The 236,362-nt window shown below is 33.4% G+C and overlaps 1 protein-coding gene across 3 annotated transcripts; it reads right to left on the bottom strand.

Annotated features, from left to right (window-relative positions):
• Positions 1–5,885: 5,885 nt before the first annotated feature.
• LOC114332661 (patronin) lies at positions 5,886–228,956 on the bottom strand (the record flags this gene model as incomplete). 3 transcript variants are annotated; one of them, XM_050649770.1, is given in 14 exon segments in its annotated part: positions 5,886–6,038; positions 7,436–7,560; positions 15,378–15,500; positions 22,014–22,273; positions 32,013–32,412; positions 48,840–49,055; positions 61,363–61,550; positions 85,128–85,253; positions 100,664–100,770; positions 107,286–107,536; positions 125,711–125,938; positions 148,835–149,044; positions 199,572–199,667; positions 228,569–228,956. In XM_050649770.1, coding segments are annotated over 14 exon segments (2,621 nt in total), but the record flags the coding sequence as incomplete, so codon positions are not given.
• Between the last annotated feature and the right edge of the window lie 7,406 nt (positions 228,957–236,362).

The raw sequence follows: 236,362 nt of genomic DNA, 5'->3' as shown, positions 1-236,362 counted from the left end.
TACGATGCAAATATCTTTCTCTCTCATATGCTTCTAAAATAGCCAGTAATAAAGAACACCCTACTTATACCAATACATTCACAGATCGATTTCAAGGCACTTTCTCTGCAACAAGATTAGATCCACCATTTTACGAAAGAATTAGGAGAAACCTTCATGACCTACATCTTCAATTTCCTGAAATTATCCCAACAAATTTCCCAACTTCTCCACCCTGGTTAATACCAATTCCCAAAATTAATACTAACCTTAGTATATACAAAAAAAGTGAGACCATAACAGACCTAATCAAACAATCATTCTTAAAAGAAATGGAAACCTTTAAAAATCACTACAAGATATACACTGACGCATCCAAATCATCAGACGGTGTTGGTGCAGCCATCCTCACACCCAATACATCATTAAAATTTAAATTCAAGCCTATTACGTCGTCATTCACTGCAGAGTTGTATGCAATATTACAAGCACTGATCCACATAAAAGAGTCGAAACAATCCCCGTCTCTCATAATAACCGATTCACTCAGCTCACTTAACATTATCAAACGTCTTTACACCAATAATCCAATTGCCTTACATATCCAATCAGAAATAGCGATCCTAAATAAAAATAAGATCACTGTCGACTTTATGTTTGTCCCATCACACTCAGGTATACAAGGAAATGAGGAAGTAGATCTACTAGCCCGTTCAGCATCCCTCAGCCAGGACTCCATCCTTATTAACGAGGTTTCTTCCGATGACCTGAAGTCAGAAATAAAATATAAAGTGTTTAGTGCGTGGCAAAATAAATGGAGTGCGTCGCAAAATAAACTCAAGGAAATCAAACACTCAGTGAAACCGTGGCCGCAAATAATAGCGAACAGACCCGACCAAGTGAAAATAACACGTTTACGGCTGGGACACAGCAACCTAACACACAAACATCTCTTTACGCGAACTGTGCCGCCTATGTGTGAAAACTGTGAAACAACACTCTCCGTGAAACATATATTAACTGAGTGCAAAACATATGAAACAATAAGAAAGAAGTATACCATCCCAATGAATATAAAGGAAGCCTTAGGAGTAAACATGAATGTTAAAAACACAATAAATTATCTTAAAGACTCTGGACTGTATCACCTATTGTAATTTTTATTAACTTTACTTTTGTTATATTTTTTAGATCGCTAATAACCCCTGTGGTTACAGCGTAAATAAATAAAAAAAAAAAAAAAAAAAAATGATTCTTGCAAAGAATATAGACGGTTTCTTGTTTTATTTCTTGGTATTGAAATTTCAGTTGGGGAGTTTTATTTTTTTATTCTGCAGTTTTCTTGCGGATATTCCACATTTAAGCTAGTTGTGTGCTAAAGTTATTACTTTAGCCAATGAGGGTTACGGATAAGAAGATATTGCTTATTTATCAATCGTCTTTGTCTCGTATCGTAAAGCGATACAACGAGACTGGAGAATACCAACGGCGACCTGGTCAAGGACGAAAAAGAAGTACAAGCCAAGAGATGACCAATGTTTTAGACTTCAATATTTGCGAAATCGCACATTTACAGCTCCCAATCTCAAAAATTAATTATTGATCCCAAGACAAGTTAATGTAAGTATCAAAACAGTGACCAGATGAATTAAAGAGGTCGGTCTAAATCCAAAACGACCTACTAGAGTTCCACGATTTTCCCATGACACAAAACCCAATGGTTGCAATTTGCAACCCATGTAAGCTCATGTTAACTGGAACGAACATCAATGGGGAAGGGGAAGTGTTCTTTTCACAGATGAAACAAGGATACAATTATGGAAACCAGATGGACGTGGTTGAGTGTACAGAAGATCTGAAGAGCGGTTCACTGAATGTAATATTGTAGTCAATGTTACCTTTGATGGACGTTCCATTATGCTATGGGTGACATTAGTTGGAGTTGGGAAGCTTATCTAGTTGAATATTCAAAATGAATGCTGCCTGGTACATACGCAACATCCTCGAAAAGCATGTTTTTCTTTATGCGGGCTTAATTAGGTATCCGCCGAAACAGCTGTAGTCACTTAGATATAATAAATTTTGTGGAAGTATAGAAAACAAACGTTTTCAGTTTTTTATTGTTAGATAAAATGAACTTCCATCAAGTAACGGTCGAATCCATCAATTATTTAATTAGGTATGTTAACTCATGTACTAACGCATGATAATGTCCGTGCACATGCCGCAGGAATATTCATACAATATTTTGATGATGTTGGGATTGAGGCTCTAGACTGGCCACCAATAAGTACTGATGAAAACCCATAGACCATATTATATGGGACATTCTAAAACGATGTATATGGGCAAGAAATCCAGCTCTAAACTCAACTGCAGTATTAACAATTGCTGAACAGGAGGAATGGAATCGACTTCCGCAGGAAACCATCCAAGAACTTCTGCGAAGCGTGCCTAGATGGATGCAGGCTATCGCTAGAGCTACAGGAGAAAATAGTAAGTACAAAATTGTTATAATATTGCCTTAAAAAAGTGTTTTATTGTCGCTATTATTTCTCTTTCTAATTAAATGTTCATTAATTCCTCTACAAAATTGTAGCTCTTCAATATGCAAGTTACTTAACACTGAATATCCATAGAACAGTCCAACATACCTTATGTAGTAATAAAAAGTACAAAACTTTTCAAAAGAAAAAAACATATTAGACCTGGATCCCGCATACCAAAAAAAAGTTGATTAATAGCAAGCTGAAAATTTGTTAATAGCTTAACGGTGTCTAGTCGGACAAACTTTGATGAATGAGAACACTGGAACAGGGGAAGTTTTAATTGTGGAAGAGGTTAAAAATTATGGAACGTCAGACTACGAAAACGTTTCATGTATTTTGTCGGACAGAACTTCCAATTGATTTGTTACCATTTCATTAAACTCTCATGCAAAAATCAGACTGATGTTTATCACCAACTGGGTATTTTAATAAGTGGAACACGAAGAACATGTCAAATGACAGGAATTATATTGGTGATATATAGCAGTCTGATTTTTGCATGAGAGTTTAATGAAACGGTAACAAATCAATTGGAAGTTCTGTCCGACAAAATACATGGGGCGTTTTCGTAATCTGACGTTCCAAATTTTTAAACTGTTCCACAATTAAAACTTCCCCTGTTCCAGTGTTCCTGTATATCAAAGTTTGTCCGACTAGACACCGTTAAGCTATTAACAAATTTTCAGCTTGCTATTAATCAATTTTGTTTTGATACGCGGGATCCAGGCCAATATACTTCAAAAACACACTCAAAATAAAATATGCAATATTTTTGTCTTTGTCTGTTTATAACAGGGAATGCTGACCTGTAATTTCCCTGTTATCTAATACAACAAAAATAGAGAATAAACAAGGACTACGCAATGAGCCCAGATACAATCCAAGTTTATCAGTATCTCCCACACCCGTCCCAATAATAGTTGGAATCTGTGGAGGATCCCCTTCTCATGGTTTCTCAAGATCAATTTAATACCATATGAGCATTTGTTTGTTTATTCCTGTTTTGTAACGATTGGCCTCTCTCGGCTCGCCGGCAGGAACCGTACGCGCATCGATACCTACGCAATTCTCACTAAGTTCCACCACTCCGATGGACGCCGCTGAGAGTGTATTTAAGAAGAAAGTCAAGGAACATAAAATCAGTTCGACACAGCGTACTGAGCTGAAGAGAACTCAAGGCCACCAGCTGGTGGCCACCCAGTTCCCAACGGATTGAGTAAGTAACAAACCGCAGTAATGCGATGGATTGAGTCGGAACCTGCCGGGGCGGAGCATCTCTGTATTGAAGAGGTGCTTCGCTTGTAACTGTGTAACCACGTAGTGAGCGGTTGCTGCCATCTTCGGTCCGGATTTGTTGATGTTTTGATTGAAAGAGTATGTGTAATTATACCGGATTGAGGTATAATGGGGCTGTGAGTGTCTGTAATTATTCATGTATTGATTGCGTATAGCTTGATTGCTTCCTGTATGATACTAATATTGTTATTGCAATTTTGATAATAGTAAATACAATTTTGTTTTCTACAGTTATTTGTTACAGACGTGTGCCAAGGTGACTTTCTTCGGGAGCGGAGCGAAGAACATATTGTTTTATTTTGATTATTGTATATAAATACCCAGAATATATTTATTTATTTTGAACCTGTGTTTGACAGAGTCTTTTGTCCGAAAATAACTACCCGTTACAGTTTGAATCAGTTGCCGTATACTGAAAGTTGCAATGTTATATCCGAAGTGATTTTCGAATTTTTCAGTGTCCATCACCCATCACCATCAATTTTTTAACCTTGCAGTCCTCCACGTATATCATCTTTTTTTGCCAAGAAAAAGACTAAAAATTATTTTTCTCCATTTTTGAACGTGAGAAGTTGACTTTCTATCTTTCGAAAGAATGTATTAACACTTGCCAAATTTAGTGGCATTGCAGATTCCAATATACCTCAAGTATCATTTCAAAGCCTAAGCCTACAGGTATCCCTTCATATCCTTTCTTGGATTGACCTAAAAGTATATTAAAATCCACTCCTATGACTCTCTTCCCTGATGGAATATCTCTAAATTAAAGAAGACGTTTCTCCAGAACTTTCAAACGCAGAATATAAAGATTCTTTCTTAAATTTCTGACAAAGTAAACAATACTTTTTATATATTATTATTATTTTAATCTACAAATAAGATTACGTAAGTCAAAATTTCTGACGTTAGAGCACTTCCAAATCATTAGATTGTGACTTTTCTTCATGGCCACGTTAATGTCATTACTTGTCAGATATTTTCTTTGTTTTTGTTTACTGTACAAATAATATCTCTTATTCTTTATTCTAGTTAGGTAATGATGTCAATCGGTTTTCATTTCTTGCCGATATATATTAATAATAGGCCGAAATATTTGTAATGTTGAACTTTAAAATTGACATTTCTCTAGCACAACTATACGACACCCACACGGAACTTCTCGATCTTGCAAAAGTGTCAACATGGTATTATAATAAGAAAAACGTAATCGCGATTACATTGAGAATTTTAGAATTATATTAATTAAATAACCAAAAACATTTTTTATTATTAATAATATAAATTTTATGAAACAAGCCTTTAAGTTAAATACTCCAGAAAATAATAATTTTGTTTAAATATATTATACAATCGTACGCTACTGATATGACAGTTCGGTGTTGCTACATTTTTACTTCATTTCGTACACAAATGGATTCAAAATATAGTTTTAAAACACTGTACTGTTTTTATAAATACCTACATATTAAATTATAGCTTAATTTTAAAAACTATTGTAATTATTGTTGTGCTCCTATACTATTGTGTTTGTATTAAGAAACATGCCAAATCAAAATGCTTCTTTAATAGATTATTTTGAACAAGAACGAAATAATGGGATTCCCTGCAGAGAAGTAAGTTAAAGAATCTAGATTTCTTAGATTACGTTTATTAGACATAGATTATTATTAGATTTAAAGATCAGAAAGTTTTCTTATGAATTTTAGCAGTACTTAGTTTTAAAAATATAAAATAATCTATTTTAATGATTATACCTACACTATGATAATATTGTTGTTAATTAATATATTTCGGGAAGTAATGAAAACCAATTGACAACATTAATTAGAATAAATATTTACAGATATTATTTTTATAGTACACAAAAACAAAGAAAAATATCTCTGACAAGTAATGACATGAACGTGGCCATGATGAAAAGTCACATTCTAATGTTTTGACAGTGCTCTTACGTCAGAAATTTTGACCTACGTAATCTTGCTTTTGTACTAAAAAGACTATAGTTGTATCTTACCTTGCGGAGCTTCGTACATTTGAGAATGGTAGGGTTGGTGCGAACTATGTTGAGATTGTACACTCTGGTACTGGTGTTGCTGTTGGAGAGCTTGAATCTGCTTCTGCTGTTGAGCAATTATGTTTTGTTGTTGCAACTGGTTTTGTTGTGAAGCTAATCTTTGCATATCTGACTGTATATCGTGTAGACTAGAATTCATTCTAAAAAAAAGTATAGAGAACATCATTAGTACTTATAATTAATTCATATACGTTAATTTTTTTCTAGAGGCATGAATAGGAGCAGCCGCAAAAAATGTATAAAAAACACTAAAATGAGACATAAATAAACAAACAATAAATATATTAGTTGGTGTAGAAACAAACGTAATAAAACTATTATATTTAAAATAATAACTGGTGAAAATGAATCACCGTCACAGTATAGGAGGATCAGTAAGCTCACTCCTCGAAAAATACATTGTTTTCTATGTTCCAATTTGGCGAATGTGCGCGAACTCGTCCAAAATTCTTTTCACCGGGCGCATCCGATGACAGACGATACGTTTGCTATGATTGGTCGGGATCGTCATCATTGGAAAGTATCCGATCCGCTGTTATCGGATGCGCACGGTGAAAAGAATTCTGGACGACTTCGCGCATCTTCGGAAAAATGGAACAGTTTTTTCGACCAGTGAGCTTACTGATTCCTCCTTTACTGTGTCACCGTATTGTAAAAATGGTCAGAATAAGAGTAAGTAAGTAATTGTCAGACAAGTTTACATCTAGTAGGCTTAACATCAAAAATATTTTAAATCTTTTGTAATTTTGGCATGTTTTTGCATGGACACGCTGCTACGTGTTCTCAGCCTTACTATATGGTGTGGAGTTCTGGTGTGAATAAAATCGATCTAAATTTAAGGATTTTAAAAGTATCTTGGGTGGAGAAGATTCGAAACTCCACAATACTAGAATATCTCAGCAAGACTAGAAGACTATTGAGATTATAAAAAGAATCAAGAAGAGAAAGATGAAGTATTTCGGACATGTATTGAGAGGTCCCAAACATAGGTTGCTGCAAAATATGAGGCAAACGAAGTCCAGGACGAAGAAGAATCTCATGGTTGAAGAACTTGCGAGATTGGTATGATGTTGATAGAAGCATGCTATTTAGGGTGGTAGTGAATAAAATTAAGATAGTCGTCGTTATCAAAATTCAAAATATTACAGTAATATTTTGTATTTTGATAACGACGTCCGAGTTAGAAGTCGAAACGTCAATACAATCATTTTTTAAGTAAAACTGTGGTTTATTTTCCATTTAGAATAATAAAGTACGTACTGAAGTCCGTTACGTCTAGAAAAACTAATAGCAACAATTAAATCCACATATATGACGTTAAAAGCGAAAATACAGATATTAGGAAAGAGATCAGACGAATTTATATGACGGTAAAAGCTAATGTACAGATATCAGGGAAGAGATCACAGGAATTTGAGATCAGGGAAGGGGTAAAATAGGGAAATAGTCTGGGTCCCCTCTTATTCATAATAATTATAATAAACAAATATTTTATATATAAGAATTTTATCAGCAATATAAATAAATGAATACTTACTGAGCAATGGACTGTTGATAATGGTCCAAGTCGACGTTCTCCAAATCGGGAGTTCTGGTTTCTGCTAAGGTTTGTACTTCTTCTGGCCACGGTCTCTCACTTTTGCTGGTATCCTCATTAATTTCCTTAAAGGGTAAAATACGTTTAAAAACAAAAAAGCTTTAAATTATATATGCATATATAGTTAGTATATCATTGTTTCCCAATCATCAGGAAGAACTTGTGAAACTCGAGCTGAAAAGAAATGAACGGCCTACATGGCCATTATTATAACACAATATACCAGTGTAAATGTTTTTTGGAAAGGTTTATTTCAGGAGAAATATATTAGCAGGAACACCTATGATTTATAGTTTCCAAATTATGATTTTTCAAAGTTCGCCACTCACAGCCATTTTGGGACATTTTTCTTGTTACTTCGCAAACATTGTTCTGTAACTTTTTTCTACGCAGCTTTAGGTTTATGCAATGTTACATTTAGTAGGAAGAAAAATCAATTATCTTTAAAATGGTCTATCGTAAAAGGCTGTGTGACTATTTTTAAGCAAGATATGGTTTTTCAAAGTTGTAGTCAAATTTCTCATTATAACTTTTTTTATTGTATATTTAGGTACATATATACATTGTGCAATAAAAAAGAAAACTTATTTTATTTACGTTAAAACTGTGTATTGTAAAAAGCTCTAGGACTATTTTTAAACAAGTTATGCTTTTTCAAAATGTCACATACACATGCAATATGTCCCACTATGCTGAAACCACATGGAAAACTTTTTGAAGTTATACTTCTTTACCGGCGATATGAGGGTGAATTTTTATATGTTAAAACCTATGATCCCGGCGCATGCGCATTATAACTTTGTTCTGATTGGATGTTCAAATGACATGTCAAAAATTATTCAATATGGCGGCTGTGGCACAACTGTAGTTAGATTATTTATGGTTGTTGCGTTTTAAAATTTGTGTGAAAAGAAACAACAAACAAAAGTTAGTTAATAGTTATACTGCCTTTTTAAATAGTTTTCATATACCTATATTTTTGGACTTTTGGACTATTTTGGACAAGGAAAACTCATTCTAATTTGGTAAGTAGTTTTTATTATAATCATATTGTAATTATACATTTGGATTAGGTTGAAATACAGTAGAGCGTCGATTATCCGAACTAATTGGGGGACATAGGTGTTCGGAAAACCGATTTGTTCGGATAATCGAACTACAATATATTGATACATATTTATAGTCATACATATTTATCCACAAGTGAATAAAAGCCATATTTATATACCTACATATTTATTTATATCTTGATAATGACAACTAGCAACTAAACAAAAAAGTGCAGCCTTTGCAACAACATAATTATTTTTGGATACAATATTGAAGAAAATTGAAGATATTTTAAGCGTCAATTACTAACGCTTGCTCGGTATTCGAGTGCGGGACGCGGGAGTCGATAGTTCGAATAAGCGGTCGTTCGGTTGATCGACGTTCGGATAATCGACGCTCTACTGTACATTTATTTTCTAAAGAATGGGGATTTTAGAGAGAAATCCCAAATTAGGTCCGATTTTTATTTTTAAATTATGATTTTTTGGCGTAGATTTATTTATCTAGTAGGTATGTAATGCTTTGATTTACATACTTAATTTGATTACCAACAAAAGTTCTACCAATCTTCATCTGATATATTGTTTTCTTACTGTTTTGTTATATTTTAATATTTTCTTCCACAAAATTTAAACTACATAATTTAATTATATTCAAAACAAGTTTCAAACAGTAAAACGTTCAGTTACCCTATTTTTCCACATGACAAATAATGTGGAATTGGACGAGTGAGTCTAGGCTTCGATTACGAATCAAAGCGTCCCGAAATTCACGGGTTCGATTCCCGATGCAAGTTTTTATTTTTTATGCATTTTATGATTGTAAGTATATTTGTTATATAATTTTTTTTTTCAGTAAATGAGTATTTAAAATTTTTGCCAACAATTATTATCGTTCAGAAATCATTTTTTCTTTGTGGCATTTTTCAATGTGTTTGTGTGCGTTTTATTCTTTTATTTTTTTAAATTTTTGGTATTGTCTTAAAAATCACATAATATGTAGTAGAAGTATAACTTCTTACGTGCGTACAAAGTACACACACATTCTTTTTTTATTATTAACTTTATGAAAAAAGTTATTCTTTATAAAATGCTCTGCATCGTCTAAAACCTAAGATGCAATCATCAAATATAAAATTTTGTCAATAGTGTACGAGGTATGTTAAAAAATATGAATTTCGCTCAAGAGTAAAGTAGCTTTAAATTTCAAAATATCGAAAAGTGTTATTAAGAAAAGTTATTTGGAATTAAAGATTATGTTATATGTCATTACATTCTTCTAATTAAAAAAAAGGAAAAATTTTTTTTTCTCAAATTACGGATATCCTTGGATATCCTACGGATATCTTGTTTAAAAATAGTCCTAGAATTTTTTGCAATACACCATTTTAAATAATGAGAAAATATGCTTTTTTATTTCACAATTCATATACCTGAATGTACAAGAAAAAAAGTCATAATGAAAAATTCTAAAAATAATCATAAAACATATCAAAAATCATAAAAGTATAAAATCTTGAAAAAGCATAACTTGCTTAAAAATAGTCTTACATTACAACCTTATACAATAGACCATTTTAAAGGTAATTGACTTCTCTTTCTACTAAGTGTACAATTGCATATACCTAGAAATGCGTAGAAAAAAGTTACAGAACAATGTTTGCGAAATAATGGGGAAAATGGCCCAAAAATGCTGTAAGCGGCGAACTTTGAAAAATCCTATTTCGGAAACTATAAATCCTAGAGACCTCTACCAAACGTCATTTTAACGAGGAAGGATGGTAGTTATTTTTCGCTGAGGCAACGCCTATACCTATATCCCCGTGGAAAAAAGTTAGGGCGCAAAAAACAAAATTGCTTTCTTTTGTGTTTTTGATAGTAAATTTAACCTGGAACAATTTTCCTGTAGACGTGTTTGTACTAAAAGCGCATAGAACTCACGCTAATTCTGCCGTGCTTAGAGAAAACGCCGTATCTGCAAATATCTGAAAAAATTAAATTTTTACTTCTTTCTAACCCAAATGTGCATATCTATCTTATTTGCTTACTAAAAATGACGTAAGTTAGCCAAAACACATTAAACCCACTTATCTTATGCTGTATCCTGTGTAAATGTATACGAATACTTTGAACAAAAATCGATTTTACCAAATGTGATATCTCTGTAGATACGGCGTTTTGGCTAAGCACGGCAGAATTCACCCTGTGCATAGGGACTAATTCACCCCTTACTCAAAAACGCACTCATTTAAATGGTAGCACTCCTAGGGTTTTTCAAATTTAGAGGTCCATTGACCATATGAGATAATAAAATCCCATTAACGTTGTAGTTCCTTTTAGCTCTCTTATTTTGACATAATCAATAGCCTATATTAACCAAATTAAAGAAAGAATGAACAAATTATAAAATAAGTATATTATTATCTCAAGTTACAGGGATATCAGGTTTTCGTGCTACTAACTAATTTATACTTTCCACAATATGGTTGCGTTAGATTGACAAATTTGGCCAAATGACAGAGTTGGCATTATTCCTAATGATATACAAGATACTTATTAATCAAAATAATTCCAAGGTTTCTTTGAAAATCAACTAAAGCTAACCAATAGAGACATGCAAAGTCACGAAATCACAATGAAAACTAATAGGAATAGCTATCAAAGAGTTAGTAACCAGCAGCTAAGAAAAAGATTTAAATCTGTAGTATAATGATTACAATGCAATAAGAGGTCAAAAGAAGTTACAGAACTGTTGGATGATTAAACACAATTAATACAATACAACGGTGTCGAAATATATGTATTAGTAGATGATTCAAGCAAGTTACCGCATTCGAAATGAAGTACATGTATAAATTTTCTGATAAAATTGTAGGAACACTAATGCTTTTTGATCAGATTGATCATGAGGTTGGTTTGTAAATACCACATTCTTTCCTACAATACGCATGGTTAAGGGGATAGGCGCAAACTTTCGGCTCTAATAAACTAATAACTATTTTTGAAAATTTTAAACGCGTGATGAAAGATTACATCACTATCGAGGGTAGAAAGTCCCTGAAAACTTCTATGTTTATTCTAATAAGTTACGGGGGTGAAAAATAAGAGAAAATTGACTGTGATTTTTATTTCAAACGTCTCATTCAAAAGAAACCTTTTGTCTATTCTAAGTGACTTTCTATCCTCGGTAATGATGTAATCTTTCATTCTGCGTTTAAATTTTTCAAAAATATTTATTAGTTTTTTCAGGATTCGAAAAAAATTAACACCATGTCCGTGGTGATATTTTCCAAATCGAACATTCGCTATCTTTGTCATACAACGCACTCAGTCGAACAGAATGTGGTGACAAGGCCGCTAAATATTTGACACTGACAGTAGTGTGTGTGTAGTAGATACTGACAGTGAGACAGTTTTAAAGCTTCAATACCGGTGAGAATTTTACTACACGTAATTTACCTAAAACCAGTACTGCTTTTAATGAAGAAGAGAGTTCTGACGTATTTACCAGGTGTCCACTTATATTTTCCCCCATTTTAACTGCCTATAACTTGTAAACGGCTCAAGATAGAAATATGCGGTTTTCGCTGAAATGTTTTATTTTAGTAAAAGTTTTGTTTGAATGGATTAAATTTTTTATGTCGCTTTTAAAAAAATAAATAACGGATTTTTGAAAAAACGTTTACTTTTTTAAATGAAACACCAAGTATATTTTTTTTGTAAATTGAAAGAACGGTCTTTGACCTATCCAGCGATATAAAGTTTTTTAAAATCGGTTTTCAAATGACTGAGTAATTAATTTTTAAAATGAGAGATGCAATGTGGAAATCACATAACAGAATATCAATTTGCTTAGTTATTTTAATCAATAATGTTATTTAGTTATGTGTTTTTCACGTTGCATCTCTTATTTTAAAAATTAATTACTCAGTTATTTGATAATCGATTTTAAAAAACTTTATATCGCTGGATAGGTGAATGGCCGTTCTTTCAATTTACACAAATAAATACTGGGTGTTCCATTTAAAAAAAGCCAACAACGTTTTTTTTCAAAAATCCGCCATTTTTTTTCGTAATTGAAAACGATATAAAAAATTCAATTCAATCAAACAAAACTTTTATTAAAGAAAATATTTCAGCGAAAACCGCATATTTGTATCTTGAGCCGCTTAGAAGTTATAGGCAGTTAAAATGAGGGAAAATATAAGTGGACACCCGGTAAATACAAAAAAAGTATTTAAACTTTGCCCATCAGCCCTGATACCAAGTTAAAAATATGAGGTCCATTTCTCCGATTTAAGTTTATATAGGCAACTCAAATTAACGGCCCAAATTTTCCCTGGCTCTTTTGAATGGGACGGGGCCATTCAATCAGTATTGACAGTTCATTGGTGGAAATGCATCGTTGCATTGTAAAGTGAATAAAATGCATCTAAAAGTGCATAAACATGTCAAAATAAGTGTATTAAGGGCTAGATTTTGTTATTCGTCGATTTTTGGGGTCGCTGAAGACAAATACGCCATCAGAACCGATCACCGGAGCACCTGGTGCCAGGTTCACTGCTAAGACACGCCCATCTAGAGTTTTGAGGATTCTTGACACAAAATAATGCAAACATATTACTTGGGGGCTTTTGGGGTTGCCGAACAAGAATATGCCATCAGAACCGACACTCGGTGCACCTGGTACACAAAAACCATCTAAACTCCAGGAGATAATATGCCTTTGCAGTGACCTAGGGTACCAATTGAACCGGGAATCGGTTCTTATGGCGTATCCGTATTTACCGACCCCAAAAACCGCCTACTGATCTATTCGTATGCATTCATTGCCGAAAACTATCGAAACTCCAGAAGATGACGTGCCGTAATAGTGATTGTGGGCACCAGATGCTCAGTGAGTCGGTTCTGATTGCGTATTCGTATTCAGCAACCCCAAAAACATCCCGTGTAATCTGCATCGATTTAGTACCGAAATTCCTCGAAACTCCAGAAGATGTCGTGACCCTAGAAAACAGGTGCTCCGGTGGTATGTTCTAATAGCGTATTCGTATTCGGCAATCCCAAAACATTCCGTGTAATTTGTTTGCGTCAATTTAATGCCGAAAACCGTTTATAGTACAGCTTTGAGAAAAAAATATTTATAACACAAGTTGCCTCGGGAAAAGCCTGGAAATTATTTTCATAATTGTAGGTCCACCGCTAGAGGGCGTAATTGAATATCAAAAATAAAAAAATCAAAATTTTACAAAATTTACCTAATGAAAGGGCACTGGAAATCCAATCATCGTATTCTTCATAAAATTTATTTCCATCTGGAAATCATTTCCATCATTTACATCTGAAAAATGTTTATTTGTTTTTTCCATAGCACACTACTTTTCCTTAACTTCGATTACCGGTGACATTAACAGTTGTTTAAAATTTACACGTTTCTTAAGATATCTCTAGATAGAAAAAAGGTATCGACATGCGGTTTTCGGTATTATGTTGCTAATTTGGTCTAATTTTGTAATACAGGATTAAAAATGCATACTTGTATTTAATATTCTCCAAAGAAAACTAGATTTCCGAAAATAATTAAATAACGCCTACTAGCTGGTATAATACTCATTAGGCTATTTCGAAAATAAGTCTCTTACATTGACGAGAAAGAGCTGTTTTCAACAAGACCAAATATGCGAAATTCGATTTAGCAGAAACGGACTTACAGCCGTTTTTTCATAAGAAGGTTCCCACTCACCTCAACCTCTTATTTGCAAAGGTAGACTTAAACTTGTGAAATCAAATATGCGCAGAATTTTATGAAAAATACGATGATTGGATATCCAGTGCCTTTCATTAGGTAAATTTTGTAAAATTTTGATTTTTTAATTTTTGATATTCAATTACGCCCTCTAGCGGTGGACCTACAATTATGAAAATAATTTCCAGGCTTTTCCCGAGGCAACTTTTGTTATAAATATTTTTTTCTCAAAGCTGTACTATAAACGGTTCCTGACATATGGGCCGAGAGCCATTCTTATTGGGACACCCGGTACAGATGACATGCCTTAGCAGTAAACCTGAGCACCAGGTGCTTCGGGGGTCGGTTCTAATAGCGTATTCGTGTTCAGCGACCCCAAAAACTCCCGACTTACAAAATCTGGTCCTAAATGTGCTTATTTTCATATCTTTATGCGCTTTTGAATGCATATGCAATTATGCTTTTCCACATATTTTCCTATAGTAGAGTTTTTTCCTGACATCATCCTGAACACAATGCAAAAAGTTGCAAGTCTCTAAGTGCTGTATGTAAAAATCGATTTATTCTGGTCTAAATTATTTAGAATTATCGGTAGTCTTGTTTACTTCCAGTACACTATCAAAGAGATTTGTTAACTTAACAATAAGCTTAACTTATTTTATGTTTCATCATTCTGGTTTGGATAAATGGTTTCATCTTTCTGAGTATGTTAGGTAATTCAATATCATGGTGAGGTGGTGATAAGAACTACCCCTTCTAGGGGAGAGTGGAGCCTTCATGAATTTAGTTATCTGATTTTATATTTGAATCATATGAAATTGATAAGTAATAATTTCGCAAAATACACCAAAAGCCTTTATATTTTAATATGTTTTTGAGTAATTTACATATTCATTTGCAATTTTACATAGCATTAAAAGAAGCAAGCATTACATACATTAATTACTAACATTTTTCTTAACTTACACATGTAATTTGTTTGCAAGCATAGATTTTCAATGAGGATCCGCAAAATTACGCCCAACCCCAACATGTAAAAAGCGTAACACAAAAATAAGCTAAAACAATCAAAACCAAAATAAAATACCTGTAGGGGCCTCGGAGGATTTGGTGTAGGAGAACTGGATTCAGATGAAGGGCTCTGTATTTCTGAGCTCTCAGCCGAGTTATTAGACTCGGTATCACATGATTTAAGTAAATTACCTCTTCCCTGAAAGTTAGTTACAATTGAGTTACCCTCACCAGAGAATATAGCACTTAGTGAATTATTTCAATTGTGCAGAAGATGTAACGTAAGTTGTGCAATTAATTTGAGCGTTTTTATTGTGCTGTGTGTGTATCATATATGCCAAATGCTAAATAATTGTTTAAACAGAAATATGCAGTACTATTGTCTTAGCTCTCAATAACGATGAATCATCCCAAAATAAAAAAAGAATAAATAAATGTAACCAAAATTTAAAACTAAAATCGATGTACACAATCTACAATCAAGTTATATACTTTGGGCAAATTAGGAAAAAACAAGGAAACATTATTTACCAGCTTATTGTTATTGCTGGAATCGAATCTTAAGCTTGAATTAATGTAGGTATGCAAAGTAGCAGAAAGTGTGCTAATTTGTTTATAAACAAATTAACGCTCCGAAATCTTCTTTTTTAAATTATTGCTCTGTAACTCCGAAGATTTTAACTTTAAACCAAAAACACCCAAATAAAAAAATTCCACCGTAATTTAATTCTGTAATTAGGATGTTCCCAAAAGATCTTTAATTTTCAACTAAAATTTTAGGGAATTCATCAATAATTAAATAGCTTAGTGACATAAAAGATTTTTTGTAGTAGATTACATTTCCGGAAGCCGGCAACAATCTAACAAATAGTTTAGTAACAATTAAATTATTATTAATTGTAAATTAACAATTTACGGTCGCAATTAATACAGTAAAACCTCGATATAACGGACTAATTGGGGGGACAGGGTGTCCGTTATGACAGTTACCGTTAAAAATCTGTACAAATCTTTTAAGGAGGGGGTATGGTTTGAAATCAACATATCAAGCATATTTTTGTGAATTTTTTTCGAAGCTATGGTAGAATTATTTTATTTTTAAATTAAATAAGCATATTAAGTACAATTCAAAGAATATGTTAGAAAAAAATTCAATCCAAAATATTGAAAAATAAGCGGATTTTGCGGTGGACATCAGAACTCGACACTCGATCATACGAAACAACAAATTCAAAAAGATTTAATTAGCTTATGAGTTTCACGAGGTCACAACGTCGAGTTTTTTTATTTTTAATGATTTTTGAATTTTTGGTATCAGTCAGAATTCAAAAAAATGAAATTTTTGGTAAAAATTTTGTGAAAATCAACAGATTTATTATTGTTGAACAAAAAATAAGCAAAAAAAGAAAAATATCTCGACGTTGTTACCTCATGAAATGTCTAAAGAAAATCTGTGCAAAATGTCAGGTAGATCGGCCTGGTAGTTTTTCAGTTACAATGTCCACCGCATTTGAAAAAGCAGTTTTGAGAAAAATGCGTTTAAAGTTTTAACAACTGCATCTTCATCTTCTTATTTATCTGCCAAATCGTAAAGTGATGCACATTGGAATATGTTTTTTGAATCGATGAATAATCTACACAAGAGAAGGCGAACAGTTGTTTAACGTTTCTCACTACGCTCAAGCGTGCTGGCGCGAAGTCGCGGCAAAGCGAGTCGAAGGTAGGGATATTCAACACCCTGTATCTCTGATAATTTTACTCCGATTATTTTGAAATTTTCAGAGTGTATTCTTGAAAGTATGCACTTTTATTTGAAATAATAAAAAAAATTAAATATTTCAAACCATACCCCCCCCCCCCTTAAATAAACTTGTTTTTGAAAATATGTACACGACATTTGTCGTGAAGTGATGTTGTGATATTGCTGTTTGATATGGACTCGTTTGTTTTCAGTAATTCTGCTTTGAAAAAGGAATCAAGTTTTGCTTGAACTTTTGAAGTTTTGTTATAATCAACTCTCTAAAATGTTTCTCTATTGTTTATAACTTGTCATAAATGCCGGTCAACTTTGACCGCTTGTATCTCAGGAACCATTCCTCTCAATTAAACTTATTTTCTTTTAAAAGAAGCGTCCTGTCTATTCTTTCCAATACCGTTTTTATAATTTAATTTAATCTAATAGTTGCCGAGATATTCTATTTGTTTATAAGTTAAAAAATTGTTTATATCTTTAAGACATTCCTGAGGCGGCTCGAATAGTCCAGTTTCACTTCTGTACATTAGACAGGTTTAGTGCCTCTTTATACGAAAATCAGTTATTTTGGTCTATCGATTGCTTAAGTGCAAAACGTCGTAACCCACAAAACTTTGAAAAATTCGATTTTAGCGCCATTCGAATCATCCGCCCTACTTGCACATTGTCACAAATCATCGTCAGCCACATCCGCTTAGAAAATGCATTTTTCGCGCCAAAACAAATTGTCGTATCAACGGAGTGCTTTGATTGATTTGTTAAACGTCGTAAGCCTCAGTTTGTCAATGCGTTTTCAAGTGCTTCTTGGTACAGTGCAGTGTTTTTTTAACATTATTGGGTAAGTAATTTGTATTAGTTATAGTATTTTACAGTGTAAAATAGTTTGTCATGTCCAGTTTTTGATAAAATATTTAATTTATTATATCACAAACCTTCTTCAACTACTTTGAGCCCTATATTAATAGATGAATCTATTGACCAGCACGTCATGTTGGATGAGATTCCAATAATATTTGAAGACATCAATCTTACAGCCAATAATTTAATAAATTACAGTGTGATATTAAATGAGATTACTCTAAATTCGGATGATCGAGAAACCAAGAAAGGAAAAAATGAAATTATGGAGAAATTTTCGATGGCACAGGTAAATGATATCACATTATGAAAGTGTTAAACTCGGTATCAAATAATTTTTTTTTCAGGAAGAATTGCAAGAAGAAAATATGAATGGGAATGGAAGTAATGCAACAGAAATGTTTGAATGTGATGATAAAGTGGAAATTGATAATGAAATCCCGAGCGATTACGTACCAGGTGAAACAGACAATGGCAATACAGATGCACATAATAGCGAGGATGAAAATTTTGTAACAAAGAGATGTATTTAAAGAGAAAGAAAAAGAAAACGAAACACATCGACATGGAAGAGAGAAATGAATAAGAAACTAAGAATGGAGGGGAAAGAATATAAATCTACTATGAAAGATGAGCAAGGAAATGAAGTGAAGAGGACTGCTAGGAAATTAGGAGTTGTATGTGAGTGCAAGTCGCTCGCGAGGTTTTGTAATAAAACATATGAAGAAGTAATGTTATGTAAGGTCGCTTGTCAATTATGAAGAGAAAAAAAAGATGCTATGTTGAGACTGACTCTAGAAGACAAATAACATTTTATTATCATCTTCAAGTGGGGAATGTAAAATTGAAAGTCTGCAAGAAAATATTTCTAAGTACTCTAGGAATAAAAGAAAGATCAGTTAGAGATTGGGTGATGAATGAAACTATCCATGAGATGCCAAAATGTAAAGAAATAAAAAAAGCAAACCAATGAACAGCAAAAGAACAACGAACGAAAAAACTTGATGATAGAATTTATAAACTTAATCCCAAAATTACCATCACATTACTGCAGAGCAAATACAAAAAAATTATGCTTGCAGGAATCTTTCAAAAATAAAACGGAGATCTACGATTTATACAAAAAACACTCTGAGAAACAACTAAGTTCAGCACTGTCTATCTGTGCCTTCATGGCAACATTGACTAAAATGAATATTTCTATTCATCAACCAAAAAAAGGATCAGTGCAATATTTGCTGTTCTTACAAAGTAGAGCAAATATCTGAAGAAGAGTACAGGCATCACATAAAAAGAAAAGAACTTGCCAGAAGTGAGAAGGGAAAGGATAAGGAAGCTGCATCACGAAAAGAATATGTGTTCACGATGGATGTGCAGGCAGTTAAGCTGTGTCCAATGTATGCCAGCAAACTTTATTTCAAAAGCAAATTGCATGTCCACAATTTTTCTATTTATAATTTAAACGATCATAATTGTGTAAATTACTGATGGAACGAAGCAGAAGGCGAACTTTTATCATCGACATTCACTACCTGCATAATAAAGCATTTAGAAGCATTTTGCCTTGTGGAGAAAAAACCGGTGATAATTTATTCCGACGGATGTGACTACCAAAACAGAAATGTTGTACTGGCAAACGCACTTCTTAATTTTGCAGTGGAACATGGTGTGACCATTTTCGAAATTTTTTTGGAAAAAGGTCACACCCAAATGGAAGTTGATTCCGCTCACGGTTTGATAGAAAGGAAGTTAAAAGGACGAGAAATTCATCTTCCAAGTCAATACCCCATTTTTATAAGAGAAGCTAGAAAAAATCCTTCCCTTTTTTTAGTTCACTATCTAACCCACGAGCTCTTTATCAACTTTTATATTAGAGATACTTTCAGATATTAATCTATTAGACCTGGACGAAAAACCGGCGATCCTACTGTTAATCATCTGAAATGTCTGCGGTATGGCCCAGAAGGCATTATCTATTATAAAACAGACTACGAACAAGAAAATTATACACCACTTCCGCAATGGCCAAATAATTGTTCAACTGCACCCTTCATCAAACAACAATTATATAAACGTAGGATTCCCATAACTAAGCAAAAATATGATCATCTTCAAGAACTGACAGAAGTTTTACCATTGGAGGTAAAAAAGTTTTACGACGACCTTCCTTTCTGCACCAAAAAGAAAGATAATTAATTTATATTTTTTTTAATATGAAAATAATGTTAATTAGTAATAGGTAGGATTATAATCTCTGTTTTCGTATATTTTATAATAAATGATAAGTTGATAAGTGCTTAGAAAGTATTATTTATAAGGTCGTATACCACAATCAATTTGAGTACCAAATGTCGTAACCCACTACGTTTAAAAAAAAAGTCAAAATTATACATGTTTGTGAAAAATGTTACAAAATTATTGAACTGAAACATAAAATTATCAAAATCAATTTAATATAAAGTTCTCATAAAACCAGAAAGTTTTTTGTTTGCCCTGAACAATTGTGGTTATTGGGGATACGTTTTGCAATTAAGCAATCGCTATAACAATAATCACTCTGGAGTTTATAGCGACCGTTAATTTTTAATTAACCATTTAATTGTTGCTAAACTATTTGTTAAATTGTCGCCGGCTTCGCCGGTTATCGCGCGACGACACAACATTTGCGACTAAATAATCGTGGATTGACTTGTATTTGAAACAATGTGTTCAATCTTCGCGGCAAAACAATCGCGCGACTACAACATCGCAAGTGGAGTCCGGCGCTAAAGCTTTGATGTCACCAATAGGTCTGGATCCCGCGTATGAAAAAAAAGTTGATTAATAGCAAGCTGAAAATTTGTTAATAGCTTAAGGGTGTCTAGTCCGATAAACTTTGATATATGGGAACACTGGAATAGGGGCAGTTTTAATTGTGGAACAGGTTAAAAATTTGAAACGGCCAGACCACGAAAACGGCACATTTATTTTGTCCGACAGAACAGACTTAAACTCTCCGAACAGAGATTAAACTCCCATGCAAAAATCAGACTGCTATTTATCACCTGTCATAATTCCTGTCATTTTACATATTCTACATGTTCCACTCACTAAAACGCCCATTTGGTGACAAATAGCAGTCTGATTTTTGCATGAGAGTTTAATCTCTGTTCGGAGAGTTTAAGTCTGTTCTGTCGGACAAAATACATGTGCCGTTTTCGTGGTCTCACCGTTCCAAATTTTTAACCTGTTCCACAATTAAAACTTCCCCTGTTCCAGTGTTCCCATATATCAAAGTTTGTCCAACTAGACACCCTTAAGCTATTAACAAATTTCCAGCTTGCTATTAATCAACTTTTTTTTCATACGCGGGATCCAGACCTACAAGCTATTTAATTAGATAATTAAAAACATCCCTAAAATTTCAGTTGAAAATAGAAGATTGATTGGGAAACGGAAAACCCTGATTTTCCGAGAAAAATTTTCGTCGAAGGAAATCGAGAAATAAAATATCTCTGTGCAGAATTAAATTACGGTGAATTTTTATTTGGGTGTTTTTGGTTTAAGTAAAAATCTTCTGAGTTACAGAAAAATAGTTAAAAAAAAAGATTTCGGAGCGCTAATTTGGTTATAAACAAAATAGCACACTTTCTGCGGACTTTGCATACCTATATTACTAATACAGTAGAACCCCGATTATCCGTGTGTGGATTATCCGGGCTGCGGATTATCCGTGCTATGATTTTCTATTACTCAAATTGAATTTTTGAGGTTTTATCAAAATCACTCGACGGAAACTCTATACGCACAGAGAGAGACTCATAATGAAAGATTTCTGTTATATTTTTATGGTAGGTATACCTACCATAAAAATACGTACATATGTATTCTATATAAGAAATAAATATTCGGATTATCCGTGCTTTTCAATTATCCGGGCCACGTCCGGTCCCAAGGAGCACGGATAATCGAGGTTTTACTGTATATACAATCTTAAGATCCGATTTCAGCAATAAAATAGCTGGTAAATAACTTTTCCCAAAAATTGCATTTTTTTTTTTCGATAATCTGCCCAGACTAATATTTATGTTTATAAATAATATATACAATGTAAAGCCATACCTTAGCAACAGCTTGAAGAAATGCGGCTTTTCCCACTTTCTGTCGTTGTTTGTTCATAGCTACTTCCATTCTCCTTTTCTCACTTTCGATATGTCTCCGTTTTTCTTCAAGCTTTAATCGGATATCATTAAGTTGAACAGCCATGACGTTCGATGATTGCTCCTCTCCATTGGAATCACTTATTTGTTGATTTTGTGTGCTTTGTTGTTGCCAAGTGGTGGTGTTTGGGAGAGTAGCAAATTTGGCCTTTTTCTCGCTAGCTGAAATTGAAATGTGAAATATGAAAAATGTGAAATATGCATATACTGCAGTCACTGAAGCTTTTCACCTCAGATTTAGTTGAACCTCCATCGATTTTCATAAAAATTAGCAAATAGTTAGAGGATACCTCAAGGAACAAAGGTGACATGATGCCAACTTGCGCTTTTACCCTGGAGGTGGATGCCACTCCTTCTCGGGGGTGAAAATTAGTTTATTAAAAATAATAGCATAAATCGACAGAGGGACAAATTCTAAGCAAAATTTGTTATATATAGTTATTATTATAAATCAATACTTTTTGAGTTATTAAAGATCAAAGATTTTATTTTTTCGTAAAAATGCATGTTTTAAAGCTGTTTTTCAAGTATAACTCAAAAACTATAAGCTTTTACAAAAAAGTTATTATTACTAAAATTGAAGATAATAAAAAATTAAATACACGTTTCGCTTAAAGAACTATACTAATGTTAATTCAAAGTGAGATATGGGAAATTGAATGTATATTTTTTCCGACGAGTAGTCAAATCTAAGTATTCAAGCTTAAATAACGGGAAACGATGTATTTTTAATATACCTGTTAAGCACTTGTCAAAGTACTTCAGAATACCTATCAAATGAGCCCCAGAAGAAGTTAATATCATCAAAATTAAGCAAGTTATTATGAAAATAAGAGAACCCAAAAAATAAAACATACGCCATTTCCACAAAAATGAAAATGTATAATAGTCCTCACAAGAATTTCTTTATATTAGCATAAGTAATCATTTCAACAATTTTGACCGGCTTAGAATGCATATTTTTGAAAAAGAGATATACTTTAATAAAATCAGAATTTTTAAAATTATCGCAATTTTCATTTTCTTTTGATAGTAACTCCAAAAATACTCAATATACGTAAAAAATGATATATAACCAAATTTTAGTTTTTTCTGTATCAAAATTTTACCTCATTTACTATTTCTTTAGGGTAAAAAATAACCGAGCTAGAAACGTTTAAAGCTTAAATTTTGCTGCGACAACCATGTAACCGGGGCCATTTAACCTTTTATTTGAAAAAAAAAGTAAACGGTTTAAAAGATTAAGTTCAACGTGGTTTAATAGCCCCTGGAATTAAATTTCAACTGGTTTTTAGGCGAACCTGATATCATAAAAATTAAAGGAGTTATTTAAAAAATATATCATTTTTTGGAAAAAATTTTTAAAAGATAAATTTTGAAAAATTTTTTGTAGTATAAATTTTATTGCTATCAACTTGTTCGAGGGCTCATTTGATAGATATTTCTAAGTGCTTTCATAAATATTTATTAAGTTTATATTATAAAATGCATCATTTTTCCGTTATTTAAGCTTGAATACTTAGATTTGAGGACTCACCGAAAAAAAAATATACATTCAATTACTTATAAATAACTCACTTGTATTTAACTTTAAAAGGTTTTTCTAGTAAGGAGTGTATGTCATTTTTTATCTGCTTCAACTTTGGTAATAATACTTTTTTTGTAAAAACTTATAGTTTTTGAGTTATTTATGAAAAATTAAAATCTTTGATCTCTAATAACTCAAAAAGTTTTGATTTATTTTAATAATTTTATACAACAAAGTTTGCTTATCGAATTATGGGGTTATTTTTAATAAAATAATTTTCACCCATGAGAATGGGTGGCATCCACCCCCAGGTAAAAGCGCAAGTTTGCACAATGTCACCTTTGTTCCTTGAGATATCCTCTAACCACTCACCAATTTTCATCAAATCGATGGAGGTTCAACGAAATCAGAGGTAATAGCTCATATCCACCTCCAGTATATATATATATCGGTTTTAAAACGTTCTCCTACGTCTTCCGATGCCTAGTCGCCATTCACTTCGGTCCATCCAAAGGTCTTCATCCAATTCTCTTTCTCTCATTTCTCGATTTATGCCTTCTCTCCAACTCAGGCGGGGTCTTCCTCTTTTTCGTCTACCATGAGGGGTCCACGTTAGGATTTGTTTCGGGAGTCGTTCTTCGGACATTCTTTGTACGTGTCCATACCATCTAAGCTGTTTGGTACTAATGTCATCTACTATTGTGTGTTTCAAATTCATTATTTCCCTAATTCTGTTGTTGGTTACCCTTTCTAATCTTGATTTTCCTGCTGAGCGCCTCCAGAAATCCATTTCTGTTGCTTCAAGTTTTCTCTTGTATCTTTCTTTTATTTGCCATACTTCACTGCTGTAAGTGATTATACTCTTAACAATTGTATTGTATATTCTATGTTTGTTGTTGTTTGATATTGACTGGTCCCAGAGGATGCTATTGAGAAGGGTAATTGCTTTTCTTCCCTGGTTGTTTCTTTCTTCTATCGTCCGGTCTACGCTTCCTTCTTGTGTGATGGTCATACCAAGGTATTTATATGCGTCGCAATGTTTAATAATTTCGCCATTCCCCAGTGTAAGGTCCTGCTGTGTCCCACCGATACACATATATTCGGTCTTCTTTATGTTTATTTCCAAACCACCTTTTTTGTACTCCTCTATTAATTTCCTTGTCATATATTCTATATCATCGTAGTCTTGCGCTAGTACAAGTTGGTCGTCTGCAAATGACAAAGTGTATATTGTATTGTTGCTGATCGGTAATCCCATGTTTTTGCATTTGCGTTTCCAAAGTTTTAGAGTTTGTTCGAGGTAGATCTTAAATAATGTCGGTGAAAGGCAGCACCCTTGTTTTAGGCCTTTGCTAATTTGGAATCCTCTCGATAGCCTGCTTCCAACTTTCACCCTTGATGCAGTTTTGGTATACAATTGTTTCGTCGCTGTTATTAAATTTGCGCTTATATTGGTTTTCTCTAATGCTTCCCATAATTTGTTTTGTGGGATGCTATCATACGCTTTTCTTAAGTCCACATATAACAGATGCACCTCCTGGTTGACGGCCAGTTTCTTCTCAATAATCTGTGTAATACAAAACAGATGGTCAACCGTTGATCCACCTCCAGTGACTGCGCTAATATAAATTGGAAATTTGAAAGATCACTTTATCATATTTTAAAATTATCTAATTAATTTTGAGTATATATTTTATTTCATTTCTAAGAAAATATTCAGCTTAGATCGAGGAATAAAACAAGGAGACAATATTTCACCAAAACTGTTTACGTCAGCTCTAGAGTCAACATCTCAGAACACTAAATGGCAAGATATGGGCATTAATATAAATGGAGAAGGATTAAATCATCTGAGGTTTGCAGATGACGTTTTATTAACCGCAGTCAATTTACAAGATGCAGTTCCTATGATACATTCCGTCAAGAGCATATCTAAGAAAGCAGGATAAAAATCCTAAACTCTCGTGTCCCACTGTCTCGTGGAACACGAGATGAAAATAAGTAGAGATAATTAAACACATGAAATACGGAGATGAATAGGCCTAACATGGGCAACATTTTGCAAACTAAGTCTTATTCTAAAAAGTGTCCAATGTGTCTCAAGTGAAAGGTTTGTACTTTAATATAATCATCTTCATAAGGGGTAATATTTGCGGTTTTTATTAATTTTTTTGGGGAGCTCATGATGGAGATAGTGCACCAAAATTTGGGAGTAAGTAGGTCATGACGTAACTAAGTAAAATCTCCAGGGGCGGAACGCTGCTTGGGATACAAAGGGGTGGTAGGCAGGGGTGAGTATAAAAATATATGGGGTTTTTTTTGCCGTTCGTGATCGAGATTGTGCACCAAAATTTGGGAATAAGTAGATCGTGACATTACTAAGTAAAATCTCCGGGGGCTGAACGCTGCGTGGGACACAAATGTTGTGTCAGGTCACAAAAAAAAATAATACACACTGCGACTTTGACCCCTTAAAACTACCCTCATCCCCAACTCTGGTTTCCGGCTCTGGGGATTTTACTTAGCTAAGTCATGGTCTACTTATTCCCAAATTTTGGTGCACTATCTCAATCTAGAACGTCGCAAAAAACCTCTTATATTTTTTATATTCACACCTACCCCCACCCCTTTATCGACCACGCAGCGTTCCACCTCTGGAGATTATACTTAGTTACCTCATAACCTACTTATTCCCAAATTTTGGTGCACTATCTCGATCATGAGCGTCACAAAAAAAATAATAAAAACGGCAACTTTGACCCCTTATGACTACCCTCGTACCCCACCTCGGGTTTCCGGCTCTTAGGATTTTACTTAGTTATGTTATGGTCTATATATTCCCAAATTTTGGTGCAATCTCTCAATCACGAACGTCGCAAAAAACCCCCTATATTTTTTATATTCACCCCCGCCCCATCCCTTTGTCGGCCACGCAGCGTGTCACCCCTGGAGATTTTACTTAGTTACGTCATGACCTACTTATTTCCAAATTTTGGTGCACTATCTCAATCATGAGCGTCACAAAAAAAAATAATAAAAACGGGGACTTTGACCCCTTATAACTACCCTCGTCCCCCACTCTGGTTTCCGGCTCTGGGGATTTTACTTAGTAATGTCATGGTCTACTTATTCCCAAATTTTGGTCCACTATCTCAATCACGAACGTCGCAAAAAACCCTTTATATTTTTTTTATATTCACCCCTACCCCCACCCCTTGTCGGCCACACAGCATTCCGCCCCTAGAGATTTTACTTAGTTACGTCATGACCTACTTATTCCCAAATTTTGGTGCACTATCTCGATCATGAGCGTCACAAAAAAAAATAATAAAAACCGCAACTCTGACCCCATATAACTACCCTCGGCCCCCACTCTGGTTTCCGGCTGTTGGTGAAAGTCATGTACACAACTAATTCAACATATCCCCGTATAGTTTTTCCATATTACTTCTCACGCACAAAATCCGCTTCTATCTAACTTTTCATAAGAGGCTACATTCCAAACAACTTTATTTTTGAATATTTTGTCGAGTTATTTGGCACACATACGTAATATAGTAAAGAATGGCGGTTCAGAGCCGAATTTGAGAAATATGTTTTAGTGCCCTCCTCTACGGAGTAGAAAGTTTTTCCTCCTCTACGGAGTAGAAAGTTTTTCCTCCTCTACGGAGTAGAAAGTTTTTCCTCCTCAAGAATAAAAATCTGGAATCTTACAGAAGATGCCATAAAAGGATTAGAGGCGTTTGAAATGTGGTGCTACCGACGTATGTTGAGGGTCTCATATATACACCACACAACTAACATAACTATTCTCCAAAGGCTAAGAAATGACAAAGAAATTATTAACACCGTAAAGAACAGAAGATGGGCTTACTTTGGCCACATTATGCGTAATAATAAATACCGACTTCTACAGTTGATTCTACAAGGCAAGCTTGAGGGCAAGAGAGACCATGGACGTAGACGTGTATCCTGAGTGGCCAATCTTAGGAAGTGGATTGGTCTAACGTCAACTGATCTATTTCGAGCTGCCGTAAATAGAATAAGATGGGTCAATGTGGTCGCCAACATCTCCAGAAGATAGGCACCTTTAGAAGTTAATATGTGGAAATTACTCTATAATTACATAAAATATTACAAATACTAGTCTGTACCGCCATTAAGAAATACAAAAATTACACTTTCTTCAAATAAACTTTTTTATCCAATGCCTAGATTTTGTGTCACATTGGAACTACTAAAATCGATTATCTATAACAAGAAATCGAACTTACAAACTGATTTGGCAACATTTAGCGCGCCTATGAGTATATTATTATCAAAATATTGTGCATTCGTCTTTGACAGTGTCACGTACTGTCGACACACTGTTGCCAAAGTTTCGAAAAACTTTCAAAAACCGTGCGGCTACTACTTCTCGAATTAATATTGATGGCGCGCTGATGTAGCCTTATAATGACAATTTTCTACTACTCTACTACTACTACTACTATCGGTTTACAGCGTTCTCCGACGCCTTCCGACTCCTAACCGCCATTCTTCTCTGTTTAACCATAGACCTGGAGGGATTTCTCTTTCCTCTAGTTCTTTTTCAATTCCCTCCCTCCAGCTTCTTCTCGGCCTTCCTCTTTTTCTTCTCCCTTGTGGTGTCCATGCCAAAATCTGTTTAGGGATCCTGTCATCTGGCATTCTCTGTACATGGCCGTACCATACCAATTGTTTTGTTTTTATGTCATCAAGTATTGTATGTGTTACTCCCATCATTTCTCGTATTCTCTCGTTCGGTATCCGATCTCTTCTTGATTTGCCTGCTGCTCTTCTCCAGAAGTCCATTTCTGTTACTAGTAACATTTTCTGCGCTCTTTGTTTCAGTGGCCAAACTTCACTGCCATATGTGATTATACTTTTAAGTATGCTATTGTATATGAGCTGTTTGTTCGCTTTAGATATTGTCTGGTCCCACAGAATGCCGTTCATCATGGATATGGCTTTTCTACCCTGCATGTTTCTGTCTTTTATAGCAGCATCGAGTGTTCCATCTTGAGTTATCTTCATGCCCAGGTACTTGTATTCATCGCAGTGTTTAATTTCTACCCCATCGTCTAATGTAATGGACTGTTTTGTTCCTCCAATACACATGGCTTCAGTTTTCTTAATGTTGACTTCGAGACCCCATTTGTTATATTCTTCTATTAGCTTCCGCGTCATGTAACTTAAGTCGTCATGATCTTGAGCAATCAGAATTTGGTCATCAGCGAAACATAGAGTGTATAGTGTTGTGTCGTCATTGAGAGGGATTCCCATGCCATTACATTTTCTTTTCCACAGCTTGAGTGCTTGTTCCAGATAAATTTTAAAAAGGGTAGGCGAAATACAACAACCCTGTTTCAATCCTTTCGTGATCTTAAATCCCTCAGACATCCTTGATCCAGTTTTAATTTTTGCAGTAGTTCCATTATACAGACTTTGGACTGCTTTGATAAGACCATGTTTAATGTTGGTTTGATAAAGGGTTGACCATAGTTTGCTGAGGGGCACACTGTCATATGCTTTTTGTAAGTCTACGTATACCAGGTGAACTTCTTTATTGACGGCTGTTTTTTTCTCAATAACTTGCGTAATAGAGTACAGGTGGTCTACTGTGGACCGCCCAGCTCTAAAGCCAGCTTGCTCCTCTGATTCGTAATCTCTATAGTCATTTTCTATTTTATTCTTAATAAGTTTCCCATACATCCTACTTATTGTGCTGTTTACCGCAATTCCTCTGTAATTTTCACATTGATCCTTGCTGCCCTTTTTGTGGATTGTTGACATGATAGATAATTTCCATTCTTTTGGTAATTCGGCACCATTTAAGCAATCTTGGAAAAGTTTTCTTAGCTGTTCTTGGAGTTTGTCTGTGCCGGCTTTTACTAATTCTGCAGGGATGTCACCAGGACCAGGGGATTTTCCATTTTTCAGGGATTTGGTTATTTCTTCCATCTCTGATTTACTTATTTGTAATGGTGATGAATTTATATGTATACCTATCATGTTGTCTTCTATGTTAACAAATTCTGGTCTTTGTTCTGTTAGTAATTTTTTGAAATATTCTTCCCATTTTTCCGTTGTTATTGGTGATATAACGTCTTTTTTCTTATTAGTTCTCATATTTTTAATTAATCTCCAACTCTCTGTGCTTCTTCTACCTCCTATGTAAGTATTGATTTTTTGGCAGTTCTTTTCCCACGATTCGTTCTTTTTTTGAGTTATCTTCTTTCTTACTTTGGCTTGGGCTTCTTTGTAAATTATTTTATCGTTGTCTGTTTTTGTTGATAGGAACGTTTGGTATTTCCGACGTTTATCTGTAATTTCCTTTTCTACTTCTTCATCCCACCAGTACGGTTTTATTCCTTTATGGTTTTCGTCACATTTCCCCAGTGCTTCTTCTGCTGCCAAATGAATGGACTTTTTGATGTGTTCGTAGTGTTCTTCGGTATTTTCAAAATTACCACTTTCTAATTTTTCATCTAAACGTTTTTTATACAATAGCTTTACACTCTCATGGTTTAGACTGCATAGATTGTACCGTACTTGTTTTATTAACTGATTTGATTCGATGTGCTCTTTTTCTTTTTCATATCTGTTTGGGAGTACTGCTTTAACTTTTAGCAGATGATGATCGGTGCCACATGATGGCCCTCTGGCTACTCGCACATCTTGTATTTTAATTGTAGTTCTCTGTCTTACAACGCTATAATCTATTATAGATTTCAGATTTCTGGTCTGTTGTATCCAGGTGTACTTATGTATATCACGGTGTGGATAAAATCCATTTAATATTTTTAAGTTATTTTGTGTGCATGTTGATATTAATCTGGTTCCATTATCGTTTCTGGTATTTTCACCGTGTGCTCCTACCACTTTGTTGTTAAATTCCCGTCCAACTCTGCTATTGAAGTCTCCTAGAAGTATGATCTCTCTAGATGTTCCTACTTTTATAATTTCATCGTTCAGTTGTTCGAAGAATTCATCTTTATTGTTGATCAATGCGTCCTCATTAATGCCATATACTCCTAGTATGGCTATTCTGCTTCCTTTTATCGTGATGTTCATTTTTATAAACCTCTGATTAATTGCTTCCCAAGAGGTAATATATCTTCTTAAAGTTTTGCGAATAACAATAGCAACTCCTTGTTGTGCTCTTTGGTCTTTAGTTACTCCACTATAGAACATGTCATAGTGACCCCACTTTTCGGAACCACTACCCTTCTTTTTAGTTTCCGTAAGCACCGCGATATCTATCTCTGCATTTTTGAGTTCTGACATGACTTCTGGTGTTTTTCGGGAGATACCTTGCACATTCCATGTACAAAAATTCATTAACCGTTTTCTTTGCAGTTTTCGTCTACTGTGTTTCCAATCTTGTGCTCCGAGGCTTTGGTTAGGCTTTTTAACATTGTACGTGTTTTATAAGTACCGAGGAGTTAGCTCGGTGCCTTAACCCCCAACCTGGAGGGCCAGGGATTTTACATCGGAGTATCCTTCTCCTATGCGAGTTGCTTCCACTACAGCTAGAGAGTCCCACCTACCCTGATCTTATACCATCCCTAAAATCAAGGGTTGCCAGCTCCGCCACCTTCGCCGTACCAAAAAGTAGTCTTCGTCGCCTTGGATGCCGTTCTGGACTTCATCCGTAACCCTGGACAAGGGACCCTTAGCAGGTGCTAGCTTCCCGGGTCAAGAAGCTCCTGGAATCTGCGGACGGCAGGGATTGATTCACTTTCCCTGATAGGACTATCCAATAGAATCCAAAGGACTCTAAAGGAGTTCCTACCCGCGACAATTTTCTATATTTTGTAATATACAAGTAAATTACCTAAGCTTGAGCGAAATTCATATTTTTTGACATACCTCGTATAAGATTGATAAAATTTTATATATGATCGTTGCATTCTATTATAATTAATAATAAAAAGTTATATTTGTAATAAATAAACCCAATGTTGTGTATGTGTAATTTGAGAATTCATTTGTATTTTGTTTTTCAATTAGAAGGATGTAATTGATAATAAAACATATTTTTTAGTTCCAAAAAACTTTCTATAAAAACAATTTTCGATATTGTGAAAATAAAGGTAAGTACTTTATTCTTGAGTGAAATTAATATTTTTTGACATACATCGTATAATATTCATGACATTTTGATAGCTGATGGTTGAATCATAGGTATTTGACCATTAAGAAGATTTTATGACGAATATATTTTTTGTAAAATTAATAATAAAAAAGTTTCCCAACTTAAGTATCTGGCACCAACATATCTGAAGGTTATGAGGAGTTTCGCGAAAAAAAAAACAGGATTTTAAGAAATATTACTGTTAAAATACTTACTATTATTATTACTCAATTTCGACAAAAAACTAGACTTGTGCGGGTATTCTTCTTTATCATTCATATATACTAATTGGATTCCCCTATTCTCTCCCACAATTTTTTGCTTGCCAAGTTCTGCGAAACTCATTCTTTTTGTTATTTCACCATCGACTAAATCCCTTATAATAGTTTCTTTATTGATATTTGAGCTGATATTTCTGAATGCTATGTCATCACTACTGAGTTGTCTTTTTAGCTTATACTTCTCTGAACCGTTGTCTTGTTTTTCGTCACAACCATTTTCGTAACCTAATTGTATTGAACCCTTTGTATCCTGATACAATGATCTCACTGGTGGGTTGTCTATAGGCGTTGGAAAAGCAGGGGCGGATATTTTTCTTCCTATATGAACTGCCACCTAAAACACAAAAAATAAATCAGCGTATCATATTAAGTTTGTTTTATACATTACATACAAGAGATCCCTTTGTGCCGTTCAAGTGTAACGTGTGTCGCCCATATAGTCCAGGGCGGATCTGTTTTGAGTTGGACGTTGAGAGGTGACTCATATTTTTTTGCAGAAATTGCTTGGAATTAACTCATATAATAATAATTGAGTTATCCTCCCACTCCAAAAAGGCCCGGAACAATGTTTAAATAATCAAAATATCAAAAAATGAAGGAAAAATTCGATTTTTTTCTTCGTTTTTTAATTATAACTTTAAAAGTATTCATTTCAGAGGAAAGTTGCACTGACATAAAAGTTGCGTAATTAAATTTCCTACAATATAGGATTGGTTAAAAATTTTTAAAGGTGTCACCCTTATTGCAAAATAGCAATAATTGCGAAAAACCATAAAAAAACAAGTATTCGCATTTTACGGTTTTCAACCATTTATGCTACACTTTGGACCTTCATATTTTACCCAAAAAACTTTATGACAGAATAAAACAATACTGTATGTAAATTTGATTAAGATTGGATTGGTAAGTGTTGTTTTATTATATCATAAGGTTTTTCTGGGTAAAATATGAAGGTCCTAAGTGTAGCATAAATGGTTGAAAAACGTAAAATGCGAATACAGTAGAACCCTGATTATCCGTGCTTCTCGGGACCGGAGGTGGCACGGATAATTGAAAAGCATGGATAATCCGAACATGTATTTCTTATGTAGAATACATATGTACGTGTACGTATACACATACATAACGGTCATCCGGAAGAACAGTGTCACAAGTCAAAAAACATCATTTTCAGGAGAGACAAAAATAGATTTTTTAGATCTTAATTTAGCTGTCAGTTTTAAACGGTAATTGCTAAAATTTTCAAATTAAAAACGAAGAATATGGATAAGTGAATGTTTCTAATTGTGTAAGAAGCAAAACAAAAAAAAAATAATATGATATTTGATTTCACAAAGAAAAAAAGATGCAAATTTTGACTTATGTCACTTTTCTTTTAAAATGTTGGCCACTTTTTTAAAAATTAATGAAAGTATTAACTTGAGAAATGAATTTTTATTGATAATAATATGGAAATTATCTTACTAGTATAAAAAATATTATTAAACATATAAAAGAAAATAAACATTTTATGTCTAACACTTGAATAAAACGAAAATACTTGAATAGCAACACAATATCAAAATGTTCTTGCTGGTAAGAGGTTTTATAAAACAATATTCCAGGGAATTCTTTTGTGATTTTCAAAACTTTTATATCAGAAATTTTTACGGGTTCGCCATTAGTATTCTTGGAAAAAGAGTTTAGACTCATATCAGCTGCTAATTGCTTCAGATCATAAATGTCTTGATGACAAATTTCATCAACTTTGTATGGTTCTCCAGATTTTTTAGCACTGCGTACAAGCGTCACATACTGATCAGGGATATATACAGGTCCTGACCTTTTTGATCTTTTAATTTGGCGTTCAATAACTGAATGAGCATTATCTCTCTCATTCTGACTGTGTCCTGTAATCAAAAACTTATGTGTTATGCTCTACAGCTCGTCGATATTCAAAATGGCGTATACGTATGCAGCTATCATAAAATGGTTTTTTTGTTGGCCTGCACAGTTATCAGAAAAAAATATAATATTGCTATTTTTCTCTTTTTCTAAACTATTGAGGTATTTTAGTATATCAACTTATAAGTAGGTATTTGATTCTGTCCATCACTAATTATTAAAATGCTCATTTATTTACAAAAAAGTAGATGAATATACCAGAAAAAAGTCATTTCTCTAAATATTTCAACAGTGACGATAAATAGTAAATCTATTTTTTTTTCAAGAACAATGTCACATGTGGAAAAAAAACAAAAACGTAAAATTTATTTTATCAAATACTTCATGAATAATTACATTCAAAATATGACTATATTTTATTAAAAATGTAATAAGAAACCTACTGACCTTTTCAAGACAAACGACACAAATCTAAATATCTCACTTTTCCGTCGAAACGCCGAAAAATACTAGGACACTTCTCAAAATATAACGGTTTTCTTATATAAGGATGACACACAAAATCGTGAAGCGTTCCACATTTTTTTTTGCCCATTGTAACCCTAGGATATTCTCAAAAAGATGGTTTTACACAGAATATAACAGACATTTTATAAAGACCATTAATCGGTTGAGAGCCAATCATGCTCTTACGCCATCTTACATGCATAGAATCGGCTTGGCAGATACTCCCAATTGTACTTGTGACAAAATCGGAGATCTAACACATGTCATATTAGAATGTCATTTAAACATAAATAACATAAACGACCTTTATAAGGAATTAAAAGATTTAAAATGTTTTTTCCCAATAAACCTAAATACTTTAATATTTACAAGTGATATGGAAATTCTTCATCTCATTTATAAACATGTTAAATTATGTAAATACAAGTTGTAAACGTAATATGTAATAAATAGGCATAATTTGTTAATGTGGTTTGAAAAAATAAAAAAAAAATAAAAAAACAAATAATATTAAAAAAACACAAAATAAAATAATAACAAAAAAAATAAACAAAAAAAAAAGAAAAAATAGGAACAAAAATAAAAAAGAATAGAAAAAAAAGAAGTAACAAAAGTGTTTCGCACAAATTAAAATATATATTAAAAAACACAGTAAAATAATTAAAAAAAAAACAAAATAAAAAAAAAGCTACACAATGTACCAATGTATCTATAAAAATAAAATTGTAGAATGTACTTATGTTATAAGAAATTTATGACTATGAATCTGCAATCAATCAGAAACAAGTCTGGCTAATTGGCTCTGCCAAAGCCATTTAAAAAAAAAACGGTTTTCTTGATAAAAATAGAGCCCAACTTAAAAGTGTCATTCTTCCGAAATAAAATTATTAATTTTACCACCAAAGGAATAATGACACTACCGCCATCTTTCGAAATTGGTAGTAGATATCTATGTGACATTTTTTCTGGTAACAGTACCTATAAGATATTTGGAGTCAATTTAACAAAATAGCAAGAATTATGCATTTTTTGAGTTGTGTCACTTTTCTTCCGGATGATATGTACCTACCATAAAAAGATAACAGAAAAAATAAATCTTTCATTATGAGTCTCTCTTTAGTCATATAGAGTTTCCGTCAAGTGATTTACGATGACGCTATTTTGATAAAACCTCAAAAATGCAATTTGAGTAATAGAAAATCATAGCACGGATAATCCGCAGCACGGATAATCCGCACACGGATAATCGGGGTTCTACTGTACTTGTTTTTTATGGTTTTTTTGCAATTATTGCTATTTTACAACAAAGGTGACAATTTTTAAAATGTTTAACTAATCCTATATTGTGGGAAATTTAATTACGCAACTTTTATGTCAATGCAACTTTTCTTGGAAATGAATACTTTTAAAGTTATAATCAAAAAACCAAGAAAAAAATCGAATTTTTCCTTAATTTTTTGATATTTTGATTATTTAAACAATGTTCCGGACCTTTTTTAGTGGGAGGATAACTCAAATATTATTATATGAGTTATGAGTCACCTCTCAACATCCAAATGTATTAACATTTTTACAGATGCGCCCTTGTCTAATATGTAATTAAAAATACGTATTTACCTGCACATGCATTGTAATATTTAATGAATCTAGAAAATTACAGGTTATTATTTTGATTCTGATAATCACATCTTAGAATCAAAATAAACTATGCCGAACACCGAAAGATCATTAAGTACGGGCGTTTCAAAAAGATGACTCAAAAGAAAATTCATAAAGATTCGAAAAAATGCATCCCCTTTATTTTTGACTTTATCCCTATTCATGTTCAGCTTTCCTTATTACATTTATCCATAATTTTCGTTCTTAGTTTTTACAAATATCAATCCCCATCATAGATAATCTCTTGCCTAAGCGTCTCCCAACAGACACTTGTCTCCAGCGTCTTTCTCTCTAGTCCTTTTAGGAACTTGCAATTCAACGACTCTTTATAATAGGTGGTTATAATTTCGACGTTAAAGATGTCAAACATCTTCTAGAATTTTCCTAATATATCCATTATTACATACATAATTTTTTTCAGTCCGCTCCCCCATCCAAGCATTCCCATTTCCGCCACTTGCCTTCGTTGCTATTCTCTTTTAAACTCCTGGCAGTTTTATAGAACTTCTCTTTCAGTTTCGTTGCAATCTTTTTATCCTACACCACTAGGCCTCCTTACCTCATCTTATATTTTCCCATTACTCTAATAACAATCCTAGATATTTAAAACTATTACTTCTCACAATCATTTCATCACCTAGTCATCATCTCATTTGTAATAGTAACTGTAAATGAACAATCTGTATACCGTTTTTGTACTATTAAGTTTTAAGCCTTTTTCTTCAAGAGATTGTCTCCAGCATTCCACTCTGTGTTTTAATTCTCTTTCAGTATTTCTACTAACACCACGTCATCAGCATACATTAAGAACACAGGGGTGTTACCTATTATCTGACCGCTGACCTTAACACTAATGAGAGTACATATGACTTAACAACAAGCATTGATGCAATCCTACTTTCACATGAAATTTATCCTACTTCCACACTTATCCCAACATTAGTTGGTGCTCCATCATACTATCACCCACAATCTTCACGTGCTCACCGGAAACACCTCTCTCATGGAAGGAAACTTTCCAGGAACTCATTCACATGCTTTCTCAAGATCAATGAATACTTCGAGACTATTTTGAACTTATCTAAAGCCGGATCCACATCAATAAAAATGTGTGTGTGTGTGTGTGTGTGTGTGTGTGTGTGTGTGTGTGTGTGTGTGTGTGTGTGTGTGTGTGTGTGTGTGTGTGTGTGTGTGTGTGTGTGTGTGTGTGTGTGTGTGTGTGTGTGTGTGTGTGTGTGTGTGTGTGTGTGTGTGTGTGTGTGTGTGTGTGTGTGTGTGTGTGTGTGTGTGTGTGTGTGTGTGTGTGTGTGTGTGTGTGTGTGTGTGTGTGTGTGTGTGTGTGTGTGTGTGTGTGTGTGTGTGTGTGTGTGTGTGTGTGTGTGTGTGTGTGTGTGTGTGTGTGTGTGTGTGTGTGTGTGTGTGTGTGTGTGTGTGTGTGTGTGTGTGTGTGTGTGTGTGTGTGTGTGTGTGTGTGTGTGTGTGTGTGTGTGTGTGTGTGTGTGTGTGTGTGTGTGTGTGTGTGTGTGTGTGTGTGTGTGTGTGTGTGTGTGTGTGTGTGTGTGTGTGTGTGTGTGTGTGTGTGTGTGTGTGTGTGTGTGTGTGTGTGTGTGTGTGTGTGTGTGTGTGTGTGTGTGTGTGTGTGTGTGTGTGTGTGTGTGTGTGTGTGTGTGTGTGTGTGTGTGTGTGTGTGTGTGTGTGTGTGTGTGTGTGTGTGTGTGTGTGTGTGTGTGTGTGTGTGTGTGTGTGTGTGTGTGTGTGTGTGTGTGTGTGTGTGTGTGTGTGTGTGTGTGTGTGTGTGTGTGTGTGTGTGTGTGTGTGTGTGTGTGTGTGTGTGTGTGTGTGTGTGTGTGTGTGTGTGTGTGTGTGTGTGTGTGTGTGTGTGTGTGTGTGTGTGTGTGTGTGTGTGTGTGTGTGTGTGTGTGTGTGTGTGTGTGTGTGTGTGTGTGTGTGTGTGTGTGTGTGTGTGTGTGTGTGTGTGTGTGTGTGTGTGTGTGTGTGTGTGTGTGTGTGTGTGTGTGTGTGTGTGTGTGTGTGTTGTTGGATTTTTGCAACACCAAGGAAATAATTTTACACTGGTTTTACACTTCTGAAGCTAGGAATAACTAAAGACACTTTTCACAACTAATATTTTATTACAATAACACAAACTTTTGGTATTAAAGTAATTTTTGTGTGGGATCGGACACACGCCCTACTTTCCCGTTTTTTATTATCTTATTATTCTATATAACAACACCTTGGCAACGAACTTTTTTTTTTTGAATATTGCGCCTTTGTGTACACTTTGAATTATAGAACATAAAAACATAGAAACATCTTTGTGAAGTGTACACAAGGCGCAAACCACTAAATAAAATATTGAAACAAAATATAGTTTTACTAAATATTAATGTTGGGAATTTATTTCTCCAACATGCTGGGGGGCCTTGGTTTTGATACCAAAACAATATATTCCACCCCTTTTTTTTTACACATTTTTTAAAGAATTTATTGCTTATATAAGTATAAAACTTTTACAAAGTTTTAAATTTAAATAGAAATAGTTATAAAGTTAAATTTTATTTATTATTATAAATTGAAAAAAAAAAAAAAAAAAAAAAAATAATTTAAATTTGTTCATCGTTAATTGGAAGAACAGCAATTTTTGTGACAGAACGTAAGTATGTTCCCTTTTTAGTTTTTACTTCCACCACTCTTACCTTTCCGTCTTTACCAGGAATAACTTTATTAATCCTTGCTATAGGCCACCCAAAAGAAGAAACATTGTCCTCCTTTACAAGCACAAGCATGCCTTCTTGTAAATTTGGCAACGATTTTCTCCATTTAGGTCTGTTTTGAAGTTGTGTTAGATAATCTTGGTACCACCTTTGCCAAAAATGCTGCTGCATTTGAACACACAACCTCCAAAATTTTAATCTATTTTCAGGAATCTCAGTTAAATTAGTTTCAGGGAAAGTTGTCAAAGGAGCACCTATTAGAAAATGACCTGGGGTCAAATATTCTAAGTCAGAGGAATCATTATTAATTGCCATAAGAGGCCTTGAATTTAATATTCCTTCAACTTGAGTAATCAAAGTATTAAACTCCTCATATGTTAAAATATTATTTCCCATCACCCTTTTTATATGATATTTAGCACTCTTCACCCCGGCCTCCCATAGACCCCCAAATACTGGAGAATAACTTGGGATGAAGCAAAATTCAATTTTATCATCAAGGCAAAAGTTGTTTAACTTAATGTTGTCGTTTAGAAGTTTTTGAAGTTGATTATTTGCTCCCTTGAATGTGGCACCATTGTCACAAAAGATCTTGGATGGTTTACCCCTTCTAGAAATGAATCTTTTTAATGAAGCTAAAAAAGTATCTGTTGTTAGATCAGAGAGTAACTCCATATGAATTGCCTTCACAGAAAAGCAAACAAACAATGCTATATATGCCTTTGTCGTTATAGACTTTCTAATCCGTGACTGTTTAATTTGGAAGGGACCACAGAAGTCTATACCAACATTCTGAAAGACCCTCGATAAACGTACCCTTTGTTCAGGAAGAGATCCCATTAACTGTTCACTGCACTTGGCCTTACATTTAAAACAGGTTACGCATTTGTGCAAAATCCTTTTAATTTCTTTAGTGGCACTAATAATCCAAAAATTTTGATTTAATGAACTTAAAACTTGTTTCGGACCTGCATGTAAAAGTCTTAAGTGCTCTCTGTGAATCAAAAGATCAGTGATATGATTGTTTTTGGGAACGATCAAAGGATGTTTTTTATTAAAAGAAATATCTGAGTTCTCCAGTCTACCACCAACTCTTAACAGTCCCTGAGAGTCCAAGAAAGGATATAAAGAATTTAAATTAGACTTAATTGCTGTGTTGTTGGTTAGACATTTTATTTCCTCAGAAAAATGAAAACTTTGTTCATACTTAATAATGGTTTTAAGGCTATTTTCTAGTTCTACAACTGTTAAACTTCCAGTAATCTTTTTATTTTTATTTTTTATATTATTTACAAATCGTAGGCAATAAGCCACTATTTTTTGAAGTTTTGTTAAGCTAGAGAATTTTATGAAGAAAGATTCTGGTTTGACCTTAGCTAAAGTGACAACTTTATATTCAGGCAAATGGTCTGGAGTAGAAAATGGAATTTCAAAGTGCAAGAATTCAATATTTGAAAGAATTTCAGGACCATTAAACCAAAGATTGTTTGAATTAATTTCATGAGGTTCAAGTCCACGAGAAAGACAATCTGCTGGATTTTCCTTAGTGTTTATATACAACCATTTAAATTCGGATGTCATTTCTTGAATTTTAATAATTCTATTGGCAACATAGGGATTCAATTTCAAAGGTTCGGATTTTATCCAAGCTAAGACAATGTTTGAATCTGAATATAAAAATACCTTACTGACTTTATCTTTTAACAGTTCAAAAACCTTGTGAGATAGTTTTGAAAGCAACAAAGCACTGTTCAGTTCAAGTCTTGGCATAGTTAGTTTTTTGTTTATAGGAACAATCCTAGATTTGGAACAAATCAAATTTACATGTACTTTATTTTCAAAAATAGTCCTCGCATAAATAACAGCTCCATATGCAATCAAGGAGGAGTCACAAAAGCCAACTATTTCAATATGAAGAGCACCAGTAAAGTTTAAATTTCTTTGGACAGTCACTGTGGGCATGCTCATTAAGCTTTCAACAAAATTTTTCCAAGTGTCAAGTAACTCACTGGAAATTATAGCATCCCATTTGACCTTACTTAACCAAAGTTTTTGCATAATTACCTTAGCAGCTACTAAAACTGGGCCCACTAATCCCAAAGGATCATAAAATTTGGAAACAAAACTGAGAATCTGTCTTTTAGTTACACATTCATTTATATCAACTTTTGGACAACTAAATTTAAAATTATCTGTTTTTGTATCATAAGTCAATCCCAGAGTCTTTACCGTTAAATCGTTTTTGCTGATGTTAATTTCATCAAAATTTTGTTTATTTTTAGGAATATCATTTAAAATTTGTAAATTATTTGAGCACCATTTGTGCAACTCGAAGGACCTTAATTTGAGCAGCGAGATAAGTTCATTTTTTAGTTTTATCGTTTCTTCGATTGTGTCACACCCACACAAAATATCATCAACGTAGGTGTTATTAAGAAGAGCTTTAGAAGCCAAAGGATAGCGTTTACCTTCAGTTCGGGCTAATTCTACCAAACATCTGGTAGCTAAAAAGGAAGAACTTCTTAAACCATATGTTACAGTTTGAAGTTGAATACATTGTAAACTGCCATTTTTCTCTCGCCACAAAATATTTTGTAACTGGCAATGGTCTGGATGTACCAAAACCATTCTATACATTTGTTTAATATCTGTCAAAAGGACGTAATTATATTTTCTAAAAAGAACAAGAATATCGAAGAGCTCATTTTGAACTACAGCACCATTATAGAGATAATCATTGATGCATTTTTTCTTTTTTGATTTCATGCTGCCATCAAAGACTACTCTTAATTTTGTTGTTTTTTTGTCTTCACGTATCACTGGATGGTGAGCCATGAAGTATAAAGAACCACTATTTAAGTCATATGTACTAAGACTTACTATTTTTGCATGCTTTAGAGCTAAATATTCATCAATAAAACTTTTGTATTGAGAGTACAGCTCAGGATTGACTTTAAATCTTTTTTCTAGATTTTCAAAGCGTTTTAATGCTACAGAAAATGAATCTCCTAAATCCAAATCAGGTAGATTTTGTTTTAATGGTAATTTAACTTGGTATTTATTATTTATTACTTGCAAAGAATTTTCAAAATTAATCTCACAAGCTTCCTGCTCTGTCGAATATTCCGGAAAAATTTCTGGAACCTTCTCGGTTTCCCAAAATTGAGAAACAATATTTTCTAAATTATTTTTCATGCTTAAATGAAAAGCAGAAAAATTACAAATTTGTAGTGATGGAGCAGAACCACTAACTATGAACCCAAATAGAGTATTTTGTAATATAATCTGGTCTACTTGTATTTTATCGGAGAGCAAAATATGAAATGAAATATTTGCCCCAAACAATATATCAATTGTGCCAGATTTATTGAAGTCATCATCAGACAATTTAATATTTTTAGGAATATTTAAATTTGAAACATTGAAATTTGTTTGTGGTATATCACTAGTAATTTTATCAACCACAGAACATTTTATATTTGTGCTATAATCAAACACACATGACTCAATTTTTAAATTTACAGCCTTTTGCACATTGGTAATATTCTCAGAAATACCTAAGATATTGACATTATTATTAAATGTTTTTAAGTTTAATTTACTTACCAATCTACTTGTTACTAATGATATTTGAGATCCTGTATCCAGGAGACCTCTGGCAGTGATATAATCACCCCTTTTTGTTCTAATTTTTACCTTCACTGTTGGTAACAGAACATTATTAATGTTTTCATTTATTGAACCAAATGTAGTCACCCTATCGTCTGCATTACCACTGTTACCCTGTCCAGTGCTGTCTAATGGAGTTTGTCTGTCCACATGCAGAAGAGAATTATGTTCTTTTCGACAAACTGAACACCTGAAACTCATTTTACACCTACCAGGATGATTATTCAAACAAATTCGACAAGCCTTATGACTGTCTATAAAAGACACTCTATCATTTACTGAAACAGATTTGAAACTGGAACAATTATAAATTTTATGGCCTGAGGATGAACAAAAGCTACACCTGGTTTCTAATTTGACTTTACTTGTAGCCAAGTGAGTTTTTTGGTACCTTTCTTTGTTAGTGCTACATTTTTTATCTGGAGTGGTTACAGTTTCTAAAGCTGTAGCCCTATTTTCAATATAAGATAAGAAATCTTTTAAATTTGGCAATTTTGAGTTGTCCCTATCAATTTGAAATGATCTATTAATATAGTGATCTAGTTTTTTAGTTAAAATGCAAATAAGGATCATATCCCAACTTTCTACGGGTTGCTTTAAGTTTTTTAGTGCACCTAACTGCTGTCTCACTTTACTAATGAACTCACGTAAGGCGGTGGAAGTTCCTTTTTGAATGGAGGGAATGTCAAGTAGTGAATAAATGTGAGAATTTATTAATATTGTTTCATTGTTATAACGGTTATCTAACATTCTCAATGCATCATTATAAGAGTCATTTGTTAGAGGTAGATCATTTATTAGGCTTCTTGCCTCTCCTTCCAAATGATTCTTTAAATGAAAAAGTTTTTCAACATTTTGCAGTGACTTATTTCTATCAAAAACAGCTAGAAATAAATCTATAAAAGGTCTATAACTTGTTAAAAGCTAGAAATAAATCTATAAAAGGTCTATAACTTGTTAAATCTTTGCCGTCATAACAAGGAATTTCTATTCGTGGAATATTTGAAGAATAAAAAGAATTATTTACATCTTGTGGATTAGTACTTACGCTCTGTATTACTGTTTTTGAGAGTTGACTATTAATTTTAGCTAATGTGTCAAAGTATTCCTCTCTAATATTATCAATGGAATCTGCATACCCCTGTTCACAACATAAAATTTCACAATGAAGATCTTGAAGTTTATTAAAATTTTCTATTAGTAAGTCTTTCCTAGTTTGTAATTGATTAATTATTAATTCAGAAATTTCTTTGTCCAAATGTTTTTCAACAAACCTTGTAATAGTTTTAATAGACTGAATTTCTTGAGATTTTTTAGTTTTTAGCATTTCAATATCCTTTTTAGCGGGCATATTTTTTTTTTTTTATATGAATCTACCTAAAACTTAAAAGGTAAAAAAAACTATTTTAAATATCAAAATAACAAAAATGTTGACGATTATTTACAAACCAAAACACAAACAGTCAATTTATTTAATTTTGTATTCACTGTCAATGTCAGTTTTCTGTCACTTCATATATGATCGATTTCATAAAACATCGATTATTTCTCTCGATCGCTTGATAACCATTCGACGTCGGTCGTTCGCCCTCTTTTACATAGATGGCGCTATTGTATGAGCTTGACGTTTTACAAAATTAATTTTTTAATGATTTTTCTTTTTTGTAATTTCTTTTCTAATAATTTCTTTTTTGTTCAATAATTTCTTCTTTTTTTTTTATTAGGTGTGTTTCTTACCTTCTGGAAATTGAGTAATTCCTAGCTTCTTTTTATATCCGGCTCGAAGGACCAAACTTGATGTTGGATTTTTGCAACACCAAGGAAATAATTTTACACTGGTTTTACACTTCTGAAGCTAGGAATAACTAAAGACACTTTTCACAACTAATATTTTATTACAATAACACAAACTTTTGGTATTAAAGTAATTTTTGTGTGGGATCGGACACACGCCCTACTTTCCCGTTTTTTATTATCTTATTATTCTATATAACAACACCTTGGCAACGAACTTTTTTTTTTGAATATTGCGCCTTTGTGTACACTTTGAATTATAGAACATAAAAACATAGAAACATCTTTGTGAAGTGTACACAAGGCGTGTGTGTGTGTGTGTGTGTGTGTGTGTGTGTGTGTGTGTGTGTGTGTGTGTGTGTGTGTGTGTGTGTGTGTGTGTGTGTGTGTGTGTGTGTGTGTGTGTGTGTGTGTGTGTGTGTGTGTGTGTGTGTGTGTGTGTGTGTGTGTGTGTGTGTGTGTGTGTGTGTGTGTGTGTGTGTGTGTGTGTGTGTGTGTGTGTGTGTGTGTGTGTGTGTGTGTGTGTGTGTGTGTGTGTGTGTGTGTGTGTGTGTGTGTGTGTGTGTGTGTGTGTGTGTGTGTGTGTGTGTGTGTGTGTGTGTGTGTGTGTGTGTGTGTGTGTGTGTGTGTGTGTGTGTGTGTGTGTGTGTGTGTGTGTGTGTGTGTGTGTGTGTGTGTGTGTGTGTGTGTGTGTGTGTGTGTGTGTGTGTGTGTGTGTGTGTGTGTGTGTGTGTGTGTGTGTGTGTGTGTGTGTGTGTGTGTGTGTGTGTGTGTGTGTGTGTGTGTGTGTGTGTGTGTGTGTGTGTGTGTGTGTGTGTGTGTGTGTGTGTGTGTGTGTGTGTGTGTGTGTGTGTGTGTGTGTGTGTGTGTGTGTGTGTGTGTGTGTGTGTGTGTGTGTGTGTGTGTGTGTGTGTGTGTGTGTGTGTGTGTGTGTGTGTGTGTGTGTGTGTGTGTGTGTGTGTGTGTGTGTGTGTGTGTGTGTGTGTGTGTGTGTGTGTGTGTGTGTGTGTGTGTGTGTGTGTGTGTGTGTGTGTGTGTGTGTGTGTGTGTGTGTGTGTGTGTGTGTGTGTGTGTGTGTGTGTGTGTGTGTGTGTGTGTGTGTGTGTGTGTGTGTGTGTGTGTGTGTGTGTGTGTGTGTGTGTGTGTGTGTGTGTGTGTGTGTGTGTGTGTGTGTGTGTGTGTGTGTGTGTGTGTGTGTGTGTGTGTGTGTGTGTGTGTGTGTGTGTGTGTGTGTGTGTGTGTGTGTGTGTGTGTGTGTGTGTGTGTGTGTGTGTGTGTGTGTGTGTGTGTGTGTGTGTGTGTGTGTGTGTGTGTGTGTGTGTGTGTGTGTGTGTGTGTGTGTGTGTGTGTGTGTGTGTGTGTGTGTGTGTGTGTGTGTGTGTGTGTGTGTGTGTGTGTGTGTGTGTGTGTGTGTGTGTGTGTGTGTGTGTGTGTGTGTGTGTGTGTGTGTGTGTGTGTGTGTGTGTGTGTGTGTGTGTGTGTGTGTGTGTGTGTGTGTGTGTGTGTGTGTGTGTGTGTGTGTGTGTGTGTGTGTGTGTGTGTGTGTGTGTGTGTTGTATTTCAAAATACAACATTTATTTTGTGTGTTGTACCGCCGAATCCACTTAGCGACAAGTGGATAATCAAGTCCACATTAATACTGCTGTGCGGCAAAAATTTCTTTGAAGTCGACTGAAAAACCGACAGCGCAACGGATAACGTGTGTTGTTCGTCATGAAAATGTTTTTGCATAAATCCATGCAGCGCACAGTCCACATCAACAAAAAGTTCAACGCACACGAGCAAATTTGTGTCAAATACAACGTACAACATAAATTTATCGTACATTTATTGATGTGGATTTTGTATCACTTTAGAGAAACACCTAATACCTATAGTGACTCAGAAAGCAAAATCCTACACAACGGCATAACATCTGACCCAATAGCTGTGCTGAATGGAGTAAAATAGGGCTGTGTTCTATCCCCCTACCTTTTAACATTGTACTGGATTCCGTAACATAGGTAAATTTTAATAGATGGGGATTAGATTACGATGATATATGCCGCTTAGCACATACAAAACAGGACAGGCAATTCTAAGTAAATCAATAATTACAAGAATAATCAAAGGATGTTGGTCTAGAAATAAACATCAACAAAACCAAATAAATGCGATTTGGTACCAGAAACAACCAACCTATTATTGTTATCAACAACCAAGAAATTGAGAGAGTGGTGAAATTTATATACCTGGGAGGCATAATCGAGTCTAACGGTGGTACAGAGCGTTATGTGCAGAAAAGATTTAATAAGGCTCGTAATATGCTCCTTCTCAGAGGCATCTTTCAGTGCGTCACAGTTTTTCGATTTCTTTCTAACGCATTAAGTTAGAAGTGACAGAGAAAAGGTATGTCCGTGATTGAAGTCATTTATAACATTTATTCTAGTTGTTGATAGATGGCGCTATAATCGAACAAAAAATGATTTATGTATTATCTATACGACTATAATCTGTACAATTTATAACTCTTTATAAGACTATACAAATCAAAGAACGTTCCTTTTTATAAATGAAATAAACAAAATTGATTTGTTTTTATACCAAATTACGATTACGATTCTGACAACTGTCAGATTTAACTAAAATGTCATGCTATGATTCTCTAAATTCTTAAAATCATATTATATGACATCATTAATGACACACTGAAAGACTGAGAAGAACTTTAAATTATAGTCGTATAGATATGTAATAAGTAAATAAGGGGTAAATACCTAAATCTTTTTCCCCTATTAGAGCGCCATCTATCAACAACTGGAATAAATATTATAGTATGTATCACGTGTATCACGGATCTACCTTTTTTCTGTCACTTGTGACGCACTAAAAGATGCCTCTGAGAAGGAGTATAACTACAATATGCTTAATAGACTAAGAGCCGGTATAGGTGAAATTTGCTAATCATTTTAGGCACCATAAGAGTCTATAACTTAATATAGTTAGAGAACCTAAGAGAAACCGTATAAATACTGAGCCGTTACTTTTTAGTGGCACATTCGTCGACAGTGGTGCATCAAACGTTCCACTTATGGACGGGATAAATAAATTATTAAAGGGTTCTCCCTCACTCCCAGAATTAATTTTTTTTCATTTTTTAAAGTTATATGTAATTAAAAAATGGCTCAGTGCAATTTTAACCCAACACCCCCTTCCTCCTCCCACTACCAGCAAAAACGTAATCTGTGCTTTTTATTTTTTTAGGGGGGATTAATTTTAAATTTTCAAAAAATTCACACGGATAGTTGAGGCTTTCACAAAACATGTCTATTTTTTTTATAGACCCGTAGGTCAAGTGGACATAACCTCAAAAGTTTTTTTTTTTTTTAAATAAGCGTATAACTTTTATTTTGAGATGGCTGCAGGTCTATTATTTTATTTTGTGTAATTTATCAAAAATTATATTTCTTAATTTTTTTCAGATTTTTGTGTAATGTGCTCCACCTTCAAAACTTCGAAAATCTGTTTTTTGAACATTATCCCCATTTTATACACTTCAAAGTAGATCAGATCAAGATTTCTTATAGGTTATATATTAATTAAAGAAACTGAGTCCTTTAGTACATTCAAAAATGAGTGGAACTCGTTCAAGCCTCCCAAAAACGCAGTGATTTTTTGGGGGTCTTTTTTGGAGACCTGCAGCCATCTCCAAAATAAGTAATGTATATGCTTTTTTCCAAAAATTTTTTTGAGGTTATGTACACTCAACCTACTAGTCTATAAAAAATAAAAGTGTTTTGTAAAAGCCTCAACCATGCATGTCAATTTTTGAATTGATTGCATCCCACCTAAAGAAACGAAAAAATTACGTTTTTGGTGGTGGTGTGAGGGGGAAGAGGTGGGTTAAGATTACGCCAAGTAAGTCATATTTTTGAATCACATAGAACGTAAAAAAATTAAAAAAAAATGAATTCTGGAAATGAGGGCATTTTGACTATCTTAACTAGACAGTTTGAGCTGGGATCAGCGAACCGTGTGTATTAATTATATTAAAGTATAAAAGCAAACAGGATAGTTCGTTAAACAAACCTCACAGTGAACCATTCTGTACAAACAAGTGAACATTAAAAAACATTTTAGATAAAGAATGGACATGTTCCAGATTATTTAATCTTATAACACCCCCTCTGTGGCTTAGTGGCAAGAGAGTCTACCTTTGGATTCAGGAGATAGTGAGTTCTTATCTCATCAGGGGTAGGAAAATTTTCATTTATTAAAAATTAATAAGTGAAAATAGTTACGATACTCACCGGAGGGACCACAGACGTTCGGATACAATTAGCGTCTCTTTGTAAAGACAACGAAGTCGGCTTTACTAAGTAACATGACATTTACTCAACACACACTACACTTATCTGATTACAAAATCTACTGTACCACGCCAATGGCCATTCGTTGTCGAAGCATTAAGCTGAATTAAAAAAAATCTTATAACATAAGGATTATCTTGACTTCTAGACTATTTTATATCATAGATTAATACATGACTAACCTCTTTACTGGGATTTTTTCCAATAAAATTCAAATTATCCTGACTACCTCCAAAGTTTTCTATTGTCAACTGAGAGTCTTCGGATGTAGAGTTTCTTCTACTCCTCCGACCTGCGTAAGTGCTTTTCCTATTTTCTTCCCAATTACTAGGTCGTCCTGCAGCAACTTCTCCCCGTTCGTCCGCTTTGCTAGTGTTGTTCTGTTTCTCCTTGTTAGCCTAACGAATAAAATGGATAAAAAATGAATATAGTATTAATAAAATAACGTAAATTGCGCAAAAAACGTATTGTATAAAAAATAAACTAAGTAAATGAACGTGAAAAACGGAGATGTAAGTTTCATTATCACCACCGAATTGCATGAAAATTTGGATTTTTTATTTATTTGGTTCCACTTACCCTCCACTTCACTTTTGAACGTGGAGGTAAAAGCCAGGGCCGTCGCTACCATGTGTGCTAAGTGTGCATCGCACACAGGCGGCCAACAATAGGAGCGGCCAAAAGCAGGCCACTGATGATAATACTTTTTTTAAAACGAAAATAATTTCAAAAAATTTAATGTTAATAATTCAGATAATTCTGTAAACTCTAATATTCCAAACAATAATTATTATTATTACCTGATAATACTAAAATGCGTTCCATTTATCATATATAGTTCTTTTTTTCATCCTAATCTAAACAAAAATGTCAGAAAATATTATTTATTGTATGAACTACCCTTTTGCAGATAGGTATAGTTATAAAGCAGTTCCGGGAATATTTTTTCTTTCAAATCGTCTGGCGGCTTTCGGATAGCAACATCAAAATGAATTGATTGTTTCATTGGCACACTCTGTTCAGGACGTTACCCTAAAGCAAATTCGAGAATCTAAAGATGTTCCTATTATACTAGATTGTAGCCCAAATATAAAGCACGCAGAAAAATTAACAATAATTGTAGGAAGATGTGTTTCAACTTCAACACCAGTTGGGATATTTAAATACCTATTGGGCTCTTCTCCTGCAACGGACGTAACAGGACAGGTAACTGGACAGGGTCTCTTTGAATTTATAGAGAATAAACTGGAAGAATTAAATATAGATATGAATAATTTGCGTGGACTGGGTTACGATAATGGAGCCAATATGTGTGGTAAACACATTGGATTGCAGAAAAAAATATTAGAGAAAAATATTCTCGAGCATTTATATTCCCTGTTCTGCGCATAGTTTACATCTGGTGGCGAATAATGCAGTAAAAATAAGTGTTTTGACTTACTAATGAAGTAAAAACCTCACATGTAGGTAGGTGGTATATAATTTATTAAAAGTGTTTTGAGTTGGTGGAATTTTTTAATACTGTACAGGAACTATATATGTATTTTTTCGTCTTCTAATATTAGATGGAACATTTTATTAAAGCACCTTCCAAAGTTGACATTAAAAGCATTGTCGGGCACGCGATGGGAGAGTCGGATCGATGCAATCGCACCATTAAAAACCGAGATAAATGAAATATATGATGCTTTAGAAGAATTGCAAAATGATAACAAAAGGGATATGAATATAAGAACTTTAGCAAAATCCCTTAAAAATAAAAGTTGGAAATTCAAATTCATGTGTTCTGTTGTGGTGTGGCAAGATATTTTAAGTAAAATAAACGTGGTTAGCAAAATCCTTTAAAGTCCTAAATTTGACAAAAAATCTTCACTTGATGTACTTGATAATTTAAAAAAATATTTCATAACCAAACGTTTTGATGAACATTTTCAAAATTTTGTAATCGAATCCAGAGAGATCTACAGAAGCTAACATTGAAGAATATTTCATGCAAGAAGAACACTGCGTTTTGAGTATGAAGAAACTGATGTACCTATCACATTTCTTTAAATACTAGTATGTTTTTTTGAAGTGTTGGAAGGCGGGCGGCAAATATTAAGTTGCACACGGGCGGCCAATACTTTAGCGGGGGAGCTGGTAAAAGCCACCCCTTCTCGGGGATGAAAAAACACACATACGTTCAAAATAGGTAAGAAATGAATAAACTGACCAATTTTAAGCAACTTTTGTTCCTGTAGAGTTTTTTCACTAAGTCAATACATTTTGAGTTATTTACGAGTGAAAAAGTTCATGTTTTAACAAAAAGACCACGTTTTTAGACGGATTTCCGCAAACAACTAAAAAGTAATTAGTTTAACGAAAAAAATATTCTTAGCAGAAATGTAGCTCATAAAAATACGAAAAAAATGGCGTACGTATGAATTCTGTACACCCAGTAGAAGTAGAGATGTAGTTCATAAAAAGTAGATTCTTATTCGTAAAATTACAAATCGAATATTTCAACGTGAAATAATCAAAAAATGGAGCACGGAGAAATCTCATCAAAACGTTTTTAAAATATTTTAGTGCAGTCACTGAAGGCTTTCACCTACGATTTCGTTGAACCTCCATCGATTTTCGTGAAAATTGGTGAGCAGTTAGAGGATACCACAAGGAACAAAGGTGACATGATGCCAATTTGCGCTTTTACCCTGGAGGTGGATGCCACCCCTTCTCTGGGGTGAAAATTATTTTATTAAAAATAATACCATAAATCGATAGAGGGACAAATTCTAAGCAAAATTTATTATATTATGTTATTAACATAAATCAATACTTTTTGAGTTATTAAAGATCAAAATTTTTATTTTTTTCGTAAAAAATGCATGTTTTAAAGCTGCTTTTCACGTATAACCCAAAAACTATTAGCTTTTACAAAAAAGTTATTCTTACCAAAATTGAAGAAAATAAAAAATTGAATACACTATTCACTCAAAGTACTAAACTAATGTTAATTCAAAGTGAGTTACAGGTAATTGCAGTGGTGTCATGGCAAAATTAGCAGTGCCGGAACGCACTGCTAATTTTTGTTTACAAAACCTAAATTCTCTATTTCTCTATTTATTTTTTTTCTTTTCTTAACCAGTGCCGGAACGGCGTTCCCGCACCATGACACCACTGGGTAATTGAATGTATATTTTTTTCGATAAGTACTCAAATCTAAGTATTCGAGCTTAAATAACGGGAAAACGATGCATTTTATAAAATATACCTGTTAAACACTTATCAAAGTAATTCAGAATACTTAATAAATGAGCTCCAGAAGTTAATAGCATTAAAATTAAGCAAGTTATGATGAAACTAAGAGAACATTTTCGATTTTTTTGGAAAAAGTGAAAAATAAAACACACGCCATTTCCACAAAAATTAAAATTTATAGTAATCCTTACAAAAATTTCTTTGTATTAGCAGAAGTAATGATTTTAACAATTTTCACCGGTTTAGAATGCATATTTTTGAAAAAAAGATATAATTTAAAAAAAATCAGAATTTTTAAAATTATCGTCATTTTCATTTTCTTTTGATAATAAAAATACTAAAAAAAATATGTTGGGTATTTCATTTGATAGATATTTCTAAGTACTTTCACAAATGTTAAATAAGTTTATGTTATAAAATGCATCATTTTCCAGTAACTTAAGCTTGAATACTTAGATTGGGTACTCGTCTAAAAAAATATGCATTCAATTACCTATAACTCACTTTTAGTTAACATTAAAATGTTTTTTAGTAAGGAGTTTATTTAATTGTTTATTAGCTTCAATTTTGGTAATAATAACTTTTTTGTAAAAACTTATAGTTTTTGAGTTATCTATGAAAAAATCGGTTAAAAACATGTATTTTTCTTACGAAAAATTAAAATTTTTGATCTTTAATAATTCAAAAAGTTTTGATTTATTTTAATAACTTTATATAACAAATTTTGCTTAGAATTTGTCCCCCTATCTAATTATGGGGTTATTTTTAATAAAATAATTTTCACCCCGAGAAGGGGTGGCATCCACCCCCAGGGTAAAAGCGCAAGTTGGCACCATGTCACCTTTGTTTCTTGAGATATCATCTAACCACTCACCAATTTTCATGCAAATCTATGGAGGTTGAACGAAATCGGAGGTGATAGCTCATATCCACCTTCAGTGACTCCACTATTAAAAAAAACTTTATTTTTTTATATAAAAGTATTTAGCATCCAAACTAAACAAGTTACGCTCAATAAAAAGTAGATCCCTTTTTTGGGGGAAAAAAATCGTGAAAATCACGCCTTAATTACATCCAAAATAAAATTAATCGTTACCGCTTTAGAATATACTTTACTTATGTATTGTTTATATGAACTGTAAATTTCACGTTTCACCGGTTCAAAGTGCTTATTTTATTCAAATTTTCAAGCAAATGGTGACACGAAATAGTATACACGGTATCGCCGATAGTGAACGCACGTTCACTTAGGGCCGATTTATCATATGCAGATGCAGTTCAACTCAAGTTTAACCTGAACTTTTAATGAATGACAGTTAAAAGTCAAAATCGTCTTTCTAAATTCCCGTTCAAACGATCTTGGTGGTTTAAACTCCGTTCAATCTGAACGCTGAAATTTCAGCCGAGTTCAGATGATCTCAGAGATTACGCATGCGTATTATAGGGCTTTTCATTCACAGTCATTTGTTTCGAGCTTCTGTCATGTGTCACATAATATTAATATATCTACATCGTACGTTATTGGTATATGCCCATGATACAAACCAAAGACGTATGACGTAGATATATTAATATTATGTGACACATGACAGAAGCTCGAAACAAATGACAATCGATGAAAAGTCCGATTATTGCAATTTGATATGAAACACTGTCATAATATACAGGCTAAGTTATATTATCATTCAACGCTATTATACAGTGTGTCAATTTGAAAAGTTGCCACCCCCTATAATTTGGTCCCTATATAAAATCTAAAAATATGCAAAAACACGTCAAATTTATTTGTGAGGGGGACATTTTGTAGACCAGTTTTCAACTAAATTACATCAACCATCTAGCGGAGGCGGACACTACCCCAAAAATCTTTAATGTAAAGGGGGGTTGAGTGATACCTCATTTTAGAGGTCATTCAATTACCTTTTCAAAAATACCGCATACCTTATATTTCTTTTCAGTACTTTTGGAAAAATCTTTTTCTTTTCAGTACTTTTGGAAAAATCCTAAAAAAATTTTGGAGTTCTGAACTCGATACTTAATATCTTTACGGTTTTACTTGATTTTTCCAAAAATACTCCAAAAAAAGTTTTGGAGTTCTGAACTTGAACTTAATATCTGTATGGTTTCACTTGATTTTTCCAAAAGTACTGAAAATAAATATAACGTATGTGGTATTTTTGAAAAGGTAATCTAACGATCCTTAAAATGAGGTATCACTCAACCCTCCTTTCCATTAAAGATTTTGGGGGTTGTGTCCGCCCACGTTAGAGGGTTTATGTAATTTAGTTGAAAAGTGGTCTATAAAATGTCCCCCTCACAAATAAATTTGACGTGTTTTTGTATATTTTTAGATTTTCTATAGGGACCAAATTATAGGGGTGGCAACTTTTCAAATTGACACCCTATAGATGTGCTGTGCATAAAGACCAGATACGTGGTTGATCCAAGTATTTTTGTGAATCTGATATTTTTATCAAGTATTTTTGTGGTCAAGGTCAATTTGTTACGCATACACAAAAATACCTGTTCCAAAACCAAGGTTTATAGATAGGAGGTAGGTTGTCTCGTAACTATGTTGGCGGAAGCGAGGGGGAGGGGAAGAACTACGTCACTCGTACGACAAAGTCAAGGTTGACACTTGACATTTTTTGTTTGTGGTTCAAACCTAACCCTCTTTTTTATGTTATGGTTGCGTTTGCGAATATTTCTATATAATTTTCTTTAATATTTTTTATTTGTTTAATTTTTAATTAATACGTATACATGGTACATTTTTAATGGATTAGTGCTTGAAGGACAAATAATTTTTTGTATTTTAATCTAAAAATAAATTATTTATATTATTAGTTTTTTTCCTATGACTACATGATAAAAATGCTGCACATTCCAGAAAAACCATAATAAGTATGTAATTTTGCTAAACTTTTTCTACGTTTTGTTTTGGGTTTTTGTGCGAATTGAACTGTTTTCTCCATTTAAAACACACAATAAATGTTAAATCTTCTTCAAATCAATTCTATTTTTTTGTCAGCAGACTATTGATTTTTAAGGGAAAAATTGATATAATTATCAATATAAGAACCACTTAATATATCTATACCCAAAAAAATCCCAAAACATTGCAAAACCTAAGTTTTTGAACCTTTTATTAGCATTGAAACTTATGACAATTTCAAAAGTGCCGTACGGGTGACGTATTCCCGCCTTTAAAAAGCGAGCATTTGATTGGTCTATAGTTACGAGACAACCTACGCCCAATCTATTAACCTTGTTCCAAAACACCTGTTACACAAAAATACCTGTTCTTGATTTGGAAATCAGATTGTTATCATCCGTTAAATACATATCTAGGCATAACGATAAACGATAACATTATTTGTATTTTTGTTAGATTTATTTATAATTATTAAAATAACTGTTTGAATGTAAATACTTAAATTTAACGTTATTCAGATTGCAAAAGTTCATAGAAAATGGCGGCTACTCCACGTCAATTGCCATCTATTGGCATTTCTCGAAAGCTACTATAGTTTGTTTTTTAACCAAGAGGAGTGATTCAAATTTACCGCGCCGTAATGCTTGTTTCTAATTGGTCCAACCGCATCCACTGTTATTAAATTTTGACACTAATGACATTTATGAAATTTTGGCACTTCTGTCATTTTATAGGTTAATTAAGTATATCGGCGATTTTTTGTTTTCTGCATTATTCCTTTAATTTTTAGATTTTTAGTCTACTTAAAAACAGTTGTTTTTAGAACTATTTAGCGAAGTGTTAGTATAATATAATATGTATGGATTATCATCGAAAGCTGATATGATCAACGAAAAAAGAAGATGAATTTGGTGACTTTTCTAGTAACTTTCTTGGGTGTGGATCTGTCTTTTTAGTTTACTCCTCTTGGTTAAAAAATCAACTATAGAATATAGGGATTTTTGCATTGCCAACGCACTTTAGGCGTAGAACGTGAACCACAACTGAACTGGGCCTCGATTTTTGGCCCTTCGCTTCGTTATCGAACGTATTCGCTTCGTATCTGTTTAGTATACGTAGCGAATACGTTCGATAACGAAGCGAAGGGTCAAAAATCGAGGCCCTGTTAATGAGAATAGCATTTGCAAAATAACTGAAGCTCAAAAATGAACCTCAGTCAACTGAACTATAAATAGATTAACTTATGTAGTTATGAGAAATCGGCCCTTATAGATGTGCTGTGGATATTCGCTCCATGCGTGACCATGGTGGGGATACACGAAACGATGCCAGCGTCCATAGCGGCGAAATATGGCAATTTTTTTGATTCTTTTTAATGTCAGTGTCATTGTTTGTAAAACAAATTTTATGAAAAATTGTAAATAAAAGTTGCATATTTACCCAATTGTTCTACTAATAGCCAAAATAGTAAGTGTAGTTTTTATAGATCTACAATAATTACATATAAATTAGGGAAAAGATTTAAACTAGGAGGAGTAAACTCAAAAGACAGATTTACACCCAATAATGTCATAAAAATAACCAGATTCATCTTCTTTTTTTGGTTGACCTTGTCGGCCTTCGATGATAATCCAGTAATCAGTATCGGACAGCTTATAAGACATGCCCCGCGCACTCTAATAAAAAAAATGTAATCGTATTTATTTTCCTTCCAATTTGTCAGAGGCGCTGATGTCGGCATCGTGATAGGTGGAACATGACTTTTGACAAATCCTGCGCTATCTCGCCAATAGTATTTGATCTCGCTAACTCGCTATCTATCTGTGTTGTGTTCAGTGGTCGGTTATGTGTTTGTGTCACCATAAAAAGCTGATATTCAGTCGTGTTTTTTGATATTTTTGTTATTTAGTAATCGAGTACCTTTTTAAAGGTAAGTTTTTCTGATTGTAAGGTAGAGATTTTCTGATTGTAGGTACTGTTTATCCAACAGTTTTAAAATACACATTTTATTTCGCGTTTTGTTGTTAGGTCTAATGGCTCCGATCAGGTGTTGTGTGCAGACGGTGGAAAAATTCAACAAGTAAACATATGTTTAATCCAAATTAAATACTCATATTTCTATGTAAAATGTCACATTATTGTATAAATAAGTAATTCAGAAACAAAAGTTGTTTGTGTTGTACCTTTATTGTCCACTTGAATAAAATATTAAATATTGGAAGTACCCTATGGAGGCTATGATGTACCTAGCATGGAGGCTAGATTACGCCCATGCACTGTTATCCTTAATGGCAATTACGGTTCATTCTCTTTAATTCTTGACTAAACTGGAAAGGTGGCGCCACTAAAGACTTTTCCAAATGCGCATGTCATCGCATCTGCAGAAACTGCAACAGCGTTGCCACATTTAGTAGATTTCTACTTTTTTGGTAGATTTTTGATATTGTTTAAAAAATTCTAGTATATAGGCAATATTTTTTAGTAAATTTTTGGTATATTTCAACATTTTATTATGACTGAAATAAAATTTGCTTTTTATAGTATTTACCCCATTTCTAAATTAGTTTTCAGACATTTTGTTACAATTTCCCAATGTCATTACCGAAAATAAGATTCAGGACGTAGATGATGAATTTAAAGGCCGCGTCTCACCATCAAATAACAACATTGATCAAACAGTTTGAGCAAACTCCAGAAGTACGTCAAAGTGACGTCACAATTGCAGTTTTTTTGAAATTCTAAAAATCTGTGCTCTCACTATCAAGGCCGCGTCCCACCATCAAATAATTTGATCAAACTGAAAGTGACAGTTATTGACGTCACATCCTGAGTGTTCATTGTGGATAATAATGAAAAATTGTAATTTTAAATAAAGTACAAACAAGTTAGATAACTCAATACAAAAAATTTAATCAAACTAGACCGATAGTGAGAGCACAGATTTTTAGAATTTCAAAAAAACTGCAATTGTGACGTCACTTTGACGTACTTTCGGAGTTTGCTCAAACTGTTTGACAAATTATTTGATGGTGAGACGCGGCATTCAGTCTAGTTTGATCAAATTTTTTGAATTGAGTTGTCTAACTTATTGTTTGTACTTTATTTAAAATTAAAATTTTTCATTATTATCCACAATGAACACTCAGGATGTGACGTCACTAACGGTCACTTTCAGTTTGCTCAAACCAGTTTGATCAAATTATTTGATGGTGGGACGCGGCCTTTGTAGAGAAATGAAACTGGATTCTGGTGCAGTTTCAACAAACTTGCAGATTTCAAGTAGTAGTGCAAGCAGTATATATCAGGTGTTATTGAAGAGTTATGGCATTCGGTGAGCCTATTAGAAGCTAACGATGGAAAACTAAAATATCTAAGCATATGTAACTTTGCAAAACAAAAAATGTTGTGTTTACGTGTTTCCAATGTAAAATGCGAAAGAATTGTGTGAAGAATTTGATCCTGACATGCAGAAATCAGTGGATGACAAAATATTATATACAAATATTAAATATGAAACTGATAAAAATTAATTATAGTTTTTTCCCAGTTAAAATCTAAAAAAGTTTGTTTTTTTTACAAATATTCATATTACATTACATAATTTCTAGTTAGTCAGCTGTTGTTTTTATTATAAAAAGTCCTAAATTATATACAAATACGTTAATAAAGTTTTATAGTATATTTTAGTTTTTGATTTAGTAGATTTTAGCTAAACTTACAGACTACAGTAGATTTTCTAAATAAAATGTGGCAACGCTGTGCAGAAATGTCATTTTATTTTGTCTTGTCAATGGCATCTGATGACATCGTTGTTTGTTTACATACGTGTTTGGATTTATTTTATTAAATTGTTTTTTTACTTTTTACTTATAGATTAGCTATATATAACAAAGACTTTTGTTCTGTTACTATAAAGTAAAATATTCAGTTTGTGTGCAAATTTTTGAATCAATGGTGTTTAAATGCTGTGTACCAAACAGGACTGAGAAGTAAGGAATATTCTTTTGGGTTACTTTGCATCCAATAAAAATTTTGTGTTAATTTCGGCGCTGCCTTAATGTCAGGATTGATGTGTTTATAAACTCGGCAATGTTACAAAAAGATACTGGAAATATTTTAATTTTATTATGAGCTTTAATTTTGGTACTTTCCTGTAAATTGTGCCGTTAATTTTTTAAATAAATATTTTAATTTTTGAATTTTGTTTTTCTACCTTTCCTATTGTATGAACTATATTTATAATTGCAGTAAAAGACTCCATAATGTAATGCAAATTACAAAAAATAATCGCTAATGTAGAAACAATTGTCGATTATTTTTATAATTTGCATTATGTTATAGAATCTTGTTTTACTACAATAATTAGCAACAAAGCTTATTTGAACGTTTAAAATTCCCGCCATTGTCCATTTAGTTCATGACTAAACCGGACAGAGGGCGCTGTATACATTGCAATTTTACGTATTAAAGAGTTGCCTATCTATTCTACTTATATATACCTTATCTATGATTACGCCACTCTTCCTATCCAATCAACAACAAGAACGTTTAAAATTTCACACCTATCATGTCGAAGCTACAGACCACTTATGTGGAGGCCAGATTTGTAGTATCCTTCCAATTAACCAGGTGCTGAAATACGTGACATATTTTTGGAAGAGTAAGATCGCATTCTACCCAATCACACAACACTTTTTTCTATGTTATAAGACTAATAACAATAATTATGTCGCTATAGAGTTCTAAAAAAACAGCTTTCTTTTATAAATGAAGACTAATAATCGAAAAATTGAAGAAATAACTCAGAAAACACAAAAAATCGTCGATATAACTTAATTAGCCTATGCATGTTGTCAAAATTTCAGAATTCCATGGAGTAAACTTGCCTGCGGTTGGACCAATTACAGACAAGCATTACAGCGCGGTAAATTTGAATTACTCCTCCTAGTTTAAAAACGAGGATAGATTTTCCCTTTCTGATCCCTTTGGGGTTGAAAAGATAAATTGTGATGAATTTTTAGAAACCCAGTTCTTAATACTACATTCATTTTATACATAAATTGGAAAAATATCGTTAAAAAACTAATTATTATTAATAATTTGCAACTTCACAATATGTATTTATCATACTTAACTTCAATTTGTGGTCGCCAAAAATGTCAAGTGACGACGCTAGGTGTTGCGTCAGTCATGCACGGAGCGAATAGACGTGGTTGATCCAAGTAACTTTGTGGACAAGGTCAAATTGATACGCTTACACAGAAATACCTGTTCCGAAATACTGGTTTGGATATCAGTTTGTTATCATTCGTTAAATAGACATCTAAGCATCGATAACATTATTTGCATTTTTGTTAGATTTATTTATAATTATTAAAATAACTGTTTGACTATAAATACACACTTAAATTTTTTCATAATTCAGAAATTGGATAAAAAAGTTCATACAAAATGGCGCTACTCCATGCCAATTGCCATCTCGTCGCCTCAAAGCAACAGTAGGATATGTAAAAAAATGACTTTTGTGATATCCATGTCAAATGATTCGAAATAATCCCTTCTGTTGAGTGTAACACTAAGATAAATAAAAAGTGAAATACTTTTTTCATAATATTACATATCCTTGTGTAGCTTAATTCCGTTTAGCCCAATTTCTATAATGCAACACTAAGAAAACATACATAGAAATTTCGGGCTGATTTAAGAAAATGCAATAAGTTTTTACTTTCACGACTTTCAGCATCCGCTATTACCAAAACTGAGTCTGATGATTTTTTCATTTTATTTTTTTTTATTATCTTGCCAAATTTTTAAATTTTTGGAAAACAAGTATGCTCATGTTATAATTTATGTAATAACATGTTTGAACAACAAAATTGTTTTGTTTTTTGTATTAAAATGTGTAAAATTTTTAACAAAACTTTAGTGCAATATAAGTTTATATAACAGAAATTTACGGATATTGTTAAAAAACAGATTATCTTTGAGGACAACAGTAGGACAACTAACTTTTTTTCCAATTATTTTTCACTTTTGTATGAATTAATATAAATTGTTATGTGACGCAAGTAAAGTTAGGTACTCAAACAAAATTCCATGTAAATCCATTCAAATATAAAAAAGTTATTAATTAGTGAAGTTTCGTAAAATTTTCAATTGCGTTTTTCTCGAAACTACATTATATTACATATCCTACTGTTGCTTTGAGGCGACAATGTATTGGCATTTCTCGAAAGCTACTAAGATCTACAGATTTTTGCGTTGCTAACTAATATTAGGCGTAGAACATGACCTATAACTGAACTGAACTACAAAATAACTGAAGTTCAAGGATGAATCTCAGTCACTTGAACTATAAATTAACTTAGTTATGACTTATGGGAGATCGGCACCTAATAATGTTATTACATTAAAAATTGTTTCTTTTTTTTCTTACGTTTTTGAAGAACATTTGTATTTTTAGTAGATTTGTAGATTTTATTTTTGTCCAACTATAACAAATTGACTGAGTTACTAAAAAGTACACTTACCTTTAGGCGAGCAGGGACAAGAGGTTCTTCTTGGACAATAGACCTCAGAGTTGGTATATTCTTACTCTTGTGTACTACAAAAGAATCTTCGGATCCCAGTCGCAAGCTATCTTCAGTCATATCAGATACACTATGTTGAAGGGAGTTCGCTTTTTTGAGTGTCTGATGTGTAGGTGTCGCTCTTTGCACTAAAAAGGAGTATGCGTTAGACTTTATTTGTTATAAACAACATAAAAACCCCACAATGACATAAAAGCTCAATCATGATTATATGATATGACATAAATATTGAATATTTGAAAATTGATAAAAACCTTTGTATGAAGTTCAGAAAAAGTTAGTTTCAATTATGATATGTAATGACATTAATTGCCAAACTTCCAAATTAAATCTATTTTCTACATTTGAAAGAGTGCTTTAAAATATATTTTTTATATCGACTGATTTGTCCCACAGAGTATTTTTCAATGATCCATAAAGCAATATGGCGAACAACAAAAGTTAAATTCATTTTCATCATAAAAATAATTCCATCTGAACTAAGTATTCTATAGGGCTTTTCATTCACAGTCATTTGTTTCGAGCTTCTGTCATATGTCGTATAATCCGTGTATATTATTATTATACACAGATTATACAACATATGACAGAAGCTCGAAACAAATGACAATCGATGAAAAGCCATATTACGTGATACTGAAAATAATCTAATAACTTATTCTGCTCAGTCCTGATTTAGCCAGCCTCTTTTCAAAGCACTGACTTTACATTTAGAATATTACTTTAGTTAGACTTTCACCTCATGGGTCAGTAATGTTCGTATATAATCGATTTGTCGTCAGTATATAATCGATATATGCTAAATCGATATATGCTATCGATACGCTAAAAATAAAATATGAACTTTTACAGAATATAAGATATAAATGAAAGTACCAAGAATGATTGTACCAAAAACTAACAATATTTAACATACTGTAATTCAAAGTATCTATTAAAATGTAAAAGATGTCATAATATTAAAAGTATAAGTTAAATCAGTAGAGGCTAGAATAAGTTCAATAGAATAGGGGAGATATGGTTCTTCTCAGAGCCTTCTTTCAGTCGCGACCTATTGTTACCAGGATTGGCACATGTGAACATTTTATGAAATTACAAGTATTAATTTTATAGCCATTTGAATCAAAAATAAACGTGTGTTAATATTTACTTTTGTATAAACCACTGTAAATTGGTTTGCTGAACAATAATTAATAGTTATTCCAATTGCATAAGATCAGATTTTTAGTGATTGTGAAGTCCCTGTTAGCAAATATTGCATCTTGAAAAAACTTGTTCTTGCCTTTTTAATGCGATCACAATCAATGGGATGTGGGTAACAAATATGTAGACAAAAACAGAAAAGGACTGAAAAAACAGCTAGAAATAATAGCAAATAGTCTAGAAGCAAAGAAAGTAAAAAGACAAAAGGAGCATTGTAAAGTTTTGGACCAATTTTTGAAGAAATACAAAATGGATACTTTTGGGGGATACAGCCGATACACATATAAAAATGAAATGAAAAAAAATAGAAAAGCGAGGAATAAAGGAAAAACTAAAGAACAAATAATACAAGACCCAACAGAAAAAGAGATAAAAGAGGTTAAAGGAACTCGAAAATAAATTATAGAATATAGAGTTATAGAAAATCAGGACTTATTTTAGCACAATTAATTTAAAAAAATATGGCTGGGGCATGTGTTGCCCATTCCAAAGTAAAAAGGGGTTAATATCACTGGTGGGAAAAATAGAGAATAAAAGGCAGAAACGCATTAGAGTTGCGGACGCGACTCGACTCGTCGCTGGCTAGTCTAGTTCAGGTTCTTTACATTGTTTTTAATCTTCAAGAACGAATTTGGAAGCCGCGGACGAGACGAGGACTTTAATGAGAATCTCAATTCCTTCACTGTCTTGTTCGCGACGAGTCACGTCCGCGACTCTCTAATGCGTTTCTGCCTTAAGAGGATCGGTACGTATTTTCGGCTGCAATGCTATTCAAATGGGGATTCATTTTTTTCGAATCCTGAGAAAACTAATAAGTATTTTTGAAAAATTTAAACGCAGAATGAAAGATTACGTTATTAGCGAGGGCCGAAAGTCCCTGAGAACTTCTGTAATGTTTATTTTAATAAGTTACAGGGGTGAAAAAACTAAGAGAAAATTTAGTGTGATTTTTAATTTCAAATATCTCATTCAAAAGAAACTTTTTATTTATTCTAAGGGACTTTCGGCCCTCGGTAATAATTTAGTCTTTCATTCTGCGTTTAAATTTTTCAAAAATATTTATTGGTTTTTTCAGGATTTGAAAAAAATGAACACAATGCCGTGGTATTATTTTCCAAATCTGTCTTTGTCTTACAACGCACTCAACCGAATATAATATTGTCAGCATATATTGTCAGTCAGACACTGACAATCAGTGACAATTTTAAATATTTGACATTGCATCGGGAATATTTTGAGAAATTGATTAAATATTATTGATATATAGTGTATTTGATAAATAATTGATTTAAGACGTGAACTTAATAAAAAGTAATTTATTGTGTATTATTTGTGGAAGATCCAAGCAGAGAATACATCAGATATATCCTGTGATCCAAGTATTTTGTTGTTAGAGATGTTCAAAATTGTAAGCGTTCCAAAATAACAACATATTATTAAAAAATCACTTTAACACATTTCCTCTTTTCTCGATTGATTATTAGTTTTTGTTGTACAAATAAATTATTACAATCACTGAAAACATAGTTAGTGAAAAAATTATCACATTTATTAACTGAATTAATAATTTGCAATTATAAAAATAACAGTTATCCAAGAACATTCAAAAGCCGTCTCTTTAAATTAATTATGACATTTTCAAGTAGAATGACATTCTAGTAATGTTTACATATCCACACCAGTGTGAATTTTACTACACGTAATTTGCCGTGTAAAAACAGAAAAAGTAGGGATACACGTAAAATATTTGCGAATTATGTACCCATAGCCTTAAAAGAGGAAGTCAAGAATATGATGGATAGAAACTGTCTAATATTATTGTAACTTCCCTATTGACTTTTCTGCATGATATATATTGTGATAAATCAAAAATGAATAACCATTTTCAATTTCGTTGCAAAACTAAAATACAGCCGCATCATATTCTAGTCCAATCAGAGAGTGCAGCAAGCATCTCTACCGGTTTCGAAACTTATTAGTCTCTCATCAGGAGTCACATATGCTGCTCTCTCTGATCCAACCAAAACAAACCCCAGCGTGCAGTCCCGGATTGCAACGAACGAAATTGCATAGATGCCCTAGCGGCAACTTATAGCAAAAAGACTAAGTTTTCACTCTAATGGCATATAAAACAACATAATGTTACTCTACATCCCACCAGACTGAAAACAATGGGAACCTTCTCTGGTTACACCTCCCAGGCTTCTACAATTTGCAAGCCATACGGATGCTGAGACTAAGGAAGATGAGGGAATTTTACAATTTATAATTCACGTCCCATCTGCTCAGCGCGGTAAAGTTCGCTAGGGCATCTATGCCATTTCGTTCGTTGCAATCCGGGACTTCACGCCGGGGTTTCTTTTGGTTGGATCAGAGAGAGCAGCATAATATGTGCCTCCTGATGAGAGACTAATAAGTTTCGAAACCGGTAGAGGTGCTTGCTGCACTCTCTGATTGGACTAGAATATGGTGCGGCTGTATTTTCGTTTTGCAACGAAATTGAAAATGGTTATTCATTTTTGATTTACATGTTTACTCTGATTGGAGTACGAAGGGAACCATTCTCGTTGGAACTTTACCGCGCTGAGCAGATGTGACATGAATTATAAATTGTACAATTCCCTCATCTTCCTTAGTCTCAGCATCCATATAGCTTGCAAATTGTAGAAGCCTCGGAGGTGTAACCAGAGAAGGTTCCCATTATTTTCAGTCTGGTGGGATGTAGAGTAACATTATGTTGTTTTATATGCCATTAGAGTGAAAACTTAGTCTATTGTGATATATATTCATGGTGGGGTGTAATGCTAGTTCGCGTCCGTAGTAAAATACTACACGTGCACCCTGGGTAATGCTAAATGAACTAGCACAATAGGCAGCCAGACAATCTAGAATCTCTAGATCTCCTGGCAAGGAACACATTAAAATAATTAAAATAATAAGATATGCCTCCAACCAACAACTTAAAGGGACCTTCTCAGGACCAAGCAACAAAACGACTCGGACCAAGCGTCCGAATATGCCATTTAAACATAGAAGGTATTAGTAGAAGTAAATGTGAGTACCTTCAAAAGGTACTCATTGAAAATAATATCGACGTAGTCGCAATTCAGGAAACCCATGTAGAAAACGAGGAACAAATTCTCGCTAGAGGAAGAATTCATGGTTACGATTTACTGGGTGCAACTTACCATCCAGCTTATGGAGTAGCAACCTATGTACGAAACAAAATAGAAAATGCACACATATGTTCTACATCAGACATAAATAACATTCATACGGTTACCATACAAATTGGCGAAATTACTGTCAGCAATATTTATAAACCACCGGCAGTCCTGTGGCCTCCGCATGTTATTCACGCCCACCCACACCCCTCAGTGTATGTTGGAGATTTTAACAGCCATCACGAACTCTGGAAGTATAGACAAAGTGATCAAAACGGCGAGGCTTTGATAAATTGGAGCGAAGGGGCTGGCACGTATTTAGTCTTTGACGCTAAAGATAGGGGAACTTTTCGATCTGCAGCCTGGAGGCGAGAATACAACCCAGACCTATCCTTTGTCTCCACAAACGAAAACAATCAACCCCTGGCAGCTTCACGTACAGTGCTCCCAGATTTTCCACATAGCCAACATAGACCAGTTGTAATAGAAGTTGGCATCAAAATACCAATAATAACATCTTTCCCTCGACCTAGGTGGAACTTTAAAAAAGCAGACTGGGCGACTTTTACTGCGAGATTGGACAAATGTCTCGGATGGATAACCCCAACACGCACAAACTATATGAGGTTTGTTGGCGCAGTTATATCTACAGCGAAGAAAACTATACCCAGAGGATATCGTAGAGATTATGTCCCAGGATGGGATGAAAAATGCGAAAAATTGTATCAAGAATACAACGAAAGCCAAGACCGAGAAATTGCGGACGAACTGCTGCACAGTTTGGATGCAGCCAGACGGCAAAAATGGATGGAAACTGTGGAAAAACTAGACTTTAGTAAATCAAGCAGCAAAGCGTGGTCCTTACTTAGAAAACTTGGTAGTAGCAGACACTCAACTAGAGACAAAGTACCAATAGTTCCCAACAGAGTGGCCTCCCACATTGTAGCAAACTCAAGGGCACCTAGAGATCGTGACCACACCACCAAAGTAAAACAAGACCTAAAAATATTAAAGTCTGCATGCCCGCCTACATCTGAATACTCTGACGAGTTTACTCCAGAAGAAATTACCTCAGCAATATCAGAAATTAAATCTGGAAAGGCACCCGGCTCCGATAAAATACATCCAGAATTTTTACTCCATTGTGGCAAATATGCTAGGAAATGGCTGGCTGATTTCTACACAGATATATTAAAATCAGGAGAAATCCCCCATTTCCTTAAAAAGGCCTCCATTATAGCCATATTGAAACCAGGAAAAGCACATGATCAACCCCAAAACTACCGACCGATTGCACTGCTGAGCTGTGTCTATAAACTGTTGGAACGCTTAATCCACAACAGAATTAGTAACACCATATTGGGGGTGATACCTATTGAGCAAGCAGGGTTCAGACCTAACCGCAGCTGCACAGATCAGATCCTATCCCTAACAACACATATCGAAGCAGGTTTTCAAAGAAAGCAAAAAACATCCGTTGCTTTCATTGACCTATCAGCTGCATACGACACCGTCTGGAGACAAGGACTAATCTGCAAACTGATCCGTGCCATCCCGTGCCAAAAGGTAACCAAACTCATTGATAGCATGCTCACCGACAGACCTTTTCACGTCACAATGGGCAACTTAAGAAGTGTCCAAATGAAGCTCAGCAATGGACTGCCACAGGGATCTGTTTTGGCACCCTTACTCTTTAATTTATACATCGCGGACCTACCTAGGACAACTTCGCAGAAATTTGGGTACGCTGACGATTGGGCCATTGCAGCAAGACATAATAACATGAATGTTACAGAGACAATACTGACGGATGACCTTGCTGTTATGGGTGAATATTTTCGCAAATGGAGGCTACGGCCCAATGCAACGAAAACTGAAGTGTGCTGTTTCCATCTTAATAATGCCCAAGCCAACAAAAAACTCTCCGTTCACTTTGAAAACAGACTACTCGCTCATAACTCAACACCAAAATATCTTGGAGTGACTCTTGACAGAACCTTAAGTTTTAAGGAACACCTACAAAGAACGGCAGAAAAACTGAAGACGCGAAATAATATAATCCAAAAGCTATGTGGCACCACATGGGGGTCCTCAGCCTCCGTACTCAGATCATCCGCTCTCGGACTCGTATACTCGGCGGCTGAATATGCTTCGCCGGTATGGCTCAATAGCAAACACACGAAGATCATTGACACCCAATTAAACCAGACAATGCGAATGATCTCAGGTACAATTCGACCAACACCGAACTATTGGCTTCCCATTCTGAGTCACATTCCACCGCCTAAACTAAGAAGAAGTCATTCTCTTCTCAGAGAATATCGAAAAATCGAGGCTAACCATCAACTACCCATCCACCATGATAAGCTTGATATCGAAATGAAAAGACTGCGCTCCAGATATCCCCCATTGTTAAGGGCCACCTCCCTACATCAGGAACATTTCGACCTCACCAACGCTTGGAGAAGACAATGGGAGAGCGACTCACCACAGGAATCACACCAAATGGCCTGTATCGATCAGAAACCGCCAGGCTTTGAACTGCCCCGCAATACATGGACGGCGCTGAACAGAATAAGGACAGGGACCGGTAGATGTGCTGACAGCTTGCATAGATGGGGAAAGGCCCTTACTCCTGAGTGTGATTGTGGTGCGCAACGGCAGACCATCCGCCACATTATTGAGGAATGCCCCCGAAGGCGATACCCTGGAGTTTTCGATGAGTTCCTGAATGCGACCGAAAATGTTTTACAGTATATTAATACATTAGATGTTCGTTTGTGATACTTCATGTAGTGTTTTATATACTTTTTTTTTTAAATTATGTGTTCTTGTTGTATCTATGCCATACGATAAATAAATAAATATTCATGGTTATCAGTTGAAAATTGAGTATCGCATCTAAGACCAGTTATCGCGAGATAAAATAATATTTAAAAGAATAATTTTAAACTCACTAGATAAGAAGGTGCAATAGCCCATAAGGCTTTTCCAGCCTCTTTTTCTGTCTCAAAATACTTCAGAACCCTGAAAATAAATTCTTGCTCTTTTTCAGATAATTTTGAATAAATTTTTCCAGGTTAAAATTACATCGCCTGTAATCATAAACATACAATACCTAGACTGCGCGCTGTAATTTAAAATTGTTCTCCCAGTGCGACAGAGAAAAAGGTTTCTATCTAGGGTAGGCATATCTTTCTAATCGGCGGGGTTTATCAAATCAGCGGCAGTGACAAAAGGGAACTTGCACATTTTTTTTATTACATAATAATGTTCAGTTTTGTATAAAATAAGATTTCCAAAATTTCACGATTCAAAAACTCATAATAACTTAGAAGCGCAAATTTAAAGTCTTCTTTATCTTAAAATAGTTCAAACGAGCCGTGATGTCACAGAGTTTAACTATGTGGTTCCGTTTATGGTTATATTTACGTATATTCTTCTTCTTCTTCTTTAGTTTATTGGCCTCCACCTACTCAGGTATTTGGCCAGCTCGTCGTCGGGGTATTGGGACCGTGCAAGTTGCGCAAAGCGACACCTATTTCTACGCCCTGCACTTTTATTCGCACTTTTAATTGTATTGACCAATTACGTTAGTCCTGGTTGCTGGATAATTGTCAAGGCCATAGCCCAAAAAAATAATAAGAAGAAAAAATAAGATTCAGGTTATGTGATGAAAACGTAAACAATTGTATGTAGTAAATAAAATTAGTTATTAAAATGCAGTACTGCAAGCAAAATACAATTAATTAAATTTACCTTTATATAATAATTGCATATCATATCAATATTGTGGAGCAACATATAATTTTTCTCCTTCAACGACAGTAGATATGAAATGTACGTCAATTTGACAATTTCAATTGACAATATAAATTATTTAAGAAAGTTGCAATGTTTCTTCGCTATTCGCGCACGATCGTTTCACGTATCCCTTCCAAGTACTTGGACACCGCGAATAAAGGAAAAATATTTATATTCTAATGACATTTTATCGTATGTCGTTGTAATAATATATACCAGTTTGTTGAGATTGGAGTTTGATACAGTTTTTGAAGGAAAGGAAAGAAGGTTTACTATTGAAAATAAAACCATTTTGTAAAAGTACAAATTTTCTATGAATAGTTCAAACGATAAGAAACACTTTTAACGTCACATAACTGTATTTTTTTACTGACGTTTATAATGTCTAATTTAAAATTATATATACAATTGGTGTAGAATGTAAACATACAACCCCGTGACGTCACGACGCGTTTTGGGGTGGTTGGTATAAGTTGAATTTTTAGTCGTCTTTAGGGGCCAAACGAAAGACAAACAAAACTTTTTTACCTTTGATACAGGTTCTAAATTATGTTCTATTGTGATTTATACCATTTTTTCGAATTTAAAATTTTATGCAAGTTCCCTAATAAACCTAACGTCATTGGATAAACCCCATCAATTAGAAAGAGACGCTTACCCTAAATACAAACACTTTTCTCTGTCGCACTGGGGAACAGTTTTAGATTGCAGCGCACAGTCTAGATATTATGTCTATGCCTGTAATGGACAATAATTACATGAACGGCTTTGACATTTTGAGGTTAGACAATATTAATACATCATTCGCTCACGGATCGACAGTTATAGGACTAGGTGTGGTTAAATACTGATCAATAAAATATCTGAACATAAATATGCTTTCTTACTATATGAATATAATATTAAGATGCAATATGTTGATTTTCTTCGAAACATAGTCACGGACATACAATTTTTTATCGTTATCTAGTAAAGGTATAGAAATAAATGGGGCATTGAACAAAGGCCATGAGAGGAACCATAAAAATGTGCGTATGACAACTGATTTTTTTTCTATTATGATAATGATCAAGTTGTTTATGCAAAAATCAGGTTTATTAAAACTACAGATTTTTAATAAAGCTAAAATGCCCATGTGTATGTAACACTGAAGCATCAGTCAAACAAAAAGCAAGCCTGTTGAAGTAGCATCTTTCTTGTTTGATAACTTGTTTGAAAAATTTTAATTCTACCCACACAAACTGATATACCGTGATCACTAGGACCTGCTCACAAATAATGTGAAATATATAAAAACATGTTATTAAGCAAAATGAATGAAAGATTTACTAATCGATACTGGCGCATACATCAGTAATGATGGCATCCACGATTCACTTTAAGATTAAGATTAAACCTATTCAGTTAAATACTTTAAAATGCACACACATAGTAAAATAAATCACTTGAGAAAGGCACTCTGCCGAAACATCTGTAGTCACATAATATTATAATAAATTTTGTGGAAGTATCGAAAACAAAAGTTTTCAGTGTTTTTGCTAGATAAAATGAACTTTCATCAAGTAACGGTCGAATCCATCAATTAGATTAAGATTAAGATAAATGTACGGTAGTTGCATGTTCAATAAATTTTAAAAAACACGATAACATAATACAGTAAATAGACATATGATTTTAAGAGAAAGTTAAAGGCCTCAAAAGAAGAGACCTATTAATAAGACATGGAGATATGTCATGAGCTAAATGTATATGTTACCGGCCCAACCCGATTTCAGGACAAACTAGTTTGGCCTAGGCCAATCTTGTGTCCTCAAACTTCTCACTGTATTTGCTTATAAGCCAAAAAATTGTTTATCACTTTAAAACAGTGCTGAGGCCGCTTAAATAATCCCATTTTAATTCTGTAAAGTGTATTAGATAGGTAGAGAACTTCTTTATATGTAAAAAAATTAGCAAACTTCTAAATAGTCTACTTTTTCTTCAGAAAGTTTATAAAAAATTTGAACTTTTTAAAAAAAATTAGATTGCAAAATTATTCTGCAAAATCTATCAGGTCGATTTTAATGAAATTTGGTGAACGATTTAAGTATGTTGTAAGAATTTTCTAAGCGAATTACGAGAGTTCTAAGTACAACCAAAGTGGTTGAAAAACATTGAATAAAAACAGGCTTATTTTGCCCACTTATTTTGTATTTATTGCTATTTTACAGAAAATGTAATAGTTTAAGACATTTTTAACCAGTCGTTTATCATACAAAATTCAATTATCTTTATTTTATTTCCCTACGACTTTGTTCCAAAATGAATCGTTTTAAAGTTATAAACAAAGAAAATAGAAAAAAATCGATGTTTTTCGAAATTTTTTAATACTTTAATTTTTTTATTAATGTTCCGGGCATATTTGAGAAGGAGCATAAGTCAATTATTATCGTTGAAGTTGTTACCTAACTTTATCTGCAAATATCCGAATGCCACCTCGCACATCCAAAAATAGACCTTTTTTCACAGATCCGCCCTGGTCTATTAGTAGTCTTGCAGTTTCTCCCAAATAGAAATTGTTTACATAATATGGTATTGTTGTCATCCTGGAATCCCTTCTTGTGGGTGTTTCTGGATTACTCGTGTTTGTTTTGTTATGTTCTTTTTTCTATATTGTGCAATTCCTTGTTAATAAATGTCCATAAGTAGTCATTTTTCGTTGAAACTTTTGATAGCAGTTTTTTTTTTCTTTTTGAAATACCTATTCATGAGAGCAGGTGTTTTGGACCCTATCATTTAATGATTTTGATGATTTGAGTGGTAATTTAAATATCTGTTGGTGTGGGTTGGTTTTCTGTAAACTTTTGTTGCATATCCTGTATCCTCTTTTGTGATTAACACATTCAGAAAACGAAGTGAATTGTTGTTTTCTTTTTCTATGGTGAATTTGATTGACTCTTTTTTGTTGTTAATGTCCAACAGAAATTTATTCAATGGTTCTGGTCTATGAGGCCAAACGGAGAACACATCATCTACATATTGCCACCATACTATGGGCTGTTTGTCTGGTTTGTGTACAATGTTTTGTTCTCAATCCTTCATTCATATCACAGGCCTACAGAAAAAAAATTTTGTTTTGGTGCCGTGAATCTTTAAGCTGATTTTTACTATATTAGGGGCGATAAATCGAAATATGGATTCCGTTTTATTGTATCAGCTCTAGTTTTATGGATATGGCACATTCCGAAATTAGTAGTTTTAATATTTGAGATAATGAAGAATATGCTATTCAAAGGAATATACATTGTTAATTAAATTTCTTCCTCAGAATATTTCTTGTTCTCACTGTATTACGCTTTATCTATGCAAGAAATAATACTTTAATGTCGTTACATTACTATTTTATAAGGAAATAAAATAGCTTGGAAAGTATTTTCAAACTTTTAAAATGATACATTTACCACCTGTAAACCCATTCAGCCTCCACCTAATAAAATACATACTAGGTGCTTCAAAATCACTATTAGTGCTGCTATCTGTCTAAAACTTGCTGGAATCTTTGATGGACCACAGATCAGACTTCTTAAAAAGGATCCGGCTTTTGTGCGGTCAATGAATGAGGTAGAGAAAAAGCTTGGCTTTCATTTGTGGACATTATGAAAACTTTTCTGGGAAATCACAAAAGTGAAAACTATGCTGAGCTGGTAAACAGTTTGCTGAATAACTTACAATCACTTGGATGTAATATGAGCATCAAAGTCCACTATCTTCACAGCCACCTGGGCCTCGATTTTTGACCCTTCGCTTCGTTATCGAACCTATTCGCTACGTATACTAAACATATACGAAGCGAATACGTTCGATAACGAAGCGAATACGTTCGATAACGAAGCGAATGGTTAAAAATCGAGGCCCTGGACCGTTTCCCTGAAAAGTTAGGTGACACAAGTGAGGAGCAAGGTGAGAGATTTCACCAAGACATAAAAATCATGGAGAACTGCTACCAAAGAAGATGGGACACCCATATGGTGGCAGATTTTTGCTGTAGTTTAAAGAGAGACTGTTCAGAGAATTCATTCCAGGAAATCATGCAAGCGAAGCTTTCGTTACGTCAAGTAAAGTTTTTTTTTCAATTTTGTTAGTTTTTTTCTCAAAACTAATTGTATATCTGTTTCATTATACAAAGTGTTTTATTGTAGTTATGTAAATGGCTTAAAATATACGTATTTTCTAATTGTGTGATTTTTATTTCAATTTAGTATATCCATATAAGCATATTCGTATTTTAATGCATAAAAGCTGGCATGACCTACGTTATCTTGAAAACTAGAGCTGATAGGGCAAAACTAAAGCCATATTCTGAATCAGCATCCGAAATATACCTAAAATCAGCTCTAAATACTTTGGCACCAAAAAAACTGTAGGCCTGTGAATCCTCCTAATTCATAATCATTATTATTAAAGTACCGGAGGGACCGCAGACGTTCGGATACAATTAGCGTCTCTTTGCAAAGACAATGACGTCGACTTTGCAAAGTAACAACACACTCAACACACACACTACACATTACACCTGAGTTAGTGATAAGTTATACAATTACGTGGCTAAAGGTTCTAGTTCTAAACCAAGGCCAGAATCAGAGAAAAAAACATTGTAAATAAGTATTGTGTGCACAGAGTGTTAGTAGCTACATGATAGCTAATACATTGAGTTTTGTTTTGATGACAATGTATCGCCCACCTTCTAGTTTAACTCTTATTATTTTAAAATTTTTCTCCAATGGCACATTGGTGAAGAGGCTGGGGATATCAAAACTAACTAGCATATTGTTATAATTGTAGTTTATTTCTACTAGTTCTTGCAATAGTTCAAGAAAGTTTGATTTTTACGAGTGATTATAAATAAGCGTCTGATGAATCAATTTGTCATAAGATTTTCAGGGCCCTAATAACTAATACGAACACCGCAGGATTTTGTAAAAAGTACGCCCGTCAGAGTCTTAATAATAATAATAATTAAAAGGGATTAAAATAAGAATTGGCAATTGTTATTAAGAGCCGGCTATTGTAATAAGGGCCAGAGCTATTGTTATATCTCCTCTATACCGGTGGGCACAGATAAACATCTTAAATTCACAACATTTTTAGCGGCGGACTCTATTAATGTATTTATTTCGTTCGAGCCGCCCGTACTATAAATTTCTTAAAAATTTCGATTTAATACCACGCCTCGATTGTGAAAATATTATAATACTAACTTTACGCACGTGGGATCGGTACTCACCGGAGGGACCGCAGACGTTCGGAAACAATTAGCGTCTCTTTGCAAAGACAATGACGTTGACTTTGCAAAGTAACAAGACACTTACTCAACACACACACTACACATTACTCCCTTGACTTAGTGAAAAGTTATACAATTACGTGGCTAAAGGTTCTAGTTCTAAACCAAAGCCAGAATCAGAGAAAAAAAAAACTTTACGCACGGTAATCAATTGGTTCAGACTTTTGAAGCCCTTTGAATATGTCTTAAAGTACCTCGACATTTTCGACGGTGCGGTGCCAAGAATCGAACCCGGACATATCTTACATGATAGTGCCAATATATGTACCCTTTCAGCTATCACGAAGTTTCTAAAGAATCAGTTGCGCACCCGGGGGGTTTGGGGGTTAACACCCCTCCCAGGGCATACAAAGAATAGTAGGAAAATGGAACCTGTCTTTAACAAACTATACAAAAAAATTTCTGTGCCCATGCCAACCCCCCCCCCTCCAGAGGAAAATTTTATGTGCGCCCCTGTAAAGAATCAAACAAGTATCTACTTATTTCCTAGAAGTAAACCGAGCATGCTTCAAATCGAGGGTACTTCATCTAACATCTGAAACGAATCAATAAAAATACGATAAGAAGTCCAATTGATCACCACTTGTTCAATTTATAATTATTACATTCTAGTCTACACTAACTTCGTAAATACTGGTGAATATTAGGCATGCAAGAATTATAGAAGAATTTAATTTTATTATAATTAATTTTAAGAAAAGTGTAAACCAAAAAACATTTCAATTTGTAATAACAATTATTGCCATTGTTTCAAAATTTTAAACTCGTACAATCAAATTTTTGTTAAAAAGTATTTATTTTTAAATCATCCATTTACTTGCAACAGCGAAAGGTTCAATTAATGGATCTTATATCTTTATACACATAGTTTCAAAAGTTATGCAGAAAAGTTATTCTTCATAAAAAGCTCTTCATGCTCTAAGATTTATGATGCAACCATCATATATAAAATTTTATTAATTTTATACGAGGTATATAAAAAATATGAATTTCGATCAAGAGTAAAGTGCCTTTATAGTTCATAACATTTAAATTAGAATGATATAATTGCACATTAAAACATAATTATTAATTCTAAACAACTTCATAATAGCAATTTTTCATATTAGGAATTAAAATATGTAAATAAACAAAGTTTTCGTTATGATAATGCTCGCATTTTCAGCTTGTTTTAACTTATTTTCTTAACTTTAATATTTTAGATTTTTCTTTGGTATTTACACAGGTGGGCAATGGTTTACTCAAACTTCTCTTTTGAACTTATACCGGGTGGAAGAAAAGATATGTTCTTCTGATAAAAGTTTGAGACACCTAGTAGGGAGGAGGAGGTAGAAGTGTGGGTATACATCGAAATCATATTATAGCCTTACGTTTTATGAACATTTTGGCTTTTGAATGTCCCTAATATCTTTAGAAACAAAGAAATTATGACGGTTTTATTTTTTAACATGACGTGTTTTAACTGAAACAAAACTAAATTAACAATAAAAAATAACAGTTAATAAACCTTTAAAACAGAAAGGCACATAACGGCAACAATTCTGGTCGACACCTTAAGAGTTTACTTGCAGAGCGGTATGCACAGCTCAACATAAGAGATATGACATTGTTTAAGGGAGGCTCTGTGATGTTTTGGGGTGGAATTTCCTTGAGAGTAGGTACGGATTTGGTGTCTACGTGGAGGCTCTTTAAAGATCGCTGGGTCAGTTAAAATCCGTCAGGCTCGCATGTCGTCAGTTAAAACACATATTAAAGATTAAAACCGTGTAGTTTCTTTGTTATTAAATATATCAGAAAAACTAAAAAAACAAAATGTTTACAAAATATGAGACTATAACATAATTTCGATTTATACCCCCTGTTGTACCTTTTTCTCCCTACAGGGTGTCTTAAACTTTTGTTTCAGTTAACACATACAGTCAAAATCGTTTACAACGACACCGGCTATAACGTACAATCGGATATAACAAACAAAATGGTAGGTCCCGTAAAATGTCATATAAAAAAAGCATTTATATTGCTTATAACGAACAAATCGGTTAGAGCAACCATATTTCTTGGAACACTAACAGTCGAAATATTGGTTACAGCGTACATATGTGTACCTCAGAGAAATACAACATCCATTTTTTCAATTATGACCTTTTTACACACTATATTTATAATAAACAATTATAACAAATGCATGATTAAGGGCCAATTTCTCATATCGAGTTCAACTCCAGTTTAACCTGAACTTTTAGTGAACGTCAGTTTAAAGTCAAAATCGTCTTTTTCAATTCACGTTCAACCGATGGCAGTTTAAACTTGAACGCTGCAATTCGGCTGTTCAAAGATTCCAGAACCATAGATCAAAGCAGGTATGAGAAATCGACCCTTAAACGACAATAGATACACCTAATATAATATTGTTTCCTCATCTCAATAAATAGCTGTAGCAGTAACACTTTTTGTTGAAAAAAGTTTAAAATTGCTTTGCTGTAAAGTTATGAAAATGGGCATTGTATTGTATCTCTCCGAGGTATCGATATTACCACGAAATAAAAAGGAAGGTTTTATTAGTTTATGGTTATGATGGTACATCCGAGCAGGGTCCACTTATAAGTCCTTTAGACACTAGACTTCCTAGGTGGGTTCATTATCACAAGATTTTGAACATATTATAAGTATAGATTAAGTTACACATTTTTGCATCATAAACTTACAACGAACTGACTGTTGCTACCAGTGTAATATCGTTTATAGCAACCTGTTCGTTATAGCAGATAGCCGCTTACAGAGAACACTGGCTACAACATACAAAAACCACCAGTCCCCTGAAGTTCGTTATAAACGGTTTTGACTGTATGTCCAAGAATAAAACCGTCTATTTTCTTTGTTTCTAAAGATATCAGGGACATCAAAAAACTAAATGTTCACAAAACATAAGACTACATTACAATTTTGGTGTATATCCATACATGTACATTGTCCTCGATACGGGGTGTCTCAAACTTGATATAAGAAAAACATATATTTTCTTTCATCCGCTATGTTTTTTTAAACATCCTTTATTTACTGCAATATGTTTTTACAATTAAAAAAAAAACAATAAGCAATAGGTTTATCACATTAACATAGTGGAAATCCATCCAGTGATGAAAATCCTTTGATATACATTTCTGACAAAAATATCTGAGATCTAAATAACAATTTACAAAGACATATTTTACGAACATATAAAAAAAAAACATCAATAGTTAAAATACACACACATTAAATTATATAGTCTACGTCTCAGTAATTACAGGTACAGAAAGGTCTAATGGGTCACGGTACCCATTTCATCCGGTATAAGTTCAAAAAAAAGTTTCAGTAAACCTTTACTCAACAGTGTAAATACCAAAAAAAAATCTAAAATAATAAAAGAAACATTAGCGGAATCCGTTAACCTGTTCATGAAAAAATCAACTATGAGCATAATGTTAGGTGATGCGTAACTTTTGAGACTATGTTTATTTTTGTATTCCATTTGATCATTCAAGTTTATCGACATACAATATTTATGGTTTAAATTTTAAAATTTTACAGATTGGGATGCCCCTTCATGGTTCATCCGCCATTTGACTTAGATTGGTAATAATATGTAGTATAAAATCCCAGCTAATCAGAAGCGTTTCACGAAAAGACCAAACCGTCTGCGGAATACAACAAACCATTGGCACTGTTATTCGTGGACTACGCGAAAGCATTCGATACCATAAGCCAGTAATGTTAAAAGTATTGACAGAATGCCGAATAAACCGTCGCTGTACTAAGATATTCAAATATATCTACCAAAATGCCACGTAAGACTATCTAAACAAATAAATTATGTATACAGCAGGGAGTACGGAAAGGTAAGGATAGTATACAAAGTATGAAGTAAAAACCACTTCTATGTAATTGGTATATTTATTAAAAATTTTAAAAATCCCAATAGATTGAAAAAATGTGCCCAATTCAGAACGTTTTCGGACCTATCAGTCCATCATCAGTGAATCTAAAATAGAATAAGTAATCCCACTATTAAAATTGAAAGATGGTTGAAATTTTGAAAGTTAAAAAATGTGGTTATGATTACTTATTCAAATACTTGCTAAATAGCCCCAGAACCAAACAATGGTTGAAATTATAATTCGATCTACAGACGGAAAAATGAAAGAATGCCCATGAACGATCACATCGATCACTTATTTTGTACTTGCTATCTTTTTCTATAACAAACGTTTGTTATTTATAGACAAAGACAGCAAATACAAAATAAGTGATTGATGTGATCGTTCATGGGTATTCTTTCATTTTTCAGACTGTACATTATGTTGTAGTAATATTGAACAGGCTAAACGCCGATGTTAAAAGATATAACCTCGGGGAACATGATGAAACTCTACCAAGAAACTCAATCACCATCTTAGGCCAACGTTGACTACCAAGTGTCAAAAGTTTGTAAGGAACTGTTTGAAGTGACATTGACAGTAGAGAAGAAGGTAGTCGATTTTCAAAGGTTTTAACAAAAGGTCATGATCCAAAACAGTGATAATATGATAAAGATTTTAATATCTGAAAATGTCTAACATTTAAATCTATTGTTTTTTGAAAAAGAAAATTGTGTTTTACAAAATTTTAGAATATAAAATTATTTTACTTTGACTGTTTACTATAAAATTAAATTGATCAAATTGATTAAAAAGGAAGTATGAGCTGCTAGTAATAATGATAAACAAAAAGATAAAAACAGATGATGGTGAGAGAGGAGAAAGAATAAATTTTAAATTGGAATACTATTATACAAAGAAATTACCATTTTCGCAAAATTATTTATATGTATATTGTATCGGTGGTTGTATATTTATGTAAAAGGGAAATTATTTTTATTTAAATGTAAATGAAAATTGTTAAAATAATGAATTGGAGTTAGGATACAGTATAATAGTATGAAATATGTAAATTAAAAGGATTGTAATTATTATGAGATATTTTTAAAAAAATTTGAGAGAATTCTTGTGACAAAGTGGGGGGTATGTAAAATTGAAGATAACGAAATGTAAGATTATAGCTGAGCCCAGTTGATACCAAGATGAAATTAAAATTAAATTAATATTGAAAAAAGTGTAATGAATAAAATAAAATTAGTAAAACCGAATTAAGAGAACAAATATTGATATAATTTAATTGTAATAAAGACGGGTTTAAATGAAAGAACTGAAATTAAGTGATGAAATGTTAATTGGAGAGGTAAAATATATTTGGAAATAGTCAAAGACAAAAAGTAAAGGACTGTGGTGTAAGGTCGAAGGACAAGTGTAATAAGGGAAAGAGAGGGATGGAGAAAAGAGGGGTGTGAAGGTTAAACTGAATGAAGTAATGAAATGAAGTGAGAAGATAGTAGGGTGAATTAATTGGGTTTAAATTAATAGGGGTTCGTGTAGTTAGTAATGATTTGTGTGTGTAAAGGAGTTTGGAAACAGTGAGGGAAAGAAGAAGATAGTTGAAAAGGGCGAATAAGTTTTACCGTTTTTCAAAAAACAATAGATTTAAATGTTATTTTCAGATATTAAAATCTTTATCATATTATCATTGTCTTGGATCATGACCTTTTGTTAAAACCTTTGAAAATCGACTACCTTCTTCTCTACTGTCAATGTCACTCCAAACAGTTCCTTACAAACTTTTGACACTTGGTAGTCAACGTTGGCCTAAGATGGTTGATTTAGTTTTTTTGGTAGAGTTTCATCATGTTCCCGGAGGTTATATCTTTTAACATCGGCGTTTAGCCTTTTCAATATTACTACAACATAATGTACAGTCTGAAAACTGAAAGAATACCCATGAACGATCACATCAATCACTTATTTTGTATTTTTGCTGTCTTTGTCTATAAATAACAAACGTTTGTTATAGAAAAATATAGCAAATACAAAATAAGTGATTGATGTGATCGTTCATGGGTATTTTTTAATTTTTCCGACTGTAGATCGAATTATAATTTCAACCATTGTTTGGTTCTTGGGCTATTTAGTAAGTATTTCAGTAAGTAATCATAACCACATTTTTTAACTTTCAAAATTTCAACCATCTTTCAATTTAAATAGTGGGATTACTTATTCTATTTTAGATTCACTGATTGATGCACTGATAGGTCCGAAAACGTTCTGAATTGGACACATTTTTTCAATCCATTGGGATTTTTAAAATTTTTAATAAATATACCAATTACATAGAAGTGGTTTTTACTTCATGTTACAGATTTTAACTATATGGTATACAGCCAACCTAGGAACTACCCTTTTAGTTTATACAAAGTATGTTCTAGAAGTTGTACTTGTAAGAAAGTAGAGCTGAATGAGTATCGTATGAACGTAAATGGAGAGAAGCTCAGTCATTTGAGATTCGCAGATGACATCGCCCTTATATCCGATCATATGGATAATGCAATAATAATGTTGGAAAAATTATATCACGCTTCCTTGGAGCACGGACTAAAGTTTAACATGAATAAGACGCAAATAATGACTACTCTGGTAATAAATCGAAAAAACTGATGATTATGGAAGGGATATTGAACAAACCGCATCGTATAAGTATGTCCCTAGGATATGAAATTCGATTGGACAGAGATAACCAGACATGTGAGCTCCCACGTAGCATAGTATTAGCCCGGGAACCGTTTGGTAAATTAAACTATGTATTTAAATTAGACTTACCCATATGCCTCAAAAGGAAAATATTTCACCAGTGTGTGTTACCTGTACTTACTTATAGAACGGAAACATTAAACATACAAAAAAGGTAGTGAACAAGATTCGCGTAACTCAGAAGACTATGGAGCGCCTGATGTTGGGTGTCTCCCTGAGAGACCAAATCCCCGACGAAGAAATACGTCGTAGAACACAAACAACAGACGCTATCGAACAAATCGCCAGAATATTAGACAATTGATGAACAAAACGTATTGTCGAGCGGAGGCTAAGATAAGAAGCACTCCGGAGCAGAGGACGCCTACCAACCAGATATACTGACGACCTGAAGTGTGTTAGCAGTAACTGGATGAAAGCTACACAAGACAGAGACAGATGGAAAGAGCTGACGGAGACCTATGTCCAGCAGTGAACGCGTACAAGTTAATGATGATGATGAATAGGGAGATACTTCTTAGGATACGGCCAGTTTCGTACTGAATCTTATTGATTGTCGAAGATGAAGCGGTTCCATTACTTTTGTATCAATGTATTGTGTAATTCATTTGTTCGTGCTATTGGATTTGGTAAGATTTAGCTTGGAATAGTAGGTTTTTATACTGTGAAATATAATAAAAATAGCAAAACAAAACAATAACAAAGCAACTGGAGCAACCCGTTAAAAAACATGCTTAATAATGAAACATGACGGGCCTATTCACAAACGGACCAGACAAAGAACACCTGAATACAATGGAAGATTATGGCTTACGCTGCACACTCTCTAGCGCAGAACCTGACAGTCAACCATTTCTTGTATGACTGCGAGGCATTAAGGTGGACATTCACGGTCATGCCATCGAGTCAAATTGTGTGATATAGAGCCAAATTTTGATCGTGAGTGTTGAATCATGATTGCTCTTTTGGCGTGATGCCAAAATCCGGATTTCCATTCGCTTCGTAATCCATCGCGTCATGCCGTTGCTTGATGCCAAGTCATCATTTCGTCTGCTCGTGAGTGGCGATACACCGCGTCATGCCATAGCGCCACCCTCCCGTCAATGTCCAAACCCACGTCAGTAGATATTCTATACCAATCCTGGAGCAGAGTAGGGTGGGGAAACCGGTTATTCGAGGTCACGTACCTGTTAGACCGGTTCCTGTCAAGGTCACGTGGAGGTCACTTTGAAGGCCACGGGTAGAAACTTGCGGCTGCGAGATCTCGGCTAAGAAGCAAAATCTTGGGAGAAGACTAGTCTAAGGCGGGGGTAATTCAAGTTAAATATCGCTCAAGGTCAAGTAGTTCGAGGTCATGTTCATGGCCAAGGTCGTCCAAGGTCATGTCAAGAACATGACCTCGAACTACTTGACCTTGAGCGATATTTAACGCGAATAACCCCGCCTTAGACTAGTCTTCTCCCAAGATTTTTTCTTAGTCGATATCTCGCAGCCGCAAGTTTCTACCCGTGACCTTCAAAGTGTCCTCTACGTGACCTTGACCTCCACGTGACCTTGACAGGAACCGGTCTAACAGATACGTGACCTTGAATAACCGGTTTCACCCACCCTAATGTGCTCCAGGAATATCTACTCGCGTTCATTTTTCGTTAATTCTACGCTGAGTTCTTCTTCGGACTCCGACAATGTGCGTCTTCACTGAACCACGTCAAACACGAAATGATAACCACTTTGGAGTGATCGTGAATGGGCTATGATTTTGGCGTCAATCCATTTGACTGAAGCCATTTGGCGTGGCTCCAAATGGATTGACCGTGAATGCTTTAGATCGCAGGCGGTAAACAATTTTTAGAAACTATCATGTGACTCCAAAAACATATGGTACCTATTCACTAGATATCTACAACCTAGTACAGGTCCAGGTGGCTATACCAGTCCAGTCTAGAGCAACAAAGGAGCATACAGAAGAAATATATAGAAACCAGTTGAGAAATATACTAAAAACAACATAAAAACATCAGAAAAAACAAAGCTGTTGAGAAAGAGACATTCAAAATTCAAACAAGAAAAAGCGTACACCGTGGATCTATGAAGAAATAAAATGAAAGTGTCAATGAACAGTGGAAGCTTACTTGAAATATGCATCGAAAAGAATACACGATTACTGAAGAATAAACTTGTTAAGCTCCATTTTGAAACTGCTAACAAAAGTACTAACGAGTAAGTTAACAAAAAACTATATATCAGATGAACAGCAATAATTCAACAGCGGAAGATTCTGTAACGATGAGGTCTTTGCAATCAGGCAAATGGTTGAGAGATTTTTAAAATACAACAAACCAATCTAAATGACAACTGGAAACAGACAGGGAGATTCGTTAAGTCCAATACTATTTAATTCAAAATGAAAAAAGTGTATCAAGTGGGAAATAAGGAAATAAAAATAATATGTGACGCAGTCCTTATAGGGGGAGAATGAAGGCTAAGGAATTTAATACAGATGATGAAAATCAGAGAAGATATATGCGTAGGAACAATATCCATAGACCAGGTAATGACCTATAAATACCTAGGTCATCAGATTTCCTTAGGAACAGATAACCAAACCGCTGAGCTTCTCAGTCGTATAAGACTGACATGTTTAGTCTTCAGCAAGTTCACCAATATGCCAATATTGGTGAAGTTTAGTCTTCAAATCAGCCGGCATACCAATATGCCAAAAGACAAACCTTTAATCAGTGTGTTTTGCCAGTGTTGATATACGGACCGGAAACGTTGACCATATCAAAGACAACAGTGCAAGAGACCCGTGTGGCTCAGAAGGCGATGGAGCGTGTTATGTTGGTCGTTTCAATGCGAGACAAGATTCAAAACCGCCAGCTATAGCGAAGATCAGGAGTAATTGATGCTGTAGAGAGAATAGTAACACTGAAGTGGAACTGGGCAGATCACGTGGCTTGAATGGCAGATATAACAGATGGACCAAGCGGATACTGGAATGGAGACCGGGAGATGATGCCTACCAACACGTCGAACTGACGAACTAAAACGTAGAAATTTGATGCAAGAGGCACATGATCGAAATAGATGGAAAATTATGAGTGAGATAAGTGAAGATTGAATTATGTTTATTTACAGTGGACAATAAAATATTGCCTAATGTGATTTTTTCCCATCAGAAAATATTTGTTTGTACCATAGGATGGAAAGAGCCCACCTGGACGCTATTATACTCAAATTAGCACCATTATATAAACATTAGAAGTATCACCAAATTTAAACCATTCTTGATAAAAATAATCTTAAAAATAAATTAATAATTAAAAATATCTGGGAAAATTATGAACCCTTATATGCAAATAATATTACAAATGGCATTACACATGCAAAAATTAACACAAATTTTAATTCTTCTATAATTTTCGTGGTTATATATTATTCATTAATGAGTTAAAATTGTTAGTACATGCAGAATCATAAAAATGACAAATTAATTAAGATAAACTACGATCTATGGAATGTACGATGGTTGTACGATTGTATAGAAGATATTACCTTGGAAGGCGGTAGGATCTGCGGGTTCATCGATGCCACTACGCAGATCCGGAATGGGAGCCATTACCGTCTGCAGTAGATTGCGTTTATGCGTCACGCCGTGAAGATTGATCGTGGGCAAACCCTCTACGGCCACATCGGTAGGTTTTAAAAGGAATGAAACTCTTGTTAAAATTTTTTGTTTTGGAAAATATCAAAGGGCACCTCCCGTTACGATAAACAAAATGCCCTCACTCCCAGAATTCAATTTTTTCATTTTTTTTTACACTCTATGTGGTTAAAAAATAAGATCCAGCGCAATTTTAACCCCACATCCCGTTCCCCCTCTTATCGTTACTAAAAACGTTATTTCTTGATTTTTTTTTAGGTGGGATGCAATAAATTTAAAAATTTCAAAAAATTGACACGCATATTTGAGACTTTTACAAAACATTATCTTTTATAGACCCGTAGGTTGAAGATAGGTGACCTCAAAATGAATTTTTTTTGAAAAAAGCGTATAACTTTTTTTTAAGATGATTTTTTTATTTTGTGTATTTTATCAAAAACTATATTTATAATTTTTCAGAGTTTTCCTTAAGTTGCACCACCTTCAGAAATCCAAAAAACCGGTTTTTGTAGAGGTTTTGGGGATTTTTCCATTTTATAAACTTCAAAATAAATCAAAACAAGGTTTTTTATAGGTTATATATAATTTGAAGTAACTGAGTGCGACAGGACATTCAAAAATGGGAGAAACACGTTCCAACCCCCTCTCCAATACATCAGGGGTTTTTGGCGGACCTTTAGGAGGAGGGGTATAAACGTGTTTCTCCCATTTTTAAATGTCCCAATGGACTCGATTATTTCAAATTATATATACTTAACTTGTAAAATAACCTTGATTTGATCTATTTTGAAGACTATAAAATGGATTCCCCTAAAAAGCCAGTTTTTCGGATTTTTGAAGGTGGCGCGCTTTACAGAAAAATCTAAAAAAATTATAAATGAATCGTTTATCGATGAAAGGGGGTAAGCGCCATTTTATACTTTTTGATTCAGTGTACCAGTGTTTGCTTCCTTTTAACACCAAACGACACGGATAAAGAAATAGAGAAGGGTTTCTTACTATAACTCTAAAAGTAGAAAATGGCGTTTACACCCTTTCAACAATAAACGATTCAAATATAGTTTTTGATAAAATACACAAAATAAAAAAATTCGACCTGCAGCCATCCTCAAAAAAAGTTACATACTCTAAAAAAAATAAATAAATAAATAAAAATGCATTTTGAAGTTATGTATACAGGGTTATTCACTATATTTTGACCCCCACCCCCTGTAAACTGCTTTATTTACAGAATTAGAAAAAAATGTAAAATACAAAAGTTATTCGATTTTTAAATTATGATTTCTTGACATATATATCATACTAGCGACGTCATCCATCTGGGCGTGATGACGTCATCGACTATTTTTTTAAATGAGAACAGGGGTCGTGTACTAGCTCATTTGAAAGGTTATTCAATTCTCTATTCAGTAATATAAACATTAAGATAATTATTTATACAAGGTGTCCAATTTTTTTTTTAAATTAAATTAATTGACACAAAAAGAAATGTCAGAAAGCAGAAATAAATGTTTATTGAACAAATAAACATTACTTTTCACTTAAATTCAATGGTCAACTGCCACCCATCTGCCTCATGGCAGTTTGAATATTGAATTTAAGCAAAAAACAATGTTTATGAACAATGAAGAATGTATGTAATTTATTTAATTCAAAATATCTTCTAGTGCTGTTAGAAAACAGAAATGAAAGTTTATTGCACAAATAAATATTGCTTTTTGCTTAAATTCAATGTTCAAACTGCCAAGAGGCAGATGGGTGGCAGTTGACCATTGAATTTAAGTGAAAAGTAATGTTTATTTGTTCAATAAACATTTATTTCTGTTTTCTAACAGCAGTAGATATTTTGAATTAAATACATTACATACATTCTTCTTTTTGTGTCAATTAATTTATGTAATTCAAAAAAAATTTTTTTGCACACCCTGTATAAATAATTGTCTTACTGTTTATATTAGTGAATACAAAGGACCAGGCAACACTCCTTATGGAAAAGTGGTCCCGGTCAAATTTGATGAAAGTTTGGTCAATGATACTTCTTGATGTGTAGATTAAAAAAGTCCATGGCACCTGGGTCTGAATAACTACTATTCTCGAGTTACAGCCTTCTGAAGTTATTGGATTCGAGTGCTCGGTTTACGTTAATTGCACTTATTTACAGTCAAGTGAACGAAAATATTTATTATTAGAAGAAGAGAAACTCATGTTCTTCATACATACTTGCGTGTTGTATATGAATTCGTGGTCAAAAATAGTTGGATCGTATTTTAGTCTCCAGAAAACCTCCGAAGAATCCTCAGAAAACTAAAGAAGTGCGGTATAAAATGTGCTGCTAGATCGATATAAGCATTATCATGTTTTCATGAATGCTTCTCAGTTATGAAATACCAGCAAAACTACAGTTCCGCATTATCTTTAGAAAACTACTGAACAGTGGCGGATCTATGGGGGTAATTCCACTCGTAACATGTTCCAGAATAATTAAAGAAAAAATTGTTGAAACATAAAAAATACATTAGTTGACATGAAACTTGTGCCGCATATCAGATATAAGACAGGTAGAGAACATGGACTTGATTTCAATACAAAAAAAAACAAAGTAAATGGTAGTTTGTAAATGCTAAATATTAATTACAATTGTCTATGGAAAAATCGGGTTTAAATCATCTTCGACTATTCGTATGTTAACATTTTGCTGATTTCGGTTAGATGCATCATACGTCGTGTTAACTAACGACCTATCAGGATACTTAACATTGGGTTGATGTCATGCAAAGCCTAAAAACCATAACACACTGGTGATATGAGCACAAGTACCTACAGTTCTCGCACCAGATTGACAGGTACAGTAGTACCCGTTAATCGGTTCTTCTACAGGCTCATCTTCATAATTATCTTCATCAACGTATAGGAAATGAATACTTTAATTGGTGTTTTGTAGCTTGCCGAAACCTAGAAAATACTCGAACTCTTATGAATCCCGGTTCATCCATATTCTCATCAATTTGAAACTCTTCGTCATTTTTTCTTACTATTTTATCTTTTATGTAAGATGGTGCCAGTTTCATTTGACATATCCCAATCGTAAGGTCTTTTAGGTAGTCTAAGTCGAAAACAGGAAAGTTAGCAAAATCATGATTATGAAGCCTTCTCTATTGACCATTTCTTCTATATGATTATACCTAAGTATGAATATTATAGTTGTTATAAAAATAACCCTACAAAATTATTCTCCATAATATTTTGTATTAAAAAGCTCATCATCATTGGCTGTAGAACCCCTGGTGGACCTCGGTCTGTTCGAGAATCAGCTTCCATTCCATTCTATCCTCCGCCTTGGTTTTCCAATTTCGTACTCTTAACACCCGTAACTCATCTTCTCTGGTCCTTAAATCGTACTCTGGGCCATGGGCGCCCATACCCATGGGCACGGGGGGCCGTGACCCCCTGGCTTTTCGGTTGCTTTGAATTATATGTCATATATATTATGTCTTCACGTTTGCCACCCCCCTAAAAATTTTTATATGGGCGCCCGTGCTCTGGGCTTACGTATTTTCGTCACACTATCCGCTCTTTGGTTATAAATGTGTTTTGATGGCTCCATCTCGTTCATTTTCGTTAAATAAAGTTATTTCATTAATTCTGGAACATGTTACCGGTGGAATTACCCCTATCCCCCCTAGATCCGCCACTGTTCAGTAGTTTTCTAAAGATAAAGCCGAACTGCAGTTTTGCTGGTATTGCATAACTGAGAAGCATTCATGAAAACATGATAATGTTTATATCGATCTAGCAGCACATTTTATACCGCACTTCTTTAGTTTTCTGAAGACTTTTCGGAGGTTTTCTGAAGACCCCCTGAGGTTTCTCTTCTTTTAATAATAAATATTTTCGTTCACTTGACCGTAAATTAGTGCACTTAACGTAAACCGAGCACCCGAATCCAATAACTTCAGAAGGCTGTAACTCGAGAATAGTAGTTATTCAGACCCAGGTGCCATGAACTTTTTTAATCTACACATCAAGAAGTATCATTGACCAAACTTTCATCAAATTTGACCGGGACCACTTTTCCATAAGGAGTGTTGCCTGGTCCTTTGAATAGCCTTTCGATTGAGCTATCACACGGCACCTATTCTCATTAAAAAAAAAACATCGATTTCGTCATCACGCCCAGATGGATGACGTCACTAGTATGATATATATGTCAAAAAATCATAATTTAAAAATCGAATAACTTTTGTATTTTACATTTTTTTCTAATTCTGTAAATAAAGCAGTTTACAGGGGGGTCAAAATATAGTGAATAACCCTGTACACTCAACCTACGTACGGATCTATAAAAATACAGTTTTGTAAAAGCCTCAAATATGCGTGTGAATTTTGTGAAATTTTTAAATTGATTGCATCCTATCTAAAAAAATTTTAAAAAAAATTAAAAAATTACGTTTTTGGTAGTACGAGAAAGGGGAAGGGGGTGGAGGGCTAAAATTACGTTGAGCTTTTTTTTAATCACATAGAACGTAAAAAAATGAAAAGAGGATATTTAATTTTGGGAGTGAGGGCATTTGGCATATCTCAACGGGGGGTATCCTCTTACTTTTTTCCTTTTCGATTTTTTTTGTTATCACTAAATATTTCAGCAAACTGGCATACTGTTAATGAGAAGGAAAAATAATTCTTATCTTTTAAAAGCATTCTGTTCAATCCAAAAAGGAAGCGTTTTTAACCTTCAATCATTTTTCTTTAGGTTTTTAATTACCCGAGTCATGTTTTACAATCAATTTTACTGTCTATAAGAAAAAAAACAACAGATAGTGGAGTAAACATATGTTTTAGAATGGCAAGATATCTCGTAACGTGACAGTTCGTAATCCTACAAATGGTAACGGACAAATCGTAACGACACAATTTATTCGTAACTATAACTATTCATAACGGTATAATTCGCAACGAAAAAATTTAATTATTCTGTTTATTTTTGTTAACATGGAAACCAAGATTTATTAGAGTTGCAATAATTGAAATTACGTTTATCAAGTTTACGAAATATAAAAGAAGTAGGATAAATACTTTTAACACATTTCATATTTCGTGGAAAAATATATTTTGAAAATTGTGTCTGATAATATATATAATCTACCTGTCACGGTAGTTTACTACTTAAAGTGTTAATTCAGGACAAAAAATTTAAAAATATTCTTTAGTTGTCATATTTCAAAAATATATGTGTGAAATATATGAAAACAAATGGTCTTAAAAAAGTATCTACTACTATTTTTAGTGTAGGAATGCAATAATTGCATACATTCAGTAATGCTAAATTTGCTAAAAAAACTAAATGGTTTCGTTACAAATTATACCGCTACGAATAATTATAGTTACGAAGTGCCGGTGTTACGAACGAACGGTGTTATGGATTATCCGTTACCGTTAATTATGCAAGATTACGAACTGTAGCGTTAGAGATGTCATGGAGCCATGTTTTAGATAGAAACTTGCTACCAATTTCATCAGGAGTCGTTTACATTTTCAATAAAAAGAAATAAAGTAAAGAAGAAAGACTGATTATTAGAAATTAGTTCTTGCTGAAGCTACAAAAGATTTAAATAGTTAGTTGAGTTAGTTCAGATTCTTGTGAGTTCATAATGTTTAAACGTGGTATTAAAAGTTTCAGCGCACAAATCCATATATGTTATTAAATTGCCAAGATTTGGTGGCAGAACTGGGTTTAAAAACTTATTGGCAGAGATCATTGTTAAAATTAAAATGCAGTCGGTGACATATTTCTAGACAAACGTCTGAAGTTTACGAGGGTGGATTGATATAAAACTAGCCTTTGATAGAAAAAATAATTTTTTGGAATTAAATTGATTCATTTCTTAACATACTCCCCTTTTACCTTGATACATATTGATACATATGAATAGTGCATTTGCTCGAGCTCTTCAAAATAGGCCGAACTTTCAGCGACGACTTCATCGTTTGTTGCGAAACGGCGTCCTCCGAGCCATTTTTTAGGTTTGGAAACAGGAAAAAGTCGCTGGTGGCAAGATCTGGGGAATACGGTGGGTGTTCAATCAATGCATAGCCCAATTCGTGTAATTTTGCTATGGCGACGGCCGATCGGTGAGCCGGTGTGTTGTCTTGGTGAAAAAAAGCACATTTTGCGTGCCAAACCGGAGCGTTTTCGACGCAATTCGGCATCAAATCGATCCAATAATGCTGCGTAGTACTCGCCATTGATTGTTTTTCCTTTTTCAAATTAGTCGATGTGGATGCCATCACTTTGACGATAGAATGTGAACTTTGTGCCTTCTTCGGTGGGCCTTCACCGCGTTTGCGCCACTGTTTCGACTGTTCTTTGGTTTCCGGTGCGTAATAATGCACCCAGGTTTCATCAGCGGTGATAAATTGGCGAAAAAAAATCCGAGTCGGCTTTGATTTGCACAAAATGATTTCCCCTTTTTTTGGAGGAACTTAATCACCGAACGATATTCGATTTTTTCCATTTTTCCGAAAACACAAAATGCTTTTTTGTTTTCTGACACATTCTGAAAAAAAAAATGCTTCTGACTGCTGTAAAAATCAAACTAATAATTTTGTTGGCTTAAAATTTTGACAGACAATGCCAAAACCGAAAGCAATTCGGTATCAAGTAACGCCATCTATCAAAGGCCATCAAATTTTATATCACTCTATCCTCGTATGGTGATGGTGAATATAAGACGGCAAAGCAAAATAAAGTTATACAAGAACGAAAAGACGTCTACAAAAATTGTGATAAAGAAATAGATTCTACAGATAGATTCTACAATAACAGACGTATTTTATATCATATTTATTAAATCCAAATTAAGTGTATGAATGTCTATATATGAAAGAAAAAAAAAGTAATGAAAAATGAGAATAGAAGAAAATGTAGCTTCTTAGGAGAAGTAATAGGTATGAGAATTTTAGGTTAATGTACATCAATGTAGGTGGGGTGTTGGCAAAGAAGTATCTTATTAGTTTCACTACGAGCACAAAATTCAATGTAAGATTATTTTGTCCTGTTAAATTGCTGTTTTATATTATCATTCTCTTTGCCTTTATTATCCCTATGCGGGGTCGGCTTCCCTAATTGCATTTCTCCATACAATTATATCTTGAGTCATCAATATTTATCCCCTTTACCAACATATCCTGCCTAATCGTCTCCCCCCACGTCTTATTTAGTCTTCCTCTCCTACTCCTTCCAGAAATCTGCACTTCAGTAATTCTTCGTATTGGATGATTAGCGTCTCGACGTTGAACATGACCAAACCATCTCAACCTATGCTCTCTCATTTTGGCATCAATTGGTGCCACACCTAGACTTCCCCTAATATACTCATTTTTAATTTTATCCTTTTTTGTCACTCCACTCATCCATCTAAGCATTCTCAATTCCGCCACATGCATTCGTTGTTCCTCTTTCTTTTTCACTGCCCAACATTCAGTTCCGTACATCATAGCCGGTCTTATGGCTGTTTTATAGAATTTTCCCTTCAACTTCATTGGAATTTTCCTGTCACAGCACACCACTCGCTTCCTTCCACTTCATCCATCCAGCCCTCTCTACTGCATGCATCTCCATCTATTTCTCCATTACTCTGTAATACCGATCCCCGGTACTTAAAACTATTGCTTTTTACAATCAGTTCACCATCCAAAGATACCATGTTATTTGTAGTAACTCCATCTTTAAATGAACATTGCAAATACTCTGTCTTTGTCCTACTAAGTTTTAAACCTTTTTCCTCCCGAGCTTGTCTCCACTGTTCCAGTTTTTGTTCTAAGTCTCTTTCACTATTTCCTACTAGCACAACATCATCAGCATACATTAAGCACCATGGAATGTTACCCTGTAGTTTCGCTGTTATCTGGTCCAAAACTAATGAGAATAAATACGGACTAAGCACCGAGCCCTGGTGCAATCCTACTTTCACATGAAATTTATCAGTCTCTCCCGCACCTGTCCTAACACTAGTCGTTACTCCCTCATACACATCCCTCACAATCTTTACATATTCACCAGGGACTCCTTTCTTATTGAGTGTCCACCACAGAATCTCTCGAGGAACTCTATCATATGCTTTCTCAAGATCAATGAATACCATATGAGCGTTTGTTTCTTTAGTCCTGTATTTTTCCATTAACTGCCTTATAATGAAAATTGCATCTGTTGTTGATCTACCCTGCATAAAGCCAAACTGAGTCTCCGTCGATATCTGTCTATCAATTTTATTACTCTTTCCTATATTTTCATGGTGTGGCTAAGCAGTTTTATAGCCCTGTAGTTTGTACATTGTTGTCTATCTCCCTTGTTTTTGTAGACAGGTACTAGTATACTGCTTCTCCATTCGTCTGGCATTTGTCCAACTTCCATAATTCTATTAAATAAACCTGCTAGCCACCTTCCTGTCTCTCCCAATGCTCTCCATATTTCCCCAGGAATATCATCTGGTCCTACCGCTTTTTTTTTTATTTTTTGAAGCGCTTGAGCCACTTCCTCGTTTGTTATTTTGGTGACCATTGCTGCTACTGTCTCCGTTGACTCTACAGGCTGTCTGTCAAATTCTTCGTTTAATAAGCTGTCAAAGTACTTTCTCCATCTCTTTTTGACATCCTTTTCGTAAACTAGTATATTTTCATCTCGGATACATCTAATCTGATTAAAATCTTTTACTTTCTTTGCTCTCTGTTTGGATATTTTATATATCTTCGTTTCGCCTTCCCTGGTATCAAGTTGATCGTATAGGCTTGAATACGCTTCTGCTTTGGCGTTTGTTACTGCTACTTTCGCTTCCTTTTTCGCGCCATATAGTTTTGAAGATCTGTGTCGGATCTGGTTTCTTGCCACTTTTTATATAATGTTCGTTTCTCTTTTATTTTTCCTTGTACTTCGTTTGACCACCATTAAGTCTCTTTATCCTCAAACTTTTTTCCTGACGTTTTCCCAAGTATTTCAATAGCAGTCTCTCTAATAATGTTGACCATTTTTCTCCAAATTGTGTTAGGGCTTCCTTTCATGTTCTAACATATTTTTTCTACTATTCTTTCACTGAATAGACCTTCTTTCTCATCTTTTAGCATCCACCACTTGATTTTTTGTGGTCCTCTCCGATATTTTTGTTTAGTTTCGCTTTTTTACTTCGATGTCCAGAACAAGCAGCTTATGTTGTTGGCTGACTGTCTCACTAACTATTACCTTGGAGTCCTTGCATTCACGTATGTCTTCTTTCCTTATCATTAAGTAGTCTATTTGGGATTGATGTTGTCCACTTTTGTAGGTAATAAGTTGAGTCTCTCTCTTTAAAGAATGTGTTAACAATCGCCATATCAAATGCTGTTGCTAATTCATGCATGTCATCTCCAGCTTCATTTATAGTTCCAAAGCCTAATCCCCCATGTATTGTTTCATATCCTGTCTTGGCTTGGCCCACATGTGCATTGAAATCACCTCCTATTATAACTTTCTCCTCTGCTGGAATATCACTCAGGACGTCTCCTAATTGGTCATAGAAACTCTTCTTTCATTCTGACCCAGACCTGTTTGAGGAGCATACACACACAACATTCAATACCTCTTTATCAATTACAAATTTCACTGACATCATTCTATCACTCGTTCTTACAACTTCCACTACGTTATCTTTCATTTCACTATCAGCAATGATACCAAGTCCATTTCTAGTGTTACTACTCCCTACATACCACAATTTGTATCATTCACCTAGTTCTTTCGCCCTTTGTCCTTTCCACCTAGTTTCTTGAATACAAGCAATTTGAACTCTTCGTTTGAGCGCATCCACTAACTCCAGGCTCTTACTTGTAAGGCTACCAAGATTCCAAGACCCTATCCTGATTTGTCTAACCTCTAATGGTGTTCCCCCTGAGATAGTCCTCACCCGGAGATCCGAACGGAGGCTCATTTTACTTCCGGAATATTTTACCTCAGGAGATGCCATCATTTCAGTATGTTTTTATTGCTGTTTTATATTATGTATGCTGTTATTTGCTATTCTTGTTAATCTCCAATAACTACTACGTTTTCATTTCTCTGTATCCTGCTCATCGCATCTTCGAAATTATTAAATCTTTCAAAAAAATTGCTCATGAAGCGAGGAAGCCTTACAAAATTTATTAATAACAAATTCGCCAAAACAACATACCTGGACCCAGGAACTGAATACGAATTAGAAAAAAACAGGTAAATCCACGTTTCTGAAATTAAGAACATTGTTTATGTAATCAAAGCCGCACCTTATAACACCAAAAGGTAAAAATCTACATACTGTCTACACTGACATATTTTGTGATATTTAACCATTTAAATTAAACAATTTGTATAAACTGGAGGCCTTTGAAATGTTATATTATTTGTTCTAATATTAAAAATACCTTTAGTTTTAAAAGATAAGTAAATATTTTTCCCAATTTTATCAATAGTATCAATTTATTGCTAGTAAATTATACATGCCATCTATAAAATGTCTCTTTTCAATGTAATACCATCACCATATTAGTATTAACAAAAAATATTTTTCTTCCGCCACCAAAAAGTTAAACTAAATATAAAAAGCCAACAAAAAACTACTAAATAACAAAAGGCCGAAAGTTCGAGTTATGTAAGGTAAAACTATGTATTTAGATAAAATGGTAGAATGAACTTGTATTATAATAATATTTACAATATAAATTTCTTTCTTGGTTTTCGGTTTTTTATTACTCCATTTTACTTCACTCAGCAGATTTAGATCTGTACTATTCAAGTTTAGAAGGCCCCAATAATTTTAAATTCATCCATATAGTAAATTTCATGATTTTGGACATCTGGGGTATTGTATTAAGACCTACATTTGAAGTCTATTTGTGACACTACTTACAGAACTCTGACGGTGTCATTAAATTTGTCGTAGGCTACTATGACCGGGTCATACGCATAACCCAAGATATTATGTCTGTCATATCTTTCCAGAATGGTTAATTTAAATCTATTTATATAGATATGTATAAGAATAATCATAGTTGTATTCCATTCAATTATGTGAAGAATTATTCAAGGTACTAGTATACTTTTGATTTTGAAAAAACAAAGATTTTTTTTTTCATTTTTCAACTCCTTACACCTTTAGAAATGACCTCCTCAAATGTTATAAAGAAATTTGAATTATAAGTCAGTCAACATAAGTATTGAGCGTACGTGCTTTTCGGCACTTTGCAGCTGTCAAACGCGCAATGCTATACGTGACTTCCCTCCTTCTAAAATACCGGTTTCTTCCACATACACAACTTAGTATAATATTTTCATGTTTCACTTTTGTTTGCAGTAGTTGTTTGGTCATTTGCAACTATATTTAACACGGTAAAATCCTTACATCTTACAGAAAAGCGAGTAAAACTACAGAAATAAAAAAATGCGCAGTACAAAAGAAGATCTCACGAATAGCATGGAAACCAGCATAGTGCTGAGCAAAGTACGTCATTTACTATCGCATCCGCAAAAAATTATCAAACATTACTGAATTTGGGGTTAAAATACATGAAAGTTATTGTACTCTCGCTTTCAGGCTTGTTTTCCTAGAACTCGACTATGCTGAAATGCGACAAAAATATTAAATTTTCAAAACTAGAATGTGAATGTGGTGACCGACAAATAAATTTATGCAAAGTGGTAGATAAAGCATTAGAGATCAACCGGCGCATGATTTTCGTTATGCGCGAATCGTACAAACAAAACCAGCTCTTAAGCCGATGCCGCACTGCAGGAGGCTAGATGGTGGCTTGGAGGGTGGATTTTAAAGGTGGATGGTGGAGGGTCGCTGCATCCTGGACGCAGTGAAATGAAGTCAGAAGTCAGTATCCAACTGACTGCTGAGGAATCGTTTGTTTCATTTGTTACGTTACATTTGGTTTGTTTTTTAGCATATCGTCATATTAGAGGTAAAACTCACTCACTACACTTTTCAGAAAATGAAGAAAAATCGACTTAAAGGCAAAAATTGCTTTTTAAATTCACCTGACTTGAATATTGGATTTTTTTAATGCAAATGCAAAGAATAAATAAAACAGATATTTTAAGCCATGTTTCGTCACATAGTGGGTCTGCTGGGTCCCAAATTGCCCTTATTTTATACACAGCACTTATTACGCTTTCGTCCATAGCGAGGCTATCCGGATGGATTATCAAACACGACTGATATGGGTAGATAGACGCCTGGCGGACCACCGGGTGGGTAGATGGTAGTGGGAGGCCACTGCGGCTACCGTCGTTGTATTATTCGTGGTATAAGTAGCTGGATGGTCGCCAGGCGAGTATCTACCATCCACCATCCTAGCAAACTTCCTGCACTGCGGCATCGGCCTTAGTCTACGAGGGTGGATTGATATAAAACTAGCCTTTGATAAAAAACACGTTTTTGGGATTAAATCGATTTATTTCTCAACATAGACCCCTTTTAGCTCGATACACTTAATAAGACGATGTTCCAATTTTTTATCCCATCCGAATAGTACTTTTGCTCGAGCTCTTCAAAATAGGCCGAAGTTTCAGCGACGACTTCATCGTTTGTTGCGAAACGGCGCCCTCCGAGCCATTTTCTTAGATTTGGAAACAGGAAAAAGTCGCTGGCGGCAAGATCTGGGGAATACGGTGGGTGTTCAACCAATTCATAGACCAATTCGTGTAATTTTGCCGTGGCGACGGCCGATCGGTGCTCCGGTGCGTTGTCTTGGTGAAAGAGCACTTTTTGCGTGCCAAACCGGGACGTTTTCGAGCAATTCGGCATCAAATCGATTCAATAATGCTGCGTAGTACTCACCATTGATTGTTTTTCCTTTTTCCAAGTAGTCGATGTGGATGATGCCCTTCGCATCCCAGAAAACAGTCGCCATCACTTTGCTGGCAGAATGTGCACTTTTTACCTTCTTCGGCGGGCCTTCGCCGCGTTTGCGCCACTGTTTCGACTGTTATTTGATTTCCGGTGTATAATAATGCAACCAGGTTTCATCAACGGTGATAAATCGTCGAAAAAGATCCTTATGAACTCGCCGTATTATCGCCAAAAGCGTCTCCGAAGTGGTCACACGTTTTCGCATTTGGTCGATTGTCAGCAAACGCGGCACCCATCGCGCGTGTAGCTTTTTCATGTCCAAATGATGGTGAATGATGTTGTGTACGCGTTCGTAAGAAATGTGTAGGGCCTCTACTAACTCGCGAAGCGTGATTCGACGATCTGCCATAATCATGTCATGGACTTTGTTGATCATTTCCGGCGTGGTGACTTCATTTGGCCTCCCGGGACGCTCATTATCAAAAACATACGACCACGAACAAATTCATCTTTACAAAACTTTACTTTTGCTAACAAAGGTGCAGCCTCACCATATACTTCGTCCAGATCGGCTTTGTATTGCACATTCGTTTCCCCTTTTTGTGGAGGAACTTAATTACCGAACGAGACTCAATTTTTTCCATTTTTCCGAAAATACAAAAGTTGTTTGCTTCTGAGGGCTGTAAAAACCAAACTTAATTTTTGGCTTAAAATTTTGACAGACAAAATGTCATGAATGGCAAATGTCAAAACCGAGAGCAATTCGGTATCAAGTAAGGCCATCTATCAAAGGCTAGTTTTATATCAATCTATCCTCGTACAAGTGGAAGAGCTTGTGAAGTCTGTATTAGAAAAGTTGACTAATGAAGAATTAATCTCACGTTGTTTGGAAAGAAATACCCAAAACAACAACGAGTGTTACAACAAAACTCTTTGGGCCATTGTTCCAAAACATACTTTTGCAGGCAAGAAAGTCATCGAACTTGCAAGTTCAAATCTCGTTGGCAATTTTTAATGAAGGTCGAATGACGCTAATAAAAATCAAGTAAACAATGGGTTGCACCTTCGGCATCGCTGCATATAAGTATGCGTAGTCTAGGACAAAGGGCTCAGCACGAGGAAAAACATTCCTTTAATGATGATGGATTATTATTATGTGGTCCAGGAATAGCAGACTAATCAATTATAAGTGATCAAACTAGATATTTTTAATAAAAGTAAAAAAATAATACGAGAAAAAGCTGTTTCTCTCAAAATCACTTTTATCGAACGACCGACAGTGAATCTTCGAGTTGGCTGGACCGATTTGGATGAATCTTGGTGTGTTTTACTTGATAACATACCTTACATGCGAATTCATCTCAATTAGGCCAAAAATGAAAAAAAAAATATTTTGGCGTAAGAAAAATGGGAAAAAACACTTTTGACACCTTTTTCAAAAGTCCATTTTTTGTTCGCATTTTTTAATAAACGGAGATGAATTAGTATATGTGGAACCTTCCTTTTTAAATTCCTGTTTGATTTTTTTGTTCCAGGTTTGCCAATACCGAGATTAACTCTCGGCCATACTAGAAGAATGTTTTTGGTCTTGAATTTGGCGCCCTCTATAAAATGGAAAAATACGGAATATTTTTTGTAGAGTCCAATAATTAAATAAACTTTTGCAAAAAATGCATTTTTAATACTTATTGTATTTGAGGCGATAAGGAGTCGAAAAAAAGTAATTAAAATTATGCTTTATTTGTACACCAAAAGTGTATTAGTACCTCAATAATTGTATATTTTTTAATACAATGCTTACTGCATATCTTATTGCTTCGAGCTTTTATGCTTAAAAAGTTGTAAATTCATCTTCAACGGCTAGAAAACCTTTAATCAAAAGAAACTACACAGTAAAAGAACCGCTATAAATCATCAAAGAAAATAAAAAAGAAAGGAAAAAGACAATATTAATTGTGAAAAACTGTAAAGGAAAACTTAGAATGTGTTTCATCATCTTATTTTTTTATCAAATGTACCAAACAAGTAATGGTTTAATTCTCACAAGAGCTACTAACGAATAACAATCCCGATTTAATAGGATAAAGTTACATTGTACACAGTATTTTATACCTTCAGTAGAATATATCACAAATGTAAAAAATAGATTTTTTATTGTATTAAAGAAAAATCAGGTTTTTAGCTTATTAAAATTTTTTATCTATTAAAAAAACTTTGAATATCTCCTCTTAGAATGCAGTATGGGCAAATATTTATGATTTTTAAGTTTTACACGGAATTAGTTTTGTAGTTTAAATGCTGAACACTGATTGATTAAAACCTCGTCGAAATCAGAAAGAAAATCATAAATCTACAATTATTTGATGCACTTTACTGTAACGATAATTAACTTTTTAGTTTTTTAATTTTCGTCAAATTTATAGATTTTTCTGTATTATAATAAAACTTTCAACTATACCTTAAAACAAAAAATAAATAACTTCACATTAATTGCAAATAAAAATAACAAAGCTAAACATAAACAAACAATGCGAGAAAATTATCTCCTAAAATGAAAGCAATCGACTTACCGCTACTGATTTTTTCCATACCAGGATAACGCACACATTTGGCAGGGTTGATTTCCATCACATTGAAAAGATCGGCGAGAAATACTAAAAGATTTTGTTTCATCGTTCTAAAACAAAAAGAAATTACAATGTTTTACAGAGACATCTGATATTTTAATTTGTTCAGAGAGGACCATAAACGCCCTTACGTACGTTTCACCCTCATTAGGGATCATCGGAGGGGTTATGTTATATGGTTACTTCTGAACGAAATGAAAAATAGCCAGACTCCCAATGCCCAAGAACAACAAATAACTCGATATGGATGATATAAATACACTAAGCATCAAAATTGACGCACCACCTTAAAAATGGGAAATTTTTGATGTCTCGTATTTCCTAAACATGTTCGATTTTAGTGATTTTTTTAATATGTTATAGCCTTATTCTTCAAGAATATCGATGTAATAATATTGTTGCTAAACAGATAAGTGTCATTGTATACCGGGTGTAACAATGATAGTGTGTTTTTTCCTCAAAGTTTGGAACACCCTGTAGAATATTCTAGCGTATACAAAATATTGAAATTAAAACTTAACTGTAGCCTTAGGCTCTTTTAACATTTTGCTTTTTGATTCATTCGCTTATGTTGGATAATAAAAAAGTTAGGTACTTTGACAACTAGCAACGTTCTTCATCAATACAGGGTGTTTCTAAATAAGTGTGACAAACTTTAAGGGGTAATTCTGCATGAAAGAATAATGACCGTTTGCTTTATAAACAAACTTCCGCAAATGCTACGTTTCCGAGATACGGGATGTTGAATTTTTCTTACAAACTGACGATTTATTTATTGCTCTAAAACCGGTTGAGATATGCAAATGAAATTTAGTAGGTTTTAAGAGGTAGTTATTGCGCATTTTTTGACATACAATTAAGAATTTTATATTCACCATTGGTGCGCATACGGGTCATATTACCCGTATGTACGCCAATGGTGAATATAAAATTCTTGATTGTATGCCAAAAAATGCGCAATAACTACCTCTTAAAACATACCAAATTTCAATTGCATATCTCAACCGGTTTTTAGAGCAATAAATAAATCGTCAGTTTGTAAGAAAAAATTCAACATCCCGTATCTCGCAAACGAAGCATTTGCAGACATAGGTTTATGAAGCAAATGGTCATTATTTTTCATACAGAATTACCCCTTAAAGTTTGTCGCACTTATTTAGAAACACCCTGTATTGATGAAGAACGTTGCTAGTTGTTAAAGTAAGTAACTTTTTTATTATCCAACGTAAGAGAATGAATCAAAAAGCAAAATGTTAAAAAAGCCTAAGGCTACACTCGAGTTTTAATTTCAATATTTTATATACGCTAGAATATTCCACAGGATGTTCCAAACTTTGAGGAAAAAACACTATCATTCTTACACCCGGTATACACTGACAGTTATCTGTTTAGCAAAAATATTATTACATCGATATACTTGAAGAATAAGGCTATAACATATTAAAAAAATCACTAAAATCGGACAACAGGTTTAGCAAATACGAGACATCAAAAATGTCCCATTTATAAGGTGGTGCGTTAATTTTGATGCTTAGTGTATATCTGTTTAAAACAATTCGAAGTTGTATTTCTGGAGAAATTAACACTTCTCTTGGAACCAGCATCTGGGTCACGCCTGTATTCGTGGTTTCTATTGCCTGCTGCAAACCAAGTTCGTTGGAATTTTTGCCTTGATGAATAGACAGGCAGTGCAATTTTTAGACTTCCCCGGGTCTTCTTTCTCTCATTTTTAGTTTGGTTTGCAAGTATATAATAGAAACGACTTTCCTCCGATGAATCATATGAAAGAAATTATGATTTTTTTGTGACGGATATTCTTGAGTTGGGGTTGATTTCATGTAATCGAATGAACTATCTTTCAGTAAAGTCGTTCCAGAAACGCAACTCATAAATATGGGCAATATCATTTTAAAGTCTTCTACTTTAACCTTCGGATGACGAAGGGGGTAAATTTGGACCCCAATGCATGTTTTTATTTAATAAATTCAGAAATATTTTCAACATTAAATTCATTATTTTTTTATTTGACTTTCATATCATTCTAGATACTCTCATATTTTGTAATAAAAAAAATTCCCTATATTTTACGAAAATAAAAAAAAATTGCTGAATTTGGGGTCAAAGACGAACTCCCTTGGCCTTTCATATTCCAATTTTATATTAAGTAAATACCGTCTACTATGTGGAATTGATGTAAGAAAAATTTAAATATTGAAAAAAAAAATTTAAAGCACTCATGGGAGTGTCGACAGAAGTGAAAACTTCTTATAGTATATAAATTACGAGGTCAATGCTTTTCCCCATCTAAAAAGAAGTGCTATACCTATATTATATACGCGATGACGGTCGATAATTCAATACTTTTTCTTCATCTAAAAAGGGCACAACGTCCCTAACGAAGTTTTTACTTCAAAAATTTATTTCGTCGAAGCAATGACGGTCGTTAATTTAATACTTTTTTCCTATCGAAAAAGTGCAAAACGTCCCTAAAGAAGTCTTCACTTCAAAAATTTATTTCGCCGAAGCGATGGCGGTTGCTAATTCAACACTTTTTCCCCATCTAAGAAGTGCACAACGTCCCTAAAAAAGTATTCACTTCAAAAATTTATTACGTCGAACCAATAACGGTCGCTAATTTAATACTTTTTCCCCATCTGAAAAGTGCACAACGTCCCTAAAGAAGTTTTCACTTCAATAACATTAGTATTATTATACGTATATTATAATAATATACAGTGCTAGTCAAAAGTCCGTACCCCCCCTCGTATCTTTTGAACGGTTATAGCTATAATAGTGAAATTTGGAGGGAGGAAATAAACGAACGTAAGCTTCTTAACTAGTCATGACAGGTGACGTAACAGTGACAGATGACTTTACAGCGCCACTGCGACACATAATTTTAAATGGGACCGTATGGCAAGCGATACCTCGTTTGAAAGGTATTGAAAATACCTATTCAGTCATACTAATTTTGTTTGAGTTTAAGCTGATTTTGATGAGTAAATGAAATAAATATAAAATTGTAGTTTCGCATTTAATTAAAAAAAAATCAAAATTCCGCCTATGATTACTTGTCAAAAAGGTTGATGTTGACGTAAAAACTACTAGAGAATTGAAAAACGTCATCTTTTTGACAAAAAAACCAATAGGCGGACATTTAAATTTTTATTAATTAAATGCGAAACTACAATATTATATTTATTTAATTTTTTCACCAAAATCAAAATCAACTTAAACCCAAAAAAATAGTATAACTGAATAGGTATTTTCAGTACCTTTTAAATAAGGTATCACTTGCCATAAGGTCCCATTTAAAATTATCGGTCACAGTGGCTCTGTAACGTCATCTGTCACTATTATGCCACCTGTCATGACTAGTTAAGAAGCTTACCTCTGTTTATTTCCTACCTCCAAATTTCACTATTATAGGTATAACCGTTCAAAAGATACGAGGGGGGTACGGACTTTTGACTAGCACTGTATAATAATATATGTACAAAATTTATTTCGCCGAAGAGATGACGGTCGCAAAATAAATCCCTTTTCCCCATCCTAAAATAGGTTTTACATTTATTTTAAATTTAAATACTTCTATACAATTTATATACATATACATACACATAATATACCTATATAATGTACAAAATTTATTTCGCCGAAGCGATGACGGTCGCGATGATGGTAGCGAAATCAATCCATTTTCCCCATCCTAAAATAGGTTTTACATTTATTTTAAATTTAAATATCTCTGCACAATTTATATTTATATACATACACGTAATATATAGCATAAGCGATGACGGTCGCGATGACGGTCGCCAATTCAATGCTTTTTCCCCTATCCAAAAATCGCACAACATCCTTAAAGATGACGGTCGCGAATTCAATGCTTTTTCCATATCCAAAAATCGCACAACGTCCCTAAAGAAGTTTTCACTTCAAAAATTGTTTGTTAAACCTGTGGAGACGTAAATTAGTGTATATTTTAAAATTTCTTTAGTTTTAAGTTCAGAATGATGATTCCTGTTTTTGTTCAGTTGTAATTAAAAATATATATTATATACTAATGTTTATTTATTATTTATTGATACAATAGAAATATTAAAATTAGGAATACATTATTTTATTTCTTAAAACAACTTAATTTTATTGTCAATTGTTATTTTTGACTTGGGGTCATCTTTTACCCCCGTTGATCATCCGTGTAACAAAAAAAGGTTGGTCTTCGGAAGGTTAAAATGTATAATATATGTCTGAATTGCCGATAAAAATGAGTCAGATTAATTAATTATTAGAAGAATTTTTTACTAAGCAACAACATTTTTGTTTAATTCATTAATATTTTTTGTATTTTGACAACGGCATCCGATTTGGACGTCGAAACGTTAATAAACTCATTTTTTTAGTAAAATTGTGGCTTATTTCCCATCAAAACTAGTTCATTACAAAAATGCCACAAGCAAATAGCTTCAGAACAACAATTTACTTATCTCTTTAAGTTCATGTTATTCTTTGCTTCTAATACTTTGCACTCTTCTTGGGACTTATTCTTTTGTTATGTGATTTATTTTGGCCGTGTATCTTCTGGCTTTCTTCTATAGCTTCTATTATTGGGACCGTGCAAGTTCGAAAAAGCGACACCTGGTTTCTACGCTCTGCACTTTTATTCGCACTTTTAATTATATTGGCCAATCATATGGTCCTGGGTACTGGATAATTGTCAAGGCCATGGTCCAAGAAAAATAATAAGAAGAAAAAATAAGATTTAGAATATGTTATTAAAACGTAAACAATTGTATGTAATAAATAAAATTAGTTATTAAAATGCAGTACTGCAATCAAAATAAAATTAATTAAATTTACCTTTATATAATAATTGCAATTGTGGAGCAATATATAATTTTTGTCCTTCAATGACAGTAGCTATGAAATGTACGTCAATTTGACAATTTCAATTGACATGAATTATTTAAGAAAGTTGCAATATTTCTCCGCTATTCGCGCACTATCGTTTCGCGTATCCCTTCCAAGTACTTGCACACCGCGAATAATGCCATTAAGGGTGTTAACATTTAGATCTGTATTCTTATTGCTTTCGAGACTGCTGTTGATGAGTTCTTCAAATACGTTTATATTAATAGGCTCTGTCCACGTAGTTGTATGTCCATAGGCGTAACCGGGGGGTGGTTTTGGGGGTTATAACCCCCCTTTGGATGTACTTTTGAGCTCTATACGCTTAACACCATTATTATTCCATACCCCCCAGAGACCTTCAAGTAGATGTAACTCCCCCTTAGGGTCATCCTGGTAACACCTCTGTGTATGTCCATTTCCTTTTTGATCATGCGGTATCTCTCTTTGCCAAGTTCTATGTCTATTGATGCTTTTACCATACTGTGGTCGTTACCTGTTGACATTCTGCTGATCTAACATCTTTAAAGATTTGCTTCTTGTCAGTGATCATAAAAATGATCCCGTTCCTAGTATTTCCAATCGGACTTTGCCACGTCCATCTTCGATGTTCTTTTTTCTAAACTAAGACAAGTTTCACAGCGTTCGTTCCTGTTTCCCAAAGCAAATTTTCCCAGTGATATTTCTGTCTTATCTGCTTTTTCCCCGTTTTATCGTTGAAGTCACCATATATTATGTATCATTCAGGACTAAAATATTGTCATATTGATATAATGTTGCTTTCATGTTTCTGTGTACAAAGAAGCCAACGCCTCCCGTTGTTTCAGTTTCACTACCGCCCTGGTAGAATAAGTGACCTGATTTCAGTTTTTTCAGGATTTCTCCTCGATATTTTACCTCGCTAACGCCTATCACATCTTATTTAATTTTTGACATTTTTGCTTTCATCTCTGATTCGTTCTTCTGTTGCTAGGGATCTAGTATTAAATGTAGCGACGTTGGGTGTTAGGGTTTTCTAAGTTTGGTATGTTTACTTGTCATAGTCTTGTCCCCTCCAGAATCGGTGGGACAGACTAGCAGTTTAGTGCGAGATTCTGGAAATTTTTTCCTTCTCGCCTGGGGTAGTACATTTTGAGATAATTTCATTCTCGTGAAGGCCATCCTTGTCAAGAGCTGTTGACCGGTTTTGAATGGATTAGATTTTCTTAATTTTAGTTATTACTGTTATTCCGTTGATATTCGGTATCCGGTATCGATACATAGGATGTCTATTAAAAATAACAAACTTGCCAACTTTGGACAAAAAGTCCAAGTTGTGTTGCGACACTGGACGTATGCACACCGACGTTTTAGATAAATAAATAATTAATAAATAATTCACAAACAAAATTGTGTTATTTTTTTCCGTCTGTAGCATAACAAAAAACAATAGTTTATTACTGTAAAGGGACTATCCGGCCACCCCGTGAAAGGCTAGCTCTTCAAAATGTTGAATTTTATATCACAATCAATAATTTTATATAAAATATCATGTTTGTACCATTTTATCGATTGATTTGATTTTGATGAGTTGTACTGATGAAGTTATGTAAACAATACAGAGATGACTAATTTAATCATTAAAAGTACATTAAACGTTAAAATTACTACTTACTCTCGCATATACGTTATATCTTCCGGCATTAAATGGAAGATGGATGAAGGCAAACATCTACTGCAGAAATCTTGTAGTAACTGAAGATTGTATATACTGTCCTGAACGGATGGAACGCGAGATATCCTAATATCAGTCCATGATAACTCGTCAGGACAATAATATGAAATAAGCGCTGCTAACGCCACACCGTCGCACAAGTCTTTCAAATCTCTCAATGGCGAAAACTCTGGTACTTTCAAGCGGTCACCCTATTAAAAAATATAAATAAATATCAATTATATACATAAATTAAACTTTTTGAATAAAAATGAGTAATATTTAACAAGGTCAAACTGCTTTTTACATAATAGTGTTGACACATTTACTAAATAAACTAAAAAAAAATAATTCAAATTGATAAACAACTGTTAAAATAAAAAATAGAGTTATAACTGTTAAATATACAGGGTGTCCCGAAAAGATTGGTCATAAATTATACCACACATTCTGGGGTCAAAAATAGTTTGATTGAACCTAACTTACCTTAGTACAAATGTTCTCATAAAAAAAGTTACAGCCCTTTGAAGTTACAAAATGAAAATCGATTTTTTTCAATATATCGAAAACTATTTGAGATTTTTTATTGAAAATGGACATGTATTATTCATATGGCAGGAACATCTTAAAACAAAATTATAGTGGAGTTTGTCCACCCCATAAAAATTTTATGGGGGTTTTGTTCCCTTAAACGCCACCAAACTTTTGTGTACGTTCCAATTAATTCATTATTGTGGTACCATTAGTTAAACACAGTGTTTTTAAAACTTTTTTGCCTCTTAGTCTTTTTTTGACAAGTCACCTTTTATCGAGATGTGGCTTCTTTTTCAAAATATACCTAAAAATGTAAATTATAAATAAATTTTCAGATTATTAACAGGTCTCTATAATCGTACTTAACCATACACAAATATGTGGTGGATTCGACAAATATTCAAAATATGTCGATAAACACTGGCTTATCGAAAAAGTACTAAGAGGCAAAAAAGTTTTATAAATATTGTGTTTAACTAATGGTGCCACAAAAATAATTTAATTGGAACGTACACAAAAGTTTGGAGGGTTTAAAGGAACAAAACCCCCATAAAATTTTTATGGGGTGCACAAATTTCACTTCAATTTTTTTTTAAGATGTTGCTGCCATAAGAATGCCACATGTCCATTTTCAATAAAAAATCTCTTTCGATATATGAAAAAAATCGATTTTCATTTTGTAACTTCAATGGACTGTAACTTTTTTTGTGTGCACTATTGTATATAGGTAAGTGAGGTTCAATCAACCTATTTTTGACCCCAGAATCTGTGGTATAATTTATGAGCAATCTGTTCGTGACACCCTGTATATTGAAAAAAAAAAATACTGAAAAAACAGATGGTAGGGGAGCCCAAGCGGGGATTTTTGCAGTAACTCGAGCGCGTGATTATCATATGGGGAGAAACCTGGTACCCTGTAGATGTACCTCTACCATATATTGGCTCTAAACACAGGGGAGTTCGTTAAGGGGGGGGTGGCGAAAATCTATCCTTAGAAAACTCGAAATCGTCAGATTAAGATAATGTAAGTATTGTCCTTTTCATGAGCATTTTTCAGTGCGTAACAAATGATAGGAAAAAGGGTAAGTCCGTGATAATACACATTTATGACATTTATTCTAACATGACATTTTAGTTAAATCTGAGAGTTGTCACATTTTATTTTCAATTTGGAATAAAAACAAATCAAATGTGTTTCTTGCATTTATAAAATGGTATTTTCTTTGATTTGTATAGTCTTATAAATTATACAGATTATATTTGTAATATTATTATCTAATTAAAAAAAAATATTTTTTTATTATGGCGCCATCTATCGACAACTAGAATAACTAGAATAAATGTTGTAAATGTCTAATCACGGACGTGCCTTTTTTTCTGTTAAATACAATTTAATGCGTTAGAAAGAAATCGAAAAACTGTGACGCACTGAAAGATGATCATGAGAAAAAGAATACATGCAAAACTGTATATTTACAAAATCTGACGATTTGGGCGGGGCGTAAGGAAATGGGCGAGTCACAAAGTTTCACAAGAAAAAAGCGAATATTTCGCGAAATGAACGAAAGATCTAAAAACTAAAAAATACGTGCTCAATATTTGTCAAAAATCTATCGAATGATACCAAACACGACTCCCCACGGAGAGGGGTGGGGGGTAAATTTAAAATTTTAAATACGAATCCCGCGATATTTCGCGAAATGAACATCAGATCGAAAAACTGAAAAATACACTTATTCAATATGTTTGAAAAATCTATCGAATGGCACCAAACACGACCCCCACGGATGTGGGTTGGGGGTTACTTTAAAATTTTAAATAGGTGTCCCATTTTTTATTGCTGATTCGGATTCCTTACGTAAAAATAAGTAACTTTTATTTGGAAAAATTTTTCAAATATATGGAGCTATAATCGGAAAAAACGATTGTTGGAAATAGAAAATTAAATTAAAAATGGAAAGTCCCAACTAAAATGTAAAACTTTACTTAACTTTTTTTGGTTTTAAAACCTACTCTTCACAACCCAATAGGTCCCCAAAGCGCTCGAGTGACTGCACATTTAGCATAATTTCCTCCCCTACTAAGAGACAAGACTCTTGCTAACTATTGAAGGTTTAAACCTTTAAACAATAAAGTAACTAAATTCTTATTTGATATTTCAAGAAAGTTGTTTAATCAAAAATAAAATTTAATATCTAGAAAAACAATTTTTTAATCTAGAAGTGTCAACAGAAGGTATTTCAGTACCAGTTATTTGTCAAACATTACATTATCAAAATCAAAGTAGAGTTTGTATCACAAATCGTTTAAAGTTCTGTACCACAAAATACAGGCACATTAACCTGCAGTTCCGATTAAAAAAAATTTAACAAAACAACAAGATGATACAATTCTTAGAAAGTATCTCAATTATTTCATCAACTAAATATTCTGTTTGATTTTCTATCCGTATCTTTCATCCGTATTCAAAATGCAATAAGTAACACCCACAAGTTGGTACTATTTGTCATTTGGAAACTTTTGACTTCCGTTCTGTCATGTCAGTCTTCGCTTAAATGGAAGGAAATGTTTTTATAATGTCGTTTGTCTATTTAACTTAATGTTTCTGTTCATAAATTCATTTATATCGTTCAAAACTTCTTAGGGTAAGTTAATAATTTCTTTATATTTAATCAATATTTCGATAATTTTTGATAATTTCTTATATTCGTTTTTATACATAACCTAATCTTCAACCTACGTTTTTAACTTTGTTAAACCTATACGCAGCTAGAATATTTAATTTAAGTTAACTAATTCTTCTAATAATAATTATTATTATATTCATTTGACCCTTGCCAATTCGCTATTTTTATTTAATATTTAATAAACTTGGAAAACATGGCAAGGGAATCTTTTAAAACAACATAATACAAGGTGTTTCATTAATAATTGTCCATATAGTAACTGGAGAAACCTTAGCACAAAATACGAAGATTTAACATAAAACACTTAAATAAAATGTGGTTACTTACTGAGTTACAGGGTGTTTTATCTAAAAATTTAAAAATTATTTTTGCTCAGCATTTTAAAACTATTCGACGTATCCTTTTCATAATTGGTAGAAAGTGCAACTACTAGACACCGTACTAAATTATGATAAAAAAACGTTTCTAGCTACTACCAGAGGCGTACGACAGGGGATGGTGAATGGTTGACCCTTCTCAAATTCTACGCCACTGGAGGAATTACTACTTTAGTGCCATTTTTAGATTTTCCAATACTTTTTACGTAAATAATGTACTCTCCATTGGTAACGATAAAGTCATTAGTTTTCGAGATATTTGAAGTTAAATATGAAACGGCACAGTTATTTTGATTAATTTATGATAATGATTCATATATGATTAAGATTTAAACTATATTTATACCCAGTACTTTAAAACTATTTGGCGTATCCTTATCATACTTGGCAGAAAGTGTAGGTACTGCACACCCTACCAAATTAAGATACACAAACGCTTCTAGCTACTACCAGAGGCGTACGACATGGGATAGTGGCGGGTTCACCCTTCCCAAATTCTACGCCACTGACGAAATTGCTACTTTAGTGTAATTTTTGGATTTTGTAATAATTTCTATGCAAATAATATACTCTTCATTCATAACGATAAAATGATTAGTTTTCGAGATATTTGACATTAAAAATGAAGCGACACAATACATTAATCAAAATAACCGTGTCGTTTCATTTTTAACTTCAAAGATCTCGAAAACTAATGACTTTATCGTTACGAATGAAGAGTATATTATTTTCATAGAAAGTGTTGGAGAATCCAAAAATTGAACTAAAATAGCAATTTTGCCAGTGGTGTAGAATTTGGAAAGGGTCAACCATTCACTTTCCCCCGTCGTACGCCTCTGGTAATAGCCAAAAATGTTTGTTTAACATAATTTAGTAGCTTGTAAAGTACCTATACTACCTGCCAAGTATGAAAAGGATACGTCGAATAGTTTTAAAATGCTGAGCAAAAATTATTTTTATATTTTTAGATAAAACACCCTGTAACTCAGTAAGGAACCACATTTTATTTAAGTGTTTTAGGTTAAATTTTCGTATTTTGTGCTAAGGTTTCTCCAGTTACTATATGGGCAATTATTAATGAAACACCCTGTATAATGTCGTTAATCCAGGGTTTCCAATTCTAGTTTTCTGGCCATTTTTTGTTGTCCACTTTTGGAAGGACATGGACAAGGACTAACACATCGTCAACGATGAATAAAACCTGCAGCTACTTTTAAGAACTACTTTAAGACAGTTACATGGAAAACATCTAGAGCTTTACCTATATCCAAGACGACAGCTACACCATTCATATCCAACAAGCCATCTAACAGTGCATTAAATGCCATAAGTATCAGAATTTCTTGTAAAGCTATAGGCAGGATTTGCTTGTTGATGTTAATATCACATTTCATTTCATGTTTTAATGTAAAATAAATATGATTGGTTAATTTCATATTGTATTTGTCCCTTCCAAGACTCATTGTTCACTTTTTCAATTAAGATAAGACGAACTTAAAATAAGAACAGACAGTAATTGTGGAACACCTATTTTAAGTAACCAGAAAGAAGATTTTGAAAAAACCGAAAACAAAGAAGAAACTGACAAAAAAGTAAAAAAATACACTTAAATATTAAAAAAATAATGAGAAAGTCGAAAGAAATACGAAAGACATTAAAAGCAGGAAAGAAGATTCAAAAGGACGAAAGAAAGATTCTAAAAATCATTATAAGTAGCTACACTACTAACTACAAGATCGTTGGTATGTACATAATATGATAAAGTGTGTCAGATTAATTTCGGGGAATTTTACAATATAATAGGTCGAAGAAATATCAGAATACCCTTGCTATTTCAAAGGATACCATTGTTATTACAACGTACCCTTGTGTGTATTTAAAAGCAGATCATGGTTATTTAATTAACAAAAATTATACCAATAGTTTTAAATCAAAATATTTTTAAACAAGATATACTGAACTTTAACACTGTTATAAAGAAAATAAATCATGTTAGCTACACTGGTAGCAATAATGTTAAACCACGACATAAAAATAACCAAATTCAACACGCCATTCAAACAATTCGATTTAATTCTATGCATTACAAGCCCTAACAACTATATGTTGGAACCATCAGTTATTTTTCGAATAAAACGCCAATTTACGGATATTCTTTTATTTTTTTTTAATTGTAAATATGAAATTAAATACATTTTTTATTATGGAATTATTTTTAATATTAATTATTTATTAATTTATATTATGTTATCCTGATTACTATTTAATTAATTATTGTTTGATAATCGAAAACTACTGACAACTAGATATTCGAACGTTTTTTGCTTTTCCTCACGTTTCTTAAGTTTTATCAGCCTGCCGCAAAGAAGGCTTTGAAATCAAACATATTATGAATTACGACTAGGTAGTGCATTGTCAACAATCATGGGCACGCGTCATATGAGTATGAATAATTAACAATAACAACTGTCAGTTTTATTACGGGTAAGATACAATAATGGCACGTGGAAAACCTACTGATTCCAAAGTGCGAGATATTATTATGCATCAGTACCATAAAGGGGAAACAATGTGTGAAATTTCCAGTGAATTGACTGTAGCAACAACTACTGTGTTTAATTTAAGAAATATGGTGAATCTGCCAGTAGTTATGTTCGCGGCAAAATCTCAGGCCTTCCACATACTGTTTCTTAAAGGAGTGTAAGGCATTAAGTTAGAATATGTAAGAGGGAAGAAGAAATACACTACGAGAAGTAACTGCTACGTGGTATAGAGCAACTGGGATGAATGTTTCCAGAGAATGCTGTATACCGAGGAAAAGTTGGCAAGCAGGAATCTGGGACAAAGTTATCTACAGCGACGAAAGCAAATTTTATGTGTGTGTGGGAGATTACCGAAAATGTGTGGTTCGGGAAAAAACAGAAGCATCCCATAAGGATTATCTCAAAAGGGCTGTAAAGTTTCCACACGGCATCATGGTGTGGGGTTGTATTTCGGCCAAAAGGTTCGGAACTTTACATTTTATTAAAGGCATAGTAAACGCAGCCAAATATCAAGAAATTGTTGATGGATTCGACCGTTACTTGATGGAAGTTCATTTTATCTCACAATAAAACACTGAAAAACGTTTATTTATTTATTTATTTATTTATTTATTAAGAAAACCAAATAGCTGTTTCAATTATAAATCAATAAAGCATGACATAATATTTACAAAAGCAGACAAAGGTAACACTACTATTGCTATCGATAAAAGTGACTATAATAACAAAACAATAGAATTTTTAAATAACCAAAATAGTATAACACTAATGGTAGGGGAGCAAAGTATGCTAAATGTGCAGTCACTCGAGCGCTTTGGGGACCTATTGGGTTGTGATTATTAGGTCCTAAAACCAAAAAAAGTTAAGTAAAATTTTCCATTTTAGCGGGAGCTTGCCATTTTTTAATTTAATTTTCCATTTCCATTAATCGTTTTTTCCGAATATAGCGCCATCTATCCATAATTCGAAAAAATGGTCCGAATAAAAGTTGCTTATTTTTATGCGAGAATTCAAATCTGCAATAAAAAATGGGGGCTCCCTAAGATTTTAAAGTAACCCCCCACCCCACCTCCGTGGGGGGTCGCGTTTGATACCATTCGATATATTTTTCAAAAATATTAAATAAGTGTATTTTGCAGTTTTTCGATCTGATGTTTATTTTGCTAAATATCGCGGGATTTGTATTTAAAATTTAAAATTTACCCCCCACCCCTCTCTGCGAGGGTCGTGTTTGGTATCTATCGATAGATTTTTGAAAAATATTGAACGTGTAGTTTTTAGTTTTTCGATCTGACGTTCATTTCTCGAAATATTCGCCTTTTCCTTGTGAAATTTTGTGACTCACCAATTCCCTTACGCCCCGCTCAAATCGTCAGATTTTTTAAATATACACTGTTTTGCATGTACTTAACTTACCTTATCTTAATCTGACAATTTCGAGTATTTTTAAGGATAGATTTTTTTTTTCGGGCCCCCCTAAACGAACTCCCCTGTGTTAAGAGCCAATATATGGCAGAGGTATATCTGCAGGGTACCACGTTTCTCCCCATATGATAATCTGACGCGCTCGAGTAACTGCAAAAATCCCCGCTTGGGCTCCCCTACCATAAACAAAGACCCCCACAGAAAAATATCGAAAACAAATTAAACTAGCCATTGAAAATTCAAAATCAATACTAAATCCAACAGAACATAAATACCTTAATATTATGAACCCACAACCCCCTAAATTATACTCTTTTGTTAAACTACACAAACCTGACCACCCAATAAGACCTGTACTTTCTTTTTATACAGCTCCGTCATATAAACTTTCAAAAAAACTGTCAGATATTATTACAGAATACACTAAAATTTCACCTAAATTCACCGTAAAAAATACACTAGAACTAGTTAATAAAATACAACATTTTCAATTGCCCAACAACTCCAGACTAATTTCATTTGACGTAAAAAATCTTTTTCCTAGTGTTCCTCCTACAGAAACTTTTGTTTTAGTTAAAAACCTTTTAGAACATAATAGTACAAATCCGATCATTGCATCTGAAATTTTACACCTTCTTGAAATTTGCATAAATCAAGACTATTTTGAATTCAATAATCAAATTTACACAAACAACAGTGCAGGACTTATTATGGGTAATCCTCTAAGCCCATTACTATCAGATATATTTATGAACCAAATTGAAACAACAATTTCTAAACACCCCGTATTTAAACAGTTCTTATATTGGTGGAGATACGTGGATGACATACTAGTCTGCTTTACAGGAACTAACAGACAACTTGACCAATTTCTATCATACATTAATTCACTTCATAGTAATATTGAGTTCACAATAGAAACAGAACAGAATAATTCCATAAACTTTCTAGATGTAACGATTACCAGACTACACAACAAACATGAGTTCTCCGTATATCATAAACCTACCCATACTGACACAACTATACACAATTCATCATCCCATCCTACACAACACAAATTAGCAGCCTACAATAGCATGATACATAGACTGACAGAAATTCCTATGACAAAAATAACTTCGAGACAGAACTAAATATCATTAGACAAATAGCAGTAAACAATGGCTATAACGAACAAACAGTTAACAACATTTTAAACCAAAAACTCCATAAGAAAGCCTTGAAATTAGTGTATCCACCACCACAGAAAGAACCCAGTACCTTCTGCTCTCTCACATATACTGGCAAAATAACAACAAAAATAGCCAGATACATAAAAAAGAAAGGAATAACACCAGCTTTCAGAACTAACAACAACTTAAGCAAACATATTAAAAACAATAAAAGCCGAAAGAAAAAGCAACTACAGAGTGGTGTGTACAAACTAACTTGTGGTGACTGTCCGAAAACTTACATCGGTCAAACTGGCAGAACTTTTGACAAACGGATAGCAGAACACAAAAGGGCTTTCAACAATAGAAAAACAAACACTTCTACATACGCACTTCACCTTCTAGATCATAATCATTCTTTCAATGAAGAGTTTCAAATTCTACATATTCAAAATAAAGGTCTTAAGCTATCACTTTTAGAATCAATGGAAATTAATAAATTGAAAAATACAGATATAATTCTGAATGACCAACTCGAGACAAACAGCTCCCCACTCCTCAACCTCTTCAGTTAAAGACTTAAAAAGGCAAACACATTGTAAAATATATCACTTGAGAAAGGCACTTTGCCGAAACAGCTGTAGTAATAACATAGTTGTAATAAATTTTGTGGAAGTATAGAAAACAAACGTTTTTCAGTGTTTTATTGTGAGATCAAGAAATTGAAATAAATCTACCAAAAAAATGGATGGGAGAACATTACATTAAAGTTTTGTTACATCCTTCTAGCAGCCCGGATCTTAATCTAATAGAGACACTTTGGCACAGAATGAAACTACGCATAAGAAATAACCCTCATCGTACATTGCTACAACTACGTGGTAAATTGCAAGAAATATGGAAATATGGTGAAGGCATAATTGGTTCAACGCGTAGTTGATACAATAGAGTTCAGACTGGTATTCAAGCCAAGGGCGACGCTACGTCTTATTAATTTTTAATCTGATTTGTTAAAAACCTTTTGTTCCTTTAGTTGTCAGCATTTTTCGATTATCATACAATTAATTAAATAATACAGTCGGAAAAATGAAAGAATAACCCATGAACGATCACATCAATCACATATTTTGTATTTGCTGTTTTTGTTCCATAAATAACAAACGAGAGATATATTATTAATAATCTGAATAATATGTGATTGATGTGATCGTTCATGGGCATTCTTTCATTTTTCCGACTGTAATCAACATAAAATGTATAGAAAGGTAAGGTTTTCAATCCTAAAAGCAACATTAATAATATTGAAAAATATTAAAAATTTTTAAATTGAAAACTTATTGGTCCATTTACCTGGTAACACCTCCAAGGCTTCTAAAATTTGCAAGCCAGATGGATGCTGCAGTTAAGACAAAGGGAGGGAATTCAACAAAGTTGCAATTCACAACCCCCGTCTGCAGCTTGGTAAAGTTCCAACGGAAAATGGACCTAGTTACTCTATAGGAGTAATACTAATATAAACTAAAATAAAAATGTATACCATTTTTATTCAGTTGCAATGCGAAGGCAAAACAATCTTATTTTTCACTTAGAACAGGGAGAGCAGTCCAGCACTCTGAATCGACGATTTTCGACTCTTATTGGAGTCATCATCGGAGAAGCGTAGGCCTACTGCTCTCTGCTCGAAGTGACCAAACCTTGAAAGTTTATCCCCACATTGCAACTGACGTGTGTGGATTAGGTGACTAGCGTCATCTGGCAACTGAAAGGTAAAGTTTTCAATCCTAATAGCAACATTAATAATATTGAAAAATATTAAAAATATTAGTAAAAGATTTTTAAATTGAAAACTTATTGGTCCATTTCCCTGGTAACACCACCAAGGCTTCTAAAATTCGCAAGCCAGATGGATGCTGCAGTGAAGACAAAGGGAGGGAATTCTAAAAAGTTGCAATTCACAACCCCCGTCTGCAGCTTGGTAAATTTAGTATTTTGTATTTTGACAAACCGAAGCCCGGTTTGGGCTTCGAAACGTTAATAAAATCTTTTTTGGTAAAATTGTGGCTTATTTCCCATTATAAATAGTAGATTGGTAGAGTTCCAACGGAAAATGGACCTAGTTACTCTATAGGAGTAACACTAATATAAACATGGTATACATTTAATACACAATGTATACATAAAACGGTATACATTTTTATTTCAGTTTTAGGTCACTTCGAACAGAGAGCAGCAGGCCTACGCCTCTCCAATAAGAGTCGCAAATCGTCGATTCAGAGTGCTGGACTGCGCTCCCTGTTCTAAGTGAAAAATAAGATTGTTTTGCTTTCGCATTGCAACTGAATAAAAATGGTATACATTTTTATTTTAATAAAATGTATAATTAAACCGTAAAAATAATTCCACACATTATAAAAAATGTTGTTAATTTCATATTAACAATTTAAATACAGGGTGATTGATTAGTAGGGTAAAGCTCAATAGCTCCGCTATAGTAATAGATAGCAATAAAAGTTAACAACAAAAATTTTAGCCACCAAAAGTTTACAAAGTTATAACCAATTTTATATGAAAATCGTAACAAGTTCAATTCTCTGTATAAATAAAAATAAGCAAAACAACAATGGTTTATTAATGCCATATTTTATAACGTATTGTCAAAATTTTCAAGAATGGTCGATATTGCTAATTTTCTTTATATCAAATACAGGATGAGTCAAAACGCAAGTACATTATTTTCTCAGTAATTTTAAATGGAACACCCTTTATTTTATATCACTATTGAAAAGTACCATTGCCGTACTTTAATTTTTAGATAACATTCCCTATGTCTAAATTTATTAGTTTTCGAGATATTTTCATTTTTCAACGGACCAGTAGCGTGGCCACCCAAATCACCAGAATTTAATAAACTGGACTGATTTTTTTGGGGTTACGTTAATAATGAAGTTTATAAAATACCTCCAACAACAAGGGATGAGATGAAAAATAGAATACAAAGTGTATTTCGATGTGTTAATTTACAAATGCTCCGTAGAGTAAGTAGCTCATTCAATGATCGTTTTTAGGCGTACATAAATGTGTTAGGAGATCATTTTGAACACCTTATGTAATTAAATATTAAAAATATTTTATCAAGGGGAATGCGAAGTTGCTTTATAGGACTTTAAAAAATCTAAGACAAAAAAAATCAAACGGATTAACAGGTTTAGAGGACAAAGATGGTAACATATTATTAAAAAATGAAGAGATTACCGAAAGATGGCGAGAACATTTTATGGAGTTATTAATGGGAGACAACAACGAAATAGAGAATGACAGGGAGGAGTACAATTTAAATGAACAACAAGATGATGATGACATAACATACGAAGAATACAGGGAAGCAATTTTAAAATTAAAAAATGGCAAGGCTGCAGGACACGATAATATTAAGGCTGAGCTAATTAAATATATGGAAGGAGAAGGATTACAATTACTATGGAAGATCATAAGGAGCTGTTGGCGTACCGGATGCATACCTAGAGATTGGACGCTTGCAACTATTCTACCATTACACAAAAAAGGCGATAAACATAAGTGTTCTAACTATAGAGGAATATCATTGTTGGTAGTTGCTAGTAAAATCTACGAAATAATACTAGAGAAAAACCTGCGAGAAAAGATCGAGGCCACACTGGATGACAGCCAATGCGGCTTTAGGCCAGGGCGAGGTACAACCGATCTCATATTCACGGTGAGACAGTTATCAGAAAAAGCCCTAGAGCATAACAGTAAGTTGTATCTCTGTTTTGTGGACTTGGAAAAAGCATTTGATCGGGCGCCACGTAACAAGATCTGGGAAATATTAAACCGTAGAAATGTGAAACCGAAGTTAATCCAAGCAATAAAGAGTATATATAAATGTACACGTAATAATGTAAGAACGAACAATTGCTCATCTCTTGAATTCTACACAAGGACAGGTGTAAGACAAGGTGGTGTTCTGAGTCCTTTGTTATTTATCACTCTAATGGACGAAATTGCAAAAGAATGCAGGGGTAAGGTAAAAAGAACTAGGGTTGGGGTGTATAAACTTCAACAAGTTTGCGTGTCAGAGTTGATATATGCCGATGACCTGGTTATTGTGGCAAAATCAGAAAAGGACTTGCAGGTGAATGTGAATGTTTGGAATGAGGCCTTTAAGAAATTTGGGATGAGAATAAATATTGAAAAAACAGAAGCTTTAGTAATATCGAAAACACAAGAAAATATAAATGTTAAGTTGAATAATGAGACCATTACACAAGTTGAGGACTTCAAGTATCTAGGATCAACAATGAATGGGCAAGGAAATATAGAACCAGAAATAAACAGCAGGGTAATGAGTGCAACAAAATTATACTATGCACTAAATAAAAGTTTTATTAGGAAGAAAGAAGTAAGCCTGAAAACAAAAATGAAAGTATTTCAAACCGTGTACGAGCCGGTGCTACTCTACGGTAGTGAAACGTGGACAGTGAACGACAACATCCGTAGTAAAATCCAAGCATGCGAAATGCGATATTTACGTGCGGTATCCGGGGTGACCAGACGTGATCGTATAAGAAATGAAGACATACGTGAAAGGTGCGGTGTTGGAAGGACCTTAGACAGACTTGAAACGAAACAGTTATCGTGGTTCGGACATATGGCGAGAATGAGTGAAGGTAGAACTGTAAAGAGGGTATGGAAAGCGGCATCTGACAACAAACGAAGAAGAGGCATGCCAGCAAGAACGTGGAATGCAAATATTGGAAAGGCTTGCGGAAAAAGAAATATTGGGTGGAGAGAAGCAGAAAGACTAGCTACCGACCGAAAGGCATGGAGACGTCTCATTTCTCCACTTACCTCGACACCGTAAGGTACAAGAGGACGGCTTAAGTAAGTAAGTAAATATTTTATCAAAAGTAGCTTCTAATTTTTTCAAACATGTTTTTTTGCAAAATGTATTACTGATAAATTATGTTTCGTTCTTTATTTGTTATAGGTCTGGATCCCGCGTATGAAAAAAAAGTTGATTAATAGCAAGCTGAAAATTTGTTAATAGCTTAAGGGTGTCTAGTCGGATAAACTTTGATTTATGGGAACACTGGAACAGGGGCAGTTTTAATTGTGGAACAGGTTAAAAATTTGGAACGGTCACACCACGAAAACGGCACATTTATTTTGTCCGACAGAACAGACTTAAACTCTCCGGACAGAGATTAAACTCTCATGCAAAAATCAGACTGCTATTTATCACCTGTCATAATTCCTGTCATTTGACATATTCTACATGTTCCACTCATTAAAACGCCCATTTGGTGATAAATAGCAGTCTGATTTTTGCATGAGAGTTTAATCTCTGTTCGAAGAGTTTGAGTCTGTTCTGTCGGACAAAATACATGTGCCGTTTTCGTGGTCTGACCGTTCCAAATTTTTAACCTGTTCCACAATTAAAACTTCCCCTGTTCCAGTGTTCCCATATATCAAAGTTTGTCCGACTAGACACCCTTAAGCTATTAACAAATTTTCAGCTTGCTATTAATCAACTTTTTTTTCATACGCGGGATCCAGACCTATTACATTGTTACATTTACATACAAAAGTAGGGTTTAATTGTCTTCACAAAATATTGTATTTTGTGTTTGTGTGTTTTTTTGTAAAATTTATTACTAATTTTCTTTGTTTATTTGTTGCATTTACATAAAAAGATAGTTTTTAATTATTTCAAAAATGTTGCATGTAGTGGTTGTGTTTTTGTTTGTAAAATGTATTACTAATAAATTATTTTTATTTCTTTATTTGCTACAGTGTTACATTGATTACCGGATTGATAATCGGTAATCTTCAATTGTCAATTCAGTCATGGCTTACTTAAAATTTAGATAAATTTAAACACCTAAAAGAATTTGCTCTGAAAAATAAATTTGGGCATAGGGAATGTTATATAAAAATTAAAGTACGTTAATGTTACTTTTAAATAATGATATAAAATACAGGGTGTTCCATTTAACATTACTGAGAAAATAATGTACTTGCGTTTTGACTCACCCTGTATTTGATATAAAGAAAATTAGCAATATCAATAATTCTTAAAAATTTTGACAATAAATAAAAAAATATAGCATTAATAAACCATTGCTGTTGTGCTTATTTTTATTTATACAGGGAGTTGAACTTGTTACGATTTTCATACAAAATTGGTTATAACTTTGTAAATACCCTGTATAACATTACAAACCTTTATATTTTTGTGATGGAGAAGTTAACAGGATTTCGAATATAAAATAAAATATAGGGTGTTCCATTTAAAAAAACATAAGTTAGGTCTGCCACTGTTTTATCGAACACCCTGTAACATTCTAACTAATTTTGTAATGTGAAGCTCAAAGGTGGCTAAAATTTTTGTTATTAACTTTTATTGCTATCTATTACTATAGCGGAGCTATTGAGCTTTACCCTACTAATCAATCACCCTGTATATAGGATAATAGATATAACAGGAATATATCTACCTAGGCCAAATTCTGAAACTTGACAAAGAGAACCAAAGCACCAAAGTGTGAAAATCAATAGAAGAGCAAAACTAGCATGGGCAGGATTTGGAAAACTTAGTTGGATACTTATTGCAAAATACCCCAATACTTGGGGAGCAAAGTGTTCAACCAGTGCATCCTTCTTATCATAACATATGGATGTCATATCTGAACTCTAACCAAGGCAAATATGAATATAACAGAAAGAGCAATGAAAAGAGCAATGTTAGTTATACGAATGTCAAACAAAAGGAGGAACGACTGGGCAAGATCAAAAACAAAAGCCGAGAATATAACAACAAAAATTGCCAAACTCAAATGGAGCTTCGCAGGCCACACTGCTAAGCAAAAAGACAAACGTTGGAACGCAACAATACAACATTGGATATCTTACGAAAGTAAACGACCAAGAGGAAGACCACAGATGAGGTGGGTTGATGATATTAAAAGAGTAGCAGGAACAAATTGAAAAATGTTGCTCAGGATAGAGACCGATGGAAGGAGTTGGAAGAGGCATATGTCCAAACATGGACGATAGAAGGCTAAAAAGAGTTAACTTGTTAGGGCTCGTAATATACTTTATCTTTTCAGATGGTATGAGATTTTAATAAGAAATTACTATATTCTTTACATTGGAAAAATTCGACTTGGGGTATGCTAAGCATATAAAAAAAGAATGTGTGTGTACTTTGTACGCACGTAATACGAAGTTATTCTTCTATTACATAATTTCAAAGAAATAAATATACTTAACAGGTTATTTGTATTTTATTTAAATATAAAACTAACTTTCTTACCTACCACTTTTAAATTTTTTTTATTAAAACGATACCAAAAAAAATATGAATCGTCCGGGATTTGAACCCGGGACCTCTTGATCTCCGGTCACACGCTCTACCACTGAGCTATATTCCCTTTGCTTTGACAGGTTACAAGATTTCTCATACATACTGACAAATTTAATAGACCAAGAGAAGTATACAAAAATACTTTAAATATACTTACTATTATTATAAAATATTTTATTCCCGAGGAACACAAATCCCAAGACACAAAAATTATAATAAATAATACATTTACTAAAAACACTATATATATCCTTTTAATGACTTATTTGCGCTGACAGTGCTGATACATACATATCTTGAAAGATTAGCAACAAATAGTCCAAGTAATGAAGCTTAACATAGGATAAAACCTCGCAATTTTTACAGAATGGATCGATTTGCTTGAAAATTTGAGAGTAAGTAGTGGATAGTCCAAGGATCAAAATCTATATGATGCCGAAAGGCGCTTTTACCATGGGGGTGGTTGCCACCCCACGTCGGGGGTGAAAATTTTTTATTATATTTTGACCGCAAAAGTTGGTAAAAACATTAATTCTAAGCAAAAACTGTATACATTTTTTTGATAAAATTAATAGTTTTCGATTTATTCGCTATCGAAAGTGTTAGTTTTATATTAAAAAAATTAATGTTTTTAATCAGTTTTCTGCAAATAACTCAAAAAGTTTTCGTTTTATCAAAACAACTTTGCTTAACAAAAATGTACCTTTTGAAAAAATCAGCAAAACCGTTTTTTTTTTATTTTCTTTAAGACCAACAGTAATCGAGCTATACTTTATTATATGTCAGCTCTTCTTCGTCAAATGCTAAATATTGTAGTTTCAAAGTCAAAAGACGGGAAAACTATGCATTTTTCGAGGATAACTTGTTTAAACTAATTTGAAGTATTTAAAAATATCTATCTCCAGAAATAAAAAAAGTCTTTAGCTCAAAAATTAAGTGGCTTATAATGAAACGAATGTCAGACCCTATATTTTTCAGCGAAAAAGTGATCGAAAGCAAACCACTAATCACCACCCTGATTAAAATTAGTCATTGACCTTATTTCGTCTTCTTTACTTATGTATTACATATTAGCAGGTTCTAGAAGTTTAACTGGTTTAGAATGATTAGTTTTTAAAAAAAAATGGAGTCAAAAGCAAACATCGAATTTTTGAAGTTTGGTAAAAAATTCCTTTTTCTTCAGAATAGAAAGATTACCATCAGAGATACGAAAAAATATTTCAATATGAAATTTTAGCTTATTTAATTCCCAAGAACTTGGTTTGCAAAAATTTTTTCTACGGTAAAAATTGAATGAACAATTGACAATTGAATCTTGTAATAACATGCAAAAATCACCTTTACCAACCCTTTCAAAGTGACCACTTTTTGCGACTGAGGTTTTAAAAGGATTTAATATTAGTAGTCTTATAGATCTTGTAAAACCTACAAAATTATTTTTTACCAAACTTTCTAAGATAAAAATTAAAAAGACTACGATTAAAAAATCAATATATTTTTTTGAAAAAAAAAAAGAAATCCAATTGGAAGCATAATAATGTAAGTTAGCTTCGCTTTTAGTCATTGGCCTTATTCATTCTTCTTTATTTATGAATTTTTAATAGATTCTAGAAGTTTGGCTGGCTTAGAATGATTAGTTTTTAAGAAACTGGAGTTAAAAGCGAATAACGACTTTTTGTAGTTTGGTAAAAAATGCCATTTTCTTCAGAATAGAAAGATTAGCATCAGATATACGAAAAAATGTTTTTATATGAAATTGTAGGTTATTTACTTCCCAAGAACTTGGTTTGAAAAATTTTTTTCTACGGCAAAAATTGAGTGAATGGTAAATGAGTATATATCGAAAAACATTGATTTTTTCTGTATAAAACTAACACTTTCGATAGCGAATAAATCGAAAAGTATTAATTTTATCAAAAAAATGTATAGAACATTTTTTGCTTAGAATTAACGTTTTTATCAACTGTTGCAGTCAAAATATAATAAAAAATTTCCACCACTAAGATGGGGTGGCAACCGCCCCCATGGTAAAAGCGCCTTTCGGCATCATATAGATTTTGATCTTTGAACTATTCACTACTTATTCTCAAATTTTTAAGCAAATCGATCCATTCTGTAAAAATTGCGAGGTGAAATGCTTCGGTTCCTGGACAAAAACTACATACTGTCTGTGAGCGCATGCGCCCGGTATTTTCACTCTCGATCGTAAAGAAGTATAACTTCAAAAAAATTTGATCCCTTTTTAAATTCCCTAACTGAAAAACCAAACTTAAAATACTTACGTCTCCTCCATTTTGTTCTTCGCCTATTTCTTCTTCTATCCTCATCCGCATCGCGTCACAGGCATGTGTTACCCACTGTAAGAGCTGATCCACTACATTATCTGGAATATTAGGCGCAGGTCCTTTCCCATGATTAAATCTATATATTGCAGAAAGAACCCTATCTGCCGATACAACTTCCTTCGTGTATAAATTCATTATCATTTCTATAACAGCCATATGTGCAGACTGAAAAGAAATTACATTGATGAATGTATTCCGTACATACGTAACCATTATTATCTAAGAAAACTATACGTTGTTAAATAAAAAAAGTTCCAGCTTAACTAAATAGAAGAGTCAATGATCGAAAACATGCATTGTTTCGGAAAAAATCAAAGATTCTTATATTTTTCTAAAACCTTTTTTGTTAGTTTTTTAAATATGTTAAAGTAAAAAGTTCTACTCGCAGATTTAGCCACTAATTGTTTATTAATTGGTTGAACAATAAAAGCTGTCGTATATAAATAATTTTATAAATATCAGTGAAATCATCATTTTACTTTAGTCAAAAATGTTTCTATTTTCTTTTTGATTATGCTGAATACGAATCTGATATTGCAATTTGACAATTCAAAAAAAATATATTTTTTGAGCTCTTATACACTATGTCTGCGTAACTTGGAACCATATGGGAAACTTTTTCATTATCAATTTTACGAAAAAAAAGTAATTTTTTATAAAATGCTCCGCATGGTCTAAAATTTAGGATACAACTTTTTTTAGTAAAAAATTGAAAAAAAGAAGTTTCCCATGGATTCCAAGTTACGCAGACATACTGTATAAGAGCACTAAAATAGTTATTTATGAAACAGTTCGTGAAGTATGCTTTTTGCGAACGCACGCGATGTTTAGAGCACGAGCGACAACGGAGCGAGTGCTATACATCGCATAAGTTCGCAAAAAGTACTTCACGCACAGTTTCAAACAATATTTTATCTATGATGAACAAATAAAAAAACTGTAACTCTTCGCCACTGGAATTTATTTCTATTCTACAATTGTTAGAACTTTGACATTTAAAAATTCTAACTTCTTTCAAACCACAAAACTGTCAAAACTTTTGTCGTAATTTATTGCTCATTATGTCATCACCATGACAACGCGAAAGTTAAGGATATTTGATTATATGAAAGTGTGTCAAAAACAGTGCGAAAAAGTAAGTCCCATTTAAAATACATTGTTACTTCACGCACACTTTAAACACTTCACGCACTGCTATCTACAATGACAGTTTTCACAAACTGAAAACTTATACATAATATGACATAGAGTAGATAAAAATGTTTTTAACATTAATTTATTATTTTTCAAGTTTGTTATTCAATTTATTTGAGGTAAGTTGTACAGAAAATTTTTTTATGACTTTGTATCAACATTTTGTTTGTATATTTTTCGGTTTTCGCATTACATTTTTTTATTTTTCTTAATTTTCTCAAAAAGAAGTTGCATATTTCATTTTCAAAGTTAAATAATTTAGCCCTTTATAACCTATAAAAATATAATATAGCCCTTTAAGTAATATCCTCTTAAAAGTGGTAGCGATTCTGTAAAACTAGGAAGTTTTCAAAAATTACATTTTTTGAGACGTCGTACCATTTGAATTATATGTTTGAGACTTTTTTTGAATAAAACATCGTTTAGTACGATGTTTGAAAAGTAATTTGTATAAGTATTAGATTTTTATACGTAAAATTGTATTAGTAACACTTTTTTAAATAATTTTTAAATAAAATTTATGTAAGTCCCATGTTCCGCCCACACTGTAATATGAACACGTTATGTTTTTTCTTTGTAATAAAAACTTTTTTTTTTGTAAAAAATACAAAATAGATTTAACGTTCTTTTTTCATTTCCAATTTGTAAAATTTAATTTGATCAATTCATTAAAATGTTAAATTAAGTAAAATGCGAGCTCGGCATACCGATGCCGTACAGTGCGCCAATGTCTGTGAAAGGTGTGACTCGGGTGTTATAAATAAAAAATTATAGTTATAAAAATTTGTTAATATGTAGTTTGACGGTGGTGTCTAGTCGGACAAACTTTGATGTACGGGAACATTGGAACAGGGGAAGTTTTAATTGTGGAACAGTATAAAAATATGGAACGTCAGATTACGAAAACGTTCCATGTATTTTGTAGGACAGAACATCCAATTGATTTGTTACCCTTTCATTAAACTCTTATGCAAAAATCAGACTGCTATTACTAACCTACATGATTCCTGTCATTTGACATGTTCTTCGTGTTCCACTCATTAAAATGCCCAGTTGGTGATAAACACCAGTCTGATTTTTGCATGAGAGTTTAATGAAATGGTAACAAATCAATTGGAAGTTCTGTCCGACAAAATACATGGCACGTTTTCGTAGTCTGACGTTCGAAACCTATAACCTGTTGCACAATTAAAACTTTCCCTGTTCCAGTGTTCCCATACATCAAAGTTTGTCCGACTAGACACCGCCAAGCTATTAACAAATTTTCAGCTTGCTATTAATCAACTTTTTTTTGGTACGTGGGATCCAGCACTATTATAAAAACTGTAGATCTCATTTTAGAAAAAATTTTATATATCGTTTTTGTGTAAAATTTTTCGTGGGTATTTAAAAAAAACAACTAATTTTGCAGTTAATTTGCCTAAAAAAAATTAAGCAATCACTTTTGTAGTAGACCTTTCTGACATGTGGTTTATTATACATTTCTTAATCAAATTATAAAAAGTTCTATCTTGTTTGTTATTTTCCGTAAGTAAAAACTCCATTGACTTCACTAAAAATAATGATATAAAACCACTAACAGCAATTGAACAATTTGTAAATGTAATCCATAAAAGTTTTGCCACTTTGTAGCTTCTCCAGATTTGAATTCATAACTTAACTTTAACTTAGCGGAGCTTGAATATCTGAGGAAGCCACAAAGTTATGGGACATGTCATGAATAAGTAAAAACCGTGGAAGTTTTTTAAAAATATAGTTGAAGTATGATTATTACATATTTCATAAACCTAATACATAATGAGTTTCCTTCGCGTAAATTCGATTTTTGATTATGATGATGATGATGAAATTCGATTGTTAGGTCAATAGCTAATGTACCATTGAGAATACGAAAAAAAGTGCGAAGAAAAAAAACATGAAGTAAACGGTAAACCTCGATGAAAACTTTCATCCATTGTTCGGGAGTTTTTACCACTTTTATAAAAAGGAAAAAATAAATGATTGCCTTTAGATAACATCTACCAAATACTACACTAATGTGCGACTTTCATTCAAAGGAGAAAATTGCCTTCAATATTTATACTAAGTGACAGAAATCCGAACACACATAAATTATTATTTAGTAATATGTTTATGGGATTGAGCCACAATTTTGTTGGTGTAATAAAAATTAGATTTCTTAAAAAACTATTGTTTGGCGTTTCGATTTCCACTCCGGAAATCGTCCTCAGAAAATTAAAAAGAAAATTAGGTCTGAAAAAATTCTGGGATTATTTCAGTCATAGAGATTCTGGCCAATAGAAAGCTACATAAATAAAAATTACAGCGATTATTTCATTCATGGGAGATTCTGACCAATAGAAAGCTACAGAAAGAAATAAAAATTTCAGCGATAATTTTTGATAATATCCCGTCGTCAAGCATTACGTCGTCGTCAGATGCTCTTCGTTAAGCAAAAATGAACATTCAGTGACATTAATGACAATTAATATTTTACAACAGGTTTAGCAAATACTCAGAAGATATCAATAAAATATTAGTTAAAATGATTTAAAAAGACAGTTTTATTCATGAAATAATCTTACCGAATTACTCTCGAGCTCATAAAAATGACCGATTTGTTTTGCCCTCGTGACACTTTGACATAATTTCACTCCTCTTCGGGTCGTGAAATTAAAACTGTCAAGTGTTACTCGGGATATAAATCGATCATTTTAGAGCTCTCGTGTAATTACTACTGAAAATTCTCACCCCCTGATCTTTCTAGGTTATGTGTATCTTCTTTACAAACAAAATTTTAGCCTCGATCTTAAGGCACCTATTAATCTGCGGTTTAAAAACATTGTTTGAAATGATGTTACCGGGGGTATTAAATTCTGACTGTTCTTTTGTGTATTATGTTTTGTTTGTTTGTGTAGTCTGTTTCGTAGATGTGATTGTTGAAAAAAAAAATCATATTCAAAATGAAAATTCACCTATATTATAAAATTTTTTTGTTTATATCATGTCATAAGGATGGCTTTAGAAGGATGGGCCGGAGGAGTAACTAGCTGGTAGGAATATCTCCAATTTAAGATTTGCTGATGACACTACACTTATAGCAGCAAATGAGCAAGAAATGTTTGATCTCCTGCGAAGAGTTGAGTACGAAAGCAATAAAGTTGGTCTGAAAATCAATAAAGCTATGACACAAATAATGGTGGTCGACAGATTCGACACTATTCAACTGACTAACATGTTACAGGAATACCAGATATAATGTAGTGGTAAATGTTAATTAATTTTATTTAAATCTGTTTAATAACTCTGTAGGCTTAAAACGCTTTAGTCGACGCACTTCATCGTTGACATTAAACAGTTCGCGCACTAAGTGATTAGAGTGAGCACTAGTTTTGTTTTTGTATTTTTCACTGTACTTTGTGACTTCAGTTTTTATGGATTGAACTTGGAGGTCTTTTTCTATTATGTTGTTCGAAACATACCACGGAGCATTGGCTATAATTCGAAGAACTTTGTTCTGGAATCTTTGTAGGATTTCTAGGTTTGAATTGCTAGCAGAACCCCATAATTGAATTCCATACGTCCATATTGGCTTCTGTACGGCTTTATATATTAAGAGCTTATTTGTGAGATTTAATTGTGATTTTATGCCAATAAGACAGTAAAGTTGTCTTAGTTTGAGATTCAATTGTTTTCGTTTTGTAAATATATGTGTTCTCCATGTTAATCTTCTGTCAAGATGTAAACCTAAATATTTGACTTCATTTCTCTGAGTAATTATTTGATTATTTAATAACACTGTTGGACATATACCTCTTCTTAGTGTAAAGGTAACATGGATTGATTTGGTCTCATTAACTCGAATTTTCCATTTTTTTAACCATGCTTGGATATTATTAAGGCTGGCTTGTAAGTTTCTTGAGGCAGTTACTGGATCATGATGTGAGGCGAGTATTGCAGTGTCATCTGCGAAGGTTGCTGTTATTGTAGTTCTTGAAGTTGGTAGATCTGCAGTAAAAAGCTGGTACAGCATTGGTCCTAACACGCTGCCTTGCGGTACTCCTGATTTTATTTGGTATAATTCTGAATATTCTGAATGGTATTTAACTGAAAAGAATCTGTCAGATAAGTAAGACTTTAGAAGTTCATAATACGGATGAGGCAATAGGTTTTTTAGTTTATAGAGTAGACCTTTGTGCTAGACTTTATCGAACGCTTGGCTTATGTCAAGAAACGCTGCTGAGCAATATCGCTTATTTTCAAAGTCGTTGCTGATATGTTTTACTAATCTATGGACTTGCTCTATGGTTCCATGTTCTTGTCTAAACCCAAACTGATGTTCTGGTATGAGATTTTTGCTATCTAGTATTGGCTTGATGCTTTTCATTATTAATTTTTCCAGCACTTTGGAAAGCACAGTCAGTAAACTTATTGGCCTATATGATGTTAATTCCTCTAGTTTTTTTCCTGGTTTTGGGATCATAATTATAACTGCCATTTTCAGTTGTTGCGGAAAATAATCTCGGGTTAGAATAACTGAAGATGGTGGTGACTGTGAAGCAGAAGTTCGAAGACGTATTGGTATGGCAAAAATGCGATGAGTCGCCTAACTAAAGTTTGGAAAGACAGATCTATCTGTCTATCTAGAAGATAGATATAATATTGGAAGAAATCACGATCCTCAGTAACGGGGAAACGACAAGAGACAGAGATAAAATTTTTAAATTTAACAATAATCTATACAGTGATGAGCGCGCTAATAACCGGCAAAATAACGCAAAAGATGTAAACGTATAAATTAACATTACATTACAGTTTCCCACTTTTAGACGTCTATGATAGGAGTATTTTATAAAATTCTCGTGTCACAGTGACAGTCGTCATACTCCTCCGATATGTCTAAAGCTGGAAAACTATGTAATGTAATGTTAATTTATAAGTTTATATCGATAATTTCCAGCACTACTAGTTTCATCTCTTTTTACTTTACAATGTATTTTTCCATATTTTGCATTATTTTGCCGGTTATTAGCGCGCTCATCACTGTATAATAGCTTTATTATAAAAATAATTTGGTATATAAAAATTTAAAACACGATCCCTTTCAGGTATCGTGTTGTGTATTGCATATGTATTAATACATTCTTTCACGGTTTTTGCTGTAAAATTTAAAGAACCGCTTGGATTGACATGAAATTTGGCATACGCATAGCTAACATATCAAAGAAAAAAAGTGATATTGTGCCGATGTGTGCTTTTGCCCTGGGGGTGAGTTTCACCCCCTCTCGGGGTTTAAAAAATATATGTCCAAAATAAGTGTGGAAATGGATATAGTGACTAATTCTAAGCAACGTTTGTTTTATAGAGTTTTTTAGCCAAGTCAATACTTTTCGAGTTATTTGCCAGTGAATATGTTCATTTTTCAACAAAATAAACACGTTTTTAGACGGTTTTTCACAAATAATTCAAGAAGTATTTTATCGAAAAAAAAAAAAATGTTTTTAGCAAAAATATCGCCTGTAAAAAAGTAAAAAAATATGCTGTATGCATGAGGGGTCTAGACCTAGTAGAACCAGAGTTATAGGTAATGAAAAATTGGTTCATATTCGCCAAATTCCAATGAAAGTATTTCAACGTGAAATATCCAAAAAATAAAGCACTTTTTGGGGAAAACTCATTACAACTTTGTTAAAGTGTATAAAAAATCTTTATTTCTGTTTTTATAAAAAAAGTTTCCAGCATCAAATGTAAACAAGTTACGCTCAAAATAAAGTTGGTCCCTTTTGTTTTGGCAAAAAAAAAAACGGGAAGATTACCCCCTAATAATTATCAACTTACACAAAATTAATCGTTAACGCTTCACCAGTTATTTTATTTATGTTGTGTTTTTATTATCTGTAAGTTTCATCGATTCAAGTTGCTTATTTTTGAAAAAATTTGGTTTTAAAATAAAATTTTTAATTTTGAAAAAAAAAAAGATTTTTTCAAAATAACTTAAAAATTGTTACGAGATACCAAAAATCTCAAAAATTATAAAAAGTCGGCTTTGCTTTTCTGAATATTTTGTATGTTTTTGTTTTTCTGTAAGACAAAAATTGGTTAAGGTTTGGTGTTTCTAAATTTGCATACACTCGTGATTAGTGGCTCGTCCAAGCCCTTTTAACTACGGCCCTTTCAAAAATAATAACTTTGAACCGATGAAACTTACAGATCATATAAACAATATATACACGAGTAAAGAAACTTGTGAAAAGGTAACAATTAAGTTTATTTGAGATGCTAATTAGTAGGTGATTTTGCCGATTTGTTTTTATCAAAAAAAGGGACCAACTTTATTTTGAGCGTAAGTTTATTACTTTTGTTGCTAGAATTTTTTTTTATAAAACAAAAATAAAGCTTTTTCTAAACACTTTAAAAAAGTTATTATGAGTTTTTCCCAAAATCATTTTTTGGTTATTTCACGTTAAACTATTCGATTTTGAACTCGACGAATATGAACCTATTTTTTATTAGCTATAACTCCGCTTCTGCTACCTATAGATACCTAATATACACACCGTTTTTCACTTTTTTCCAGGCTATATTTCTACCAAGAATGCTTTTTCCACAAAATACTTAATTTTTGAGTTATTTGCGAAAAACCGTCTAAAAACGTGGTTATTTTGTTGAAAAATAAACATATTCACTCGCAAATAACTCGAAAAGTATTAACTTGATCTCTGAATTAATAAATCTCTATAGAACAAAAGTTGCTTAGAATTAGTCATTTTATCTATTTCCGGACTTACATATTTTGGACAAATATTTTTTCATCCCCAAGAGGGGATCAAGATTGGCAGAGTTCGCTGTAGCCAACAAATATGGTAGTGAAAACTACACAGTTCCAAAGGAAAAATATACATAAAGTAACCTGGGTGTCAAATGACGGAATCACACGAAACCAGATAGACCACGTGCTCATCGACGGAAGACACTCTAGCAATATCATCGGCGCACACAGTTTAAGGGGAGCAGAAAGTGACTCTGACCACTTCCTGGTCAGAATAAAAATGAGAACAAGGCTAAACACGAGACATCCAAAGCAACGCCAACAAGGAAACAGATGGGACATTTCAAGGCTCGATCTACCTGATAATGAACGCCAATATCAGTCACTGATCCAAAATAAATTGCAGACAATGGAAGAAGAAGAGACGTCAACACCAGAATTGACCATAGACCAGAAATTGCAAAATATAACAAACGCCATAGAAAGCGCCACAGCGGAAACGATAGGGAAACAAAAGAATAGCAAGAAGAAAAAACCAGTGGTTTGACCAGGAGTGCGAACAAAGCTTACAGCAAAAAGCAATCAAGAGGCTGGAGCTACTAACGCGACCTACAAAAGAGAACAGGGAAGACTACAACAGAGTAAGGACTCAAACGAGAAGACTTTTGAGAAGAAAAAAGAAACAGTACCTAGAAGCACGAATACAGCAACTCGAGGAGGAACATAGAACCGGTCAGTCTAGACAGTTTTATAGGGACATAAAAACAATGACGGGCAACACGATCAACAGCCCAAGATTTATAAAAGACGATGCAGGACAATTGCTCACTGACGACGAAGAGATAAGCCTCCAATGGAGAAAGTATTTTGAACAACTCTTAAATACAGAAAACCCCACAACGACAGGGCAACAAAGACAGTACCAGTTAGCCGAACCTGAAATACCAGGGCCCACACTAGCTGAAGTAAAGTCCGCAATTTCGTCCCTAAAAAAACATAAAGCCCCAGGCCCAGACGGCATACAGGCGGAACTACTAAAAAAAGGGGGAGACAAACTACATCTTGAGATATATCATCTTATAAGAGAAGTCTGGGAAAGAGAAGAAATACCGAAACACTGGCATGAAAGCCATATAATACCTATTCACAAGAAGGGAGACAAACAAATATGTCGGAACTATAGAGGAATATCGTTAATTAATACAACATACAAGATTATATCCATAATACTGTTTAGAAGATTAACTCCATACGCAGAGGAAATAATAGGCGACTACCAAAGCGGATTCAGACCGGGAAGGTCGACTATAGAGCAGATCTTCGTCCTACGCCAGGTGTTGGAAAAAAACTGGGAATTCAACCGCGATGTACACCAAATCTTCGTGGACTTCAAACAAGCTTACGATTCTGTTAGCAGAGAAGCATTGTGGGAGACTATGGTAGAAATGGGAGTACCTGGAAAACTGGTACGATTAGCAAAGGTGAGCACGGAGAACGCTTCCGCACGAATCAGAGTTGGCAGCAACACGTCGGAGGAATTCCTCATTGACACAGGACTTAGACAAGGAAATCCTCTCGCCCCCCTGCTGTTTAACTTCGCACTGGAACATGCAGTAAGGAAAGCTCAGTCACAACTGACAAACGGATTTGCCGCCCAAGGATCAAAAATACTATTAGCCTTTGCGGATGACGTGGACACAATTGCACAATCCACCAGAGATGCAAAAGAAGTTTTCACCCTATTCGAGAACGGAGCCAAGGAAGTTGGTCTTAAGGTCAACGAGGACAAGACCAAGTACATGGTGGTTACGAAGAACCCAAGACCAAGGGTTAGACAAAACGTAACAATTAACGAATACAATTTTGAAGTCGTCAAAGAATTTAAGTACTTGGGAGCGATCATAACATCTGGAAATAACTATGAAAAAGACGTGGCAGCCAGGATTATTGCAGGAAACAGGGCATATTACTCGTTAAGGGCCCTACTTAAATCAAAAATACTCTCAAGACCAGCAAAAATAAGAGTATATAAGACAATAATTCGTCCCACAATAACGTACGGAAGCGAAACCTGGACTCTGAATCAGCGAGAAACAACAAAATTACTGGTACTTGAAAGAAAGATACTGCGGACTATCTATGGGCCTTGCAGAGAAGAGACAACAGGAGAATGGAGAAGAAGACACAATGATGAACTCCAGACAATATACGGAGATGAAAACATAGTACGCTACATTAAATCAAACAGAATACGATGGGCGGGTCACGTACTAAGATCAAGTGACGAAAGACTTCTAAACGCCACATTATGGGAAAGGCCCGATGGAAAAAGGTCAGTTGGTCGCCCAAGAAAGAGATGGAAGGACGCAGTAGCCAGCGATCTACGCAAAATGGGAGTACAGCAATGGGAAATAGCTGCTCAGGACCGACAACAATGGAGGGAAATAGTAAACGCGGCCAAGACTCACATAGAGTTGTAGAGCCAAATGATGATGATGAAGAGGGGGTGAAACGCACCCCCAGGGCAAAAGCGCACGTCGGCACAATATCACTTTTTATCTTTGACTTGTTAGCTACGTGTATGCCAAATTTCATGTCAATACAAGCAGTTCTTTAAAATTTAGAAGTTTTGCAATATTTTACCGTTAAAGAACGTACTATATTGGGTATGAGCCTTTCAGGTGTATTCTTCATTCGGCTGTTATTGTTGGAATTTTCCTGTTCTTTACTTCTTCTTTTAGTATTGGTAACCAAAGCCTGCTGCATTCTGCTGATGGATTTGCTACACATTATTCTTCGTTAAGTAGGATGAGGGCTGCTTCTTTTTTTTTTCTCCTTGTTCCAGGCATGTTTGCATATCTGTGATTTGTCGAAATTCCTGTTCTTGATGTATGTTTCATGCTCGTTAACCCTGTCGCTTAGTGGTCTTACAGTTTCTTCCTAGAAGTTGTCGCATTCGCTGGGTATTTTGATGCAGTTTTTGGATCTTTCTTGTGTGTTGTTGGGTTTGGTTTTGGAAAAAATATATCACAGAGTGTTATATGTTTTGAATGTTGTTGTGATATTGATAAGCCTTTAATATGGTATTGTGGTCATCTTTGACTCCCTTCTTTTGGATATCTCTGGAATGCTTGTGGTGTTTTGTTGTTTCTTCTCTTCAATATTGTGGAATTCCTTGTTTATAAACAACAAACACAAGAAAACAGTTTCAGAACCTTCATAAATTATTATACATATTTTGAAAATAATTTGTACAGTCACACAGGGTAGCAAAATCAACAACCGAACAAAATTTTATTACAACTAAAACAACTTCTCCTTTTTCTTGCTCTTTACAACCAATTCTGCTGGTTCATTGGCGGATTGAAACCTCTATGGAAGGTTGTCACTCCATCTTTTGCGCGGTCGGCCGATACTTCTTCTATCGATTGGTGATTTATCTCTGGCTATTTTGACCACACGTTTTTGACCACACGTGTCTCCCCCATGCTGCTTATGTGTTATTTCATTCTTTTTTTCGATTTAGTGTTTATTCGTTTATACACTGTACGTTACATTATCTTTTAATATCTTCACTCTTCTTTCGATACCTCAGCGTATTTCCTGTAACTCTTCTTAGTACTCTCAACTCTGCCTTTTTCAGTAGTCTTTGTGTTGTGGCTATCAGTATCAGTTGTGGCCTTTTTCAGTAGTCTTTGTATCGGGCCTTGTTTCTGATGTATAATGTCATTATTGGTCTTACAGACTGGCTTTAAAAATTCTTGATTTCATCTCAGTGTTAATGTCGGTTTCGCCATATGGTGTTATTAAGGTATCCTGCCAGTCTATTTGCTTTTTGTACTTGATTTCTCACTTCTTTGTCCAGGTCTCCGTAACTTGACAATGTTATTCCAAGGTATTTTATTTCTTACGTTAAATTTTCTTCCTCCTTCGATCTCTCAGCGTATTTCCTGTAACTCTACTCTCATCTCTGCCGTTTCCAGTAGTCTTTGGGTTGTGACTGTATCGGGTATTGTTTCTGATGCCTAATGTCATTATTGGTCTTACATTGGCTTTATAAATTCTTGACTTCATCTCAGTGTTAATAGGTATGTCGGTTTCGCCATATAGTGTTATTAAGGCATCCTTCCAATCTATTTGCATTTTGTACTTGATTTCTCACTTCTTTGTCCAGGTCTCCATAGCTGGACAATGTAATTCCACAAGGTATTTTATTTCCATTACTTGCTCAATACTGACGCCAAGGCAAATCAATTAATAATGTATAGAGTGAGCAATACATTCTTGATGCACCTAGGCTCGCTTCTCATGAAGTGGTTAATATCCTCCTGGGGTATCTCGTTCCATGCCCTAATTAATTCCTCCGAAGTGCTCCCAAAGTTTAAGGAAAATGCTATAAATTAAGAAGTCTCGTACCGATCATGTTCCACTCGTGTTCAATTTGCGATAAATCAGGGGATCTAGCGGGCCAGGGCAAAAGATTGAACTCAACCTATTCAAAAAAGTTCATGGCGACTACCGCAATGTGTGGACTTACGTTATCCTACTGAATTAATATGCTATGGAAGGTAGGGTATGAGATCAGGTTTCAGAATTTCTTATACGTATCCTTGAGCTGGCATGTTCGCACTGACGAATATTAGTCCAAGTAATGAAGCTTAAAATAGGACAAAACCTCGCAATTTTTACAGAATGGATCGATTTGCTTGAAAATTTGAGGATAAGTAGTGGATAGTTCAAGGATCAAAATCTATATGAGGCCGAAAGGCGTTTTTACCATAGGGGTGGTTGCCACCCCATTTGAGGGGTGGAAATTTTTTATTACATTTTAATTGCAAAAGTTGGTAAAAACGTTCATTCTAAGCAAAAAACGTTCTATACATTTATTTGCTAAAATTGATAGTTTTCAATTTATTCGCTATCGAAAGTGTTAGTTTTATATCGAAAATATCAATGTTTTTAATGAGTTTTGTGCTAATAACCCCAAAAGTTTTCGTTTTTTCAAAACAACTTTATATAACAAAAATGTACCTTTATAAAAAATAAACAAAACCGTTTTTTTAAATTTTCTTAAAGACCAATAGTAATCGAGCTATACTTTATTATATGTTGGCTCTTCTTCGTCAAATGCTAAATATTCTAGTTTCAAAGTCAAAAGACGGGAAAACTATGCGTTTTTCGAGGATAACTTATTCGAACGAATATAAAGTACTTAAAAATATCTATCCTGAAATTAAAAAGAAGTCTCTAGCTCAAAAATTAAGTGACTTATAATGAAAAGAACGCCAGTCCCCATTTTTTTCAGCGAAAAAGTGATCACAAGCAACCCCCTAATCACCACTCTAATTAAAATTAGTGATTAACCTTATTTGGTCTTTTTTATTCATGTATTTTTAATAGGTTCTAGAAGTTTCATCGGCTTAGAATGATTAGTTTAAAAAAAAATGGAGTTAAAAATGAATAACGAATTTTTGTAGTTTGGAAAAAATGCCTTTTTCTTCAGAATAGCAAGATTAGCATCAGAGATACGAAAAAGTGTTTAAATATGAAATTGTAGCTTGTTTAATTCCCAATAACACAGTTTACAAAAATATTTTCTACGGTCAAAATTGAGTGAGCTATTGACAATTAAAGCTTGTAATAACATGCAAAGACCACCTTTACCATCCCTCTAAAAGTCACCTCTTTTTGCGACTGAGGATTACAAAAAGATTTAGTATTAATTGACTTATATATCTTGTAAAAGCCTACAAAATTATTTTTTACAAAACTTTCTAAGATAAAAAATAAAAAAGTTACGGTTAAAAAATCAATAGGCTCAAAATCAATACGGTTAAAAAATCAATAGCTTTTAAAAAAAAAAGGAGAAATCCAATTGGAAGCATAATAATGTAAGTTAGCGGTATTTTTAGTCATTGGGTTTATTCATTTTTATTTATTTATGTATTATTGATAGATTCTAGAAGTTTGACTGGCTTAGAATGATTAGTTTAAAAAAATGGAGTTAAAAGCAATTAAGGAATTTTAGTAGTTTGGTAAAAAATGCCATTTTCTTCAAAATAGAAAGATTAGCATCAGAGATACGAAAAAATGTTTCCATATAAAATTGTAGGTTATTTAATTCCCAAGAACTTGGTTTGAAACAAATTTTTCTACGGCAAAAACTGAGTGTATTGTAAATTAGTAGATATCGAAAAACATTGATTTTTTCTATACAAAACTAACACTATCGTTAGCGAATAAATCGAAAACTATTAATTTTATCAAAAAAATGTATAGAACATTTTTTGCTTAGAATGAACGTTTTTATCAACTTTTCCGGTCAAAATATAATTAACAATTTCCACCCCCGAGATGGGGTGGCAACCGCCCCCATGATAAAAGCGCCTTTCGGCATCATATAGATTTTGATCCTTGGAATATCCACTACTTATTCTAAAATTTTCAAGCAAATCGATCCATTCTGTAAAAATTGCGAGGTGATAAGCTTGAGTTCCTGGCCTATATTAGAGGGGACCATTTCTGATCCCAAGCCAATCGTTCTCTGCACCATTCAAGACGATTGCGTTGATGTTAAGAGTAAGAGGTAGCACTCAGTGTGGTCAAAATGACCCGAAGAAAGGACGTAACTGAGAAATCGATCATGAGTTGTTCGCATCGCAATTATGTATCTTCCATCTTCTGCAAAGCCTTGAATTGCAATAGACCTGGTAGTGGAGAAGCGGTCTCATTAGAGTCATCAACCTTAGGCGACGGTCTTGAGGCTTTGTTATTCTTTGGCGCTACCCTGAGCCCCCCATGTTCATGATTGGCCTTCTTTACGCCATGCCCAATAATATATCTGAATAAAAGTATCTAAACGTCGGTAAACCCACAATTTCCGAAAATAAAGTCCCAGACTCTCTTAGCCCAACTATCTACCCCCTATCAAATTAGCTCAGTTGATAAAAATTTACGAGTCTTCGTACTCTGGGCATTGTAAACGACTAGCAAAAAAACCAAGAACCGCACACCATTTTGATCAACAAAACTTAAAAGTTAAAATTTTTAGTGGTTAGCAAATTAGAAAAAAAAATGAATAAAAAACGGAAACCTAAACTGATATGGCTAAAATTTTAATAATTTATTGTTTTCGTCAAGATAAGCTTATATACCAAATTTTATTAAAATAAATAATTTGTAATGGGTGTTCTGATTTCTATGTAACTTAGTATATATGCATGTGAATCACTTCTTCATTGTGAATTCAGAGTGAAACAAATATGCTAAACAAATTTTCATTCAGGCTAAGTCTCATAAGATAGTTAAATATAGGAAGAGCTAATCTCCTAACAAATCAATCAATACAGATTGCCGTCTATGCCATGACATGAGCATTATGTCTCGCAGTATGGAAGAGGCAGCAGAAATATATTGACGATTAAAACAGGAGCAGAAGAGACCGGATTAGAAATAAATATTCAAAAGACAAAGAAGCTAACATAGGCAAGAACTAGGGGAGACTGACGCACAGTTGAATTAGAGGACGGTATTGAAACTGTAGAAAGTTTAACATATTTTGGAGTTGCATTAAACACAAGGAATAGAAGTTCAAAGAAGAATACTAAAGGAAAACAAAGCTTATTTTTCACTCATCTATGTGTTCTGCTCCAAAAATAAACACTGGATATCGAAAACCAGGGTCTACAAAACTATTATCAGACCAATAGTATATTATGGATGCGAGACACGAGTGATTTTAGAAAACACAAAAAGAAAGCTGTAAGTCTTTGAAAGAAAGGTCTTAAGGAAAATATTTGGACCTATTAACGAAAACAGAGTACGGAGATCCAGGTACAACTATGAGTTCTACCCCACCATTCAAAGAAACACCGATCTCAGAATTCGTTGAACATCAGAGACTTCGATGGCTTGGTCAAGTAGTGAGAATGGAAACCGAAAGATTGCCGAAAAGTTCTAGATAGTAAAATGCAGGGCGCAAGCCAAAAGGAAGCCCACGGAAAAGGTGTGAGGATGAAGTGATAGCGGACACGCACAATTCGCGAGATGTGAGAACCTGGAGAAAATCGGCGTGGAGCTGGCAAGGTTGTAGGCATAGTTTGGAGGAGGCCAAGGCTCGATTTGGGCTATAATGCCATTGGAGAGAAACCACTTAGATAGTAATATACTAGTTTTCATGTATTTATAGTATGATACAATTGATCCAAAAGATGGCATAACCCAGACATCCAAAGTGAAAGTTATCCTGCAACACCAAATTATTCAATATCTTCTTCTTCTTAAGGTGCCTATCCGTTCCGGATGTTGGCGACCAGCATGGCTATCCTAACTTTGCTTACTGCTATTCTGAATAGTCCGGTTGTCGATGTATTAAACCACTTTCTCAGGTTTTGAAGCCAAGATATTCTTCTTCTCCCTGGTCCTCTCTTTCCAAATACCTTGCCTTGAAGAATGAGTTGCAACAAGCCATATCTCTGTTCATTCCTCATAACATGGCCAAGATATTCTAGTTTGCGCTCTTTGATTATGTTAATAATCTCGCATTCCTTGCCTATTCTACGTAGAACCTCAATATTAGTCACACGATCCACCCACGAAATTCTCAAAATGCGCCTGTAACACCACATCTCAAATGCCTCGAGTTTTCTCAAAGAAGCCTCGGAAAGTGTCCAGGCCTCTACTCCGTATAATAACGTAGAAAATACATAGCATCTGATGATAGAGATTTTGGTAGCAAGAGGTAAATCGTGGCTTCTGAAAAGAGACTTCATCATTATGAACGCTGATCTCGCTTTTCCTATGCGTTGTTTTATTTCACTTGAGTGGTCCCACTGGCTGTTTATGTTGGTACCAAGGTATGCGTAGCTGTCGACCCTGTCAATTAGTTGTTGGTTAACCAAAAGCTGTGTATTTAATATTTCGCGCTTACTGACTACCATATACTTTGTTTTTTTCGTATTGAGATCAAGTCCGTATTCTCTACTTATATCTGATATGCGCGACATTATTCTTTGCAAACCATCTAGACTGTCTGCAAAAACTACAGCGTCGTCGGCATATCTAATGTTGTTCAGACGCACTCCGTTGACTAATACGCCTTCCTGTAGTTCTCCCAGCGCTTGCTCGAAGATACATTCAGAGTATATATTAAACAGCACCGGGGACAGGATGCATCCTTGCCTCACTCCTCTATCTATGGAGACTGCCTCTGTTAATTGGTCTTCCACTTTAATATTGGCAGTTTGGTTGTAATACAAATTATATATGATTCTCAAGTCTCTATCATCTACTCCCGCTTCTTTCAAGATGTTTATGAGTTTATCATGTTTTACTCTATCAAACGCCTTTTTGTAGTCGATAAAACAAATATACACTTCACAGTCAACATCCCTGCATCTTTGCATAAGCACTTGGACAGCGAATAGAGCCTCTCGGGTGCCTAAGGCATCGCGGAATCCAAACTGCGTCCATGATATCTGTTGTTCGCATTTTTTATATATTCTGCCATGTATCACCTTCAGAAACGTTTTGAGTAAGTGGCTCATTAGGCTAATTGTTCTGTAGTCTTCACATGTTTTGGCATTTACTTTTTTGGGTAAAGTTACGAAGGTCGACTTTAACCAGCTTTGGGGTATTTTTCCAGTTACGTATATTTTGTTGAATACGGTTGTTATCCATTTTATTCCTTGTTCATCCATAAGTTTTAGGAATTCTACATAAAACTGGTCAGGCCCTACAGCTTTACCATCTTTAGTTGTTTTAATAGCTGACGTGACTTCTTCAATGGTAATCGGGGGTCCTGTTTGGCATTCAATGTCTTCAATGGTATTCTGCCTTTCATCTGCAAAAGTTACTTCCACATATTTCTTCCACGTGTCTAGTTTTTCTTCCACACTTAACAGTGGTTTGCCTTGGTTATCTGCCAAACACCCAACTCTTCTAGGTTTGTATAAGCCTGCAGCTTCTTTAACTTTTTTGTGCATATTGAATGAATCGTGTTTATGTTGCAATTGCTGGATTTCCGCACACTGTTCTCTTAGTCGTGTATCCTTAGCTATTCTAATTGCTTTTTTGATATCTTTATCTATTCTTTTGTATAATGACATGTCCTGATCTTTGGACTTTCGCCTCTCTTCCATCATATCTAAAATCTCGTTTGTCATCCACGATTTCTTCTTTATTTTTGGTGGTTTGAGGAATTTCTCACGTATGTCTTCTGAAACTGTATGCAACTTTTCTATCTCCTGGTCCATTACATCCGATTGAATAACGGTATTCAAGTTGTTCTGTATATACCGTTTTACACTCTGTTCTGTGTTTTGGTCTTTTAATAGCCTTATGTCGAATTTTGGATTGACACTACGTCTAACCTTCTTTAGCCTGAGCTTAATTTTGCCAATCAGTGGGTTATGGTCTGACTTGATATCAGCTCCTGGGTATGTCTTGACTGATGTTATGCTGTTACGGAATCTTTTATTAATCATGATGTAATCTATTTGATTTCTCACTATGCGGCCTGGAGTGTCTTGAGGTGATTTCCATGTATATAATCTTCTGTAAGGGAGTTTGAAGTAAGTGTTAGTAATCACAAACTCTTCTTCTGCCACAAATTCACCCAGTCGGTCTCCTCGCTCATTTCTTTCTCCAAGTCCAAATTGCCCTATGAATTCTCCCGATTGTCCCCTACCAATCTTAGCATTTAGATCACCCATAATCAAAGTTAAATCCTTTTTGGGGAGGCATTTTAAGGTGTTGGATAGTTCATTATAAAATGCTTCAATTATCTCGTCCGGTTTGTCAGCTGTAGGGGCATATACCTGGATAATGTTAGTTGTAATTGGGTAGGTATTAAGTTGAAGGAGGAGTATTCTTTCCGATATAGGTACAAAATTTTTAACATGTCTGGCAGTTTCTTGATTTAAGATTATACCTACCCCATTTTCGTGTCTTCCATTAGGGTTACCTGAATAATATATGTGATGATCATTAATTTTACATTGCCCAGAGTTCGTCCATCTCATTTCACTTATTCCCATTATGTCTACTGATAGTCTATCCATCTCCTTGATTGCATTATGAGTCTTACCTGCCTCGTATAATGTTTTAACGTTCCATGTGCAGATCGTGAGGTTTATCTTTACACTATATTGGCAAGGATTTCTTCTGCTGGCGACCGAGAAGGCCTTGCCGTCTTGTGATTGTCCTTCTCTGCCGGATCTTGGTATCCGAGTTCCATGATCAGTAATATCGTTTCTATGATTTGTCGTAGTCATGCTAATTGTACTAGGGGTACTCTCCGAGTCTTTAATGCAGTGGTTCCCCGTTGCCTTCTGCATCTTTATGCCGTTGACCGTTACGTTGTTATTAGGTTCATCCGCCTTCGAGACCGATTTATCAATCTCAGGACAAAAAGGTGCCCTTCCACTTATCAGCTCATCCGCCCGAAGCCGTTGGCCAGTAAGTGGGGGGATTGCTTATACCGGCAATCGCTCGGACGTCAGAGCCTCGTTTGTTATCTGGCAGGATGCACCGAAAGGTCAGTATCAAGACCATTACACGGGCAGGTGAGGTTGACATTTGGATAGGAGAGGCTATACGTTGCGCATCATTATCCCTTACATCCCAATATGGTCCACATAGTTGTCAGAAAAAATTCACACTATTTTGAGCGTCGGGTTTGGGGGGAGAGGGGGGAGAAATCAGTAAATTCGTAGTTTTTTACGTTTTTCGTCAATATTTCTAAAAGTATGCGGTTTAGCATGACAACCTTCAATACAAAAATGTTCTACATTAAATTTGAAATAAAAAAGGCCCTATACAAAATCCTTCTAAAATTAACGGTTTTAAAGTTACGGAGGTAGTATAGTATAATTGGTCCAAAAAAGGCCTAACCCAGACATCCAAAGTAAAAGTTTTCCTCCAACACCAAATTGTTCTATATGGTCCACATTTTGTTCAGTAAAAAGTTACACCATTTTGAGCGTCCGGTTTAGGGGGAAGATGGGGGAGAAATCGGTAAATTAGTAGTTATTTTACGTTTTTCGTCAATATTTCTAAAACTATGCTTAAATAATGTTCTATACAGTAATGTTCTACATAAAATTTAAAACAAAAAGGTCATATACAAAATTCTAACAATAAAACACTGAAAACGTTTGTTTTCTATACTTCCACAAAATTTATTACAACTAAGTGACTACAGCTGTTTCGGCAGAGTGCCTTTCTCAAGTGATTTAGTTTACAATGGTTTGCCTATTTAAAGTCTTTAACTGAAGAGGTTGAGGAGTGGGGAGCTGTTTGTCTCAAGTTGGTCATTCAGAATTATATCTGTATTTTTCAATTTAATAATTTCCATAGATTCTAATAAATATAGCTTAAGGCCTTTATTTTGAATATGCAGAATTTGAAACTGTTCATTAAAAGAATGATTATGATCTAGAAGGTGAAGTGCGTATGTAGAAGTGTCTGTTTTTCTATTGTTGAAAGCCCTTTTGTGTTCTGCTATCCGTTTGTCAAAGGTTCTGCCAGTTTGACCGATGTAAGTTTTCGGACAGTCACCACAAGTCAGTTTGTACACACCACTCTGTAGTTGCTTTCTTTTTCGGCTTTTATTGTTCTTAATATATTTACTTAAGTTGTTGTTAGTTCTGAAAGCTGGTGTTATTCCTTTCTTTTTTATGTATCTGGCTATTTTTGTTGTTATCTTGCCAGTATATGTTAGAGAGCAGAAGGTACTGGGTTCTGTCTGTGGTGGTGGATACACTAATTTCAGGGCTTTCTTATGGAGTTTTTGGTTTAAAATTTTGTTAACTGTTTGTTCGTTATAGCCATTGTTTACTGCTATTTGTTTAATGATATTTAGTTCTATCTCGAAGTTATTTTTGTCATGGGAATTTCTGTCAGTCTATGTATCATGCTATGGTAGGCTGCTAATTTGTGTTGTGTAGGATGGGATGATGAATTGTGTATGGTTGTGTCAGTATGGGTAGGTTTATGATATACGGAGAACTCATGCTTGTTGTGTAGTCTGGTAATCGTTACATCTAGAAAGTTTATGGAATTATTCTGTTCTGTTTCTATTGTAAACTCAATATTACTATGAAGTGAATTAATGTATGATAGAAATTGGTCAATAATTCACTTCATAGTAATATTGAGTTTACAATAGAAACAGAACAGAATAATTCCATAAACTTTCTAGATGTAACGATTACCAGACTACACAACAAGCATGAGTTCTCCGTATATCATAAACCTACCCATACTGACACAACCATACACAATTCATCATCCCATCCTACACAACACAAATTAGCAGCCTACCATAGCATGATACATAGACTGACAGAAATTCCCAGGACAAAAAATAACTTCAAGATAGAACTAAACATCATTAAACAAATAGCAGTAAACAATGGCTATAACGAACAAACAGTTAACAAAATTTTGAACCAAAAACTCCATAAGAAAGCCCTGAAATTAGTGTATTTACCACCACAGACAGAACCCAGTACCTTCTGCTCTCTAACATATACTGGCAAGATAACAACAAAAATAGCCAGATATATAAAAAAGAAAGGAATAACACCAGCTTTCAGAACTAACAACAACTTAAGTAAATATATTAAGAACAATAAAAGCCGAAAGAGAAAGCAACTACAGAGTGGTGTGTACAAACTGAATTGTGGTGACTGTCCGAAAACTTACATCGGTCAAACTGGCAGAACCTTTGACAAACGGATAGCAGAACACAAAAGGGCTTTCAACAATAGAAAAACAGACACTTCTACATACGCACTTCACCTTCTAGATCATAATCATTCTTTTAATGAACAGTTTCAAATTCTGCATATTTAAAATAAAGGCCTTAAGCTATCTTTATTAGAATCTATGGAAATTAATAAATTGAAAAATACAGATATAATTCTGAATGACCAACTTGAGACAAACAGCTCCCCACTCCTAAACCTCTTCAGTTAAAGACTTTAAATAGGCAAACCATTGTAAACTAAATCACTTGAGAAAGGCACTCTGCCGAAACAGCTGTAGTCACTTAGTTGTAATAAATTTTGTGGAAGTATAGAAAACAAACGTTTTCAGTGTTTTATTGTTAGATAAAGTAACGGTCGAATCCATCAATTATATACAAAATTGTTATAAAATCAACGGTTCCACAGTTACGGAGGGTGAAAAGTGGAGGTTTTCGATACTTTTTATATTTTTTGGGCAATTGATGATGATTTTGGGTGGTGAGGTTGACGTTTCTTCAAGGGCTTATCAATAACATACGATCGGCTACTGAAATAGCAAATTTTATTTACAAAACACAATCCTGTTAAAGAAAATTTCTTTCATCAGTAATAATATTATAAATTGCCCAATAAATATAAAAGTATCGAAAACCTCCACTTTTCACCCTCCGTAACTCTGGAACCGTTGATTTTATAATTATGTATAGAACCTTTCTTGTTTTAAATTTTATCTAGAACATTGTTTACGCTAAAGCATAGTTTTAGAATTATTGACGAAAAAACGTAAAAAAACTACTAATTTACCGATTTCTCCCCATCTCCCCCCCCCCCCCCCAAATCGGACGCTCAAAATGTTGTAACTTTTTACTGAACAATATGTGGACTATATAGAACAATTTGGTGTTGAAGGAAAACTTTTACTTTGGATGTCTGGGTTAGGTCTTTTGTTGGACCAATTATACTATACTACCTCCGTAACTTTGGAACCGTTCATTTTAGAAGGATTATACATAGAGCCTTTTTTATTTAAAATTTAATGTAGAACATTTTTGTATAGAAGGTTGTTCATGCTAAACCGCATAGTTTTAGAAATATTGACGAAAAACGTAAAAAACTACGAATTTACCGATTTCTCCCCCCTTTTCCCCCAAACCCGACGCTCAAAATGATGTGACTTTTTTCTGAACATTATGTGGACCATATAGAACAATTTGGTGTTAAAGGATAACTTTCACTTTTGATGTCTGGGTTTGGGTCTAGTTATACTAGTAGACTATTAGCGAATCTGTACTAAACGATAGCCTAACGATTGTATGCATTCAGAAATTACATTTTGAAATTACTTACCATACGAAGTGGATTAGTTTGAATTAACGTTGTCTCTGTAAGCTGCGCATCCTCGTTGTGATAAACACTTTTTCTGCTTAAAGTTTGTAGAATTGCCCAATGATTCAGATTATGATAATTCGGATCTGAATAGATATTGCCGAGGGCCAAGCAGTATATTTCGGCATTTGCCAGGCCCCCGACTATTTGTGGTTTCAAATGTTCTTGATTCTGAAATAAAGATAATTCGATATTACATAATACTAGAATAAATTGTAAAATAATTTTTTGTTGTGACAGATGCCACAGAAGTGAAAATAACATGTCAGCTTCCAAAGAGAATATTGTTCTGAAGCTATTTTCTCGTGGCATCTTGTGCAATTTACTATTTTATTTGGGAATAAAGCCATAATTTAAGTTTGAAATTAAATTTATTTGACGTTTCGAATTCCACTTCGGAAATAAAGGAGTGCCTACTAGGGCCCAGTGTGTGGAGGTGTTTGCTTAGCTGACAATCACTAGTTAAAAAACCAACTGCCAATGGTAGTTTATTCCTGGTCATTCTTTTTTGATGCTAACTTTCCAAGGTTCCTTAGTGTTACTTTGGTAAGTCTACAAGACTTGTAGAAGTCATATTTTCTTTGTTTTTAACACTAGAAAGTCTGGCTTAGCATACCTACCTAGAAAGTCCGACGGAATCATTTTGGCCCCACGTCCTTTAATCAATTAAAACTCAGTTTAAAAAAATTAAATCTACTCTAGACGATAGAACCTGATTTTATTTTTTACTTTCATTGTTTAACACATTCGCTGCCTATCAAAAACATTCGGAACACCATACAGTTTGCAGTTTTTGATATTTGCCACACATTGCCTTGTTACAGCCGTGGCAATGATTAGAAGTATGATTTCCTTTACAAAATATTTTTAACTGATATTTTTTTCGTTTTTGGATAGTAACAGTGATAGTTGTTGGTAGACCTGGTGTTGCTAGACGTAGTTCCAGATTTCGGGAGGCAAGCTATTAGGCCTATAATTCTCCACACAGCCGAAGAATAAACTTACGAAGATTCAGTCTACTTCCAGTAATTTCTTTATAAATAATCCATACATTTATTGCTTCCAAGTCAAGAGTATTATAAAACACGTACATATGCCATCGTCTTGAAGTTACTTTTGTAGTATAAAGACGCGTCATTTGGTCCTCTACACCTACACCAACAATTGTATCTTTGTGTTCACTTGTGTTAGACTTTAGACTTCTATGGCAGATTTGTTAGAAAAACCATTTAATAAATTTAGTAAACAATATTTTTTTGTGTTAAATAAGGCTTTGTATCAAAATATTAAAAGTCATAAAATATGAAATTATTATTGCCTCAAATAAAAAAACTACAATAACTTCAAATCGCAACAGGGGCCAAATTGGCCCCTCCGACTTTCTAGTGTTAAACATAGGGAAATTGAAAAAAAAACAAAATGTTCACAAATTATGAGATTACAATATGATTTTGATGCATACCCAGCCTTGTACCTTGTCCTCCCTACAGGGTGTCTCAAACATAACATTAGAAAAACATTTCCTTTCTACACCCGGTATAGCCCAAAAGAGAAGTTTGAGCAAACCGTTGTCCAATAGCAAAGTATAACAGCAAAGAAGAAATTTAAAAAATAGCGTAATCCGTTAAAATTGGTTCTCGAGAAAATCAACTATCAAAATTTTAGAGATGGATTTAAAAACTTTTTAGCACGGTTGATCATTTTTGACTGTTTACCGTGACAGATTTTACGTCAGTAGGTGACATTTACTAGCAACTCGACGGTAAGTAATCCAACTCGACGGTAAGTACTCCAACTCGACGGTAAGTAATTCACTTACCGTCGAGTTAAAAAATCTCTTAATTTTAATTTATTTTTTGAAAGAATAAAGAAAACTAACGAATTATTTATTAATATTGAAACTTATGGTAAAATTTGTTAAATTATTTAATGAAATCCCACTTGTTTGGGCTGTGGTTTCACTTCTAACAGAAACTCCTGCAGAATCGCATACATTAGTAGTATCCAACATTTTTTCTCTTCAAATACGCGATCAAAGTTGAGAACTTGGAAATATCAATGCCATCATAAAGAAAAACGGTGGATTTAATCATTGAATATTCTGCCCAGAGGCTTCCAGGAGCTTTCAACTGCATATGTCTTTGAACTAAATATGCCAATAGAGTATTTTCTTCGATTCTTAAATTCTTGCCTTCGCACCATTTTTTAAAACTTTGGTAGGTATTTTGATAACGGATTTTGGATTTTTCGGGAATAATTGCGGAACACCCTTCTTCCGAAGCTCGTTCAATTTCTTCAAATTCACTTTCGCTCATATTTTAATTTATAATAATCAAAATTGTACTTAAAATTATTGACAACTAAATAAAAACTCAATTCTCCATTGTTGTTATGCACCCTAGTTACTACCTAACAACCAAAGTATCTATCTTGATAAAATGAATGAAACTAGTCAATATGACGAAAATGTTTAATTTTATAATTTATTGGGACCGTGCAAGTTCGGCAAAGCGACCTCTATTTCTACGCTCTGTACTTTTATTCGCACTTTTAATTATATTGGCCAATTATATTAGTCCTGGTTGCTGGATAATTGTCAAGACCATAGTCCAAAAAAATAATAAGAAGAAAAAAATAAGATGCAGGTTATGTTTAGCAAACGTAAACAATTGTATGTAGTAAATAAAATCCGTTATTAAAATGCAGTATTGCAAGCAAAATACAATTAATTAAATTTACCTTTATATAATAATTGCATATCATATCAATATTGTGGAGCAATATATAATTTTTCTGAGTCAATGACAGAAGGTATGAAATATACGTCAATTTGACAATTTCAATTGACAATATGAATTATTTAAGATAGTTGCAATATTTCTCCGCGACTCGCGCACGGTCGTTTCTCGTTTCCCTTTCCAAGTACTTGCACACCGCGAATAATGGTATCAATCGTGCAAAAAACGTTATAAGCATGTCGAACGTTAAGGGTAACCGATCTCAGACAATAATTGGAGTCGTCGCACCGCTCCTCCTCCAAACAATTGTCTTCGATCGGTATAAAACCCTTACCGTTCTCCATACTTAATATACTATTGCGGTTAAGTGGATAAAGAATGTAATAATTTAATACCTGCAAATGAGATTTTCTTCAGTGGTTATTTCGATAAAATCGAACGATTAGATTATTAGTATATGACTCCTTATCAACAGTATTCTTTTATTTATCGCTAATAGAACACAGGAAAAAAGGTTGTTAAAAACAGGAACGATATATACGACAACAATAAAAATAATGCAGATGATATATACAGAGTGGGCTAAGGAAAAGAATCCACATCGATATTTGTCAGTATTTATCAGATTTTAAGGAAATAATTGTCAACCCCCTCTATTCCACGTCCCCCCCCCTTATTTTTAAATAGGGAATAGGGGTCGTGTGCTAGCTCATTTGAAAGGTTATTCAATTCTCTATTCAGTAATATTAATCTTGACATAATCATTTACACAGGATGTCCAAGAAAAATTATTTTGAATTAAATTAATTGACAAAAAAGGAAGAATGTATGTAATTTATTTAACTCAGAATACATTCTACTGCTGACAGAAAACAGAAAAAAATGTTTATTTGATAAATAAACATTGTTGCTTAAATTCAATATTCAACCTACCAAGAGGCAGATGGGTGGCAGCTTGAACACTGAAATTAAGCGAAAAGCAATGTTTTTTATCAAAAAACATTTTTTTATGTTTTGTGACAGCAGTATAATGTATTTTGAATTAAATAAATTATATACATTCTTCTTTTTGTGACAATTAATTTAATTAAAATATTTTTTTCTTGGACACCATATATAAATAATTATGTTAATGTTGATATTACTGAATAGAGAATTGAATAACCTTTCAACTGAGCTATCACACGACCACTATTCCCTATTTAAAAATAAGGGGTGGGGAAGTGAAAGGGAAGGGGTTGACAAATGACAGATGTATGTACCGTAAAAATGTGTCCCCCTTAGATCAAAAATTACTTTTTTTATTTCCTTAAAATCTAATAAATACTGCCAAATATCGAGGTGGACTCTTGTCTTTGGCCCACTCTGTATAGAGTATAGAGCCATCTAAAAAATCGTAATTTGAGAAGGTCATTAAATGAGTTATAAACCTATACTGATTATTGGTAGTTTAGTCACCCTCTGAATGACGCGACACAGATGAATTGACAAACACTACTACTTCTTTAAAATGTGAAAACCTTTAATTATCCATGTCTGTCTATCTGTCCATAAACGCAACTCCGTTATTAGAACACATGGAATGACAAATAAGGTGTCGACTGAAAGCTTATGACATAAAAATTAGACAAAGGCCCATTTGTGATAAAACATCGAATTATTCTACCTAATCATAAGATATTTATGTTCTATGCTCCGATGTCATTTCGATGACAGTGACACCTTCGTCCCCGTCATGTTAACCTTCTATGGAGGTGGCAGAAGTATTTTAGCAATTTAACGAAATGTCGCCTTGTTAATTAAATGTATTTTTTTCCAACGACCGTTATTTTGGCTTTTTTGGCTAATGCCAATATAACTAAATAACCGTCTCTCCTTTTGGGAGAAATTCCTGAAGCCTCCATCGCCGGCGATGTCACCAAGATGTATTAAATAAGTAACACCTACCAACTGCAGTAGACCTGGTGAGCAACAATATCAGAACCCAGAATTAGTCGCAGAACCAACAATTAACCGACATCAAGAAGTTACAGTCAAATAATACAAAAAGCCATAAGTGTAATCTAAATTTTTCTTCTTCTTCATATAGTGCCTATCCGTTTCGGATGTTGTCGACTATCATTGCAATCTTTACTTTGCACACTGCTACTCTAAAAAGATTTTTGGTTGTTGTGATGTTTCTTGTTTGGTGTTTATTGGTGCTCGTTTCCTTCTACTTTTCCTTGCAAGATTAGTTGCGGCAGTCCATATCTTTTGTCCAAATTGTTAGCTTTCAGCAAATATTTGATTTGATAATACATTTTTTCATTTTTTTAAGTTCTATGTAATTAAAAAATAAGACGCAGAGTAATTTTAACCCATCACTACCTTCCACCACCATCAAAAACTTAATTTTCGGTTTTTATTTTTTTAGGTGGGATCCAATCAATTTTAAAATTTCAAAAAATTTACACGCATAGTTAAGGCTTTTATAAAACATGTCTATTTTTATAGACCCAGTATATTCAGTAGTAATTGCACAAGAGCTCTAAAATTATTGAATTTTTCCCGTTTTAATTTATTCATTATGTCAAAGTGTCACGAGGGCAAAAATTCTATATTAATTTTAGAGATCGAGTGCAATTTGTTACGATTATTTCATGAATAAAACTGTTCCATACAATTTATTTATGTAAGTACAAATTAGTACAATTAAACACACAGTTGTTATAAATATTAATTTGACCGTTGAAAGTCATCACTTTTATAATTTTTAAAACATTAATTGTCATTAATGTCACTGAATGTATTTTTTCGTAGCAACGAAGGGCATCTGACGTAATATACTTGACGACGGGAAATTATCAAAAATTATCGATTTAATTTAGATTTATGTAGCTTTTAATTGGTCAGAATCTCCTATGAATGAAATAATCAGTTAAGTGTACGTAACCTCAAAAAAAATATTTATTTTTTTTTTTGGAAAAAGCCTATAACTTTTTTTGGGGATGGCTGCAGGCCTAATTCTTTTTTAGTCTTGTGTATTTTATCAAACACTATATTCCTAATTTTTTTAAGATTTTTTCATAAGGTTCTCCACCTTCAAAAATGCAAATAACTGTTTTTAGGGGGTTTGAACGTACTTATCCCGGTTTTAAATGTTCTAAAGGACTCAGTTACATCAATTTACATATAACCTATAAAAAACATTGGTTTGATTTATTTTGAAGTCTGTAAAATAGGGAAATTCACTAAAAAAAACCCTAAAAACAGTTTTTCGGATTTTTGAAGGGGATGAACCTTACGGAAAAATCTGAAAAAAAATTAGTAATATAGTGTTTCATAAAATACACAAGATTAAAAAAAACTAGACCTGCAGCCATCACCAAAAAAAAAGTTTACGCTTTTTCCAAAAATCAAAGTTTTTTTGAGGTTATGTACACTCAATCTACGGGTCTATAAAAAATAGACATGTTTTGTAAAAGCCTCAACTATGCGTGTGAATTTTTTGAAAATTTTAAAATTGATTGGATCCCACCTAAAAAAATTAAAACGAACAATGAAGTTTTTGACGGTGGGGGAAGCAGGAAGGAGAAGGTAGATTAAAATTACGCTGCAACTTATTTCCTAATCACATAGAACTTAAGAAAAATGAAAAAATTGAATTCTGGGAGTGAGGGAGTGTACATTTCAGTTTATTTATCCCGTCCCTAAGTGGAAAGTTACTACACAGCATTCATACGTTTTTTTTAGGTTCTACTATTTAAGTTATAGACTCTTATGGTGCCTAAAATGGTTAGCAAATTTCACCTATACCAGTTCTTAGTCTATGAGCTAGGCTAACATAAACAAAGATTTTTATAATTAATTGAAATATTATTTTACAATAGTATCTCAATTTACAATGAGGCGCCATTCCGTGGGTCACGTACGTACTTTTCTCTTTTATTCCGCATCGAAGCTGAATAGATATCGAAGCTGAATAGATATCGAAGCTGAATAGATATCGAAGCTGAATAGATATCGAAGCTGAATAGATATCGAAGCTGAATAGACATCGAAGCTGAAAGATGGAAAGGATACATTCTTGACGGACTCATCTAGGGACTCCCAGAAACCTACCAGAAACTCACATCTAGTATATAATTATCCACAAAAGTTTCCAAAAGCTTTAGAAGAGCAATTACTAGCTCATCATCATCATCACGGTGCTACAGCCTTTACCTAAACGCTTCGATCTTCTCAATAATTGTCATTTTGCTCAATCGTTGTCATTCATTACTAGCTAAGGAATGTTTAAATAATATCCGTTTGTTTTCTTTAACGTCTTTTTATTTTCCTTTTAATATTTAATTTTGATTCTTTGCATATTTTTTTCTATTTTTCCATCGTCTTAATTACAAAGCTTATTTAATTGTGTGAACTATTTTATTGTTCTGTAGCTATTTTCTTGTGGCATCATAAGAGCACACAGTAGCGATCAACAGGTAGCAACAAACGCGGTCCAAGATTGCGAAAGTTCTGCGAACTTTCAAAAGTGAGGCAACAGTGCGTCGGTAATTCGACACTGACAGTGACGTTTATACGCCAAGTATATTGACACCAAATATTGCTAAGTCAGTGACGTTCGATTTCTTGTTATAAAAAAATCGATTTTTAGTAGTTCCAATGTGACACAAAATCTAGGCACGGGATAAAAAAGTTTATTTGAAGAAAGTGTATTTTTTGTCTTTCTTAATGGCGGTACAGGCTTCTCTTTTCAATATTTTATTTAGTTATAGAGTAATTTTCACATACTAACATATTTCTGAAATTGGGCTCTGTACCGCCATTCTTTATTATATTACGAATATGTGTGCCAAATGTTGTTCTGAAGCTATTTTCTTGTGGCATTTTTGCAATTAACTATTTTTGATGGGAAATAAGCCACAATTTTACTAAAAATTTTACTAAGCAACAACATTTTTGTTTAATTCATTAATATTTTTTATATTTTGACAACGACACTCGATTTGGGCGTCGAAATGTTAATAAAATCATTTTTTTAGTAAAATTGTGGCTTATTTCCCATCAAAAATAGTTAATTGTGTGCCAAATATCTCGACAAAACATTCAGAATTAGAGCCACAATCTTGGAACGCGTTTGTTGCTACCTGTTGATCGCTATTGTTTGCTCTTAACGCAATTTACTATTTTTGTTGGGGATAAGCCACAATTTTACTTAAAATTATACACATAAACTTAACTTTAAAGTTACAAAAGTAGTTTTTTCCCACTAAAAATAGTAAATTTTGTTCAATTTTTTTTAAAAGAAAATAATAACTTCAAAACATGTCATTATAGCTCCATTAAAAGGAAATAGGTTGTCTTCAATGGGTATTTTGATAAATCGTAGATTAGATTACTTATATATCACATATAATTTGATTAGATTAGTTGTATGCGACTTCTTATCAACGATATTGTTTAATACGTCGCTAATAAATCAGATAACAAAAAAGGATAAATAACCGATATACCTGTTGCGAAAGGTTCAAAGCAGGGAAATTATAATTTCATACACCACCAAACTCTCAAATAGTAAATTTTCTTCGTATTAATATATCTAATCTCTTTCGCTCACTATATACATACAGCGTGTCTACTGAAGTTGGAAATATTATATGGGAAACTTTTTTTCTTATTAATTTTACGAAAAAAAGTTATTCTTCATAAAAAGTTCTACATGGTCTATGTTCGCGAACCACTTGCGCTTCGCGCTCCTTGCATCTGCTCCAATGGATACGGCATGCGCTCCTCTAGATATAAACCTCCACCGGTTGGAGCGCTGAGGGGGAGCGCGCTCCGTTGCACGCTCCGGGAGCGCGAACGTATTCAATATGTGGAGCAGTTGCAGGAGCGCGAACATACTGGATACATACATACATTAATACCTAAGATCCAACCGTCATAAATCATATTTTATCAATTTTGTACGGGGTATGTACTTTTATATTTCACAATATCGAAAATTGTTATTATGAAAAGTTGTTTGGAATTAAAAAATATATTTTAATATGTAATTTAGCAAAGTAGCAAAGAATGCCATGAAAACAAACGTCATTCTTACTACACTTTATTTGTAGTATCTTACCATATATGTTAATATATAAATATATTTGCAGTTTTTAACTATAATAGATATAAATAGAAAGATCGTATACCTGATACACGCTCACTTTTAGTACGGGGTTCCAGTTACCACGCGGTCACCTGAGTTTCGTGATCTATCTCAATGAGTACCGTAATTTACTTGTACATTTAATTTTTAAAATAAAGAAATGGAAATGGTTTAAGTTTTTTTGTTCGGGGTAGTGACTTCGTTACAACCCCCAACGTCACACTTGAACAGGTCTGCATCGGGACGTCTACAATACTAAGAAATTGTCATTCAACTGCTGTAAAAGGTTAGAAACAGTCATCAACATGTCAGAAACTTAAGTTTTAGCGAACGAATCGTTAGAAGACAGTTAATTCAGGCTGATACTTTCCAGGGAACTTCGTGTAGCCAGATTACATTTCGCTAGGGAGCATAGCGTGGAATGCACATGACTGGAAAAATGTGATGTTTACCGATGAGTCCAGATTTTGTCTACGTTACCCGGATGGTCGCAGAAGAGTCTGGAGAACAGAGGGTGAAGGATATGTCGAGTGCATTTTTAGCCCTAGAGTAAATTTTCAAGGGAGTCAGTTATGTTGTGGGCTGGTATATCTTCAAACTTATGCATGACAATGCACGTCCTTATGCCGCCTGCACTGACAGGCTTGGTAGAAGTTTTAGAAGCCGGGTACCTACTCCTCTTCCCTTAGGTCAGCTTAAGGCAGCACTTTTAGAGGAATGGGAAGCAATAAGTTTCAAACTTTATTAACAGTATTCCCAAAAGAATGAATGCTGTTATTCAGGTTCGTGGAGGTAACACGAGGTATTTAAATAGACAAGTAATTTGTATAGGTTTTTCTTATATTTTAATTTTGTTTCTGAAGGTAATTGAATAGGTACCAGTTTGTTTAATTTTTTTTTGTTGTATTAATTTCTAAGTTTGTATACTTAGTTAATATAAAAGTTAATATTTAACATACCTACATATTTTGATATAACAAAATAGTCTAAAGCAGCCTACACACGTCCCGACCTGTGTGACGTTCCGCCCCTTATAGAATCGATTATTGATGGGAAGATATTATTTAACTATCCAAAATATTATTTAATTATTTTCAGAATTATTTTCTTTCAATGTTTATTCAAATAGAACTTAAACCCATCTCAGAATTTTTAAATGCTTGATGACGTCACATTTAAAACGTGGCAACATTGGTTTCCCCACTTTGACAGCCAATGCTTAGTAGAGGGGTACGAAGGATTCAGCTGTGAACGTGAGCCTTGGATTGCCATTGTTTCTCGAGTGTTCGGTCTGAATCGTAGTGTGCGGGGTCATTAGACTCAATTATTCACCTCTAATTCTCAGTTCCAAATTGATTAAATATTACAATAAAAGTATAGTGAAGTTATCCAGCAGCAGTGGATTTGAAGAATTTTAGAGCATACTATATCCAATGAGTTCTACCCCGGTAAATACACATTTTATTAAGTATTTTATTCAGCCATTTTGGAAGTCCTTGACATTTGCTAACTAAGTTTCACATAGTCTATTTTCATGGTTTTTATGTTTTATTTTCATGGATCAAACTCATCTAGAGATAATTCAATATTCGTTGTTAATTTGTGCTTCCAGTTGGAAAATAGAGCTAATTTAAACTCCATTTTTTATATTCCTTTCAAGTCTACAGAACTCCTATCTTTTGAACGATGATCAAATAAGTATCCATCGCTTAGTCTTACTATATTTCATCCTTGTATAATATATCTATATACCGGTGTATATATTATAATAAAATATTCTTTCACAGTAATTATATTTTGTATTTCAATTGGAAATTACTTGTGTTATTTGACCAAGGTCATCTGATAGCAACCTGATAAAAGGTCAAGCTGTCTAGTCATTCAAGTTTTTGGACTTAATGACCTATTTCTTCTTATTCCCATAGGAATAAAAACACCTCCTCGTATCTCTTGCTTCTTTTTTTTGACATTGGTAGATTGGTAGTAACACCACACTGTGTTTTTTTTAGCACCTACCATGAAATCTTAAAGCCACCCTACAACAACACCAAGGCCAGACCACACAGAGAGAAACAATCAATAGGCGACCAGCCTGGATTATTTCCACATTTTCTTTTTTTGAGTACCTCCAGCTGCTTTCCAACAGTTTTGAGTACCTTCAGCTGCTTTCTACCAGTCTTCCTCTCCTGTACCTCCAGCAGGACAGCTGCTAGCGAGAGTTAGCACCCTTGGGTGCTCATTACATCAACTTCAAGATTAGGAAAGAGTGGTTTGTTTGGGAACATTTACTGTGCTCTTATTAAAGACAGACTGGTTTTGTGATATTTAGTACATTTTTTTTTATAGTTCAATTGCACACACATTTTTCCTGCTTTATATTTTTTATAGGTTTTTTTTTCTTTACAACATAATATTTAATTGATAGCGTTCCCCAACACTCTGCAATCTATAAAGGTATAAATTTCTGAGCTCAGATATTTTCCCTGATAATAGTAGTCGGTACTCTTATCTTGATTATTTTTAGGCTGTGTTCCACTTTTGTATAATTATTTAAACTCATTCCATTATTTTAGTATATGTTTAATTAAATTTTTAAAAATTAACTTCACATATTAGTCAAAATTGTAATTATTAACTTTATTTAACTCGAACTTATTAACTTTACTTAACTTTAACTTATTAACTTTATTTAACTTTAACTTTAATTTATTAAATTCATATGAACTTCTGGATTCTAATCCCTCAGATTAGTTTTTGGTTTCACTTGTTATTATTACTATTATAAACCACGAGTTAGGAAAAGGATCTGTGTATCCACTCGTAGGTTTATTTATTCAATAAGGCTTGTGCCTGTCCCACTCACAGTGAGGTATTTATATGTTATATATAGTATCAGGTAGTATTTAATTAAGGTGTACGTATTATAAACGTACAATTATTATTTGGTGAGGGTTCTACTAACCTAGTTGTAAGTTGTACTTCCTGTATTAGAGGTACCCGTAGTCAGTTTTTCTAACCTTATAAAGAGTATTCTTAGATCATAGTTGTATGATGATTTTGTAATTGACTTTCACTAGTATCACTTTTTCCTGTCATGTTAGAGTTACACACTAGTTACTTGTCCTAACTCAGAGATTGTTAAAAAGATCTAGTAGTTACATTCAATAAATATACATTTATTGTGATTTTTTTTTTCTTATTACTCCTTTATTTTTAGTGGTATATTTTATAATTTAATAATCTTTAATAACTTTTCACATACTTGTACTACAAACTTAACATACTCTATAGCAGCGTAGAATACCTGGAAGAGCGTTAACCTAGTTATCCTTCTTCTGGCGCCCAAAAATTCATTCTATTTTCAGTATATTATTATATTTACTCTATCTATTTTCTGAACATTATCTTCATATCTTCTTTTCGAGCCATCATTGTCACTTCCTTTAATCTATTGTCTGGCCAAAAATAGCTGTGCAAATTGGCCGAATCCTTCCTTGAGTGTCAAGTGGCCCTTCTCATACATATTTAGCTAGCCATTCAAGTTATATCTATCTGTTAATGATTTCTCATCTCTAGTCCTGTATCAATTCGATATTCTTTGTCTTGGCATCCTTCCATACAAATACTACTACAAAGTTGTATTTTAGTTACTCCAGCTTCTTCAACGGAGAAGCCACACATTTTTGTCCTTTGGCTACATTAAGTAGACCTTCTTCTTTTTACTACTTCTGTTGGAGTTTACCACTCCCTTTTCATTCACTCCAACAGAAAATCATCAGCTAGTTGTTACATCGGCTTTCCAACGTGGTGGCTTTATTTTTGGTCTGAGACAGTATTCATTTAGGTCAATTCTTCTCTTTTATCTGAAATCTCTTTGTTATTTCCGTTTGGTATCCTATACACATATTGTTACTTATTTATTTTATTTTTAATTTCTGATACATATCAGGTATTCTTAAACGCTGTTTTGATTTTTGTTTATATTTTGGGACCTCATTATAGTATATGTTTGTGCAGCTTACATTCTGGGTTAGATTTTGAATTTTTATTGGGAACTTATATTTAATATTGCTATTAATAATATAATTCATATAACAATTTTATTTCTTCAGTCAATAGTGGTATAGTTGGAGGTACAACTAAGTGTTGATTATTATTATTATTATTATAGATATATATTTTTTCTAGAGTGGTGGTAAGTTACATATAAATAAAAAAATTTACTTCCAGTATTTAGGTAGTAGGTTTACTTGAGTATACAATATTTATTGGATTATTTATCCATTTATTTGATCTTATATATTTATTTGATCTTATTTATTAGATTATATACTGCATTATATATATATTTTTTTTTTTTGCTGGCTATTTTGATTTTGTTGGTGTGTTGCTGATATTTTCTCGGTTTATATTATATATATTTTGCGTGCAAACTTTCATATTTTCATATTTTTCATATTTCTGTTCTTTGGACTATTTGTCAATAACTTTGCTCTCATCATGTGTGCTTTTAAAGCTGAACATCTTCTGGTGGATGAATTGGATTATGAATTAAAGATTCGGGACATAATGCCAGAGGAGTCGACAACTGTCGATAAAAAACGCAATCTTTTGAGAGGTGCTTTGAAACAAGAAGCTGGCAATAGAAGTTTTCTCCAAATTTCAGCTGTATCCCTTCCTTTTGAGGAACAACAAAAAGGAATCACTGAAACATTGGACAGCTTGTCTAAAAAAATCGAAAAGTTTAGGGGAACTGTAAAGGATACAGAGTATGCGCGATTAACATCTCGTCTAGGCCATATTTCTGCCCGTGTACACTTGCTACACTGTCCTTCTGAAGAACAGGAACCGTTCAAGAGGTCTGTTTCTCTTAAAATATTAACACTAGAGGGTGAACTTGATTCTAGAGTTAACCCCATTGCTACCTCTACTCCTAATGCTTCAGTCAATGTACCTAGCTTTACGTACTCCAAACCTGTTCAAGTACACAAATGGGGTATTTCATTTTCAGGTGAAAAACAGCACACTGATGTGATGTCATTTTTAGAAAGGGTTGAATGTCTTCGAATATCTAGAGGTGTTTCTGAAGAGGATTTGTTTGCTGCTTCTGCTGAGTTGTTCACCGGGACCGCTTTTACATGGTTTATGAATAACAGGGGTAATTTTTCTTGTTGGTCTGATCTGATTAAAAAGTTGAAGTCGGATTTTCTTCCGTATTCATTCCAGGATGATTTATTAGATCAAATTAAGAATCATAAGCAGAAACCTGGGGAATCTGTTACTATGTTTATTAATACTATATTAGGTATGTGTAGTCGTTTAGACACTCCTTTGTCAGATTTAGCTAAAATTAAAATCATCCTTAAATGTCTATTGCCCTTTTATCATCAACAATTAGCTCTTATGGACATTCAGAACATTGATGACCTTACTATAAAATGCAAACGTTTGGAGGAAACGTTATCCTGGTCTTCTCAACCTCCATCCACATCTCGATCCTCTTCTAACTCTTCTTCTCAGCCAACTTCCTTTAGGCAACGTTCTTGGCTAAATAAGGGTCATGAACATAATGTTTCGGTTGTTAGTTCTCTTGTCTGCTGGAATTGTGATCAGCCTGGTCACCCATTTTACAATTGTGGGATTCCTCAAAATCGTATTTTCTGCCATGGTTGTGGCCGAGAGAACACCCTTAAAAGAAACTGTTCTAAGTGTTCGGGAAACGACACGTCGGAGGTCCGTCCCCTGAACGTTTCTCCGTCCAACATCCAATCAGGGAATCAAACCCCATCGTCAAACGAAACTGCTGGACCAAGCACATCCAGCAACCCAAACCCATCTTCACGAAAAGGGAAAGGGGTGTCGTTCAAGAAAGCAGCACACACCACAAAACAAAATTAAACCAGAAATTTATTTCTATAGATAATACGTTAGATTCGCTTGATTCAAATGATCACAGATGGTCATTTACAAACGCTTCTTTGATTGGTAGTGTTCTACGTAACAATAATAATTGTGATAGTAATGTGGTTCCATTATCTATATTAGATTCTAGTTTTGTTAATGATGATGATACGTCTGGGTTAGTTCCATATAACGGTTGTAGACAACCAAATACTTTAGATCTAGATATTAATTCGTTATTAGTTAGGAAACAAAATGATAATAGGCCATATCTTCCTATTCAAATTTTAGGACAATCGTGTTTAGCTTTGTTAGATAGTGGCTCTAATATTTCATTGATAGGGGCACATTCGTTAAATTTATTGAAAAATTCTAGTATTCCCATTATGCCCATTTCATCTTTGCAAGTATCTACTGCAGATGGTACAGTTCAGTCCATTACGGGCAAACTCCAAATTAAAATCACAGTGGCAGATTTATGTAGGGAAATTACATTTTATGTTATTCCTTCCGTGCAGAATTCTATAATTTTAGGTATGGACTTTTTCAATGCTTTCAATAGTACCTTAAGTTGTTCTGATTTTTCTTTTTCCATATCTGAATTTAATTTATCTACCCTTAGTGCTATTCACGATTTTGCTAGTTTATCAAGCTCTGAACAAAGGCAATTAGAGAGTATGATCTCTAAATTTACTACTCTTTCTTCAAAAGACAAACTAGGTCGTACGTCGTTAATCTCTCACACTATCGAAGTGGGAAATCCCACTCCTTTCAGATTATATCAGTACCCCATACCTCAAGCCTGGCAGGCAGATTTAGAAAAGGAAGTAGATTCGATGCTTGCTTTAAATATCATAGAACCTTCAACATCGTCCTACTGTTCTCCGCTCTGGTTAACGAAGAAGAAGGATGGATCCTTCAGGATCTGCTTTGACGGTCGAAAACTAAACAGTATCACAACTAACAGGGATGCTTATCCTATCCCCAGAATAGATGTGATTTTGAGCAAACTTCAGAATGCCAAATACATCTCTTCTATTGATTTGTCTAAGGCCTTCCTACAGATCCCACTGAGTGAAGAGAGCAAGAAGTATACTGCTTTTGCTGTCAGTGGTAAAGGATTATTCCAGTTTGTCACCATGCCTTTCGGTCTTGTTTCTGCTCCTCAGACAATGTGTCGTCTGATGGATTTAGTCATTGGTCCACCGTTAGAGCCCTATGTTTTCTATTATTTAGACGATATTTTGGTTGTCACTCCTGATTTTTCCCTTCATATGGAAATTTTAGATAAGTTATTTTTACGTCTTAAGGAAGCTAATCTAACGGTCAATCTGGATAAATGTCAGTTTTGTCGCCCTAGTCTTAAGTTCTTGGGTTATGTTGTGGATAACCAGGGGCTGAGGACTGATCCTGAGAAAATAGTTGCTATCAAAAATTTTCCTATACCAAAGACCACCACCCAAGTCCGTAGGATATTGGGAATGTGTGGCTATTATCGGCGATTTGCACCGTCCTACTCTACTTTGTTGTCACCTCTTACTGATCTTTTGAAGAACAGGAAAAAGGGACAGACCATTACTTGGACTCCTGAGGCTGACGAAGCTTTTAGGCGCGTTAAAGATGCTTTAACGAGCGCTCCGGTTATGATGTCACCTAATTTTGATGAGCATTTTTATCTAATGACAGATTGCTCTAATACAGCTTCTGGAGGCGTATTATTTCAGTTGAAAGATGGCTCCGAACACCCCATAGCGTACACTAGTAAGAAGTTGAACAAGGCCCAGAAAAACTATTCAACTACGGAGAAAGAACTCTTAGCTATCATCCATGGGTTAGAAGCTTTTCGTTATTATCTGGAAGGTCGTAATTTCACTATAATTACTGATCATAGTTCCTTAGTATGGCTTCATAGTATGAAAAACCCTTCACAGAGGCTTTCTCGATGGATATGCAAACTGGCTGCCTATTCATATAAGATTGTCCATAGAAAGGCAAACGGGGTAGTGGTCGCAGATGCTCTTTCACGTGTCCATGATATTAATGTCCTAGATCTGTCCTCTTTAAGTCCTGATATGTGGTATCAGAATATGATTGATAGGGTCACTCAAGACCCACAAAAATATCCTGATTTTAAGGTAGAGAATAATATTCTGTACAAACACATCTTAAGTCCGATAGAGTCCTTATCCAATATGTCGGAGTGGAAAATAGTTGTACCTACGCCAAATAGGGAAAATATTCTGCATATGTTTCATGATGAAGTTACGGCGGGTCATTTTGGTTTTTATAAGACTTATCACCGTATTGCCGAATTATATATTATTGGCCTGGTATGCGGAAGTCTATAAAAAGGTACATTTCTAAATGCATGGTTTGTGCTACTTGTAAACCAAGTAACCTACCACAGGCTGGACTTATGGGTTCCTTCAGGAACATAAATTTTCCTTGGCAGATGATCTCAATGGATCTCATTGGACCTTATCCTCGGAGTTACAAGGGTAATACCTATTGCCTGGTAGTTGTGGATTATTTCACTAAATTTCCTTTAGTTTGTCCCCTTCGCCAGGCCACAACTCCAGCAATTTTAAAATATTTGGAGGAACAAGTCTTTTTGGTGTATGGTGTTCCTCAAATTGTGTCATGTGACAACGGTCCTCAGTTTGTATCGAAGGCCTTTAAAGATCTTCTAGCTAAATATAAGGTTCAAAAGACCTTTTATAATGCTGCCTACCATCCACAAGCAAATCATACTGAGAGAGTAAATCGCAGTATTGTCACAGCTCTAAGGTCCTATACTTACCCTGATCACAGAGCTTGGGATCAATATATTCATTCCATAGCTCAAGCCATAAGGACTTCTGTCCATGAAGTTACCCAGTGCTCTCCAGCATATTTGAATTTTGGTAGGAATGTGGCTTTATCAGGTGATTATTTTGGTGTAATTTCAGACAATTCCGAAAATCTTCCTCAAATATCTGAGAAACTTCATCGCTTAGATGATCTCCAGACGTTACCTCATATTTTCGCAGACATTAGGAAGAAGTTAAAAACTTCTTACCTAAGGAACCAGCAGCACTATAATTTGAGGAAACGAGATCTGCGATTCTTTGTTGGTGATCGAGTCTTAAAGCGCAATTTTGTCAAATCCAATAAGGGTGATGCCATTTCTGCAAAGTTTTGCCAGAAATATGTCCCATGTACTGTCTCAAGGGTAATATCTCCTTTGATTTATGAATTAAAGGACAATTCGACTAATAAGCGAATTGGTCAATTTCATGTAAAGGATTTACTGCCTGACAACACCATGGACGATGTGGATTCTTCAACTTCATCGGAAGAAGATTAGCTTAACAGGGTTGTTTAAGCTAATATCTTCCTGTGTTTGCCTTTAATTAGTTTTATTATGGTATAGTATTTTAGTTTAAATTGTTAATCACCAGATAATGCCTGACCATAGCAATTTTTATCCTTCGGCATGGCTTGATGATTTCTCACGTATTAGTTATTAGGTACCGAATTCTTGTGTAATACCGCTTGTATGAGTTTATTATTATTTTTTTGTATTATAGATTGCATTTGAGTCATTATCGACAAATATTCTCAAATACTAATCCAGCCAGTAGTATTACCAAGTTAATAACCTCCACTTGTACTCTTAGTTTTGTACTCAACCTCTCAGAATAAAAGGGCTGTTGATTATTATATATTAAGATATTTGGATGTGTGGGCTCATACAAGTATTCTTGCTTAATATAGATGGAGCTATGTTACACTACCATATCTTAGATTATGTGTTATATCTTGGATATTTGATTACATACCTATTATTTTTTTTTATTGTTTTTATATCATGTCATTGGATTTGCCATATTGGAAAGAAGTTGTGGTTGTTAATTTGTTATTGGGTTACTTTATTGATATTTGTCACAGGTACCTTAAATACTTTATATTAATTCGGATTCTTACTTCCTCCACAGGATGATTCTGGAATGAATTTGGAATTTTGATTTATAAATGAATTCTTGAGTCCTTCATATTTCTTCTTATGAACTAGTCTGTTAATGCTCAAAGTTGGTGAATACGTGGGTTCGAAGTTCAGCAACTGATCACTGCTATCCGATTTCGTAATCCATGTCTTTCTTGTCAGAGTAGGCAGATGTTTATCCATGATAATATTTCTGGTTGGGAAATGGTGTACAACACTTCCTAACCATTCTTGTGCAATTGTTCCAAATATTCCAGGCACATTTTCACACGATAATAGGGAAGTCTAGTTTGCTTATTTTATGTCTCTTAGTTCATAGTATATAGATGCTTGACTTTCCATAGACGTAGAGTCGTAATGTTAGTGATTAACCCACTGGGACAAATTATTGATTTTCTTTTTAGTAGATTCCCTCTTCTTTCCTTAGGCATTAATTGTTGCTTAGATTCAGGAATATCTCCTGGATAATCCTATGTATGTTCACATGAATATACAGTCTTATGAAAGATTGGGAGCTCGTTCCCGTCATATTTTGTATTTACCATGGAGTCATAGAACTTATAAGTTCATCCTTTATTTTTACTATTTAGTTTCGATAGGCTCATATTACCGGATGAGGGTAGATCTAGAGCTAATTTAGTTAGTTATTTAGTATTGGATGTGAATTGGTCCATAAATCTTCCTGGTCGTTCTTCATTGGATATGCTTTTGTGAATCTGTTGTCCATTGATAGTCTGACTTTGGATTGAGTGTCTGATTCCACATTTATTTTGGTTAATGTGTTTGCATTCCTTTGGTATGTTCACTATTTATATTAGTTGGTATTGGTGAAAATTATTCTATAAATATTCCTAGTTGTTCTTCTCTGGATATGCTATTACGAATCTGGTGTCCATTGCTAGTCCAATTTAGGATTGAGTGTTTGATTCTTCACTTATTATAGTTATTGATTTCATTGGTGACTTTAGTATATGTACTTGCGTTATGGTATGAATTGGCTCTCACCTTTGCCTGGTTGTTCGTCCTTGGATATACTCCTTATAAATCTGATGTCCATGGATAGTTCAACTTTGGATTTACTGCCAATTCGACACTTATTTGTCATTATAAATTATGTCTCATCTTTAGCACTTTTACTAGGACTTCGGGTCATATTTTGCAATTTCCGTTATTTGCTGCAGTGACCATCCTACTTTCCCTTGATTATTAGTGGTGATTATTTGTAATCTTGCGAATCAACGGGGAATGATACACTAAGCACTACTACTCTAGTTTAATATTTTGAAAAAAAAAAAAAAAAAAAAATTTTTTTTAAATAAAATTTTTTTTCTGGTGGTTGAAAGGGAATGTGACGTTCCGCCCCTTATAGAATCGATTATTGATGGGAAGATATTATTTAACTATCCAAAATATTATTTAATTATTTTCAGAATTATTTTCTTTCAATGTTTATTCAAATAGAACTTAAACCCATCTCAGAATTTTTAAATGCTTGATGACGTCACATTTAAAACGTGGCAACATTGGTTTCCCCACTTTGACAGCCAATGCTTAGTAGAGGGGTACGAAGGATTCAGCTGTGAACGTGAGCCTTGGATTGCCATTGTTTCTCGAGTGTTCGGTCTGAATCGTAGTGTGCGGGGTCATTAGACTCAATTATTCACCTCTAATTCTCAGTTCCAAATTGATTAAATATTACAATAAAAGTATAGTGAAGTTATCCAGCAGCAGTGGATTTGAAGAATTTTAGAGCATACTATATCCAATGAGTTCTACCCCGGTAAATACACATTTTATTAAGTATTTTATTCAGCCATTTTGGAAGTCCTTGACATTTGCTAACTAAGTTTCACATAGTCTATTTTCATGGTTTTTATGTTTTATTTTCATGGATCAAACTCATCTAGAGATAATTCAATATTCGTTGTTAATTTGTGCTTCCAGTTGGAAAATAGAGCTAATTTAAACTCCATTTTTTATATTCCTTTCAAGTCTACAGAACTCCTATCTTTTGAACGATGATCAAATAAGTATCCATCGCTTAGTCTTACTATATTTCATCCTTGTATAATATATCTATATACCGGTGTATATATTATAATAAAATATTCTTTCACAGTAATTATATTTTGTATTTCAATTGGAAATTACTTGTGTTATTTGACCAAGGTCATCTGATAGCAACCTGATAAAAGGTCAAGCTGTCTAGTCATTCAAGTTTTTGGACTTAATGACCTATTTCTTCTTATTCCCATAGGAATAAAAACACCTCCTCGTATCTCTTGCTTCTTTTTTTTGACATTGGTAGATTGGTAGTAACACCACACTGTGTTTTTTTTAGCACCTACCATGAAATCTTAAAGCCACCCTACAACAACACCAAGGCCAGACCACACAGAGAGAAACAATCAATAGGCGACCAGCCTGGATTATTTCCACATTTTCTTTTTTTGAGTACCTCCAGCTGCTTTCCAACAGTTTTGAGTACCTTCAGCTGCTTTCTACCAGTCTTCCTCTCCTGTACCTCCAGCAGGACAGCTGCTAGCGAGAGTTAGCACCCTTGGGTGCTCATTACATCAACTTCAAGATTAGGAAAGAGTGGTTTGTTTGGGAACATTTACTGTGCTCTTATTAAAGACAGACTGGTTTTGTGATATTTAGTACATTTTTTTTTATAGTTCAATTGCACACACATTTTTCCTGCTTTATATTTTTTATAGGTTTTTTTTTCTTTACAACATAATATTTAATTGATAGCGTTCCCCAACACTCTGCAATCTATAAAGGTATAAATTTCTGAGCTCAGATATTTTCCCTGATAATAGTAGTCGGTACTCTTATCTTGATTATTTTTAGGCTGTGTTCCACTTTTGTATAATTATTTAAACTCATTCCATTATTTTAGTATATGTTTAATTAAATTTTTAAAAATTAACTTCACATATTAGTCAAAATTGTAATTATTAACTTTATTTAACTCGAACTTATTAACTTTACTTAACTTTAACTTATTAACTTTATTTAACTTTAACTTTAATTTATTAAATTCATATGAACTTCTGGATTCTAATCCCTCAGATTAGTTTTTGGTTTCACTTGTTATTATTACTATTATAAACCACGAGTTAGGAAAAGGATCTGTGTATCCACTCGTAGGTTTATTTATTCAATAAGGCTTGTGCCTGTCCCACTCACAGTGAGGTATTTATATGTTATATATAGTATCAGGTAGTATTTAATTAAGGTGTACGTATTATAAACGTACAATTATTATTTGGTGAGGGTTCTACTAACCTAGTTGTAAGTTGTACTTCCTGTATTAGAGGTACCCGTAGTCAGTTTTTCTAACCTTATAAAGAGTATTCTTAGATCATAGTTGTATGATGATTTTGTAATTGACTTTCACTAGTATCACTTTTTCCTGTCATGTTAGAGTTACACACTAGTTACTTGTCCTAACTCAGAGATTGTTAAAAAGATCTAGTAGTTACATTCAATAAATATACATTTATTGTGATTTTTTTTTTCTTATTACTCCTTTATTTTTAGTGGTATATTTTATAATTTAATAATCTTTAATAACTTTTCACATACTTGTACTACAAACTTAACATACTCTATAGCAGCGTAGAATACCTGGAAGAGCGTTAACCTAGTTATCCTTCTTCTGGCGCCCAAAAATTCATTCTATTTTCAGTATATTATTATATTTACTCTATCTATTTTCTGAACATTATCTTCATATCTTCTTTTCGAGCCATCATTGTCACTTCCTTTAATCTATTGTCTGGCCAAAAATAGCTGTGCAAATTGGCCGAATCCTTCCTTGAGTGTCAAGTGGCCCTTCTCATACATATTTAGCTAGCCATTCAAGTTATATCTATCTGTTAATGATTTCTCATCTCTAGTCCTGTATCAATTCGATATTCTTTGTCTTGGCATCCTTCCATACAAATACTACTACAAAGTTGTATTTTAGTTACTCCAGCTTCTTCAACGGAGAAGCCACACATTTTTGTCCTTTGGCTACATTAAGTAGACCTTCTTCTTTTTACTACTTCTGTTGGAGTTTACCACTCCCTTTTCATTCACTCCAACAGAAAATCATCAGCTAGTTGTTACACCTGGCCACCAGAAACGACAGAACTCCCCGACCATTATTGTCGAGGTTAGATCGACACACGTCTCGACCAAACTACCCGACAAGACGATAATAGCCAACTGCCTATACTTTGTTTCACGTTAAGAATAGAACGTTAAGGCGGAGATACATATGCGCTCTGCTCGGTGTGCGAGCCGCTCGCGCGCAGCGTATTCGTCAGATTAGTACGTGTTTTCAAGTGACGCACAAACGGCACGCACACGGCGCACCACGATCTAAATTCTGTCGGTTTTTCAACAAACGCTTTGATGGTTCGCAATACGTATTTGGACGGGTTTGCGAGTGGTTTGTTGGTTTTGGCGCGCATGAGTTGAATATTTGTTAGTAATGGAATGGTAGGAACTGTCGGAAGGAAATTGATGTTTACCGTGGAAAATCATTATTGTGGGATCCTCAATAAAGAACCATTTAATTTAAAGAAACAACTTATATCCGATCTGAACGGAAATAGAAGCTGAAATAAAAAAATGTACATGCGGACCTTTTTAAAAATGTTAGTTCATTGTTGTACTAAAAATAACATGTATTAATAATAAGATTTATTATTTTATTTGGGCATAAGCAACAATTCGAGTTTGAAATCAAGTTTACTTGACCTTTCGACTTTCGCTTCGGAAATAGTTATCAATATCAAAAAAACATTCATAAGCAGATATATATTATGTGTCACCGGAAAGCGAAATAGGTAACGCACGACTTGGAGAACCTATAGTTTTCTAACTATAGAGAACCTATAGTTTTCGTGTCTGGTGAAGCAACGCAGTTGAAACAAGCGGATATATTATAATTGTGTCACCGGAAAGCGAAAAAGGTAAGGCACAACTTGGAAGACCCAATAGTTTTCTAACTTCGCTTCTGGTGAAGCAACAGAGTTGGAACAAGCAGATATATTATAATTGGGTCACCGGAAAGCCAAAAAGGTAACGCACAGCTTGGAAGACCCAATAGTTTTCTAACTTCGCTTCTGGTGAAGCAACGGAGTTGGAACAAGCAGATATATTATAATTTGGTCACCATAAAACGAAAGAGGTAACGCACAACTTGGAAGACCCAATAGTTTTCTAACTTCGCTTCTGGTGAAGCAACGGAGTTGGAACAAGCAGATATATTATAATTGGGTCACCGGAAAGCCAAAAAGGTAACGCACAACTTGGAAGACCCAGTAGTTTTCTAACTTCGCTTCTGGTGAAGCAACGGAGTTGGAACAAGCAGATATATTATAATTGGGTCACCGGAAAGCCAAAAAGGTAACGCACAACTTGGAAGACCCAATAGTTTTCTAACTTCGCTTCTGGTGAAGCAACGGAGTTGGAACAAGTAGATATGTTATAATTGTGTCGTCGGAAAGCGAAAAAGGTAACGCACATCTTGGAAGAGCTTATAGTTTCCTAACTTCGCTTCTGGTGAAGCAACTGAGTTGGAACAAGCAGATATATTATAATTGGGTCACCGGAAAACGAAAGAGGTAACGCACAACTTGGAAGACCCAATAGTTTTCTAACTTCGCTTCTGGTGAAGCAACGGAGTTGGAACAAGCAGATATATTATAATTGGGTCACCGGAAAGCCAAAAAAGTAACGCACAACTTGGAAGACCCAATAGTTTTCTAACTTCGCTTCTGGTGAAGCAACGTAGTTGGAACAAGCATATATATTATAATTGGGTCACCGGAAAACGAAAAATGTAACGCACAACTTGGAAGAGCCTATAGTTTCCTAACTTCGCTTCTGGTGAAGCAACGGAGTTGGAACAAGTAGATATGTTATAATTGGGTCGTCGGAAAGCGAAAAAGGTAACGCACATCTTGGAAGAGCCTATAGTTTCCTAACTTCGCTTCTGGTGAAGCAACTGAGTTGGAACAAGCAGATATATTATTATTGGGTCACCGGAAAGCGAAAAAGTTAACACAGGGCTTGGAAGAACCTATAGTTCTCTAATTTCGTTTCTAGTGAAGCTACGCAGTTGAAACAAGCAGATACATTACAATTGTGTCACCGGAAAACGAAAAAGGTATCGTATGACTTGGAAGTACCTATAGTTCTCTAATTTTGTTTCTGGTTGTAGGAACAAGCAGATATATTATGGTAGGGGAGCAAAGTATGTTAAATGTGCAGTCACTCGAGCGCTTTGGCGACCTATTGGGTTGTGATTATTAGGTCCTAAAACCAAAAAAGTTAAGTAAAATTTTCCATTTTAGTGGGGACTTCCCATTTTTTAATTTAATTTTCCATTTCCAACAATCCTTTTTCTGATTATAGCGCCATCTATCCATAATTCAAAAAAATGTTTCGAATAAAAGTTGTATATTTTTATACAAACAATCCAAATCTGCAATAAGAAACGGGGTCTACCATTTAAGATTTTAAAGTAACCCCCCACCTCACCTCCGTGGGGGGTCGTGTTTGGAACCATTCGATAGATTTTTCAAAAACATTGATAAAGTGTATTTTGCAGTTTTTCGATATGATGTTTATTTTGCGAAAGATCGCGGGATTTGTATTTAAAATTTTAAATTTACCCCCCACCCCTCTCCGTGGGGGGTCAAGTTTGGTATTTTTCGATAGATTTTTGAAAAATATTGAACACGTAGTTTTTAGTTTTTCAATCTGACGTTCATTTCGCGAAATATTCGCTTTTTTTTGTGAAACTTTTTGACTCACCCATTTCCGTACGCCCCGCTCAAATCGTCATATTTTTGAAATATAGACTCTTTTGCATGTACTTAACTTACCTTATCTTAATCTGACAATTTGGAATATTTTAAGGATGGATTTTTTTTCGGGCCCCCCTGAACGAACTCCCCTGTGTTAAGAGCCAATATATGGTGGAGGTACATCTGTAGGGTACCACGTTTCTCCCCATATGATAATCTAACGCGCTCGAGTAACTGCAAAAATCCCCGCTTGGGCTCCCCTACCATTATATTTGTGTTGCCAGGAAGCGAAAAAGGTAGTTCCCGAAATGTTCCCAAACTGTGGCTTATTCCACATAAAATAGTAAATTGCATAAGATGACACAAGAAAATAGTTTCAGAACAATACCAAAATAAGATGTAGTAGAATGACAGGACAGAGACATGATTATCTACAATTACTAAACGTTCGTAAGTTTCCTCTGGATCGTCAAAATGAAAAATTTTAACGAACAATAACCGCGCCACGAACGCGCGGCGCGGAGATCGCGGCGCGGATATGTATTTCCGCCTTTACGCTTACGGAGATCAGTGTTGCCAAACCTCTCGCGCACGGGTGGATACTCGACTGCCGATATACGATTCATTCTAGTCAGTACGGCGTGGCATCGGCGGGCTTCAATCGTTCATAAGAAATACATGGGGCTATGTATTTCCGCAATGTTCTAATCTTAATGTGAAACGCTCTATAGCGCATTTTTTGAATTGCAGCCTAGGTGTACTTTTTAATTCCGCAGACCAGTAGGTATGTTTTATCCTATTTTAGCAAAATTGTTTTTTATTTTAATTTTAAACTTGTGCATTTGTATGTTAATGAATACGGAATGAACGAAATAAACAATGTATTAGCAATATGGTGATTGGTAGATATACGTAAAATTATTGTTTTACTTACATTTTTTTCTGAATATAATGAGTATACTTAGTAAGCCGTATTTTTTAATTTCTGACGAAATACGAGGGTCGTTTTTTTTCAACCTCCGTTTGTCCATAAAAAATTCCCGTAAAGCGTTTCGCCATTGCGGTGCGCAGTGGGCGACAGCGCATCTCCCCCGCTACACTCTACATTAATCCCGACTTCCAGGTATCAGTCTACTGTGCTACACACGAAACAACATGGCCGCGACAATTAGTTCTCCCGCCAAGTGTGAATTACGCGCTGTCATTCGCTTTCATTTGACACATCAAGGATGTGTCAAGTGTGTGTGTCAAATGAAACTTGTGGAAATTCCATTGCCAACGATGTTAAAGTGAAGCGACGGTTGTTTCTCACCGCTTCATCAACACGTTGAACAAGCTCATATGTAACGACAGAATTGCGACCTTGACCCCCTTCGTCATGCACATCATTTCGTCCTTCTTTGAATTTTCGGCACCATTCACGCACAACTCCATCACTCATAAACCCTTCTCCGTACACTTGACACATCCTTCGATGAATTGCAGCTGCACTATTGCCTTCTGCCTGCAAAAAGCGAATGACAGTGCGTAATTCACACGTGGCGGGAGAACTAATTGTCGCGGCCATGTTGTTTCGTGTGTAGCACAGTACAGACTGATGCCTGGAAGTCGGGATTAATGTAGAGTGTAGCGGAGGAGATGCGCTGTCGCCCACTGCGCACCGCAATGGCGAAACGCTTCACGGGAATTTTTTATGGACAAACGGAGGTTAAAAAAAAAACGACCCTCGTAATTGAAAGTATAAAAATGCAACGTGTTAAAATATACAGCTCCAAGTAGTAAATTCTCATAGTTAACACGTCATTTGTGTGTAAATAGATCATTAAAATGTATAGCTCGACCCGACCGACGTGCGACGGGATGTTGGAATAGCAAGACCACCCGACCAAATCGGTCAGCCTGACTGTCAGGCCAGGGCTGACCGATTTATGTCGTGCGACAAGCCTACATACGCTCCAACGTTGTCAGCCCCGACAGTCAGGTGGTCAGGTCGGGGCGTGTGTAGGCGCTTTAAGAGTTAACCATCAGTTTAAAGGCGGGTTGACATTACTAGTGAATAACGAACGTGGCTTACGCTTACGTATGTTGCCAGTGCTATTGTTAGACATTTTATTATCTATTTTCAAACTCGAGCAGTACATTTGTATATATGCATTGCATAAATACAAATGTACTCCTCGAGTTTGAAAACAGATAATAAAATATCTAACAATAGCACGGGCAAAATACGTAAGCGTGAGCCACGTACGTTATTCACTAGTAATGTCAACCCGCTTTTATACATATTTAAAAAAGGAAAATAAATTTATTTATTGCCGGCCAAACCTACTGAACGTAAGGTAAATATTGCACCTAGTAATTGATAACCATCCAAATACGGATACATAAAAAATGTATTCATATTCAAAAACTAGAAACGTTCAATATTTGAGTAACTGTTGAATAATTCCTCATGCTGACTGTTTTGATCTCTAGGTCTGTTAGTAGGTGCTTGAGTTGCCGCAACTATTATAATTCTCTACATTTTTTTGTTTACTATTTGAGGATGTGACTAAACAACACGGTATATACGTATAAATTATGTATTTCGGTCATTTAGAAAAATAAAGATTTATCTAAAATTTTAAAGTCTTCTTTTAGAAATAGCGTCTCGTATCAGTAACTTTAACAAAATGCTAGAATGATAATATTATATAAATAGTCTATTTATACAATTCATACTTTTTGAAAAGTCGGTTTTCATATTTTTTATTTGCATTTTACTTACAGTGTGTTACAATAAACATTTTAAAACAATGAATATTTTGTTGGAATAACTTTCGACATCATTTTGTTAATCAGGTTAGACTAACCCTATTTTTTAAACTATAAGGATTACAGTCAAAAGACAGATTTATATCCAATAATGTTACTAGAAAAATCACCAGTTTCATCTTCTTTTTTGGTTGACCATGTCGGCCTTCGACGGTAATCCAGTAATCAGTATCATTAGCTTAATTACACTAATCCGTCGATAAAGAGTTTTAAATTAATACAACTATTTTTTTTATACAGGGTGTCCCGAAAAGATTGGTCATAAATTACACCGCACATTCTGGGGTCAAAAATAGTTCGATTGAACCTAACTTACCTTAATACAAATGTGCTCATAAAAAAGTTACAGCCCTTTGAAGTTACAAAATGAAAATCGATTTTTTTCAATATATCGAAAACTATTAGAGATTTTTTATTGAAAACGGACATGTATGATTCTTATGTCAGAAACATCTTAAAACAAAATTATAGTGAAATTTGTCCGCCCCATAAAAATTTTATGGGGGTTTTGTTCCCTTAAACCCCCCAAACTTTTGTGTACGTCCCAATTAATTCATTAGTGTGGTACCATTACTTAAACACAACGTTTTTAAACCTTTTTTGTCTCTTAGTATTTTTTCGATAAGCCAGTTTTTATCGAGATGCGGCTTCTTTTTTAATATATTTACATAAACATTCTCTGTGGGTTTTGCTCCTTTAAACCCCCCAAATGTTTGTGTACGTTCCAATTAAACTATGATTGTGGTACCATTAGTTAAACACAGTGTTTTTAAAACTTTTTTTGTTTCTTAGTCTTTTTTTGATAAGTCACCTTTTATCGAGATGTGGCTTCTTTTTCAAAATATACATAAAAATGTAAATTATAAATAAATTTTCAGATTATTAACAGGTCTCTATAATCGTACTTAACCATATACAAATATGTGGTGGATTCGACAAATATTCAAAATATCTCGATAAAGACTATCGAAAAAATACTAACAGGCAAAAAAGTTTTAAAAACATTGTTTTTAACTAATGGTAATACAATATTAATTTAATTCGAACGTACACAAAAGTTTGGGCGGGTTTAAGGGAACAAAACCCCCATAAAATTTTTATGGGGTACACAAATTTCACTTTAACTTCTTTTTAAGATGTTGCTGCCATAAAATGCCACATGTCCATTTTCAATAAAAAATCTTTAAGAGTTTTCGATATATGAAAAAAAATCGATTTTCATTTTGTAACTTCAAAGGGCTGTAACTTTTTTTGTGTGCACTATTGTATATAGGTAAGTGAGGTTCAATCAACCTATTTTTGGCCCCAGAATCTGTGGTATAATTTATGACAAATCTTTTCGGGACACCCTGTATAAATGCAGACTAAAAATCTAAAAATTAAAGGAATAACGCGAAAAACATAAAAAATCGCCGATATGACTTAGTTAACCTATTAATTTTAAATGTCAATACATAGTGTCAAAATTTCGTAAATGTAAATATATAGTGTCAAAATTTCATAATTTAGTGGAGTAAACTTGCCTGCGGTTGGGTCAATTACAAAAGAAAAATAATTTATCAGTAATAAATATTACAAAAAAAAAACACAAACACAAAATAACATTTTTGAAAAAATTTAAAAAAAAACTTTAATCAAATATTTTAATTATTTAATTACATACGGTCTTCAAAATGACCTCCTAACAAAATACACGCCTGAAAACGGTCATTGAATGAGTTGTTACACTACGAAGCATTATTTGTATTAGCATTATTTAAAAACACCCTATATTGACGAAAAACAGGATTAGTTGTCATGACTAGAACATGGCTAGTTGTCAAAGTGCCTAACTTTTTTATTATCCAACATAAGCGAATGAATCAAAAAACAGAATGTTAAGAAAACCTGAGGCTATAGTTGGGTTTTAATTTCAGTATTTTATAAAAGCTAGAACATTCCACAGGGTGTTCCAAAGTTTGAGAAAAAAACACAGTTTTATTCGTACACCCTGTATACAATGACAATGTACCTGTCTAGCAACAATATTATTACAGCGATATTGTTAAAGAATAAGACTATAACATATTAAAAAAATTACTTAAATCGGATATCAGGTTTAGGAAATACAAGTCATTAAAAATGGCCCATTTTTTAGGGTGCCCGTGAGTGTATTACTATAGCGGATCTATTGAGCTTTATCAATCACCCTCTATACAAAATCAGTTTAAAGTCATTACTTGGGGGGCTTTTGGGCTTACTGAACACGAATATCATTAGACGAGCGGCATACCCCTAATTTGAGACTTAGAAATCGAAAAAGCGACCATGATACGTGAATGGCAAATTTTGGTCATTCTTTATATTTTCGAGGTCGCTGAATCCGAATATGAAGTTTATTTTTATCTAGAATTGGTGGAACATGTTCAAAAATCAAATTTTATGCAAAAATGCGAAAAATCAATTTTGATGATTTTTCATATTTACCTCGCTGTATCTTTGGTCGCTGTAAATATTTCCTTTTGAAAATTTTTCTGATAAATAAACAAGTTAAAAGAGGAGTAGTTAATTTTTAAACATTTTGTCGTCAGATTTCGTTAGTTTCATGTTTACTTAAAAAAGTTGAGTGACAAACTTTTTAGTTCATAATTTTAACCAGCACGGCAAAAAAATAAAATTCATGAAGAAGTTTTCTGGAAAATGTTAAGTCTGCAAATATGCAATAGTAAAAAAGTTAGATGACTTTATAGACGAGTGGCACTCTCCCAAAAAACTCTTATTTTTCGAGATACTGACCACAGAATGGTGAATGGCTAATTTTGGTCTTACTTAAAGTTTTGGATGGTGCTGAAGGCGAAAATAAGGTTTATTCTGAATTTTATATGGGAAACATTGTCAAAATCGCAATTTTACCCTAAAATAAAAAAAATGAAATCACGTTTTTATTAAAACTAAAAGTTGCACCATTTTTTTTCTATAAATCATTTTATTTTTTGTATCCTATATTTTAACATAACTTGATTAAAAAGCTAAATTTCAAATTTTGTCACTCAACTTTTTTGATTAAACTTTGCAATTCAAGAATCTGCACCTTTTACTTTAAACAATTCATAACTTTTATTATAATAAGAAAGAAAGATTGAAACAGGTACCATTGCCTTCAGAAAAGTAAGACAATAGTCCTCAGGTAATAAAATATTAAAATGGAACAGAGTTGTAGCGAGTTAAACGCAAAAAATGTGATTTCACCTTTTTTTTTAATTTTGAAGGTAATTGCTATTTTGCCAATGTTCCCCCACGTAAAATTCAAAATAATCCTAATTTTCGTTTTCAGTGCCATCAAAAACATGAGTATGACCAAAATTAGCCATTCGCCATACCGTGGTCATCACACTCCACAGTATCTCGAGAAATAAGCGTTTTTTGGGTTGTGCCGCTCGTCTATAAAGTCACATAATTTTTTTCCTGTTGCATTTTGACTTAAAATTTTCCGAAAAACTTCTTCATGAATTATATTTTATTGCTGTGTTGGTTAAAATTATAAACTAAAAAGTTTGTTACTCAACTTTGTTAAGTAAACATTAAACTAACGAAATCTGAGGACAAAATGTTTAAAAATAACCAACTCCTCTTTTAATTTGTGTACACATTCATTGTAATTTAAATACTTCAAAGATGACATGGTAAAATTTTCAAGCGGAAATATGTACAGCGACCAAAGATACAGCGAGGTAAAATTGAAAAATCATCAAAATTTATTTTTCTCATTTTTGTATAAAATTTGATTCTTGAACATGTTTCACCAATTCTAGATAAAAATAAACTTCATATTCAGATTCAGCAACCTCTAAAACATAAAGAATCACCAAAATTGGTCATTCACCTTAAAGTTGATTTTCGTGGTCGGTACAATGTAATTTTAGGGGTTGCTGCCGCTCGCCTAATGTCGTTGAGTGTCTTCATGTACCTGGTGCTTAGGAAGGGACTGATCTACTGGAGTTTATGGAAATTTGATACAAAATCAGTGGGTTCTGGGCACCAGGTACCTCAGAGTCTATCGCCGACATAATATTCGTGTTCAGCGACCCCAAAAGCCCGAGTAACCAGTTTGCACTGATTTTGTATCTAATTTCCATAAAACTTCAGACGAGGCCTATCCTAGACACAAGTGCTTCGGTAACTATCATACATCATCATCATCATCACTCTCTTTGCCTTATCCCTACGCGGGGTCGGCTTCCCTAATTGCATTTCTCCACACAATTCTATATTGGGTCATATCAATGTTAATCCCCTTTACCAACATGTCCTGCCTTATCGTCTCCCCCCAGGTCTTCTTTGGTCTTCCTCTCCTACTCCTTCCAGGAATCTGCACTTCAGCTATTCTTCGTATTGGGTGATTAACGTCTCGACGTTGAACATGACCAAACCATCTTAACCTATGCTCTCTCATTTTGGCATCAATTGGTGCCACACCTAGACTTCCCCTAATATACTTATTTCTAATTTTATCCTTCTTTGTCACTCCACTCATCCATCTAAGCATTCTCATTTCCGCCACATGCATTCGTTGTTCCTCTTTCTTTTTCACTGCCCAACATTCAGTTCCGTACATCATAGCCGGTCTTATGGCTGTTTTATAGAATTTTCCCTTCAGCTTCATTGGAATTTTTCTGTCACACAGCACACCACTCGCTTCTTTCCACTTCATCCATCCAGCCCTATGCTCTAATGCATGCATCTCCATCTATTTCTCCATTACTCTGTAATACCGATCCTAGGTACTTAAAACTATTGCTTCTCACAATCATTTCACCATCCAAAGATACCATTTTATTTGTAGTAGCTCCATCTTTAAATGAACATTCCAAATACTCTGTTTTTGTCCTACTAAGTTTTAAACCTTTTTCCTCCAGAGTTTGTCTCAACTGTTCCAGTTTTTGTTCTAAGTATCTTTCACTATTTCCTACTAACACGACATCATCAGCATACATTAAGCACCATGGAATGTTACCCTGTAGTTTCGCTGTTATCTGGTCCAAAACTAATGAGAATAAATACGGAGTAAGCACAGAGCCTTGGTGCAATCCTACTTTCACATGAAATTTATCAGTCTCTCCCACACCTGTCCTAAAACTAGTCGTTACTCCCTCATACATATCCCTCACAATCTTTACATATTCACCAGGGACTCCTTTCTTATTGAGTGCCCACCACAGAATCTCTCGAGGAACTCTATCATATGCTTTCTCAAGATCAATGAATACCATATGAGCGTTTGTTTCTTTACTCCTGTATTTTTCCATTAACTGCCTTATAATGAAAATTGCATCTGTTGTTGATTTACCCTGCATAAAGCTAAATTGATTCTCGGATATTTCCGCATCTTCATGTATCCGTCTATCAATTACTCTTTCCCATATTTTCATGGTGTGGCTAAGCAGTTTTATAGCCCTGTAGTTTGTACATTGTTGTATATCTCCCTTGTTTTTGTAAACAGGTACCAGTATACTGCTTCTCCATTCGTCTGGCAGTTGTCCAACTTCCATAATTCTATTAAATAGACCTGCTAGCCACCTTGTTCCTGTCTCTCCCAATGCTCTCCACACTTCCCCAGGAATATCATCTGGTCCTACCGCTTTTCCTTTCTTTATTTTTTGAAGCGCTTGAGCCACTTCCTCGTTGGTTATTGGTGACCATTGCTGCTACTGTCTCCATTGACTCTACAGGCTGTCTGTCAAATTCTTCATTTAATAAGCTGTCAAAGTACTTTCTCCATCTCTTTTTAACATCCCTTTCGTGAACTAGTATTTTATTATTTTCGTCTCGGATACATCTAATCTGATTAAAATCTTTTGCTTTCTTTGCTCTCTGTTTGGCTATTTTATATATCTTCGTTTCGCCTTCCCTGGTATCAAGTTGATCGTATGGTAACTATCGTACATCATGAGCCCAAAAACACTCGAGTAGTAATTTTAAACTCATTTCCGTCAATTATTTCCGAATTACAAATTTATTATTTTTCATCACTTTAAATGCATTTTCTTTGGTCAATACTCCAATTTTCATTTCGTGATCATCACTTTAGTTCACAAAGTTTTTTAAGGCTCTTATGAATTGAATGAATCAAGTTTCATGAAGACGCAACGAACTGCAAAAATTTGGTAGGTAGTTTTTTACTGTTTCACTGATTCACCTATAGTTATTATTTTATAACTTTATGATCATTTTTTATTATTATTTAACGTTCGTAGTTTATTATAAGCATGATTAAATTTATTTCTTATCATAAATATTATTAATTTGTTAATAATGCAATTAAATATTCAATTAAATTAATATAATTAATACATTATCATGATTATTTATTATGATATTTATTACCATAAAATTTATTCCTATTTTGTTTTTTCTAGAGACAACAGACAATAACAGACAAAATTTTAAAAGAGGTCATTGATGACTCATAGAATAACTTTATTTTGTAAAACTTCAATGTTAATACATCCGATTCGCAATGTAATAGGTTTTTCAGGTGTAGTACGAAGGGAAAGTATTTCCATTAATATTATTCCACACCGACCCTTGATAATTTCTTTGTTTCTTTTTATATACACTCCTGGTCAAAAAAATCCGGACACTTACATTTTGTACGTTTTATAAATTTTGTCAGTGTATAGTGGTTTTAATGGGGAGGAAGTAAACAATAATAATAAAAAAACGTTTATTCATAAAAATGAAAATGGTTATTTTATTGTTTTTAAATAATCGTGTCACCATAGCAACAAAATTTTGTTATTTGGCAAACAATGATAATTTATCTTGTTTACTAGCAACAGCTTTTTTCTACGGCCGTGCTAAAAGAGCCCATTTCCCGCACGCATTTCGTTTCCGAAAGTTGCACTTTCCCGCACGGCGCGCGGGAAAGTAAAATACCTTGTAATATGGCATTATAATATACAGGGTGTTTGGTAGGTCGATGGAAATTTTTTAAGGGATAATAGGGGACGCTATTTGCAAAATTTTTTGCTAATAATGTATCGCTCAAACTGTTAAGGTTTCCGAAATAAAGTTAAATTTGTCAATATTCGACAACCGTCTATTTCACGTTTAAAAATTATCTAGGCGTACTACCTCCCAGTTTTACGAATGGAATAAAAATGTAAACCTACAACACTGACTCTTCGCATACAATTTCCATCAGCTATCGTCATTCTCCGAACGCATAACAAACAAAAAACAATCTACCTGCTATGAAGTGGTTTATTTTGGTTTATAAACATGGTTATTGTATGCGTATGAAAGGTGCGTTTTACTGTTTTGACATCCGAATTGTGTTTGGAGTTGCATTAACAACGAAGGGTTTTTGCAATCTGAGCAAGTAATACGTAAGGCATTTTGTATGTCAGGGAAGTATCTCGCTTAGATAATTATTTTTAAAAATAAAATAGACGAGCAGCCTTATTTTCGAATATTGACAAATTTAACTTTATTTCGGAAACCTTAACAGTTTGAGCGATACATTGGGTTTGTTCGTAGAACGATCAGCAACCGTTGCCAACCGTCAGACGCAAGCGCGTTCGTAGTCTACGAACTCAAACTGTTAACTGCGCAGCGCTAACTGTTAACTGCGCATGCGTCTGATGGTTGGCAACGGTTGCTGATCGATTGGATCGTACTACGAACAAACCTATTATTAGCAAACAATTTTGCAAATAGCGTCCCCTATTATCCCTTAAAAAATTTTCATCGACCTACCAAACACCCTGTGTAATACATGCAATAAACTAATATTTAGATATTATTTACTAATTTATTTCAAATTTATCTTATTGTGTTCATGTTTTAATGAAATTAGCGCGATAATTCGATGAAATAAAATTATTTTGACATAATATTTAAAAGTCAGATCAGTAGACAATTACAATGGTTTTGAATCGTCGTCATGGAAACCAATATCGTCGTAGTGGCAACCCATTATATTGAAAGTTTGGTTTTGACAACCTTGTCAAAGAATTAATTTGTCTATTTTCACTCCTAAATAAAAATTGATATAACTCTATTTTTTGTGGTTTTTTTCCAAACATGCGGCCCTAGAAAAAATATTGTTCCTAACTCATGCGGAAAGTGTCTTCCCCGCACTCGACTGCTTGCCCGAACTCCGCTATCGCGTCGTTCGGGTCAGCGGCAGTCTCGTGCGTGAGAGTATCACTTTCCGCACTAGTTAGGAATATAACTATATTGCATTTTTTTATTGCATTTACTATAAGCTTCACGTTTATTCTGATAAATTCAAATCACTGTTCATCAGTGTTTTCAAATCTTGTTAGTATGACTTTAGTTAGTACCTTCTTTAAAGGTAACATATTGCAAAACCTCTAAATTTTAAAGAACTACTTGACATGAAATTTGGCATGATTGACATGAAATTTAGCATACACATAGATATACTGAATTCGCTCTATCGAGATTCACTTTGACACTGACGTTAGTAATTTATTTTTTGGAAAGTTCAGTTGTCAGAAGTGACTGGAAAATACTACACAACCAACGCACCTGCTAATAGGCAATATTATTAATACTAAACAGACATAAAAATAACATAAACCTTACGCCAATCAATAATTATTTATTTACACCATTATTATAATGTACCTATTGATAACAAGTGAGAAAATTATTTATTGTACAAAATAAAAACATTTTGTAGAAATAAACTCCACAAAATTTTATGAGATTAGTAGACATTCCCACTATTTCTAATAATTCTTCTTTTTTTAATGAAAGATTGGTAGGAATTTTTGTGTTGTATGTTTCCTATTCCGAATGTGTGAAAGTGAATCTCGGTAGAGCGAATTCAGTATAACAAGTCAACGAAAAAAAATGATATTGTGCCGATGTGCTTTTGCCCTAGGGATGAGTTTCACCCCCTTTTAGGGGTGAAAAATATATGTTCGAAATAAGTCCGAAAATGGATACAATGACTAATTCTAAGCAACTTTTGTTCTATAAAGTTTTTTCACCAAGTTAATACTTTTCGAGTTATTTGCGAGTGAATATGTTAATTTTTCTACAAAATAACCACGTTTTCAGACGGTTTTTCGCAAATAACTCAAAAAGTAAGTATTTGGTGGAAAAAAAATTCGCATCAAAAATATAGCACGTAAAAAAGTGAAAAACTTGATGTATATATTAGGTCACTGTACCTAGTAGAAGCAGAGTTATAGCTAATGAAAAATAGGTTCCTATTCGTCAAATTCCAAATCGTATATTTTAACGTGCCATAACCAAAAAATTAAGCACCTTTTTGGGGAAAACTCATTTTAACTTTTTTTTTGAAAAATGGCTTTGGCAGAGCCAATTAGCCAGACTTGTTTATGATTGATTGCAGATTCATAGTCATAAATTTCTTATAAACATAAGTACATTCTACAATATTATTTTTATAGATACATTGGTACATTGTGTAGCTTTTTTTTATTTTGTTTTTTTTTTAAATTATTTTACTGTTTTTTTAATATATATTTTAATTTGTGCGAAACACTTCTTTTTTTTTCTTTTTTATTTTTATTTCTATTTTTTTTTTCTTTTTTTTATTTATTTTTTTGTTATTATTTTATTATGTGTTTTTTTATATATTATTTTTTTAAATTTTTTCAAACCACATTAACAAATTATGCCTATTATATTACGTTTACCACTTGTAATTACATAATTTAACATGTTTATAAATGAGATGAAGAATTTCCATATCATTTGTAAATATTAAAGTATTAAGGTTTATTGGGAAAAAACATTTTAAATCTTTTAATTCCTTATAAAGGTCGTTTATGTTATTTATGTTTAAATAACTTTAATGTTATTTATGTTTAACTTTTTTAAAGTGTTTAAAAAATGCTTATTTTTGTTTAAAAAAAATTTTTAGCATCAAAAGTAAACAAGTTACGCTCAAAATAAAGTTGGTCCCTTTTTTTTAGTAAGAAATCGGTAAAATCACCCCCTAATTAGCATTTCAAATGAACTTAATTGTTATCACTTCACAAGTTTTTTACTCGCGTATGTATTGATAATATGATCTGTAAGTTTCATTGGTTCAAAGTCCTTATTTTTGAAAGAGCTGTAGTTAAAAGGGCTTGAACGAGTCACTTATCACGAGTGTATGCAAATTTAGAAACACCGAATCTTGACCAATTTTTGTCTTACAGAAAAATAAAAAAATACAAAATATTCAGAAAAGTAAAGCCGACTTTTTTTTATTGTTTAAGACTTTCTTTATCTCTAACAATTTTTAAGTTATTTTGAAGAAAAAAAGCTATTTTTAAAAATTTTACTTTAAAACAAAATTTTTTCAAAAGTCGATGAATCTTTGAATCGATGAAACTTACAGATCATATTATAAACACAACATAAGTAAAGTAACTTGTGAAGCGGTAACGATTAATTTCATTTAAGTTGCTAATTGGGGGGTGATCCTGATTTTTTTTGCCAAAACAAAAGGGACCAACTTTATTTTGAGCGTAACTTGCTTACATGTGATGCTAGAAATTTTTTTTATAAAAACAGAAATAAAGCTTTTTTAAAACACTTTAAAAAAATTGTAATGTGTTTTCCCCAAGAATGCTTCATTATTTGGATATTTCACATTGAATTATTCTATTTGGAATTTTTCGAATATGAACCTATTTTTCATTAGCATAACTCTGCTTTTGCTAGGTATAGAGACCTAATATATACACCGTTTTTTTCACTTTTTTATAGGCTATAGTTTTGCTAAGAATATTTTTTTCGACAAAATGCTTACGTTTTGAGTTATTTGCGAAAAACCGTCTAAAAACGTGGTTATTTTGTTGAAAAATGAACATATTCACTTGCAAATAACCCGAAAATGAAAGATTTGGTGAAAAAACTCTATAGAACAAAAGTTGCTTAAAATTAGTCAGTTTATCCATTTCGGGACTTATCTTGAACATATATATTTTTTCACCTCCGAGATGGGGTGAAACTCACCCCCAGGGCAAAAGCACACATCGGCACCATATCACTTTTTTTCTATGACATGTTAGCTATACGTATGCCAAATTTCATGTCAATCCAAGCGGTTCTTTAAAATTTACAGCAAAAACCGTTTCTCGTAGCAAAAAAGAATGTATGTACTACTTCCGAAAATAATGCAAAAGTGGTGGAATTACATGAAGATGGTCGCAGTATGTCCATGATTCTCTTACGAAGTATCGTCAGTCTGTATAAGACACTAGAAGACCAGGATCAGGCAGAAAAAGGTGCAGAGATCAAGACAATGAAATTTTTTTTTAAGATTTCCGCATTACGGAACCACTTTTTAGCGCAAATGTTCTCACTAATCATTTGTTAAAAACTCGAGGAATTCATATTCCTGCACGAAGTGAAAGAAATGTCCAGCATGAAAGTGGTTTACGTTCTCATAAGCCAGTAGCATGTCCTAAATTAACAGCATCTTATTGAGCTAACTGGATGAGATTTACGAATTATCACAGAGACAGGACTGTTAAGTAATGGAGTGTTGTAATGTTTTCTGACGAGTCCCGTTTTGCTTACGATCTATAGACGGACTCGAACGTATATTTCACCCAGAACGCCGTTTGGTGGCGGAGGTGTTACGATATGAGAGGGTACCTCTTTCAACGGACACACCGAATTCATTTTCATCCAACGTGTAGCTTGGAATTCCCGTTTTGGATTGGGCCACTTGTAGTCCTCACATGAATCCATCAGAATATTTATTGGACATTTTAGGGAAAAATATTAAACTTAGAAAACTATTGCCCGAAAGGATTAGAGCTGAAAATAGCGTTGAGTGAAGGATAGAAACATGTTGGGACCGTGCAAGTTCGGAAAAGCGGCACCGGGTTTCATAGCTCAGCAACATTTTTCGCACTTTTAATTATATTGGCCAATTATATTAGTCCTGGTTGCTGGATAATTGTCAAGGCCATAGCCCAAAAAAATTATCAGAAGAAAAAGTAAGATTTAGGTTATGTTATTAAAAGGTAAACAATTGTATGTAGTAAATAAAATTAATTATTAAAATGCAGTATTGCAAGCAAAATACAATAATTATTTAAATTTACTTTTATATAATAATTGCTTATCATATAAATATTGTGGAGCAACATATAATTTTTCTTTTTCAATGACAGTAGGTATGAAATATACGTCAATTTGACAATTCGACGGCGGAAAGGCAGGACCTCGTAACTGAAAAATTTGTATAACATGAGTTACTTCGGTTTTCGCTTTAGAATAAGTGTATCGGCACCTATTAAACAGCGGTTGCAGCTGGGAAAATTTCCGGAAGGATTCCAGAAGGCTTTCCAAGTTGTAACCGCTGTTTAATAGGTGCCGATACACTTCTTCTAAAGCAAAAACCGAAGTAACTAATTTTATACAAATTTTTCAGTTACGAGGTCCTGCCTATCTGCCGTCGAATTTCAATTGACAATATGATTTATTTAGGAAAGTTTCAAGATTTCTCCGCTATTCGCGCACGATCGTTTCTCGTATCCCCTTCAAGTACTTGCACACCGAGAATATCGCAAGAACATATTCAGCAACTCATTGCAAGTATGCTTAGGCGTATTGAAATTCTCCGCAGATTTAGGGGAGGTAATACACGATACTAAACCTAAAGAACAGACAACTGTGGGCAGATCAAATTTTATTTTTTCTTTTGTTTAACTTTTCGAAGAATGTCATTTTTTGCGATATTTATTAATTTCTTTTGGGTTACCTAATTTTTCTCTTGTATATTACTTTTTTAGTATTTTAAATAAACGATTTTTATTATTAATGTTTACTTCCTCTCCATTTAAGCAACTTAACATTTACATAATTAAAAAAACATACAAAATGCAAATGTCCGGATTTTTTTGACCCTAGGGGTATTTTATTGAAGTAAAACTTCAATGTAAACGAATACCTCCGATTCGCAATGTAAAATAGGTTTTTCAGGTGTAGTATGAAGGGAAAGTATTTCCATTAACATTATTCCACACCGACCCTTGATAATTTCTTTGTTTCTTTTTATATCGAGAAATCGATAAGGGAAAGAGCATTGACTTTGAAAGCTCATTTTCGTAGTTGAAAGCGTAGTGTTTTGTATATGTATATAAATAATTGAACTTTACTATTTTATTTAAGAATAAGCCACAATTTTAGTTTGAAACTGAGTTTATTTGATGTTTTGGTTTCCACTTCGGAAATCTTTATTTAAATACAGGGGGAAGGAAAAATAGCGAATAGTTATTCGCTAAAATTTAATTTTTTTATTGGTAAACAAAGCTATAAACAAACAGTGTTTGAGCGTTGTCCGCACTGCGCCAAGGAAGTCCTACTTGGTCGGTTCAATGGTCGGTTCCGTTCGGTTTTAATCCTAGTCCTAATCCTAGTAGGATTAAAACCGAACGGAACCGACCAGGAAGGGCTTCCTTGGTGCGGTGCGGACATGCGACAAAACGCTCAAACACTGGTTTTTTATAGCTTTATTTACCAATAAAAAAATTAATTTTAACAATACAAATAATCAAAACCGGTATAATTTGACTTGAACTTTCAAATGCAGCAAGCAGAATTGATATTTTATTTTTTAATCAAAAGTTATTCGGGTTCAAAAATTGCAATTTTTCGATTTTTTTAAAGTTAATGAATGGGAAATTATGTCAAATTGTCACGAGTAATCTATGTATTATTAATATTATTTATAATTTAAAATAACATATGTACATATTAATATTAAGGTCAGAATTTAGTATTTTAGTTTTGAGAGTAAACTAAAGTAAGACCTAATACTTACGATGTCGGGATAGTATCACGAGGTTTTTTCCTGGTTTTCCCTCGTGATTTACTATGGAATATCTAAGGCGAGAATTTTACTGCCACCGTTGCATGTGGTTGTCTATTTAAAGACAGATCACATGCTATGATTTTTTTGTGACGGATATTCTTGAGTTGAGGTTGATTTCATGTAATCGAATGAACTATCTTTCAGTAAAGTCGTCCCAGGAACGCAGCTCATAAATATTGGCAATATCATTTTAAAGTCTTCTACTATCCCTTGCAAGATAATTTGAATGGAACTCCCCAGATTAAGAGACTGGGCCGATATCAAGCACAAAATAATCTGGGGAATTCCATCCGAATTATCTTGCAACGGATAGTGCTTTAAAATCTATAAAATATGTCTGAATTGCCGATATAAATGAGTCAGATTAAATAAATTATTAGAAGAATTTTTTACTAAGCAACAACATTTTTGTTTAATTCATTAATATTTTTTGTATTTTGACAACGGCATCCGATTTGGACGTCGAAACGTTAATAAAATCATTTTTTAGTAAAATTGTGGCTTATTTCCCATTAAAAATAAGTAATTTTTAAGACCTCAAGTGTAATTCGGTAAGATTTTTGAATAATTGTAACTAATAAGTGTGTTCTAGCATCAGTTTCAAACGGTTTAAAATTATCAGAAGCATGCGCATTTGTTTGATGGCGTTCACGCACACAAATTACTACTAGTCGAGCGTTCTAACGACAGTAAATTTTGATTTGGAAACTGGCTTCAAACGAACAAAAGAGTTTGCGGATTTTGTTCGGATTTTCAGTTTGATACTTGCGAAGTGGAATTAATTGTTTGAGGTTTATAAATTTTACATGAAAATAATATGTTTTGACTCTTACTTACCATTATTTACGTTTATAACATTCATTTTCAAAATTTAGCATAATTCTTGAAAATTTGGATATATATATATATATATATATATATATATATATATATATATATATATATATATATATATATATATATATATATATAATCGGTTTATAACGTTCTACGACGTCTTCCGATTCCCAATCGCCATTGCTCTCGATCGTAGTACATGTCTTCGTTCAAGCCTCTTTCTCCGATTTCCCTATGGATTCCTTCTATCCAGCTTTTCCTAGGTCTTCCTCTCTTCCGCCGTCCTTTTGGTGCCCATCGTAGCACTTGCTTGGGTAATCTGTCTTCTTCCATACGTTGTACGTGGCCAAACCATCTTAGTTGCTTTGTTTTTATATCGTCCATTATTGTATGCTTTACATCCATTATCTCCAATATTCTTGTATTTCTGATTTTTTGTATTCTTGATATACCAGCAGATCTTCTCCAGAAGTCCATTTCAGTTGTTCTGAGCATATTTTCGGATTTTTCTTTAAGTGGCCAAACTTCGCTGCTGTATGTTATAATGCTCTTAACAATGCTGTTATAGATGTTACGTTTATTTTCTTTGGAGATACTTTGGTCCCATAGGATTTTGTTCAATAATGCGATAGCTTTCCTTCCTTGTGTGCACCTTTCTTGGATATTCTTGTCCAACGTTCCATCTTGTGTAATTGTAAGACCCAAGTATTTATATTCCTGACAGTGATTAATAGTTATTTCATTTTCCAACGCTAGATCCTGCTGTATACCTCCAACGCACATATATTCCGTTTTCTTGGTATTCACTTCTAAACCCCAGTTCCGGTACTCTTCTATGATTTTTCGGGTCATATATTCAATATCGTGATAATCCTGGGCCATAAGAATCTGATCATCCGCAAAACATAGAGTGTATAGCATGTTATCATCATTTAGCGGTATACCCATATTCTTACATTTCCTTTTCCAGGATTTCAAAACTTGCTCTAAATATATTTTAAATAGTGTCGGCGATAGACAGCAGCCCTGTTTAAGACCCTTATTCACTTCAAATCCTGACGAGATTTCCTTGCCTAGCTTAACTTTTGCTATATTATGTTGGTATAGATTTTTTACAGCTTTAATGAGGTTCAGACTGATGTTAGTTTTTTCGAGGGCTTCCCAAAGTTTACTTTGTGGTACAGTATCGTATGCTTTTTTTAAGTCTATGTACACTAAATGCAGTTCTTGATTGTAGGCTATTTGTTTGTCTATTAACTGTGTTACACAATATAGGTGGTCAGTGGTGGATCTGCCAGCGCGGAAACCGGCTTGCTCTTCGGCCTCTAAGTCCTTGTATTCTTCTTCTATTTTATTTTTGATAATTTTTCCGTAAACTCTGCTGATGGTGCTTGTGACAGATATTCCCCGGTAATTATCGCATATATTTTTACTGCCTTTCTTGTGTATTGTAGAAATTACAGACAATTGCCATTCTTTTGGTATGACTTCGCCATTCATACATCTATTAAATAGATCTCTTAGGTATTCATACAGGGTGTTGCTACCGTATTTGAGCAGTTCTGGTGCTATGTCGCCAGGCCCTGACGCTTTTCTATTTTTTAGGGATTTGCATGCATTTCGTACTTCTTCCAGTCTTAACCGAATCGGTGAGCCACTGACAATTACATTGAAACTTTCGTGATCTTCGTTTTTAATAAAATCTTCTCTATTTTCTACTAGTAACTGGATACTTAAGGATAACTGGATAAAATTTGGATACTTGTAAGAAAAATGTATTTCTAATCTAACCTCAAAATTATAAATAAAAACAAACCTGAACAAGTCACATTAGACGTTGGTATTTTCTCCGATAAAAAAGCGTTCTATCAATAAACAGTTTGGTACCAGTTTGTGGATTGAACATACGCAGTAAAGCAGTAGAATATCTGGTGTCAAACTCAAACCATACAAAAGTACATGCTAGAACAAACCTAATATTTTTTTATTGATATCGTCGGCTGAATATTTGCTAAACAAGTGCTAAACTTACTTCGACATTGTTTATTTAATTTGAAATTTGTATAACAACGAATGACATCTGAGAAGTGAAGAGAATAAGAAAAAATTGAAAATAATGCAACAATTTTTCGAAAACTTGTTGCCTGGTAATAGACACGAAAGCCTGTGGGACCCGAGCAACTATTGCCGAAGGCAATAAGTTTGAGAAAAAAACTGGAGTATAATTTGCTTATCTATTCTTACTATCGTGTGATATGCGAAAAATTATTTTTTAATACATACTCACATACAAAATTAAAGTCTTTGTAAATAAACATTCAGTGACGTTTATCACAATTAATGTTTATAACTTATCAAAGTGAACAGCATGAACTGGTTTAGCAAATACATATTCAGAAGAAGTTTACAATAAGATATTAGTTAAAATTATTTATAAATACAGTTTTATTCATGAAATAATCTTACCGAATTACATTCTATCGCTTAAAATAGTCGATTTGTATTGCCCTCGTGACAATTATTAATTTGATGCACAACTAAAAGTTTATTTTGGTTAATTTTCCTTAATGTGACAGTTGCCAAAACTATAAAACTCGTTGTAATTAAACAGAAACAAAATCCTTTAATTTATTATTCTCAGTAAGTATAATCATATAAGTAGATTCTTCCCGGTATAATAATAATCTGATTAAACACAATTATACACGTGATGAAAAATCTTACTACTTGATTGGAAATTAAAAATATGTAATCGCTAAAACTTTTATTTTTGCAGGTTTTTTCTGTCAAAGTTTCCATGAATGAAAAAATAATCTTGAAAATTGTATGTTATAACATGGCAATTTCTCCGTCGCATCCTTTCTATTAAACAAATAAGACTGTTAACTACGAAGTGTCGTGGAATTAACCTCAATTTAAATTTAAAATACTTTATATTTAGTATTGTTCCGAAGCTATTTTCTTGTGGCACCGCTCCAATGCGTTTTAAATGCATTCATTTTTTTCGAATCCTGAGAAAACTAGTACACTAAGCATCAAAATTAACGCACCACCTTAAAAATGGGACATTTTTGATCTCTCGTATTTCCTAAACCTGTTGTCCGATTTTAGTGATTGTTTTAGTATGTCATAGCTTTATTCTTCAAGAATATCGTTGTAATAATATTGTTGCTAAACAGGTAAGTGTCATTGTATACCGGGTGTAACAATGGTAGTGTATTTTTTCCTCAAAGTTTGGAACACCCTGTGAATAATCTAGCGTATATAAAATATTGAAATTAAAATTCAACTATAGCTTTCGACTTTTTCTTAACATTTTGCTTTTTGATTCATTCGCTTGTTGGATAATAAAAAAGTGTTAGAAAAAAGTCAATACAGGGTGTTTATAAATACGTAAACTTTAAGGGGTAATTCTGTATGAAAAATAATGACCGTTTGATTTATAAACATAATATGTCCACAAATGCTTCGTTTCCTAGATACGGGATGTTGAATTTTTCTTACAAACTGACGATTTACTTACTGATCTAAAACCTGTTGAGATATACAAATGAAAGGGCCTAGCCGGGTAAGATGATGAAAAGTGCCCCCAACTCGATTCGAATTCCATATAGGTCACCGTTTAGTCTATATAGTGAAACTACCTTTCTGAAATTTTTAGCCCCCTAGGTGGTCATGTGACCCACCTAGAGCCTAATTAGGGTTTTATGTTTTTATTTTTTATCTCAGCCGCATCGAGAACTAGCAAAAAACTTGAAATAAAAAAGTTGTAAGCTTTAAAAAGTTCTGTCCGAAATTTTTTTTTAATTTTTGGCGGGAAATTTAAATTTTAGAACGATTTTAAAATTTTAAATGAGTATAAAAAATAACTAAGACATTCGTTTTCACGAAAAAAATATATAACGTGTATTTTTGCATAATATTTCAACCTTAATTTTTTCAAATTTTTAAAATTGGTGAAACGCTCCTTTAAAAATACTGAAAAATAATTGGAGTTTGCTTAATAAAAATTTTTTGTAATGCCATCCATTTTCAGGATACACGGCGTTGAAGAAAACAAAATTTTACACATTTTTTACGATTTTGCCGAAACTACTGGCAACATTGTAATAAAATTTGGAGGGTTTTAAGAGGTAGTTATTGTGCATGTTTTGACATACAATTAAAGATTTGATATTCATCATTGGCGCGCTTAGGGGTAATGGTCTGAACTTTTCAAAGAAAAAAAGATAGTACGCCACTGACATATTTCAAATTAAGAATCATTTTTGAATTCCTCGTTCAATTTGCGATAAAAAAACTATCTTCTCATTTTTTCATACAAGGCGCCGTTTTGCTGCAAAAAATAAAATATCTTAACGCTTCCAAACTATTCGAATTAGTTTTTAAAATGGATGTATGAGTTTATGGAGATGTAGAAACTACAAAGTACGAAAACTTTGTAAGGGTTAAGATGTTTTATTTTTTGAATAAAAATGGCGCGTCGTATGAAAAAATAGGAAGATAGATTTTTTGTTACAAATTGAACGAGGAATTCAAAAACGATTGGTAATTTGAAATATGTCAGTGGCGTACTATCTTTTTTCTTAAAAAGTTCAGACCATTACCCCTATGCGCGCCAATGATAAATATAAAATTCTTAATTGTATGTCAAAAAATGCGCAACAACTACCTCTTACAACTCGCCAAATTTTATTACAATGTTGCCAGTAGTTTCGGCAAAATCGTAAGAAATGTGTAAAATTTTGTTTTCTTCAACGCCCTGTATCTTGAAAATGGATGGCATTACAAATTTTTTTTTAAGCAAACCCCAATTCTTCTTCAGTTTTTTACCTATTCTAGTGACGGTGTTATCTTTTTTGAAAAATATGTATAAAATTGTATCAAAAAACGAAAAAAAAAACCGAAAAGATGCGGTTTTTTATTTTTGAAGGTGCGTTTCACCAATTTTAAAAATTTGAAAAAATTCAAGGTGAAATATTATGCAAAATACACGTTATATATTTTTTTCGTGAACACGAATGTATTAGTTATTTTTTATACTCATTTAAAATTTTAAAATCGTTCTAAAATTTAAATTTCCCGCCAAAAATTAAAAAAAAAATTTCGGACAGAACTTTTTAAAGCTTACAACTTTTTTATTTCAAGTTTTTCGCTAGTTCTCGATGCGGCTGAGATAAAAAATAAAAACATAAAAACCCTAATTAGGCTCTAGGTGTTTGTCGCACTTATTTAGAAAAGAAACACCCTGTATTGATGAAGAACGTTGCTAGTTGTTACAGTATCTGGCCAAATTTTTAGGCCAAGCAAGGAAAAATGTACTATATGAAGTTATTTCTCTCATGATTATTAATATATTTCAAAAATATGGTTTTATTCCTTTTTTGTGGATATTAACTCTTGAGGTGCGTATCCATTAGGTTCGCTGCTCCGCGCTCCCTGTAACTTTAAGGTGCGTTCCTTTTTTGTGCTTATTAACTTTAAGGTGCGTATCCATTAGGTTTGCTGCTCCGCGCTCCCTGCAACTGCTCCAATCGATACGACATGCGCTCCTTTACAGGTAAAGGTGCGTATCCATTAGGTTCGCGCTCCGCTCGGAGCTCCAATCGGTGGCGATTTATATGTAGAGGAGCGCATGCCGTATCGATTGGAGCAGTTGCAGGGAGCGCGGAGCAGCAAACCTAATGGATACGCACGCACCTTAAAGTTAATATCCACAAAAAAAGGAACACAACAGTATTTTTTTCAAATATGTTCATAATCATGAGAAAAATAACTTCATAATATAGTAAATTTTTCCTTACTTGGCCTAATAATTTGGCCAGGTACTGTAAAGAAAGTAACTTTTTTATTATCCAACATAAGCGAATGAATCTAAAAGCAAAATGATAAGAAAGCTTAAAGTTATAAGTTGAGTTTTAATTTCAATATTTTATATACGCTAGAATATTCCACAGGGTGTTCCGAACTTTGAGGAAAAAACACATTATCATTGTTATACCCGGTATACAATGAAACTTACCTGTTTAGCAACAATATTATTACAACGATATTCTTGAAGAATAAAGCTATAACATACTAAAAGAATCACTAAAATCGGACAACAGGTTTAGGAAATAAGAGAGATCAAAAATGTCCCATTTTTAAGGTGGTGCGTTAATTTTGATGATTAGTGTATTTTTAACATAATTTAAACGCAGAATGAAAGATTACGTTATTACCGGGGCCGAAAGTCCCTGAAAACTTCTATGTTTATTTTAATAAGTTACAGGGGTGAAAAAAGAAGAGCAAATTTAGTGTGATTTTTAATTTTAAATATCTCATTCAAAAGAAACTTTTTGTTTATTCTAAGGAACTTTCTGCCCTCGGTAATGATGCAGTATTTCACGCTACGTTTAAATTTTTCAAAAATATTTGTTAGTTTTCTCAGGATTCGAAAAAATGAGTGCATTTAAAAAGCATTGGAGCCGAAATTTTGCGCCTACATCCGTAATGCAATTTAGATATTCTTTTTCTCATAGGCATATTTCAGTTCGTAACAGTTTTTCGATTTCTTTCTAACGCAGTAAATTGTATCTGACAGAAAAAAAGGCACGTCCGTGATTACAGACATTTATAACATTTATTCTAGTTGTCGATAGATGGCGCTATAATCGAAAAAAGATTATTTACGAATTATATAATATATCTACGAATATAATAATCTGTACAATTTATAAGACTATACAAATCAAAGAAAATATCATTTTATAAATGCAATAAACACAATTGATTTGTTTTTATGCCAAATTGGAAATAAAATGTGACAACTGTCAGATTTAACTAAAATGTCATCACCTGAAAAATACCCATGAAAAGAACCATACTGTTTTTGTTGGAAACAAGCCACATTTTATTTTAAAATTAAGTTCATTTGACGTTTCGATTAATTTAAAATTAATTAAACTTAATTTTAAAGTAAAATTGTGACCCAATCATAAAAACACAGTAAATTGCATTTATATTATTAAATGTTTCGATTTTCTCCTCCTCCTCTATCTTTTCTCCTTCATAAGGATGTAGTGGCATCATGTAATTTGACTATTTCTGTCCAATTATCTCTCTCCTGTGCGTGTTGATTTGCTTCGGAGAATGAGTAATTAATAGTCATGTCTTTTATTTGGTCCAACCATCGTACTGGAGACCGCCTTCCGGATATTTTGCCCGCTATGTTGCCTTCAACTATCATCTGTTCCATGCCTTCTCTTCTTCTAGTGATATGTCCAAAATATTTTGCTCACTATTATATACAATTTGATGAAGGCCTTCGTTGAGACTACAATACTTATTATGAGTTTAATGAAAAAAAAAACAAGGTATGATACAAGGCCTTACGACAAGTGCCAGTCTCGCCTGAACGAAAAAGAATGTAAAAACTTAGCCCATAGAGCAAGATAATAATAGTTTGTCTTCTGAAGTGAATGAGCGAATTTTGTGTGAAGAATATATACATCTGGACGTAATTTTTTACTTTTAACCTATATCCATAGGTCTTAAGTTTCAGAACATTTATAACATTTTATAAAAATCAGAATGCAATACTTTATTCAAAATTTAAACATTTTAACTCACCTCATGATCCCGGTAAAAAGGTTCTTTCAAATTTTCAGGTATTTTGTTGTTGAATGCTTTGGAAAGGAGCCATTTAATCGATGCTTTTTGTTTTGCCTGAAAAAATGGAATAAATCAGTTCTAACATAACATTAAACGGTAAAGAGGGTAAATACTGCGAAAAGTAGAGTAAAAAAAGAGTACATACATTCAATTTGTACTTTCCTATGCAGTATACAGGGTGTTTCATTGATAACTGAAAATATTTTAACTGTAGATTCCTGGGCTCAAAATATTAAGATTAACCCCAATCACTTAAATATAATATGACTCCCTATTGAGTTACAGAGTGTTATACAGGGTGGTTGATTAGTAGGGTGAAGCTCAATAGCTCCGCTATAGTAATAGATAGCAATAAAAGTTAATAACAAAAATTTTAGTCACCTTTGAGCTTCACATTACAAAATTAGTTAGAATGTTACAGGGTGTTCGATAACACAGTGACAGACCTAACTTATGTTTTTTTAAATGGAACACCCTATATTTTATTTTATATTCGAAATCCTGTTAACTTCTCCATCACAAAAATATAAAGGTTTGTAATGTTATACAGGGTATTTACAAAGTTTTAACCAATTTTGTATGAAAATCGTAACAAGTTCAACTCCCTGTATAAATAAAAATAAGCACAACAGCAATGGTTTATTAATGCCATATTTTTTATTTATTGTCAAAATTTTTAAGAATTATTGATATTGCTAATTTTCTTTATATCAAATACAGGGTGAGTCAAAATGCAAGTACATTATTTTCTCAGTAATGTTAAATGGAACACCCTGTATTTTATATCATTATTGAAAAGTAACATTAACGTACTTTAATTTTTATATAACATTCCCTATGCGCAAATTTATTAGTTTTCGAGATATTTTCATTTTTGAGAGCAAATTATTTTAGGTGTTTAAAGGACATCGCACACATCTTATGGAAAATATAATGTCACTCAAATTCAATAAAATTTATACGAATAGATTCGTTTTAAATTAAAGGTCAAATCTTATCATTGCGCCAACTCCATATTTTCAATAATAAGAGCAGAAATTGATATAAATAAATCTGAAATCAAATGGATACGTACATAAGTTAGAGAGAGAAAAAATATTTTATAATACCCAAATTGTCGGTACTCCATAAATCAGCGGATTAGTTTTACTAATCCGCTTAGGCCCAGCGGGGTTTAAGCTCTTTTGAATAGCACCCAGAGCAATAGTAATTGTAACTGACACTTTTACTGACTAAAAAATTTGATTTCGATAAACTTTAATTGCAATTTGCGCCGTAATTAATCATAATTAAGAGTTGGCGCAATGATAAGATTTGACTGTTAATTTAAAACGAATCTATTCGTATAAATTTTATTGAATTTGAGTGACATTATATTTTCCATAAGATGTGTGCGATGTCCTTTATCTAAATTTTAAGTAAGCCATGAAGATTACCGATTATCAATCCGGTAATCAATGTAACACTGTAGCAAATAAAGAAATAAAAATATTTATTAGTAATACATTTTACAAACAAAAACACGACCACTACATGCAACATTTTTGAAACAATTAAAAACTATCTTTTTATGTAAATGCAACAAATAAACAAAGAAAATTAGTAATAAATTTTACAAAAAAACACACAAACACAAAATATAATATTTTGTGAAGACAATTAAACACTACTTTTGTATGTAAATGTAACAATGTAACAAATAAAGACCAAAACATAATTTATCAGTAATACATTTTGCAAAAAAACATGTTTGAAAAAATTAGAAGCTACTTTTAATAAAATATTTTTAATATTTAATTACATAAGGTGTTCAAAATTATCTCCTAACACATTTATGTACGCCTAAAAACCATCATTGAATGAGCTACTTACTCTACGGAGCATTTGTAAATTAACACATCGAAATACACTTTGTATTCTATTTTTCATCTCATCCCTTATTGTTGGAGGTATTTTATAAACTTCATTATTAACGTAACCCCAAAAAAATCAGTCCAGTTTATTAAATTCTGGTGATTTGGGTGGCCACGCTACTGGTCCATTGAAAAATGAATATACCTCGAAAACTAATAAATTTAGACATAGGGAATATTATCTAAAAATTAAAGTACGGTAAAGGTACTTTTCAATAGTGATATAAAATACAGGGTATTCCATTTAAAATTACTGAGAAAATAATGTACTTGCGTTTTGACTCACCCTGTATTTGATATAAAGAAAATTAGCAATATCGACCATTCTTGAAAATTTTGACAATACGTTAAAAAATATGGCATTAATAAACCATTGTTGTTTTGCTTATTTTTATTTATACAGGGAGTTGAACTTGTTACGATTTTCATATAAAATTGGTTATAACTTTGTAAATACCCTGTATAACATAACAAACCTTTATATTTTTGTGATGGAAAAGTTAACATGATTTCGAATTTAAAATAAAATATAGGGTGTTCCATTTAAAAAAACATAAGTTTGGTCTGCCACTGTGTTATCGAACACCCTGTAACATTCTAACTAATTTTGTAATGTGAAGCTCAAATGTGGCTAAAATTTTTGTTATTAACTTTTATTGCTATCTATTACTATAGCGGAGCTATTGAGCTTTACCCTACTAATCAATCACCCTGTATTTATAAATTTAAAAACTATTTATACCTACCAAGTGCTTTAAAACTATTTGACATATCCTTTTCATACTTGGCAGAAAATGTAGGCACATAGTGTACGCCGGCCGTACTAAATTATGTTAAATAAACCTTTCTAACTACATACTACCAGAGGCGTACGACAGGGGAAAGTAAATGGTTGACCTTTCCTAAATTCTACGCCACTGGCGAAATTGCTATTTTAGTACAATTTTTCGATTCTCAAATACTTTCAGTAAATGACATCATGTTGTTCTGAAGCTATTTCCTTGTGGCATTTTTATAATTAACTTTTTTGGTTGGGAAATAAGCCACAATTAAATTGAAAAACTAATTTTATTAACGTTTCGACACCAAACCGGATGTCGTTGTCAAAATACGTTGTAGGCGTCGAAACGTTAATAAAATTAGTTTTTCAATTTAATTGTGGCTTATTTCCCAATCAAAATAGTTAATTGTAAATAGCATACTCTTTATTCGTAACGATACAGTAATTGAAGTTAAAAATGAAGCGGCACAGGAGACTGGTGACCAATATGTTTGGGTGAACCTGTAGTCTATTTAGCCCGATCAAAGAACAATCTGACCACAAAAAAAAAATAAAGGAATGATGAAAATGTGGGAATAGGTAGTTGAAATTGTCTATTATTATATAAGAAAAAGTTTACAATTCTACATCCCCTCCATTTTTGTAAAATGGAGGGGAATGCCCCCCTCTTGAAGGTAAAAAAATACATTCAAAATAAGACCATAATTGGATAAAATGACTAATTCTAAACAATTTCTGTTCTATAGAGTTTTTTCACTAAGTCAATACTTTTCGAGTTATTTGCGAGTGCATATGTTCATGTTTAACAAAATAAAACATGTTTTTGAACGGTTTTTCGGAGATAACTGAAAAAGTAAGTATTTTAGCGAAAAAGTATTCTTAGCAAAAATATAGCTAATTAAATATTGAAAAAAAATGGTGTATACATGAGGTCTGTAGACCCATTAGAAGCAGAGTTGCAGCTAATGAAAAGTAGGTTCTTCTTCGTCAAATTCCAAATCGAATATTTCAATGTAAAATAACCCAAATACGAAGCATTTTTCGGGGAAAATTCATTTTAACTTTTTTCAAGTGTTTAAAAAAGGTTTATTTTTGTTTTTTAAAAAAACTTGTAACATTAAAAGTGAGTTAGACATAAAATACTGTTGGTCCCTTTTATTTTTTTGGTAAAAAAATCACGAAAATCACCCCCTAATTAGCATTACAATAGTTATTTATGTACCAAGTCAGTAAAGTTACTCTTTATCGGACGAGTCTGATATTATGAGCAGAGCGAGCGAGAATAACAGACGAGTTCGATAAACAGTCTTTACTGACGTGGTGCATTCAAAATGTTATCGCCAATCATAAAAAACATTCACACTTACTTAACACTTACTTAATTACATCCTAATAAAAAACGAGTGTGAGTACTTGGTACGCACGTAAGATGTCATACTTCTATTATTATAATTTCAACGAAATAAATATATTTTAAACAGTTTAATCGTATTTTTATTTATATATTAAACCAATTTTAACACTTAAAATAAAATACCAAAAATTAAAAATACCGTTAATAGTTACTTTATTGTTTTTGAAGTGTAGCCTTCGCAGCGCAGTTGCTTTTCCCTTGATGAATAGTAGAAAATCTAAATAAATATATTTGATAACAAATTATCATAATATCTGTCACCGTCCTATATATAATCGAATTAACAAAAACACCATTTCATAATATATTTGCGTTAATACAAAACTGAAAAGATTTAAGAATTTTATTAATTTTAGACGAAATAAAAATTTCGTATGACAGTAATGACGATGACAGAATGCTTTTGCATGATGGCCGATTTCGATGTTTAATCGATAGTTGTTCGAGTAATCAATATTGAATAAGTACCTAATTACTAAATCTGTTAAGTTTCGATTTATGTTTTATGAATATAATTGCAAAATACTACAGAATTTCACTTTCTGACATAAATTTAATTAATAATAACGTAAATTTTCAGGTCTGGATCCCGCGTATGAAAAAAAAAGTTGATTAATAGCAAACTGAAAATTTGTTAATAGCTTAAGGGTGTCTAGTCGGATAAACTTTGATATATGGGAACACTGGAACAGTGGCAATTTTAATTGTGGAACAGGTTACAAATTTGGTACGGTCACACCACGAAAACGGCATATTTATTTTGTCCGACAGAACAGACTTAAACTCTCCGAACAGAGATTAAACTCTCATGCAAAAATCAGACTGCTATTTATCACCTGTCATAATTACTGTCATTTGACATATTCTACATGTTCCACTCATTAAAACACCCATTTGGTGATAAATAGCAGTCTGATTTTTGCATGAGAGTATAATCTTTGTTCGAAAAGTTTAAGTCTGTTCTGTCGGACAAAATAAATATGCCGTTTTCGTGGTGTGACCGTTCCAAATTTTTAGCCTGTTCCACAATTAAAACTGCCCCTGTTCCAGTGTTCCCATATATAAAAGTTTGTCCGACTAGACACCCTTAAGCTACTAACCAATTTTCAGCTTGCTATTAATCAACTTTTTTTCATACGCGGGATCCAGACCCATTTGTACAATATTTTTAATAATTAACGTAAATAAATTTTAAGTTCACTCAAATAAATAATCGATTACTGCCATCGACCGCTTACATTTAATCTCAGTTAATTTGATTAATCGCAGCAGGTAAAGTAAAATTCTTCTTTCAGTACAATAAAGTGTTACTTTACTGCCGCAAATGAGGGCAAATGAGTACAATAATGAATGACTTTAGTGACGGTTGGCGATAAATAAAATTTATCATTACCACTTCACAAGTTAGTTTGTCTATGTATTATTTAAATATGATCTGTAAGTTTCATCGGTTCAAAATGCTTCTTTTTGAAAAATATGTAGTTAAAATGGCTTGAGCGAGTAACTAATCACGAGTTTAGGCAAATTTGGAACAGCCCTAGCATAACCAATTTTTGTTTAACAAGAAAACAAAAAATCAAAAATATTCAGAAAAGGAAAAGGTAAATTTTATTACTCTTTGAGATTTTTGGTGTTACTAATAATTTTTAAGTTAATTCCATAAACAATTCCGATTTTTTCAAAGTAAAAGAAAATGTTTTATTTTAAACCCCATTTTTTTTTTTCAAAACTGAGCACTTTAAACCAATGAAACTTATAGATAATATAAATAATATATTATAAATAAAGTAACTTTATTTTCGCCATTTTTTTACCAAAAAATAAAAGGGACCAACAATATTTTGAGCGTAACTTACTTACTTTTAATATTAGAAGTTTTTTTTAACAAAAATAAACCTTTTTTTAAACACTTTAAAAAAGTTGTAATGAATTTTCCCAGAAAAGTGCTCCGTTTTTTGGTTATTTCACATTGAAATATCCGATTTGGAAGTTGAGGAAGAAGAACCTACTTTTCATTAGCAGCAACTCTGCTTCTACTGTGTCTGCAGACCTCACACATACACCATTTTTTTCAATTTTTTATAAGCTATATTTTTACTATATATCTATACAATATTTTTTTTCGCTAAAATACTTACTTTTTGAGTTATCTCCGAAAAACCGTCCAAAAACATGTTTTTTTTTTGTTAAAAATGAACATATTCACTAGCAAATAACTCGAAAAGTATTGACTTTGTAAAAAAACTCTATAGAACAAAAGTTGCTTAGAATTAGTCATTATATCCAATTCCGGACTTATTTTGAAGGTATTTTTTTTCACCCCCGAGAAAAAATTTTTCACCCCGTATTTTCCAATTTTTGTAAAATGGAAGGGATGTAGAATTGTAAACTTTTTCTTATACAATAATAGACAATTTCAACTACCTATTCCCAAATTTTCATCCTTCCTTTATTTTTTTGGAGGTTTTCGTAAAATTTTGTGTTCCTTGATTGGGCTAATTGTGGTACTTGGTGATCCCAATGTTCCTATGTATAGTATTGTTGGAGATGTACCAAGGAGCTTAGCTCAGTTGCCTTAGAACTTTTGATTGAAAACGCTGTATCTTGAGTCTTGAGTACTTAGGTTTGCTTCACTGTCAGTTCCCCAGATTTGGATGCCATCCGTCTAGATGGGTTTTAGATCAAGATTTTGCGCCTATCCCCTTAAACGCGTTTTTCTCGAAATGTCATTTTTCCGACTGGCGGACGGTTAATCTCCGGATTGGATGCACCGATTTAAATAAATCTTGGTGCGTTTTATTTGTTATTATATTCTGTGTGACAATTTACCACAGTTTGACCAAAAATAAATATCTTTTAACCACTGAAAACAGAAGAAAAAAGGCAATTTTTTTACAATTTTTGAGGAATTGTTTTTGAGGAAGAAGATGTATTTGGTTATTATTCTAGTGAATTTCTTGGGTGTGAATCTGTCTTTTTAGTTTACTACTGCTGCTTAAAAAATAAACTATAATATATGGACGCACATACGAGTCACCGGGCTAAAAGGGTTAAAGTACTGGGTACAAATAGTTTTTAAATATTTAAATAAAACACCATGTAACTTAGTCAGGAGCCACATTTTTTTAAGTGATTTGGGTTAAATCTTAATATTTTTAGTCCCGGAATCTACAGTTAAAATTTGCAATTATTAATGAAACACCCTGTACGTAAAAGTAAAGTATACTTTTTGGTTAAATTAATTATTATTATTAATTTTCATATTGATAAACACCATCCAATACCTATATTAAATATTAGAAAGCCCATAATATACAGCAATAAATATTTTATGATGACTCCATACACATTCTCTCAAGTTCATAAAAATTTTATTGTTCAGTGACATAGAAAAGCATTCTTTATGGGTTATAGTCAGAAGCAAAAATATTAAGATGCATATTAATTAAACAAAAAAATATAGGTAGGTACATACTTAGGTAAAAGTATTCTCTATTCCTATGTATTTATTAAAGGGAACGAACAATTTGCAATAAAAATAAACATTTAAGATATAATAAAATAAGTCAAATATTAAAATGTACACCAATAAGAAAAATAGAATAATAAGTTTTGAGCTAATAATACCGGAAGAATGGAGAACAAGCGAATAGTAGAGGATCCGATATAAGGTCGATCTGCACCGATCTGTTTAATGGATAAAAATTATTGAATAATAATTTAGTATGTTAACAATTACAAAAAACAAGGGTTGCCCGATGTAATCTTGTTGTAACTATAATTAATTAATAATTAAAAAATGGAATTTTTTATAAATTAAAAAAAATTCGACCCGGACTGATATTATTTCAGATTTTTTGGATCATTCTAAACAAAAAAGGTCTTTTGTAATTTTTCCCTAAAGTTGATCGTTTTCGAGTTATAAACAATTTAAAACTAAAAAAAGAGCGAAAGATGACAATTTTCAAGGCTCAAAAACACAACTAAAAAATATCGTTTTTGTAATCATCAAGTACATAACTTTGTCTATCATCAGGTCTCGATAAGAATTTTAGCCATGTTTTATTCTAAAACATATTTTTTTAATTGTTAATGAGGAACGTTTCTTATGGGGAGACGGGAGATTAACAACTAAAAAACAATGTTTCATAATGAAATAAGTCCAAAAGACCTATCAAGAACTGATAGTATATAAGGTTTGAACTTGAATTTAGGTACATACTTCGTAATTTCAAAAATGATATTTTATACTTATATTTTTGAGCCTTGAAAATAGTCATCTTTTGTTCTTTTTTCAGTTTTAAATTGAGTGGCCGTTTGCCAAAAGCTGATATGTCCACTTTCGATATTTTTCAGAAAAGCAAATTCAAATGTCCACGATGTCCATAAAATCACAGTTTTAGAAATATCATATTTGGTTTTGAGTTTAATGTTTATACAGCTATTTATGTGACTTGACATACAGTGCGCTGGAATAAGTGTTACCCCCCCCCCCCCCCCTATTAACTTATTTATTTTTAGCACATAAGCAAAACGCTCGGACAGGTCGATTTTTAAAATAATCATAGTACATTATAGCATCAATGTTTCGAACTTTACGCGATACCTCTTCAAGTGACAGACACAACTTTGATTTTTTTAAATGGGAAAGTACATAAGGTGACACCTCATTTAATAGCTTTTGAAATACTGATTACAAAAATGTATAATACTTTAATCCTTTTTAAGAGCGTAGGCGCAAAATTTCGTTCGAATTATTTTTAAACGCATTTATTTTTTTCGAATCCTGAGAAAACTAATAAGTATTTTTGAAAAATTTAAACGCAGAATGAAATATTACCGTGTTATCGAGGGTCGATAGTCCCTGAGAACTTCTATAATGACTATTTTAATAAGTCACAGGGGTGAAAAAAAAGAGAAAATTTAGTCTGATTTTTAATTTCAAATATATCATTCAAAAGAAACTTTTTGTTTATTCTAAGGAACTTTCAGCTCTCGGTAATAATGTAATCTTTCATTCTGCGTTTAAATTTTTCAAAAATATTTATTAGTTTTCTCAGGATTCGAAAAAATAATTTTTTTTTTTTGTTATGCTTTATTTAACAATCAGAATACATTAGCATCCTATAAGTTAAAGTGTTGGCTTGGGAGCTGGGCCCCTCATTGGCGTGAAGGGACTCCCTCCAATGAAGGAGTCCTAGATAGTCTTCATGTCAGCTGGCCATAATCTCTTCAACCTTCTGACAATTGGAGCTTGTACTAGCGGCTGTAATACTGCGTTGGGGTGTGTTTCCATTTTCTCGTGGTGTTTGTTGTACCTATCTTTAATGACATCTGTGATGAATGGAACCTTCAGATCTTCATGTAATGTTAAATTCGACACGAACCAAGGTGCATCTGTGATCATGCGTAGTATTTTTGACTGGCTCCTTTGGATGATAGCAATATTAGATTTGCTTGCACATCCCCAGACTTCGATACCATACATCCATATTGGTTTGATTATGGTGTTGTATATCAGCAGTTTATTTTCCAAACTTAGTTTTGATTTTCTACCTATCAACCAGTAGAGTTCTTTGACTTTCATGTCTATTTGTTTTCTCTTCTTTGTTATGTGCACTTTCCAAGTAAGTTTAGAGTCTAGATGTATGCCGAGATATTTGGAAGAGTTGTTTTTAGCAATAATTTTGTTATTTATGTATAGTGATGGACACTGATCTTTTCTTGTAGTAAAGTTGACATGGACGGATTTAGCCTCATTTATCTTAATTTTCCATTTTCTTACCCAATTTTCTAGGTTTGCTAAGTCATTTTGTAGGATGTTGGAAGCTTCTACTGGATCTTGGTGAATTGCTAAGATGACGGTGTCATCCGCAAAGGTTCCTATGACAGTGTGTGGAGACGTAGGAATATCTGATGTGAATAATACATATAGAATGGGACCCAGGACACTGCCTTGCGGAACTCCGGCCTTGATTGGGAATTTTTGCGAATATTCATCATTCACTTTTACAAGAAACTGTCTGTCGTGAAGATATGATTCGAGCAGTCGATAGAAGGATAGTGGAAAGATTTTAGATATTTTGTATAAAAGTCCATCATGCCAAACCTTGTCAAAGGCTTGGCTAACATCCAAGAATACTGAGGGACAGTATTGTTTTTGTTCTATTGCTAAATTTATTGAATGTGTTATTCTGTGTATTTGCTGAACTGTTGAGTGGCCTTGTCGAAAACCAAATTGGTGTGATGGAATCCAATCCTCAGGGAGTACTTCCTTATTTATTCTTTGAAGTATGAGTCTTTCTAGTAGTTTTGACATAACTGGCAATAAGCTGATTGGCCGATAAGATGAAACTTCGTTTGGGTTTTTGCCTGCCTTCAGTATTAAAATTATTTCTGCTGTTTTGAGTTGCGTCGGCCAGTAGTTTAGTCTCAGGATAGCATTGAAAATGTACATCATGAGTATGACTCCTCTGCGTGGCAGTTCTTTTAACATTTTGGAGGTTATTTTATCGATCCCTGGAGATTTTCTTGGATTTAGGAAGTTTAGTTCATTTTGAACTTCCTTTACAGAAAGTTGTTTGGTTGCGGGTATGTTGTTTGGGATATTTGAGAGATGTCTAGCTATTTCGTCATCAACTACATCACAGTTCGGTGTGAATACATTGGATAAGTATGCACCAAATAGTGAAGCCTTTTCTTTATCGCTTCTTGCCCATATAGCTGCAGGATTGCTGGAGTCACGTACAGGAGAATTCTGCATTTGAGGCTTGTTTTTGAATTTGCATGGTTTCCAGATGGAGTTATCACTTCGGTTAAGACCCTTCAAATATTCATTAAATGAACTTTCACGCAGTTCTTTAATTTTTGCTTTTAGTCGACTACTGGCTCGGTTGTACACTGTTCTGTCAACAGGGGCTTGCGTGCGTTGTAATCTAGCTCTTGCTTTTCGTTTTAGAGCTATGAGTTCCTTCACTTCTTTAGGTACAGAAATGTCTTTCTTTTGGATAGTGGGACGAGGAGTGGCTTGTTGTACTGATTCTATTAGGAGGTCATTAAAAGTTGTGATCGCCCCTTCGACTTCATTGGGTTCCTTTAGTCTGATGTCGAATTTTACTTTTTCTTCAATTCTGGTACGATATTCTTCCCATTTGGTTTTCTTATTATGTAGTCTTGTGGGAGTTTTTCTATGTAACGCTGCTGTTCCTATTGAAGCTATTATCGGAGAGTGGTCAGAAGAAAGATCATAGCTTGGTATTACGTCTAAGTAAGGAGCTGGTAACCCATTTGTCACAAAAAAGTCAAGCAAGTCAGGAGTTTTAGCAGGATCAGTTGGCCAGTAAGTTGGAGTTCCTGTTGACAGGTATGCGTAATGCTTCTCTTGAATCACTGATGCCAATTCTCTACCTTTGGTTGTTGTAAGCCTAGACCCCCATAAAATGTGTTTGCTATTGTAATCACCGCCCGCAATAAATTTGGATCCTAGTGTATCGAAAAAATCACTGAAATGTTCCTTTTTTATGTTGTGTCGTGGTGGACAGTAGACGGCGGCAACTTTTAGATTATATGAGTCCATGCAGACGTTGACAGTTGTGGCTTGTAGAAAATTTTCAGCATATTTTGGCATTTCATGGTGCTTTATTGTGTTCTTTATTAGGATAGCAGTACCAGCATGTGCAGTGTTGTCTGGGTGATTGCTGTGATATGTTGTGTAATGTGGAATGTAAAAGTAGGATCTGTCAGTGAAGTGAAGTCTATGGAATTGTGTTTTAGAAATATTTCAACTTCTTGTTTGTGATGTAGAATGCCGTTGGCATTCCACAGTGCTATTCTAATAAACTTAATGAATTTTATTTATTAACGTAGTAAGCATATTCATCACCATGGTGTTTTGATGAATAAGTTGCTGAAACATGGCTTTGAATTCGTCTAAGAATCTATGTAGCATATCTGTTGTGGTGTCACATTGATTCTGCTGAGTATAATTGTTGGATGCTACATTTGCATAGGTCACATTATTTCTTACCGGCGTTGTTGTTGGCTTGGTGGTAAGATTAGGATGGGCATTTGGGCAACCCTGACTGCTGACTGGCTGTACATTTTGCCTATTATTTTGATTATTAGGGCGTCTCATTATGTTGTGATAGTAGCTACAACCTTTATAGTTGGCTGTATGGGCACCTCCACAAAGTGCACATGTTGCTGGAGTGTTCCTTGTTTTTGTGCAGGTTGATGTACTATGGGCTCCCCCACACTTAACGCAGACAAAAGGTTTATAACAGTAACCCTTGGTGTGTCCATATTGTTGGCATCGCGTGCATTGAGCTGGTCCATAGTTAGGTTTTGGAGGTTCTACCTGTATGATTAAATTTTGCATTTTTTGTATTTTATATACGTCTTTGTTATTTACCGCAGGCTCTAAATCCACAAAGAACAGATTAAGAGGCTCCTTAGTTCTTTTGTCCTTGGCATTGAGAATATTTCTGACTTGGTGGCCTTTTGCGTTGAGTTCTTTCACTATTTCTTTTGTATCCATAGTGTGGTGAAGGTGTCTGATCACTACTCGGAATGCACGTTCTTCTTTGAGTTGGTATGTGTGGTGTACAATTTTTTTCTCACGCATATACGTTACTAGATGCCTGTAAGACTCAACAGTATCACTAATTATTTTAATTGTATTATCTGCAAGTGTTTTTGTACTGTAGTGCACATCATCAATGGCATCTCTTAAACTTAGTATCATTTTCTGGTAATCTGTTACTCCGTACACAAATATTGGAGGAGGTTTTATAGTTTTAGCTTCGGTGATATCTATTTGTTGGTCTGTTTGACTCTCTTCTACAGTTTCTTCTACAGGAAGCTGACTATATCTATTGCTTATATCTATGTCGGAGTTTTGTGAGTTGCTTCTTCTGATCTTCTTTCTTTTTGTATTCGTTACTTGTTGCCATTCGTTCTCGTTGGCTGCGTGTTGTTCCAGCTCCTCATCGTCACTTGTAGAGGACAATCTGTGATAATATTTCTGACTGGTTGATGGTATATGTTGTGATTTTTGGATCATTGGTACCTGATGTATGTAATTTTGTTGATTAATTGGTACCTGCTGAGTGGAATTTGTTTGAGAAGCATCAAAATGTTGTTGAGATAAACAAGAATTATTATTATTCAATGCTGCTTGAGTTATTGGTTGAGAATTAATAAATTGTTGTACTTGCATATTTGTATCTGCTACACCCTGTATGTTGGTTTGCGAAACTGGCTGGCTATAAGAATCTCCAGGTCCATTACTAGCTGGTAACACATTCATGTTTTTATTTCACTTAAATTAGCACTGGGTTCAAAAACTCATTAAATTTCAATGTAAATGAAAATAAATATTTCATTAATTGTTTTTAAATTGTAGGTTTTTTAACAAAAATTCCGGTTCGAAATTTTTATCGTGGCGTACGTTGCTTGATGATTAAGGCAATACATCCGCACAGCACGAGAGGCGATTCGGTACTGAAAAAATAAATGCGTTAAATTATTACACATTTTTGTAATCAGTACTTCAAAAGCTTTTAAATGAGGTGTCACATGATGTACTTTCCCATTTAAAAAAAAAATCAAAGTTGTGCCTGTCACCTGAAGAGGGATCGCGTAAAGTTCGAAACATGGATGCTATAATACACTATGATTATTTTAAAAATCGACCTGTCCGAGCGTTTTGCTTACGTGCTAAAAATAAATAAGTTAATAAGGGGGTAACGGTAATACTTATTCCAGTGCACTGTATAAGAACAAACTGTAATTATATGGCCGTCGTGGAAATTTGAATTTGCTCTCCTGAAAAGTACCAAAAATGGACATATCTGCTTTTGACAAACAACCACTGAATTGTTTATAACTAGAAAACGATCAACTTTAGAGAAAAATTACAAAAGACCTCTTTTTTAGAATCATCTAAAAAATTTTAACCCGGGAGCAGTCGCGCTCACTTCTGTAACGTGAACAGTCGCGTGTTAAATTTTATCTCACAATACGAATTTAAATACGAATTTACAACAAATTTTTATTTTATAGTATTTTTATTTACTTGCTATGTCAGAAATATTATTTCTAACAATTATTAAAGCTAATTGGCTCTCCCCAAAGCTACTCGCAAAATTAAATTCCGACAGAGGGCGCTCAAAATTTCAAAGATGGACGATAACTCGAGAAAAACAATTTATTTTGTCATTTGATCTCACAGTTCTAAAACTTTAAATTAAAATCATTTACACGAGTGTTTTGCCAAAGTAACCACTAAGTTTTGACACCAAGACATCTTATAGGTTAAAGACGACTCAAAATTATGTTGTATCTGTATGCATTCATTAAAATTTGATGCTAACTACTGATTTGTTTTTACCTTTTTTTTCGTAAAAAATCTGGCCTCCGATAATCACACAACGTTTTAAAAATTATTAATCTATCTTAAAATTTCTAATTTTGTTTTTAATTTAGTTAATAGGTACACTACAATAATTTATTTTACACTAACAGATAACAAATTTTAATTAAATAAAAACTGCAAACTAAGTAGGTGAATTTATTTTATAAAAAATGTGTTTTGGTAATTATGAGGTGGTCGGAATATTTTGTACATTCTATGTACAGAATATATACTGCATTTTATTTATTTATTTAATTTTGCAGTCGCTTAAACATTAAAAAATACTACGTTTAGTACAAACGTTAAATTAACAAAATGTGTGATTTGGCATTAGTTAGTTTACGTCATTACGTAGAGTATAATAGGAATGAATACTGAGGAACACTGCAATAGTTTTTTTAAGTCGAATTCATTGTTAATTACAACATAATGTACACAAATTAATGGCAAAGTCAATGTTTTCCTCGAGTTGATGCTTTTCAAATTTGCCACCAGGCGTCGCCCACTTTGCGGTTCCTCGCCAATAAATTCCACAAAAAGAAGAAGAAAAAAATACCTACGCATTACTACACCCTTCCTCGAGACACTGCAAAATTTTTTATCAAATTATAGCGAAAAAGGAGAAAATGTTAGACTTTATCTAACGGCGCGACTGCTCGCGGGTTAAATAATATCTGTCCGGGTAGAATTTTTTTTAATTTAAAAAAAATGTCATTTTTTAATTATTAAATAATTATAGTTAGAACAATATTAGATCGGGAAACCCTTATTTTTTGTAATTGTTATTCTAACATGCTAAATTACATATCCAATAATTTTTATCCGTTAAACAGCTAGGTGAAGGTCGACCAGGGCCGTGCGGTGCTATGATGCGGTGAGGCGGTCGCATCAGGCGGCATAACAAGGGGGTCGGCAAATAATCATATGGATAACCAAGGGGTGCAAAATAGAATATTTGAAAAATATCCGATGGCTTGTGTCACTCGAGTTTAAAGAGTAACCATGCCACTTTGCAAATTTAGTTTTAAAAGTGAAAGCGTCTTCTTCTACAGAAACAACAACCTTTTTTGTATTATACAAGAACTTTACACTTTTTTTCTGGTTCCACAAAGTGTTGTTGTTCTGAAAACCCATGTTTTTCAACAAATTCTAAAACTGTTAAACGATACTAGATGGTCAATAGATGCATTGAAACCTTTAAGATTTCAATTTTGTGAAATATATGATGCCGTATTCGAAATAATCGAAGAAGTCAACAAAGATACAGAAACTAAAGTCAAAGCACGAGGATTGGCAAAAAATATTAAAAATTATAAATGTATATGCGGTAAAGTTCTTGGGCATGATATTTTATTTCATATAAATTCAGTCTCGAATATGTTGCTTCATGTAACTATAAATTTGTCAGGGTGTGTAAAAAGGTTGTCAGAAACAATAAACACAAATTAAAAGTTACAGACAATCTGGCTATGACCAAACGAAAATTACTGCCAATGAAATTGTAGAAAATCTTGATATAAGCTCCGAATTTCCAGCGGAAACTGAAATTCGAGCAAGGAGAAAAAAGCGTCAATTTGATTACGAAAAATCTGTGGTCAAAAGCTGGTCCGCGGGCTTACTCAATCCGGCCCGTTGACAAATCCCGCAAGCAATTGTTGTATCTCTTTTCTCCGCCAAAAACATTAGCGTATTCAAAACGTACGTACGCGGTGTCGTCCTCCGGCCCGGGAGACATTTTGAAAATTTCATTTTGGCCCGCGTTTGAAAGTATTTGCCCACCCCTTAACAGAAGAAGATAAATTTAAAATACATTTTTTTCATCTATATTTTAGACATTGCCATTAATTCTTTGATTGGTCGATTTTCGCTTCTAGAAATTCATAAATAAATAAATTTTTAATGATATTTTTAAATTGAGGGAAATAAATGATAAAAGACTAAAAAAATATTTGTATGAATCTTCATTCAATACTTTCAATAGGGCTTTTCATCGATTGTCATTTGTTTCGAGCTTCTGTCATGTGTCACATAATATTAATATATCTACGTCATACGTCTTTGATTTGTATCATGGGTATATACCAATAACGTACGACGTAGATATATTAATATTATGTAATACAAAACATGACAGAAGCTCGAAACAAATGACTGAATGAAAAGCCCTATAGAAAAAGAATCGAATATACAGGTAAATGATCTTCTAGAAGAATTGCGTGATATATCCCAAATGATAACATACTCCATGAAACCTTTAGAAGTTTTGAACTATTTCTGTATACCCAAATGTAGTTGTATCGCTAAGCTGTCTCGGTAGCTAGTGGGAAAGAAGTTTTTCAAAATTAAAAATTATTAAAAACTATTACGAACCTCCAGAAGACAAACAAAACTAAAAAAATTAGCACTCATTTCAATAGAGTCCTCACTAGCTGCTACTTTAGACTACACAAATCTGATTGACGAATTTGCCAAAATTAAAGTCAGAAGGGTAAAACTGTAATTTTTGTAAATGTTTTTTAATGTTAATACGTATTTAATTTAATTTAAATTATGTTTTGTTTTTAAAATAAAAGTGCGTTTATTTTGTGCAGTTGCATTTAATAAAAAAAGTTTTAAGTATATTTAAGGGGCGGCATTTTGAAAACTTGCATCATATTAAAAAAAGATGTACCGCACGGCTCTGAAGTCGACCTTATATTGTATCTGCTTAGACTAGAACTAATTCTACTATTTAAAAAAGGAGATAAAATGCAGCCAGAAAACTACAGAGGTTTCAACTTGTTAAGTACTACCCTAAAACCTACAACTAAAATTCTACAAGAACTAATGAATCAGAGGATAAGTTTAGCAGATGAACAACAGGGTTTTTGTATTGGAAGATTGTGTACAGATGCAATATTCGTTATAAAGCAAATTACTGAGAAATCACTAGAGTATAAATAATAGACCAGAATTTCCATGTCTGATTGACTTAAAGAAAGCATTTCACAGAGTAAGATCTATAGAATAATAACATTAATTTTGGATCCCCTCTCCATGAGGAACGACTGACAGTTTTTAGTAACTTAACACTAATTTTCTGTTCTTTTGAGTAAATAATTTTATATGTTCTTTCCAATTTAATTTACAATCTAAAATTACTCCTAAAAACTTAGTGGAAGATTTGTAAATAGTGGAAATAAATATTTTGATAATTTTATTTGGTAAGAACAACGAAATTTTTTTCTTGTAAAAGTAACTACTGATTTTTCTTTGGAAATTGATAAGCCATTATTGAAGATCCAACTTACTGCATAATTAAGTTTATTATGGCCTAGTGCAAAATTGATAGATTTTGTGGAATGTCAATATTATTTATTTATAAATCATTGGTAATTCATAAAATACTTCTTAGGAAGAACCTGTTAGGAAAGTGATAACAGGTATGTTTTAGCAGACTTTCACATAGTGTGATGAAGGAGACAGGGGCGGCTTTATCAAAAATTAATTCAATTCAAGTAAGTTACAATTAATTATAAAACAAAAGCAAGTCAATATTTAGACACTTACTTGAGGGAGAGGGTCAGGGCCCGGATTACGTACACTCGATACGCATCGTATCCGCCATGTTTTCCCATAAGGCGCTACAGTAAAACATGGCGGATACGATGCGTATCGAGTGTACGTAATCCGGGCCCAGTTTTTTTCAAAGTGTCGAACGGAACACATACCTTATGGCCTGAGGTAAAAAGATGTTAACATAAAGGTCGGTTTTCACGCTACGTCTTATTGTACGTTTTGTTGGATAGGACAGAATTTGTCCTATTAGGATTTAATCCTGTAAAATAAAAGGTGGCGTGTAAACAGCAAAATTATGATATTTTTGCTGTTTACACGCCACGTTTTATTGTATAGAATTTGTCCTATTCAACAAAACGTACAATAAGACGTAGCGTGAAAACCGGCTTTGAGAGCATTGATTCCACCTTGTCTTTATTTGTGCGCTTTAAGAGGATGGGCACGTATTTTCGGCTGCAATGCTATTCAAATGGGGATTCATTTTTTTCGCATCCTGACAAAACTAATAAGTATTTTTGAAAAGTTTAAACGCAGAATGAAAGATTACGTTATTAGCGAGGGCCGAAAGTCCCTGAGAACTTCTATAATGTTTATTTTAATACGTTACAGGGGTGAAAAACTAAGAGAAAATTTAGTGTGATATTTAATTTAAAATATCTCATTCAAAATAAACTTTTTATTTATTTTAAGGGACTTTCGGCCCTCGGTAATAATATAGTCTTTCATTCTGCGTTTAAATTGTTCCAAAATATTTATTGGTTTTTTCAGGATTCGAAAAAATGAACAGAATGTCCGTGGTAATTTTTCCAAATCTATCTTTGTCATACAACGCACTTAGTCGAATAGAATATTGTCAGCATACTGTCAGTCAGACAGTGACAATCAGTGACAATTTTAAATATTTGACATGGCATCGGGAATATTTTGAGTTGTTGATTAAATAATATTGATATACAGTGATGAGCTCGCTAATAACCGGCAAAATAGCTCAAAAGATGGAAAACATAATACATTGCGAAACAAAAAGCGATGAAACTAGTGGAGGTGGATATTATCGTTACAAACATGTTAATTAACATTGCATTACATAGTTTCCCACCTTTAGACGTCTGTGGCAGGAGTATTTTATAAAATTCTACTGTCACAGTGATAGTTGTCATGCTCCTCTGATAGGTCTAAAGGTGGGAAACTATGTAATGTAATGTTAATTAATATGTTTATAACGATAATTTCCACCTCCACTAGTTACATCTCTTTTTGTTACGCAATGTATTGTTTTCCATCTTTTGAGCTATTTTGCCGGTTATTAGCGCGCTCATCACTGTATAGTGTATTTGATAAATAATTGATTTAAGACGTGAACTTAATAAAAAGTTATTTATTGTGTATTACTTGTGGAAGATCCAAGCAGAGAATACACCAGGATAATATATTCTGTGATCCAAGTATTTTGTTGTTAAAGATGTTCAAAATTGTAAGCGTTCCATCAGTGCCGGTGCTAGGGTATAAGGCGCCTGCCTGCAACACTAGCATAGGCACCCTTCGGCTTTTTAAATTGATATTTTGTATAGCACCAGCAGAACAAAAACCTCAGTTTGGCGCCCCCTGAACAGGGGCGCCCGCCTGCAGTGCATCCCTTGCAGGCCCGTTATCGCCAGCCCTGCGTTCCATAGTAACAATATATTATTAAAAAATCACTTTAACACTTTTCCTCTTTTCTCGATTGAGTATTAGTTTTTGTTGTACATATTAATTATTACAATCACTGAATACATAATTAGTGAAAAAATTATCAGTAGTAATTACACAAGAGCTCTAAAATTCTATATTAATTTTAGAGATCGAGTGCAATTTGTTGCCATTATTTCATGAATAAAACTGTTCAACACCAAAATTTTATTGTAATTTATTTACTTATGTGAGTACAAATCAGTACAATTAAACACACAGCTGTTATAAATATTAATTTGACGGTTGAAAGTCATCACTTTTATAATTTTTAAAACATTAATTGTCATTAATGTCACTGAATGTATTTTTTCGTAGCAACGAAGGGCATCTGACGTAATATACTTGACGACGGGAAATTATCAAAAATTATCGATTTAATTTAGATTTATGTATCTTTCTATTGGTCAGAATCTCCTATGAATGAAATAATCACATTTATTAACTGAATTAATAATTTGGAATTATAAAAATAACAGTTATCCAAGAACATTCAAAAGCCATCTCTTTAAATTAATGACGATATTTTCAAGTAGAATGATATTCTAGTAATGTTTACATATCCATACCAGTGTGAATTTTACTACACGTAATTTGCCGTGTAAAGACAGAAAAAGTAGGGATACCCGTAAAATATTTGCGAATTATGTACCGATGGCCTTAAAAACAAATAACTTGCAAAAAAATGGATAGTGACGATAATATGATTCCGAATATTATAAAATATTGAAAGAGAAGATAATGCACACTTTGAAATTTTTAATCAAAGTAAACAAAGACCCAGAACATCACAAAAAGATAAGAAACAAGAAGATAAACTGGATAAATCGCTGGTACCTATGATTAGTGTGATTCCTAATACATGTCCAGTGAAAATAATAACTCTTTGATAAGTATCGGTGATTACAATTTTTTTATATGCGTGTCCGCGAAGATTGTAACTCCCAAAATATTTATAATGAAAATATTTAGTTCATAATAGATGCAGACGAAAACAATTATTTCCCGTTCTGTTTCTGTGTTTGCCGACGAAAACAATTATTTCTGAGAACTTTTTACTAATTATAATTTTCGTGGACCCACAAACAGAAATGATGTTTTTTGCCAATACTCCTCAAAAAATAAATTTTTTCGCTAACACTTTATTAGGGATTATAATTTTCACAATCATATTATAATCGAAAATAATGTTTTTCGCGGCGTTCATTGAAAGTTCTATTCTTAACGGCATTTTTCGGAGTTATACTTTTCGTAGGCGGCGGCGAAATAATAATGGTGGAAAATCTAATAATCATATAATCGAAAAAATAAAAGATGGCACGGCATAAGAAAATCCGTATATTTGTTGGCCCGCGGAAAGCCTATGATAGTGTTTCTCTAAAGATACTGTGTCAATCATTGGAAAGAATATAAATATGAAATTAATAAAAGCCATCAAAGTACTATACAATCAACCCATAACAAAAATAAAACTGGGACACAAATAACAACAGGGTTTGTAACATCCAAGGAATTAAAGCAAGGACCTGTCCCCCACTTTATTTAAAATATACCCCGAAAGAGCTTTAAAAAGATAGAATCTTAAATGTAAAACAATTGGGATATCACTCACTGACATGACTATGATATACATACACTCAAATTTGCAGACAATTAAGCAATAGTGACTCAAGATTATGACGATTTAAAGTATATGACCCAAAAATTAATTGAAGAGTGTGACATACGGGGTCTAGAAACCAATAAAAATAAAACCGAATAGGTGTGCATTGGAGGGCAACAAAAATATCTCATATTAGACAACAGAAACAAGATAAAGCGACTACAACTACAAGTATCTAGGTATCAATATTTCACACAATGGAACATAAATGGACAAAACCACAAGAGAAAGAAATACGGCAGGCAGAAAAGCCATTACAATGTTAAATAGTATTTTATGGAACCAATCCATCAACAAAGAAAATAAAAAGAGATATATGAGACTATGGTAAAAAGTATCAGTCTATACAGCTGTGAGGTATGGCCACCGAAAGAAAGAACATTGGCAACACTGAGAGCAACAGAAATGGATTTTTGGAGAAGAGCAGAAGGAAGACCTAGATGAGAAAGTATTAACAACGAACACACTAGAAAAATAATGGTAATTAAAAGAACAACCACAGGAAATACTGAAACTGTCAGCAGAAGGCAAGAGAAATCGAAATAGGGGAGAGTAAGTTGGAGAGTAACAGACAACGCGGTGAGAGAAAGAAACATAGAAGACAACGAATGGAACAACAGGAAGAAATGGCAAATGAAAGTCGGAAAATGAGGGAAAACATTATAAATTGACACGTAGTAATAGTAGTATATCTTATTTAGAAGAGAATCATAAAACTAATCTTCAAAAGAGCGGTCTCAGAAAACAAAAGAAATAAATTTTGTAACCAAAAAGTACAACCAAACCAACATCATCAAGAATAAAACTTAATGAAAATAAGTAGAACTAAACACTTGCAGTGCGTATACTGTCGAAATACAAAATGGTGATAGAAATATCTAGTTTATCTACTGTTAACGTTAGTAAAAATATTAGTTGATTCTATGCTGGGAGTGGAAATAGTTACATTAAGAACAATAGCAATGATAATTTGAATTCTAGGCCTAGGTCTCGTTCTAATTTAAAGTCCATCTTAAGAATAATAGTAAATATAATTTAGGGATAAATTGAGGACACAGTAGATATAAAATTGAGGTTTATAATGATGGCAAATATGTAGGATAGTTGTATCATAGGGGAGATAAGATATTCAACTGATTATCAGATTTTTAATTCACAAATTTCTTTCATCTGTAAATGCTTCTTATTTTAAGTGTAAACTTTGCAACAACTACAAACTTTTATAAACAAATATTTAAATCCTGAAAATTTAATGGCTCAACAGAATAACTAATACAAAACTATAGGAAAGAATAAAAACAAAATAACATATTATCTACTAAAATCAAAGAAAAAAATGGAAATGGAAATGGATTGGCCATACTTTAACCCTGCGTTAGTGCGGTGTGTAAATATCATACAGTTAGTGCATAGAACCCCAATACAACTAATCAAGAATACAAAGAAAAATTTTGAAAAATCAAAAAATTCACAGAAATAAGATAACTGTAATATTTACTAAATGCGTATTACTTTGGTCTAAAAAATAACAGTAAATTGTAAACATACAAACAACATCGTTCTGAATAAGCCAACAAACACTAAAATATTTCCGGAAGGAAAAATTAAAACAACATAACGAGACAAACAGCACATGAATACCAACCAGAAGGGAAAATAAAGAAAGGAAGATAAGACAACAGCTGGAAAAGAACTACAATGAGAACAAGAAAAAATTGGACTAAGATGGGGTGAAGCCAAAAATAGAGCAAGAAATAGAAGAGAATGGAAAGAAGTAGTTTACAGTTTATCCAAAGACTAAACAAGAAAGAAGATGCATTGATCAGGTCAGTCAGTAATCTTACACTTTTGGCCAAGAAATGCACAAGCACACAATACTCCACAAGGAAGGATAGAAGTAGATAGGGAGAGAGGCTTTACAGTTGTTTTTCCAATTATTTATTTTTTGGTAACACATTCATATAAGCTGTGCCTCCAGAATACTTGAATAACTGATAATCCATTTTATGTCATAAGCTGGCCTAAACAATTTTTGTTTTACAGTTTGTTGAGCACTTTTGTACTATTATTCTTGGTTGTTTTCTTTTATTATATCCTATTTTTCATCTACTTCATATTTTACCTTGTTTTAATTACTCTTGATTTGTAGGTTCTCTCTTCCCCAATATTGTTTTTCGATAAAATAACATTTTAGAACTGCTATTTGACGCTTTTATTGCCACTCTGGAAATTGTTTTCAAAAAATAGTGAGGTGTTGATATCCAAAAGTTGTTCTTTAGAAAAAATAACTAAAAAATCTTTGCTTACTCCCACATAAACATTGTACTTAACTTTGACAAGCCATTTCAGAACCTTTTCTCTTCTCAAATTGAGCTTGTCATCCTATTCACTATTATTTTTATTAGTCTAGCCATGATCTCATTATTCATTCATTCTTATAATTCATAATTAACGTGGTTTGATCTGTTATTGTGACAAAACCATAAAAAATAGACAATGATATTAACCACAACCACAATACTACGACTAGATAATAGGCAAACATGAAAAACAACTAAAATTTCCAAAGTTACAAATTACAATGAAAAATTTCTGCACATGCAGAGTGGATCAAGCAACCATTGCTTGAGCCACTCTGCATCTGAAATATGAAATACTGAAAATACTTCAATAAGGGATAACTTTAATGTGCATTTTTTATATTCATTTCCTCTCTACTATAAATATGTTAAGTAGGAGTAGGCTGTACTTTTCAGATGTGCATTTAATTAAAATCATTTTCAGATTTATTAAGTTTGCAACAAACACCTTGCATTGAAACTAATGTAGAAAAGATAACATGTTAATTAGCATTTTGTACTATGATTATTTATTTTGAATTCCTCAGTTTCCTTTCTACAAAATTGAAGATGTCTAAAAACTTCATTAGCATTCAAAATATAAATTCCTAATTTTTAAAATATTCTCAGTAACAATTTACAATACTGCTGTTTTCAAAATATACTGATAATAACATCAAAACAATACACAATGAATTTATATTTTATTTATTGTACCAGGAAAACTTACAGAAAATAATACAGTAACCAAAAAACAATCAGATATTATTAGTTTTCCTTTCCATATTAGTCCATGTGTGAGGCCACTTTCGTATGAAAAATGTTTCTGACTCGATTTCTTTGCAGATTCCTGTTCAAAAATGTCCCCTTTAAACAAATCAGAAGGGTGCTGGGTGAAACATTTTTTTAAGCAAATTCAAAATTACTTTTTTGCTTCGAAAAATGTATTTTTAGGTTTCTTGGGTAATTATATACAATAAAGGTCTCTTGTTATATTTCTGAAAAGTTGATAATTTTCGAGTTAAAAGCTATTTAAAATCTGAAAAATGCGAAAATATGCATTTGCGATGCTTGAAGACTCTTAAGTTTTAATAAAATGACAGATCTTTTTGATTTAAGATGACCCAAAAATGCTAAAAACATATTTTCGCGGGCAAAAAAGGTGATGTTTTGAATTTGTTAAAAAAATATGAAACAATTTCTGACCAAAAATTTCGCCTGGCACCCTTCCGATTTGTCTATAGAGGATATTTTTTAACAAGAATCCACAAAGAAACCGAATCAGAACAGTCAGACACAGGCAGCATAAATCCGGACCCCGGAAGTGTCATAGGTTTTCGAAACGGACCCTCAGGGAAACTAATTGGTGACCCCTAGAGTCTCTTACAGTACTGTAATCGCCAACCAATTATACATCTATAAATATAAGTCGTTTTAATATGCAAATACCCGGCAAGGAATACACAATTTTCTAAGTTCAACATATAATAATCACAGAGGTACGTTTCTTTCTGTCACTTCCAACTGTAATGTGTTAGAGAGAATTCGATAATCTGTGATGCACTGAAAAAAGGGTTTGGGATGATCTATAGTACCTAATATTAATCATATTTGTTAAAGAATAATAGGTGTATAAAGTACCTCACACATCATAATTATTACTTTTATCAAGAGTACTGTAAACTAACCTAAATGAGTTTTCTTTTACAATTTCTGGTACACTTTTGTATTATTATTTTTCATAATGTTCTTTTAATCTTCTAATAATAATATAGTCTACCATTTTATTTTTCATCTACTTCACCTTTTACCTTTTGATAGGTATTTGATGTCAAGTGTGTTATCATTTTTTATTTATGTGTTTTCTGCTCTTAAATATTATGTTTATAGACTCTGGACCAAAATTAACCGGCCACCTTAAAAATGGGTAATTTTTTATGTCTTATATCTCCTAAACCTGTTGTCCGATTTAAGTGATTTTTTTAGTATGTTATAGCCTTATTCCTTGGCAATATGGTTATAATAATATTGTTGCTAAACAGATAAATTTTCATTATATACCGAGTGTACAAATCAAACTGTGTTTTTTTCTTAAAGTTTGCATCACCCTGTGGAATATTCTAGCATTTTAAGAATACTTAAATTAAAACATAACTATAGCCTCATGCTTTCTCAACATTTTGTTGTTTGATTGATTCGCTTATGTTGGATAATAAAAAAGTTAGGTGCTTTAACAACTAGACATGCTTTTTATCAATAGAGGGTGTTTTTAAAAAATTTTGGCAAAGTTTAAGGAGTAATTCTGCATGAAAAATAATGACAGTTTGCTTTATAAACTTATGTCCGCAAATGCTTCGTTTCCGAGATAGAGGGTGTTGAAATTTTTCTGACAAACTGACGATTTATTTATTGCTTTAAAACCGGTTGAGACATGCAAATGCAATTTGGTGGGTTTTACGACGTAGTTATTGCATATTTTTTGACATACAAATACGAATATAATATTCACCATTGGCGGGTAATATGAGCCATCATATTATTCGTATGCGCGCCAATGGTGAATATTAAATGCTTAATTGCATGCCAAAAAATGTGTAATCACTACGTATTAAAACTCACCAAATTTTATGTGCATGTCTCAACCGGTTTGAAAGTAATAAATAAATCGTCAGTTTGTCAGAAAAATTTCAACACCCCATATCTCAGAAACGACGCATTTGCGGACATGTGTTTATAAAGAAAACTGTCATTATTTTTTCATGCAGAATTATCCCTTAAACTTTGCCAACATTTTGTAAAAAGATCCTGTATTGATAAAAAACATGTCTAGTTGTTAAAGCACCTAACTTTTTTATTATCCAACATAAGCGAATCAATCAAACAATAAAATGTTGAGAAAGCATGAGGCTATAGTTAGGTTTTAATTTCAGTATTCTACAAATGCTAGAATTTTCCACAGGGTGATGCAAACTTTAAGAAAAAAACACAGTTTGATTCGTGTTCCCGGTATACAATGAAAATTTACCTGTTTAGCAACAATATTATTATAACGATATTGTCAAGGAATAAGGCTATAACATATTAAAAAAATCACTTAAATCAGACAACAGGTTTAGGAGATATAAGACATCAAAAATTACCCATTTTTAAGGTGGCCGGTTAATTTTGGTCCAGAGTGTATAATATGGGATTAGACCCGTAGTAACCTATGGATGTGAAACCTGGGAATTACAAAAAATGATGAAGCCCTACTCAGGATATTCGAGATAAAGATACTGAGAAAAGTATATAGCCAGGTGCAAGAGGAAGATGGCACATGGAGAATCAGGAGAAGCAACAAGGTTAATGAATTGAATGAAGGGTATGATATTGTAAGATTTGTGAAAAGTCAAAGACTGTCATGGCTGGGATATCACCAGAGACCAGAAGATGCAAAAACAGCAAAAAAATATTATAATGAGGCTGGCAGGGAGATGAAAAAAAAGGAAGGCCCAAAATGAGATAGTTTGATGATGATCTGAAAACCATGAATCTAAAACAATCGAGGAGAAGGGCAGAAGAGAGATATGAATGAAAGGACATAGCCAGCAAAGACCAATCCATGGTTATGATGCCAAAAGAGGAAGATATGGGATTTAAGTTGCAGCTGATTGTAATAAAAATTATATTTTATAAAAAATGCTGTTTGACATTTCGATTTCGACTCTGCAAATTGTTTTCAAAAAAAGATTATTTTTAAAAAATACTGAGTTGTTGTTATAATCAAAAGTTTACTACAAGTACCTAGATCAGTGGTTCTCAATCTTTTTGAGTCATGTACCACCAAATACTTTTTATTAATTTTAGTACCACCATAGATTAACGTAACTTATGTTAATCTGTGGTACCACTCAACTGAAATACCTATCTAATAGCCAGGTGATCTAATTAACCATAAGAGAGGTGCTGATTTTGGCTATTTTTCCGTTTTGTTTACCACCTCAAATAATGATATGTACCACCAGTGGTACATGTACCACAGATTGAGAACCGCTGACCTAGATAATAGGCAAAACATAAAAAACAACTAAAACTAAGTGTTTTTAAACCAACAATAGAGAAAACATCCCTAGTGATCGGGTTGACAATAAAGAAACTACTAGTGATTAATACAGATGTTAAAACGAGTAGGATTATTGTCACATACCACTAAAGATTATATAAAATGCACAATTAAATTCTTCCTACACCCTGCAACCATTAATAATGTTTCAAGGACAGAAACTGTTAATTCGACTGTAAATACCAACATAGAAAAAAATATTAATAACAATTTATTATAAGTTTTATATATGTATTGGTTGAGTCAAAAATTTATATTGGGGCATTCAGTACTTAATATCAATCACATTTGTGAAAGAATAATAGATATTATTTATTATACAGTCACTCAGACATAACAATTACTACTTTTATTGAGAGTTTACTTAGTATTTTCTAATCATGCAACACTTTTTTGAAATGTCTTTAGTTAAATGTATATTTAATTCTATTTAAAAGAACAACTGGGTCTTTAGTACAATTGTTTAAATATCTCCAAAATTTATGAATGAAAAAGTTTATAAATAGAGATTATGTCAAAGCATATTTTAATGAGGCTTGTATGTAGGCAGCAACAGCAATATTATCATAACACACCTTTATAATCAGGAAAATGAGAAACACAGCAGATGACAGAAGAGGTATACATAATACAATAATGAAACCTAATGAAATCTTGGAATTCCTCACTGACTGTGTTAAATGTTTCAAGACATAGAATCATGTCAGAAGTTATTAATTTAATTGCAGAATACCATCTGAACATCAACATCTGATGATTGGAATTGAAATCAATTAAATCATTTAGAACAGATGCAAGAGTTGTATCTTTGCTTTTATTTGGATAGTTAAGATATTTTATAGTAACATAACCACTCATATTAATTACAAAAAGCAAATAAAAGGTATGAAAATACTGCACTTTTGACAACTGAACTAAGAGGAGAATGGTATAGTATTATGAGGATGGTGCCTGCAGGAAAGATTAACTATTAAATATGTAGTGTGGAGACAATTGTTTAACATATTTACTTAGTTGATTCTAGAGTTAATGCAACAACTTACCAGCCTTGTAACAAATGTGATATCCATGTCTGTTTTTCTCTTTGCCCCTCGGTCCATTTCATCTGATAGATCTTCTTCGTCTTGCACGTTGTTCGTACTAAAGTTTTTGGTAAATATTTTTGATATTGCACTCCACATTTAAGTTTATTCCGCATACAAATACGGATTTATCCTCGGACAATTTCATCGTCCAACCTACACAATTCCTTGTATCATTTTGTTTTGTAATCATAAGATTTTAACTTGTTTCAGGTAAAAAAAGATACTAATGACTAATTACGATCACTATAAGGTATTTTACAGTATTATTTTTTACAAATTCACTACATTTGGTAACATTTGACAAAAATATGCAGTATGTCTCGTCATTAATGAATGAAAACTAGAAATTCGCTACTAGCGTCACGGTGGAGATCGAGCGAACTTTTGACAAATCGAAGACTGATTCCGAATAGCGGCAAATTTAATTTTAAACGAACTGCAATTTTAAATTTTAACTATTTATAACGGGAAATAAGCCACAATATTATTAAAAATGATTTTTATTAACGTTTCAGTATTAACAGTAGTATTTTGTATTTTGACAACAGCACCCGATTTGGGCGTCGAAACGTTAATAAAAATCATTTTTAATAATATTGTGGCTTATTTCCCATTATAAATATTTAAAATTGTAAAAATGCCACAAGAAAATAGCTTCAGTGCAATTTTAAACGAAAAGCAATATAAATAATGTCATGTTGAGAAAAATGCAGCATGTCGTCTGAAAATGTTAACAAATGTTTGTGAGTTTGTGTTAACATAATATTATCGTGCTAAAATAGATTTATAGTATAAAATCTTCTCGTGTTATAGTACCTAGCTCCTAGCTCATCAGGAAACAAAGCATTTAAAAATCGAAAAATTATTGACCGCTATTTTGCAACTGAATATCTGTGGAAAGTCAATAGAAAAGGCGTACCATCTCGTGAATATTGAAATTTTACTACGTCATGGTTTTTTTATGAACATTTTAGCAAATAAGCGACTTTTTTCATTAATTTTAACATATTGTGCTGATAGTTCAGGCTGTAGGCTCGGCCCCGTTAGGTAAATTATTCCGATTAGATTTTTTTTACACAAACTTACTTAAAAAGAGGTCCTTATAACAAATTGCTACAGGGTTCCAAGAGGTACCGAGGTCAGAAAACTCCACAGGCTGTCTGTAAAATTCTTCATTTAATAAACTGTCAAAATACTTTCTCCATCTCTTTTTGACATCATTTTCGTGAATTAGTATTTTATTATTTTGCAGATCAGATTAGCCAAGCGGACTGAGGCGCACGATTGACAAATCTATAGTGGATATGCGGTCGAGGCGATCGAGGTTCGAGCCCCAGCCCGGTGAATAGAAAAATAAAAAGGCTGACGTCGTAGTCTAAAATTCTAAAGAGAATCTGCGACTTGGTCTGGAATAAGCTGGTGTCTGATCGGCTCGGAGGAGCGGTACGGCAAGGGATAAGGGCTTGCGGCTCGGTGACACTCCTCCATAGATCCCTACCGGAAGGGCGTTGACTCCTAAAAACGGTGTATATAGGTTTGAATACGCTTCTGCTTTAGCTTTTGCTACTGCTACTGAGAATTTCTTTTTTGGCGACCATATAGTTTTGAAGATCTATGTCCGCTCTGGTTTCTTGCCAGTTTTTATATAATTTTCCCTTCTCTTTTATTTTTCCTTGTACTTCATTTGACCACCACCAAGTCTCTTTATCCTCAAACTTCTTTCCTGACGTTTTCCCAAGTATTTCAATAGCCGTCTCTATAATAGTTGGTAGAAGGTAGAATGCAAATAAACAAACAAAATTTTCATTTAAAGAGGTGTCACACAAGGTTGTGTTTTATCCGGAATTTTGTTTAACGTCTATTCGAAACCTTGGAAGAGCAGTATGGAGTTCGAATTGGAGGAGAAGCTATTAACAACATCGAAATTACAAAAGGAGCGTTTATGAAACTTTGATCTATACTCTTCAATCCTCAGCTGACCTTATTAGTCCAAGTAATGAAGCTTAAAATAGGACAAAACCTCGCAATTTTTACAGAATGGATCAATTTGCTTGAAAATTGGAGAATAAGTAGTGGATAGTTCAAGGATCAAAATCTATATCATGCCGAAAGGCGCTTTTACCATGGGGGTGGTTGCCACCCCATCTCGGGGGTGGAAATTTTTTATTATATTTTAATCACAAAAGTTGGTAAAACCGTTCATTCTAAGCAAAAAACGTTCTATACATTTTTTTGATAAAATTGATAGTTTTCGATTTATTCGCTACCGGAAGTGTTAGTTTTATATCGAAAAATCAATGTTTCTAATAAGTTTTCTGCTAATAACTCCAAAAGTTTTCGTTTTATCAAAACAACTTTACCTAACAAAAATATACCTTTTGAAAAAATAAACAAAACCGTTTTTGTAAATTTTCATTAAGACCAATAGTAATCGAGCTATACTTTATTATATGTTGGCTCTTCTTTTTCAAATGCTAAATACGGTAGATTCAAAGTCAAAAGACGGGAAAACTATGCATTTTTCGAGGACAACTTGTTCTAACTAATTTAGAGTATTTTAAAATTTCTATCTTCAGAAATAAAAAAAGTCTCTAGCTCAAAAATTAAGTCACTTATAATGAAAAGAATATCAGTCCCTATTTTTTTCAGCGAAAAGTGTTCGGAAGCAACCCCCTAATCATCACCCTAATTAAAATTAGTCATTGACCTTATTTGGTCTTTTTTAGTTATGTATTGTTAATAGGTACTAGAAGTTTCACCGGCTTAGAATGATTAATTTAAAAAAACATGGAGTTAAAAGCGAATAACGAATTTTTGTAGTTTGGAAAAAATGTCCTTTTCTTCAGAATAGCAAGATTAGCATCAGAGATACGAAAAAATGTTTAAATATGAAATTGTAGATTATTTAGTTCCCAAGAACCTGGTTTGCAAAAATTTTTTCTACGGCAAAAATTGAGTGAGCTATTGACAATTAAATCTTGTAATCTAACAATAAAACACGAAAACGTTTGTTTTCTATACTTCCACAAAATTTATTATAACTAAGTGACTACAGCTGTTTCGGCGGAGTGCCTTTCTCAAGTGATATAGTTTACAATGTGTTTGCCTTTTTAAGTCTTCAACTGAAGAGGTTGAGGAGTGGGGAGCTGTTTGTCTCGAGTTGGTCATTCAGAATTATATCTGTATTTTTCAGTTTATTAATTTCCAAAGATTCTAAGAAAGATAGCTTAAGGCCTTTATTTTGAATATGTAGAATTTGAAACTCTTCATTGAAAGAATGATTATGATCTAGAAGGTGAAGTGCGTATGTCTGTTTTTCTATTGTTGAATGCCCTTTTGTGTTCTGCTATCCGTTTGTCAAAAGTTCTGCCAGTTTGACCGATGTACGTTTTCGGACAGTCACCACAAGTTAGTTTGTACACACCACTCTGTAGTTGCTTTCTCTTTCGACTTTTATTGTTCTTAATATATTTGCTTAAGTTGTTGTTAGTTCTGAAAGCTGGTGTTATTCCTTTCTTTTTTATGTATCTGGCTATTTTTGTTGTTATCTTGCCAGTATATGTGAGAGAGCAGAAGGTACTGGGTTCTTTCTGTGGTGGTGGATACACTAATTTCAGGGCTTTCTTATGGAGTTTTTGGTTTAAAATTTTGTTAACTGTTTGTTCGTTATAGCCGTTGTTTACTGCTATTTGTTTAATGATGTTTAGTTCTATCTCGAAGTTATTTTTTGTCATGGGAATTTCTGTCAGTCTATGTATCATGCTATGGTAGGCTGCTAATTTGTGTTGTGTAGGATGGGATGATGAATTGTGTATAGTTGTGTCAGTATGGGTAGGTTTATGATATACGGAGAACTCATGTTTGTTGTGTAGTCTGGAAATCGTTACATCTAGAAAGTTTATGGAGTTATTCTGTTCTGTTTCTATTGTAAACTCAATATTATTATGAAGTGAATTAATATATGATAGGAATTGGTCAAGTTGTCTGTTAGTTCCTGTAAAGCATACTAGTATATCATCCACGTATCTCCACCAATATAAGAACTGTTTAAATACGGGATGTTTAGAAATTGTTGTTTCAAGTTGGTTCATAAATATATCTGATAGCAATGGGCTTAGAGGATTACCCATAATAAGTCCTGCACTGTTGTTTGTGTATATTTGATTATTGAATTCAAAATAGTCTTGATTTATGCAAATTTCAAGAAGGTGTAAAATTTCAGATGCAATGATCGGATTTGTACTATTATGGTCTAAAAGATTCTTAACTAAAACAAAAGTTTCTGTAGGAGGAACACTAGGAAAAAGATTTTTTACGTCAAATGAAATTAGTCTGGAGTTGTTGGGCAATTGAAAATGTTGTATTTTATTAACTAGTTCTAGTGTATTTTTTACGGTGAATTTAGGTGAAAATTTAGTGTATTCTGTAATAATATCTGACAGTTTTTTTTGAAAGTTTATATGACGGAGCTGTATAAAAAGAAACTACAGGTCTTATTGGGTGGTCAGGTTTGTGTAGTTTAATAAAAGAGTATAATTTAGGAGGTTGTGGGTTCATAATATTAAGGTATTTCTGTTCTGTTGGATTTAGTATTGATTTTGAATTTTCAATGGCTAGTTTAATTTGTTTTCGGTATTTTTCTGTGGGGTCTTTGTTTAGTTTTATACTGTTTTGGTTAGTTAAAAATTCTATTGTTTTGTTATTATAGTCTCGTTTGTCGATAGCAATAGTAGTGTTACCTTTGTCTGCTTTTGTAAATATTATGTCATGTTTTATTGATTTATTTTTAATTGAAACGGCTATTTGGTTTTCTTTGAAACAGGAATTATTAGTTTCACTACATACATCAGTAATAGATTTTGCAATTATGCTTTTTTCTATGTTTTTGGCAGTTTTGTTTAACGCTACTTCACATTCTACACCTAAATATTCTAAATTTTTTTGATTATTATGTTGAGGCAAGTTGTGTTTGAATCCTTTCTCTAAAAGTTCTATTTCACTATTATTGAATTTAGTATCTGTTAAGTTTATAAATCTATTGAAAAAACTATGATTTGAAAAATTTGTTGTATGAGTATTGAGTTTTTTACTATTGCAAATTAGATTATTCAGTTTTTTACATTGTGTATTAAATTTTTTGTCTATTATATTATCTACTTCAGTTCTTACTTTAGAATCTAGGATGTCAAATTCTATATTATCTAATCTATAATGTAATTCTGAATGACATACCTTAAGATAAACAGCTATAATATCTCGTTTTCTGTATTGGGTGCTCCTATCCCGTTTCAGCCATCTGGTTTGACCCTGGTGGATACCTGCTATGGCAGCGGCACTGCGGTTGTTGGTTTTTAACTTTATGTATTTCGGGAACACGTTGTTTTTCACGCACATGTTTAGAAACCAGATATTTTGTGTTGTTACTCTACGCTTTAAAAGCAATCTTGAAAACAATATGGTCAATAGCCCTGTATTGGCTTCCTGTAAATAATTGATGGATTCGACCGTTACTTGATGGAAGTTCATTTTATCTAACAATAAAACACGAAAACGTTTGTTTTCTATACTTCCACAAAATTTATTATAACTAAGTGACTACAGCTGTTTCGGCGGAGTGCCTTTCTCAAGTGATATAGTTTACAATGTGTTTGCCTTTTTAAGTCTTCAACTGAAGAGGTTGAGGAGTGGGGAGCTGTTTGTCTCGAGTTGGTCATTCAGAATTATATCTGTATTTTTCAGTTTATTAATTTCCAAAGATTCTAAGAAAGATAGCTTAAGGCCTTTATTTTGAATATGTAGAATTTGAAACTCTTCATTGAAAGAATGATTATGATCTAGAAGGTGAAGTGCGTATGTAGAAGTGTCTGTTTTTCTATTGTTGAATGCCCTTTTGTGTTCTGCTATCCGTTTGTCAAAAGTTCTGCCAGTTTGACCGATGTACGTTTTCGGACAGAAAGAACCCAGTACCTTCTGCTCTCTCACATATACTGGCAAGATAACAACAAAAATAGCCAGATACATAAAAAAGAAAGGAATAACACCAGCTTTCAGAACTAACAACAACTTAAGCAAATATATTAAGAACAATAAAAGTCGAAAGAGAAAGCAACTACAGAGTGGTGTGTACAAACTAACTTGTGGTGACTGTCCGAAAACGTACATCGGTCAAACTGGCAGAACTTTTGACAAACGGATAGCAGAACACAAAAGGGCATTCAACAATAGAAAAACAGACACTTCTACATACGCACTTCACCTTCTAGATCATAATCATTCTTTCAATGAAGAGTTTCAAATTCTACATATTCAAAATAAAGGCCTTAAGCTATCTTTCTTAGAATCTTTGGAAATTAATAAACTGAAAAATACAGATATAATTCTGAATGACCAACTCGAGACAAACAGCTCCCCACTCCTCAACCTCTTCAGTTGAAGACTTAAAAAGGCAAACACATTGTAAACTATATCACTTGAGAAAGGCACTCCGCCGAAACAGCTGTAGTCACTTAGTTATAATAAATTTTGTGGAAGTATAGAAAACAAACGTTTTCGTGTTTTATTGTTAGATAAAATGAACTTCCATCAAGTAACGGTCGAATCCATCAAATCTTGTAATAACATGCAAAAGCACCTTTACGAACCCTTTCAAAGTCACCTCTTTTTGCAAGTGAGGATTCTAAAAAGATTTAATATTAATAAGCTTATAGATCTAGTAAAAACCTACAAAATTGTTTTTTATCGCAATTTCTAAAGTAAAAAATAAAAAAGTTACGGTTAAAAAATCAATATATTTTTTTGAAAAACATAAAGGGGGAAACCAATTGGAAGCATAATAATGTAAGTTAGCGGTGTTTTTATTCATTGACCTTATTCATTGACCTTATCCATTCTTATTTATTTATGTATTATTAATAGATTCTAGAAGTTTGACTCTGGATTAGAATGATTATTTATTAAAAAACTGGAGTTAAAAGCGAATAACGAATTTTTGTAGTTTGGTAAAAATGCCATTTTCTTCAGAATAGAAAGATTAGCATCAGAGATACGAAAAAATGTTTTTATATAAAATTGTACGTTATTTAATTCCCAAGAACCTGGTTTGAAAAAAATTTTTCTACGGCAAAAATTGAGTGAATCGTAAATGAATACATATATCGAAAACATTGATTTCTTCGATATAAAACTAACACTTTCGATAGCGAATAAATCAAAAACTATCAATTTTATCAAAAAAATGTATAGAACATTTTTTGCTTAGAATTAAAATTTTTATTAACTTTTGCGGTCAAAATATAATAAAAAAATTTCCACCCCCGAGATGGGGTGGCAACCACCCCCATGGTAAAAGCGCCTTTCGGAATCATATAGATTTTGATCCTTGGAATATCCACTACTTATTTTCAAATTTTCAAGCAAATCGATCCATTCTGTAAAAATTGCGAGGTGAAAAGCTTCGGTTCCTGGCCTATATACCTAAGAATCAAGTTCCTGAAATGTTATGTGTATCCTGTAATACTATATGAAGATACTATATGTATACTATATACTTATATTACTATATGAAGATTACTATCTAAATCTGGATCATGAAGATAAACAAATGTTCATACGATGAACAAATTAGAAGCCTTCAAGATGTGGTCATATCATAGGATATTTCAAGATATCATTGGTTCAACGCATTTCAAACAGAATAGGTCAAGGCGAAAGTGACTGATGAAGATGAAGTGCAGAATATCTAGAGCATATTGT

This window comes from Diabrotica virgifera, chromosome 4 (assembly GCF_917563875.1).
Source record: "Diabrotica virgifera virgifera chromosome 4, PGI_DIABVI_V3a".
Lineage (NCBI taxonomy): Eukaryota > Metazoa > Arthropoda > Insecta > Coleoptera > Chrysomelidae > Diabrotica > Diabrotica virgifera.
This window is presented reverse-complemented; position numbering and strand designations above follow the sequence as displayed.